At 44.1% G+C, this 243968-nt stretch overlaps 4 protein-coding genes across 13 annotated transcripts; 2 read left to right on the top strand and 2 right to left on the bottom strand.

Annotated features, from left to right (window-relative positions):
• The first annotated feature begins 14619 nt into the window (after positions 1 to 14619).
• Dync1h1 (dynein cytoplasmic 1 heavy chain 1) lies at positions 14620 to 88119 on the top strand. The gene is made up of 78 exons (XM_074067126.1): positions 14620 to 15058; positions 25238 to 25325; positions 27523 to 27696; positions 27933 to 28188; positions 28565 to 28751; positions 30519 to 30790; positions 30945 to 31172; positions 31789 to 32865; positions 33533 to 33712; positions 37583 to 37732; positions 40668 to 40814; positions 43189 to 43329; positions 43767 to 43943; positions 44051 to 44161; positions 44246 to 44365; positions 44878 to 45117; positions 47471 to 47626; positions 47780 to 47893; positions 48132 to 48242; positions 48322 to 48531; positions 48699 to 48845; positions 49158 to 49324; positions 49414 to 49587; positions 50540 to 50705; positions 50787 to 50975; positions 51187 to 51381; positions 51916 to 52198; positions 52442 to 52542; positions 54118 to 54277; positions 55325 to 55568; positions 55754 to 55937; positions 56198 to 56410; positions 57081 to 57319; positions 57516 to 57672; positions 58765 to 58992; positions 59949 to 60179; positions 60482 to 60622; positions 60867 to 61100; positions 61187 to 61393; positions 61482 to 61603; positions 62283 to 62448; positions 63685 to 63848; positions 66132 to 66261; positions 67948 to 68081; positions 68559 to 68673; positions 68774 to 68935; positions 69014 to 69228; positions 69329 to 69533; positions 72057 to 72230; positions 72331 to 72450; positions 72626 to 72746; positions 74718 to 74913; positions 75085 to 75202; positions 75287 to 75502; positions 76148 to 76360; positions 76492 to 76619; positions 77213 to 77366; positions 78125 to 78271; positions 78367 to 78517; positions 78672 to 78925; positions 79010 to 79144; positions 79231 to 79325; positions 79500 to 79674; positions 79933 to 80008; positions 81074 to 81234; positions 81432 to 81543; positions 81629 to 81689; positions 81783 to 81906; positions 82028 to 82141; positions 82822 to 82992; positions 83217 to 83434; positions 83540 to 83643; positions 85182 to 85393; positions 85952 to 86105; positions 86805 to 86947; positions 87098 to 87266; positions 87455 to 87582; positions 87759 to 88119. Exons 1-78 carry the CDS (start codon positions 14803 to 14805, stop codon positions 87885 to 87887), a joined length of 13941 nt encoding a protein of 4646 aa, XP_073923227.1. The 5' UTR covers positions 14620 to 14802; the 3' UTR covers positions 87888 to 88119.
• A 1182-nt stretch (positions 88120 to 89301) lies between these two features.
• Positions 89302 to 111061, bottom strand: LOC109696015 (uncharacterized). Of its 2 annotated transcripts, XM_074067145.1 has the most exons (5): positions 108249 to 111061; positions 94131 to 95115; positions 93332 to 93388; positions 89936 to 90473; positions 89302 to 89427 (listed from the first exon to the last, which is right to left on the bottom strand). In XM_074067145.1, exons 2-5 carry the CDS (start codon positions 94236 to 94238, stop codon positions 89396 to 89398), a joined length of 735 nt encoding a protein of 244 aa, XP_073923246.1. In that variant the 5' UTR covers positions 94239 to 95115; positions 108249 to 111061; the 3' UTR covers positions 89302 to 89395. The 2 variants fall into 2 exon arrangements, with proteins under 2 accessions (XP_073923246.1, XP_073923245.1); XM_074067144.1 differs by lacking the exon at positions 89302 to 89427 and having other exon boundaries at positions 89591 to 90473; positions 94140 to 95115.
• A 144-nt stretch (positions 111062 to 111205) lies between these two features.
• On the bottom strand, positions 111206 to 170808 carry Hsp90aa1 (heat shock protein 90 alpha family class A member 1). Of its 2 annotated transcripts, none has more exons than XM_074067128.1 (11): positions 170604 to 170808; positions 115970 to 116131; positions 115511 to 115877; positions 114973 to 115106; positions 114382 to 114702; positions 114041 to 114206; positions 113732 to 113922; positions 113397 to 113544; positions 112930 to 113198; positions 112188 to 112521; positions 111206 to 111963 (listed from the first exon to the last, which is right to left on the bottom strand). In XM_074067128.1, exons 2-11 carry the CDS (start codon positions 116129 to 116131, stop codon positions 111854 to 111856), a joined length of 2202 nt encoding a protein of 733 aa, XP_073923229.1. In that variant the 5' UTR covers positions 170604 to 170808; the 3' UTR covers positions 111206 to 111853. The 2 variants fall into 2 exon arrangements, with proteins under 2 accessions (XP_073923229.1, XP_073923228.1); XM_074067127.1 differs by lacking the exon at positions 170604 to 170808 and adding an exon at positions 116618 to 116776.
• Positions 170809 to 171123: 315 nt separating this feature from the next.
• Wdr20 (WD repeat domain 20) lies at positions 171124 to 239825 on the top strand. Of its 8 annotated transcripts, none has more exons than XM_020178844.2 (5): positions 171125 to 171440; positions 215616 to 215798; positions 218692 to 218784; positions 228103 to 229362; positions 239687 to 239825. In XM_020178844.2, exons 1-5 carry the CDS (start codon positions 171192 to 171194, stop codon positions 239738 to 239740), a joined length of 1839 nt encoding a protein of 612 aa, XP_020034433.2. In that variant the 5' UTR covers positions 171125 to 171191; the 3' UTR covers positions 239741 to 239825. The 8 variants fall into 8 exon arrangements, with proteins under 8 accessions (XP_073923235.1, XP_020034433.2, XP_073923230.1 ...); XM_074067129.1 differs by lacking the exon at positions 239687 to 239825 and adding an exon at positions 231841 to 234227; XM_074067130.1 differs by lacking the exons at positions 218692 to 218784; positions 239687 to 239825 and adding an exon at positions 231841 to 234227 and having other exon boundaries at positions 171127 to 171440.
• The last annotated feature ends 4143 nt before the right edge of the window (positions 239826 to 243968 follow it).

Raw genomic sequence — 243968 nt, 5'->3', positions numbered from 1 at the left:
CTGGGGTGTGTGCAAAGGGAAACAGAAAAATACAATTAGGATATTCTCTTGTTTTATGAGCGCCCCAGGACACCTCTATCAAAGGTGAATGACAAATCACAAAGCAGGGCCCTGCGGATCCTGTGACGGTACTTGGCATCTGTCCGATGAAAGAAAAACACGGAAACACCCCCAGATAACAGAAGCACCTACACAGCCTATAGACTGCAAGTAATTTGAAGTGAGTCCCAAATCCCCAAAACTCATCTACGGACCTCGGCTTAAGTATTCCATCCCTACTCCAGCTTGCTTGGAGAGTAAACCACCGGCGATGACTAAAGAATGAGCCGAGGATTTCAGGAGCAGACGAGAGGGCTGCGCCTGAGAGACAGGGAGGGGGGTGATGACGGTGGAAGGTCCTGACCCCGCATTAAGGAATTTGCCCAAACTTCAGGGAACTGGGCGCCCAACACAAGGTTTTAGAGCGCAAAGAGCCCTAACCTCACGTCTGGCTTAGAAAGATGACGTAAGGCGTGCGCAAGGCTGCGCCAATACAGGACTGCCCCGCCCCTCCCCTGTGCATTGTGGGACGCAGAAACACCGGCCCGGAGCCGAGTCTCGCGAGAGAGTGAGATTCACAAGCGCCACAGAGACCAAAGCGGGAAGAAACAGTGCTTCCTCCTAGTAGGGGTAACGCCCCTTGGCGAAAATAAACCAATCACAATGCCTCTTCTTCCTGACCTCAGGGATTGGGCCAAGGACTCACATGACTGAGCCCCAGAGCACGTGACCGCACAGTCTCCTGCCGGTGATCAAGACGGCGACTGACAGGAACCTGGGGTTTTCTTTGAAGAGGAAGAGGCGAACTGGGACCGCCGAGCTTCCTGAAGTCGCGCGGACTCTGCACTTGGCCATGGGCAAGGCGGGTTCCATCACTTGCCAAGTACAGAGCCGGAATATTGCGCCATGGGCCGTGCTGTCAGAGTGGCTTCAATGGAGTTACTCCCCTTGTCCTTACAGTGGGAACACTCTGGCCGGAAGAGAAGGGTTACCCAGAGGCCTGGGTAAGGCGGGGTGGAAATGCACTGCGGAGTGCGAATAGGGCGATGCCCTGGTGACTGCTCCAAGCCTGGAAAGCTGACAGTGGGGAGCAGAGCGCCGTGCCCTAGACCGCCTTTAGCCACCAGCTGCAGACAGTGGTGCGTGGCAGGCCTTCGCAGACCACCTGCGTGAGGCAGGCTAGATAGGGAAAATGAGGCATGTGAAACAGAAGCCAGGAATTCAGAGATGAACATGGCATTAATGAATAGCCCGATTAAAAGCACATAGACACTGTTTTCTTTGCTTTAAACATTTAGTAAAAGGAAAAAGCTCTTTCCCTCTGACCTTGACTGTTGTCCCAAATAATTGCCATCCTCTGGGAACTAAACAAGAATATTTTAAAGAAGCTGGGCGCCTGTGGCTCACGCCTGTAATAATCCTAGCTATTCAGGAGGCAGAGATCAGAAGGATCACGGTTCGAATCCGGCTCAGGCAAATAGCTTGCACGATCCTATCTCGAACTAAACCTTCACCCAAAAAAGGGGGGGGGGGGGGCTGGTGGAGTGGCTCAATGTGTAGGTCCTGAGTTCAAATCCCAGTACCACGAAAAAAGAATATGTTAAAGAAGACATCCTGTCTGGGGGGGGTGATAAAATGACTCCTTTTGACTACAGAAGTTCAAAGGAAAATATCTCAAGGATAGGCACCTGTCTCGAAGGGAGCATTTGGTGAGCAGCACCCTTTGTTTGAAGAGATGCTGAGACATCTAGGTCATAATGACCTAAATTTAACAAACAGACCAACCTTGATATCTCTAGCCCAACTCATAAAACAATATAACAACAAAAGTGATTAAATATACCAGGTATCCAGAACAGTAGGGACACTCGAGGCAGGTTTAAGCCAAATCCCCAATCTGTTTTTTCATCACAAATACCCTGATCTTAAAGGTCACAGTGCAGCTGTTATGAGATGTGCCTGCACTCATTTCTGGGGGTGTACTATCTACCTTCCCTTACTTTGCTTTACTAATAAACTTTCTTGGTCTCTGTCTCCATGTATCCTAAAATTATTTTTTGTGACAATGTCATGAACTCAGTACCCAAGGGCCAGACAGAGTCTGCCTTCCTGTTGGAGACCTCCTCCCTGGTGCATTGTTTGTTCCAGTAGCAGTGTGTACTGTTTCTATTAACTTCACAGCAGCAATGAGGGCTCAGAAGTGTCAGCAAGGCCATGGTGAGGAAAGACTTGGCTGAGGCCCCACAGCCTGGAGGAGGAGGAACCAGGGATGCTCAACCACAGACCTTCAACCTTTGCCTCTCCCTCTCCTCACCACATGACTTGCACCTCAAGAAGTGAGAGTGGGCACACAACTCCATGCCCAACAGAGTATGATGTCCCTTCCCTTGTGCCTCCAAGAATTACGTCCCCCACAGAACAGGGTTGTATGACCCCTTAAGCTCTTTGTACCAGGGCCAAAGCTAGCAAAGACCAGAAAGCCATAAGTGGAAGGAGGGATATGAGAAATGGGCCAATGCCTAAAGAGAGACCACTGTCCACATTAAATAAAAGAGGCAGAAATCTCTGCCCTCATAGAACTTACCTTCTAGTATCTATAGACAATAAGCAAGATAACAAAACCCATACTATGAGATGGGCATAGCTCCCTGGTAGAGCACTTGCCTGCTTGTTCGAGGCCCTGGGTTTGATCCCCAGCACCACAAAATAAAAATTAAAATAGACATACTATTTTATGTGGGGAACTAAAGTTAGGGACTGGAGAAGGAAGGGTCTAGGTACTGGGGAAGGATTTACTCAAGGAGCCAGAATGGGGTCTTACTAAGAAGGAGCCTTTGGAGGAAGTAACGGAAGAGTGTTGTAGGCAGAGGACCAAGGGCTCTGGGGTGGAAGTGATCCCACAATGGAGTGAGCGTGGGTTTCACTAATGGAGATGGTCAGAAAGGCAGCAGGTAGCCACGGAAAGACTCAGTGACATGAGGCCACTGCAGGATACTGTCATGTCCATCCTGCATGGTAACAGGCACACTTGTGATGCTGAGAATGAACTCGGGGCCAGGTCAGTTAGTAGGCGGGAATGAGGGTGGCCCTGGCAGTGCAGGAGAAAGTCAGATTCCGAAGGCCAGATGTCAGGTCTGACTGAAAACCTTTCTTTCTCTTAATAGAGGCACCTCCATGTCATTTCTGCTTCAAGTAGCGTAATCTACAGAGGAACAGAAAGTCAATCTCAGTCCATCCAGGATCACCTTTCAGCGTTGTGGGCTGTTGCTGCCAAGCTATGTGGTGTGAGGAATCTGGTCTTCTGTCACCCGTCCACCTATGCTGGCATCTACAGAGCCACCTCACTCCATTCTGTCACACAGCACACTTCCTGCTCCACTTCTCCATCCCCACAGCTGCCCCTGCACCCTCTGGAGCTGAGGAAGTACCTAGCTGCTCTGACTGCTCGAGGTCTCAGGCCTCCTTCCCAGCCAGCCCCAGAAGCCTCTTTGCTAAAACAGCTGGACACAGTAGGGGTGACAGGGAAGACAGGAAGTGTGCAGCCACCCCTGCTCAGGAGTCCCCCTGATTCTCCCAAACCCAGCCTGATCCCACCCAGCTACCTGATCCCACCTTTCTCCACATTGTCCATAGTTCAGATCTGAATTCCAAGCCTGCCACACAAGAAATTACTGGTGCTTAGGTGGCCCAAAGGTGTGAAATTGCAGTGCTGCATTTTAGAGCTGCAGCCAAGGAAGTGGAGGGTCACTTTTTCCTAGTTTCCATAAGGATGCCTCTCCACCTCTTAGGGCCTTTTGTACTCACAAGTTATAAGTTCTCATAATTCAGAATCTCCTCTGGAGAGTCAGGAGCTAGGACTTGGCTGCTATTCTCCTATGTTCTGTTGTACCCCTTCTTTCTCGGGTCTGCTCCTTGTCTTCTGACAAGGCTCACACAGCAGTGCCCGAAAGGGAAGGTATGCATGTCCACCACAGCAGTCAGGACCTGCCCCCAAGAGGCTCACCAGTGACAGCCAAGGCTAGAAGTTGATGTGGGGCCATGCAGCTATCTCTATTTACCAGAGTCAATTATCTTTCAGACTTTACTTTTCCTGTGCCAGGGTCCCACTTAGCTGTGCACCTCACTTTTTAAGCTCTAAAGGTGCACTATTGAGAAGAGGTTCGTAAGGCACGTATTAATTGTGCACTGCATAACCACCTGTCCGTCAACAACAGACCACATTTCTAACAGTGGTCCTGCAGGGATTATAAAGAACTGGAAAATCCTATTGCCTGATCGTTTCATGGCCCCATAAGGTCATAGCGTAATGCATTCCTCTGTGTTTGTGGTGACATGGTGTAAACTAACTTTCTGTGCTACCTGTGTACAGGCACAGTACGTCCAGTTACGTCCAGTGCCAGGTGCCAATCCTGGTGATACACGACCATGCTGCAGTTTTCTGCATCACTGTACTACATTCCTGCTGCTTCTTTAAAAAATGCTCAACTGTGAAACAGTCTGTTTGATGATGCTTGCAGCAGCCTCACTCATCTCATGTTTACCTCTTCTGATCACATCACAAGGCCACGTTGATGGGAGGCTGTGGTGAGTGACTGGCCTGCACTGTCCAAGTTTGTGTGAGGACATTTCTCAGCATTTGCCCAACAAAATCACCTAGTGATGATTTTCCTACTAATCCCCACGTTAGGTGACACATGACTGTACTTGCAGAAGTTTTCTTTAGCTGCATGTCTCTGGGTAAATGCTAGGGGTAGAGGCAGCAGCTTTTGACTGGGCTTGGGGTTCTGTTGGCGCCTAGCTAAAGGAAGGACATGAGGAAGGGCCTCACCCTCCAGAGCGTCCTTTCTCAGAGCTGCCCCCCGTGGGGTGTTAGGGAGTTACTGTGTGATGGGTAGAAAAATTCTGAATGGAATAATGAAAACTTCTGAAAGTGGATTATAGTGCTGGTTGCACATTATTGTGCAACCTTAATGCCACAGAATTATACATTTAAAGACAGTTAAAGCTGGGTGTGACAGTATATGCCTATAATCCCAGAACTCAGGAGGCTGAGACAGGAAAAGTGTGAGTTCAAGGCCAGCCTGTGCTACAGATCAAGACCCTATCTCAAAATGCAAAACAAAACAAAATAATTTTTAAATTGCAAGGTTTATGAATATTACAATTTTTTAAGTTGAAGAAATACTCAATTTAAACAAGACTTCTGCTCTTTTGCTTTTCAATAAAGGAAATCTACATCTATTTAAAAACCAGCTATATCTGCCCTCCACTAAAAGAACGCTATAGTCAAGTACATCTGGAAATGCCAGACCTCCCCCATCCTCAGGGTCACAGGGCCTCCTGGGGACTCTGGAACGTCCTATGGGGAGGATAGCATTCCTTCAGCTTGGGGATCCTCAAACCTATCTGGCCCCAGCAGTCCCTTTGCACTGGGAAACCAGGCAGAGATGTGCACAGCTATCTGTGCAGCTCAATGATCTGCTTCTAAGCACAGTCCTGCTGTGCCTGCTATACACAGGAATGATGAGCAGAAGGGTCAGGTGGCTGACCACGGTGCCCCTCACTCACCTCAGAAAATAAACACTGGAGGGAGTTGATATGGAGAAATAGCAGTTAGTAAGAGCCGATTGGCAGTGCAGGGGCTGCTAGCATCCCTTGTGGTAAGGGCTGAATGACACTAATTTCTGGTGAGACCCCTTATGTCCTATCACCTGTAGGTGAAATAGGGTTTTTTCTTATTAATAAAAATGTAAATGTACCCCTGTCAGCCTTTGCATAGCAGACCCAGAGAGGCTCTAAAGAATCCCGAAATTTACTGGAGAATAAGCAAGGAGTATTTCAGCAAGGGACACATGCGTACCATGGGAACCCTAAGGGTGTCCAAAGGTGATGGGGCAAAAGGAAATTTTATGTCAATTTATTTTGAGACAATAATCCTTGGCCACAAGGACTGATAACAGGGACACTCAGGACCAATAATAAGGTGTACTGTTCAAGTTGAACAGACAGTTGCCTTGCAGGCATGTCTGTACACGTTTTCTTTGTGCTGGGTGGCCTTTGTTCAGCCTGGTGGTAGTGAGGAATTTCTTGGAATTGTCCCTATTATCAGGCATCTCGTGTGTGATGACCTTCCCTTCATGGCCTTCCCCAGCTCCATTTCATCAATGTTTGACACCAGTGAGTCCGCCGAGAATCTGACAACTTTTAAATTTTTTACCTTCCTGGTGAAAAGGAGCCAATGCCCTCAGGTCCAGCTAAGCTCCATTCTCATAGGACATGTGTGTGTACCTGGTTTTGTGCCTCACTTCACCTGGCTCAGACCCTACTGCCAGGAATTTTGTGTTGCCCCCGTGAAATGCGTATATCCTTTGAAGTAGTGGGAAGTTCTTTCTTCAAACTGGACACTCCTATGTTCAACCTTCTGAACAGATCTGTGGGTGGACATAGGCCAGTAATGACCCAGGCCATTCAGGTGATTCTAAGCTTCTCTCCATGCCTAACTCGTGAGGAGATGAATGAGAGTCTGCCTACTGCCTCTCCAGTGGTCCTGGGATGAAAGGTCTTGTGGAATTGCAGCATTTCCCCCTTATCTGCAGGATAGATAGTACCAAACCCTATATATGCTGTTTTATCCCCTATATACATACCTATGATAAAGTTTAATCTATAAATTGGGCACGGTAAGAGATTAACACAATTTATTGCAGATCTTAGCAACCTCACCATATGATTTTTTTTTCTTTCCTTATGATGGAGAATTTTCACCTGTTCACTTAAATAAGCACTTTATGGCTTCTCTTTGGTATATCTGAGTTTCCAGCATCACTTTCTCTTGTGCTTTTGGGCCCTTATCAAGTAACATATGTGTTACTTGACTACAAGTACTATAACACTGTAATAGTCGATCTGATAACAGAGGCAGCTGCTAAGTGACTAAAGGGCAGGTGGTGTATATAGCATGGATAGGCTATATCCTAAGGCCTATGGAGGGATGATTTGCTTCCTGGCAGAGTAGAGCAGGGTGGAGAAGACCAGGATCCCCAGAACAGGGGTTTCTGGGAGCACCCAGGATTGGGCCCTACAGTTACATGGAACAGCCAGCAGATGTCAGGCAGCCACACCCACTGACTTTTCATCCCTCCCAGCTGGGCTGAGTGACAGGAAGTCCTGTTTAGAGGATTCTCAGGGTCCCTGAGGGTCCTGGCAGCTGATGCTTGGAAAGCAAGCTTTGAGAGACAGGGAGGGAGCATTGTCACCTGTTAAACACTGGAACAATAAAAAGACAGGACCCAGCCATGTGTTCCTGGTGGCTCACAGGCCCTAGGGACAGTCGGCAACTGAGTTTGAACTCCTCATCTCCCTTTGCTATCTGTGAGACCCCAGCAAGTACCTTCAGCAACCTCCCAAACTGTTCTTCCATCTTCAGACTGAAGATAACGACCTATCTTACGGTGTTGGGAATGCTAGAAAAAGCCCTTAAAACAGGCCAGCACATGGTGATGACGCAGCACAATTGTCATGGTGACACCATGCTTGGATGTGTGAGCAATTCCTCTTTCTTCCTGTCATATAACAGCCTAATTTCTCACCCAAGCCCCCATTCCATGAATCCACGGGCTGGCACAGCACAGGAATAGGTTTCAATGTCCTTCCCTCTTCCCCAGTCGGAACAAGCACCAACAAGGACCAGCCCTGTGGCCACTGGTCATTTGTCACACTGGTTACTCAAGCCCCAGGACCCATGCCTCTCTCTGCCCCCAGTCTCCATGGGTACAACAACATCTTTGACTAGTCAACTTGGGGTCCTATCACCAGGGCGTGCCAGCCCCCATCCCAACCCCAGCATTGCTCTCAAAAACTGGCAAGAAGTAGGTCTGGAACCCCATCACCTGCCCATCCTCGCTGCAGTCAGGATTATCTTCCTGTGGTCCAGCGCTACTCCACCACTGCCTGGACACTTTGCCTGCAAAGGGAACCCCAGTTCTCCCCTTCCCCTCCATGCACCCGTTCTCTCAAGGGCTTGGATTATGGAAAAAAAATCAAAAGCCTAAAAAATCCATAAGTCCCCTCTGCTTTCAGTCTTAGAGCTGTGGCCCAAGGCTGGCTCCTGACCGAATGGGAAGAAGGAACTGGAAACCGAGGGGAGATAAGTCAGGATAGGCAGTTGTGCTTAGCGTGGCTCTAAGATGCTCTGGTTTTAGTTGCCACTGTTGAGTTAAACAACACCAGTCCCCAAGACATTTCAAATATCAGTTATCCCACAGCTGGGAGGAACCGGCTAGCTCCTGAATCACTACACCATAAATGACAGGTGCACCTCCTGATCCATGGTCAGTCATGTCACTCATCAAAGCTCATCAGGAACTGGTCATTGTCATCTGATCCTCAGGTGCCACACCAACTGCAAGGTCCGCACTTGTGTTGCCTTCTGGGACAAAACCACCCGGCATTTTATGAAAATGAGTACCTGACAGAGGGCCTTGGTTACCAAGGTGAAGGTGCAGAAGGGAAGAACCGTGGAACTGACACTTGAAAGGAGGTGGGTGGAGCACGTAGAAGAAGCGGCTCGGTATGCGGCCATGCCACCCTGAATGCACCCAGTCTCATCTGATCTCGGAAGCTAAGCAGAGTCAGGCCTGGTTGGTTCTTGGATGGGAGAAGAAGTATCTGGGAGGGAGGTGGATCCTGCCAGCCAGCCCCTGGACAGGCAGCAGGCTCAGTGAGGTGGCTGTCCCCACAGCTGAGGACAAAAATGCAGAGAGGAAGGTGCCAGGCAGCCAGGCCAGCAATGAAGCTTCAGAGGAAAGGAGTCCTCAGAGACATTCGGCCACACTGGACATGCGAAGGGTGGACCTTTGGAAGCCAGTCCAACTCACGAAGGGGAGCAACCACGGCTCCCCTGGGTGCCGTGGTTACCCTGGGTTACCCTGGGGTGCCTCTGGAGACAGGAGGAGGAGGCAAGGACCCATCAAACTATTTCTAAGTTATTTTTTTTAATTGAGTTAGATATGCATAAGGAAATCTACCACCTTAACCACTTTCAAGTCTAGGGTTTGTGGAATTAAACACTTGCATACCATTGTACACAAATGGAACGATATTTTGCATTTACGTTTAGTGGATTTACAGGAAATTGAATTTTAAAATTCCATCGTGAGCCCTCCCAGACCTCGGTGCACCCATAGAACTGTATGTTACTGTGGTATTTTCTTTCCCTCCTGTGGGAAAGCTATGCACCCTGGTCCCATTCACACCATCCTTCGCCACGTGACTTGCTTTGGGAACTAAAACATGAGTGCAAGTGACTCACGCTCAGTTCTAGGCAGAAACTAAAGGGCCAGCATGTGGTCTTCCACATAGCTAATTTCCTTCTGCCAAAAAATGACCATAATTGCTGGTTCATTAACCTGGACCTGAAACAAAACTGGAGCAAAATTACAGCCAACTGGAGTAGTGAGGGCAATAAGTAAATATTGTTCTAGCCACTGAGACCAGAGGGTTGCTTGTCACTGCAGTGTAACCTCGCCTCTACTGACAGATGCAGTGACCTTGTGCTACGTGGTGGTGATATATGTTGGAGTTTACACTACTTGGTTCTGTGACTACAGTGCAAAGATCACACCACACACCTCCACCTGGTCACATTTATTACTGGTACAAACACATGGAATGGAAAAAAAAAAGGTCACATGGCAGAAACTTGTGGCTGAGAAATGCCAGGAAGCTGATTAGAGACAAGGACATCCCTCAGCTCATGGTCTAGTGAATTCTGCATAAGAGGCCACATGTGAAGTCTCACTATTTGCACACAGGACCTCTGCTGCTGTTGCCAGGGTCCCCAGGAGATGAGGCTAATTTTTAATGTCCCTCATGCTCAGTAACAAGATCATGTTTGGTTTGGTGTAGAGAGAATCACATACCGTCTGTATTTGGGCTCTGAGATTTGCATTCTGTGATTGCACACATAGGGATTTGCCAAAAGTTCTTATCTTTGTACCTATTCTGTTTTATACAGTGACAGATTTGCCTCTTTAATCTGTCTGAGCATGGAGTGGTTCATCCCACAGCCACAGGAAGTCTCAGACAACTTCATTTTCTGGCAGATGGAGCCCCATCTGCTCCCATCACACTATCTTGAAGTCTCCCAGTTAATGGCTTCATGAGGCAGGCAGGAGTCTGTGTTCTGGTCTCATTATTGAGCTATCTCTGGAATACGTTCCTAAGGCTGGCATAGCAAGTGCCACAGGCTGTGTGGCTGAAACAACAGAAAACTATTCTTTACAGTCCGCGGCCTAGACATCCACAATCCAGGCATTATCAGGGTTGAGTCCTTCTGAAGTTCTGAGGAGAGTGTGCTCCCTCTCTCCTGGCTCCTGGCGGTTCCCGGAAACCCTTGGCCTTCTTGGCTTGTGGATATCTCTCCAGTCTTTGTCTCTGTAGTCACATGGTATTCTTCCCGTGTTCACTTATGTATTGGCATCCAATTTCCCCTTTCCTTACAAAGGACCCAGTCATTGGGTCCACAGGGCTCACCCTGGTCCACAGTGGTCTCATCTTGTTACACCTGCAAAGAGCCCATCTCCATAAGGTCACTGTCACAGATATGGGACCTAGGCCTTGAACATGTCTTTTTCAGGAACACAATTTAACCCACAATAAATGTCCTCCCACATAACGAGATATCCTGTCAAATCACTTGATACGAGGTATCAAGAACCTCGTACTTATGCCACCATTCCTCAAGGTCTTGAGGAAATGGAGAAGAGCTTGGTGGCTGCCATTTCAGCTGCAGATGGAGCTAAACTACAAAGGCCTGGGATGAGTTCCTACCACCAGAGAAATCTTTTTTTTTTTTTTTTCAGTACTGAGGCTTGAACTCAGGGTCCACACCTTAAGCCACTTTGTTAACTTAGCTACCAAAGAACACATTTCACTAAAGGTCTGTCCGTTTCGAATAGCCCTGAAATTCACCAGGAAGAGCAGAAAAAGGACCCAGCAAAGGAGAATGGGTGGGGTCCGGCAAGCATGACTGCCAAAATGGAAGTGAAGTGAGTCTTTAAAGAAGAAGGTGTGCCTGCTGCATTGAGGCTGTCTGTGGTCAAGCACCATGAGGACCGAGGGCTGGTCACCGGGCTTATCCATGTGGAGGCTGTTAGTGACCTCAACCAGCACTTGCTGGGAATGTAAGGATGGTCAGGAAAGCTGGGAGTGTGTCCAAGGTGGAGTGAGAACCAGTGTCCATTGCACTTATTTGCAAGGAATTTGTTAGAAAGGTCAGCAGAGAGGCGGTGCTGGCAGTGGGGTGTGACAAAGTTTCTTTCTCTTCCTTTTAAAGAAGGAATGCCTCGCTGTAGGTTGGGTGCTGGAGGAAGAATCATCGAGAACATCTGGGGAGTTGTTTCTGACGGGGGATATGTTCTGAGCACCCAGGGAGCAGTGGTCTTGGCTGGGGACACAGAAAGGATTTGGTAAGAGAAGGGGCTAGGTGTCACCACAGGGGAGGGTCTAGTGCAGTGTCAGGGACTTCAAAGGGCCTGTGGTAGCTGGGATTAGCCCAGCACTCAGGAGAGTCTGGGGTGAATGCCACCCAGGCTTCAGTAACATCTTCTCTATGGGTGGTAAGATGTGAGCTGAGCTATGGGATGGTGGGTTTCCCTTTGGTTGCGGTCATTACTGGCTCCGTGACTCTGGGCAAGTGATCCAGGTGACCTTGGGAAGATAAGCCCGGTAATGGATGGGCAGGCAGCCTCCCTGTGAGAGAAAATTCTAGGGGGCATTGTGCTTGTGCACCACCAGAGGGCGCCAGTGGACCGTTCTGCTCCTGCAGGTGCGCTTCCCCCTTACCCCGAGCTCCTCTAACCCACTGGTCTTAAAGATTTCAGGACCCACATTCAGTTCAAACTTCATCCTGATGCTTTCTTGACAAACAACAGAAACAGAAAACGGGTGGATCCTGGTATAAGCTTCATCAGAAAGCGCCCTGTAGCCGGCCAGGTGGAGTCCCAGCCTAGACCTCCAGTGGCGCCTTGGCAGCCCGACTGATGCGGGCTGCCTTAAAGTGGCAAAAAAGGTCCAAATCCATAATGCGCCACCCTTTTCACACCCATTAACCAAGTGCCCACTTTGGACCAGGTGCCACCAGTACTAAGAATCCTGAGTTTAGGATCCTCCCTGCTTCCGGGAGTGGGGATGAACTAGTCTATGGAATGAATGAATGAACGAATGAATGAAGAGCCCACGGTGAAATTTTGGGAAAGAAGAGGAGGGATGGGGGGCACAGTATGAGGTTTCTGGAAGGGTTCCACTGAGGGGCTTGGTGCTGTCCAAAGGTTGGGAAAGGTAGCAAAAGGACAGGAATTTGTTGACACCAACTTGGACTTGCGGAGCCACCCTACCCAATATTCTGAAGAGAGGTGGGGAATGGACAGGCAGACAGTGCATCACCAATATAACTGCCCTGTCAGCCACTGTCATCCCACACCAGCCAAGAAAGAATGCTCTCTCCAGCCAATCGAAAGCAGACTCTACTGTGGACAGGAGACAGCAGAGAGACAAAAAAACAAGCAAGTTCCTCGCAGGAGAGACCAGGTTTGGGTGGGGGCCCCCCTCACCCAGGATCAGCTTGGGGTGTGCCAAGGCAGAAGGCGCACCTTGAAAGAAGCTCTCCCCACCCTTCTGCCTTGGCGCAGTATAGCCAGTCACTGGGATAAGGCACTTAGAGTGCTCGGCACCCTGTGTACAGCAAGCACCCACTCAAGATTGACCATGCTTCATATTATATATTAAATATGGCAAACACCTTCAGAAATCAAACAAGAAGTCCATTTGTGAGTTCTTGTAAGTAGATAATTCAGGTTCCTCTGATTTCCATCCCCACAGAAATAATAAACTCTGTTAGTTTTGAGCCTGTCATGCAGGGCTGCAAATCTGAGCCTGTGTCTGTTCCCTTGGCTCGAAGCCAGGTTGCAGATGTTTGAGTCCCTTGGATGCCTGAGTGGCTGAGTCTCCAGGTCAGTGCTGACTCACGGTGCAGCCAGAAAGCACTGCCAGGGCCCTGCGGGTTTCCGAGTCTCAGATGGTGGCTGGCCAATTCAAAGTTCACTGACCTGACCTGATTGATTTTCCTTTTTGTCCTTGTTCCTAGCCCTAAAGGATACCATAGTGCCTAGCATAAAGTGAGCTTTCTGTGCTAGCTACTGGTGCTGTGTTATTATTCATTACCACTGTGATCATAGCAAAAGTCATTGCAGTTGCTTTATTTTTTCCAGAAGATTATTTAGAATTGCTGGGGCACATCAACAAGGGTGGAAAGATGGAAGGTGGAGGCTAGGGTATAAATCTGTTCTCTCTTTCCTAAGCTCTTTAAAGATAAGAATCATCTGATTAGTCTGTGTTCCAGCAGCCCCTGGGGCCTTGCACCAGGTAATTGTACAGGAAATAGGCATAATGTAGGTTTCACAGTTTTCCAAAGATGATTTGGGAGAATCAAATCATACCATCGTCATTCCACCAATCAGAACTCGGCTCTCTGACTCTGCACTTTGATATTAAAAAAAAAAAAAAAAAAGCTTTGGCTTCTTTCCCTCCATCCGTCCAATTGAAGAAGCAAGTTAAGGTGAACTTTCAAATGCCAATTACTACCCCCCAGAAGAAGCTACCATTTCTAAACCATGAACAGAGGAAGCCAGGATTCTGGGCCTATGTCCTTGGTGTCAGGGAGGAGGTCATGGTAGGTCAGAACCAGGAAGGCCTTAATCAGCAGGCATTCCAAGCCCTGCCTTGAATGGGCCCAGCTGCTCAAACCCACAGAATAGCAGTACTAGTTCAGGGCTGGTAGAGGAGCATCACTGTGTGAATATAATCTCATGTAGGTCTCCCTCTTAGTCCTCACAGCATCTTTGCTCGGGAGAATGATTTGTCTTCAAGTGTCAGGTCCCATCACAGCTTGGAATTACCTACCATCCAGGTGTCTTGCCTGACATAACTTACACTAACCTGCAGTCGGTGCTGCAACCACAACCTTCTGGCCTCTCTGCCTTGGCAGGGGCCAGTTCCTCAGTTGAGAGTATCTTCTTCCACCCTCTTTTATTCCCCCCTAACAATGTGACAAGGGGCACAGCCCTCATCTCTTCGCCGTCTAAAAAATGTTCTCATGCTCCTATGTGTATCCAATAACACATCTACCGGCCCTACACTTTGGCACCTAATACGTCTCATTCATTCACTCAATGAGAGAACATAGGGTTGAGCGTTTAGAACAATGCCGGGCACAAGCTGAGCACTCACGAAATGTCAGCTCTGGTCAATATATCACTCATTCACTATTTACGGAGTTATAAGGCTCTGTGCTATTCGCGGCGTTCGTGCAAGAAATAAAACGGACGCGGCTCCTGGTCGGGGTGCCAAGGAGGTCCCCATTTCCAAGGCTGATGGTGCAGAGGTGCGAGACCCACCCAGAAGCGGACTACAAGTCCCAGAAAGCAGCGCGGCGGCGTCGCCCCGGGCCCCGCCCCTCAAAGCATACGCAACGTCCTCACTCTGGCCGCGAGCGGGCGTCGGTGGCGACGGCGGCTGCGGCCGGCAAGCGGGGCGGGGCCGGCGGGCGGTGGCTGCCTTTAGGGCGGAGCCGGCTCCGCTCACCCCAGTCGGCCGTGGGCTAGCGGACGGTGCAGCTTCCGGTGCCCGTTTCTCTCACCCTCGCTTCTCTCGCACGGTGTCGCGGCAGCCTTCTCAGCGCTCCCTGCGGGTCCCGAGCGCGGCGCCATGTCAGAGCCCGGAGGCGGCAGCGGCGAGGACGGCTCGGCCGGCCTGGAGGTGTCGGCCGTGCAGAACGTGGCCGACGTGTCAGTGCTGCAGAAGCACCTGCGCAAGCTGGTGCCGCTGCTGCTGGAGGATGGCGGCGAGGCGCCGGCTGCGCTCGAGGCGGCTTTGGAGGAGAAGAGCGCCCTGGAGCAGATGCGCAAGTTCCTGTCGGACCCGCAGGTCCACACGGTCCTGGTGGAGCGCTCCACCCTCAAAGGTGCGGCGGGGGCGGGGGCGGCTGGGCGCGGGGACGCTCGGGGGCAGCCGCATTCCTCTCGGGCGGGTCCCCGCCGAGGGCAGGGACCCCCGACGCCCCGCGGGACGGGAAAGAGCCCAGATGGCCTCAGACGCCGCGCCCTGGCCTCGCTCTCGCCACACCCCTTGCCCGGGCCGGAGCCCCGCGGGGTGCCCTCTTCCTGGCCACAGGAGGAGACGAGGGTGCCCCTGTCTTGCAGTTACCCCAAACAATGGGGTCGCTTTGTCTGCTCGGGCCTCTCAAGATGGCCGAGTTGGGTGGAGACAGCGTCTCCCGATCGAGCGCGGGCGGAGGCCGCATCACTGCCTCCAGTGTCACATGAGCTTTTCGCTTTCGATTCGTGGCCAGGCCAGGCTGGCCGGCTTCGGGAGGGACATGTCAGGGGCTGACCCGCGGCGTGGCAGCTTGGATTCGGGTCCAGGTGGACCTGGCTAGGGGAGTTGGTCGTGGCTAGGGCAGGTCCGAGGGAACGTAGCGGGCAGGCTTGCCGGCCTGGCCCTGCCCTGTTCTGCGCGGGACCCCACGGCCCTGGCCCTTGGGTGACAGCGCCAGCCCGGCGCCTACGGAGCATCCTTGCTGTGGGCGGATGCTACAGTGGGTCTCCCTCGGTCCTCGTGGCATCGTTTTTGAGTGGCTATGTGTCCCCATTTTATACGCCAGGAAACCGAGTCTCCGCCTAAGTGACTGGCCCAAGGTCACCAACTAATGCTAGTCCGTAGACGAAACTCACCATAGTTTCCAGACCATTGCTTGTTTTCTGCCTGTCAAAGCCTTGGATTTGTGTAATGTTTAAATGATCCTAATGTAACAGTGTAATATTTGAGTCTGATTCTACAGATTAAAAAAGTTGGGCACCTTGCAGAAGGAGGAGGCAAAAGGTTTGGATATGCCAGTTATCTTAAGTAATGATCACCGCAGAACACACTAGATTCACCTGGAGTGGAGCCTGCCTGCGGGGTTTCTCCTCTATTCTTTTGAATTTTCTTTCTTTTTGGGGGGGAGGGGCAGTACTGGGGTTTGAACTCAGGGCCTCACTTGCTAGGCAGGTGCTCTACCGCTTGAGCCACTTTGCCAGCCCCCTCTCCTTGATTCTTTAAGACCACTTTGTAGTGTTTGGAGTGCATCTGTGACAAGCTCATGGATGGGTGTGGCAGACTCCACCTGGGAACCTGGGGTGATGCCCAAGTCAATTCTAAGATTAGCATCTACTTGTTTGCCAACAAGCTTCTTAAAATTTTAAAAAGCTGTAGGGCTAACCTGTCCATAGAAGAAAGCATGGCTCTGCCTTGCCTCACTCCATGCACCTGTGTATCTTTCTGATTGTTTCTCTCACTGAGGCTCAGAAGATACTTCACTGTAGCCTCCTTTGGGCCAGAGGTTGGAAGATTGTGAACAGTATTTTTCTTTGATCCAGATGGAGTGTTCAAAGCAAATAAGCCATCGGAGCATATTGAGAGCATTGATGTCTTTAGGACTGTTCACTGATATGTTTGGGATTATGTTTTCTGCATGGAAATCACTAGTGGTAAAAAGAACTTAGCAAAGCTACGCTTGTCAAAAACATGTTTGGTTGTAAAAAGTTTAAAGTGTGCACAAGAGATAAAAAAAAATCACCTGGAATCCTTCTATCCAGACAGAGCCACTGTCAGCATTTGGCCTATGCCTTTCTGTCACTTTGAAATTATAAGTGGTTTGACCATAGCTAATTCTTCTGTCGTATTTTATCATACGATTTGTTTTGAAATCAATTTTTTTTTAAACTTGGTTCATGATTTCTTTTTCTGAAAAAAACTTTTAAGACTTGCTGTTTGCTTCTTGAGTTGTGGTCAATAATTCACTTTTCTCAAACATCTTAGAATTAAACTTTACTAAAATTATTGCCGGTGAAGGGCAATCATGTAAGTAGCATACTTGTCTTCCTTTCAGCAAAGTGAGTGTCCAGGCATCCAAATCTTGGCTCCATTATGACTTGCACTTTTGAAAATTAACTGAGAATGAGTATCTAAAATTGAAATCACACCTCATTATTCTGTTTATAAAAATCCTTGATGTATGTCTAGCAATTCTACCTGTCTGTAATTTATTTTTCACTTACAAAAACCTAAGGGAAGATTTAAAACTTAATCCCAGGTTATGGTTTCATTGGTCTTACTAGCATCCTGGCTACATGAGGACAATTACTTTTATTTATTGATAGTGAGAATTGAACCCAGGACCTTGTACATGCTAAGCATATGTACCCCAGCTCCTACACAAGGACGATTTAGGTGTGAGCATAGACCCAGAACTCCTGGTAAGTGGCTTTCTAATGGGTAATGTTTATAGGTTAGCATTGGCATTTGTATGTTCCATCAAATATATGCATTTAGAACTGATTATAGGGAGAAGGTAGGCTATGTTAATTGAGAAAACAAGTCTGAATTGCTTTTATAAAATAAAGACCACTAGCCACAGTTAAGCTATGTAATTTATTTCAAAGCAGAATTTTTTTTATTTATTTATTTTTTTTTTTTGGTGACACTGGGGTTTGAACTCAGGGCCTCATGCTTGCTAACAAGACACTCTACCACTTAAGCCACCCCTTTAGCCCTTTCTGCTTAGTTATTTTTCAGGTAGGATCTTGAGTATTTGCCTGGGCCAGGCATGGACCAGGATCCTCCTATCTGGGACCTCCTGTATAGCTGGGATTATAGTGTACATCACTGTTCCCAGATTATTGTTAAGATGAGGTCCTGCTAACTTTTACCTAGGCTGGCCTTGAACTGCAATCCTCTTGATCTCTACCTCCCAAGTTGTGCCACTGTGCCTAGTAGAAAACTGTTTTTATCTATTTTATCCTCTCCTTTCTTTTTGTATGTGTGTGTTGTGTGTTTTTGAGATAGGGTCTCATTTTTGCCAGGTCTGGCCTTGAGCCACACTCCTCCTGATCTTTTCCGGGTAGCCATGATTACAGGCATAAGCCACTGGCACCAGGCTACCCTCTTTTTTTTTTTTTTTTTTTTTTTTTTTAAGAGAGAAATTTCCAAACATTTGTATTAAACATAGAAGCATTTTTATATAAAGCAGTTTATATCATGCCAATGTATCTTTAAAAAAAAAAAAAAACTACCCCTATTAGCTATAAACTTTATTAAAGTATGGCATTCCTAAAAGTATAGAATAAAGGTTGTGAGTTTAACAGCTTGAACTCTGGGCCTTGAGCTTGATAGGCAGGCGCTCTACCACTTGAGCCATCCCCCAGCCCTTTTGGAGTTGGTTATTTTTGAGATAGGGTCTCTCTTTATGCCTGGCCTAATTGCTGCCTGGACTGAGATTCTCCCTATTTGTGCTTCCCCAGCAAGTGGGATGGCAGGTGTGCACCACCATATCAAGCCATTGATTGAGATGGGTCTTCTCAAACTTTGCCTGAGCTGACCTTGACCCTCAGTCCTCCCAAATCTCTGACTCCCAAGTAGCTAGGATTACAGACGTGAGCCATTTTGCCCAGCGTCTCAACGGTTTTATTGATAGTAAAGAATTAGAGTTAGAAAGGGAAAGTTTTAGTTTTTGTTTTGAAAAGGGAAATCTTGCTGTAGTTTCTAGTCAGTGGGAAATTGTTTTCTTCATAGTGTGCTTAGAAAATTTTGACCAAATAGGTGTTCATTACTTAGACATTTTACACTGTTATAACGTTTTTGGTTTTTGTGGTTGTTTTGAGGGCAGAGACAGGAGCTTTATTACACAGCCTGGAATGTGTGATGGGAAGAGGCAGAGTAGGCACTGAGTCCATCTTCAGCCATCTTTGGGTACAAATATGAGCATTAGCTTTAAATGGACAAAGAGGGCAATCACAGTTGTGGCCCTGGGGGTCAGATTGCTTGAGTGTGATGTGGCTGACATATTTTCTCGATCCTTGTTTTTCAAGGGTTCTGAAAAAGTTGTTATTGTGGTCATCACTCGAGGGGAACAATCTTGGTGTTCATGAGATAATTACTCCTGCTCTAGAATGCTGGTGATTGCCCCAGTTCCAGGTGATTGCCTCCATTTCATGAGTGGCCTGTCACTGGAGGCTCTCTGTTGGTTGGGGGTGGTTTTTATCCCTTGTCACAAAGATGTTATCCATCAGTCCTTCTTTTTTGGAACCCAAAGTGACTGCAGGAGAGAATGGCCAAGAGACTGGTACAAAATGGAGGCAGGCATGCCAAGCGTTTCTCCTGCTTTTAGTTAATTCATAGGCCCAAGTAAGAAGTCAGTGTTTTTCAGTAAATGCAGTTTTTAAGCATGGATTACATATCTACTGAAATGTCACAGGGGAAAGCTTTCTTAGCACTGTCTCCTTGAAATTCAGTCTTTTGTTGTGTTCTGTCTCTGGGAGCTTGGTGGTGTATAAGTAGGAACATGTCTGGCATGTATCCTTTGCACTGGTGGGACTGATGGTTCTGAAACCTGTCTGTGCGCTGCAGTGTGTTAGTGACTAGGCAGGGATCAGGGGCCAGGTGTGTGTGAGTGTTTCACTCCAGTGTCTTAGGCGTGGATCGTTGTCTTTATGACTGTAAATAGTGGCTTCCTTTAGTGCAGGCCCATCTCAGCTTGTAATTACAGTTTTTCCTGAGGTAGGTAATTTGGGGTTTCACCTCCTCTTCATTAGTGCAGAGATGGCTAGAGGCCTGGATGGGAAAGAAAACTAGAGTTGTTACAGTATACAGCTTTGTAGAGATGGAGCACTGTGGACAGTCTTGCAATAAATGTTTTTGTGGGTTTTCAATTTTTTTGAGGATTTAATTTTCATAGAGAATAAAGCAGTTTAGTAGATGATGACTAAAACACAATATAGGTTGGGTCTCCCGTATCTGAAGTGTTTGAAACCAGAAGAGTTTATGATTCGGGATTTTTGCATAGACTTTATCAATTGAGAAATCCTAGTCTGAAAATCTAAAGTCTGAAATGCTCCAAAATCTGAGACTTTTTTGAGCTTCATTCATATCAGGGTTCAAAATTTTCAGTTTTCAGATTATGGATATTCAACCCATATTAATATCTGACCTTAGCTTAGCCCCCTCAAATAGTTAATAAAATAATAAATAATAAGGAAAGTTACCTATAAATATAATGTCTTATAGCACGAGGCAGGACTCCATCAATCTGGGTTTTTATAATGCTGTCACACTCAGTGTAGGTGAGCACTGCACCCTTAAAGGACAAAACAATCTGCAGCAAGATAAATTTGAACGTGCACATAAATGAAATCTCTGTGCAGCAGAGAGAAAACAGTTAGCAATCACTTCTTTTATTTATTTATTTGTTTGTTTGTTTATTTTATTTATGGCAGCACTGGGGTTTGAACTCATGCTTGCTAGGCAGGCACTCTTCTGCTTGAGCCACTCCACCAGCCCTTTTTTGTGATAGGTACTTTCGAGATAGGGTCTTGTGAACTATTTGCCCAGGCTGGCTTCAAATGTGATCCTCCTCATCTCTGCCTCCTGAGTTGCTAAGATTACGGGTGTGAACCACTGGCACCCAGCTTCACTTCTTTTTAAAGAGTGAAGGTAAACAGGAATTGATTGTCAGCTTCCTAGAGTACCAGGCTGGGAGTAGCAGGAGAACTTAGTCCACCTTCCTCTTTAAACAGTGAAGGAACTGAAATCCCAGAATTTTAAGACCCAGTTGGGAAAAAGACTTTTTAAGGAGGATTCTGAAACCTAAGAACTAATCTCTGCAATTCCTTCATATCTATTAAAATGGGAATATTTGTTTTAATCCATTTTGTACCTGTTATTTCTTTCAAATTAGTATTAACTTAAAAGATACTAAGTCTTAAGCTCTTTAGGCATTGATAACTTAGTGTTTAAATTTCTTTTTTCCTGGAAATACCAAATGAACCCCAATTTTGTATCATGTATGATCTTATATGGGGCTTAATGCTGCCTTCACACCCCTCTAAGGATGTAACAGTGGAAGTCTTCAGTTGAGGAGAAAACCTAGACTTTTTTACCATATTCTTAGCTCTGTACCAGAGCAGGGAATGGTTAAAGCCATGCATGGCTCAGGAAGATGAAAGGGTGGATGTCCAGGGGAAAGGAAGTACTGAGAGAGAGAGAGAGAGAGTGTGTGTGTGTGTGTGTGTGTGTGTGTGTGTGTGTGTGTGTGTGTGTGTGTAGTAGGGGGTGGCAAAGGAAATGAATGGCTTCATCCTAGCTCTGCATTGGCAGAGCGTTGGGAGGGAGGAGATGTCCAAGGATGCCTGGAGCCTCACCTGGTTGTTTACTCTTGTGCTTTATCCCTTTTCCTTCTGACATTCACCACACATAGTGGAATCACGTCTATGGGAGTGTGATAATTCTTACCCCCATAAGAGGGTAGGTGATTCTTAAGGTTACTGAACTGTCATTTATATTTCATTAAACAAGACACAATGTTCACCTAATTCACAGGCTAATGGTACAGAGCACTAGCAGTCTGAAGTACATTCAAGTAGTTTTTCAGTGGAAGTATACACAAATGAGTGCTAAATGCCACTTCAGACATCTCTCAGAAATTAACCAAAGTGTCCCCAAGACTCTGTAGTGAGTACTGATACAGTTTGCAGCCCAGGAGCTCACAGGCAGGCCCAGAGCTTCCCGAGCCCACACTTTCATTCTTTAACTGTATTAATAGGCAGTGTATGCAGTGTTAGTCCCTTATGTGTTAACCAGTAACTTTATCAAGCATGAAGAAACTGGTTGGGGCTTTGCTGAAACTGATCTACCTGATAGAATATCCAGATTGTATTTGTATGTAAGCTTCTAAATATAATAGTATTAATAGCCTTTTTGTTTTTAGGAATTAACAATTGAGTGTCTCTCCTGAATAATTTTTTGATGTTTCCACAGAAGTAGAATGTCAGTTTTCATTATTTGAAAGATAATTTACAGAGAGGCAAAAAGGTTATTTAGTGGCAGTTTATCAAACAGTGCTGTAAGTTCTATAAGTAGGATTCAGACATACTTATAGGGGATGTACATGAAAACACTAATCCAAAATGTGTCCCTGACTGATTAATAATGACTTCCATGAATGATTATCTCAGGAAAGTTAGGATTTACAGAAGAGAGGGGAATAGCTGCATTACCACTGTGTGAGGATTATGTCATTGGGTGTGCCTTCCGGAGCCAGAGCGCATTCTACTGCATTGCAGTATCCCTAGTGCAGAGCTGGAGCGCTCCAGCAGCCGTGACTCATCACTTGGAGTGGTGCCCTGTGTTCTGAGCGCTGTTGCGTTGGAAGTGCAGGCACCGTGCTGAGGTGCTCTTTCTAGGCTGCAGCTTTTCCGTGTGATTGTATTTGTACAGATGATGAATCTTTGGGAGGAAGAAATTATTCCAAATTAACATTACATTTTTAGTTGTGTCACTGATTTCCCTTAGTGATTATAGAAACTTGCTTTTTTTTTTTTTAGGCATGATCTCACTTTGTAGCCCAGGCTGCTGTCCTAAAACTTTTGATTGTCCTACTGTACCTCCTTGAGTGCTGAGATTATAGGCATCCATCATCATGCGTGGCACTTTTATTTTCTATATGTTACTTCAGTGTTATTTTGATGATACATTGTATATAAGTCATAGAAGAGTATTATGGAAAGTTCATAAAATTGAGGGAGAAAATACTTCATAATGCCTTCATCTTTTTAGGGTATTTCTTTTTTCTGGTTTTTTTTTTTTTTTTTTGTCTTGGTTTGGTTTTTGGTGGGACTGCGGTTTGAACTTAGGACTTCACACTTGTAAAGCATGCACTGTACCACTTGAGCCACACCTCCATTCCGTTTTGCTCTGCATATTTTTTGGAGATTGGGTCTCCTGAACTATTTGCCTGGGCTATATCAAACGTGAATCCTCCCAATCTCAGCCTCCCAAGTAGCTAGGACTACAGGTGTGAGCCACCATGATCTGGATGAAATGAGCATAGTGCTGGGTACCCATGCCTCAGCAGCACCTACTAACAGCACTTTTTTTTTTTTTTTGATGGTGCTGGGGTTTGAACTCAGGGCCTCAGGTTTGCTAGGCAGGTACACTACCACTTGAGTCACTCTGCCAGCCCCTGACAGCATCTTTGATGGCCAGCTTCCAGTATTCCTAGTACATGTTGTGAGTGCCGCTGGGGGGAGTTGTAGCATAGCCAGATGTCAAAGTTCTTCACCCACGGGGGCACTTCTCAAATACCTGTCCACCCATGGAGTCGACAGTTTCCCCTGCAACTTCTTCCTCTCCTTAGCTAAAGTAGCAGCAGTGTGAGTTGGCGATGGCATAATGGGGGTAAAGATTCACACGTGGTAGAGAGGTGGCCTGCAGCTTTTGGATGTGAGCAGAGCAAACCACCACCTATTCTCAGTGTGCCAAGGCCTTCCTGGTACTTCTCCTCGCTCGCTCCTCTATTTACCTGTAGAAAGATAGCAGTCACTAAAAAAAAAAAAAAAAAAAACAGTTGTGTAGTGCTTGACATATTAGAATGTTCTGCCACCCACTTCCTCCCCTTTCTAAAATTATACCAAAAACAACAATTCTCTTTAGAGTGAATTTTTTTGTCTCTTTTGTAACTGAATAACCAAATAGCTTATTACCATTATTGTTAATTGTTATTATTTTGCAGTATTGGCATTTGAACTTGGAGCCTGTGCTTGTTAGGCAAGTGCTTTACCACTTGAGCCATGCCTCCAGCCCGCAAAGAGCTTTTGCTTAGGCCTTTATTGTACACCCAAATTTCATCTTTAATTACTTAAAGAAACCTTAGACCGCCTATGTCAGTATCCCACTCCCTCCCCCATGGCCGCTTATGTCATGAATGGGAAGTCCAGGGGAAGAAAGATGACTTTCCCCAGGGTCACTTAGCCTCTAAGCAGTCCTGACTCCATGTCTTCTGACTGTGACATTTTCTGTCTTTTTTACATTTGGCGTAAAAGTGATGGTAAAATAATGTTGAAGTCATCCCTAGACTGTAATTTTTGCAACACAGATGTCTCATACATGAAGTCATTGCAAAGATAATTCAGCTGGAATGCTAGAGTGTTTAGGCATTAATACTTGAAGGAGAAATTTGGATTATCTTCCATCTTACAAATTTCTTATTTTTCAATTTTGATTTTGAATTATTTAGAAATGTGGCTCATGAATTTTGAGGCTATCTTACTGTTAAATTCTAGTTTTGTTTTGTTTTGTTGGTGGTACTGGGATTTGAACTCAGCCTTGCACTTATGCTCTGCCACTTGAGCCACACCCTCAGCCTTTTTTTGCTTTAGTTAATTTTCAGGTATGTTTTTGCCCAGGGCCTGCCTCAGACCTCATATGCTTGCTTCCTGCGTAGCTAGGACCGTAGGTGTATGCCACCAAACCTGGCCCCAGTAAGGCTTTCCAGGTTACTCCTGGATATTCACGGTTGTATCTTGTGGGATCTAGTATGATCCCTACCTTCTAAGAGCACACAGGAGAGGAAGCACTCCTAACTCGAACTCAGGGCAGACTCTGACAGATCCTCTGATGGAGCCAAAAGGAAGGGTGGTCCAATGCCTCTCAGACCCTGGGGTGCTTCTTGACCGCAGTCTTCTCTGGGCTTTGCCCTGGCCTGGCTATCCAGTGTGCTGGTGAGGAACCTGGACTTTGGAATCCCAGGCTTCTGAATGCTCACTTTTGTGCTTTCCAGCCGAGTGTCTGTGGGCAGTTTACTTACATTCTATACCTGGAAAACAGGAATAGTAATAGTCATGCCAGCCCCTAGGTTGTAAATTTATCTGTAAATAAATGCTGAGTAGACAACTGGACAGAGTATACTTGGTAGGGTGAGAGTGGAGTGTGACTTCTGCATTTGGAGCACAGGGGATGGGCCTACTGGGCGGGGATGGTGAGAATTGTCAAAAGCCAGTGGGAGCTGGCACTACCTGCAGGCCAGCCCTGCTCCAGTGCTTCACGTCTATCCATACATCAATCCTTACACAACCCAGGCACCTGGTACCACCTTGGGGGTGCAGAGAAATCAGCTACTTTCCCACCAAGGTCACACAAATGTGTTAGTCACATAAGTAGGAACTTAAATGTCCAGTGGAGGCAGAATGAGGATAGTCATTCTCTAAGCAGCTGATAGATAAGAAATTGGAAATGTTGACGTGAATTTGATAATATTTATTGTGATTTGTAGAGGATGTTGGTGATGAAGGAGAAGAAGAAAAAGAATTTATTTCCTATAACATTAACATAGACATTCATTACGGAGTCAAGTCCAATAGGTGAGTACTTTAAATATGCCAGTGTGCATGATAACACACCATTATGTCAGAGTATAAATAAATGTGAATCTTAATTGACTCAAATTAACATATTAAGAAAGCAAAAGGTTCTGCTTTTTAAATTTAGTATCTTATGTTGGATTTTTGTCTCTTTAAGAGGATTTCCAAGTCAATATAAATTCGTATTTCAATTTTAATTGCCGTATCATGGCATTCCTCTTAAGCACTTAGTAAAAATTGTCTCACATTTTAAGCACATTTTATTATTCAGTCTCAGATTTTATCTGATTTTTCATCTTTATAACTTCATCATTATAAGTAATAAACATTCTTATGTATAGGTCTGATTCTTTTTTTTTTTTTGGTTTCAGCTTTGGGGATTTTTTATTTTTTATTTATTTATTTATTTATTTATTTTTTGTGGTACTGGGGATCAAACTCAGGGCTTCATGCTTGCTAGGCAATGCTTTTTTGTGTTTTTTGAGACAGAGTCTCAATATATAGACCAGCAGACCTTGAATTTGTGATCCTTCTACCTCAGTCTCCTGAGTGCTAGGATTACAAGCATATACCACTACATTTGGGTGAGGTCTGATTCTTTTTAGGGTAAGTCTGTAAAGGTAGCATTGCTAGTTCAGATCAAAACATTGTTAAAGTTATTAACACATGTTATCATATTTCCCACCTTCCAAAAAGTTTGAACCAATTTTTAACTCCAATAGACTATCTAAATTTAAATATGTAAGTATTATAATTATTCTGCTTTGTCTATCAAAACTTTTTGAGTAATTTCAAGATTACAGAAGAGTTGGCGGGTGTAGTAGTATACACCTGTAATCCCAGCACTTGGGAGGCTGAGGCAGGTGAATTTTAAGCTTGAGGCTGTCTTATGCTACATAACAAGTGAGACCTTGTATCAAAAAAACAAATTACAGAAGGATTGCATGAACTCCCAGATGTCAGTTTTTAACATTTTCTGCGCTTGGGTTTGGGAAGTAGATCATGGACAGAGTGCTTGCCTAATGTGTGCAAGGCCCTGGGATGAATCCCCAGCACTGCAGAAACTGTTATTCTCTAATCTCAGAGCATATTTGATTGTTCCAGTCCAGAACCCAGTCCAGCCTTTCTTTGCCTTTCATGACACTGATGTATTTGATAGTAACAAACCAGTGGTTTTGTGGAACATTGCTCAACTGGATCTGTCTGATGCTTCTCCATGACTAGATTTGGGTTGTACATTTTTGGCGAGAATGCTATTGTGACTTTATTCCTTTTTAATGTGTTACTGATGTCATTCATTGACTTTTTAGTGTAATGTGAGGTGTTATATATAAAATACTTGCCTAGAATTTGGAAAATTCAAACACCATTTTCTCAAAGCCACTAATTCAACTTACTTTGAGTATCTGTTGTGTGCAAGTGTGGCGGTAGGTATAGAGTTGGCATACAGAGAAATAAAACCTAGCTCCTGTTCCCAAGAAGATTGTGGCCTTTTTGAGGAAGATTAGCAGGTATACATCTAACTATAATCTTGGCAAAATACCATGGAAACATGAAACTGGAAATTGCTTTTGATAAGGAAAAGCCCCATGGAAGAATTGAGTTTTGAGGGCTACCTAGAATTTCAGCAGATGAATGTCAATTTCTTAAGCAAAGACAGAACGCTCATGTGTGGAGAGTGGGACAGCTGGTTTAAGTGGTGTCTCGAGGCAGGGAAAAGAGTGTATATAGCAGGAGCTAGAACTGGCAGAGTTGGTGAGGACCAGGCTAAGGGAAGCATGGAATGCCACCTCAGCTTGTGAGCTCTGTTTATTGAAGCTGATATGTGACTTAGTGCAATAAACAAATGTACAAATTAGTATAAGCTCAGATTTAAGCACAGCTTATAGTTGTTAGGGCAGGCTAGTTTTAAGCCAGGATTGTGATTTCAACCCACATATGAGTCAGTTACCTCTGTCTGGTTTCATGGGAACGTGCCATAACTGTAACCTTGATTCGGTTGTGCTCACACAGTAGGTAAAGAAAGACAAGCAATAAATTTCACAATTCGAAGAACAACAATGTAATCTGTTCTTAATATTTTTTAAGGTAAACATTCAAATAAAGTTTTAATTTGTGTGTGCAGTACAAAGGCTACAGTTGTTAAGACTGACTAGGAATGAGACTGTTATAATTTCTTCTTTTGCTTTCTTTTTAGCTTGGCATTCATTAAACGTGCCCCTGTAATTGATGCAGATAAACCGGTGTCTTCTCAGCTCCGAGTCCTCACTCTTAGTGAGGACTCGCCGTATGAAACGTTGCATTCGTTCATCAGCAATGCAGTTGCTCCTTTTTTTAAGTCCTACATCAGAGAGTCTGGCAAGGCAGACAGGTAAAACCATTTTTACCTTTTCTATGGTTAGAATGTTGTAATTTCACATAATGTTCACAAGCAGTGTAGAAGATGAAGGGAAACTTGGGAACAGGAAGAGGAAAGCTAGTAAATCAAAGTACAGCTTCTTTGCATTAATAAAAATGTGTATTATTATTATTTGACAGACCTGAGATAATAGGATCCCTTTGGAGACCAACAGTGCCCTAATTTTGAGATCTTTTATACCTTTGTAGGGATGGTGATAAAATGGCTCCTTCAGTTGAAAAAAAGATTGCAGAACTTGAAATGGGACTCCTTCACTTGCAGCAAAACATTGAAATTCCAGAGATCAGCCTGCCAATTCACCCAATTATCACAAATGTTGCAAAACAGTGTTATGAACGTGGAGAAAAGCCAAAAGTTACAGATTTTGGAGATAAGGTTGAAGACCCAACTTTTCTCAATCAATTACAATCTGGAGTTAATCGCTGGATCCGAGAAATTCAAAAAGTGAGCACAGTATTGAAAGTCCCTGTGTTAAAATGTGTTGGTGTTTAACATCTGTGGGAAACTGATCTGAGTTTTTGTCAGTGAGGTAACTTCTGTGATAACTTGGTGGTGGTTCCCCTCTTGTTCCTGGGAATGTTCACACAGGACCAGCATTGGTCTGGGTGCAGTGGTCAGGTGCAGCTTGAACTGTGCAAATATTAACCCTGAAAAAGTACTTATCCCAGCAGTCTCATATCTTTGACTTCAGATCACTTAATTTATACAGAAGGAATTCACTTGAAATATGCAAATTAAGTTGTTAAATGCATTTCATAAATGATACCTTTCTTCTCTGTTTAAATAGTGAATATCCTTGAATGTTATTTTACCTTCAAAGGTGACCAAACTTGACCGAGATCCTGCATCAGGAACTGCCTTACAGGAAATCAGTTTTTGGCTGAACTTGGAACGTGCATTATACCGCATCCAGGAGAAACGGGAGAGCCCAGAAGTTCTCCTGACTCTGGACATCTTGAAACATGGCAAGCGTTTCCACGCCACTGTCAGTTTTGACACTGATACAGGTGAATACTAGAACTAACGATCTGATTGATAAGTTACTGATCTTTTATGAGGTCTTTTGTAATTTATTTATTCATTTATTTATTTATTTGTGCTTGTGTGTTTGATGATGCAACATTATTTTCAATACAAAATAAATTCCTAGGGTTAAGATCAAAACAATATACACAGTTATATATTGAGAAATTTCCCTCTCATTCCATCAGAGCCTACATCAGTTCCTACCCCATAAGTAACTATTTGCATGAATTTCTATGTGTTCTTTCACTATTTAGACAAATATTAATAAGAACATTTACACATTATTTTCTTACATACACCAATTATATTCTTCCCCTTTTTTTGTGGTACTGGGGTTTGAACTCAGGACCTCACGCTTACTAAGCAGGCACTCTACTGCTTGAGCCATGCCCCCAGTCCTTTTTTTTTGCTTTAGCTGTTTTTTTTTGCATGTCTGCCCAGAGCTGGCCTCAGACCAAAATCCTACCTAAGTCCTCCCACATAGCTGGGTCCCCAGACTTGTGCCACTATGCCCAGCTTATTGTTACAGTGGGAGGTCTTTGGTAATTTAGATGAAAACTAATAGATATACTATGGGGTGAGACCCAGGGCCTTGTGCATACCAGGCAAGTGCCATGCCATGAACCACACTTTCAGCCTTATGCTGTTGTTTCTAACTGTTGGCTCTTTTGTGTCACATCTCATCTTCCTCTCAATTCCAGGGAATTAAAATTGTTTTCTTGCATCCCTCCTTCCCCTTCAGGGCTTTTGAGAACCTAAGACAGTTTCTAGGCATGAGAACAGTAAGCTTTGGGAATGTCCCTCCTGTTTTCCAACTGCTTGGTTCCTATATAAGGTCAGGCATGCTTTCAACAATCCAGGCAGGAAGCTGGTTTAAATTGAGCATAAGTCTGCCCAGGGGGCTGTGGAAGGAGAGCTGGTCAGTTGTGCTTTCTCTTCTTTCTACCTCCTTTTTTCCTTTTTCTGCTGTCTTTTCTGTTCTTAGTGGTCAAAGTAATTTAGTTTTATGACTGGGGAACAGTGGGAGTGAGGTTGCATTAATTTGTACTGAGCACACAGATGTTTGACCAGCCCGGCATTGTGAGGCAGTTCTGTACAGCTCTATACCTACAGAGACATGTTTGATGTGGTAATTAGGATTTATAGTAGCCATGTTCTCCCCACCTGTCCAAAAAGTGTGATACCCATATTTTAAATGTTAGAGGAAATTCTAAATAGAGACTAGTTATTTTGATCACATTACCTATGTTACCTGGCATTCACTAATAATGAAATGTATACTTTGATTCTTCAAAACACCCCTGAAATTTTTCTGTCATAACACTTTTTTATCTTATGCCAGAAGAAGTCTAGAAATCGCCTAAACAGCCACTTGTTTCTGACTACATGTTCAAAATGTAACTTGAGTCATGGTTATAAAATACACATTTTAGTATTCTCAAAGATGGTAACATTTTAGTTTCTCTAAACTTAATTGTTATGGTAGAACATATAAATAACGTAGAAAGAAAAAAAAAAGAGGCTACCACCAAGAATGTTTAGAATGCCTGGGAGGTAGCCCTATTGTTAAAAAAGCAAAACTAGGATCACACTAGGGTTGTCTTGTAAATAATGTTCCTTTTTCAAATATCCTGAACAGTTTCTGTGTTACTGAGTCCTTTGCAACATCAAAATGTTCCATTGGTATTTAGTTTATTTAGTTTTATTACAATATATGAAAATAAGTAACCATTTCTTTGTTAACCTAGGTCTGAAGCAGGCCTTGGAGACCGTGAATGACTACAATCCTCTGATGAAAGATTTCCCTCTGAATGACTTGCTGTCTGCCACTGAGCTGGACAAAATAAGGCAGGCACTTGTTGCAATTTTCACCCATTTGAGAAAGATCCGGAACACAAAATACCCCATTCAGAGGGCACTGCGTTTGGTGGAGGCAATTTCAAGAGACTTGAGTTCTCAGTTACTCAAAGTATTGGGCACTAGAAAATTAATGCATGTTGCTTATGAAGAATTTGAAAAAGTAAGTTTTTATTTGCTTGACTGTGTGGTTGGGTTTATTTGTTGTTGGGATTGGGATTGTGGTCCCAATCAGATGATACAATCTGAAAACCAACCTCAAGGCAATGAAGTGAAATAATGTTTTAATAAGCTTCTTTTCATAAATTGTATCCTAGGTTATGGTAGCTTGCTTCGAAGTTTTTCAGACCTGGGATGATGAGTATGAGAAACTGCAGGTGTTGTTGAGAGACATTGTCAAGAGGAAGAGGGAAGAGAATTTAAAGATGGTGTGGCGTATTAACCCTGCTCACAGAAAGCTTCAGGCTCGCCTGGACCAGATGAGAAAATTTAGACGCCAACACGAACAGCTGAGAGCCGTCATTGTCAGGGTCCTGAGGCCGCAGGTATGGCTTGCATTCTGAAAATTCATACATTGTTTTAATGCCTTTTGGTTGTTTTTAAAGAATTAACTAATTCTATTTTGCCCTAAATACTTCTTTTTCTTTAGCTCCATATTTGTCTTGTCACTGTCATCTTTTAAGATCTAGTGCTTCTGTACTATATTGTTTCAGCCCATATACTTAATGTCTCCCATCCATTCATCCTCTCCCTCAGCTTGCACTGACCCTAGAGCCAGTTTAGGTTTAAAATCTCCTAACTTCACCATTTACTAGCTGTGTGACTTGAACACATTATTATTTAACCTCTTTTTCTCAGAGTCCTCCTCATCTGTAAAATGTGCCTGAGATTTGTTAAAAGAATTCACTGGCTCCTTTTCTTTTTACGTGATTTTCTTTTCCTCTTGTGAAGTCACCTTTCTTCTTCTCCAATTCTTTTCTTCCTTTAAAAAAATACAGTCCAACCAAATCATATTGTCAGAAAATCTTTACAGTGCACAGTTAAAATGCATTGTTTTACTCAGCCTTGTTACGATTATAAAATATTTGACTAAAAGCTTAAAAACCTGTGTTGCTGACTGAATCTTGTTTTTCACAAACATTTGTCTTACATATCTTTCAGGTCACAGCAGTTGCACAGCAGAATCAAGGAGAGGTCCCTGAACCCCAAGATATGAAAGTGGCTGAGGTCCTCTTTGACGCTGCAGATGCCAATGCGATTGAGGAGGTAAACCTGGCATATGAGAACGTCAAGGAAGTAGATGGGCTGGATGTTTCCAAAGAAGGCACAGAGGCTTGGGAGGCTGCGATGAAGAGATATGATGAGAGGATTGACCGCGTGGAGACCCGGATCACAGCTCGCCTTCGAGACCAGCTCGGCACAGCCAAGAATGCTAATGAGATGTTTAGAATTTTCTCCAGGTTTAATGCACTGTTTGTCCGGCCTCACATTCGTGGGGCTATTCGTGAATACCAGACCCAGCTGATCCAGCGGGTCAAAGATGACATTGAATCTCTCCATGACAAGTTCAAGGTCCAGTACCCACAAAGTCAGGCTTGTAAGATGAGTCATGTTCGTGACTTGCCTCCTGTGTCGGGGTCTATCATCTGGGCTAAGCAGATCGACAGACAGCTCACTGCCTACATGAAGCGAGTGGAGGACGTCCTGGGCAAGGGCTGGGAGAACCATGTGGAAGGGCAGAAGCTGAAGCAGGATGGAGACAGCTTCCGCATGAAGCTCAACACTCAGGAAATTTTTGATGACTGGGCAAGGAAGGTGCAGCAGCGCAACCTTGGTGTCTCGGGGCGCATTTTTACCATCGAGAGCACTCGGGTCCGGGGCCGGACTGGAAATGTCCTCAAGCTGAAGGTGAACTTTCTTCCTGAGATCATCACCCTTTCAAAAGAGGTCCGGAACCTCAAGTGGCTTGGTTTCCGAGTCCCCCTGGCAATTGTGAACAAGGCCCATCAAGCAAACCAGCTTTACCCGTTTGCCATCTCTCTAATCGAAAGCGTCCGGACATATGAACGGACCTGTGAGAAAGTGGAGGAACGGAACACCATTTCGCTGTTGGTAGCTGGCTTGAAGAAGGAAGTGCAGGCCTTGATTGCAGAAGGCATTGCCTTGGTGTGGGAGTCCTACAAACTTGATCCATATGTGCAGCGCTTAGCAGAGACTGTCTTCAACTTCCAGGAAAAGGTACTCTAATTTAACCCTCAAGAGGGCTAGTAAGGGACTGAATGGTAGTAACTGAGTCAGCAGACATGCTAGTTAGCTCTCCCCCAGAAGACAGGCATTGTTGTTGGGGCCAGTTCCCTTCTGCACTGTCTGATGGAGTGGGGTTTAGTTAGGGAGTCTAGTGGGTAACACCCTGAGCTTAGAACCTAAAGAGAGACAGGCTGACAGACCAAGTGAGAGCTTTATGTACAGATAGCTGGTGGGAGAGCTGTAGATGCAGCTGTGAGTACTTGCCATCCTTCCCCTGAACTTAGACTCCCTTCCCAGTCTCTAGGATCAGCTGGACACTTACAGACCTCCTGGCCCAGAGCTGCTGTGTCAAAGCACTGCATCTACACCCAGGCTGCCTCCACAGAGCAAGGAAGTTGCTGAGAGAACACTGATTTCTTCTCCCAGACTTAGCAATCAGAGGTGCCCCTCCCATGAGCAGGATTAAGGGGAGGGAAGCTGGGAACATCCTTCCATCTTTCCCTTTCCTCTGAGGACCCATGTCCTCACCCTAGCAGCTAGGAGTAGCTGTTTATGGAAGGATTTCTCCACCTCAGGCATGTGTTAGTTAACTGAGAAGAATGTGTATAAAAGTAATAGAACAGTGAATGTTTTAAATATTAAATACACCTTATTCTAGGTGGATGACCTCCTGATTATTGAAGAAAAAATAGACTTGGAAGTCCGTTCCTTGGAAACCTGCATGTATGATCATAAGACTTTCTCTGAGATCTTGAACAGAGTCCAGAAAGCAGTAGATGACTTAAATCTGCACTCCTATTCCAATCTGCCCATCTGGGTCAACAAGCTCGATATGGAGGTAAGGTCTGGATTAGTTAAAGTGATTTCATTTTCCTGCTGCCAACATTCAGTATTTCAGTAATCTTTCACTAAAAAGCATTTTCCTTGGAAATCATCTGGAATGGTCCAGTTCCCCCAGAATCCCGCTTAACCAGTGCTAAAGCTAAACCATTATATTGTTTGACTACCCACATCAGATCTGAGCTGGGAGCAGGTTGCTATAAAGACAGAAAGATTTGCTGAATACTTGAAACTTCCTATTAACTTTTCCCCTCTGTTCTTATGATTAACTCTTTTTTCTTTTTTTTTTTTTTTTTGGTGATGCTTGAGATTGGATCCAGGGTATCAAAAATGCCTACCATGGAGCTACACCCTCCAGCCCCTAGGTTATCTTTCCTAGCCTCCAGGCATCCTTCTCTGACAGCTCCACCCCTCCACACCCAATTTAGAAGTACATACCTAACAACAAAGCACATGTCATTCCTGATACAGAGGGATGAGGGCAGGGGTGTGTGTGTGAGAGATGCTTACCAATCCATGTGATTTCTCATCGCCAGACTTTAGAGAACACGTCTAGAAGGAGAGATTTGGGCAAGGGCAGATTTTTTAGCAGAGGTTATATGTCAGTTACTTGGTTAGTTCTCAAGCTATAATTTTCCCTTCTTGCTCTTTAAAAAAATGGGTAGCGCAGTTGCAGTGTATTCACACAAAGGGATGCTATGAGAAGGAAAACACACAAACCCACAAACACACAGATAGTCTGAAAGTTTTCACATAGCCTTCACCACAATCCTAGGATGGTTGTTTGGCCCAAGGCAGACTGTTGACAAAGGCATGCAGAGATGCTGTTTGTAAGAAATTTGTCTCATTCTAGATCACAGAGACTTTGTTTACTTGTTAAAAGAAAATGGTTTGAACTTGATCATCTCAATAGATGCAGAAAAAGCCTTTGATAAGATCCAACACCATTTCATGATAAAAGCTCTAAGAAAACTAGGAATAGAAGGAAAGTACCTCAACATTATAAAAGCTATATATGACAAACCTATAGCCAGCATTATACTTAATGGAGAAAAACTGAAACCATTCCCTCTAAAATCAGGAACCAGACAAGGATGCCCACTATCTCCACTCCTAGTCATAATAGTACTGCAATTCCTAGCCAGAGCAATTAGGCAAGAAGAAGGAATAAAAGGAATACAAATAGGTAAAGAAACTGTCAAAATATCCCTATTTGCAGACGACATGATCCTATACCTTAAAGACCCAAAAAACTCTACTCAGAAGCTTCTGGGCATCATCAATAGCTATAGCAAGGTAGCAGGGTATAAAATCAACATAGAAAAATCATTAGCCTTTCTGTACACTAACAATGAGCAAACTGAAAAAGAATGTATGAAAACAATTTCATTTACAATAGCCTCAAAAAAAATCAAATACCTAGGTGTAAACCTAGCAAAAGATGTGAATGACCTCTACAAGGAAAACTGTAAATTTCTGAAGAAAGAGATTGAGGAAGACTATAGAAAGTGGAGAGATCTCCCATGCTCATGGATTGGTAGAATCAACATAGTAAAAATGTCTATACTCCCAAAAGTAATCTACATGTTTAATGCAATTCCTATCAAAATTCCAATGACATTCATTAAAGAGATCGAAAAATCTACCGTTAAATTTATATGGAAACACAAGAGGCCATGAATAGCCAAGGGAATACTCAGTCAAAAGAACAATGCTGGAGGTATCACGATACCTGACTTCAAACTATATTACAAAGCAATAACAATAAAAACAGCATGGTACTGGCACAAAAACAGACATGAAGACCAGTGGAACAGAATAGAGGACCCAGATATGAAGCCAGACAACTATAACCAACTTGTCTTTGACAAAGGAGCTAAAATATACGATGGAGAAATAGCAGCCTCTTCAACAAAAACTGCTGGGAAAACTGGTTAGCAGTCTGCAAAACACTGAAACTAGATCCATGTATATCACCCTATACCAAGATTAACTCAAAATGGATCAAGGATCTTAATATCAGACCACAAACTCTAAAGGTGATACAGGAAAGAGTAGGAAATACTCTGGAGTTAGTAGGTATAGGCAAGAACTTTCTCAATGGGACCCCAGCAGCACAGCAACTAAGAGATAGCATAGATGAATGGGACCTCATAAAACTAAAAAGCTTCTGTTCATCAAAAGAAATGGTCTCTAAACTGAAGAGAACTCCCACAGAGTGGGAGAAAATATTTGCCAGCTACACATCAGACAAAGGACTGATAACCAGAATATATAGGGAACTTAAAAAACTAAATTCTCCCAAAACTAATGAACCAATAAAGAAATGGGCAAGTGAACTACACAGAACTTTCTCAAAAGAAGAAATTCAAATGGCCAAAAAATGCTCACCATCTCTAGCAATAAAGGAAATGCAAATTAAAACCACACTAAGATTCCACCTCACCCCTGTTAGAATAGCCATCATTAGCAACACCAACAACAACAGGTGTTGGCGAGGATGCAGGGAAAAAGGAACCCTCTTACACTGTTGGTGGGAATGTAAACTAGTACAACCACTCTGGAAAAAAATTTGGAGGCTACTCAAAAAGCTAAACATTGATCTACGATATGATCCAGCAATACCACTCCTGGGGATATACCCAAAAGACTGTGACACAGGTTACTCCAGAGGCACCTGCACACCCATGTTTATTGCAGCACTATTCTCAATAGCCAAGTTATGGAAACAGCCAAGATGCCCCACCACTGACGAATGGATTAAGAAAATGTGGTATCTATACACAATGGAATTTTATGCAGCCATGAAGAAGAACGAAATGTTATCATTCGGTGGTAAATGGATGGAATTGGAGAACATCACTCTGAGTGAGGTTAGCCTGGCCCAAAAGACCAAAAATCGTATGTTCTCCCTCATATGTGGACATCAGATCAAGGGCAAACACAACAAGGGGATTGGACTATGAGCACATGATAAAAGCGAGAGCACGCAAGGGAGGTATGAGGATAGGTAAGACACCTAAAAAATTAGCTAGCATTTGCCCTTAACGCAGAGAAACTAAAACAGATACCTTAAAAGCAACCGAGGCCAATAGGAAAAGGAGACCAGGAACTAGAGAAAAGGTTAGAGCAAAAAGAATTAACCTAGAAGGTAACACCCACGCACAGGAAATCAATGTGAGTCAATGCCCTGTATAGCTATCCTTATCTCAACCAGCAAAACCCCTTGTTCCTTCCTATTATTGCCTATACTCTCTCTTCAACAAAATTAGAAATAAGGGCAAAATAGTTTCTGCTGGGTATTGAGGGGATGGGGGGGAGAGGGAGGGGGCAGAGTGGGTGGTAAGGGAGGGGGTGGGGGCAGGGGGGAGAAATGACCCAAGCCTTGTATGCACATATGAATAATAAAATAAAATTAAATTAAATTAAAAAAAAGAAAATGGTTTGATTTCCAAGTTACATTTTTTTCTAGATATATCTCTGAGGTCTCCAGAAAAACCTAGGGGACGTGGGGGTAGAGATGGAACCCAGGGCCTTACATGTGCTAGGCAAGCACTCTGGCACTGAACTACATTCCCAGCCCTAGAAAAACACTTGAGTTTTGTGAATTTTCTATCATATTGACATTTACCACATATGCTGCATTGTGTTCTTTCCTTGTCACTTATGAGTTGGGAAGACTGGTGATTCAGTTGGCCCAGAGATGGAGAACACAGCCTAAGGCAGGATGTCTGAGGCTACAAATGTGACAAAACCAAGTTAGAAACTTTTTGTCTTTGACCTAAAACACCTACTGCCTTCTAATTCTCATGCTTTGTGAGCTGACTTTCAGAAGAAACATTGTTCTCTAACATTCTGTTTTCTGTAGATTGAAAGAATACTGGGTGTTCGTCTACAAGCTGGCCTAAGAGCTTGGACCCAGGTCCTACTTGGACAAGCTGAAGACAAAGCAGAAGTTGACATGGATACAGATGCTCCACAAGTTAGTCACAAACCTGGTGGAGAGCCAAAGATAAAAGTGAGTATTTTCTATGACATCTCATTTGCAAGTAAATAAAATACAATTGTCCCCTTAAGAAGTATCTGCAGGGCTCAGGCATGTGGTACACATCTATAATCCCAGCAATTGGGAAGCTGAGACAGGAGGATCGAGAGTTCCACGCCAGTTTATACTACATAATGAGTTTAGCCTGGGCTATATAGCCAGACCCTGCCTCAACAAACAACAAAAAGGCATTCTGTAATCCGAACTACAGGAGAGGTGGAAGATAGGATTATCATGGTTTGAGACCAGCCTGGGCAAAAGTAACTAGATTCTATCTCAGAAACAAAATAGAAAACAGAAAGGGCAAGGGGTATGGCTCAAGTGGTAGAGTACTTGCCTAGCATGTTTGAGGCCCTGAGTTCAATCTCTAATACCACACAGTACACACAAAAAAGACCTAGCCAGTGCATGCCTGTATTCCAGCCCTTGAGGCAGAATCAAGAGGCTATCCAGTCCCAGGCCAGCCTGGACTACATACACATAACAAGATCCTGTTTCAGAAAGGCAGTGGAGGAGCTGGGGAGGTAGCTTAGTGGAAAAGCGATTGCTTAGGTCCTAGATTCCATCCCAACACTAAAAAAAAAGGAAAGCCATAAAAAATAAGTTTTAGCTGGGTGCCAGTGGCTCACACCTGTAATCCTAGCTACTTAGGAGGCAGAAATCAGGAGGATCAGGGTTTGAAAGCAGCCCAGGCAAATAGTTCGAGAGACCCTATCTCGAAAATACCTAACACAAAAAGGACTGGTGGAGTAGCTCAAGGTGTAGGCCCTGAGTTCAAATCCCAGTACTGCCAAAAAAAAAATTTATTATTATTTTTTTTTTTTTTGCAGTACCGGGACTTGAACTCAGGGCCTCTCCCTGGCTAGGCAAGAACTCTACCACTTCCACTCCCTCAGCCTCCATAAAAAAATTAATTTTAGAAAAGAACATATACTGAAGGAGAAAAAACACTCTTAGACTTGCCAAACATTTCATACAATAAATTAATTTCTTTGTCTGAATACAATCTGCAATTATTCAGTCAAAACCTGAATAAAATAGAAGTCTAAATCCAACTCTTGGGCTGGGGGAGTGGCTCAAGCAGTAACAGCACCTGCCTAGTAAGCATGAGACCCTAAGTTCAAACCCCAGTGCTGCAAAAATAATAATAAGAAGAAGAAGAAATCTAATTCTTGGGCTGGGGTTGTGGCTCAAGTGGCCCTGAGTTCCAACCCCAGTACCACAAAATCAAATCAAATCAAATCCTACTGTTGTGGAAGAATGCAGCAGCACAGTGCTCCCCCGTAGGACAGTTGTCTGTGCTGTCCCAAGGCTTAATCTAGAGAATTCTGCAATTCTGTTTGTTAGAACCATGCACAAGGTTTTGTCTGTTGCCTCAGTTGTTGGCTTCAAAGATATCTGCCTTGCTGTAATTCGTAAGCCATGCATTTGTTCTCTATGTTTATGGTATTCATGTTGCATTTACTAATTAAAAGGCCTCACAACATGGAAGCCTAAAAGAACTGTGTAAGTACTTTAATTCTAGAGAAGCAATTGGCCTTTCTTTTTTTCCCTACAGACTTTATCTTTTCTTTTTCTTTTTTATCCCCCTTTTTTTGCAGTAATGGAATTTGAACTCAGGGCCTTGCACTTAGTGGGCAGAAGTTTTACTACTTGAGCCGCAACCCCAGCCCTGGTTTTGATTTTTTTTTTCAATTTTATTTATTTTATTTAATTTTTTTGCAGTACTGGGGCTTGAACTCAGGGTCTACACTTGGAGCCACTCCACCAGCCCTTTTTTGTGATGGGTTTTTTTGAGATAGGGTCTCACGAACTATTTTCTCAGGCTGGCTTTGAACACTGATCCTCCTGATTTCCTAAGTAGATAGGATTACAGGTGTGAGCCACTGGTGCTCAGCTTGGCTTTGATTCTTAATACCTTCTCTCTCTAACTTATCAAACTACTTTGGTCTGAACCACAAAGTCGCTCATATTTATTAGGGATCTTAGATCATTTCACATTTGTGATTTTGAGCAGTTGGAGACAGAGACAAGCACTGCTTTGCTGCTCCTAGTTCTCCCATGCTGGGTCTTGAATGTACAACTGATACTCAGTGGAGCATCATGTGACTCAGTAATCTTTAGGCCTAAGAAACCAGCAGCTCTGATGCAGTGATGGAGGGTCTGACTGTCAGCTACACGACGTTCTGGTTTCATTTTGCCAAGTTGAGCTAAGTCTGTGCTGCTTGCTGATACTTCAAGCTGAATTCCAACTTTGTCTCAGTAGATAATTTTATTGACTGAGACATTCATTGCCCCTCTGGGACTCAGGTTTTTTTTTGTTGTTGTTGTTGTTGTTTTTGTTTTTTTTTTAATATATATATAAAGTTTGCTTTGGAAATAAATATTTGCAACAATAAAGTGAAAAAAATCTGAGACTGGAGATGTGATTCAGATGATAAAGTGCCTACTTGGCAGTCATATGCCTTAAACTCAATCCCCAGTATCATCCCCACCCCCAAGAGAAAAAAAGTGAATCTAGGCATAGTAGTTCACGCCTGTAATGCTATATGCTTAGGAGGCAGAGATTGGGAGGATTGCAGTTTGAGGCCAGCCTGGGCAAAAGTTCTCCAGACCCCCATCTCAACCAAGAAGCTAAGTGTGGTGGTCTATTCCTATTATCCCAGCTATACAGGAGGCCATGAGTAGGACGATTGTGTCAGAGGCCTGCCCCAGGCAAAAAGGGGGACCATATCTGAACAATAACCAAAGCAAAAGACTGGAGGTATGGCTCAAGTGGTAGAGTGAAAGTGCAAGGCCCTGAGCTCAAACCCCAGTACTACAAAAATAAATAAATAAATACATAATGAAAAACATTTTATTGAAATATATTGCTGAGTGAAAAATGAAACCTTTCTTTGTTTTATAGAATGTTGTTCATGAACTAAGAATAACCAATCAGGTAATCTATTTGAATCCTCCCATTGAAGAGTGCAGATACAAACTGTACCAGGAAATGTTTGCCTGGAAGATGGTTGTGCTGTCACTCCCCAGAATCCAGAGTCAGAGGTACCAGGTAAGCCTTTCAGGGACTTTGAAGTACATGCCCTCTATTGGGCTCTGTGACTCCACTTCTCAGAGTCCCTCTATGAGCTTCTTTGTAATCAACCTGCTGCTTCCTCTCATCCCTACTTTCAAACATACACAGAAGTAATGGGAACCAGGAACTTCCTCACTCAGCCTTATTTATCAACATGTGGCCAATTTTATTTTATTTGTATTTCCCACCCAGTTATTTTAAAGCAAATCCTTGATAATATATTCTTATTAGTATATGTCTAGAATCAAAGGAAAACTGAAAAGACCATTTAGTCCCCTACATCTAGCTCATGTTACTTCTAAACAGGACCAGTGGTTTTCAAGTGAAAAGATTCCACAACTACCATGCAGACTCTTTTAGAATCCAGGGATTATATTAGAAACTTTATCTCTTTTCTTGACTTTGAATATAAAGTCTGTTCTTTTGGGATTTTTAAAGGTAATTAACTGGCCATGGCTTGAAATCTTAGCAGGTTTAGTCCAAATCTTGGCAATGTCCAGTTGTTCAGAACCAAGCTAAGAGTAATTGTTCTCTCTTTCAAGGAGTCTACATACAATCTTTAGGATCCTTCTTGTTCTATTTCTCCTGTGTTTAATTAGCTGTGATTCTGTTCATCTCTATTTAACAAGCTAAAGCCAGCCCTCTTGTGTACTACTTCCTGTGCCATCTCCCTATTGCTCAGAAGTTCTTCCCCTCTTCTGTCTTCAATGCATGAATTTAACCACATGTTCCCCTGCCACCATCTGATTTCTCAAAGAATTGTTTGTACACTTTCCAGTGCCGCTCACCCCATTCGCTCAGGTGCTTGTGCACCCTGCTGACTGGAGACTTCTCAGTCCTCTATCTCACTTCCTTGTCCACCTGCAGTGTGGCAGGGTAGCACCTCCCTCCCCTGGGTACACTTTTTACCTGGCTCTTCCAGAACACCCTGTATTCCTGTTTTCTTCCCACCTCCCTGGATTGTCTCTGTTACAGGTTCTTCTTTGCTGTCCCTTTTCCCAAACTCTTAAGCGTCCCATGTCCACTTCTATTCATTCTTAGTGGTTTCATCCAGTCTGCTGTCTTGAAATGTTACCTGCATTCTCACAGCCCTAAATTCCTGTCTGTAGCCTGGCCTTTACCCTAAACTCAGGCCTATCTGTCCTGCTGCCTGCTTGACGTCTTCACTCAACTTTCTCATAGGTGTGTTAGATGGAACACGTCTCTCTGGCCCCATCTTTCAAATTTGATCTTCCTCCACTGTTTCCTTTCCTATCCTTCTACCCACTCAGCCCACAAATCATGGTATTAACTTCAACTATCCTCATCTCTGTCTTCAAGAGTTCACCCTAATTTATTTCTTATCATGTCCACTGTTGCCACCCCATCTAAAGTGCCACCCTCTCTTGCTTGGATTGTTAAGGCTCCCTTCTACCATTATCTCTGCCTCTGTCCCTAAAATCAGAAAGTCTTAAAAGTTGATCTTGGCACTGTCTTCTCTTGGAGCCCTTTAACAACCTCTCGAAGTCCCACCATGCTTGCTAGGCCCCATGTACTATGCTGCTTATTGCTTCTCTGACCTTAGCTCCTGCTTCTCCCCTTGCTGGCTCTGCTGTGGCCACACTGGACTATTGCTGATCCTTACACATGCTAAGCAGACTGGCGTCTGGGCCTTCATTTTTGCTGATGTCTTTGCTCAAATTAGCAAATAGTCACTTGGCTATTCCTTCTCCTAGTTTCTGCTGAAATGTCACCTTCTGATAACGCCTTTTCTGACCTCTCCATTTAAAAAAATTGGGGTTGGACATATAGCTCAGTGGGAGAGCACTTACCTAGCGTATACAAGGCTGAGTTCAATTCCCAGGACTGCAAAAAATAAATTATGATAAAATACAACCACCACTTGTCCCCATCCCATATTTCCTTTCCTCCTTCCTACCCCTTCTCCATAGAATTTCCCAACATCTGACATTCTATATATTTTGCATATTCCTTAATTGTCTCTATCCCCTAGAATGTCTGTTCATGTGAGCGGAGATTTTTGTCAATTTATTTATTGTACTTAGAATAGTGCCTATCATGTAGCAGGCACTTGCACAGTTGAAATGAACAGATGGCTCCAGGTGCTCTTCAGCTTTTACCCTGTGCCAGTAGTGGTGCCATGTTTTTCCATATTGTGCTTAATATAACGCTCCTTTTATTAGTTTTATGAGTTAAATATAAGTTACTTGTAGCAAAGGCAAGTGAATGTTATCCCTCAAATACCATTTTGATGGTTAGTTATTCCTTCAGATCATTTTGATGAAAAGGTGACTGAGATTAACATTTTCATACATGCTACTTGGCATTCACTTCGGCTTCGGTTGGTCAGGTGGGCGTGCATTATGAATTGACTGAAGAAGAGAAATTCTATCGGAATGCTTTAACACGAATGCCTGATGGCCCTGTTGCCCTGGAAGAGTCGTATTCTGCAGTAATGGGCATCGTGACTGAAGTTGAGCAGTATGTTAAGGTAAGAAGCTCTGATTTCATCCAGATACACTATATAATTCATTCCAGATACTTAAGACGTGAGATAAGGACTAGAGGTATAGCTCAGAGGCCGTGGGTTTAGTACCCAGCACAGAAGATGGGGAGGAAAAAAAAAAGAGTATGAGATAGAAAGAATATAACACTAAAAGATCTTGACTGTAGATAATATTGGTTGCTAGTCTTTGCTTGTTTTAAAGCAAACAGTGAACAATAGGGCAAATTTTTGGGGGTTTTAACTATGATTTTTTAAAACTGTGACTTGATTCTTTTTATATGAAAATTCTGAGAATCTAAAGTGAGTTTTTCTGATGGTAATGAAAACATGCACCTTTCAATGGAATGAGAGCATAGTAACTATTAGTAGTGTGAAAAATAAAAAATTAAACTGTTATGCTTAATTGTGTTCTTCATTTGCAGGTTTGGCTTCAGTATCAGTGCTTATGGGATATGCAAGCTGAAAACATCTACAATCGGCTTGGGGAAGATCTCAACAAATGGCAAGCTCTCTTGGTCCAGATAAGGAAGGCCAGAGGAACTTTTGACAATGCAGAAACAAAGAAAGAGTTTGGACCAGTGGTTATAGATTATGGCAAGGTAGGCCTGGCTTTGTTCTTGAAAGGTGTCGGGGAAGCTATAAAAGTGGAAGCGTAAACACACCAGCAGAAAAGAGTTGATGATGTGTTGTTGTGTACCACCTGCAGGTACAATCTAAGGTGAACTTGAAGTATGACTCTTGGCATAAGGAGGTTCTCAGCAAATTTGGGCAGATGCTGGGATCAAACATGACAGAATTTCATTCTCAGATCTCAAAGGTGAGAAGATAGGATTTTGCCTGTGTAACTGGGCTGCAGATGAAACTTGGCCCCATGGTAAAACATGGCCCTCTCTCCAAACAGTCTCGCCAAGAGCTGGAGCAGCACTCTGTGGACACGGCCAGTACCTCTGATGCGGTGACCTTTATCACCTATGTGCAGTCTCTGAAACGGAAGATCAAACAGTTTGAGAAACAAGTAGAGGTGAGTTCTGTGAATATTCAGAGTTCTCAAACTAGACCTCTTGTGTAATTTGACTTTTATAAAATTTTGTGTTCTGACTCAAATTGCCATTTCTAAACAGTATGGTCATAATCTGCCTCAACATGTGATGTGCTTTTTAAAATGCAGTGTGACACTAGCACCCTGGGAGTATGCATTTTAAAAAGTTCTGCAGGTAATGCAGCAGGCTTTGAGAAGCACTGCTTGTCTCTCTACATCTTTTGCTGTAAAAAGGACATTATGGAATATTCTTTTTAAATTTCGGAAAGTGAAGGGGCGAAGCACAGCCCCACCATGCTCTGTTCCTACTCAGGGCCCCCTGGGTGCAGCAAGGTATAGTAGCTAGCTGTGTCAGCACCCTGGCCTCTCTGACCACAGTAATCTTAGGGGCAGTGCTAAAGAACAAATGCTTTGATCTTCTGTGTTCCGTGGCTATTAAGTGCCTTCTCTTTTATTGGGATTCTGACAGTAGTTTCTTTTTTTAACTCTCAAAGCTCTACCGCAATGGTCAGCGTCTCCTGGAAAAACAAAGATTCCAGTTCCCGCCTTCCTGGCTTTATATTGACAACATTGAGGGAGAATGGGGGGCCTTCAATGACATCATGCGACGGAAGGACTCTGCCATTCAGCAGCAAGTGGCAAACCTGCAAATGAAGATTGTGCAGGAGGATCGGGCTGTGGAAAGTCGTACCACTGACCTGCTAACGGACTGGGAGAAGACCAAGCCTGTCACGGTGAGCCTTGCCAGGCCGTGCTAGCCAACAGCTCAGTCTGGTATATTTTCTTTCAAAGAAGCTTTTCAGTACAGAAGACTTGTTTTCCTTTTTGTAATTAAAGCCGTACTTGCAGCCAGGCCTGGAGGCACACAAATGTAGTTACTACTGAGTAACAAATGCCAGTTACTCAGTAGGCCATGGCAGTACAGATACAGCATAGACAACATAGTGAAGCCCTGTCTAACAAAATGTGGGGGTGTGCTTACATGAGGTCCTGAGTTCAGTACCCAGTACCTACTCCAAAAATAAAAGTACTCATAGGTAGTAAATGTGAAAGCCAACTTAGACCTCTTTTTATCTTGAATGACAGTCAGTTAAATCAGGAGGTGGTTTTAAGAATTAAACTATCCTCTTCCTTGGGCATACTCAGAATTTAGAATTTGATTTGTGTAGACATAGATCAAGCCTCAAAATGCTGCTGCTAGCTTTATACATCAAGGGAAGGCAGGTTCTGTTGCTGTCCTCATTGTTTTTAACCTTCCTGCATGCAGGACCTGCTACATCTACTTCTATATTCATTCAAGTGTCTAGTGAGTACAGACTACATTCCAGTCACTATTCTAGGCATCAAGGATACAGCAACAATGAAAGGGACAAGTATCTCTACCCTTACAGAATTAGATCCAGTGGGAGAGACACATAATAGTAAACGAACGAGGAAAACATGTATTTTGAGCCAGATGGTGACAATACTACAGAACAAACAGGGAGCTGGCTTGGGTGGAAGGGTACTGTGCCCACCACTGTGCTGAGGGATGGTGAAGGAGAGACCACAGGAGGGCAGCTGCTGAGTCAGACTGATTGGAGGTGATGGCACGTAAATGATAGCATGTTGGCTTGTTGGGGGTGGAATTCAGCATTTTATTTATTTAGAAATACAAATAAGCATAAAAAGATAAATGAAAAGGATGTTAAAATATTTTGAATGTGGATCTGGTTTCTGGTTTGGAGATGTAAGTTTCCCACAATAAGCCTGGTGGCAGATTTAGCCTCCTACAGTGATCTCCTGCTTAGTGTTCTGTCCTGCCCATAACTGTTTCTGTGCTGCTGGTCCTCTCAGGTTCTACTTTGTGTTTATTTTGGTTTACAGTACCTACTTTCTCTAATACCAGTATTGCTAGGTTATGAGTGTTCACTTTGCAGGGGAGTATTTAGTAAGAGATGACCACCAAAATCTGTGACTCTCTTATCACCTCAGCTTGGGGCTAGTAATGTGTTCAGTCAAAATTTTAGGTGGGATTTTGCTTTGGTAGAAAATTGTGGTGGTTTTTTGTTGTTGTTTTGGCTTTTGACAGTACTTGAACTCAGGGCCTTGCACTTGCTAGACAGAATTTTACCTTTTGAGCCACTTCTGGACCACAAAAACTAGTATCTTATATAGTCATTCTCAAAGAGAGTTATTAAAATAAAAAGGAAGTACAGTGAGCCTGCCTTATTCATGGATTTATTGTATGCATTTTTTGTCTTTTTTTCTTACCTGAGGGGGTGGTTTGAACTTAGGACCATGTACTTCCCAGACAAGCACTCTGCCACTTGAGCAATGAGCTCAGCTGTACACACAATTTTGGCCAAATGCAGTCAAAATAAATAATGAAGAAATTTCACAAATAAAATTTTTAATTCCCTTGCACACATTTGATGCAGGGAAGCTCTGTCAGTCCCGTTATCATCAGTTGTGTTTAAATCCTTGGATGATCTGCTATTTCCCTGTCCCTGATTTTTTTTTAAATCTGCTTCCCAAAAAGCAAATGGTGCCCAAAAGCAAAGTAAAAGTTAATTGAAGTAAAAATTTTAGGTTTGTTGAAAGGTGGCATGGCTTTAGCAGAAGTTGAGTGGCATTAGGAGAAAAATGAATCAAGCATCCACAGTACAATTCTGAACTCTGTGCATCTTGAGCATTCGTGGTTTTTCCTCAGAGGAGGTCTCCTTGGAACCAATATACTAGTGGATAAGTAGCGTGCATGCTTGAGGTGGAATCTATCTCTGGTGAGGGCCTAATCCACTTTAATCATTGTGAGTGCACCACCCAGCCAGAGTTAGCCCTGCCTCTTCCCTTCCCACCTTCCAGGGCACTAGTGAAATCAAGGCTGGATTAACAATGTCACCATGCTGACATTTTCATTTATGTAAATTATTGATATAAAACTTCACATTCAGTACTATGGACATCTCATTTAGGTTTTACCTATGTAAACATGTTCACCGTATCAGAAATTTTCAAAAGCTCAGTTGGCCCCTCCACCATTTTAAAGCCCAAGTGTTCCTCTCCTGAAACGGCACAAGCAATTTTCTGTGCTCTGACTACTTTTAGGGGAATCTTCGCCCAGAGGAGGCCCTTCAGGCTCTGACCATATATGAAGGAAAGTTTGGCAGGCTAAAGGATGACAGAGAGAAATGTGCAAAGGCCAAGGAGGCGCTGGAATTGACAGACACGGGACTTCTCAGTGGCAGTGAAGAGCGTGTACAGGTATGGGCCTTTTGAGTAGGGAGGGAATCTGGCTCCACTGGTGTTACCATTGACTGTGTCATCCCCTACCAGATTCTGAAGTGATTTGTTTTTTAAATTTGTGGGATGACTTCTGTCCCCAAAGTTTAACTGTTTTGCTGTTCTCAAACACAGGTGGCCTTAGAGGAATTACAGGATCTCAAAGGTGTTTGGTCAGAACTTTCTAAGGTCTGGGAGCAAATTGATCAGATGAAGGAACAACCATGGGTTTCAGTACAACCTCGAAAGGTATATCTCACTGAAATAGATGTCTGTGAATGTATCCACATATTAATAGTGTGTCCATTTATTAACATATTAACCTTACCTGGGAGCTTTGCATTGTGAGCCCACAGATGTCACTTAATGTTCCACATATCATTTACATGACTCATCAGTCTAATATACAGCTCACTGTAGAGCCATTTAAAAGACTTTCACCATTTAAAGAAATGTTGGCAAACTAAATATCTGTGTGTCTTGACAGCTTCGACAAAATTTAGATGGCCTGTTGAACCAGCTGAAGAACTTCCCTGCCCGTCTGAGGCAGTACGCTTCCTATGAGTTTGTTCAGAGGCTACTGAAAGGCTACATGAAGGTAGGCAACCAAGGACACATGACAGCAAGTATCCTCTAGAAACACACCTACACAGGAAACTTTGTTGCTCTCTATTTAGATAAACATGCTGGTGATTGAACTGAAGTCTGAAGCGCTTAAAGACCGTCACTGGAAACAGCTGATGAAGAGGCTTCATGTTAACTGGGTGGTTTCTGAGCTGACCCTAGGCCAGATTTGGGACGTCGACCTGCAGAAGAATGAAGCTGTTGTCAAGGACGTACTGCTGGTGGCACAGGGGGAAATGGCTCTGGAGGAATTTTTGAAGCAGGCAAGTGATGGGAGTGCATAGCCACTTACATTTCAGGCTGTTGTGTGGTCTTAAGCGTGTAAAATGAAGCCTTATCATCTGCTTTCTCCTTTCCCCCTTAATGCTTGGTCCCTGTGCAACTGGTGAGTGCCCATGTATGGGTAACATGCTTCTCCCTGCTTTCACAGATACGGGAAGTGTGGAATACATATGAACTAGATTTGGTCAACTATCAGAACAAGTGCCGCTTGATCCGAGGCTGGGACGACCTCTTCAACAAGGTCAAAGAGCACATCAACAGTGTCTCTGCCATGAAGCTGTCTCCGTATTATAAGGTATTGTTATTGGGGAAAATTCCCTCTCTGATCACTGTAATTCCTTTGGACTGTCAGTTACTAGATGCCTGTTTTTTAAAATGCGAGTCAGATAAGTCAGAAAAGTGTAGGATCTACACTTTTTGTTTTGTTTCTTTGGTTTTGGTTTTGGTGGCACTGTGGTTTGAACTCAGGGCCTCGTGCTTGCTAGGCAGGTGCTCTACCACTTGAGCCACTCCACCAGCCCTCTAATCTGCACTTTATGGGGAGTTTTGACATATATGTTAGTAAACAGTTTAGCAGCTGAGCTCTGCCCTCTCATTTACCCACCAGGTTTTCGAAGAGGATGCCCTGAGCTGGGAAGACAAGCTAAACCGGATCATGGCTCTCTTCGATGTGTGGATTGATGTGCAGAGGCGGTGGGTCTACCTGGAAGGCATCTTCACAGGCAGTGCAGACATTAAACACCTGCTGCCTGTGGAAACCCAGCGGTTCCAGAGGTATGGCCTCCAGCTAGGGAGCCAGATGTTGACAGGGGCTGGCAACCACTCTCTTCATAGACTGATGCACATTTTAATTTAACTTGCAGTATCAGCACGGAGTTTTTGGCTCTGATGAAAAAAGTATCCAAGTCTCCCCTTGTTATGGATGTTCTGAATATCCAGGGGGTACAGAGATCTCTAGAAAGGTTGGCAGACCTGCTCGGAAAGATTCAGAAAGCATTGGGTGAATACCTGGAAAGAGAGAGATCATCTTTCCCCAGGTAAGATGCTTGTTTTGATTTGGATTAAGAAAGGGCTAAGTTTCAGTTGTGTTTCCTTCCATCTGTCCTCTTCCTCTTGCCTACGTGTCAGTCAGTTTCAACATATAAGGATTTTGTTAGCCAGTACAGTTAAGTCATTTAATGAATAGCTTGCCTTTCACACATTCATTTCTGATTGTACCCTATACCCTAATTTCCCACCTCAGTTTTACTAAGCTTCATTTAAGCGGCCTCTCTTCCTGTCCCAGTAGTTTGCATAGGATGAATGGAGCAGGTTCTTTTTAGATTGCTTAATGAAGTCAGATAAATGGCATTGAATTCTTCCTTCAAAATCTTATTGGGGGGTGCCTGGCAGAGTGACTCAGGTGGTAGAGCACCCACCTAGCAAATGTGAGGCCCTGAGTTCAAACCCCAGGACTACAAAAAATTAAATAACAAACCCCACAAAAATCTTATTGGAAGCCAGGCATTGGTGGCCCTCGTCTATAATCCCAGCTATTAGGAAGGTTTGAGGCCAGCCCGTGCAAGGAGCTCAGCAAGACCCTGTCTCAGCCAATAAGCTGAGTGTGGCAGTGTGCACCTATCATCCCAGCTATGGAAAGCTGTAGGTAGGAGGTCTAAGGCTGGCCTGGGGGAAGACTATTCAAAACCCAAAGTGAAAGAAAGATCTGGGGGTATGGCTTAAGTGATAGAGTGCCTGCCTAGCAAACTCAAGTTCAAACCCAGTGCCACCAAAAAAAAAAAGAAAGACGAGAAAAAAATCTTTTTGGATAAGTGTGTCTTTTGCTGAGGTCTAGAATGGATTTGGATGTGACTCTGACTCAGACGGGAAGTATTCCACCAACAGCCACATCCTCTTTCCCTTCCTGCTGTTTGCAATTTGACATTTTGCTTTGGTCGTCTTAATTTTGTATATAAAATAGTAGCAACTGGAATATTATTTTAATTTCAGGTTCTACTTTGTGGGTGATGAAGATTTACTTGAAATCATTGGAAATAGTAAAAATGTAGCTAAACTACAGAAACACTTCAAGAAAATGTTTGCCGGAGTTTCCAGCATCATCCTAAATGAGGATAACTCTGTGGTCCTGGGTATTTCATCCCGGGAAGGAGAGGAGGTAGTCAAGTTTATGTTTGTGACTTAGAAAGCTCACACATATTCAAACTTATTCGTTCTTAAAATTTTTTTTTAATTTCAGGTTATGTTTAAAACTCCTGTGTCCATCACCGAACATCCCAAAATCAATGAGTGGCTCACCCTGGTGGAAAAAGAGATGAGAGTCACTCTGGCTAAACTTCTTGCTGAGTCTGTTACAGAAGTGGAGATTTTCGGTAAAGCAACTTCAATTGACCCAAATACCTACATCACTTGGATCGATAAATATCAGGTAATCTATAGTAGAGTGGGCAGGCTAAAGATGAAAGCACTGACCCTTTGGCAGCTGTATGCTGTGTGCATCAGCAGTTCAGCTGCTCAAGAGGCTGAGTGAGGCAGGAGGATCGCTTGAGAATGGGAGTTCAGGGCCAGCCTGAGCAGCATAGTGAGACCCCATCTCAAAAAAAAGTGACCATATGGATCTTGTATCTTATTTCTGTCAGGCCCAGCTTGTGGTTTTGTCAGCCCAGATAGCCTGGTCTGAAAATGTAGAGAATGCACTGAGCAGCATCGGAGGAGGTGGGGACACTGCACCCTTGCAGTCAGTGCTGAGCAATGTGGAGGTCACTCTGAATGTGTTAGCAGACTCCGTCCTCATGGAGCAACCCCCTCTCCGCAGACGGAAACTGGAGCACTTGGTGAGTCCAAGCCTGACCCTTTTCCCATCTCTTAGGCTCTTACAGTTTCCTATTTCCGTTAGTATCAAGGGAAAAAATAAGAGGGTTTACTCGTCTACTCTGTAATGGGTGTTTGGCTCTCTGTTCCTCTTGAAAGATAACCTTGGGAGCTTGTAGGAATCGGGCATGGGAGGAGGAAAGTGACCAGCTGTGGTCAGGGTATCTCACTCTTTCTCATCATCTCCACTTCATTGGGCAGGAGGCAGACCGTAGGGACAGACATGAGAAGTTGCTCTCCCCATCACATTTTATCCACATTGCAGTTTCTATTTGAAATAAGGGTTTTTGTATGTTTTTGCTGTAGTTCTTGATTTTATGTAATACTGTTGTCTGAATGACATTTCTGTTGTCTCTGTAAGTAAATTTGTGGTTTGGAATAGTTACTGAAAGCCAATGTAATGGAACTAGAATCCTAATTTAAATTTAATGAGTAATCCACAAACCCAGGGAATGCACTGTATTACTTTAGCTTATGGGAAACTTTTATTTCCTCAGATTACAGAGTTGGTTCACCAGAGAGATGTTACTAGGTCTTTGATCAAAAGCAAGATTGACAACGCCAAGTCTTTTGAGTGGCTAAGTCAGATGCGGTTTTACTTTGATCCTAAGCAAACTGATGTGCTACAGCAACTGTCGATTCAAATGGCAAATGCCAAATTCAATTATGGCTTTGAGTATCTGGGGGTTCAAGACAAGCTGGTCCAGACCCCCCTCACTGATCGCTGCTATTTGACAATGACACAAGCTTTGGAGGCCAGACTCGGGGGGTCCCCATTTGGTAAGTTGCTCCACAAACCTGAGCAGATGGAATCATACATACACATACTTTTTAAAGACTTAACTGATGATTTGAATGTGTTTGTTACATAGTTAGCATTTCTAAAATCTTAAATTTGTTTGCATTTATTATATCTGCTTTGACTTATAAAATGAATTGCTTTACACAGTTCTCTTACAGCTAAAGATACATTCCCAACTAGGTAATAGACTTAGTATTCAATGACTTTTCTTCAAATAATAGGACCTGCTGGAACTGGGAAAACAGAATCTGTCAAAGCCCTGGGCCATCAGCTTGGGCGATTTGTCTTAGTTTTCAACTGTGATGAAACCTTTGATTTCCAGGTAAGAAATTTTTTTTTTTTTTAATTCTATTTTTGGTGGCACTGGGGTTTGAACTTAGGGGTTTCCACTTGCAAAGCAGGCACTTTACTGCCTGAGACATACCTCCAGTCTTGCTCTGGTTATTTGGGAGATGGGGGGTCTCACAAACTATTTGCCTGGGCTGTCCTTGAACTGAGATCCTCCTGATCATAGCCTTCCGAATACCTAGATTACAGGCATGGACTACCAGCGCCCAGCTCCAGGTGAGAAACTTGATAGGGTCCACCTAAAATCGTTAAGCTTACGCTCCTCAAAGCCATTAGCCTTACAGCTCAACATGGATTATCTAGCCTTCTGAGTCCTTGTAGGATTATTGTTATTCTGCACTATTCAAGCAGTCCAATGTATGTGCTTTGAAGTTGACTTTAACTTTTATTTTTCTGAAAAAGTGATTTTTTTTTTTTTGATACAGGGTTCTTATGCAACATAGGTTAACTTCAAGCTCTCTAAGTAGCCAAGGCTGTTCTCAAACTTACAATTCAAGTGCTAGCATTAAAGGCGTATTTCATTACACCCAGCTGCAATTTTTTTATTGTTTATTTTTTTGTTTATGCAGTGCTGGGAATCAAAACACAGGACCTCACACATTCTAAACAAGCACTCTATCTCTGAGCTATACCCCCAGCCCTAAAATAATAGGTTTTTGAAGAAATGTTCAATGCCTTGACTGTCTGGGATTTAAAAAATATTATGGGAGAAGTTTTTTGTTTTGTTTTGTTTTTGTTGCAGGTTGCAGTATTGGGGTTTGAACTCGGCCTCACACTTGCTAAGCAGGCACTCTACCACTTGAGCCACTCCACCAGCCCTTTTTTTTTAGATCAACAAAAAGTGGTAGAATAAAAATAACTTTTTTCGTGGGGTTTTATGGCACAGGAGGAAAAACGAATTCACACAATATATCTATATAGTGGTAAAACCATTATTTATTAAGTGCATGCTATGTGTCAACATTAGGGCCCTTGCCTAATGTACAAATGTAATTTAACCTTCACAACCATCTTTGGTAGGTAGATGTTATTCTCATTTTGAAGTGAGGGGTCATGGTTTTAGAAAAATGTGACTTGCCCAATGTTAGACATGTCATCAAACCCAGGCTTTGAGCCCTGTTAAGGCACATGGTGTCTTAGACTGCTCAGGCTGCCATAACAGAACATAGGCTACAGGACTTAAACAGTAGAAATGTGTCTTCTCGCAGTCCTGGAGGCAGAAGTCCAAGGTCAAGGTTTTGGCAGAGCTGCTTTCTAGTGAGGCCTCTCTTCCTAGTATGTAGATAGCCACCATCCCCCTATGTCAGCACTAGCCTTTCCTCTGTATGTACAAAGAGAGAGAGATTTCTGGTGTCTTCATTTCATAAGAACACCAGTCCTATCTGATTAGAGCACTCCCCCTACCCGTGACCTTGTTTACCTTTGCATCCTGAAAGGCTCTGTCTCCAAATACAATCACACTGGGGATTAGGACATCAGTGGATGACTTTGAGAGGATGCAAGTCTGTTCATAACAAGCAGTGTTAGCTTCTGTCTGTCTCCATTTCAGGCAATGGGACGTATCTTTGTGGGACTTTGCCAAGTGGGTGCGTGGGGCTGCTTTGACGAGTTCAACCGCCTGGAGGAGCGGATGCTCTCAGCTGTTTCTCAGCAGGTGCAATGCATACAGGAAGCACTGCGCGAGCATTCCAACCCCAACTATGATAAGAGTAAGACTTCTCTTTGTTAAAAAGAAAAAGTTACTCTGAGGAGGGATATTCTGATGTGAGCTGTTTTGCCCACAAGAACTCACTACAGGAAGCAATATAGTGAGTTGTGGCTAGAAGACTGGTTAAAAGTCATGGTTGAGAGAGAGCCAGGGGATTCTGTGTCAGCAGTTAGTATTCCTAGTCCTAGAGCAGTCCCTCACTCAGCACAGCCTCCCTACCACAAGCGTGTTACCTCCACCTACATTTGCTTTGCAGTGTGTGCCTCAGCCAGTGTGGCCCTCAGTGCCTTCCTCTTCCTTCCCACATTACCAGGGAGCCACCTTTTTGGCTAGATTTATTCCACCATCTAGTATGGGGAGGTGAGACCATGGTCATGACAGGAGTAGCTGCTCTGGGAGGCTCCAAGGGCAGCTTCACTTTGCTGTGTTTAACAGAATCCCAGGCACATGTGGTGGAGGCAGTTTCAGGTACTGGAGGAAGTAAATATTGCACAATTAGATAGAAGTAAAATTTTTCCTATCCATGTCTACAGTTTTGCTTTATTTTTTTCTTTTATTCCCAAAATAATAGTAACTTGTCCTGCAAAGAATTCCCCAGACCTCCTAAATAAAGTAAAAAGAGTGTCAAAGAGAGCAGGCCCTGTGTTTACGATCAGTACTCTTATACAATAAATGCACTGCCCCTGAGTAGTTCAGAGGGATCTGAGGGGTGGTGGTTATAATTTCTGATGATCCTAAGAAAAGATCATCCTCAGAGTTGCCCTGTGATACTCAGCACTATTGTTTGGCATAATATAGTAGTGGGCTTCTGTCCTGGTAGCTTGGTAGCTGCACTTGTCTACTTGACTTGTGACAAAGGTGGATGCAGGTGCATGGCTGGTGGAAGCAGCCCTTCCACCTAGCTCCCCAGAGTACTAAGCTCTGGGCTTATGAGGCCAGCAGGGCAACAAGAGTCTGTCATTTTTGAGACTTCTTAGGTTTTTATTTTTTTGGGGTTTTTTTTTTTTTTTTTTGTACTATTAGTGTTAATATCATCATCTGATTTCAGCCTCTGCCCCCATTACTTGTGAGCTGCTAAACAAGCAAGTCAAGGTGAGCCCGGACATGGCCATCTTCATCACCATGAACCCTGGCTATGCAGGCCGCTCAAACCTCCCTGACAACCTCAAGAAGCTGTTCCGGAGCTTGGCCATGACCAAGCCTGACCGGCAGTTGATCGCCCAGGTCATGCTGTACTCACAGGGCTTCCGTACTGCTGAAGTTCTTGCCAACAAAATTGTCCCGTTCTTTAAGTGAGTAGCTTCAAGTCATTCAGAGTCATATTTTCAGCCTTTGTTAAATGTGCCCATCCAGTATTAAAATTCCTACTCACAATTATGGCACACCTTTTAAAATACCCATTTCCGGTCCCTAAACTCTTAACATTATTGCTGCTTTAAGTGTACCATTTTCAAAGAAAGCCTCTTTTCTCTTTCAGACTCTGTGATGAGCAGCTGTCTTCTCAAAGCCATTATGACTTTGGTCTTCGGGCTTTGAAGAGTGTGTTGGTGAGTGCTGGTAATGTGAAGAGGGAAAGAATCCAAAAGATAAAGAGGGAGAAAGAAGAACGGGGGGAAGCAGTTGATGAAGGAGAAATTGCTGAAAATCTGCCTGAACAAGAGGTTCGTACCAATGTTCTTTCTGTCACTCAAACCTTACATGTTACGAAGCTCACCTTTGGAGCACTTAAGTTATGATTCGCCGTAATTTTTGTGGCCAGGGATGACTATAATAGATTCATTACACAGTAAGTTGAGCAAATGTGGGACAATGACTGATCACACTATGGTGCTCATTAGCAACTGTTTATCACAGACCTGGAGGGGGCAGCAAGTGTGTGAGCATGCCCTTGCTTCTCACACCTCAGTATTCTCCCCTGTAGATTCTGATACAGAGTGTCTGTGAGACAATGGTGCCCAAGCTGGTGGCAGAAGACATCCCGCTGCTCTTCAGCCTCTTGTCGGATGTGTTCCCTGGAGTCCAATACCACCGGGGTGAGATGACTGCCCTTCGAGAAGAGCTGAAGAAAGTCTGTCAGGAGATGTACTTGACGTATGGCGATGGAGAAGAAGTTGGTGGAATGTGGGTTGAAAAGGTAACTTGACATGTACTGTTGGCTGTTGCACTCACAGACCCAGGGGATTCTAGTAATGATGCCTGCTGACCATTTGATGGAACTGTGTTCACGAAGGCCAGGGATGTGCATAATCTGATTTATAAAGATTCACTCAAGGGCTGTTTGAATTTCTTCTTTTTCTTTTTGATGGGAATGGGGTTTGAACTCCCAGCTTCAAGCCTGCAGAGCACATAACTCTCCCCCTTGAGCCACACCTGTAGTCCATTTTGTTCTGCTTGTTTTGGAGATAGGGTCTCTTGAACTATTTGCCAAGGCTGACCTCAAACTGTGATTCTCCAAATCTCAGCCTCCCAAGTAGCTAGGATTATAGGCATGAACCACCAGTGCCCAGCTTGAATTTTTCTTTTATTTAAATGTAGAGGTAGCAAAACCAGGCTACCTCAACATGGACATAAGAAAAATTTCAAATTTTGCTACCTCTAAACTGTGAGGAGTTCTTTAATCAGTCAAGAAGGCTGGGCCACTGGAAGACACCCTATAATGTTTAGATGTAATTTGTGTGACATTCTCCAGTTGAAGAACTCTTTTTCTTGCCTGTAGGAATCCATAGACTATGTTCCTTGCTCACTGTTACGAGCATCTCTGTTCTTCCCTGAGATGATCACAGTGCTGGTCTTTGCCCCAACAGGTTCTCCAGCTCTATCAGATCACCCAGATCAATCATGGTCTGATGATGGTGGGGCCCTCTGGAAGCGGAAAGAGCATGGCCTGGCGTGTGCTGCTAAAGGCTCTGGAGAGGCTTGAGGGTGTGGAGGGTGTGGCTCACATCATCGACCCTAAGGCCATCAGCAAAGACCACCTCTACGGAACCTTAGACCCCAACACCAGGGAGTGGACAGATGGGCTCTTCACACACGTGCTGAGAAAGTACGTTTGCTTTGGTCGGTGTTTGCTTTTGGGAATACAGGGTTCTTGTACTCGGTTTTTATAGCCACAAGGGTATACATTACTTTCTAACCAAAGTCCAGATTTAAGGTTGATTCAGAAACCATGGGAGGGTGAGCATTTTCAGTCTTAAAATCTTGATTTACTCAACAGCTATTTTAAAATCCTTCCAAATCAGAATCATAGACAACGTGAGAGGTGAGCTGCAGAAACGCCAATGGATTGTGTTTGATGGTGATGTGGATCCTGAGTGGGTTGAGAACTTGAACTCGGTGCTAGACGACAATAAGCTCCTAACTCTGCCAAATGGAGAGCGTCTCAGTCTTCCACCCAACGTAAATACCCTTCCTTGTTACTCTGTGGCCACTGAAGTTCAAATGCTATCATAGTCGGCTCTGGGGAGAAGCTTTTTTACTCAGTTTTGTTTCCGAGATTTTAGTTACTCAGTCGTCTGCAGTAGAAGAATATTAAAGTGAAAATTCCAGAAACGAGTAGTTTATAAGTTTTATATAACTTACATTGTAGTATAACTGTTCCATTTTGTTAGTTATTATTGATCTCTTACTGTGTCTAAGGTATAAGTCACACTTCAGAGTGGGTATCTGTCTAAGAAGAAACAGTGTACATAGAGTCAGTACCATCTGCATTTTCAGGCATCCTTTTGGGGGTCTTGGAATTTGTCCCCTTCAGATGAGATGCTTAGAAGGGGCTCCCCATGGCTGCAGTTTAAAGGTGGTGCTGGTGGGATTTCCTGACAGACTAGATGAAGGTATGAGAAACAGGCAGGAGTCAAGGCCAACCTGGCTTGAGCAAGTGGTTAACATGAGTCTTTAACAGAAGGGCCAGGATTGGTGTTTATCACCACTCAGAAGCCAAGGTACAGGTTCTTAGTTCTGAAAGTGCGCACTTACGGTCTCCATCTCTTTCATCAAGTTCCTTTGTTAGCTGATTATCCAGTGGATTCTGACTATTGTCGGAAAGATTGATCTCCTTGTGGGTAGTGTAGTGACAAGGTTAAGGGTCTGGGATCCTAGATCCAGCAGTGGGATCTGGATAGGTCACTCACCCCTGTGTATAAATGGAGATGATAACAGGCCTGTGTGTTTGGGTATGTGAGTTCAGGCAGAACATGAGAGTGCACCTGTGGGGAAGGGTGGCCAGTCCAGACTCACTGTAAATAGAGCCTTTGCAAGGCTACACTTCTGTCCCACAAGAGTTCCTGTCCAGAAAGGGTTCCATATTGTGCTCTCACTTGACTGTTTACTGACCAGGCACATTTTACCTGCCCAGATTCTTGTGGAAACAACATGGGTATTGTAGCAATGTGAATTGTAGATATTTTTATTTTTGAAAAAAATACAGAAAAACTAAATTTAAATCACCCTCTCAGAATGTGTCATTAAATCTACTTAATGTCCTCTTTCAAGGTACGAATAATGTTTGAAGTGCAGGACTTGAAGTATGCAACCCTGGCCACAGTGTCGCGCTGCGGCATGGTCTGGTTCAGTGAGGATGTGCTCAGCACTGACATGATCTTCAACAACTTCCTGGCTAGGCTGCGCAGCATCCCCCTAGATGAAGGGGAGGACGAGGCACAGCGTCGGCGTAAGAGCAAGGAGGACGAGGGCGAAGAGGCTGCCTCCCCAATGCTGCAGGTATGAAAACTGCTTTCCATCCCCTGAGCAGGGCCTCAGGTCAGAGCCTGAGGAGACTGGAATGCTCTGCTGCGGTAAGAGCAGATTGCCCATTCCCCAAGGCCATGGAGGCCAGGGTTATTTCTTTTTACTGAATGGCCACTCAGTACTCATCCATGCAAGCTGTCACTTGGTGCAGTTTTGCATAATCAGGCTTGTCTTTTGCCAGCTTCTGAAGAAGCCCACCAAAATTGCTGCAAAAGTTGAAAGATATTTATAGTAAATTCTAATTACCTTGTGTTTCTATGCAAATTGACTGCCCTTTTCCACATGTGGTGAACACCAGTGTTCCTGGAATGCAGAGTTTGGGGGAATCAGGATGAAGGAATGAGGATTGGTTATTGAAGCATAACCTGAAATTGTTTTTTCAAAGTCGTGTGCTCTCCTAGGCCTAAGTTAGAATAGCTGAAACTTTCTCCAGCAGCTTTTTTTGTTTGGGTGGGTTTTGTTTTGTTTTTTTGTGGTACTGGGGTTTGAACTCAGGGCCTTCCCATTTGCTAGGCAGATGCTCTACCACTTGATCCACATTCCCACCCCTTTTTTGCTTTTAGTTATTTTTCAAATAGGGCCTGTCATTTTTATTTGGGGTCAGTCTCAGACTAAAGTCCTGCTACCTACATAGGCATGTGTCACCATGCCTAACTTCTTTGTTGATATGATGTCTACTAACTTTTTGGCCAGGCTGGCCTTGAACTGTGATCCTCCTGATCTCCACCTCCCATGTAGTTGGGATTACAGATGTGATCCACCATGTCATCTTTTTTTTTTTTTTTTTTTTTGTGACAGGCTCTCGCTATTTAGTTTTGGGCTGTCCTGGAACTCTTGATTATCCAGCCTCCTATGTGCTGGAATTGCAGGTGCATAGCACCATGCCCAGCTTCAAGTTGTAGTTATGCTTGATTCATTTCGTCTTACAGATTCAGAGGGATGCAGCAACAATCATGCAGCCATACTTCACATCCAATGGCCTGGTTACCAAGGCCCTGGAGCATGCCTTCAAGCTGGAGCACATCATGGACCTGACACGACTGCGCTGCCTGGGCTCACTTTTCTCCATGCTGCACCAGGCCTGCCGCAACGTGGCACAGTACAACGCCAACCACCCTGACTTCCCCATGCAGATCGAGCAGCTGGAGCGCTACATTCAGGTCAGGGATGGTCCACGGGTCACTCCAGGGTCTGCCGCTTGGGTGCATTGTTTCCTGGGCACGGGTCAAACTTTCATGAGGGGCCAGGAAAGGTTCAGAGGGTGTCCAGGGTCCTAGAAGCTTCTAAGGTTAACTGTCAACATCTTAAGTCTGTGAGCGGGGAGGACGGGGGACTAGGGCTTGAACTCAGGGCTTTATACTCACAAGGCAGGCACTCTACCGCTTGAGCCATGCCTCCATTGCTCTTTCTTTTGTCCTATTGTTAAGTTTTATAAAACATGAAATTGTAATTCTTTTAATAGAGATACCTGGTTTATGCCATACTCTGGTCCCTGTCTGGAGACAGTCGGCTGAAAATGAGAGCAGAGCTGGGTGAATACATCAGACGAATCACGACTGTGCCGCTGCCCACTGCGCCCAACATTCCCATCATTGATTATGAAGTGAGTGGGGTGGTTACTGCCTTTTCCCATGATTCTTGCTATGTGGCTTTAATTTATCCTAGAGCAACCTGACCATGGATTTGACTTCATCTTTCCATGTCACATAGATAATTTGTCCTTTTAGTTTCACAGGTGAAAAAGAATGCAGACTAACGTGGCCTATTCTGATTTGTGTTAAAGTGAGCAAGTCTTATAAGGAGACACAATGTCCACAGAGTGACACTTCACCCATCTCTGTGTCTAGGTGTCCATCAGTGGAGAATGGTCCCCCTGGCAGGCCAAGGTACCTCAGATTGAAGTGGAGACACACAAGGTAGCAGCCCCAGATGTTGTTGTGCCAACGCTAGACACAGTCCGCCATGAAGCTCTCTTGTACACTTGGCTGGCTGAACACAAGCCACTGGTCTTGTGTGGCCCTCCTGGATCTGGCAAGACCATGACACTCTTCAGTGCCCTTCGGGCCTTGCCTGACATGGAGGTAAAAGGCCAAGAGACAAACAGCATGGCTTTTGTGGTTCAAATGAGGGTTTGATTTTAGAACCTCATTTTGTGTCTCTCTTCCAGGTCGTGGGCCTTAACTTCTCAAGTGCTACTACTCCAGAGCTGCTCCTAAAGACTTTTGATCACTACTGCGAGTACAGGCGCACACCCAACGGCGTCGTTCTGGCTCCTGTGCAACTTGGAAAGTGGCTGGTACTGTTCTGTGATGAAATCAACTTGCCAGATATGGATAAATATGGCACGCAGAGGGTCATATCCTTCATCAGACAGGTTTGTTCTTATCCACAGGACTCCCCTCCTCCCTCAAGGTTTCTGATTTACATTTTGCTCCTAATTGTTCTATACTCCTTTCCTTCAGATGGTGGAACACGGGGGCTTTTATCGTACCTCAGACCAAACATGGGTAAAACTGGAGAGAATCCAGTTTGTTGGAGCTTGTAATCCACCCACTGATCCTGGGAGAAAGCCCCTCTCACACAGGTAACACAGCTGCGTACACCATACACCTCTGTACACACTCATACCCCAGTTCCATGATTGCTATAAATTAGCACAGCAAAAATCTGATCTGAATTAATAAGGGTGGTAATAGAGTTCCTCCTGGGTCACTTGCATTGTGAGTTTTGAGGCTTGACTGGTCTGCATGGAGAGAGTCATATCAAGAAGTAAGTAAATAGGGACTGTAGGCTAAGCACTGCCTAGCAAGTGCAAAGCCCTCAGTACCACAAACAAACAAAAATGTAAATAAATAAAAGCATTAGAACTTGGGGTGTAGCTCATGGTAGAACACTTGCTTAGCATGCACAAGACTCTGGGTTCCATCCCCAGCACTGCAAATAAAAAAAGAAAAAGAAAAAAACATTGACTTTATAGCCCACACCCATCTGCAGAGCCAAGACAAGACTGAAATAAGCCTGATTTCCCCCGCCCCCATCTTTCCTTGGTTCTTTTTCAAGATGCTTGATCCTACTATGGTGTGTCAGACCCTAGCCTGAGCAGTGTATATTTGCTCTTGGTTAAACTTGACATCAAGCCTGTGAGGGTGGCTTAGGAAGTGACCTCTACCCTGGCCCAGGACAGTGACTCTCCTCTGGCACACTGCCCCTCATAAGGAGTACTGAGTCAGTAGAGAGGTGCTGAGCAGGCTGTCATTGCACAGGTTCCTGCGTCACGTGCCTGTTGTGTATGTGGATTACCCAGGACCCGCCTCCCTAACCCAGATCTATGGCACCTTCAACCGTGCCATGCTAAGGCTCATTCCATCCCTGCGGACCTACGCGGAGCCACTCACAGCTGCCATGGTGGAGTTCTATACCATGTCTCAGGTTTGTGGAGCTTCTCTACTTCTTCAGAAACTCTTCTCTCTGCTAACCGAAGAACCTGTTAAAAGACCAGACTTGTTAAGAGCTCTTGCAGAGGCAGGAACCTTTCTCCCAAGTCTGTCATCAGAGTTCTACCCAGGTCCTAGTATGAAAATGGTACTGTGCTAGGCCATTTCTAGAAAGATGCATGTGACAACACAGCCATGTCTCTGTTTTGATTATTTTTATTTAATTTTTTTTTGGTTGTACTGGGTTTTGAACTCAGGGCCTCAGGCTGGTAGGCAGGCGCTCTAACACTTGAACCGCTCCACCATCCCTTTTTTTGTGTTGGGTATTTTCGAGTTAGGGTCTCATGTACTGTTTGCCTGATCTCTGCCTTCCAAGTAGCAACCAGCTTTATGTCTCTATTATTATTGTGCAATGTGTGTAGTGACTGCATGTGTGCTCTACTGTGCTCCCACCAGCAATGCTCTATTCTCTATATGCTCTTCAGTGTTTAAAAAAATGTGTATTATAAAATCCTTTACAAGCCAGGTGCTGGTGGCTCACACCTGTAATCCTAGCTACTCGGGAGACAGAGATCAGGAGGATGGCAATTCAAAGCCAGCCCGAGCAAATAGTTCAAGAGACCCTACCTTGAAAATGCCCAACACAAAGCAGAGCTGTTGGAGTGGCTCAAGTGGTAGAGTGTCTGCCTACCAAGCGTGAGGCCTTGAGTTCAAACCCCAGTTGCCCTTTGGAAGTGCTACTTAGGTTTTGATCTGCATGTCTACTAGCTGGTGATGCGACCATCTTGTTCTCAGTGCTTCCTGAGCACTTGTTTGTCCGAGAATGCAAGTAATTCATTTCTGTTTTTCAGTGTTTTCAGGAAGATATTTTGTAGTTTCATTGCTTTAAAACATTTAAATCTTTAAGTATAATTTATGTTGACGTAAAGTGAGAAGCTTGGATCTGACTTTATTCTGTACAGTTGTTTCAACCTTTTTATTTTTGTCGTTGGGTATTTTGTGGTTCTGGGGATGGAAACCAGGGCTTCACACATGCTAGGCAAGTGCTGTACCACTGAGCTCCCTCCCCAGCCTACCTAGTTGTCTGAGCCTGTAAGAGTATTTGCTGGTTCATCCTTAAATATTCCAGGTCTAGCTTTTTTATCTTTAATATGAAAATATTTTACATTTTAACCACTTTTCCATGTCTTCAGGTATTTGCATATAACTTCCATTTGTCTCATTCCTGCAGGAGAGATTCACACAGGATACTCAACCTCATTACATCTATTCTCCCCGTGAAATGACTAGATGGGTGAGGGGTATCTTTGAAGCATTGAGGCCCCTGGAGACTCTGCCTGTGGAAGGCCTCATTCGGATTTGGGCACATGAAGCCCTCCGTCTCTTCCAGGACAGGTAAGGGGAGCCAAAGATCCTATTGGTTACATTCTCTCCTACTTTGTCTATGTCAAGATCTCTGTGAGGCTTGCCTCCCCAAGTGTGAGCCGTGCATTGCTTGCTTGCAGGCAGTGGGCGTAGCCCTGCATCATGACGTGGATCACAGTCATTCCCAATGATAGGTCATAGTGCTGGGACTGCCACCATTGTCTACTACTGTGTGATTAGGAGATCCACTTAATGAACCGGTCTAGCCAGAGAGTGGTGCCCCCACAAGGTAGCTGCCTTTGATGGCCTTATCAAATCATAGAGTTCCCTAGTGATGTACAGTGCCTCTCACTGACGCCCTAACTTGTGGCTTCCTTACCCTCAGTCTTGGTTCTCAGTGAAGAATCTGCTCCATCATCTCTGGGACATTGATTTTCTCTTTTCCCTATTAGCAACTTGAGCAGATTCTTGTGTGTAAGTTAAGTTGCCAACACCTAAGGGAGGGACTCCTCATGTGAAATGGGTAGGCAGTTGTGTGGGGCTGTGGTGGTAAATCATCACAGCAGGAAGTCACCTAGCAAAAAGGGACCATTATAGTTCAGTACAATCTTCATTTTACAATAAACTTGATTATTCCCACTTCTGTCTTTTTTTTTTTTTTTTAATTGGTGCGTTGGTACTGGAGATTGAACTTAGGGTCTTGGGCTTGCTAGCCAGGCATTCTACCACTTGAGCCATGTCCCTAGCCCTCTGTCATTTTTTATTTTCTTTTTTTTTTTACATTTTTGATCTTGTGTGATCTTCATTTTTATGTTAGTGAGAAGTTAAACTTGTGTGTTTAACTCTAGACTTCCAGTAAGCAGTGTGTCTTGACTAGTCAATACAGCACCTCAGTTTCCTGTACTACATTATTGAAGGCAGCACTCTGTCACAAGCCAGGTTCTGAGAAGAGAGCGAGAGGGGCTACAGGCAGGGAAGTACTCTGACAGAAGGCAGGTTGGAGCGTGGTGGCTCCCAACATTCGGGGCTCATCTCCAGAGGATGTGGTCCCATAGGACAAGCTCCTCTGGCTTCTGATAGTTTCAGGTTTAGGTAGTTGGTAGCAGTTAGGTTCTCTCCAGACCAAAAAGTAGTGAAGCCTTTGGCAGTTGCACTTCTGAACCAGTTAGTTATTCCTGCAGCTTTCTTATCCAAGCTATACATGAGTGTCCGAATGCTGTTCTGTTGTAAAGCACTGGTTTTCAAACCATGTTCCTTGGAGTTCTTAGCTTCCACCAAGGTGCCTTTCAGAGAGCTGCTGTAAAAGATCAACTAGGCGAGGCTCAACAAGTGAGTGATGTGTTAACTCTCACATTCTCAGTTGGGTTTCTACTGCTTTGAAAAATCTTTTGCTGTTAGGTGAGCTAACGTTACTCTTTTTTTAATTTAAAAAAAAATGAGCCACAATATCATTGTCAATAGACTTTCTGTGACACCACAAAGAAAATTTTATTTAGACTCAAATGTAACAAAAGCTGTTGTCCTTATTATGTGCTTATAAATTCTTCTTGGAAGCCAGGTATGGTGGTATGTGCCTGTAATCCCAGCACTCAGGAGGCTGAACCAGGGGATTATGAGTTCAAGGCTAGCCTAGGATACAGACCAAAATAAAATTCTGTTTGGCCTAGTTTCATAGCCCTTCCCTGCAGCCCGCATAACAGATCACACACTCAGCTTCTTAGAACGTCCCAGCACCTCAGGACAGTTAGAGTTTGCACCATCTGCCTCACAGTTGTCTTTAGAAGCCCGGCATCTCCAACACTGCATTACACACAGTTTCCTATTTGTGTCCTCTTAATGTGCATACATAATATTTGGAGCATTTATTTTCAGCAAGCTTAGAAATCAGATTGGAGCTAGGCTTGATGGTATGTACTTGTGGTCCAAGGTACTTGGAAGGATCACTTGAGCCCCAGGAGTTTGAGACCAGCCTGAGCAGTGTACTAAAATCTCATATCTGGTTTTGAACATGGGGCCTTACACTTGCCAGGCAGGTGCTCTAACAGTTGAGCCGCACCTCTAGCCCTTATATTCATTTCTTACTTCAGTGTAATTAAACATTTTAGGGAGTTTTTAAATGTCATGGTGCCATAGTTCTGAGAGTTTAATATCAAAACCTCAGATGGCTTAAGCCATCCTGAGTTCTGAGTCTAGGTCCCTCCAGTTGCAGTAACAAAAACTACATGGAAAAGACCACTCACAGCCCCCACCATACACGTCCTCTCACTGGGGCCTCTAGTGGCCCTAATGCACATGGTGCTCTTCTCCCAACAGACTTGTGGAGGATGAGGAGCGGCGCTGGACGGATGAGAATATTGACATGGTTGCCCTGAAGCACTTCCCTAACATAGACAAAGAGAAAGCCATGAGCCGGCCCATCTTGTACAGCAACTGGTTGTCAAAGGTAACAAATTTGCAGAATTTCAGAGAGAGTTCCTTTCCTTTTGTCCCTTTGGTTAAAATTATCTTCTGATCCAAAACATGAGGCTGTGGTTACAGCATTTGCAGTCATTGGTGTTAGGGGTACAAAACCCTAGAAGGATTCTGACTGGCCCACTGTCTTGACATTAGATTGGTTTTAACCTCCTCACACTTTTTAAAAATGTGGCAATTACGAATGATTTTTGTTGTAAAGTTTTCTTATAATAAAAAATGGTGACATTCCAGAATAGCTGTGAGTTGCCCTTTTTCTGTGATAAAAAATGAGGCATTTTCCTAAATCACAGCCTTGATCTACAGTTCATGCACTGTGCTCAGGGTTGAGTAGAAGCTTTCTGAAGGAAGCTCATGCCCTAAAAGGGGAAAGAGAGAGATGAGGAATCACTCGTTCTATGAGCTCTCTGTACATTGGGCCTTAAAAGATTCATCAGGCCAGGGGCTCTCATCTGTAATCCTAGCTACTTGGGAGACAGAGATCAGGAGGACCACAAATAGTTCTCAAGACCCTATCTTAAAAATACCCAACATGAAAAAGGGCTGACAGTGTGACTTAAGTGATAGAGCACCTGCCTAGCAAGCATGAGGTCCTGGGTTCCATCCCCAGCACTGCAAAAATAAAAATAAAAAAAGAGCTATAAACCAGGCACTGTGGCATATGACTGTTTAGATGAGAGACCCTGACAGCACCTAGAAACAAGCAAGCAGGTTGCTTCAGTGTCACTGGAATTTTCTGTGTATTCTAAGCTCTAATACCCATTCCTTTTCAATTGTAAGAACCCAGTGGTTTGTCTTTCCATATTTTTTGTAGGGTCTTTTGATGACAAGCAGTTGTGTATAGCCCAAGCTATGGTCAGTCTGTCTGCAGGTTTTTCCTTGTGAGCATCCATTGTCCCAGCACTGTGTATTGACTAATCCTTTACTCTGCAATGTCACTGTTATAGTAGGCTTCCCTGTGTGCATGGGTTTGTTTACAGGCTCTGCCCTCTTGTGTTGATGCTTGTCACTGTGGTAAAGTCACATGGTCCTAATGATAGTAATAAGTCTATCAGATAGGACAGGCCCTCATACCTTGATCTTTAGGGGTCTTGACCATAAGACCACCAACACTTTCTGATGAGATTTTATTGACTTCTGTATAAAACCTGGAATAGAGTTGACTTTTTTTTTTTTTTTTTTTCCTGCAGTACCGGGGTTTGAGCTCAGGGCACTCTACCACTTGAGCCATGCTTCTAGCTCCTAACACTTTTAAAGTAGTATGTTTTTCTCTCCGTGATCGTGGCATATCTCTTCATGTATTTAAGTCTTTCATGTCCTTCAGTAAAATTCAGTTTTCTCTAAAGATCTAAAAATACAAGTTAACTCAAATGATTTAAAACCATTTTAACATTCCAGCATTTTAACACTTAGCATTGATATTTTATAAAAACGGTATCTTCTTTTGTGGCATTTTTTTCAAGTTTCTTCATAGTACATGGAAATACAGTTGACTGTTCCAATAGCTAGATGATTTCTTCAAAATAATTTGTATTTTACTTTTTTGGTGGTGGTGGTGGTGGTAGTAACTGGGGTTAGAACTCAGGGCCATGCACTTGCTAAGTGCTTGCTCTACTACTTGAGCCATGCCTCTAGCCCTGTTACCTTTCTTCTATAGGATTACATCCCAGTAGACCAAGAAGAGTTACGAGATTATGTCAAAGCGAGGCTAAAAGTCTTCTATGAAGAGGAACTTGATGTCCCCTTGGTCCTGTTCAATGAAGTACTAGACCACGTGCTCAGAATTGACAGGTGGGCCTTTTGTTGTTACAGTCATAACCATGATGCTTTAGTGACTATTAAGCTGGTATGTGAGGTCACACTAGACCTCCTGCTGTCCTCTCCCACCTCACCTCAGCCTTTCTGCCACAAACCTTCCCCCTTCTTTTCTTTCTAAGTGTAGCATAACTGTCCTAAATATTGACTCGAGAAGGAACTTTACACTTAGAAGTGTAAGCTTGCCACCGATTACAGCCCTTTCAGCCTCATCCCAGAACTGGGTTCATCTCTCATGTCGTCTGAGAATCTGGAGGGCAGGGCCATGTCTCATTGATCTTTGTATTGCCACTGGACCTGGCAAATTACAACTGCTCATCCAGTGTTCAATGCACAAATTCAAGTTAAGACACTTTCAGAATGTCATAGGCACAATATTAAGTTTACGACAGAATATCAAACTGGGAGAGAGACGTAGAAAGTCTTAAAATTTATTAACTGATCATGTTTCAGAATATTCCGTCAACCTCAAGGCCACTTGCTTCTGATTGGCGTTAGTGGAGCAGGAAAAACCACCTTGTCTCGTTTTGTCGCCTGGATGAATGGTTTGAGTGTATACCAAATTAAGGTGGGTCTATTGGTAGCCTCTTATTCCCAGCAATGGATTCTCCATTCCCACACAAAGCTGTTGTGTGAGACGAGACCTAACATGGCAACCGCTTCTGTAGGTTCACAGAAAGTACACGGGGGAGGACTTTGATGAAGATCTTCGGACAGTGTTGAGACGCTCTGGCTGTAAAAATGAGAAGATAGCATTCATAATGGATGAATCTAATGTTTTAGATTCTGGGTTCCTGGAGCGAATGAATACCCTTCTGGCCAATGGAGAGGTAATTCAGCAGTGTGTTGCATTGTATGTTGTCATGTTACAGGGATCAGTAAGTCACACTGCTGTGTAACTTCTCCAGGTTCCTGGGCTCTTTGAAGGAGACGAGTATGCCACCCTGATGACTCAGTGCAAAGAGGGGGCCCAGAAAGAAGGCCTGATGCTGGACTCCCACGAGGAGCTCTACAAGTGGTTCACCAGCCAGGTGATCCGCAACCTGCATGTTGTGTTCACTATGAACCCATCCTCAGAAGGGCTCAAGGACCGGGCCGCCACTTCACCTGCCCTTTTCAACAGGTATCCTGCCTTTCACTAGCTCAGGGTCAGAGCAGACTGCTTCCTTCCAAGGGGAGACCCTCTTTTTGGAGCTCTTTTGAGGTATTGGCATCTTTTTCAGGTGTGTATTGAATTGGTTTGGTGACTGGTCCACGGAAGCACTGTACCAAGTTGGCAAAGAATTCACCAGTAAAATGGACCTGGAGAAGCCAAATTACATTGTGCCCGATTACATGCCCGTTGTGTATGATAAACTGCCTCAGCCCCCATCACATCGGGAAGCCATTGTAAACAGCTGTGTGTTTGTTCATCAGACTCTTCACCAGGTTGGTTCAGTTTTTGAGATCAACATAAAAAAAATGGGGCTGGTGGTGGGGCTCAAGTGGTAGAGCACCTGTCTAGCAAGCCCTGAGTTCAAACCCCAGTACAAGAAAAAAAAAAGTAAAAATAAAATCAATCATGCTAATGTAAAACTAAATTGATACAAAAATAGACTCTAAGGAACTTCATATTTGCCACTTTGCAAAAGAAATACTTGTTCCTCCAGTGTTCTTACATCTTAAATGACAACCATCCTTGTCACTAGGCTATGAATTCTAGAGCCATCTGATCCTTGGCTGCCCCCCTGGGTTCTGCCTCTATAAAACAATCTTTTCTGCCCCTCTTCCCGTCCCACTGTGCTGGTTCTCTCCTCTTGACATATGTCCTCTTTAAAGGGATAAGTGGGGTAAAAAGGCTTTGCAGGCCCTGCAAGTCTCTGGTACTCAGTGCTGCCATTGTAGCACAAAGACTCTGTAGACCATATGTAAACAAATGGGGTGACTGTTGCCTGTAAGTCTTCACCACAGGAACATGCTGCAGTAGGTTTTGACCTGCTCACTTTGATTTGCTGACCTTTGCTGACCCTTCTTTAATAAACAAGTCCACTCTTGTTGCCAGAAAGCTTTATAAAATCCACTCAGATCTTTAGGTGGCCTGTGGTTCAATGCTCTATTTCCCTGCTTCTAGCCAGAGGAGACAGAGGCATTTATCACATTTTTTAAAAGCCTGTTGTGTGATTTCTTATTTTTGTATCCATTGAAAATAAGCATTAAAAGGTAGACCAGGCTATACCTTTAGTGGTGCACACCTATAATCCCAGCCCTTGTGATCCTCCTGCCTTAGTCCCCCAGGTTTAAGGCCAACCTAGACTATATAGCAGGTTTTAGGCCAGCCTGGACTATATAGTAAGACCCTACCTCAAAAAAACACTTAAAGCTTGGCTCAGCCAGGCACCAGTGGCTCATGCCTGTAATCCTTGCTACTTGGGAGGTAGAGATTAGGAGGATCACCATGCAAAGCCAGCCTGGGCAAATAGTTCGAGACCCTATCTCTCTTTTTTTTTTTTTATATCAAAGAATTTTACTGTAGAAGTGTTTACAATAATCTATGTGAAAAGGGGAAAAATAACCAAATACCCAATAGCAGGGAATTGGTTAAATAAATGGAAGTATATCTATACAATGTTATTTTAAATGACAATGTAGACTTTTACTGGTAATGAAAATGTTCACAGAAAAAAGAGATTCAGAAGCAAATTGTGCAGTACAATTTCATTTCTGTTAAAATAAAGATTTATTTATTCACTCAACAAATTCATTGAATGGTGGCTATTTACTGTGTGTGAAGATAAGAGATGAGGATACAGTAATGAACAAAATAAATATTGTTTGTCAGGATCACCAAGTCATAGACCAACTCTGTCAGCTTTCCATCACTGTCAGGAACTACCTGAGACTATGAACTTGTAAAGAGAAAGGGTCTATTTGGACTTTCAGTTTTAGAGGTTCTAATCCAAGATCAGTCAGATCCATTGCTTTTGCCCTCTGATGGGCATGTTTAATGACAATGACAGAGAGCACATGTCAGAGCAAACTATTCACACCTCATGGCCAGGAAACAAAAGAGACAGAGTAAGAGACTGGGGTCTTACACTCTCCTTCAAGGGCATGCCCCCAGTGACCTCAGGCCCTTCACTAAGGCGCTGCCTCCTAAATGTTCCACTACCTCCCAACAGTACCAGTCTGGGGACCAACTCTTTACACATGGGCCTTTGGGGGACACTTTACTCAAACCACAGACTCTAGTGATCACTTAGGTCATGGCTCAAATTTTCTGAGCCTCAGTTTCCTTGTCTATAAAAAGTGAGACCCTATCTTGAAAATAACCAATACAAAAAAAGGGCTGCCAGAGTGGCTCAAGTGGTAGAGTACCTGCCTAGCCCTGAGTTCAAACCCCTGATACTGCCAAAAAAATAGAGTAAGCATAACTGACATTGATGTAGTAATTAACCATTTGTGAAGCCTTTTCAATAAAATATGCCTCAGATTGGCATAATCTCCAGCCTCATTTAACAAAATTGAAGAAAAAATTAAAGGCATATGGGCTTTTTTTTTTTTTTCTTTTGCCATACTGGGGGGTGGGGGGGCCTGAAGTTAGGGCCTCACACTTGCTAGTCAGGCACTCCTGAGCCACTTCACCAGCTCTTTTTTGTGTTGGGTGTATATTTTGAGATAGGGTCCTGCTTTTTTTTTTTTTTGACTGGGCTGGCCTCAAACCGAGATCATCCTCATCTCTGCCTCCTGAGTAGCTAGGGTTATAAGCATGAGCCACCAGTACCTGACCAGTTATAGGGGCTTCGTGAAAGCTTATGTAAGTGGCTAATCTAAGGCCAACTCTAGTGTTCTGACTTGAGGGGTGGGCTTATTACCCAGGTCACACTAAGTGAGCGAGGTGAAACAATTAGAGTTTTCTGAGGTTAAATCAGAGAGACCATTCTAAAGAATGAAAAGACTTTTCTTTTCTAAAAGGCTAATGCTCGGCTTGCAAAGCGAGGGGGCAGGACAATGGCCATCACACCTCGCCACTACCTGGACTTCATCAACCACTACGCCAACCTATTCCATGAGAAGCGCAGTGAGCTGGAGGAGCAGCAGATGCACTTGAATGTTGGGCTCCGAAAAATCAAAGAAACAGTCGACCAGGTATGGCATGGGCATAGGCCTTACTCCTGAGGGCGGCTGCAGCAAGGAGCCTGTCAGGGCAATTTCTGCATGTTTCCATGTCTTGGATTTTGTTCTTTAGGTAGAAGAACTTCGTCGTGACTTGAGGATAAAGAGCCAAGAACTGGAAGTAAAGAATGCAGCGGCTAATGACAAGCTGAAAAAGATGGTGAAAGACCAACAAGAGGCTGAAAAGAAAAAGGTACTTCCTTTTATTCTAGGAAACTGGTGGTCTGGGCATGTTCAGTCTCTAATAAGAGAGCAGGAAGTTTGGTTTGAAATGGGTTTTAGGGTTTAATGAGTTAGTGAGAGGGAGTGCTATTTAGGATTCACTCAGCAAGTTAACAGTGCTTAACCCATGCATTTTTCTTCTCTAGGTCATGAGCCAAGAAATTCAGGAACAGTTGCACAAACAGCAGGAAGTAATTGCTGACAAACAAATGAGTGTCAAGGAGGATCTCGATAAGGTGGAGCCTGCTGTCATTGAGGCCCAGAATGGTATGGAAATGCTGTTAGGGGCTGGGCTGTCCAGAAAGCCTGTTCTTACCCAGTGACTGGCTTTTCAGTGGCTGGCATTTCCGGGGGGTCGTCCATCACACGTCCTGGTGCTGTACATTTTCAAAAGCACTCTGAAGCCTTTTCCAAACATTTGAGAGTGTCTTCATCTCTTAAAACAAAGTTCCTATAACACTTATCTGCATTTGCCATAGTGAAACCCTTCTAAGAGAAAACTGCCAAAATAAGCTTTATGTTTCTATATTTTTTAAAGATCTGTTGTTCAACACATAAATACACTGTTTATCAATCCCTGACTTGAGTTTCATGAAGAAATCTCACATCTGGTGTCATAAACTTAAAATAATTTGAGAGTGTTCTGGCTGTGGCCAGGGAGCCTAACTTTAAGTGTCGATAACAGCCACTTCTCACTCTTCTTGTGGTAGAGTGCCTGCCTAGTAAGCATGAGGCCCTGAGTTCCAACCCCAGTACCACAAAAGAAAAAAAAAAGAGTGGCTGTTGGGTTGGGCACCAGTGGCTCATGCTTGTGAACCTTAGCCACTTGGGAGCCCAGCCCAAGCAGATAGTTCAAGGGACCCATCTCCAACATAACCAAAGCAAAATGGACTGAAGGTGTGGCTCAAGCATTAGAGCACCTGCTTTGCAAGGGTGAAACCCTAAGTTCAAACTCCAGTCCCACAAATAGAAAAGAAAGAAAAAAAAGAGTGACTATAGGGCTGGAGGCATGCATGGCTCGAGGTGTAGAGCTCCTGCCTAGCAAGGTCAAAGCCAGGTTTAAACTCCAGTACCACCCCAAAAACATAAAATAAAAAGAAAAGAAAAAGAGTGGCTCAGATGTGTGCACATATGAATAAACAAAAAAAAAAAAAAAAGAGTGGCTCTGAGGGCTGAGGCTGTGGCTCAGTGGTGGAGTACTTGCCTAACATACATGAGGCCCTGGGTTCCATCCCTATCACCTGAAAAAAAAAAAAAAGAATTGCATGATTACTACAGTTTTTTCATTTCACACCTCAAGAGGGATGAAAATGTATCATCCAAGCTGTAAGGTTTTGGTTTTTGGTTTTTTTATGGGACTGGGGTTTGAACTCAGGGCTTCGTGCTTGCAAGGCAGGCACTCTACTACTTGAGCCAAGCCTCCAGTCCCCAAGCTGTAGGTTTTTGTTCAGAGTCAGATTTGAATGAGAATTTTATTTCATTTTATCCCACTGAGTATTTACTTAATGTGTTTTACTAAGGGCTAGCGTGTAGTCTAGTGGTAAAGCACCTGCCTAGCAAATGTGAAGCCTTGAGTTCAAACCCCACTGCCTCCAAAAAATTTTGTATTTAAGTTTGTTAAAGGCATTGGCCATTATTTTAGAACTGCTAATTCCACATCTTTAACTAGCTTATCAGACAACTTTTAAATTATAGCAGATTGAAAATGTCTTTGTTGAAATTGTGTAAAGCAAGTGCACAATTAAAGCTAGGCATGGTGGTATACACCTAAGATTTTGAATTCAAGGCAAGCCTGGGCTATAGAGAGACTGTCTCAAAAAATCTGAATGAGAGCTGCATGCCAATTGGGCATGGCTCAATTGGTAGAGCATCTGCCTAGCAAGCATGAGCCCTGAGTTTAAACCCCAGTACAACCAAAAAAATAAAACCCAAAACTGAATGGATGAATGAATGAATAAACATTAAATTTTTTAAAAAATCTTGTGAGGATAAAGGAATTACTGAGACTTTTGGCTTTTTAAGGAACAGTTCATAATTTAGGCTAAGTGCTTGCTGTACAGTCTTGTAATTATTGTAAAGATCAGCCTGTCCTGCTATTCCTGAGGGTTCAAGACAGGAAATCTTACCCTCCTCAGCTCTGCAAGTAGCTGTCTCTTCTGTGAGTAAGTCACAGTACTGGCTAAGTTGGCTCATCTTCATCTTGTACTCTCTGTCCCCATCTTCATTACCTGTGTCTAGCTGTGAAATCCATCAAGAAGCAGCACCTGGTGGAGGTGCGGTCCATGGCCAACCCTCCTGCCGCTGTGAAACTGGCGCTTGAGTCCATCTGCCTGCTGCTGGGTGAAAGCACCACGGACTGGAAGCAGATCCGCTCCATCATCATGCGTGAGAACTTCATCCCCACCATTGTCAACTTCTCTGCCGAGGAGATCAGGTAAGGAAGCGAAATGCCAGCATTATTGCCAGGAGCTGGCAATAATGAGCCCTGAAGACCAGGGCTCAGCCTCGTGGCCAGAATCATTGCAGCAGCAAGATGGCAGCTCAAGTTCTTTACATTTTGATTTTTGTCCTACGCGTGCTTAGAAATAAAATTCCTCTTTTACAGTGATGCCATAAGGGAGAAAATGAAGAAAAACTACATGTCCAATCCAAGTTACAATTATGAAATTGTCAACCGGGCTTCCCTGGCTTGTGGCCCCATGGTGAAATGGGCGATTGCACAGGTAAATACATGACTGGGAGCTCTAGATAACAAAGGTATCTCTTTCTATCACTCTAAGTAAAAACTGTGATCATGCTCTTCCCAGCTAAATTATGCAGACATGTTAAAGAGAGTGGAGCCCCTGCGAAATGAGCTGCAGAAGCTAGAAGATGACGCCAAGGACAACCAGCAGAAGGCCAATGAAGTGGAGCAAATGATTCGGGACCTGGAGGCCAGCATCGCCCGCTACAAGGAGGAGTATGCCATCCTCATCTCAGAGGCCCAGGCGATCAAGGCAGACCTGGCAGCAGTTGAGGCCAAAGTAAGCTGATCATCTTTACTGTAAGTCTTCCCTGGGCCTGGAGATTGTCCTGCAGGATACTTATGAGAAGGTGCTCATGTCTCCCTTGGTGGATTCAGACTCCACAGGCCTTGTTGATCTCTATGAATTAACTCTCTCTGTCTGTTAGGGTCCTAGGTATTACTAAGTAGTGCTAGTTAGGATAGGTTTCCTTGCTGGACAGAGGAAAGCCAGTGAGTGAGTCTTCCTCCCTCTGCTGCCAACCCAAACCTGTCTTTTCTCTACCTTGCAGGTCTTCTTGTTGATGTCTTCTATCCACCCTCTATCCCTCCCTCAGTAGTGTGCTGCCACAGTGTCTCTTGTCTTCCCTTCCGACTGCATCCGGGTGTTCATCACCCTAAACCTATTCTTCCTGCTCATATCTGCACTCATGCAAATGTCTCAAGGCTGAAAGTTTATGCTCTCTCCTCAGCTCTGACTTGAGATCCCAGCACTTGAGTTGTCACTAGTGTACGTGATCTGAGTCTCATCACTTTGGAATTGTGTATAATGCAAGCCTGCCTCTGGCCCACCCCAAACCCTGCACACAATATGTATGAACTCTCTAGGTGTTCGGTATAAACCCTGAAGGCACTGGTCCCTGAGCGTCTGTTTGATTTTCCCTAGGTGAACCGGAGCACTGCTCTTCTGAAGAGTTTGTCTGCTGAACGGGAACGATGGGAAAAAACTAGTGAAACATTCAAAAACCAGATGTCCACTATCGCTGGAGACTGCCTCTTGTCAGCTGCATTTATTGCTTATGCAGGTTACTTTGACCAGCAGATGCGACAGAACTTGTTTACTACCTGGTCGCATCACTTACAGCAAGCCAATATCCAGGTAACTGTCTCTGGGGAGTTCCAAAGCAATGTTTAATGGTGTGGGCCAGACTAATATTGAGCCCACTTTCACAAAATCTTAACTCAAACAGTCTCTAAGTAAGAGAGAAGATAACCAGCCTCACCTTTCAGTTCCGCACAGACATTGCGAGGACAGAGTATCTCTCCAATGCCGATGAGCGTCTTCGCTGGCAAGCCAGCTCCTTACCTGCTGATGACTTGTGCACAGAAAATGCAATCATGCTGAAGAGGTTCAATAGGTATGTGCTTACATGTCAAAGAGGTAGGCTAGACATTTGTAATGTGTGGTCATCCCTCTTTTTCTTTTTCTTTTTTTTTTTTTTTCAAAACACCTGTAAAGGAACATGGCATGAGGGTAGGCAGTGCTGACAGGTTGTACTCATCTCTGACAGTGGGTTGTGCACAGTTCTCTTTTTACATCTTCACTGCCTGAATTCTGCTAATCACAGTAGTTCTTAAGAAAGATGACTTGATTTTGGCAATAGCATTTAAGTCATGTCTGTCTTCGTTGGTGAATCTGGAAAGTCTAGAAACTACCCAAGTGTCGATGTTAGCTTCTCTTTCCTCTGATTAAAACTGATCAGTTCCAGTGCTAAAGCATTTCCAGCGACACATGACTGACTGGCTGACGGCAGCTTTCAGTTTCAGGTCCTGGAGACACTCTGTAAGATACTTTTGGTTGTAATTTAAATAATTTAAGCATAAATGTATGCCTGCACACACTTACATAATGAATGTAAAAAAAAAAAAAAAAAGGACTGATCAGTCTGTTTAGGGCTACTTTCCTTGTTGGATGATTAACCTGCTCTTCTGTTGCCTTTATCATCCTCAGGTATCCGCTGATCATTGACCCCTCTGGACAGGCCACAGAGTTCATTATGAATGAATACAAAGATCGTAAGATCACCCGGACCAGCTTCTTAGATGATGCCTTCAGAAAGAATTTGGAGAGTGCACTGAGATTTGGCAACCCCCTTCTGGTCCAGGTTTGTATTTGCTTTTGAATTCTTCAGACCTGCTCCCAAGAATGAAATCCTTTTAGGGTTGTATTTCGTTTTGTTCAAACACAATTGATGTGAAGTAAAGCTAAATTACAAGTATAAATACGAATGATGTTTTAACTTTATTAGATTTGGTTTGATGTCAGAACAAGAATAAATCTTTGAGATTGGTCTATAAAATATAAATCCAACAAAAGCAGTGTTTGCATTTAAAATCCATTCAGAGAGTCTAGGTCAGTACTACCTGCCATCCTGCCTTGATGGACTTGTGTTGGAATCTGAGATGGCCAGTGTAGGAGCCATAGCCACCTTGGCTAATGAGCATTTCCTATGGCTAGTGTAACTATGAGCTGATTTTTTTTTTCTTTTTTTAATTGGTGCTGGGGTTGGAACCCAGGGCTTTATGCATCCTAGACAAACGCTCTACCACTGAGCTATATATACCCCACCCCAGAACTGAATTTTTTTTATTGAATTTTTTTTCTCTCTTTCCCTCTCTTTCCTGAGACGGTCTCACTACGTAGCCCAGGCTAACCTCAAACTCATGATCCTCTTGCCCCAGCATCCCAAATGCTGGGATTATAGGTATGCAACACCATGCCCAACTTGCTTTTTTTTAGTGACCATATGCAGCTCATGACTGTCAATCAGACAGTGTAGGTCTAAGTGAACAGGTGGGTTCTATGATAATGTATTGTCTGATTTAGGAAGTTGATGTCTGGCTTCACTCACATGCTATATAGGATGTGGAAAGCTACGATCCAGTTTTGAATCCAGTACTAAATCGTGAAGTTCGTCGAACAGGAGGGAGAGTGCTGATTACCCTCGGTGACCAGGACATAGATCTGTCGCCATCATTTGTCATCTTCTTGTCCACCCGAGACCCAACTGTAAGCAGTGAGATTCTTTACAAAGAAAAATGTGACAGTGTTTAGTTTTGCAGCTGAATTAAGAAAGCAGACTGTTCTGTCATCTGTTTCGGCAGGTTGAATTCCCACCAGATCTCTGTTCCCGGGTTACTTTTGTGAACTTCACAGTCACCCGTAGCAGTTTACAAAGCCAGTGTCTCAATGAAGTGCTGAAAGCAGAGAGACCTGATGTGGATGAAAAACGTTCCGATCTTCTTAAACTTCAAGGTATGGTTCTGGATCTCCAGCTTCCAGATGGTGGGTGTAGGTGGGAGACTGAGTTTTGAAAGGGGTGAAGCTGATGAGGTTTACATTGGCACTTCAGAGTTTTCCTTTTAAACAATATCAAATCTTATAGCAAACTCTGTCTTGATCACTTCAGGGGAATTTCAGCTGCGCTTACGTCAGCTAGAAAAGTCTCTGCTACAAGCCCTGAATGAGGTGAAAGGACGCATTCTGGATGATGACACGATCATAACAACCCTGGAGAACCTGAAGCGGGAGGCTGCTGAAGTCACCAGGAAAGTGGAGGAGACTGACATTGTCATGCAGGAGGTGGAGACAGTGTCCCAGCAGTACCTACCGCTCTCCACCGCCTGCAGCAGCATCTACTTCACCATGGAGTCCCTGAAGCAGGTAACTGGACACCCTTGGCCACAGTGTGTGCTCTCACTGTGGCACAGGTCGATGGCCTAATGGTCATGGGTGGCTTCCTTGCAGATACACTTCCTGTACCAGTACTCGCTCCAGTTCTTCCTGGATATTTACCACAATGTCCTCTATGAGAACCCGAACCTGAAGGGGGTCACCGACCACACACAGCGCCTCTCCATCATCACCAAGGACCTCTTCCAGGTAGGGTGCAACAGACCCAGATTTTTAGGGGCCAGGGTACAGAAGCACTTCTTCAGCACCATCATTGATTCTTCTTCTGTCCCCAGGTGGCATTTAACCGAGTGGCTAGAGGCATGCTACATCAGGATCACATCACCTTTGCCATGCTGCTGGCAAGGATCAAGCTGAAGGGCACCATGGGGTGAGGCCCTCTGCCCTACTCTGGCTCTATGGTAGAGACACCACTTTGTAGGGTGCCTGCTAGCATTTTTATGTTGGAATGCATTCCTTTTTTCTCCTTGTCTTTGAATCCTGTCATTTTAGTAGCAATGAAAGTAACGTAAAGAGACCCTGCCTGACCTGTGAACCTTTGCAGGGAGCCTACCTATGATGCTGAATTCCAGCACTTCTTGAGAGGGAAGGAGATCGTGCTGAGTGCTGGCTCCACCCCCAAAATCCAGGGCCTGACTATGGAGCAGGCAGAAGCAGTTGTGAGGTTGAGCTGTCTTCCTGCATTTAAAGATTTGATCGCAAAGGTTCAGGCAGATGAGGTAATTGTCCTTTCGAAGGTTTCCAGTGAAAAATGTCACCCATTCCCATTAAATCGGCAAGGAGGAATTGTATGTGTGTGAAAACCAGTGTTGAGTTTATGTCTTCCTGCCATCTCAGCATCACTCCACAACGGTCAGCTCAAGGCCTTGGAGGATAACTGAGTTGTTAGAGTAAGGCCCTGGGCTCAATCTCCAGGACCACAAAAAAAGGAAAGAACAGCTCTGGTACACGGTGATGCTTTCTTGTTCTCTCCACAGCAATTCGGCATCTGGCTGGATAGCAGCTCACCAGAACAGACTGTGCCGTACCTCTGGAGTGAAGACACACCTGCAAGTGAGTTTCATCCAGGTCCAAAAGCCAAAAAGTCACTGACTCCCAAGATAAATATTTCACCATTCAAACTTTTTAGAAAATCAAATGGGCATATTGGTACACATCTGTAATCCCAGCTACTCAGGAGGCAGTTTAGGCTATATAGTGAGACCATGTCTCAGAAACAAAACAAAACAAAAACTTTAGCTAGGCATTATGGCACACACCTCTCAGTACTTGGGAGGCTAAGGCAGAAGGATTGGGAATTCAAGACCACCCTGGGCTTCACAATGAAACTCTCTGACTCAAACCCTGTGTCCGCAAAAAAAAATTTTCTAGGAAACTGTGTAGAGAGATGGCTCCCTGGTAGAAGTTGACTTACAAGTGGAAGATTAAAAGGTCTCTAATTCCTGCTTCAACTCACCATTAAAGACCAAAAAAAGGAATAGATGGTACAAGATGGCTCTTGCCTAACATAAAGGGGGAAATTGTCTTTAATTGTGCCTCAGTGTGTCAGACCAGGCACTGTGCCAACTGGGCTGTGAGAGGAGGAGGCAGCTGTCTCTGATCTCAGGCCCAGGCTGCAGAGGGCAGAGTGGAAGCACTCTGTGCTCTACAACCAGCCACTGCTATATTCTTTTCAGACTTTTCCTGAGAATGCTCAGGTATTCTGCAATGAACAGGTATTAGTAGACTGGTTTAAGAAACAAAAATGAGCCAGGCTTAGTGATGTGTGCCTGTGATCCTAGCACTCCAGAGGCTGAGGCAGAAGAATCAGAGATCCAGGCCAGCTTGAGCTACATAGGCAGACCTTGTCTCAAAAAAAAAAAAATCAATAAATGGCACCTTATCCTTTAACTACCCCTAGATGTTACAGGTGTTCAGAGAGCATACAGAAAAGGAGATGGGACAGACTCTTCTCTGATCTGAGAGAATCAGAAGAGACTACCAGCCTTCTGGGGTGGGTTTTGAGCTGAGTCTTGGATGCTGAATGCCTGCCCAGCCAGTGCTCTGGAAAGAGCAGGCAGGACAGGGTGGCCATCTCAAAGTGTGTGCCTTCCCCAATGCTGGGCATGCTTGTTTCAGCTCCCATTGGGCAGGCCATCCACCGCCTGCTCCTGATCCAGGCTTTCCGACCCGATCGCCTGCTGGCCATGGCCCACATGTTTGTTTCCACAAACCTCGGGGAATCCTTCATGTCCATCATGGAGCAGCCACTCGACCTGACCCACATTGTGGGCACAGAGGTAATGCCCCACACCTCCCCGTTTGCAGCTGGCAATAGCTGGCTTTGACTCCACTTCCTGTCTACAGTCTCCTCCAAACCCAACACTGCTTTGGGTCCTGAATCTGCTTGCCCCACCATCAGGGCTATCCTTGCTCTCACAGGTCCACGCTGTCTATGGGCTGAGCATCTACCAGCTTCTACCTTTTCCACTTGCAGGTGAAACCAAACACGCCTGTGCTCATGTGCTCTGTGCCTGGGTATGATGCCAGTGGGCATGTTGAGGACCTGGCAGCCGAGCAGAACACGCAGATCACTTCGATTGCCATTGGTAAGGGCACTTGACAGTGTCATGGATGTGTGTAAGCCTTGAAGTCCAAGGCTACAGTTGCTCACACTACCCTTCCTTGTACCAGGCTCAGCAGAAGGCTTTAACCAAGCGGATAAGGCAATTAACACCGCTGTGAAGTCAGGCAGGTAGGCCTAATTGGTTTTGTTTTAAAAACCTGAGTCCCCAGGAATTGTGGTGGAAGGCCCGAGTGTCACTGTGCCTTTTCTCTGTGTGCGCAGGTGGGTGATGCTGAAGAATGTTCATTTGGCCCCAGGATGGTTGATGCAACTGGAGAAGAAGCTGCACTCCCTGCAGCCACACGCCTGCTTCCGACTCTTCCTTACCATGGAAATCAACCCCAAGGTGAGCAAGAGGACATGGGATGGTGGGCACTGGTGTGAACTTCTGTGTAAGCTGGGTGCATGTCATTGAAGAAACACCTGTATCAAAGCTCGGAAGTCACGGGAGTCATGTTCTCTCTCAGGTGCCTGTGAATTTGCTCCGTGCGGGCCGCATCTTTGTGTTCGAGCCCCCACCAGGGGTGAAAGCCAACATGCTGAGGACATTCAGTAGCATCCCTGTGTCTCGTATATGCAAGGTATAGATAATGCCCTCCTGGTGTGCTTTCTCTGTAATCCCAAAAGACCCAGGGTCCCTCCTGAACTGGAAAGCAGAGCTCTGCTTCCTACCATTGCCATCTTGGCACGTTACATAGGTAATTTCCTTGTCACATGTAGAAGTCCGTGTACACAGTGTTTTGTTATGGGGTGTGGAGAGTAGGTCCCGGGTGAGCAGACTCCCCAACAGTGAAACTGTAAACCAGAGTTTTGTACCACAGAGGGTGGTGGGTAATCCCCATCATAACATCATGAGGGCTGTATGAAGACTGAGGAGCTGGGCAAGAGGAGGGGATTGTTACAAGGATCTTGCACCACTTCTTTCTGTATGTCATAAGTACTATCTTATTTTGTGCCATAATCCACTATTTCCTAGTACACAGTTTTAGAAAGCCTCTCATAATTTTCTGTTGGCTGACTGAATTTTTTCAGTTGTCATTGGGTCCCTTCCTTTTTAATAGAAAACCTGGCATACTTTCTTCTAGCAGCCATACCCACTTGACTTTCCTGCTGCTTGAGCCCTGCAGTTCAGGTGGCTGATGTCAGTGTGTGGAAAGTTCTTTGCAGGTCTTGGCTTCTGACTAACACGTACACTGTTTTCTTAGACAGAAAGCATGCTGCTTTCTGATGCTTCTGTCCTCTGTCAACTTTCCTCACCTAGTCACCCAATGAACGTGCCCGCTTGTATTTCCTACTGGCCTGGTTCCATGCCATCATCCAAGAGCGCCTGCGGTATGCACCACTGGGGTGGTCAAAGAAATACGAATTCGGAGAATCTGACCTGCGGTCTGCCTGTGACACGGTAGACACGTGGCTGGATGACACGGCCAAGGCAAGTAGGCTGGGCCACACCAGGAATGTGTATGCACTTAGGGAGAAAGCATACTTAGATCACTTGTTATGGGGAAGGATGTAAATCAGGGTTCAGGGAACAAGCTGACATGTTCTAGCAGCCGAAACACAGCAGACTGAGGTGTACCTTCTTGACGTTAGTGTAAGGAAGAACACAAGCCATCCTCCGAGGGCGTGCATGTAACCCAGCCTCTCCCACCCCAGGGCAGGCAGAACATCTCACCTGATAAGATCCCGTGGTCCGCTCTCAAGACCTTGATGGCCCAATCTATTTATGGGGGGCGCGTGGACAATGAGTTCGACCAGCGTCTACTCAACACCTTCCTGGAGCGGCTGTTCACCACCAGGAGTTTCGATAGTGAATTCAAGCTGGCCTGCAAGGTCGATGGACACAAGGATATTCAAATGCCCGATGGAATCAGGTGCGCAGCTGACTTCAGGGCAGATGTGGTTGTGATGTGGGAGGCAGCTGGCAAGGCACAGAGTGCCATCCCTTACACTTGGGTCCAAATGTGCTGCCTTTCCAGGCGAGAGGAGTTTGTGCAGTGGGTGGAGCTGCTCCCCGACACCCAGACGCCCTCCTGGCTGGGCCTGCCCAACAACGCTGAGAGGGTCCTCCTCACTACCCAGGGTGGGTAACCCCTGCTGCGCTGCCCTTCTTCTCCCCATCTCTAAGTCTGGTCTTGATAGGTGGGGGTCAGTCAGCCTCAGGTTGCTGCCTCTCCACCACTCTCCCTTCATTTGCTGCTGCTGCTGCTGCTATGGTGCAAAGAAGATCCTGAACTGTGGGTGGGTCAATACCAGACTTGGTTCTGGAGAAAAGGCTTGCTGGTTATGTAAATGAGGGCTGGTAACTTCATTTAGATTTTCATCACATATTCAGATACGATTTTTTTTTTTTTCCTGGTGCTGAGGAGGAACCTAGGGTCTCATACATGGTAGGCAAGCACTCTTAGCACTGAACCGTATTCTCTGCCCTTAAGTCATATTTTAAAACCATTAGTATTTTTCCTGGAATATATATATTTTTAGCAGTTTTCCTTTTAATTCACAAGATTTTTTTTTCTCTAAGACTATTCAGAAATACTATAAGCCAAAAGAGAACAAAGAAATTTTCTAATCAGTGGTTCTCAACATACAGTTCCCCAGACCAGTAGGAGCCTCACCTAGAACTTATTACAAATGAACACTGGAGCTGAGGGGGCATAGCTCAGTGGTAGAGCTTTTGCCCAGCATGTGTAAGGCCCTAGGTTCTATCTCCAGCACCGCCCCTGCTACCCCCCATTAAAAGCACATTTTGAGGATCCCACCCCAGACATGCTCTTTTGGAACGGGGTGGGGCCCCACAAATCTCTAGTCGAAAGTCTGTTCTTAAATTATTTAAGACTCACCATTACTGCTGTCACATGCTCTGAACCACACCTTGGTCTTCCATAACTGGCCCCTGTAAATACCCCTCAATCCCATGATAACTCTTTTTTGAGCCCTGTGTCTCACCAATACCATCTGGGGAAGTTAAATCTGTCACCTCACCTAATCCCAGGACAGCACACAGCAAAGGCCAGCACAAACACTGTGTGGAGGCCTGGGGTTTGAGTGGGCACCTGGCTTTCTGGGCACCTAGCTCCTGGCCTTCCCACAAACCAGCCTCCATGGATGAGGGACAGGGCAGGGGAAGCTATAACCCAGAGATGGACCACACACCAAGGTACCTTCAGTCACAGACTGGCATGACTGCTTGCAAGAAGGCTGGTTGGCATGGACAGAGTAGAGACCACACCAGAGGCACTGCCGTGGCTCAGGGTAGTCCAGCTGCGGTCACTGACCATGGGACTGGGAGAAGCCTCATTCTAGTTTGTACCCAGGCCAGCTGGTTCCATTTTGACAGTCCTGTACTTGACCTGTTGACAATTGTTCTGTATTTATCTCCTTGCCTTTCTGGCCAGGTCATCTTCTGTGCTTTAAAGTCACATATGGGGTGGGCTGTAACTCAGCAGGAGGCCCTACGTGCCATCCCCACGCAGCACCACAAAGCTAAAGCCATATACCTACTTAGTACCTTTCAGGCCACTGTTGTTACTCAGTGTGGCCTTTACATTAAAGTCTTTTTTCCTCTTTGATCTCCTACCCTTCTCCTCCCCCACCTGCTGCTGCTGGACTGTGGCTTAGGTGTGGACATGATCAGTAAAATGCTAAAGATGCAGATGCTGGAGGATGAGGACGACCTGGCATATGCAGAGACTGAGAAGAAGACAAGGACAGACTCCACATCTGATGGGCGCCCAGCCTGGATGAGGACACTGCACACCACAGCATCCAACTGGCTGCATCTCATTCCCCAGACACTGAGCCCACTGAAACGCACTGTGGAAAACATCAAGGTAGCTGGTCCTGTAGGCTTGAAGTGGCTGGAGCAAGTTTAGCTTGAAGGCGAGCATGGGCTTAGTGTTTAACTGAGCAGGCACAGCTAATCCGTGGCTTTGAGCAAGAGAAGTAACCCTTTTAAACTGACTTAAAATAGTCTAGAACTGCTGGGCACCAATGGCTCACACCTGTGATCCTAGCTACTCAGGAGGCAGATGATCAAGAGGATTACCATTCCACAAGACCCTATCTCCAAAAGAACCCATCACAAACAAAAAAAAGGGCTAGTGGAGTGGCTCAAGGTGTAGGCCGAGTCAAGTCCTAGTACCACAAAAAAATAAAATATTCCAGAACTGCCCATCTTCTGTAAGTTGGGCAGATGATTTCAAAAGGGACAGAGGCAGCCCTTCGCAGCAGGACTGTGATGGTGTTCATGGCTCTGGGCAGTTGTGTATCTGAGGCTCCCTGAGGTTGAATTACTTCTTTCTTACAGATTCTGCTTCCTGCTGGAGAAGGGACCTCATTCTTAGTTGTCTTCTCTTCATTCTGGCCTTTTCTTCTCTTTATGATTTTAGGATCCTTTGTTCAGGTTCTTTGAGAGGGAAGTGAAGATGGGAGCAAAGCTACTCCAGGACGTACGCCAGGATCTTGCTGATGTCGTCCAGGTGTGTGAAGGGAAGAAGAAGCAGACGAACTACCTGCGCACCCTCATCAATGAACTGGTGAAAGGTACTGAGACACCCTGGGTTTGAGGTACAGCCTCTAGGATGCCAGGGAGCTATGCCCAGAGGGCCCAGCCTCCAGCCTTCATCAGGGCCACCAGTGTGTCCCTCACATGCAGAGCAGGCCTCTGGCCAGGCTTGGTCTCACATGAATATCCTTCTATGCAGACTTCCCTAAAAGCATCTCAGCACTTTAGCCTTGGCTAAGGAGGAACTTAGAACTGCTGCCTGTTTTTCCCATATGCTGGATCCCTGAACCTTGACTGAAGTCTTTACTCAGCCTCAACAGTTCTTAAGGGGTGTTTCAGTGCCATGAAGGGGGAACATGGTGGGTTGGGGCCTATGGAGAACAAGATGGACCAAGACAGAGTAAATGCAAAAGCAGGGTGAAACATACAAGAGCATGGCAGTCCCACCCACCAGGAGCGGCGAGCCACTTGTGTGTTATGAGGCTCTAGCCATGGCTTACATGGATGCCTCCATGCACACACGCCTAATTTGACCCTAGAAATACACTGAACAAACATGTCCTGGGACAACCAGGGTGCAGAGGATTCATAGGTAATGGACGGCCCAAACAGGGGCACCAGGTATAGCCAGGGAGGAGACAGTTTGAAGGATATGAGTACTGGCAGGTTTGCCCCCTTTGGACAGGGGCACTGTCAGAACCAACACTGAACTTTGGGGTCTCCATGCCTTGCTGCAGGGATCTTGCCTCGAAGCTGGTCCCACTACACAGTGCCCGCTGGCATGACGGTCATCCAGTGGGTGTCAGACTTCAGTGAGCGGATTAAACAGCTGCAGAACATCTCACAGGCAGCTGCATCAGGTGGAGCCAAGGAGCTCAAGGTGGGGAAGCATGCTCAGAAAGAGCCTAGGGACTAGGGACTGGCCCCTCACCCAGGCATGGGCGGCACATCCTGCATGAGCTCTGGGGCAACTCTGGGGACAGCCCCAGGCCTGACCCAAGCTCCTTCCTTGGGGCTGCTTTTCCCACAGAATGTCCATGTGTACCTGGGCGGCCTATTTGTGCCTGAGGCCTACATCACTGCCACCAGGCAGTATGTGGCCCAGGCTACCAGTTGGTCCCTGGAAGAGCTCTGCCTGGAAGTTAATGTCACCAGCACTCAGGGTGCTACCCTGGATGCCTGCAGCTTTGGGGTCACAGGTAAGTGGAGTCTCTGTTCACTCATCTGCCTTGGGTGGTTTTCTCTAAAGCCAACCTAACCCACTTGCGGGTGGCTTTGGTGGCCCTAGGCCACTGTTCTCAAATGAAGGTGAACAGTCAGAGCTGCCCAGATCATCAGTCTGTAGGAGCTGTGTGTCCACTTAAGGAAGATCTCAACTTCCTCACAGGTCTGAAACTTCAGGGGGCCACGTGCAACAACAACAAGTTATCCCTCTCCAATGCCATCTCGACCGTCCTTCCTCTAACACAGCTACGCTGGGTCAAGCAGACAAATGCCGAGAAAAAGGCTAACGTGGTAAGTGGCCTGTTGTCTGGTCAGACCGTCCCTTATTTCCACGCCTGGAGCTCTACCCTCATGACCACCACCCGTGTCCTTCTGTGCAAACCTCTCTATTGCCAAAGTCATTTCTGGTCCCTGGCTTGCTTGCCTCTCCCCGCGTCAGCAGTATAACCCCTCTGCCTTTCTCACAGGTGACCTTACCTGTCTATCTGAACTTCACCCGGGCAGACCTGATCTTTACTGTAGACTTTGAAATTGCTACAAAGGAAGATCCTCGAAGCTTCTATGAGCGTGGTGTTGCAGTCCTGTGCACAGAGTAAAACTAAACTCCTCTTAGCCTCCACTTTCTGCAATAGTAAGATTGAATATTTAACATTGATTTGTCATAAACATTTGGAAGACATGGACTTACGAGAAGAAAGTTGTTGGTTTGTGTTGAAGTAGAGGGAGCTGGCGGTTGGGAACAGTGGAAATTTATAAAGATAAAAGTATGTGTTTTTTGAGGGTTATGGACAGCATGGCTTGTTTTTCGAAATAAAACACTAAGCATGACTGGCTTCTACCTCCTGTTTCAGTGCAGCCCCAAGTCCTGGAGTCCCTGGGCCTGGGAGCAGGCTTCTGACTTGGGTCTAGGCCGCTGCTGTTGGCCACAGCAGATTGTGTGCCTGGTTTGGGGCAGCCCTTGGGGCAACCACTACCAGCTACCCTCCAAGCCACTTCACTTTTGTCAGGAACTTGTTCTCCAGCAGCCACCATATCTGTGAATGAAGAAGCCAGGGTCCCTTCACAAATGAAGAAATGGCCAGATGAGGCCAGAAAATGTCCAGGCTGTGTTTGATCCCCAAGGCCTCACAGCCCTGTCTGGGGGAAAGGGTGTTGTTTTCTGTCTCAGACATGAGGTTGATACCCTGGTCGGTTTCACCACCAGCCCATCCTGCAGCACACAGCACAGTCATTCCCATACAGGGTGGTGACAATTAGAGCAGCTCAGACACTGGCCTTGCTCCTCACATCACAGTGGGGGGTGACTTATGTCTCAGCATCTTTTCAGAGCTCCCAGGTCTGATCAGGGAGAGACCTTGGCTCAGTGCAGGCCCTGGTGGCCACCCAGGAGCCACTGGGCCTGTGAATGGTGCATGATCCTAGTCAAGGCTAAGATTCCTTAATACAGAGAGGCACTGTTCTATTAATCCCTGTCCTGTCTGGGAGGGAACATAGTGAGTTCTTGAGCCAGAAGCAAGTAACTCCAGCCCACAGGTCAGTGAGCAGAAGCAGCCCAGCCACCATATACCACCAAGACCCCTGGAAAAGGGATGCTTACATGTTCCAGGGTTGAGCCTCCAAAGTCAAGGGCTGCCATGCAGACCCCACAGGAACACCTGAGGCTTTTCCTCACTACCTCCCAAGCTAGCATCCATAGGACATCACCTGGATGGATCCCTAGTCCTCCTCATGCTGAGCTTGTTCCATTGGGCTTGTGAGACACTTTTGGGAACAGCAGGCTCACTCCAGCTCATAGCAGGACCTCCACCTCTAAGTCCCCCGCCTGCTTGTCCCACAATCCGAAGGGTCCTGCTAGACAGTCTCCATCAACCCTACTTACCCTCCCTGGCAGAATGAGCAGCAGCGTTAGCAGAAGGATAAACAGGACCTACTCCCCAAATTGAGGGACTGGGAGTGGACCTCAACAGCATCCTCAAGGTTCCCCACCAGGATGAACAAGTGCCTCTTTGTGGTAGCTTCTTTTATTTGCACTTGGGAATGGAAAGGTCCTGTGGCCAGGTGGACATGGAGACTCGGAGAGAAGGTTGGGGTAAGACCACCAGCATCAGCACCAGACATGCTCTCTGCTCTTGCTACCTGCCAGGAAGCAAATTAAAGTTCGGTGAACAAACCAGCCGAAGTAGGGAAATGGTCAGAGAACCCCCATCACCCTGCTGTTTTTAAATACCAGCTGAGCCCAAGATGACAGCTCAGAAAACCTTAGTGAGGAATGAGGGCCATAAATTAAAGCACACAGTGGAGGAAGGGTTCTGAACACATCAGGAATAGAGCCCAACGGTGCAGTTGTAAACGCCAGAAAATAACTAGTCTTTAGGATTTACAAAGATTTAATGAAAGCCGGCTTGGGGGTGTGGCTCAGTGGTAGAGCCCTTGACTAGCATACACAAGGCTGCAAAAATAATTTGGTAAAAGTAATGAAATTCAGGATGTATGGGTCAGTGAGAGCCACCCGGGACCTTCCCTGAATTGCAAACTCATTTTTACTCTAGGTGGCAGGGACTTATTTATTATTTAAGACCTGCAGAAAGGGTCATAAGTTTCATTTTAAAAACTCGTACATCCATTAACAATAACTTAGACCAACCCTTGGAATAGGTCGTGTACTTCCTTCTCTTAGGCTTTTCAGGCTCTGCGAGTAAAAGTTCTAGCTTCCTCTTGGAGAGTGACAGCCTGGGCCCCTTGTCTCTCTCACTTCCGAGTCTGGGGGACAGCCGTGTGCCCCTGGTTCTGCTTGGCAGGTGTCTGGCCCCCAAGGAGGGCTCCACAGGAGCCAACGGGTCAGCTGGCCTGGTTGTTCTCCAGTCCTCCGGCCATGCAGCTGGCCTGGTGTTCCATCCTTCTGCCTCTGGGTAGTGGTGGACCTCTATAGGAAGCTTCAATTCGCCCTCAGGCAGCATGTCCACATCATTGGTGTCCAGGGATGCAGGGGCCCAGCCGGCACCCTTCACCAGGAGGTCTGGAACCCTTGGTGACAGAAAGTCTGCCATACTCACTTCCTCAGGGCTCTTAGATTTCAGTGTGTTTGGAGGCACACTGCAGTTCCTGTGTCCCAGAGAACGGTGGGCACGTTGGTAGGAATGTCCAGGGTTATCTTCTGAATGGCCATCAAAAGGATCTAAAAACTGATGACAAAAAGCATTTCTGAGCCCGTTAGCAGTTTCTAGCAGTGTATAGCACATAACACAAGACTAAAGCGTTATCACTTTCATCACTGGTAGCACATTCTGTATGACCTGCCTTGCAAGGGAATTTTTGGGGGGGACTAGCAATTGAACCCAGGGTCTTGCACATGCTAGGCAAGCATTCTGCCACCAAGCTGCATCCCCAGCCCTTGGTTTTTTGATACAAGATAGTACTTTCTAGCCCAGGCTAGCCTAACTACTTCTGCCTCCCAAGTGCTGCGGTTGCAGACGTGTCACTAGACCCAGTGTGTGAATCTTTTTAATGAATTAGATAAATAACCAAGTCTGGGTCACACACCATAACTACCAGCTACTTGGTAGGATGAGGTAGAAAGATCACTTGATCCCAGGAGTTAAAGGCCAGCTGGACAACATAGCAAGACCCTGAGTCAAAAAAAAAAACTGTACCCTAAAAGCCTGAGAGTCCATCACCCTGGCTCAGCGTGGGCCTTGTCACTGGAAAGCCCTGCCAACTGTGTGTGGGTCTGAGTCCCTCACTCTGCTTAACACCTCTCCCAAAGAGCAAAATGCTGTTTTCCTAGGGAAGGGTAAACAAGGCTAATGCCGAGTCCTGCTCTCTCTGCCCTCATGAGGACCCCAGCAGCAGTATGCACATGTGCACGGTGGTGCCTCACATCAGCTGTCCAGGGGTACCAAGGGCTGGCAGACCACAGTGGCTGGAAAGAAGCTGAAATGAGTCTTAAGCTAAAGGTTACAAAGGTGAGGCAGCAACAGGTAACGCATGCTACACCCTATGCCACCAAATGCTTCTCACAAGGACTTAGCAGGGCTTTGTGGGAGTCTGGTGACACCCACCCTCACCCCACTGTCCATAACAGAACTTCCTGGTTCTTGTCTTCCTCCCTTTTACTGACCTGCCTCAGTGTTGTGTTGTGTTGTTTTGTTTTGTTTTGTTTTTCAGTACTGGGGTTTGAACTCAGGGCCTACACCTTGAGCCACTCCACCAGCCCTTTTTTCTGTTGGGTTTTTTCAAGATAAGATCTCGCAAACTATTTGCCTGGGCTGGCTTCAAATTGCGATCCTCCCGATCTCTGCTTTCTGAGTAGCTAAGATTACAGGCGTGAGCCCCCAGCACCTGGCTGCCTCAGTGTTCTTTTTTTCTTTTTTTTTCTTCCCCCAAGCACTGGGAGGAAGCCCAGGGCCCCACACTAGGCAAGTGCCCTACCACTGAGCCACTTGCAGTCAGCCTCAGTGGTCTTGACTGAGTGAATTGAGCAGTTGCAGGGTCTAAAGATTAAGTCACCTGCAGCTAACCTGAATGGTTGTACACCAGCCTCTGTGGTGAACAAGCTGTATTTTGGTGAACTTCCATGCTCTGTGGAATGGTGGGAAGCCTTGGGAGGAGTGAGCCCACCTCCAGCAATCCACACACACACCGTGCCTTCAGGAAAGTGCATCCATGCACATGTGTACTAATCATTTGCACACTATGGAGCTGTTAAGACTGGCCCAGAGCTGAACCAACGCAGGATCCCATGGCCTGGTCATTTCACTTGGGAGATGAAAACCTTCCCAGAGTTCATTACCTTTCTTAGTGACTTTTTGGTGCTGGGGATCAAACCCAGGGCACAATGCATGCTGAGCAATACACTCTACCACCAAGCCATACCCCAGCCCTTCATTTCCTCTTGAGACAGTGGACATTTATTACCAACAAATGCATGAGCCAGGCAGGGGTGGCTCACGCCTGTAATCCTAGCTACTCAGGAGGCAGAGATCAGGAGGATCACGGTTCGAAGCCAGCCTGGGGAAATAAGTTCTTGAGACCCTATCTCAAAAATACCCATCACCAAAAAGGGCTGGTGGAGGGGCTCAAGGTATAGGCCATGAGTTCAAACCCCAGTACCACAAAAAAAAAAAAAAAAATACATGCTCACTATCCCACGCACTCTGGGCTTGGCTGAAACAACCTCTGCACACATTTTGGTCTTTGGCCTCACTCCCGCTCATTTCAGGCCTCACCTGAACTAAGTATTGACACTGAGCAGAACTTGGGTGGAGAGTAATCTGGAGGTTGAGTAACTGCAAACCTACCAGGCCAGCTACTTTGAGTTATGGTGTTTATTGTTTTTTCCTTATTTAAAAAAAAATTGAATGAGGAAAAACAGTCCATTTAGATACCAAAGTATAGGAGTTTTTTGTCAAATATCCTAACATAGGGCTGGGTAGCTCAGTGGTAGAGTGTGTGCCTGGCCTGTGTAAGGTCCTGGGTTCCACCCCCAGAACCAAAAAATAAAATTGCTGACTAGCTAGGTATGGTGGTGTGTGCCTGTAATCCCAGTCAGTACTCGGGAGGCTGAGGCAGGGAAGATAGTGTGAGCCAGTTTGAGAACAGTTGGGCAACACAGCAAACCCTGTCTCAAAAACGAGCCAAAAATACTAGTGCATGCCTGTAATCCCAGTACTTGGGAGCCTGAGGCAGGAAGATGGAGTTTTAGGCCAGCCTGAGCTATATAGTGAGACCGTCTCAAAAACAGAAAAAACAAAAAACAGCCTGGTGCCACACACCTTGTAATCCCAGCTTCTCTGGAGGCTGAAGTAAGAGGATCAAGAGTTTGAGATCAGCCCTGGTCCCCTAGCTCAGAAACAAAATAAAACCAAAAAGGAGAGGGCTCAGTGGCAGAGCTTGCCTAGCATGCGAGAGGCCTGGGCTCAATGCAACAGAAAGGAACAGGTCCAAACCCTCTCTCCTCACAGAGGTCTGCTCCCTGTGTGGCCTCCGCTAGCCTTGGCTTTGGGGACTCCCACCCACCCCGCAGGGCCATTCTGTGACTTACCTCTCTCCATACACCTTCTGCAATCGCGAAGTCCAGGTGGTTCTTTTTGTGAGTGACCTGGGGGAGGAAGGCTGGGATGCAACTTGTCCTAAGGCAGAAGACAGCAGCTGAGCAGTGTCCCCTGCCCACACCATGGGTTTGCCATGCCAGTCACACGCCCTCTGGATGGGGCATAGCGAGGAAGGAAGCTGCTTGCAGAGCCTGAGCAGAGGCTCGGGAGCCCTTAGACGGTTTGGTCTGAAGGACCCCGATGCAGCCTGGGTCTCACTCACAGAGAAGCAGGACCAGCCAGCCACTGCCTATGCTCACTGTCACATGGGGAAGACACAAAGGTGCCCTATCTGTTCCACACAACACCAGAAGGACATGGAACACACTAGATCCTCCTTCCCTTCACAGAGGCAGAAGCTGAGGTCTAGGGAGGCCCGGACCTTGCTTGGTGCCCCCTTCCTGTTCACCCCAGGCTGCCCTCTTAAGAAAACTGCTCTGGGATTTTTTGTTCACTTTTCTTAATTAAAAGAAAGATCCTCACTGGGCACTGGTGGCTCACACCTGTAATCCTAGCTACTTAGGAAGCATAGATCAGGAGGATCGCAGTTTGAAGCCAGGCAAATAGTTTGTGAGACTGTGTCTCAAAAAAAAAAACCCATTGCAAACAAAGGGCTTGTAGAGTGGCTCAAAGGGTGGTGCTGGAAGAGGAAAAAATCTTTACCAAGAACCAGTAAGATGGGTATTTTCCAAGGGCCTGCCCATCTGGACAACAGTCCCTTCCTCCCTCCACACCCATCCCAGCCTGGACCTGTGGCACCTGGAGGCGATGGCGTGCATTTCTCTGAAGCTTCCGGAAGCCAGTCGTGCTGAATGCTGCCCTGATGCAGGTGGGTCGGCCATGCCTCAGGCTGGCCATGACTTGGGGCCGGGTGTAGACTTGTCACTTGACTAAAAAATATCAAATTTAGTGGGACAGAGCATAGATCAGAGGATCCCATGGGTGGGGGAATGGCAAACCATAAAAGGGCAGGAGGGAAGTTTCTGGAGCTTTTCTGTCTTGATCATGGTGTCCATTGCCCAGGAGGATGTTTGTCAAAATCCAGAGCCACCAGGGTAGTAGTGCATGCCTGTAATCCCAGCACTTAGGAGTCTGAGGAGGATCTCAAGTTCAAAGCCAGCCTAAGCTACTAAGCAAGACCCTTCCTCAAACAAACAGAACAAAACATTGGACCCATGTACCACCAGGGCACAGCACTTTACTGTGACCGAGTTATACCTTAGCAAGATTAACCCAGGGAGTTTTCAAAACCCTTTGTGGTTAAAGGAAAGCTGGCCGGCCGTGGGCAGCATGAGTTAAGCCTCTGTACTCAGGGCCACCAGACTTCTTACTTGACATAAAGACCGACCATCAGAATGTCACAGAAGCTCGCTGACATGAAGTCCTAGGACCTGAGCGCTGGGCAAGCTTTGTACCCCTCAGTTCAGATGCACAACACTTTTTCCTCTTAGTTCTTCAGCTCGATACATGAAGAAATGCAGTCCCAGGTTGGGGGCCTGGCTTGCCCAAAATGACATACAAGCTCAGCTTTTCCTAGGAAGTATGAGATTGTTAACAAAACAAAATTTATAGGGCTGGGGGCACCTGCCTAGCAAGCATGAGATCCTGAGTTCAAACCCCAGTGCCGCAAAAAAAAATTAAAACTTACTGAGAAAACCAAAGACTACAAACCTCCTTGGAGTTTCATGTCACTTGCTTTCTTCAGGAATTCTGGTGGCAAGGCACCCACTAAACCCTGTTGGGAAAGTGCATAAGTTACAAAATGTGCCACCACCGCCACCTGGCCTGCTTTTCACTGACAAACTCAAGCTTTCCCAAAGCAGACTCCGGGGGACCCAGTTCTGAGGCCTGTAAAACAAAGGTTTATAGAAAGAGAATATGATGTAAACCGGCCTGAGCCCCCTCAGGCACTGTATCAGGCACACAAGTGGTTTGTTGTTTTATTGTTTTGGAGATAGGGTCTCTATGTAGTCCAGGCTGTTGTCGATCTTGAGCTCCTCCTGCCCCAGTACTGGGATTACAGGTGTGCCCCACAGCATCCAGTTGCACATGAGTAAGATCCCAGGAAAAAATGAAATGTGAGCCAGCTGCTGGTGGCTCACACCTATAATCCTAGCTACTTAGAAGGATTGAGGTTTGAAACCAGTCTCAGGCAAATAGTTCATGAGACCCTATCTCGAAAAACCCAATACAAAACAAGGTGGCATGGTACTAGGAGTACCTGCATGGCAAGCATGAGATCCTCAGTTCAAACCCCAGTGCTGCCAAAAAGAAAGAAAGAAACTCCTCTCCTCTTGGCTGTGATACCTTCTCAGGAAAACCCTTTGCAGTACTAGGAATTGAACCCAGGGCCTGGACCCAGCCCCCCAGCCCTTTTGTAACTTGTTTTTGAGATAACTGCTCAGGCTGACCTCATACTCATCTTCCCACCTCCGTCTTCCAAGTAGCTGGGATTACAGGTATGTACCACCACACACAGCTTTCAGTAAAACTATTCTTGATGACCTTGGCCATTCTGAGGGGCGCTGAGTGAGTGCTTCCTATAGGATCCTCTGTTGGGGTGGTCTCATGTCTTCCTGGTGAACAAATCAGGGTTGTGGGTTTGCGGGGAAGACCAGAGAGGTAAAGTCCCACGTCATGCCATCACAAAAGTACATTCTATCAACACGGCTGATTGCACTGCAGTCCATGGTGACCTTGGGCACCTGGCTGCAGTATGTCTGTCAGGGTCTCCACTGTCCTCTCCATACTGTCCTCTTTGTAAGGGTGTGACTAGGCATGGCCGCCTTGAAGAGTGGAGAGTCCCCTGCCCCAGGCAGAGCATCTGCATAATCCTTGGGCGTGGGAGAGTTCTCTTTCCTGGTTATCACACTTGAACCATTAAATTCACACTTGAATCGTGAGTCAATGCCACCATAGTTTGTTCCAGTTTTGGGTACAACTTGTTCAATTGACCTCTGTGCCCCTTCAGCACTCCCAACTCTATTTTTGATCTCCAGAGGAACCCGCCCTCAGGCTGCCTTAGTTGTCTCAACAGGCTGATTTAGGTAAAAGCGAAAGGTGTGAACTTGGGGTCAGGAGGAGCCTGACCAGTCCCTCTTCCCCAGGCCCCTCCTTCCCAGCTCTGCCCACTCCCTGGACTGGGGTCACACCAACCAGTTTTCTAGGCACCAGGATAAAGAGCTTCTTATATTGGGATATTTTGTATCAAAAGGCACTCATACACATGGCTTTATTTTTTTTTTCTTTTTTTTTTTTCATTTTTCTTTTATTATTCATATGTGCATACAAGGCTTGGTTTATTTCTCCCCCCTGCCCCCACCCCCTCCCTTACCTTCCACTCCGCCCCCTCCCTCTCCCCCCCTCAATACCCAGCAGAAACTATTTTGCCCTTATCTCTAATTTTGTTGTAGAGAGAATATAAACAATAATAGGAAGGAACAAGGGGTTTTGCTGGTTGAGATAAGGATAGCTATACAGGGCATTGACTCACATTGATTTCCTGTGCGTGGATGTTACCTTCTAGGTTAATTCTTTTTAATCTAACCTTTTCTCTAGTTCCTGGTCCCCTTTTCCTATTGGCCTCAGTTGCTTTAAGGTATCTGCTTTAGTTTCTCTGCATTAAGGGCAACAAATGCTAGCTAATTTTTTAGGTGTCTTACCTATCCTCACCCCTCCCTTGTGTGCTCTCGCTTTTATCATGTGCTCATAGTCCAATCCCCTTGTTGTGTTTGCCCTTGATCTAATGTCCACATATGAGGGAGAACATACGATTTTTGGTCTTTTGAGCCAGGCTAACCTCACTCAGAATGATGTTCTCCAATTCCATCCATTTACCAGCGAATGATAACATTTCGTTCTTCTTCATGGCTGCATAAAATTCCATTGTGTATAGATACCACATTTTCTTAATCCATTCGTCAGTGCTGGGGCATCTTGGCTGTTTCCATAACTTGGCTATTGTGAATAGTGCCGCAATAAACATGGATGTGCAGGTGCCTCTGGAGTAACAGTCTTTTGGGTATATCCCCAAGAGTGGTATTGCTGGATCAAATGGTAGATCGATGTCCAGTTTTTTAAGTAGCCTCCAAATTTTTTTCCAGAGTGGTTGTACTAGTCTACATTCCCACCAACAGTGTAAGAGGGTTCCTTTTTCCCCGCATCCTCGCCAACACCTGTTGTTGGTGGTGTTGCTGATGATGGCTATTCTAACAGGGGTGAGGTGGAATCTTAGTGTGGTTTTAATTTGCATTTCCTTTATTGCTAGAGATGGTGAGCATTTTTTCATGTGTTTTCTGGCCATTTGAATTTCTTCTTTTGAGAAAGTTCTGTTTAGTTCACCTGCCCATTTCTTTATTGGTTCATTAGTTTTGGGAGAATTTAGTTTTTTAAGTTCCCTGTATATTCTGGTTATCAGTCCTTTGTCTGATGTATAGTTGGCAAATATTTTCTCCCACTCTGTGGGTGTTCTTTTCAGTTTAGAGACCATTTCTTTTGATGAACAGAAGCTTTTTAGTTTTATGAGGTCCCATTTATCTATGCTATCTCTTAGTTGCTGTGCTGCTGGGGTTTCATTGAGAAAGTTCTTACCTATACCTACTAACTCCAGAGTATTTCCTACTCTTTCTTGTATCAACTTAAGAGTTTGGGGTCTGATATTCAGATCCTTGATCCATTTTGAGTTAATCTTGGTATAGGGTGATATACATGGATCTAGTTTCAGTTTTTTGCAGACTGCTAACCAGTTTTCCCAGCAGTTTTTGTTGAAGAGGCTGCTATTTCTCCATCGTATATTTTTAGCTCCTTTGTCAAAGATAAGTTGCTTATAGTTGTGTGGCTTCATATCTGGATCTTCTATTCTGTTCCACTGGTCTTCATGTCTGTTTTTGTGCCAGTACCATGCTGTTTTTATTGTTACTGCTTTGTAATATAGTTTGAAGTCAGGTATTGTGATACCTCCTGCATTGTTCTTTTTACACATGGCTTTAAAACTATTATATAATACACAAGCGTACAAAGGTCCCTCCCCCAGCCCCCAGCCCCCACTGTTAGCCACCCTTGGGCCCTTTGTAAACACTCAGCCACGCATTCCACCCCAGAGATGTAGAGGTCTATTTCACAAAGGGTCACCTGTGGGGTGAGTGTCCTCCTCCTCCTCTCTCAGAGCCTCAAAGGGTGGCAGTCAGGGCCAGGGATGCGGTTCAGTGGTAGAGCACTTGCTTAGCACGTACAAGATCTTGAATTTGGTCCCCAACACCGAAGAAAACAAAAACTACCCAAGACAACTATTCAGTCGTTCTTGGAAGACTTGCAATTTGGGCTGGGGGTGTGGCTCAAGCAGTAGAGCACCTGTCTAGCAAGAGCATGTTCTGAGTTCCAACTCCAATATCCAGCCTCCTCCCCCGCAAAAAGAGTGGTGTGGCTGCTGACCTCTGACCTTCAGGTTCACACTGGTTCACGAAAGCCTTCCCCTGCAAGCTGTGAGGCCTGGGATGATGAGCAGAGTGACACGAGCTTAGGCTCTGGGATGTTTTGAACACTTGACAGGGAAGTCAATTAATAGAAGGAAGCTTGTGGACATGTGAAGATGTCAATTGTTTTACAGCTGGAGAAACTGAGGCTAAGAAAGGCAGATTTGTCCGGTGACACAGTCAAGGCCAGAAGCCCCATCCCCTCTATGTCTCATGCTCACATCTCCTCTATGTAGGGTGCCAACTAAGGACATCTGGGCTCAAGGCACCAGCCACACCATGGTGGTTCACACCTGTCATCCTAGCTACTTGGGAGGCTGAGTTGGGAAGGATCATGGTTCAAGGCCAGCTCAGTCTTCATGGGACCCCCATCTCCAAAATATCCAGAGCTTGAAGCCCCTGCAGCTCTTCCTGGCCATGCCTGGACTTTACGAGACAAAGTCAGAGTGGGCAGTGGTGAGGCCCAGCCTCTTCCTCATTGGTGCTCCTGCCTCCTCTCTTCCACCCCTGGAGGCTGGCTTTCTGCTCCACTCTGGGCTCAGGCCACCATAAGTGACAAGATCTAGCACGCACTTCATAACCACCTCCCTGGCCCCTGGCTGCAGCTGTGCCCGAACTCTGCACAGTTCTACGATGGCTGGACCGGCTCAAACCTAACAGAGTCCATTCCAGGTGAGTGCTAGGGGTGGGCGGGTGCCCTTCAGAGGCCTTCTCATCTAAGGAGCCACACTTGAGCATGGGCAGCCCAGTGCCTGAAGCCAGGAGAATTTTATACCATTCACTCCTGTTGTGTTTAAGAAATGCCTAAAGAAAGATTTAGAAGGCAGCTGCCTGGACAACCACCAAATCTCCACCTTCTAGCAAGTCTCTCTGCCCCCACCCAGCACATCCCAAATCAAATGCCTTGTTCACAAACGTGCCACTCCATGTACAGCGCTCACTACAGCTAACATGGCCCCATCATCCACTAAGACCGTGAACCAGGGATCACGGAGACCCATGATGGGTCCAGAACTAGACTTCCTGGGCCCAAAAACCAAGTCTGCTACCAACCCACCCATGTGACCAAATGTCTGGTCTCTCTCGGCCTCAGTTTCCCTATGAGCAAAAGGAGTGAGAAGTCTGTGATGTGTCCTGTGAAGAGGGGTCAGCTCAGGACACCTGCTCTGTATACTGTTCTATTGTTTGATTGGCAACTTAAATATCCCACTCCACAAAAATCCCTGCCGGAAGGAATCACACAGCTCAAGGGACACCAGCCAGGGAAAACCCCATCTTAAATAAGAGCACCACTATCCGTGAGCAGTGGGAGGCTGCAGGCCACACAGTGCACTCACCTTTGATGGGAGGCCCATGTCGCAGGATGAATGGTGACCCCCACAAAGATGGACACACATCCTAACCCTTGGAAGGTGGGAATTTGACTGCAATCACTCAAATGTGTCCCTCGGATTCAAGTGCTGGAAACTGAATCCAGGGCAAGAGTTGAGGGCGGGGCTTTAAGAGCTGGTCGAGCCATGAGGGCTCTGCCCTGGGAATGGGTTAAGGCTGAGTGGGTTAGTTATGGAGGGATGAGCTCATCCCCTTCCCTGCATTTTCCTCTCTGTCCCTCTCTCCCCCCCTTCTGGTCAGGCTTTCTTGCCCTTCCACCTTCCACCACGATGTGACCTTTGTCAGATGTGGCCCCTCCACTTTCGACTTCCCAGCCTCTAGAACTGCAAGGGATACCTCTGTTCTTTATAAACTTCCCAGCCTCAAGTGACCTGTTACAGCAGTACAAAACAGACCAAGGTGGAGACCTTTATTTAGAGATGGGTTTTGACAGATAAAAGCAAGTTAAAGATCTCAGGGTGAGATCATGCTGGATTTGGAGTGAACCCTGATCCCACCATGGTGTCCTGGTAAGAGGAAGGCAGAGGGACACTTGAAGCATGAGCACACACAGGGTGAGGACACACACGTGACAACCAAGGCACAGCCTAGAGACCAGCACCTACAAGCCAGGGTCTCCGAGGGCTGCTGGAGGAAGTGAGTGGCTCTCCCAGTGCCTCCAGAGGGGCCGGCTCTGCAGACGCCTGGATGTCAGACCTTGGCCAGAACTGAGAATCTGTTTCTGTGGTTGAAGCCGCTAGCGTAGCAACCACAGGCAAGGAACCACCCTGGTAAGTATAAGGCAGGGCCGGTGAGCTGAGAACAATAACCAGCGTAAGAATGTTTTATTTTGCCATGCTGGGAATCAAAGTGCAAAGCCTTCAGGGTGTTAAGTGAGGCTCCACTGCTGAGTGATAGCGCGGGCCAGCCTGAGGGGTGTTTTTCTTGTTATTTTTTGGGGAGGGGGTTCGTTTTTGCAGTACTGGGGTTTGAACTCAGAGCCTACACCTTGAGCCACTCGGCCAGCCCTTTTACATTAAGGGTTTTTCAAGATAGGGTCTCATTAACTATTTGCCTGAGCAGGCTTTGAACTGTGATCCTCCTGCTCTCTGCCTCCTGAGTAGCTAGGATTACAGGTGTGAACCGCCAGTGCCTGGTTTAGAAAAGCAAGCAATCTTGAGCAAAACAACCAACTCCTTCCCCCCCCCAAAAAAAAAAAACAAAACCCAAAGCTGGAGACATGACAGTCCCTGACTTCACAACATATTACAAAGTTACGGTAACAAAAACACTATGAAAAGATTATGGTAGCTGGGCATGGTGGGTCACAGCTGTAATCCCAGCACTCAGGAAGCTGAGACAGGAGGATGGAGAGTTTCAGGCCAGTCTGGGCTATGAGACCTTGACTCAAATGTAAATAAAGCAAAAACTCAGGATGGTATTGTCATCAGAACACACACATTGACCCGTGGGACAGGACAGAATAGAGATCCCAGAAATAAAGCCCTGCGTCTACAGCCAAGTGACTCAGCAAAAGTGCCCAAATCACACACTGGAGAGCAGCCAGCCTCTTCCCTTTCCTCTGCGAATGCTAGATATCCACATGCAGCACTGACACTTGACCTGTATCTCCCACACTGCAGAAAAAAAAACAAAACAGAAAGATCCACTCAAGGTCGATCAGTGACCTAAATGCAAACACTGAGACTGACAGCACTGGGGAAGGTAGGGAAGCAAGTGGAGACATTGGTGCAACAATGACTTTCTAGGACCTTAAATGCACAGGAAATAAAGCAAGAACTGGCAAATGCAATTACATCGCCCTGAAAAGCTTCTGCCCAGCAAAGGAAACCACCAAAGTCCTGAAGAGACAGCTACAGAACAGGAGGGATATCTCTCAAGTAGCCATCTTGCAGAGGGTCAGTATCCAGAATGAATAAGGAACTCAACCACAGAACAAGTCACTCAATTCAGAGCGGGCAAATGGTCTGTCTCTCAAAAGCAGCAATGCAAAGGGTCAAAAACACTTGGAAAATGCTCAATGTCATTACCCACCAGGGAAATGCAAATCAAAACTACAATGAAACCTTCTCACCCCCATTATAATGGCTCCTATAAAAAATAAGTGCTGGTGAGGATGTGGAGAAAAAGGAACTAGTACACAGTTGGAGGGAATGTGAACGAGTGCGGCCATTACAGAGAACAGTATGGAAGTTTCTCAAAAAATTACAAATAACCAGGCATGGTGGAATGTTCCTATAATCCCAGCACTCAGGAAGCAGAGGCTGGAAGACCGTGAATTGAAGGCCAGCCTGGGCTAGATAGCAAGACCCTGTCTCAAAACAATAAAAAACTTTAGAAAAATGAAATATGAAAATATGATCCAGCTATCCCACTGCTGGGTTTAGATCCAAAGGAAACGAGGTACCCGCACACCTGTGCTTACTGCAGCAGCCAGAAAATGGAACTGGCCTAGGGGCCCATGGGATGGATAAGGCAAGCGTGGTTCATAGGGAACAGAGCGCTTGCCTGGCATGCATGAGACGGGGGCTCAGTCCCCAGCACACAGACATCTCTTCCTTGCAGTGAATCCTAAGCTCCTTTCCCCAGTAATGGTTTCTAAAAGGATTAGCTGGATTTGAGTGTGGGCTGCAAATCTGGAGGGAGTTCATTCAAAGGCAGTGTTGACATGGTCTGTTGTTTTGTGGGACACCAGCCCACTTGAAACTAGGATCAAATGGCTGAGCTCCTGTCCTAGCCCAGGGACAGGGATGGTAGGAAGCCCCAGAGTTAGAAACACATGCACGCCCTTCTAACAAGGACCACCTCAGCTGGGAGCAGCTTCTAGGAGCAGCTTCTTCCTCTCCATATCCCCCGCTGGGTAAATTTGGAGCTAAAAGTTCCCCTAAATGCAGACAGAACAAGAACGGACCAGTCCAACTAAAAATGTTCTACTCCTTACATGGTAAGAACCTTCAGAGGGGGGCTGGAGGCAAGGCTCAAATGATAGAGGGCCTGCCTAGCAAGCACAAGCCCTGAGTTCAAATCCAGTACTGCCAAAAAAAATCCTTCAGAGGGGACTTTAGACTCTGTATTTTTGTGCAAAAATCACAGCTTGTCTTTTTCCCCAGCATTATGTTTTCTAAGATTAACATCTTCACAATATACTTGGAACTATTTTGACCAGACACTTATGGGGTTTCTTTGTTTTTTGTTTTTGTGGTACTGGGGATCTAACCCAGGGCCCGGTGCATGGTAGGCAAGTACTCTACAGTAAGCTACATCCCAGCCCAACCAGACACTTTTTTTTTTTTTCCTTTGGAGGCACTGGGGTTTGAACTCAGGGCCTCATGCTTGTTAGGCAAGTGCTCTACCACTTGAGTCACTCTGCCAGTACCACTCTGGTGGTACTGGGGTTGAACTCTGGGCTTTGCACTTGCTAGACAGGCAGTCACCCTCCTGCCTCCATCCAACCGGAGACACTTTTTAATATAACTATTTTGAGATGTATTAAAAAGGATTAACAGTGGATTATACTTTTTATAGCTTGCTATTTCCTATCCTTGATGCTATCTGAAAAAAGGTCAAAACTTACAACTCAAGTTCAAGACAATGTGACCAAGTTTTAACACAGGGCTGGAGTGGCTCAGGTGGTAGCACCCTGAGTTCAAACCCCAGTACTGCAAAAAAAAAAAAAAAAAAAAAAGGGCAACACAGCTGAGAGGCAGTGCAGAGAAGCCACCTCTCTGCACAGTGGCTGTACCGCCCAGGACTGTCCAAAGAGCCAGGGCTGAGATCACAGAGTTCTCTACCCAGAAGGAAAAGCCGTGCAGGCACTGGACACTCAGGGTTTTATGTCTTCTTCTAAATTGGTTTTCCCTAGAAGAAACTACTACTTCTACTTTCTCCTCCCCCACCCCATCGCCCCTGGCAGCACAGGGGCTTTGAACTCAGGGCCTCACCCTTGCTAAGCAGGCACTGTTACTGCTTGAGCCACTTCACCAGCAATGTACTTTATTTTGAAAAAATACAGTTGGCTTTGCCTGAAGTGCTAATTCCCCAGGTTAATTCCCAGACGCCCTAGAATTATTCTGGGGTTTTAAGGGGAGGGAGGAAAGGAGCTGAGGCTCCCGCTGTTCAGGGCCGGAGCTGGTCAGCCCATGGCCACCTGTTCCTTCCCAAGCGCTTGCTCTTCTGACCCGGAGGAAATGGACCCACCCCTCACCAGCCCACCTCACCACAAGGTCACCCCACCTGCAGGCCTGCAGCTGGGAAGTGGGGACGCTTTATCTCCACAGAGCAGGGACACCTAACCTCTGTGGGGGTCCCATTTTCACTCTCACTGGCTGTTCTGTTCTGTTTTGGTTTTTTTCAGTACTGGGGCTTGAACTCAGGGCCTACACCTTGAGCGCCTCCACCGGCTCTTTTTTGTGAAGGTTTTTTTGAGATAAGGCCTCATGAACTATTTGCCTATGCTGGCTTTGAACCCTGATCCTCCTGATCTCTGCCTCCTGAGAAGCTGGGATTACAGGGAGCCACTGGCACCTGGCCCCTGGCTCTTCTTGCCCCTGGAGAGGATCCTCCCACCCACACCCACCCTGTCCCATCCATGTCACCTAAAGAAGCCCTGGGGACAACAAATCCAGCGGAAGGTGATGCACCTGGTGGGGTACACATGGCCACCTCTGGCTTTGCACCTCCCACCCACTGCCCAGAGGCCCATGCTGGAACATGCTTCCACTGTTCCCAGGAAAATGGCCCCAAATTCAGGCTTGCGAGGCAAAGAATTGACCCTGTGGGGAGAGTGGAGCAGGGCAGTTACTCAACTTGGGCCGACAGGAATCTGACTGTTGCCATTTGGCCTTGTGGGTGACACTTGTTTAAAGCAGCTGAAGACAAGAGTTGAGGTTCTGGTCGTGGAGATCACAGGACTGTCACTCCAGACTTACCTCTTGGATGGGGTGTCCATTTTGTTCCCAGAGTGACCACCCAGGAGTCACGAAGGGAGGCGGGTGTCCTGCAGTCCAGGCCTGTGTGAGGTCACAGGTGTCTCCGTGGCGACCCAGTGCAGGCCCCATCTGCAGGGCAGCATCTGGAGATGGGTCCCACACGCCAACCCAGGACCTCAAGTTTCAATCCCCAGCTCCCACCATCCCTCTCTACACCCAAGTCCTACTGTCCATCCCATGCACCTCTCAGGCCCTCAGGCTACTGCCGGCTCCTCAGATCCTTTCCCATGGTGCCAGGGCCTCTGCAGGGACACAGCTTAGGGAGGCCCCTGTGCTCCAGGCTCCTTCTAAACCCTTTAAGGTGGCCACGGCCCACCTCCCCTCCACCTTCATGGTCCTCAGCTGAAAACTGGTCTGAAGCCCAGCCACTTCCTGCTACAGGGAGCCCCAAGCCACCTGTACCCCCAACTCCCTCAGCCCTTCTTGGTTAGGAGCTGCCCTCTGCACTCCCTCAGAGGGCCTGACCAGCCTGCAGAGGTGCTGTCACTGTCATTCTCTGAGTCTAGCTAGGGGCTTTGAATCCTAAGGTCCTGGCAAAGTAACCACTGAGAAATATTTATAATGTCCCTGACTAGAGCAGTGGTAGCAAAGGACAACCTTTTCTCCCCCTCGCTCACTCGCTCACTCAACTGTGCAGTTACCTAAACCAAATGCCTCGCGTGTCCTTGAGCAGCGCGGTATCAGAACACTTGGGGATGAAATCACAGGAAGAGACCTGAAATTGCTGCAGAATAACCCGGCAGAGGAAGGGAAGTTTCGTGGGTTGGGCAGGCACAAGGGCTCCCTGTTATCCAGCTACTTTTGTGCACCTTTGAGATTCGTAACAGAAACTGATGAAAGTTAAGGAAATGAGGGTGTCAGTGGCCCCTGGAGGGACTGGATCTCCAGGTAAGAGATGGCCAGAGCACCTGCCGCCTGACCCACCAGGTGGGACAGCTTCTGACCCAGACGCCTCCAGCCCAGCCCACCTCGCCTCCGCCTCTAGGCTACAACTGGCTGCTTAGTCCCTTCAATGTGTGTGTGTGTTTTGATTACTGTTTTATATATATATATATATTTTTTTTTTTTTTTTTTTTTTGTGGTGCTGGAGATTGAACCCAGGACCTCACACATGCTAGCCAACTACTTCACCCCTGAACTACATCACCAGCCCTGTTTATTGCTTTGGTGCCGGGGATCCAACCCAGAGCTTCGCAGCTCTACCTGTGAGCAACACACCCTGGCTCTTAAATTTCTTTTAATATAGGATTGTATTTATTTTGTTCTATTTCATTGAATTTTTTTTGAGACGGGTAATGCTACCTATCACAGGGTCTCCCTATGTAGCCCAGGCGGGTGTCAAACTCATGATTCTCCTGCCTAAGTCTCCTGAGTGCTGGGATTACAGTTGTGTGCCATGGCACCTAGCTGGTTTTTGGGATAGGCTCTCGCCATGTAGCCTAAGCTGGCCTTGAACTTGAGATTCTATTGTGTCAGCCTCTGGAGTGTGTGTGTTTTTAAATGCCCCCTATTTGTGAAAGAGACCAAGCCTGATACCCTGCAGAGCTTCTGGACTACCTCTTTCCAGTAATGCTGTTTACCCATCTCTCTCTCCCCTGCATTTCCTATTAACTAGCATGACCAGGATAGTCTTGTTGAAGGGCAGTTAGATGTTTTCAAATTTCCCCAGCTACAAACACTGCAGAGAACTTTCTTGTACACTTCTCCCAAGTTCAAGCAGGTCAGACTTTCTGTGGTTCACGGAAGAGTAGTTTAGGGTGAGCTCTGCCTCCACTGATAGCCGAGCTGATTTCTGGGTCAGCTATTGACTGACATCCCCAGAGGACATGCGGGCACCCTGGGGTTGTCAGACTTCAAAACTCCTTTGCGTTCTGGAGGTACCGCTCACCCTTCATCGTCCGCAGTGAGGCTTCCTCAGGCTGAGGAAGGAATGTGAGGCAATAGAAGCCATAGGATTCAGGGGCTGCGTGGAGGTGGGCTAAGTTGCTTTTACTAGAGCAGAAGTGCAAAATAGCATCGTCTATGTCAACAATGAATAGTACTCAAATGTTAAGTGTTTATTGGTTTCATCCATTCAATTATTTTTGGGGGGTTGGGTGGGAGTGGGGTTTGGACTCAGGACTTCATGCTTATAAAGCAGGTGCTCTTTTGCTTCAGCCACACTTCCAGTCCATTTTGCTCTGCTTATTATTTATTTTGTGGTGCTGGGGCTTGAACTCAGGACCTACACCTTGAACTACTCCACCAGCCCATTTTTGTGGTTTTTTTTTTTTGATAGGATCTCACAAACTATTTGCCCAGGCTGGCTTTGAACCGTTATCCCTCTGATCTCTGACTCCTGAGTAACTAGGATTATAGGCATGAGCCATCGGTGCCCAGCCTTGTCTGGTTATTTTGGAGATGGGGATCATGCTATTTTTCGGGGCTGGACTTGAATCTCAATCCTCCCAATCTCAGCCTCCCAATCCGCTAAGATTATAGATGTGAGCCACCAGCGCCCAGTCAGTTTGCCATTTTTTTTCTTTTTAAATTCTGACTTCTTAGTGGGTTCTTTTATCCCCCTCCCCAGGGAGGTTTGTTTTGTATTTAATCTGGAATTTAAAAACCCAACAACTTCTTTTTGGACCACATCTGCTGCCCTGGAACAGTCATTGAGCAAGTGCCGAGGCTTGAAAGTGCTTTCCTAGGAAGAAGATGCATGTTCCAAGCAGAGTGACCCTTGGCAGACGGTGATGTGCTCAGCTCGTCCCCCTGGCACTGCGGTAACATAATAGAATCTTTGTTCAGATTTTGGTGGCGCTATTAATACTCCGTGACTCACTAAAAGCGTGGCTTCCTGGAATGTTCTTCCCAGGGAGGTAAAGTGATGTTCCTAACCATGGAAGAATAATTTGCCATCGCTCTTTAAAGCTCTGAGCAGATCCAGGAGCTGAGAGAGGGGAACAAAAGCTTCCTAAATGATACAGAATTAAAGTCATCATCCGCACAGGAAGAGAAAAAATATCACTTGTACTCACCGCTATTCAGTCCACAAATACGAATCAGGTGTCCGTATATGCACGGAGCCGGCAGGGAGCAGATCAGATTCACGCCCGCTGACAGGCAGCAGGGGGAGGCAGGCCTGTCACCCACCATCCTTCTATTGCAGTTGTGTAATGCCACCAACAATGGTAGCGGAAGGGCTGGGGTGTATTTCCGTGCTAGAGCACTCACCAGGGAAGTTTGAGGTCCTGAGTTCAATCCCCAGCACCAAAAGGCGGGGCGGGGGAGAGGAAAACAATGGAAGGAAAGTGTGCTGGACTGGTGTCAAGAAGAGACTGTCACTGTCTCATTGGGTGCTGGTGGCTTACGGGTATCTGTAATCCTAGCGACTGAGGTGGCAGAGATCAGGCAGTACGAAGCCAGCCTGAGCTGTGAGACCCTATCTTGAAAAAAACTCATCACAAAAATGGGCTGGAGGGTGTAGGCCCTGAGTTCAAACCCCAATACCGCCAACAAAGAAAAAAAAAAACCTAATTCAGGGATGGGAGGCATAACTGTATTGTAGAGTGTACTTAGCGTGTGCAACAATAATCTTCAAGTTTGAGGGGTGCAGCTCAGCAGTAGAGTATTTGCCTACTGTGTGTTGAGGCCTTGGCCTCAGCCCCTGCACTGACAGAAAGGTTCTAAATTCAGTCAGGGGCAGTGGTATGAATCAAGTAGACTCAGCATTTGGGTAGTTGAGGCAGGATCACTTGAACCCAAGGGTTCAAGACCAATCTCTATAACACAATGAGACATTCTCTTTCACACACACACACACACACACACACTTTGCCAATTCAAGAGCCAAGGGGTGGAGCTCAGTGGTAGGGCACTGCTTAGTATCTGAAAGGCCCTGGGTTGATCCCCAGCACACAGATAAAATACAAACTCATGTGCAATCCCATAATTATCATTGGACCAATGGACATGTGATAGCTCATAAGTTTCTTCTACTTTGTGTACTAAGATGCGTATAACATTCTTATTGTAACCCATTTTTGTTTCTATGGGACCGGAGTTTGAACTCAGGGCTTTCAAACTTACAAAGCAGGTGCTTTACATTTTTGCTCTGGTTGTCTTGGAGATGGGGTTGTGCAAATATTTCCCTGGGCTGGCCTTGAACCGGGATCCTCTTGCTCTCAGTCTCCCAAGTAGCTAGGATTGTGAGTCATAAAGCAAATTTGTCTGAAAGGTCTGAGGCAGCACTGGATTTTGGAGCAGGTAGGCTGTTTGAGCAGTAGCAGGAGGTTGACAGCATGGCGCTTTTTGAGGCCACGCTTTCTGGTGGTTCTGGCTCTAGCATGGGGGTGTCAACTGACAGTTCCAGATGAAGTTAGGATCTCATCTACTTGCCACAACTCAAGATGAGTTCTTTTGGAGATCACGTATAATAGGTCCTGGGTTTGTTGGTGCCTTCAGTGTTTTTTTTTTTTTTTTTGCAAAACCACAATTTGTACTCAGGGCCTTATACTAGGCAGGTCCTGGTCTATCACTTCAGCCAACACTCCCAAGCCTATTAAATTTTTTTTTTGACAGTGCTGGAGTTTGAACTTCTAAATTTTTCTTCTTGGTGCTGAGGATCAAACCCATGGCATTGTTCATGCTAGAGAAGTGCTCTACTGCTGAAACATCCATCCCCTGCCCTAAGTTCCTGCCTTCCTCCCACCCCCCACCCTGGGGACAGAACTCAGAACCTCATGCATGCTAGGCACTAAACACTGAGCTACATCCCTAGCCGAGTTGCAATCGTAATACTCTTAATAAGCATGAGAGGGAATAATGTTTTGCTATTCAATTCCTAGTTGGTAACAATTTAAGCGAATGGGTTCAAGGTTAACTTAGAAGTCAAACACTAAGTCTTCAATTTAAGTCATGTCCATTTTCTCAGGGGAAGTACTCAAGAGGACTTTAAGGATGATGTGGTTATCATTTGCCAGGCCAGAACCAGAGCACTAGGAGAACAAGACCCATCACCTTGCCCTCTATTGCTCACTCTCAAATACATGCAAGCTTTACACTTTAGGTTCAGGATCTAAATTCTACATGCCGCTAGGATTTCTACAACTGCCCATTATAAGACAGACTCTCACCTTGCCATTCCAAGCAGTGCTGGGAATCCAACCCAGGGTTTGTGCACTGAACTACATAGGGTCTTGTTTGGCAGTTACCAGGCACTCTACCACTTGAGCCACAGCTCTAGCTCCCCAGTTTTCATGACAGGATCTTTTATTGCCCAGGTGGCTCCCAAATCTTCCTGCCTCAACTGGGATCACAAGGGTATGCCACCACCTTCTCCATCTTCTAGATTCCATATCCACCCTTTTCCCCTCAACTTGGTTCCCTATTACTTGTAAATATCCATAACCACCTTTACTAAAGCTAGCAGTTAAGGGATTTTAGGTAGGACATTAAGTACTTTTGGGAAAGGCCAAGGAAGGGAGGAGGGTTGCACCAGTGGCTCACACTTGTTATCCTAGGTACTTACAAGTTGTGAGGACAGCCCAGGCCAAAGAAAAAATGCTCCAAAATAACTGAGCAAAGGCTTGGCAGAGTGCCTGCCTAGCAAGCCCTGAGCTCAAACCCCAGTGCCACCAAAAAAAATGAGCAAAAATGAACTGAAGTGGCTCAAGCAGTAGTGTTTTAAAACCCAGACCCAGAAAAACAAAAACCCCACTCTAAAAAGTCTGGGTGTTGGCAGTATAACTCAATGTTAACACTAGCCTAGCGCACAGTACCAAGTGGTGGGAATAACAACAAAGAGTCTGTATTAATGCTCCTGTGCAGTGAATGTCCTCACCCCACACATGCCAGGGTCTGTGGGCATCTGGGGCAACAGTACCTATGTATTTTCATGGCCATCAGTGTTAACCACCTCCTTCCACCCAGCCCAGATACTCTGTAATCTGCTATAGTACACAAAATAGATACTCCAAAATAAGACACTTTCACATAATTTCTAACTCATCTGTATTTGTTACCTTTTAAAGCAGAAAGTAACTTGGGCACTACATTTCCATACACAAGCCTTGTTGAATAAGGGTTTACAACATACCTAGGAAGTTTCCTTTCTCTAAACAGTACTTTTCTTTGGAAAACCAGCCCTGTGGAGGATTCTTCCCATTGAGTTATTTCAATTTCACATACTCATTTCTCTAGAACTAGTACATGCAGAACTACAAAGGATGGAAAATTTACAAAGCGTACCCTACAAGATAAAACTCAAGCCTTATTTTAACAAAAATTTTCTTTTTAAACATCAAGGTTATTTCAGAACACTTCAGTGACAGAAAATTTGGTCTAAGGAATCTGGCTTTAACAGCTAAACACTTTAACACAATAGGTTACATCTTACAGCAAACGTTATCTTGACCTGTTCCAAGTAAACCAAGGTGAAACTAAAAGCATTACTAGCTTTGCCTTACTGCCTGAAAGTATCACAGTATCACTTAAAAGTAGAAAGAAATCTTATCTTCCCTTAAGTAGTTATCATGCCATAGAGACTTAAAATGTTAACAAAAAAACAAAGTCCTGGAAAATATATTATCAGAGGAATGAAGGTAAAGTATTGAAGCAGGTGTACAAGTGGTTCTTCTGGAGCTTAGTCTACTTCTTCCATGCGTGATGTGTCGTCATCTCCTTCAAGGGGTGGCATTTCTTCAGTTACAGCAGCACTGGCGTCATCTGCAGTAGGGTCATCCTCGTCAATACCTATTTTGAAAACACAATGTATTACCTTCGTAAAACCAGTTGAGTAGCCAAACACACAGCTAGTTTATACCAATTAGGAAACCAAATTCATTCATCCTTACATACTTTCTAACAAAACTCCCAAGTAAGGTGAGTGAAATAACCTAGTTGTCTTAGTAGCTGGAAGTTAACCATCTGTTTTCAGCAGTATATGTTTTTCTAACACGATTCAGGTTGCAGCTTACCTAGACCAAGTTTGATCATCCTGTAGATTCTGTTAGCATGTGTCTGGGGATCTTCCAGACTGAAGCCAGAAGACAGGAGTGCAGTTTCATAAAGCAAAATGACCAGATCCTTCACAGACTTGTCATTCTTATCAGCCTCTGCCTTTTGCCTTAAGGTCTCAATAATAGAGTGATCAGGATTTATCTCCAGATGTTTCTTTGCTGCCATGTAACCCATTGTTGAGTTGTCTCTTAGAGCTTGAGCTTTCATGATTCTTTCCATGTTTGCTGTCCAACCGTATGTACTTGTGACAATACAGCATGGCGATGTCACCAATCGGTTTGACACAACCACCTGTAAGCCAAAGCCGTAAGTGATGAATAGGCCTAGGAAAAATGTTTTTATCTTTCCTCAAGCTTTCACTATGAAATGAAATCAAAGTAACTCAAATATCAATGGATTAGAAATGCTAATTTTCAAGTGTAGCAATCAAAAAGCTAACTGTAATCACTAAATACACAAGTTAAATTGTTTTCTTGCAAGTGAAGTGACTCAAGGTCTAGGCCCTGATGAATTCAAACCCCAATACTGAAGAAAGGAGGTCTGGGAGCTTGATTCAAGCCATAGTGCACCAGCCTGCCTAGTAAACGAGGCTCCCCAGCACAAGAAAACTATAAACACCAGACCAGTATGACTTAAGTCAAACACCTTAGAAATGATGACATGACCATTAGGAAATAAAGATGTAAATTGTTCACATACCTTTTCAACTTTTTTCTCCAGGATGTCTTTCATAATTTTGCAGAGGTTCTCAAACTTTGTTTTTTTCTCCTCCTGTTTCTTCTTCTCTTCTTCATCTTCTGGGAGTTCCAATCCCTCTTTGGTGACTGACACTAGTGTCTTCCCCTCAAACTCCTTCAGCTGTTGCACACAGTACTCGTCAATTGGCTCAATCATATAGATCACTTCTAAGCCATGCTTCCGAAGACGTTCCACAAAGGCAGAGTTAGCTACCTGGTCCTTGGTTTCACCTGAGATATAAGGAGGTTACTTTGCGATTAAGAATAGTGTATGCCCTTCATTTACTTTTGCGCTTATCTGACCAGATGCTTAAAACACGATCTAACTAAACACACAAACCTAACAGCTCATTTTAGGACAGACAACACACCCCTGGCCTTCATGAGGTTAAAAGAACCAAGTGATATAATTAACATTTCTTGTCTTACCTGTGATATAGTAGATGTGTTTCTGGTTTTCCTTCATTCTGGTGCAATAGTCCTTAAGAGAAACCATCTCATCCCCAGAAGCAGATGTGTAGTAGCGTAAAAGCTCTGAAAGCTTTTTCCGATTTTGAGAATCTTCATGTATTCCAAGCTGAAACAAACCATTGAAGTTTTTTGCATTAAAATTTTTTCTCAAGGGCTAGGAGTATGGCTCATTCAAAGTGGTAGGAGTGCCTGCTGCCTATCAAGGAGGCCCCAGTACTGCCAACTCCCCAAAGAAAACATTTTAAAATGAGTCAAGCTTGAAAACTAGTAATGTTAATGCATTTTACACCTACCTTTATGTTCTTAGAGAACTGCTCATAAAACTTTTTGTAGTTCTCTTTATCTTCTGCCAGTTCAGTGAATAGTTCTAAGCATTTCTTGACCAAGTTCTTTCTAATAACTTTCAAAATTTTGCTTTGTTGCAACATCTCACGGGAAATATTTAGAGGAAGATCCTCAGAGTCCACCACCCCTCTAATGAAATCTGAAAACAGACAAGGCACTTGGTAATGCTAAGAACAAGAGTGTAGTATATATATAAACCCCAAGAAAGTAAAATGACAAGAGCCTCGAGGTGATAAGATCTTCCTACTCATACTTACTCAGATACTCAGGAATCAGCTCCTCACAGTTATCCATGATGAAAACTCTGCGCACATACAACTTAATGTTGTTCTTTTTCTTTCTGTTTTCAAATAGGTCAAAAGGAGCACGTCTTGGGACAAAAAGAAGAGCTCTGAATTCCAATTGTCCTTCAACGGAAAAATGCTGTAATGAAACAGGGCCAATGAACAATGAGCTACTTGACAGCTGTTCACATGTACTTTTACCTAACTAAAACCATTTTAGAGGTGGGGGTTGTGTGAAGATGAGGATCAAACTCTCACATTTATCTGACAACCTGCAGGGAGGCAGACTAACTTGGAAGCACTCAGCCACTTACCTTAACTGCCAGGTGATCTTCCCAATCATTGGTCAAGCTCTTGTAGAACTCTCCATACTCTTCATTAGTAATGTCATCAGGATTTCTGGTCCAAATAGGCTTTGTTTTATTTAGTTCTTCTTGGTCAATGTACTTTTCCTTAATCTTCTTTTTCTTCTTCTTGTCACCATCCTTCTTTTCTTCTTCTTCTTCATCAGAACCAACATCTTCTATTTCAGGTTTGTCATCAGACTCCTTCTCTTCTTTTTCCTTTTCTTCCTCTTTATCTTCCTTTTCTTCAGCCTCATCATCACTGACTTCTTTATCTCGTTCCTTCTCCACCTTTAAAAAAAGTGTGAAAGTCACTTTACCTCTGCACTGTAGAACCAACTATTAGTTCGTTTTCACTAAAAGGTTAAGAAGCCAAGCAGTTTATCAGTATTTGATGCACCTCCCCACATATGCATTTTACATAGTCAAGATTTATAGACTTGTTTAGGTAACAAACCTAAACCTAGATTTTAAACTAGTTAAGTTTCATTTTCCAAGGATTATTTCAATCACTTCCTTGATCCACATGTAGTAACTCACTCTGCATTGCAGGAAACTTACAAAAAGAGTAATGGGATAGCCAATAAACTGAGAATGTTTCTTCACAATTTCCTTTATCCTTCTTTCTTCCAAATACTCAGTTTGGTCTTCTTTCAGATGCAGAATAACCTTTGTTCCCCGGCCCATTGGTTCCCCTGAAAGAGAAAAGGGAAATAGAATTTTAACCTCAGTGACTAAGTGAAGAAAAGGGGGGGGGGGGGATTCAATCAAGCTGGGTGTGTGGCTTGTACCTACAATCCCACCACTTGGGAGGGTAAGGCAAGAGGACCATTCAAGACACTCTCACAAAAATAAATTGTCTGTAGCTCAGTGGCACAGGTTTGCTTAACATGTCCAAGGCCCTGGATTCAACCCCCATGTCCACAGACACCCAACCCCTTTCAAACAAATTTACTACAGATCCAACGGGTCCTACAGCCTAAGGTAGGCCAAGGAGTCTTGGCTCCTTGCCCAACGTATTTTTTAAAATCTCAGCATTTTCAGGGGCCCAGTGTGTACAGCATCCCTGGCACTAGATTTTCTGCCACCACGTGCTTACCTGTGTCAGTCCTCACTGTGAACGAGCCCCCCGCTGATGACTCCCAGGCATACTGCTCATCGTCGTTGTGTTTGGTGATCACAGTCACTTTCTCAGCAACCAAATACGCAGAATAAAAGCCAACACCAAACTGGCCAATCATAGAGATATCTGCACCGGCCTGCAAAGCCTCCATGAAGGCTTTGGTCCCAGACTTGGCGATGGTACCAAGGTTATTAATCAAGTCGGCCTTGGTCATCCCAATTCCAGTATCCACAATAGTGAGGGTTCGATCTTGTTTGTTAGGAATGAGGTTAATATGCAGCTCCTTCCCAGAATCTAGTTTACTAGGATCTGTCAGGCTTTCATATCGGATTTTGTCCAGAGCCTATTAACAAAAATAAGAACATCAAGCCCAGCCCAAAAGGAAAAACTCCTATGGAAAGCAAACCCCAACCAACTCCCGACTGGCCCACTTACGTCTGATGAATTAGAAATCAGCTCCCTCAGAAAGATCTCTTTGTTCGAGTAGAAAGTATTGATGATCAGTGACATCAACTGGGCAATTTCCGCCTGGAAGGCGAACGTCTCCACCTCCTCCTCCTCCATGGGCTGGTCTTGGGTCTGGGTTTCCTCCGGCATCTGCAAGGACAGCGGGCCACGCTCACCCCGGGAAAACGTCCTCCCGCCGCGGCGCCCGGGACCCCGCGCTTACAAAGGATGACCTCATTTCCAATCGCGGTCACCATCGGGCGCGTGAGCGCGCGCCGAGGCCGCTCGGACCGGGCGACAGCACGCACGCCGTCCCCAACGGCCGCCTCCCCTCCTTCCTTCCTTCCTCCCTCCTTCCCTCCCCAAAGCGCGGCCGCCCCCGGCCGCCCCGCCATGGCGCCTTCTCCGCCCGCGCCTGGTGCGCCGCCCAGGCGGAGGCCCTTCGCACACCCCACCATACGCGGGGAGACCCGCTCCTGAGGGAACTAAGGCCAGCCAGGGCCAGGGGGCAGCGACCATGGCCGCTCGACCTTGCAAGCTTAAGAGGTTTAAAATTGAGGCCCCGCGCCTCCGCCCAGTCGGCGCCCGCTAACCCCGCACCCCATTTCTCGCCAGAGCCCCTACAAAACGCCTCACCTTGGCTGAACAACCGCAAAAGCTCCCACACGCAGCACCACCAGAACGCTGAAGCAACTGGCGCGCCGCCTCCCCCCCGCGCCTCCCTTATATAGACGCGGGCCCGCCCAGCGCGCGGCGCCTTTTCCAGAAGCCTCCCGAACCTTCCGGAAGAGCCCTCCCCAACCGCCGCCGCGGATGCGCGCCTGCGCCTGCGCCCTGGCCGCCGCCCGCCCCTCCCCCCCCCCGAGGGCACCGCGCGCTTGCGCGGCCCGGAACTCTCGGGAAGTCTCGCGTTTTCTGAGGCTGCCCCAACTCGCGGCCTGCGAGCTCCAAACTTGCTGAGCGCGGATGTGCACTTCTGCGCATGCGCCTGCGAGGCGCCGCGCGAGCCCCGGCTTCTGTAGTTATGTAGTCAGTAGTGTATAGCCAAGTTATTTTTCTTTGCGTGTCCACGCATTGTGTAAGCACTGTGTCCAGGGTCACGTTAGATGCCCGAGAGCAATTAGGAGTCTCTGAGTTCCGATACTTGGCAACCCCTTGGAAGGTCAGGTCCAAAGCATGTGGATAGCGAACAGGAGGCAATACTTTCACCGCCCGCGCTGAAACAAGCGGAGCACCCAGTGTCTCCCCGGATTTCAGGACTCGCTGAGGCGGGTGGTCCTGAGCTGTGCTGACGCCCCACTGTGCACGGGGCAATGCACAGTGAATGAATAGGCATGAGCTCCAAAAGTATTTGCGATCCCTGAGCCATTTGCCTTCGATTTGCCCTAAAACCATATCCTTCACACCTCCAGGGTCCCTCAGTCACGAATTTGGCAATCAAAGTTCTGCTTGTTACCCCCACCATGATTTCCTAAAACCCTTCTCTTTTGATTATTGTAGTGCTTTATTAATTTGAGGTGACCATGTGAAGTACCTAACACTTGGGTGATTACCTTGCACCAAAAGCCAGAATTTGGTAAGTGTTTTGAAACAGGCCAAATTACAGGTGTAAGAGCCATGGAGGGCTGGTGAAGTGGCTCAAGTGGTAGCGGAACCGCCTGGCAAGTATTGAGGCCTTGAATTCAAACCCCAGTGCCGCCAAAAAAAAATTAAAAAAAACATGGAGGTCCGGGCCTGTAATCTGTTACATCCGGAGAGAAGAATTCAGGCAAGAAGAGAAAATAGTGAATGTGATAGTGAAATTTATTAGGAAAGGAGCACACTTTCAACAGACTAAAGAAGGGTCATCTCCATAGCGAAGGAGAATGACAATTATTTTTATTTTGGCATCAGTTTTTTTGAGACGTGTAAGGGGCTTGGAGCATGAAGTCCCTCTATAGGACTAGCTCAGGAAGCTGTCACAGTTAAATTCACAAGGCTAGGGTAGACCTATAGATTTACAAAATACAAAATATTGACTCCACCTGACCCCTAGGGTATGGTTTACAGGCCTGGATCTTTGTTAAGTAAAGTTCTATGGTTTCAGGAACTGATGTTGACCGGCTTTAGAGTGGGTGACTCAAAAACAGCTTGTGAAAGCCTACTTTGGGTGAGCTACTTTGATCCTAATAGTCTTTTTAGGTCTTGAAGAATCCTCCATTTTAGGTTTCCTTTGCATATCTCCGTTGCTCATGGCTAACTTCTACTAACAACAAAATCCCAGTGATTAAGACCTTGTTTGTTTGTTTGATGGAACTGGGGTTTGAACTCAGGGCTTCATGCTTCCAAAGCCGGCACTCTACTGCTTAAGCCACACATCCAATCCTTTTTGCTCTGGTTATTTTGGAAATGGGGGTCTCAAGAATTTACTTGCCCAGGCTGGCCTCGAACTGTGATCCTCCTGATCTCTGCCTCCCCAAGTAGTTAGATTACAAGCCTGAGCCATAGGCACCTGATTTCATTGTGATATTTTCATATATGTATATAGTATAGCTTAATCAAATTCACCCCTTTATCACTTTTTTATTCTCCTCCCCCTCTTTTTAGTTTGTAGTCTGTTTTTATTGTTTTAAATAATTTTTTTAGCTTATAATAGTACAGGGGGATACATTATATTTACATATGTGCTTACAGTATGTCTTAGTTAGATTTACCCCCTCCATCATTCTCCCTCATTCCCCTCCCCCTGTTGTATGTGTCATGCTGTTTTCATACATACATACATACATACAATGTATTTCCATCACATTACCCCATCACCCTCTCCTTTCCCCTCCCCCTCCCCCACCCCAGCCATGTCCAGGTCAACATCACAGTTCCACTTTTAAGGAAACAGTCGTCTGGTCTGTACACAGTATCTCTGCCTGCCCATGTCCCCTAACCTTCAGTCTTCTTCCTATGTAGTACAGGTGTGAGACATCATGCTGCCAGCTAGCTACCCTCCAGTCCTTTTGTCTCTGGCTCCTCCCTTTGGCCCTCCCCTTCCTCCTCCTCTCTAGACTCAGGGCTTGGTCCTCTGGAACAACCTGGAAGGCTTCACAATGCAAACAGACGTCAGGAGCACTCCCTTCATTTCTATCTAGGGAAACCTTTTCCAGAAGCAACTTTTCAAACTGGGCTTTGAGACTCACTTAGGACTGTGTGAAGTCAGTATAAGGAGGATTGAGTACCTGAAAAGGGAAGATAGAGTAGAAACTCCTAGTTCCTTGGCAAGACTCCTAGCAGTTGTTAGATGATATGAGAAATGTATTTCATGCCTAGGGGAGAGGGAGAGGGGAGAGGGGAGAGGGAGGGGGAGGGAGGGGGAGGGAGGGGGAGAGCTTTGGGTGCTCTAGGACCAAGTCTTCCCTGCTGCCTGGGGTTGGGGCAGGAATCAGGGAAGGAAAAGGGGCAGTTGCTGCTACTTTGACCCTGCTGGGTCTTCACAGACAGTGGTGGTGACTCCTCTGCCTGTCTCCTTCAACCAAGTCCCCACTCTCATTTTATGCCCTGGATCTGAAATTCTTTGTACTCTGTTGCTCCCTACCAACCAACCACCCCCTGCCTCATGGCATTGAGGTTTGAACTCGGCCTCACACTTGCTAGGCAGGTGCTGTTACCTCTTGAGTCACTCTGCCACTCCTTTTTTGGTGATAGGGTCTATTTGCCTGGGGCTGGGGCTGGGGCTGGGGCTGCCTTTTAACCATGATCCTCATGTAGACAGCCATGAAGAGCCCCAGCCAGCAAGGAATCTGAGCTGCAGACCTGGAAGTGGAGCTCATGAGTTCCCCCACATATCTGGCTCTCTTCTAGGGCTGTTTAGCCCCATGACCATCTCAACACTTTACAGAACTCCCAGTTCCTCATAGGCAATCTGACACGGAGTCCTGCTTAAATATCTCTTGTATCTTTCCACCACCCTTCATCTCTATCCCACCACCTCTTGCTCTGGCCCTCTTCCAGCCACACAGCTATCAGCTCACCTACAAGTCTTCTATGACCAGCTCAGAACTCCCTGCATTTGATCTGGTTTGTAGTTAGGGTAAGTTTAAGAACCCAGCTCTGATTCTGGAGGCTGAGGCAGGAGGATCGAGGTTTCCAGGACAGACTGGGCCACATAAAAAGACCCTGTCTCAAAAGGAGGAAAACCAAACCAAAAGGAAAGGAACACAGCTCTGACTGGGGTGTATAGCTCAGTGGTAAAGCATTTGTCTAGCATGAGCAGGGTCCTGGGCCCCATCCCCAGCCTTGAAAAAGCAAAAAGAAGGGGTAGAGGCCATGGACAATGTGGGTAATGGGGCAAAGGAAAGAGTCCAAAAGGTCCTGGATGGGTGGGGCTGGGGTCATCAGTAAGAACTTAGAGCCTGAGCTGGTGAGGCAGGTGACCAGTTCAGCGTCACTGGTGTTGGACAGAAAAGGCTATGGTGAGTCCACATTGATGGCCTCCAATAATCAGGATTCCGGGGATGGAACAGGAATGAAGGGGAAGGGATGTTGTGGGAAGGAAGGCAAGTTGATGAGCACAGTGATTCCCAGCAATCTCAGTACAGCTGAAGAGATGGTAACTAGGAGAGAGACCTGGGAGACAGGAGGCTGGGCCTATGTGTGGGGTCCAGTCCTGGGGGTGCCTGGCTCCAGTGTGACCATGAGAGAGGTGGTGAGACCCTTCCCAACCCCTTATCCCTAAGCCTGCTCTCTCATCGAAGTCCAATCTACCTCTGCCCAAGTCTGCCCTGAGTCAGGTAGCAGGTGTTCACAAGTCACAAGGCCCAGGGACCCGGAGCTTCAGGCAGCACTCTCACCGGCTCACATTTGAGCAGGAGAAGGCACAAACCAGAAATAGGTGAACAACCAATGGGCTGAACTCAGGCAGGTTCTTAACTCTTGTTAGACCAGATCCTGGGTGTGAATTGCAACTTGTTTCCCACAATACTGCCATTTTTCCTTGAACTCACCTCCAAATCTCTGAGTCATCTTTGACTCATCCCTCATCTGCCCCCACATCTGACAGCTGTGAATGTCTCTCTCCCGTGCTCAGCTTCTTTCCCCTTTCAGGTCCTTAGCCCCCCTCCCCCCACGGTACTCACAGTGCCCCTTCAGCTGGCTCTTGCTGGTCTGATTTGTGCCTTTCTCAGCCACCCAATTCCTGGTGCAGAAAACCCTGAGGGCTCCCAAGACACTACATGGCAGTCTGTCTCTAGGCACTCAGCCCCAAGGCGCCACTGGCTAGCTCATCCTACCTCTCAACCAACTTACATCACAGTTGGTTCACAGATAGGAACCAACTTACTATCTGTGAACCCCTCTCCTGTGTCTCTCTCTGTGCCCAACCCTGTCTCCTCAGACCTGGAAGGCAGAGACACCCCCATGTCACCAGGCCATGAGGTACTGCCCACACCTCAGCTGAATGCTCCAGACAGCTTAGTGGGCAGATCTGTCAGCCTGAACCAGGTGACCAGGCGATCTGGCAGTTTACTGAGAATATAGGGGCTGGGCATTGTGCAAGGCCCTGGGTTCCAGAGGTGTTACAGGAAGGAGGCCAAAAAGAAACAAGCAAGTTTCTTAGTTTATAAAACATGTGTGTGTGTGTGTGTGTGTGTGTGTGTGTGTGTGTGTGTGTGTGTGTGTGTGTTTGTGGCTCTTAAGCTGCTGTTACAAGGTTAATGTGATATTCAAGGTAACAAAAAACCAGGGTGTTTATTTTAAAGATCTCTGTTATAAACTGCTTAAGCTTTTTACATATGAATATCTAAACATCTTGAGGACGGTTCTCATTATAGAGTCAATGTAAAAAAATTGTTACTCTGTCTACTGCTACTTTTAAGAAACCAGTTTTCAAACATTTCAATCAGTTCTCACTAGAATGCAGGCATTCAGGGGTTAACACTGGCTCAGACCAGAGAAGGAGGGAGGGAAGGCGGGAGGGAGAGAGAGAGGGAGGAAGGAAGGAAGGGAAAGAAAGAGAGAGAGAGAGGGAGGGAGGGAGAGAGAGAGAGAGAGAGAGAGAGAGAGAGAGAGAGAGAGAGAGATGAAAGAAAGAAAGAAAGAAAGAAAGAAAGAAAGAAAGAAAGAAAGAAAGAAAGAAAGAGAAAAGAAAGAAAGAAAGAAAGAAAGAAAAAGAAAGGGGCCATAGCCTGCAAAAGGAATCTTAAAATTTGTGTAGTTAAAAAAAAAAAAATGACCTTAGCCTGTTTCACCTGTCATAAATAAAATCTGGGATTTAATTCTCTCGTATAATACATGGGTCTATAACAAATGGGTTTTCTATAAATTGTTCTTATACAAAAAATAATTTTAAGGTTGCTTTCTTTCTGGTTTTTTTCATGCAAATATGAGGGTCTAAGTTAAAAGGTTTTAGGAGTTATTTTCAACAAGTAACAAAAAATATACATAAGGTATTACAGATACAGTTTTTAAAAATAAAAGGTTAAAAAAATACTTTTAAATGAAATAAAAAGGATAAAGACAAGCTCCCCCAGGGGATACAGAGTAAGTTATCATAAAAGATGGAACTTATAAATGCTTCTATAAATGATTAAGTTGAGTAAAATCCAGTTACATTAAAGGTTTTGTAAGGTCAAATGTACTGATGTTAAACTAAAACTTAATTCTCTAAGCTCATAACAAGGCTATCTTAAAAATATGATATTGTTTTTGATAACATTTACCAGAAAAACTGTCTTAAAAATGGTTTTTGTTTTGTCAAGATAACTGTCAGAAATTTTTGGTGCTACAGGTTAATCCACAAATTTATCAAGGCAAGAGTTTTTTAAAACACAGGCAGGAGCAGCTGAGCACAGGGAGTGCTGTTGCACTAATAGGAGGGTTGAGACAAAGTAAAGCAAAGTAAAAAAAAAGCCAAAGTGAACCCTTCAGATAGGATAAAGAAAAAAAAAAAAAAAAAAAAAAACCTCAAAAAGAACTACACTGGAGGTCCAGACCTCCAGTTTTTATTGGAGTCAACAGAGTGGAGATGGTAGTCCTACTCCTTCCACATGGCAGGCACAGGGAATTTTTGGCCTGGGATGACCACATTGAGCTTGTTATTTTAGGGGGGCTCCATTGACTACAGGTTGGAGGGATACTGCTGTATGTCATGAGCCATCTGTCAATGTCAGCAATCTGGGATGTGATCCCTTATCAACATCTGAGTCATGATTCTTGGCCATTAGGTTTCCTAACTCCACACTTAGTCCCCATAAATACTTACCTGTCTTCTCTGGTGATTTTTGTCAAGGTTTTGACTATAAGGTAACTGAGTCATAACTAAATAAAAGTTTGTTTAAGAGTTGGTTTATGTAAAATTTTCTAGATGACCTCATGGTTAAACAACTGTTGTCTTGGGTGATTCTAATGCAGCCAGTACCCTATATGTGTCTGTGACTGGGCTATTTGGAGTCACTGACACTGTCCTGCCCCCAACTGATGAGAAGATCTAAGGTTTTACTTCAAGAGCAACAACTAAACTACAGAGCTGTGATGCTGTATACTAAATATATTTATGTTTTTAAAATATATCAAGCGTTCTAAAATACAAAATTTAGATAAACATGGTAACAAAAAGTTAATGGTACTGATATACTGTTTTGTTAGTTGCTAAATTGTCCATCAGAATTTTAACCATGGCTCTTTGAAGTTTTTGTCATTATAGTTCTGATCCTTCTGGGGCATTTATAATCAAGTCCATAAAAAATGACTATAATTAGTACTTATGTGTCAACCAGGTTTGCTTTTTAGACATCTGGTTTTGTTGGATTTTGTTTTGTATTGTCCTTGTCTAGAAGTCTACTGCCTAAGGACCACTCCCTCTAAGCCTCTTTGTTGCTTAAATTTGGCCAAAAAGGTCTAGTTGACACCAACTCTCACCTGATCTGCTCCTTACTTCCCCCGACATGGGACCAAAACCAACCAAACAAACAAAAATCCAGAAAAGAGCAAATCCTCACGATGAGGGAAGAAATGACCAAACTGAGGAAGATCTTCAGTCTATGGCCATATGACCCTGAATGCACCCAATCTCGTCTGGTTGGAAGCTAAGCAGGGTTGGGCCTGGTTAGTACTTGGATGGGAGAAAGCTCTTCAGAGAAGAGTGCTCAGAGACAAGCAGTTTGGAGACAAGGCGGGAATGCCGTCAAAGTTCAGATGGAGCCACTGGTGCCAGACCTCTCAAAAATAACCAAGGCCAAGAGGATTGAGGAAATGGTTCTTACACATGTGTGGTTATCTGGCGTTAAAGCCCTTCCAGACACAAACCTATTATTTAGACAGGGTCTTCTACTTAAATAGAGACAAAATGACTATTTTACTGGCTCTAAACATGTCCTTTGATACTTAAAGATGGTGGTTTTAACTTTTTTAAAACAATGCGTTTTCTCAGACACATATGCTGATATATATATATATATATATATATATATATATATACACATGTCTGTTTTCTCAGACACATATGCTGATATATATATATATATATATATATATATATATATATGTATATATATGATACTGTCTGGGTAAAAGAATAAAATGTCCCACCATTAAAACCCCATTGGAGGGGCCCTTTTGTTGTTGTCTTGTCTATCCCCCCACTGCAACGGGACAACAGCCCTGCACTAGTCACTCCTGAAGCTGACTAGACTATACACCTGTGCTCTCCTCTACACATTGGACCCTTACCTTTGGGGTTGGCCCTTGCAAGGTTTTCCCATGTGATGAATGTTATCAGAGAGCCGTTGCTGGGACCTCCGCACGGCCATGCTTTGTATCACGCACACACCAACAGGTCAGGTGTTACATCGGCTCATACACTCCCAGGTTTGCGAGGTTGCTGGTAAGCAATACTAGAAGTCCCAGAGTAAGGAAAACAATGCAGGCTACGTTTGTCATGCAAAGCGGGGCGATGGGTCTTGTCTTGGGAGTATGTTTGATGTTGCCCTGCCTGGTCCCCTTGGTATTGTGGTCCACCAGGACCATTATGGAGGCCACTATAGAGAGAAAAACAGCTGCCCATGTAATGATGCTATGAAAATACAAACCCCCAAATCAAGATGATACTCTTTGACCCTAGGGTCCGGAACCAAAGGGGGAATAATGTAGCAGGGAGGAAGGGCAAAAAAGAAGGAAGCAAGTCTGTGTTCTGATAATGTAGCAGGGGAGAGGGGATGGTATATCAAGGAGATAAAACTTAAAGAATCCAAACATGAAGAAGGTCACATAGTACTGGGGGTGAAGTAGCCAACAGAGTTACATGCAACCATATATGGGTTAAACCTTGCTATTTTGCTTTTGTAACCTGCTTGCAAGAGTATATAAGGTGAGACCCTTTTGTTCTTGGGTCTCAGCCTTAGGATGTGAATCCGATGAGCCACTGCTGGCACACTAATAAGTATTGCTTCCTGAAAAGCCTTGGTGTCCTGTTTTCCAGCTTGAATATCCCATAACAGAGGGAGCGAGAGGAGCGATAGAGAGAGAGAGAAAAGCAATAGCTATGGAGAGAGGAAGAACAGACTCCAGAAGGGGTGGGGGTGGAGTGGAGGGGGTGTTACACTAAAAGTATGCTGCTTGGATTTCTGTATTTTTTCAGCCTCCCTCTCCCTCTCTCTAGGTCACAGTGACTGCTGCTTTATTTTCTCATGTGTTCCACCCACCCTGAAGACAGCAGGAAGGATCCTGCAAAATGCACCTCAGGACCTATCCTTGTCCACTCAGCACCTCTTCACCATGCCCCTTTCATTCATTCAGGTTATTGCAGCAGCTCAATGGTCTACTGGCCTGATCTCTCCCCACTCTGGGCTGTGTCCCAAGGCGCCAGAGCCTGTTCTCCAGGCAAACATTTGTTGAGCTCAGCTTAGAAATTGCCTCCTCTAGCCAGAGTCACTCTAGGTGCCTCCTCCACAGCCCTTAGCCTACAGGGATGAATTAAAATTGGACTTTTTCTTTCTCATCTCCAGACTCTACAAATGGCAGGCGGCCATCTCCAAGTGCAGAGTGAGTGACTATATACGTGTCTGTCTAGACTCAACCTTTCAGCCCAAAGGGAGTGATGAACCTTTAGTGCCACCTGCTGGTCAGTTGGTTGGGGCCTCCAACTGGAAACTATTTCCATAATTTAAGGGAAGAATTAGGAAAAGTGATGTGAGCTCCAGTCCACAGGAGACAATCATTAGAGTCTCACTCTGAGAAGTTCACAGCAAAGACTCCAGTATTGCAGCGAGAAGGAATGAGGCTGTCTGTAAGAGAAGTGAAGGAAACAGGTTTTGTTTGTTTGCCATGCTGGGGATTGAACCTTGGGCCTTGAGTTTGTTAGGTGAGCACTTTGTCACTGAGCTACATTCCTCAGTGCCTCCCTTCCCCCAATTTTTATTTTTATTTAACTGTTTTTCTTTTTTGAGATGGGGTCTTGCTGTTGCCCAGGCTGGTCTTGTACTCCTGGGCTTAAGTGCTGGGACTGCAGACCTCTCTAGAAGCACTTTTTTTGAAAGCAGCTTGGAGGGTAAAAAATGCAAAGCCTGAGCCGGGCATCTGTGACTCACGCCTGTAATCCTAGCTACTTAAGAGGCAGATACCAGGAGGATCACACGTGGTTCAAAGCTAGCATGGGCAAATAGTTCCAGAGACCCAATTTCAAAAGAAAAAAAAGGGCTGGTGAAGTGGCTCAAGGTGTAGGCCCTGAGTTCAAATCCCAGTACCCCCCCACACACAAAGCAAAGTCTGAATGATGCTGAGTCTTAAGCTGGAGAGAGTTGGCCTTATTTCTTCTGTCCTCTTCCTCCTTTTCTCTCCTTAACACCCCGCCCCCATTCTCTTTTGGGACTTCAGAGTGGTGGGCATAAGCTGGGTGTGGTGTGCAAGCTGGCCCTGTGGCTCCCCTTTTAGCCTTGCCAATGCTATGGGTTTGGGTTCAGCTAGTGGAATAGGCCCAGCTAGCCACTGACAAGTGCCCAGGGGCTGTTTATCCTCACATACGCCCAGCTGGATGGGGTGGGGGTGGTGAGAAGGCAAAACTGGAGGAGGAAATGAGCAGGCCTGACGTCCTTGCTGGCCCAGGACTGATAGTTCTTTTTTGTTTTTGTTTTTGAAGTTTTAGCAAGAATTCATTTTAGTATTACAAGGTAAAGTATAGACAAGGTGGAGGGGGGAGTAAGAGAAAGAAACATTTCCTGTACCTCACGCAGGAAATGGGAGCAAAGACTCCCTGACAGTTTTTTTGTTAGTGCTGAACCAAGGGTCACCTTGGCTGGAATCTGCCTTTGTGATCAATAGACCATGTAGTGAACACCTTGAAATAGCCATAGTGACACAAATCTGGCTCGTTTTTTTTTTTTGCAATGCTAGGGTTCGAACTCAGGGCCTACCTTGAGTCACTCCACCAGCCCTTCCTTGTGATGAAAGACCTGAGATCGGGTCTTTCAAACTCTTTGCCTGGGTTGGCTTCAAACTGTGATCCTCCTGATTTCTGCCTCCTAAGTAGCTAGGATAATAGGCATGAGCCACTGGTGCCTGGCAAACAGTGTGTGGTTTTGGTTTGTTTGTTTTGGCAGTACTGGGTCTTGAATTCAGGGACTCAAGCATGTTAGGCAGGCATTCTACCACTTGCGTCACTCCGCCAGCTCTAAATCTGACTCCTTTGTAGACTCTTGGGCTGACTCCATAACCTGGTCTTGTGGGCCTCTGCCCTCACCTCCAAGCCCTCCTACAAAGGTGGGGGGTTCAGCATCCTGCTAGCTCACCTTTCCATGCCCAAGCTGTTCCTCCTGCCTGGAAAACACCATTCCTCCTTGAAGACCCAGGTTGACAGTGTCCCTTCTGTGGCCTTTCCTCTCTGCCACCTCAGGCAGAGGGGCTTTGCTTCTTTGTACATTTTTTGTCCCTCTTCTGACTTGAAGTCAAGTTGCTTCTATTTAAGCCTCAGTTTCCTCATTTGTAAAATGTGGATAGGGACAGGACTGCTGGACCAGGTTCCATTTCTGTCTTAGTGTGGCTCTAAATTCTTTCACTTGAGGACAGATCAACTAGGCTGTGTGTTATTAAGTAGAACTGAGCAAAATGTGTGCTATGGGGATAGACCCTGTCTCAAAATACAAAACAAAAACAGAGTAACTGGAAACTTCCACACTTGTGAACACCTTGTTCCTTCTCTGAAGTTAAAACAGTTGAGCATTATGTAAATTTTTACTAAACAGATTGCATCCTGTTTAATATGCTATGGCAAACCATTACACTAAGTTCACTGTTCAAAAGGTTGGTGAACGTAAGTAAGAAACATTTTTTTTTTTTTGGCAGCACTGGGGTTTGAACTTAGGACCTCATGTTTTACTCTACCATTTGAGCCACTCCACCAGCCCCCAAAAACAATTTTAAAAGTTTCTGGACCCTAACTGGGCACCCATGGTTCATACCTGTAATCCCAGCTACTTGGGTGGTTGAGATCAGAAAGGATCATGGTTTGACGTTGATACCAAGATTGTGTCCTGGCAAAGTTGATGATTGAAGATGCTGGACCAGGAGTTAAGAGTAAAGCAAGCACAAAGTTTATTGAAAGGGTAGCAAAGCACCCTGACAGGTGGGACTTAGTGAAAGAGCTAAGCCAAAAAAAGGCTGAAGTCTAGGAGATGGCACAGGGCTTTGCCTAAGGTTCTCTTATGCTACCTTGAAACTAGTCTGTGATTGGATGTCATTTTAGTTGACTTCTTGCTGAATGTGACCACCTGCTCCCCCATCCTTATTGAATGGACATTCCAGGAGGGTCTGCTCAGCTGGTCCTGGCCTTGAGGCCCATCATTTACACTTGATAGCTACCTTTTGCTATCTTGGTGGGAGTTTGCTGTGCTCCTTTCCTTGGGGAGCCTGTTTCTCATCCCTTTGGATGTTTGTTTTCAAAGATGCTTCTCTGTCTCCCTTACCTAGGAGGAAGACCTCTATACTTTATTACCTTGGTGAGAGGCTTGCTCCTTAGTCTCCTTAGATGTTTGCTTTTAAGGATGCCTTCCTGTCTCTTTCATCTAAAACAAAGTTACTTCTGCTGTTCTGCTGTTGTTCCCCTCACAAAGCAAGCCTAGGCAAATAGTTAGAGAGACCCATCTCCAAAATAACCAGAGCAAAATGGACTGGAGGTGTGGCTAAAGTGGAAGAGTGCCTGCTTTGCAAATGCAAAACCTTGAGTTCAAACCCCAGTCCCACAAAACAACAAGAACAACGACAAAAATTTTCTGGGCCCCAAGATAATACAGCTATGCACTATGGCTCATGCCTATAACCTTAGCAAAAAATCAGTCCTCCCCTGTCTCAATAAGCTGGGTGTAGTAGGGCACACCTGTGGCCTCAGTTACAAAGGAGGCTGGAAAATAATATGGCAAGCATATGGACGGGCTGATGGTCAGCAATGGTCTACAAAACCTAGTCAGAGGTGGACTCTGTTCACCAAGTTTTCACAGGACCTTGGGATTCCTGCATTAGTGGGATTTCTTCTAATTTCTACTTTAGAAAAAAAAATCTAGTAACTAAAATTTGGTTATTTAAAATTCCCTCTTATAAGAGTCCCCAACATTTTTTTTCTTAAATGGTACTGGGGTTTGAACTTAGGGCCTACACCTTGAGCTAGTCTACGAGTCCTTTTTTGTGATGGCTATTTTCGGGATAGGAACTATCTCTGCAACTATTTGCCCATGCTGATCCTCCTGATCTCTGCCTCCTGAGTAGCTAAGATTACAGGCTTGAACCACCTGTACCGGACTCCCAACAGTTTTAAAGAAGGACAGCAGCAGTTGCGAGAGGGAGGGGGGATGTCAGGTTCCCATCTAATTTTCTCAGGACATAGAGCTATCAGTGGGACTTCTTTAGTCTCTGTGATGGGTTTTGGTTTTCATTTTTAAATTATCAACTATCCCATGCATACAAAAGCAAATCATGTTATACTGTGTTAGTTAACTTTCCATTATTGTAACAAATACTGAACTTGCAAAAAAGAGCAGTTTTCTTTTTTTTTAGATAGTTTTATTTATGTATTTTTTTACAATCAAATTTTTGCTGACATTCTACCTTTACAAACATGTCTTCCCTGAGCACTGTGTAGGATAGTAGATTCAAACCTTAGTCCATTCACTGTTGTCCTCAACAAAGTAAAATGGCTGCGGAGCCTCAAAGAGCTTTTCCCCTGTTCTGGGCTCCATCTGAAGTAACATAGAATACAGACAGAGGAGGGCTGTTTCCAGAGAGAGGCTGCGCCAGGGAGATCTAACACACCTCTGTCCCACAGCCAGGGAGCATGTGGGCTTTTTTTGGTCTTAGTGAACAAGTGCCCTGCTGGGAATACAAACACAATCATCCAGAATCCCACACCAAATACAACACAGAGAGAGGAAATAATCTGCCCAGGAAAGACAAGGCCTGTCCCCATCTGTGTGCAAGGACCAATGTGGGCCTGCCCCAAGCAGACACAACCCTGGCTTCCATAGACTTTCCCTATGATTGTCACATGGATTAAAATACACGGTATGTTCTCTTCCTGTTTGGAAAGCCCACTTGGGAAAGTGAAAGATTTGTGAGGTGGGCAGTCAGAGTAATTGGAGCCAGATGTCTTCAGGATGTTGTATAGCCTAATCTTCCAACCCAGTGGTACTTCTGCTGGAGTCTGGCATTCTTGGATGGGGCACTAGAGGGCCTGCAGCAAAAACTGGAGAAGTGACTCAAGTGGTAGAGCACCTGCCTAGTGAATGTGAGGCCCTGAGTTCAAACCTCAGTACTGCCAAAAAAAAAGTAATTCAAAAACTGGAAGTCAGTTCTTATTTTTTCAGGCTCTGCATACACTTTTTTTTTTTTTTAGTTAAAAACAATTTTTTTGACAGCACTGAGGTTTGAACTCAAGACTTCGCCCTTGCTAGGCAGGTGCTCTACTGCTTGAGCCATGCCTTCAGCCCAGTGCACATCTGCTTTGATGCCAATAACAGGAAAGCTGTGTGGAGGGTGTAAAGTTCTGATTAGGCTCAGAAGTTAATGGAAACAAGGGTGAACCCTCCCCCTTGACACTCCTGTAGGAAGTGTTAGGGTTGGACAGGTGGCATCTGCAAGGGTGTGTGGAACAGACTTTCCTCCAGCCTGAAACTGGGCTTGGTTCTTCTCTGAGCACTGACTGGTGGTTAACTTGATTTGGGGGCCATGTTGTGTGAAACACAAGGCTCCTTACTCATTGGACTCATAAGACGGCATGTCTGATAGTGACAACCCTCCTTCTTGCTTGCGCATCTGGCACAAGGGCACAATTTTGCATGATGCAGTTGTGTGTGCATGAGTAGACATCAGAAAGCTATGCACAGCAGAGACGTGAGTCATCTGTAAATCACAAACTTCTACACTCAGTCTGGGGAGGGCCCAGAACCAGGCCTGGGCTCACATTCAAGCTCTGCCCCTTACTTACCTCCTGAGTTTCTCTTCATGGATCACATGGGAATAGTAACATCCTCTCCTACTATTATTTTGGGGATTAAATTCAATTATATGCCACTTGATCATCTCAATAGATGCAGAAAAAGCCTTTGATAAGATCCAACATCATTTCATGATAAAAGCTCTAAGAAAACTAGGAATAGAAGGAAAGTTCCTCAACATTATAAAAGCTATATATGACAAACCTACAGCCAGCATTATACTTAACGGAGAAAAATTAAAACCATTCCCTCTAAAATCAGGAACCAGACAAGGATGCCCACTATCTCCACTCCTATTCAACATAGTACTGGAATTCCTAGCCAGAGCAATTAGGCAAGAAGAAGGAATAAAAGGAATACAAATAGGTAAAGAAACTGTCAAAATATCCCTATTTGCAGACGACATGATCCTATACCTTAAAGACCCAAAAAACTCTACTCAGAAGCTTCTAGACATCATCAATAGCTATAGCAAGGTAGCAGGATATAAAATCAACATAGAAAAATCATTAGCATTTCTATACACTAACAATGAGCAAACGGAAAAAGAATGTATGAAAACAATTCCATTTACAATAGCCTCAAAAAAAATCAAATACCTAGGTGTAAACCTAACAAAAGATGTGAAAGACCTCTACAAGGAAAACTATACACTTCTGAAGAAAGAGATTGAGGAAGACTATAGAAAGTGGAGAGATCTCCCATGCTCATGGATTGGTAGAATCAACATAGTAAAAATGTCTATACTCCCAAAAGTAATCTACATGTTTAATGCAATTCCCATCAAAATTCCAATGACATTCATCAAAGAGATTGAAAAATCTACTGTTAAATTTATATGGACACACAAGAGGCCACGAATAGCCAAGGCAATACTCAGTCAAAAGAACAATGCAGGAGGTATCACAATACCTGACTTCAAACTATATTACAAAGCAGTAACAATAAAAACAGCATGGTACTGGCACAAAAACAGACATGAAGACCAGTGGAACAGAATAGAGGATCCAGATATGAAGCCACACAACTATAAGCAACTTATCTTTGACAAAGGAGCTAAAAATATACGATGGAGAAATAGCAGCCTCTTCAACAAAAACTGCTGGGAAAACTGGTTAGCAGTCTGCAAAAAACTGAAACTAGATCCATGTATATCACCCTATACCAAGATTAACTCAAAATGGATCAAGGATCTGAATATCAGACCCCAAACTCTTAAGTTGATACAAGAAAGAGTAGGAAATACTCTGGAGTTAGTAGGTATAGGTAAGAACTTTCTCAATGAAACCCCAGCAGCACAGCAACTAAGAGATAGCATAGATAAATGGGACCTCATAAAACTAAAAAGCTTCTGTTCATCAAAAGAAATGGTCTCTAAACTGAAGAGAACACCCACAGAGTGGGAGAAAATATTTGCCAACTATACATCAGACAAAGGACTGATAACCAGAATATACAGGGAACTTAAAAAACTAAATTCTCCCAAAACTAATGAACCAATAAAGAAATGGGCAGGTGAACTAAACAGAACTTTCTCAAAAGAAGAAATTCAAATGGCCAGAAAACACATGAAAAAATGCTCACCATCTCTAGCAATAAAGGAAATGCAAATTAAAACCACACTAAGATTCCACCTCACCCCTGTTAGAATAGCCATCATCAGCAACACCACCAACAACAGGTGTTGGCGAGGATGCGGGGAAAAAGGAACCCTCTTACACTGTTGGTGGGAATGTAGACTAGTACAACCACTCTGGAAAAAAATTTGGAGGCTACTTAAAAAGCTGGACATCGATCTACCATTTGATCCAGCAATACCACTCTTGGGGATATACCCAAAAGACTGTTACTCCAGAGGCACCTGCACATCCATGTTTATTGCGGCACTATTCACAATAGCCAAGTTATGGAAACAGCCAAGATGCCCCAGCACTGACGAATGGATTAAGAAAATGTGGTATCTATACACAATGGAATTTTATGCAGCCATGAAGAAGAACGAAATGTTATCATTCGCTGGTAAATGGATGGAATTGGAGAACATCATTCTGAGTGAGGTTAGCCTGGCTCAAAAGACCAAAAATCGTATGTTCTCCCTCATATGTGGACATTAGATCAAGGGCAAACACAACAAGGGGATTGGACTATGAGCACATGATAAAAGCGAGAGCACACAAGGGAGGGGTGAGGATAGGTAAGACACCTAAAAAACTAGCTAGCATTTGTTGCCCTTAATGCAGAGAAACTAAAGCAGATACCTTAAAGCAACTGAGGCCAATAGGAAAAGGAGACCAGGAACTAGAGAAAAGGTTAGATTAAAAAGAATTAACCTAGAAGGTAACACCCACGCACAGGAAATCAATGTGAGTCAATGCCCTGTATAGCTATCCTTATCTCAACCAGCAAAACCCCTTGTTCCTTCCTATTATTGCTTATACTCTCTCTACAACAAAATTAGAGATAAGGGCAAAATAGTTTCTGCTGGGTATTGAGGGGGGGGAGCGGGAGGGGGTGGAGTGGGTGGTAAGGGAGGGGGTGGGGTCAGGGGGGAGAAATAAACCAAGCCTTGTATGCACATATGAATAATAAAAGAAAAATGAAAAAAATAAATAAAAAAAATAAAGAAGTCATGGATAGAAAAAAAAATAAATTCAATTATATGTATCACATACAATATATTCTCAAGAAGTGGAAGTTGGTTTGAATAAACTTGCTGCACTTGGTGAGGTCTGAGATTCCTCACAGTCCCATCAGCAGTTCAGTCACGCCAGCCTCATAGGAGCTGTGTTGTGAGCTAAGCCACTATAACAAGGTGGGTTTTTCTAGGAACAGACAAAGTCACCTGAAGCAGGAATCTTCAAGGGGAAGGGATGGCCTCTGCTCTGGAGGATACAAGAAAGAATTCCTGGGCAAGGGCTGGCTCTTGGCACAGCAGCTAGCTATGGGTCACACCTTAGGGAAAAGGAGGGTAGATGCAGGGACCAAAAGCTATTTGTTGGGGACCCAAGCTGAGTCTGACAATAACTGGAGCATCATGGAGAGGTGCTTTCACCAGCTCCGAGGAGCCACTGATCATGGAGAACTGTGCTGAAGTATGCCATGAACTGTCTTCAATGTCACAAGCCCTAGGTATTTCAGCCACATAATGAGGCAGTGGATATGTACAGCTTGGAGGATAGAGTTGCCTACAAGTGTGGTGGATGTTGCTATTTCTATTGCTCATTGGTTGGTCCTGTCCTTTCTCCTGGTATGTCAGAGGGCCAATAACAGTGTTCCATACCCTGACAAGATGGAAATTGGACCAATCAGAGCTCTTCCCTGGGACTTTTCTCACTAGAGTTGGCAGGGAACCGCTTTCTTTCCCTTTCAGATTCAGGTAATGAGGATGTAAACCTGGAGTGTTTAGGTCCCAAGCCTGGTGTTATGGAAATGAAGCTACTAGGGAAGGAGAATCAGAGATAAGAGATGGTTAAACCATTTTTATTCAGGCTAATGAGAGTTGGGTTCTGTTACTTGGAACCAAAAGAGTTCTGAATGCAAATATCCTTCATATTCCTGGGAATTACTTGTTAGGTAAGGAATCTCAAAAGAAGAGTTAATTTTCTTTTATAAACAGAGTTCAGTGTCTTACAAACTGAATAGACAGAACCGTATTTACTTGTGAGGCAAGACTCCTGGGTCATATAAGAAAAGAACTTGGTTAACACGTGCTGAATGCTGTCTCCATTCAGCGGTAGACACTCTGGGTTGTCTAATCAGTCATTTGCAACAGCCTCTCCCTTGATACTCCCCACCAGGCGAGCTGGAAAGCTCAACACTGAACTTGCTTTCCCAGTCTTTAAAGCACAGGAAGGGGCCATGTGACCCTCAGGCAATAAGATGTTAACAGCAGTCTGTTACTTGAGGGTAAGGGGCAAAAGGGGAGTGGTTTAATAGTTTACTTTTTTTTTTTTTGGCAGTTCTGGGGTTTGAACTTAGGATTTTGTACTTGCTAGGCTGAGCTCTACCATTTAAGTTATGCCTTCAGCTCTTTTTGCTCTGGCTATTTTGGAAGTAAAGTGTCTTCCCATCCAGCTTAGATCTTGATCCTTCTATTTTATCCTTCCTGTAGTAGCTGGGATGACAGGCATGCAACACCATGCCCAGCTTTTTCCTTTGAGATGGGGTTTCATGACCTTTTTTTTGCTCAGGCTGGCCTCAAACCATGATCTTCCTCAATTTGTGATCTTCTTAATCTCAGCCTCCCAAGTATCTAGGCTTATAGGCATGAGCCACTGTGCTCAGAATTACTATTTTTTGTAATTTGCTTCAAGAAATTTTTAGAAGCTGATGGAAGTAAAAAAATAACTGAAAATATTAAATGGATATTTTTTTTCGTGGTAACGGGTTGGAACCCAGAGCCTTGCATATGCTAGGCAAGTGCTTTACCATTGAGCTGTATCTCTAGCCTTAACATGGACTTTTTTTTTTTGGAGGTGCTGGGGTTTGAACTCAGGGCCTCACACTTTAGCCATGCCCCCAACCACTTTTGCTTTAGTTTTTTTTTTTTTTTCTTCCAGATTTGGTGTTGCAATTTTGCCTGCAGCAAGCCTCCAAGCCCCTCCTATCTCCACCTCCCAAAATAATTTATAAGGTAGGAATGGTTTGAAAGAACAGAGAACAGGTATCACCACTAATGCTGAGGTCCCTTCTAAGAGGTTTCATTCCACCTTCATCCCACAAACACTGACCCAGTTTTCAGCATGCCAGGGACTTTACTAGGCCTGAGGACTCAAAGATCCACAAGACCCAGTTTAGGAGCTCACTGCTGGGAAGGCAGACCCAGGAACACTGTGTGCCCTGACATAAGTGCAATGATAAAAATAGGCTCAAAGTGTTGTGGGGATCCATAGGACCAGAGAAGGTTTCCTGATGGCAAATGACACCTGTGCTATAAGGAGCTCCTGGAAACCAGCAGAAGGGCAGGCCGGATGGAGGGAACTGGATGTGCCAAGTTGTGAAGTGCAAAGCCCTGTGGTGGGTGCCGTGTGGCTCCAGGGCAGCTGAAGGCATGAGGCTGCATGGGAAGAGGGCCTGTGAGGAGGCAGGGCCTACTCTGGAAGGCCTGTCACTGCATGATCCCCATCCTGCAGGGGCTGTTTACCCTGAGACTCAGGTTTTAGGTAGATCTTGGTGGTGGGTTGAGTTTAGTTCTGAGGGCCACAAGCCTGGCCACAGGGAGACAGGAAGCTGGCAGAGGAGGAGTGTGTTCCAGAAATTCCCCTGCTGATCAATGATTCTAAAAGCAAGAAAATATATACTTGTTCCTGAAAGTTTTTCAATTTTTTGGGATCAAATCCAAGGCCTTGTGGCTGCTAGGCAAATGCTCTACTACCAAGCTATAACCCTAGCCCCCAAATCTTTTTTTTTTTTTCAGTGCTAGGGCATGAACTCAGGGTCTTCACCTTGAGCCACTCCACCAGTCCTGTTTTTGTGAAGGGTTTTTCAAGATAGGGTCTTGAGGAACTATTTGCCCAGGCTGGCTTCAAACTGCAATCCTCCTGATCTCTGCTTCCTGGAGTAGCTAGGATTACAGGTGTGAGCCACTGGCGCCCAGCCCCCAAGTCCTTTTTTTTTTTTTTAAGTAAAAATAATAGTAAAGTTTATTAGGAAAGAAATTTAGTATAATAGGATAAAAGTGGGGAGAGATGAAATAAAATGTTTCCTGCTCCCCATGCAGGAATGGGAGTAGAGACTCCTCCAAATCCAATTTTAGTCAAAGTATTTTATTAGCTTTTGACTTTCAGTGAACAGCAAAGAGCCATCATTTAATAGAGAACTTTTTGTTCTGTCAGCTAAGGTCAAGCAGGGAGCTTTCTAAAAAGGAACTTCTGGGTATACCATGATGGCTTAATCGAGATGAAGATGAAAGGAGAGAAGGAGCAGTGGAGACCAGGGTGCCAACCCTGGCTCCCTATTGAGCTAATTTTTGACAGAATGGACAGAATAATAGATGAAGGACACTAGAAGCAAAGATGGATCTGGAAAAGGGCTAAAACACACTGTCAGGAGGACTGGGCTATGGTTTGCCAGGAATTCTAAGGAAAACAGGAAAGATCAAAGGAAGGACAGACTGACTGCTTAGGCACCATCATGTGATGCAGAGAGAAGGCAGAGCTACTGAGCTTGATAGGAGAGCTGCTGTTCGATACGGTGGCTCCAGCAGAGCACACGCAGGGTTGCTCCCCACGTCCTGCAGCCGCTGCAGGCCTGGGGAGGGGAGTCTGGATGCAAGGATGTCCCTCACAGGTCTGCTGCAATCCTGGGGATTGTGTTGCCACTCTGCTCCATTAGAATCTGTCCTCTAGATACTAGAACTTCCTCCTCCTTAGGTTAACCCATTTTTGTTTGTTCATTCGTTTGTTTGTTTTGAGACAGGGTCTCACTATGTAGCCCAAGCTGGTCTCAAACTCATGTTCCTCCTGCCTCTGCCTTCTGAGTGCTGGCATTGGAGGCATATACCACCATGCCCTGGCTTTGCAGATCCTATTTTCCAGGGACACAGCAATTATTGGCGAGGATGCTTAGGGGGTGTCTCAGCTTGTGCAGCTGCCCTGGAGTCCTCTGGCAGTTTCTGTCCAATGGAATCTGTGAAACCCTGACCCAGCAATCCTGGTCCTAAGTGCATTCCCAAGGGAAATTCCCACGTGGGCCACAAGGGGCGTGCATGAGGATGCTCACTGTAATGCTGTTTGTGTGTATGAGGCTTCTGTAATGTTATACTCTATGCTCTAACTTCACTGAATTCTCTTCTTTTTAGCAGTTTTCAAGTTGAGTCTTGAACACCTACAACTCACAATCCTCTTACTTCCTCTTCCCAAGTGCCGGGATTATAGATTTGTGTTATCATGCCTGACTCTCTTGGGTTTTCTAAGTAGCTGATCCTATCACAAATAAATAGTAAAAGTTTAACATCCTCTATTCTAATTTTTACACATCTACTTACTTTTTTTTTTCCTCTGGTGGGATGGGCTTGTATTCAGGGCTTCGTGCTTGCAAAGCAGGCACCACTTGAGCCACACCTCCAGTTCATTTTGCTCTGGTTATTTTGGAGATGAGGTCTCACCAGCTATTTGTCCAGGTTGGCCTTGAGCTATGATCTTCCCTATCTCAGCCTCCCAAGTAGTTAAGGTTACAGGAGTGAACCACAGGTGCCTGGCTATTTGAATTTTTGATCAAGTATCTATGACATCAAAAAAATTATTTCTTTTTCTTATTGATTTACTCTGTGCCTTAAAAAATTCCACAATGTAAAAATTATATCCCCCAAATTTCTATCAATTTACAGTGCCATCAAAATTTTTGAAAAATTTTTTGTTTCATTTTGTTTTGTTTTGGTGCTGGGGATGGAACATAGGCACAAGCACATGCTTAGTCATTGCAAACTTTTCAGTGTTTGCCAATATGACAAAGGTTGAGTGGCATTTCACTGTTACTGTATTTTTAACTTTCTTTTTTAAATCTTGAATTGATTCATATAAACATATATACATGTAAAGAGTTTATGTAAAATATATATGTATGATTAAAGAGTAATAAAACCAGAGGCTGGGGATGTGCTTAGTGATAAACTGCTTACCTAGCATGTGTGATGTCCTGGGTTCGATTCTTGTACCCATTGCTCAGGTTAAGAAAACAGAACATTACCAGATCTTAGAAGCTCCTTCTTACCTACCTCAAGTAGCTACCATAGGCATCATTCTGTAGGGAGTAAAGTGCTCTAGCAAAGACACTCAACATTGCATTAAGAAATGCAATAAGAGGGCTGGAGGTGTGGCTCAAGCAGTAGAGTGCCTGCCTAGCAAGCAGGAGGCCCTGAGTTCAAACCTCAGTACATCCCCCCCAGAGAAAAGAGAGAGTTATTGGGTTAGATGGGCGTCCATGGCTCACGCCTATAATCTTAGATACTCAGGAGGCACAGATCGGAGGATTGTGGTTTGAAGCCAGCCCATGCCAGTAGCTTGCGAGACCCTATCTTGAAAAAAACCCATCACACAAAAAAAGGGCTGGTGGAGTGGCTCCAAGTGCAGGCCCTGAGTTCAAGCCCCAGTACTGCAAAAAAGAAAAAAAAAAAAAGAGAAATGCAACAAGAGCCGGGCATGGTGGTACATGTCTGAAATCCCAGCACTCAGAAGGTAGAGGCAGGAGGATCTTGAGTTCGAGGGCAACCTGGGCTATACAGTTAGATGCTGTCTCAAAAACAAAGGCAAGGGGGGAGGGGGGAGAAATGACCCAAACATTGTATGCACATATGAATAAAAAAAAAAAAGCAATGGAGAAGTTTCTTCTCTCACATGTCAATCCAATGTGAATAATTTAAGTTGGTGGGCAGCTCTTGTTGTAGGTTTTTTTTTTTTTTCTCAAAGGTGACACTTTATTTTCTTGGTGGTACTGGGGTTTGAACTCAGGGCCTTACACTTACTAGGCAGGTGTTCTACCACTTGAGCCATGTCCCCAGCCCAGTAAATGGTCATCCAGGGAACTCAATTCCTTACTGCTTGTCACTATGGCATTTTACCATCTGTCTGGGCAAAGCTTGTCTTTGGCATTTCTGTGTGCCATTCAGCAGTAATGGGGAAGGAATTAGGGTATAGGTACCATAAAGTCTTAGGACCAAGACCTAGAAAGCAGAATATCACTTTTACTTATGTTCCATAAATCAGACTGTAGTCACGTGGCTACACTTAGCTTTAGGAGAGAGTAACAAACCCAGACCATCCCAAATACACTCTGTTACCATGGGAGAAGGGGAGAACAGGTTTTGGTTGACCACCACACATTTCCTTGTTTTCCTTTGTGGTTTTACTACCTAGGTGTGCATCTCTCAATGATACCTTTCAGTAAGGAACACAAACAAAAAACAAATTGATGAGCACATTCCTATCTGTGTGAGGAAAAAGCCTCATTGGAGGCTTCCAGGAAAATCCAAACTAAATAGAGGTCTAGGTCATTACCTGACTTCAGCTTCTCTAATTTGTTTTTTTTCTTATGGTGCTGGGGCTGGAACCCACCTAATTATTTATAGATGCCCCTGTGGGTAAGAACAGTGGGCAATCGTGCAGAAAAAAGTTCACACAGAGGGCCCAGGACTGCTCTCCTTAGAAAGTCTGCTTGCAAGGCTGGCCCTTGGCTGGCATCTGGGAATCTGGATTTTCCTTAAATGGCAAGAGTGACGACTCTTAGGGTTTCCAGTTTAACCAGGAAGCTTTCCTGGTTGACAGCACTTCACGTGTATTGCCACATTTGGTACTAGAGGGACTGAGCATTTCTTTTATGAGTTGTCTCCCTATGGAGTCTCTGCCAGACTTTGCCCCACTGCTTTTCCCCTCTGCTGATGGGCTGTCCTTTCTCTAGAGTGGATCATACCTGTGACTACCACGATGTGCAGAGTCCTGCGAGATCTTCTAGCCAATCTAGAGCCTAGAGGTGGTCTTCCAGTGTCCTCACACACCAAAGCTTAGAAAGTGCCCTGAGAAACATAGGGGTTACCACAGTTGGAGCATTTGGCTAGACTGCAGCATGCGTCAGATTCAGATGTCTCCTAGGAATGCTGACAAGTGGGACTGGCTGTGTCTTCTGCCTACTCCAGCTCTTTGGAAGCAGACGACTTCCATGGATTCAAATGAATGTCCTCAGTTAATGCTTGTGACAGAGGAGTGGGGAAGGCAGGTGGGATCTGCATCAGCACAGGTCCAGGCAAGCTAAGTACAGGTAACAATCTGAGTTGAAAGCACTCTGTTCTTGGGCACCACAGTGTGACAGTGGCAGGGCATTTTAAACCCGAGTCCTTTACATCTGATGTGGATCTCTTACCCTGGAGTCCCTTTTCATCTTCTTCCCAGGGTTTCCCTTGGGTTCCCCACAGCATTCATTAGCACTCCAATCTCTGCTATCTGTTGCCTTTTTCTTCTTTTTTTTAATGGTTACTCTTGTTTTGGCAGAGCCTATCCTCTCATAGCTTTTTGAGAAAGGGTATACTAGGGAAATTGGAATCTTGCATATTCAAAAATGTCTCTATTCTACTCTCAAACTTGACATGCTGCATAGATTTAGTTATAGGCTAGATGAAGTTTTTCCTTAGATTTGGAAGCCATTTTTCCATTGTTCTTTTTCATTCAATAGATTTTCATTAAGAACCTGCTACATGCCTGACACTGATGTACTGAGACAAAGTCAAAGAGCTTATATTCTAGTTTGTGTTCTGGCTTTTGGTGTTGCTGTTTAGAAGTCTAAAGGCATTCTGACCTCTGGATCCTTTTTTCAAAAAATTGTTTATTTTTTGTTTATCTGGACCCTTTTTATATGGTTTTTCCTCCCTCAGGAAGCTTGTAGGATCTGCTCTATTCCAGGTGTTCTAAAATTTCAGTGATTTGTGACATGTTTATTTATTTTTTTGCAGTGTTGGGGGTTGAACCTAGGGCCGTGGGCATGCTAGGCAAACACTTTACCACTGAGCTATGTCTACAGTCCTTTGTATCCTGTGACATTTCGTATGGATCTATTTGTATCCTTTCCACTGGGCACTTGGTAGGCTCATTCACTCGTAAACTCAAGTGTGCCAGCTCTGGACATTTTTCTTGAACATTTTATGGATGATTTTCTTTTCTAGTGTCTTGGATATTGAATCTCTTAGGATAATCCGCTACTCCTCTACCCCCTTATGGTTGTTTTTTTTTCTTTTTAGTACTTGGAATTGAATCCAGGGCTTCACGTACTAGGCAAGTAAGTGCTCTGCCACTGAGCCACACACTCCCAGCCTTTTTTTTTTCCTTTTTGGTGTCATTGGGGTTTGAGCTCAGGGCTTCACACTTGCTAGACGGGTGCTCTTACTGCTTGAGCCACACTTGAGCCACTCTGCCAGACCTTTTTGTGATTCCTCACCCCGCCCCAGATAGGGACTCAAGAAGTATTTGCTCCAGGATAGCTTCAAACCTTGATCCTCCTGATCTCTTCCTCCTGAGTAGCTAGGATTACAGGTGTGAGGCACTAGTGCCCAGTCTTTTTTGTTTTGAAGGTAGGATCTTGCTGCTGACTTTCCCCTGACTGGCTTGAATTCTCCATCTTCTGTCTTTTTCCAGAGTAGCTGGAATTATAGGAATGAGCCACCATGCCTGACTTCCTTACCTTTTATTTGTCTTTGTCTTGTTGCTTCTTTTTGAGACAGGGTCTCTCCAACTGGCCCATCCTGCTCCCTCAGCCTCTTAAGTGCTGGGATTACAGATGTGTGCCACAAAACCCAGCTTGTTTTGTTGCTCTTCTTGGAAGATTTCTTCAATTTTCTTTTCCAACTCTTCTAGTTTTTAATATTCAAGAGTTTTTTTTTGAAATTTCTTACAAGAGTGTCAGTCTGCTCTTGCTTCATAGATACAGTATCTACTTTTTTCCCCTTGCAATATTTACTTAGAGATTAGCATGTTTTAAAATTTTCATCTCCTATTTATTTCAATTTGTTTTTGTTCCTTTCAGTTATCTCTAAAACTCATGTTTAAAGGCTTTTCTCAGATGCATGATAATCCTTGGATGTTTGCTTATGATTAGGGGGAAAATGTGAACATAGGACTTAGAAGACTTCCAGACTGTGGGATTCACTGCAGGCCAATCTATGTGGCCACTCTGTCAGGGAAACTTTTATGCCTATTTCTGGGAAATGTGAGGTTCCTCAGAAAAGTCTTCTAGAATTTCTGTTTGAGGGTAAAAGTTTTGGGTGCCAGTGGTCTGGGATCCTAGTGAGCAGAAAAGACCGGGAATTTCAGCATCAAGTAATCACATGCCCACCTAATCTCCATTTTCAAAACACTATTCAGGCTGTAATTTGGCCTAGTATCCCCTGTACAGAAATTCTTTGTTTTGCTTTTTCCAAAGAAAAAGGCTTCAGATTCTGCCAGGATGGGAGAAAAGACTCCCTAGGAATTCAGATTTGCAAGGATACATGGATACACCAAGAGTTGGGATTGCTGGATCAAAGACCACATACATTTTGGAACTCTATTAGTTATTGGCAAATTGTCCTCTATTGAGCTTGGACCAGTTTAACCACCAGCAGCAATATGGGAGTATCTGTTCCTTAAACCTTGTAAAAGAGTTATCATACAATTTGACTGTGATTTTTTTTTTATTTTTTTTTTTGGTGGACCCGAGCAGGACTTTGTGCTTGCTAGGCAGGCGCTCTATCTTCTCAGCCGCACCTCCAGCCCAAAGTCTCAAAGATCACATTCACAGGTACTGGGGATAGGACTTCAATATATCTTTTGGGAAGATACAATTCAACCCACAACGATATCAAAATGTCTCCTTTTTTTTTTTGCAACTTAAAAACTAAACTTTATAGTAGGAATCTATAGAACCTTTTTTTTCCTCTCTTTTTAGTTGTACTGGGGTTCTGAACTCAGGAGCTCAAGCTTTCTAGGCAGGCACTCTGCCACTTGAGCAGCTCTGCCAGCCCTTTTTGTGTTGGGTATTTTCAAGATAGGGTCTCTCAAACTATTTGCTCCAGGCTGGCTTGGAACCTCAATTCTCCTGATCTCTGCTTTCTAAGTAGCTAGGATTACAGGCATGAGCCATGGGTACCTGGTCTGTTTTTTTTTTTTTTTTTTTTTTTTGCAGTACTCGGGTTTTGAACTCAGTGCCTCACAGTTGCTAAGCAGGAACATTACCATTTGAGCCGCTCTGCCAGGTCTTTTTTGGTTGAGTATTTTTCAAGATAGGGTCTCTTGATCTATTTGCCTGGGGCTGCCTTCGAACCTCGATACTCCTGATCTCTTGCCTCCTGAGTAGTTAGGATTACAGGTATAAGGCATGGGTACCTGGCAAGCCCTAGAATTTGAGTGAAGTCAAATTACATAACTACAACAAATTACATAACTACAACAAATATTTTGACAGATGATTGTCAAATTGTCCTCCAATAAATAGCAATTAATATTCCTACTAAAATAACTGTTTCCTTCCCTTCCTCTTTTCTTTCCTCCTTCCCTTTCATGGTGCTGGGGATGAAATCCAAGGCCCGGAACATGCCAGACAAGTGCTAGACACTGAGCTACATCCTTAGCGCCTGTTCGTTTTTTAAACACTTTTGTCAACATAAAAATCTGTGCCATTACTATTACTATTATATTGATAGTTGATATTTTTCAATGAGATATTTTTAAAACATTATTGTTTTTTTCTTGGTGGGACTGGGGTTTGAACTCAGGGTTTCACACTTGCAAAGCAGCCACTCTACCCCTTGTGCCACACACTTCCAGCTTGTTTTGCTCTGGTTATTTTTTGAGATGGGGTTTTTGGAACTGTTTGCTCATGCTGGCCTCCAACAGCGATCCTCCTGATCTTAGCCTCCCAAGTAGCTAGGATTACAGGCATGAGACTCTAGGTCCGGTATTAAAAAGCTATTTAAGGGCTGGGATGTAGCTTGGTGGTACAGCACTTGCTTAGCATGCATGAGGCCCTGGGTTTGATCCCAGCACCAAAAAAAAAAACAAAAAAAACAAAAAACCTCTCCCCTAAAAAGCTATTTGTTTTTTTTTTTTTTTTTTTTTTGAGATGTAGTCTTGCTATGTTCTCTAGGCTAGTCTTGAATTCCTGAACTCAAGTGATCCTCCTGTCTCAGCCTCCCCAGTGCTAGGACTATGAGCATATGCCATTGTGCATGGCCCACACTTCTTAACTGTTACTAACACTGAGCATATTGAAGTGGGGGAAGTTCTTTCTAGGCATGATGGGAGACTCATAAGTTATAAATACAAGCCTAATGAATGCACGTTTTGTGGATTTCTTATGTTCTTTGCCTACTTATTTTTTAGTGAGTTATTTTTCCTTACTGGTCAATAAAGGTTTATTATTAGGGATGTTATGCTCCTGTCACCTGTGTTATAAATATTCTCTCCACAAAAGACCAAAAATCGTATGTTCTCCCTCATATGTGGACATTAGATCAAGGGCAAACACAACAATGGGATTGGACTTTGAGCACATGATAAAGCGAGAGCACACAAGGGAGGGGTGAGGATAGGTAAGACACCTAAAAAATTAGTTAGCATTTGTTGCCCTCAATGCAAAGAAACTAAAGCAGATACTTTAAAGCAACTGAGGCCAATAGGAGAAAGGGACCAGGAACTAGAGAAAAGCTTAGATCCAAAAGAATTAATCTAGAAGGTAACACACACGCACAGGAAATCAATGTGAGTCAACTCCCTGTATAGCTATCCTTATCTCAACTAGCAAAAACCCTTGGTCCTTCCTGTTATTGCTTATACTCTCTCTTCAACAAAATTAGAAATAAGGGCAAAATAATTTTTTCTGGGTATCGAGGGGGTGGGGGGGAGAGGGAGGGGGCGGGGTGGGTGGTAAGGGGGGGAGGGGGGAGAAATGGCCCAAGCCTTGTATGCACATATGAATAATAAAAAATAAATAATTAATTAATTAATAAATATTCTCTCCAAGTTCATTGTCTTTTTAAATAAAAGTATTTTGTGTGATGCAAGATGTGAAATAAAAATATGGCTTCTGAGTTTTGGGCTATGTTTAGAAAACCCTTCTCCGTTTCAAGATTACAACTATATTTATTCAAGTAGTTTCTTTTTGGACTCCTAGGGTTAATTTTTATATTTAAATCTTTGATCCATCTGGAGTTTATTTTGGAATGAGGAGGAGGTAGGAATCTATATTTATTATAAGTAACTTACTAGCTGTTCTAATACCTTTTATTAAATTAATACTGTCATCTCTCACATACACCCATTTTTGTTGAGTTTTTTTTTTTTTTTTGATGGTACTGGGGTTTGAACTCAGGGCTTCATACTTGCTAGGCAGGTGCTGTACCACTTCAGCTATTCTGCCAGCCCTTGTTGTGGTCTAATTCTATCTCTAGACTGTTAAAGAGGTCTCATAATTAACATTAATATCTGGGAGGCAAGGCCCCTGGCCTCACCATTACTCTTCTTTTTAAGATTTTTTTTCTTTTAAAGGAGATCTCACTACATTGTCCATGTTGGTCTTGAATTTGTGGGTGAAATGATTCTCCCACCTCAACCTCAGAGTAGCTGGGACTACAGACATGTACCACCATGCCCGACTTTTCTAGACTTTTTCTTAAATATTTATGCTTACAAATGAAATTTAAAACAATTTTAACAGCTTTGGAAGAAAATTCTGTTGGTTTATATTTGGATTTTATATGATTCATACACTGATCCAGAAAGAACTGGCATTTTTACAATATTGAGTCTTCTAATCCAAGAATGAGGTATTTCAACTAATTTTGTTTCTTCATAGGTTTACAGTATTCTTTAAGTTGGTCCTGAAAAGTATATTCAGAGACACTGCATGGCCTGGCCCCAGGGGGCGCCACTCACTCTACAGTCAGCCTGATTAAAGCCTTCCCCACTCTCCTGTGTCATGGGTACTGGCAACTGTGAGTTTATTCCTCTGTCATCTTTTCATTGAGTGTGGTATTTTTCTGTTATACTTAAATTAGTTACTTTTTTGACATGAAAAGTTATGCTCTATAACTTTTCAACTGCTGCCCTAGTACATATCTTATTGTTTCTTAAACAGTCCTTCCGTTTAACATGTTTGGTTTTCCAATGTATCATCATATATAAATAATGATAATTTAAACCTTTGTTTACTGCACCAAATAGCACTTCTAACAAAATATTAAATAATGCAAAGAACTAATGTCATGTCTTTTCAAAATTATTTATTTTCTTTAAGACTATTTTTATTAGGATACATTAATAGTACCAGGGGGCTTCATGTGATAATCCCATAGATACTTACAGTGCATTTTGAACAAGTTCACCTCCTCTATTCCCTTAATTCCCTCCTCCCCACTCCACCTTTCAAACAGTGGTGGGTTTCATTATGCTATCTTTATATATATGTACATATGTACACATATATATGCAATGTACTTCAGTCCTCTCCATTCTCCAGTATTCTCTCCTTTCCCCCTCCCCCTTCTGCTTATTCCCCCAGCCCTCTTTCATGCTCAAGTACCCCTACTATTATTACTATCATTATCATCACATTTTAGGGTGTTTTTTTTTTTTTTTGATGACAGGTTCTCACTATGTATTTCAGCCTGCCCTTGAACTCTCAATCCTCCTGCCTCAGCCTCCTGAGTGCTGGGATTATAGGTACGCACCACTAGTTACTGAATGTCATGTCTTTTGACCTTACATCCAGTGCTTTTTGGAGGTGCATATTTAACTTGGTAAATGGTTGAGAATGCATTTTCTACTTGTGAAACACATGATAATAAATAAATTGTTCCTGTCCAAATTCATAATCTTTTCTTGTTCCAACAAATATCTAGAGCCTCAGTAAATATCCAGGTAGTAATTCCTATGCAGCTAACACCTCCTCAGCAGATTCAATATTTCCTCTTACTAAACTGAAAGGTGACCCTTGTCTTTTCCAAGGACAGGACAGCATTTTTGTTTTCATTCATGGAGAGGGAGGTGGAATGAGCTAGGACTGAGGAGTGAGAGAACAATGGGCATGCTAAATACATATTTACTTGAAAGCTAAGTATGCACAATCAACAAGTGCTGAAGCCCCTTCTCAAAACGTGATCCTAAGGCAGAGCTTAATCTCAGGGCCAAGGTAGGAAAAAGGAGGGTATGAATGAACCTGTTATCAAGTATGGGATCTGCAATCCCGTGTAGGAACAGTTTAGGGAGATGAGACAGTGGTATAACAAATGTCACAACACAACTAAGTATGCTAAAAGTTAGAGAATGTCTCTCAAAGTCTGAGCCATTCATTTGCCAAGTATGTATTGAGTACCTAACAAATGTAGGGTCCAATCTACATAAACATACTGAACAAAAAAGACATGGCTTCTGTTCTCAAAGAGTTTATAGTCCATGGTGGAAGGCGGATGTTATTTAAGAAAATGTGTGCATAAAGTGTATCTATGTTAGAAATCATGGTAAGTGCTAGAAGTGAACTAACAATGCTGTGAGAAAGGAAGATGAGGAAGTTTAGGGGATTCCACTCCCGTTTGGTTTTTTTTTTTGGTGGTACTGGGGTTTGAACTCAGATCCTTGTACTTGCCAGGCAGGTGCTCTACTGCTTGAGTAACTCACTCTGCCAGCCCAGGCAGTTTAGGTTTGGGGTGTCAGGGAAAGTAGCCTTTAAGGTAAGCCATGGGGTATGAAACAGCAGACAAAGAGCAGAGGTGGTTTTGGAGTTCAGTGTTCAAGGACAAGGAATGCATTTTCCTTTTAATGAACAGATGGGAGGAGGAATCCCATTTATGGAAAGGTATGCAGGTATGACAGGTATGAGGAACTTAAGTGCCATAGCTCAGTACAAGGGCATGTGGAAAGGGAAACACCAGGAAGAGAAAGAAAAGAAAGAAGGAAGGAAGGGAGGGAGGGAAACATGAGGAGGAGGAGGAATAAACCAGAAATCCAAGTCAGTACATGTTGAGCATGTACTATGTGTTTCACAATCTATTATTAGGACATTCTTATTCTGAAGAAGAAAAAGAATGATTCTTCCTCTCAAAAATCTCAGAGTCTAATTTGGTAGATTACAGGAATATTTTCCTTCTAAAATAATCTTTCAGAGAATATCCTCAACTCTGCCCTATACTAAATCCTTTTAATATCATATACTGTGTTATTTTGCCAAAAAGCAACTCCTACAATTGAATTGAAGAAAAAAGTAGTGCTTAGCTGTGTGCATGCTAATCAAGTGCTCTTCCACGGAGCTATCACTTTAAAATAAGTTTTTAAATGAACAAATGCATCTTACTTCCTGCCACAGACTCCCAACTACTACTTTCCAGCAATCTATGCTAGAAATCACTCGCCTTTGCTGGCTGATTTCCAACAGCCCAGTAACATTGATGAGGCTTTCCAGAAAGTAACTGAGAGATGCTTCTTTTTTTGGTAGGATTGGGGTTTGAACTCAGGGCTCGCACTTGTGAAGCAGGCACTCTACCACCACACCTCCAGTCCATTTTGGTCTGGTTATTTTGAAGATGAGGGCTTGAGAACTATCTGCCTGAGCTGGCCTCAAACTGCAATCCTCCTGATCTCAGTCTCCCAGGTACCTAGGATTACAAGTGTGAGCCACAGGTACGCAGCTTGGTAATTCTAATTATATATAAACATGACCCGTTTTATTTTTGGCAATGCTGGGAATTGAACCCATGTCTACATCCCCATTTTTTTTTTTTTTTTTTTTGCGACTGGGGTTTGAACTCAAGGCTACTGCTTGAGCCACACCTTCAGTTCATTCTGCTTTGGTTGTTTTAGAGATGGGTTTTCACGAACTATCTGCCCAGAGTGGCTGTGAACTTTGATCCTCCCAATCTCAGCCTCCCAGGTAGCTAGGATTACAGGTGTAAGCCATCAGTATCCTGTTCCAATTTTTTCTTTATATGTAGCATACCAGATCTTTTTTTTTCAAATTTCCTCTTTCCTTTTTAAGGCTCTCAGAAAAATCAGAAATTGTTATTAAGCTTGAATGTCTTAGCTCTATTCTCCACAAAGATAAAACCCATAATATTTACTGGGCTGCTTGGATAAGCTGTCATTTTACTACAACTGGAGGAGCTTAAAAATGAAACAACAACAACAACAAAAAACAACCAAAAAGCCCAAACTAGCACAAGTTCTTTCTTTGGTTGGTTTTTTGAGAAAGGGTCTCATAGCTCAGGCTGGCCTTGAATTCGTGCTCTCCTGCCTCTTCCTCTCAAGTCCTGGGATTATAGACATGCACACCCATACCCAGCTAGCACAAGTTCTGTCTACAAAAACTGATGTCCTAATTTGGGTTTAGTTCTAAGATATTCTAAGTAATAACTAAATTGGTTCTGTCTCTGACAGAATGTCATAGACCTGTGACAAATGAGTCTTTATTTTTCTTCCTGTATTTTTTTCCTTCCTATGGTTTGGAACCCACACTTTGGTCTTATCCCTAGAGTCTAAGACAATTAAAGCTGCATGCATGAAGTTTTATTTGAGGGTGTAGGAGGGCTCTGGGAGGCTTCAAGGTTAGGACTGGAGAGAGTGGGCAATAGTGAAGCGGTTTGTTTTGTTTTGTGGTGCTGGTATTGAACCCAGACTCTTGCACGTGCTAAGCATGCACTCCCATTCTGAGCTACTTCCCCAGCCCAGTGCCAAAGGGGCTTCTCAATTGGAGAAGGGAGCAATTCTATTGACAACCACCAGCACCACTGCCAAACTCAGGCAGAAGAGACCACTGCTTCCTCTGTGCTACTAGTACTTGCTCTGCAGGTTGACAGTGCCTGGCACACAGCAGTGCAGTGTGGGAGTTGCCTAGGAAAATGAGTGAATCGCCGCTGGAGCAGTATCCAGAGGAGACAAGAGGCACTTAACACACAGCATGGTGGAAAGCTGAATGTGTGGTGATACTCATCTACAATCCCAGCATTTGGGAGGCTGAGGCAGGAGGATGGTGAGTTTGAGGCCAGCCTGGGCTACACAGTGAGACCCTGTCTCAAAAGAATAAAATAAAAATTAATTTTTTTAAAAAAAGAACATGGTAGAGAAATTAGTTTTGAAAGAAGAGATACTCTTCCTTTGATGCTAGAAGAAAAGAGTAAGAATAGGTTCAGCGAGAGATAAGATGGCGGACCTAACACCATCTTATGGTGGAAGGTGAGAGGTGAAGAAGGTTCGTGCCTTATGATTTCCAAGCTTTTTTGGTTCTCAGAGTCCTTAGTATCCAGTAATTTCTTCACAGTACCAATAGTTCAGTTTGTCAGATAAGGTTCAAACGACCTAATATTTACATCCCAAATAACTTAGTAGCCTTTTGAAAGATAAACTGGGCACTGTAAAATATACCCTAGTTTTAATTTTTTAAAAAATTTTTAATTGAGACAGATTGGCTTTGAACTTAATATAGCCTGGGCTGGCCTCAAACTTATGATCCTCTTGCTTTAGCCTCCTGAGTGCTGAGTTTACAGGTATGTGCCACTACCCCTGACTTGATTTGGTTTTTTTCTTTCCTTCAGTACAGGAGATTGAAATTAGGGCCTCAAGTTTAGGCAAGCATTCTACCATTTGAGCCACATTCCCAATTCTTTTGCTTTTCAGTTTGTTTTTTCAGGTAGGGTTTCCCACTTTTGCCTGGGCCAGCCTAGGACCGAGATTCTCCTATTGGGGATTGAACGCAGGGCCTCACACACGCTAGGCAAACACTCTACCAGAGTAGACGAGCCACACTACCAGCCCTTCTAGTTTTAAGAAAAACGTTTGAATTTTTTAAAAAAAAACATGTTTGCCTGGCTAAGTATGCCCAGAAGAGGATCTTCTTTCCTGAGACTATAGAGCTAAAGTTGCAGAAAACCACAAGCAGGCCCCCATCATGTGATTAGTTGAATTACAAGGCAAGTTTAGCTCTCTGTCTTGAATGGTGTCTGAAGTTAAAAGTGAAGTATACAGTGTGGCCCCTGAGGAGGTGCATTATACTTCTAAAGAACTTCAATTTTCTAATTCATATAAGCAGAGGTTTGGGAATATTTGGGAACATGTTTGGGAATATTTAATGGTGTGGGATAATGGTGGGAGGAACATAAAATTAGATCAGGCTAAATTTATGAATTAATTGGCTCATTAGGCAGAAATTCTGAGTTTAATGTTGCAGGTTGCAGAGTTTAAAAAAAAAGTGATAATAGTTATCTGACTGGTTGATTGAAGTATGATCAAAAGATGGCCTCCTGCGAATGAGCCAGAGATACCTGACATTCCTTATCTTACCTTTGATGAAGGGATTCAAAGACTGAGAGAGGCTGGGATGCTGGAATGGATTTGCCATGTAAAATCTACTCCACATTGGGCGGGGCCAGAAGACGTGCTCTTTGTCAATACTGTAGAAAACAGATTTGTGAGGGAGGACTGGCATCCCCAAAGAGCTCTGTCATTGCTCTTCTCTGTATGGCAGACATTACAATGGGAGCCACAGTCGCTCAATTGGGAAATTTAAATGCAGTTGGTATAACTGGATCCCAAAGTGGCAGGTGCCAAGTGGCAGCACTCAACCATCAGAGGCAAAGTACCATAATGGACAGCAGAGGCACAGAAGTGATCAGAGTGGTCTGACTCATGCAGACCTATAGTTTTGGCTAATCACAGTGTTTCCGTAAGTGACATAGACAGCAGGAAGCCTCCAAATTTTTACTTGATCTGTACATGCAGAAAAATTCCAGGGCAAATGAAAAAAAGGCTACCTTGAATCGTAACAGAAGAGAAACACAAGCCCTCAACCAATTCCTAGACACAAACCCCTTGAAGGAAGGTGAGGCCTGGTCCCCTTGAGGAAGGACACTGGTACACTGCCAAAAAGTTTTACTGTTTATCTTTGTCCCACCTTTCCCCAAAGGGACCTACAGACTTTTACTAGGGTAAATTTACATTGGTGAAAAGGAAATAATCATACCTTTTGGGCCCTACTGGCTCTGAAGTTGATTCTGGGAGAGCCAAAACAGCATTGTGACCCTCCAGGCAAAATTGGGGCCAGGTGATAAAATGGAATTTTAGTCAAGGCCCCATTCACAGTGGGTCCAATGGGTCCCCAACCTCATCCTGTGGTTATTTCCCCAGTCCCAGGAATATACTTAGCACTTGGGAGAAACCCTACACTGGTTCCCTAACTTGCGGGTTGAGGGCTATTATGGTGGGAAAGGTCAAGTGGAAGTCATTAGAGCTGTCTCTACCTGGGAAAATGGTAAGCCAAAAACAGTATCGCATCCCTGGGATGACAGAAATTAGTGCCAACATCAAGGCACTAATGCAGGGTAAGTGCAGGGAAAGATGCAGGGGGGTGGTTCCACCACACCCCCACTCAACTCTATTTGGCCTGTGCAGAAGATAGATGGACCTTGAGGATGACAGTTGATTATCACAAGTTTCCTTGCTTGAGCAGAATAACATCTGGTACCTAGCACGTGGCTACTGATCTGGCAAATGTCTTTCTCCAAACTTATCCGTAAGGCCCACTGGAAGCGACTCACTTTCAGCTGGCAAGGCCAGCAATGTATTTTTCACTGTCCTACCTCAGAGATATGTTAGCTCTTCTGTATTGTAACTTAGTTTGCAGAGATCTTGATTGCCTTTCTCTTCCACAAGTATCACACTGGTCCATTACATCAGTAACACCAGGCTGACTGGACCAAGTAAGAGGTAGCAACTACTGTGGATTTGTATGTAAAGCATTTGTGTGTCAGAGGATGGAAAACAAAATTTAACCTAAATTTAAGGTACTTCCACCTCAGTAAAATTTCTAGGAGTCCAGTGGTGTGGGCCATGCTGAGATGTTCCTCCTGTAACCAAGAAAGCAGCATGATGCCCAGTGGGACTATTTGGATTTTGGAGGTAATGCATTCCTCACTTGTTTGTTCTGGCTCACACACTGACTGCAAAAGCTGCTGGTTTTGAGTGAGGCCCAGAACAGGAGAAAGTTCTGCAATAGGTACAGGCTGCACTTCAGGCTGCTCTGTCATTTGGGTCATATGATCCAGTAGATCCAATGTATTTGAGTTGTCAGTGGCAGATATGGACATTGTTTGGAGCCTTTGACAGGTCCCCATGGGTGAATCACAGCTGAAGCCCTTGGTATTTTGAAGCAAGACCCTGCCATCATCTGCAGACAACTACTTCCTCTTTCAGAGAGCTCTTGGCCTGGAAACTGACTTGACCACTGGCTACCAAGTTACCATGTGATAGGAGCTGCCCATCATGAACTAGGTTGTTATCTGACCTACCAAGCCATAAAGCTGGATGTGCACAGCAGCAATCCATCATCAAAATGAAAGTGGTATACAAGTGATTAGGCCAGAGCAGGTCCTTAAGGCACAAATAAATTACATGAAGTGACCCATAGCCAGGCACCAGTGGCTCACATCTGTAATCCTAGCTACTCAGGAGGCAGAGATAAGGAGGATCGCGGTTCAAAGTCAGCCCAGGTAAATAGTTTACGAGCCCCTATCTCAAAAATAACCAATGCAAAAAAGGACTAGTTAAGTGGCTCAAGTGGTAGAGTGCCAGCCTAGCAAGTGTGAGGCTCTGAGTTCATGCCCCAGCACTGCCAAACAAACAAAAGGAAGTGACCCAGATGCCCATGCACCTATTCCTGATACACTGCCTTCTGCTCTTCCAGTGTGCACCTATGGCCTCATGGGTATACCCTATGACCAGCTGACAGAGGAAGAGAAGACTAGGGCTTCGTTGACAGATGGTTTGCAGGTTAGGCAGGCACCACCAGCAAACAGACAGCTGCAGCATTATAGCCTATTTCTGGTACATCCATGAAGGACAATGGTGAAGGAAAATCTTCACAGAAGGCAGAAATTTGGGCAGTACACCTGGTTGTACATTTCTCTTGGAAGGAAAAATGGCCAGATGTGTGACTATATACTGATTCATGGGCTGTAGTCAATAGTGTGACTGGACAGTCAGTGCCCTGGCCTGCATGAGTATGCTGCGTGAGCCTGACTAAGAGTGATGGGGAACGAGAAATAAAACACACACAAACATACAGACATACAACATAAAACAGAACGCTGGTATTGGGAGAGCTGCACATTCCTGGTGGGAAATGTGACTGCCTACCTGAGCAAGAGTGTTTATTTTATAGGTCAGTACAAGGAAAAGACTCAGGTAAAAATCAAGCTTTAACAATTCTTGATGCAAGGTGAAAGGAATGAGGTTTGGTGGGCTAATTTTCCTAAGGCTAATGAAGCTTAATTACAACACATCAGTTCTGGAACCATCAAGGCATGCAGGACAACTTATCTAAGGTATTGATTAATCTGGCATCAAGGAGTTTCCTAACAGTTCTGGTACTTTATCTAGTTTTGCATCAGGGGGCTGGTATGCGGATATAGCAGGTTGTACTCTTCAAGAAGATGTGAGAACAAAGGTCAAGACACCAGGTTCTGGGGAAATTATGGCAGAAGAGGCTGTGCAAACTCCATTATTCCCAGTCCAGGGTCATGCCTGGTCCCCAACATCTCCCCCTACTCTATTTCTTAAAAGCTCCCTATGCATTTCTATGTTTAATCCGAAGAGTCGCCTTTTGATTTTTCGAGTTCCGACTGAAAGTAAGCAAAAACAACAAATCATTAGTGACACAATACCAATGAAATACCAAAAAGAATATTTTAGAGTATTAAAAGGGTTAAATCCTTGCAATTCATCTACTATACTTTTTGCTGTATCTGCAGGAGCAGCCACCTGATTGTGTGCTCGCTGCATGGCTAAAACTTGCTGTCTTAAGGCTTGCAGGTTAAGGGAGTCATTGCTATTTTCCCAGGCTCCCATGATATGTGCTTTAAAGAGTTTCCATGGGAAATCTGTGGCATTGTAGGGTGCAGGTTAGAAACCTGCATGGCACAGTAAATCTTGATGGAATTTCAGCATTTGAACTTCATCTCCCATAGCCAGCAAAGCAGCTTCTAGAGAATTTAAACAGATGTCAATTTTTTCACCTATAGCAACTTGTTGAAAGGCATAACTGACATTTTGTGTTAAGGTATTAACGTAACGAGCATTTTGAATGCTTTGGGAAAGGGCTACTGCAGCAGTAGCCAAGGTGGCAATAGCAGTGATGGCTGCCACAAAGTCTGCTCTCAAGAGCCCTACAAATCTTTTTTCTCTTACTAATAATGATTTTATTTCTTTGACAACCTGTAGTCCTCTGTCATGATACCATGGTCTCGTGAGGTTTGTAGGTACAAAGATATAGGGGCTTTGTTTTACTATAAGTAGGCTGCCATTTATGTAATTATCCACACATTAAATTAAATTGCAGTTAGAACAAGAGATATCAAAAATAGTTCTATTTTTAGAGATGTTAATTGATCCAGCCAATAAAGCAAAAGGATGTTGAACACAAGCTTGTAAGCCTTTAATAACAGAGCTGCCTGAATGGCTAATTAAATTGATATTAGCAGTAGCAGCTCCGAATTTCCGTATGTCTGACTGAATGGTTCCTGTCTGGTCCCACCAGAGGGGTGGTCCAGTACCCCCTCATATTAGTTTCAGAATTGCCATTATGAGGCCAATACACAAGCTTATATCCTGCAACATTAACAGCCATTGGAGAAGCAAACACACATTGTTCCCATGAGGCTCCCTTATGGGGCGCCAGGGATTGCGTTTGTCAAGACAGCAGGGAATGTGAGGCCAGTGTATAGCATTATATGGCTCAGTGGCATTAAAGCCAAACAATTCTAGTTTTTTATCAAGAAACTGAATACCATTCCATAACGCAACACTTTTCCAAATAGGCATGAAAGGGAGACAGTAAGGCAAATTCCCCAGACATATGGGTAAAGCAACAGCTTGTCCTGTGAAATTATAATTAGTGAAAGTAGGAACCAGATGTCCACTGGAGTGACCTACTACCAGCTCAGAGTCATTAGTAAAAACTGATACAGATGGACTTTTCCAGGTAACTACATGAAGCAGAGGTGGATGAGGCACAGAAGCCCAATGTACTAAGTTCTGGGCTTCTGTAGCATTTACCTGCTGACTAATGATGGTGATCATAGCTAGCAGAAGAACAGCAGGAGTTTCTTCCTGTCCCCACCCCTTAATGGCATTCTTGGCCATATCCACCAAGCATTTTATTTGGCCCCAAGTTGGGGGAGTAGATCCCGGGTTGTTTTACTGTGTTTGTCAAGGTGATGATGTTGCCTCTTGTAGGACCGGTAAGGGTGGTTCCTTATCGTTTTCAGTGACAGGATCTCTGTCAGTTTGGTTTTTGGCGGGCTTGGGCTCCTCTCCTCCTCCATCAGGTGGAGCTTCTGCATCTGATGGCTGATGGGTTCCATGCGTTTTCACAAACCATGAGGGCACCCAAATTGGGCTTTCTGCACCTTCAGGAAAAACACAAGCATGGCCTTGGCCCAGTAACAAGACCCGGCTAGGGCCTTGCCAGGCCCCAGTCATTACATCTTTCCACAATACCTGTGGCAAATGTTGTTTATTACAATGTTCCTAATGTTTTTCAGCTGGAGTAAAGCTACATTCAGAGCAATTTAAAAAACTTAAAATAAAAAAGAGCTTTGTTAATTTGAGTGGCTGGGGAGCTGCCTCCCCCTTCTTGTCTTTGTAATTGAACTTTTAAAGTTTGGTTAGCTCGTTCTACTATAGCTTGGCCTTGGGTATTGTAGGGTATGCCTGTGGTATGAAGAATTGTGTAGGAGGAACAAAAAGCCTTGAACGCAGTAGATGTATAGCCTGGGACATTATCAGTTTTTATATGGAGCGGCTTGCCCATCACAGCAAAGGCGGCTAAACAGTGATCTATGACATGGCATGTTGCTTCCCCTGATTTGGGAGAGACAAAAAAAAAAAAAAAAAAAAAAAAAAAAACAGAGTAAGTATCAATGACAACATGGACATAACACTGTTGTCCAAAAGATGGAATGTGAGTAACGACCATCTGCCATTGTGATGGAGGACGAAGACCACGAGAGCTAATTCCCTCACTGGGCACGGGCAAATGAGGAGCACATTTTGAGCACGATTTAACAATTTGATGAGCTTGTTCTCGAGTGATATGAAAATGTTTACAAAGAGCTCTGGAGTTTTGGTGGAAATGAGAATGACTCTGCATGGCCTGGTTTACTGGTAATGAGTTTTACCTATTAAAATTAATGGAGAAACTAAGGCATCTGCCTGGCAATTGCCTTCTGCCAATGGCCCAGGAAGGCCAGAGTGGGACCGGAGATGGCCCACAAAATAGGTATGTTGGCATTGTTGTAATAAAGCCCTTAACTCATGGAGGAGATGAAAAAGCTGTTCATCATTAGTAGGTCCTATATAAATAGATTTAATACTCTTAAGTACACCATAAACATATGCACTATCTGTATACAAATTAAAAGCAACATGAGCAAAATCCTGACAACCCAATATGACTGCCTGAAGCTCAGCACACTGAGCAGTGGAAAAACCTGTTTGCACAACCTTTTGTCCTTGAGAGGAAAAGCAGTATTTCTAGAACCTGAAGTATCAGTAAAAATCATAAGAGCCTTAGGCATGGGATCCTCTCAGATATTGTGAGGAAATATAAAAGCGTGTTGGGAAGCAAAATTAAGAAGTTTAGAGGAAGGCAAGTGTTCTCCAAGCTGTCCCGTAAAGTTTGCTAATGCATTTTGCCACATGGTATCAGTGCACCATAACCAACCCCGTTGTTCCTTGGTAAATGGGACAATAACAAGGGATGGTTCTAGTCCTAGCAGTTGTACAGTGTGGAGACATCCCATGGCTATTAATTCTGCTACCATATTATGGTAAGGAGTGACAACTCTAGCAGGGGAGCGAGGTAAATGTAGTCCCTGAGACTACCAAAGAACTCCTGTGGGTAGACTTGTTGTAGGTGAAACAAGAAGCTGTATTGGTTGAGAATAATCAACACGAGTTCTCTGAGAGTTATGAATAGCTTGTTCAACCTTAGCCAGGGCCATATGACCTTCTGGTGTGAGATATCTAGGAGATGATGGTTGAGTGTCTCCCTGTAAAATTTTAAAGAGAGGAGACAGTTCACAGAAGGTGAGTTTTAAGGAAGGATGTAGCCAATTTATATCACCTAATAATTTTTGAAAATCATACCAAGTTTTTAAATTACCTTTATGGATTTCTATTTTTTAGGGGGTGCATAGTCCATCCCTCACTAAGCTGTCCCAAATATGAAAAGGAGATTGTTTTTGTACCTTATCTGGAGCTACAATAAGGCTCCATTTTGGCAATTGTTCAAGCACATAAGACAATAGGTTTTGAAGAATATCTAAATCAGGGTGCTAAGTAAAATATCACTCATGTAATGAATAATATAAGCCTGATTAAATTTTTGTCTTAAAGGCTCTAAAGCTGAAGCAACAAACTCTTGACACATGGTAGGGCTGTTTGCCATGCCCTGAGGCAAAACCTTCTAATGATAACGTTTACAAGGAGCCTGATGATTAGGCATGGGTACAAAGAAGGCAAATTTTTCTCTATCTTCCTCATGCAATGGAATAGTAAAAAAGCAATCTTTTAAGTCAATAATATAATTTTGTAGGGGAATGGCAGTGGGTGAGGGAAGCCCAGGTTGTAAAGATCCCATTGGTTGCATAACTTTATTGATAGCTCTTAAATCCTGTAGCAAACACCATTTGCCTGATTTTTTTCTTAATAACAAAAATAGGCATATTCCATGAACTATGAGATATTTCTATATGTCCTGCTTGTAATTGTTCCTGAATTAAGGCCGGTGCTGCTGCTAATTTCTCCCATTAGGGGCCACTGATCCACCCATATTGGCTTATTAGTGAGTCAAGTGATTTTAGCAGCTGTATGAAGTGAGGGGGAGTTATTAATCAGGGCCCCTTCTAAAAATGTGTAGGAGATGTCTAGTATCCTAATCCCATACGAGGAGGACGGGGCATAGAAGAGATGGGTTCCTTTATATCCTGTTGACTCTTTCCTAGGCCTCTACAAGGATCAAAACCCTGTTGTAACATCATATGTGAAACCTTAGCACTGGGGCTACATAAAACAGCTCCCATTCCTATAAAACATCTCTTCCTCATAAATTTACTGGCAAATCTTTTAGCACATATGGTAAAAAGGTGCCAGAATGTCCTTCCTCATCATGCCAAGAGACAGCACAAGCACTCTGTAAAGGAGCTGTGGCACAGCCAACAACTTTTAAATCTGCTGTAGCCTGAACACAAGGCCATGTGGATGGCCAGGGTCGCTCTGCAATTACAGAAACATCTGCTCCAGTATCTAGCAATCCCATAAACCACTTGCCATTTAAAAATAGAGCCATCTCGGGGTGGTCAGAAGTGACTCGCTGTACCCAGTAAGCATAATCAGAATGACAAAGCCCTTTTTCTCCCTGTGGGGTGTCCGTGAGTACTTTTCCTACCCTTATGTTGGGAAAGATTATCAACTGTCCAATCTTATCTGTGGAAGCAATAGCCACAAAAGTCTGAGGAGCTTGAGCAAGAATTTTAAGTTCTCCCGTATAATCTTGATCAATAACTCCAGGATGTATTTTTTCCTAAAATTAATCCTATTGTCCCTTCTGGTAATGGCCCATAGACTCCTGTAGGGATTGTCTGAGTTCCCATCTCAGGAGTTAATGCATATTGGGCAGAGGGACTGAGATCTAGTCCTGCACTTCCAGGTGTGGCACGAAGGTCTGTAATGGTGACCCGATTGGTCCTTCCTGGAGGGTGGTGAGCGCCCCTACTGTTTGATGGGGACAGGGCTGGCCCCATGAGGAGTTTCCCTGCTGCCTTTGCAATGGTCACCCTTCTGTATCAGATTGTGAGTGACACTCATTAGCCCAGTGATGGCCACGTTTGCAATGAGGACATATTCCTGGGGGCTTTTGTCCCTGACCAAAAGTTCCAGCAGATGGCGAATTTGCCTTTGCAGCTTTATGACATTCTTTGGCCAAATGACCTGGTTTTTTTACAATTTTAACAGACATCTGCTTTTGAAAGGCGTAAGGTTTCCTTCAGGGTGGCCGCTAATGCCATTCCCTGAACATAGCCTTCCCCTATATCTGAACAAAGCCGAATCATGTCTTGTAAAGAAGCCTTTTTTCTATAAGGTCTGAGAGCTTCCTCACAATGTTTGTTAGCATTTTCAAAGGCTAGTTGTTTTACAAGGAGAGTACCCAATTCAGGGTCCCCAACAGTTCTACACATATAGTGTAATAAGCGAGCCACAAAGTCTTGAAAATGCTCTCCAGGACCCTGAAGAATTTTAGTAATTTCTTGGGTCTTATCTCCTTTAGTGGGTAGCTCTTTCCAGGCTCTAGTGGCGGCAATACCTGTTTGGTCATATGTTAATGGGGGATAATTTAATTGATTTTGCAAGCCTGTATGGTCCCCTTGACCTAGGAGCATATCTGCAGCAATTGGTATGCCATGAGCAGTATTGCGGGTGGCTTGTTCTTTACATATTTCAGTATAGCTAGTTTTCCATAATAAATAATCTCCAGGGCTAAGACAAGCTTTGGCAATGGCCATCCAGTCATCAGGAGGGAGAGCAGAGCCAGCGGCGATGCTATTTAACAGTTGCTGTGTAAATGGAGCTGTAGCCCCATACATAGTACAAGCTTCCTTAAGATCTTTAAAGGTTTTAAATGGAATAGGTTCATAATGCCTCTGAGGCTGCCCTGTAGCTGGATCGGTTTGTTCAAAGTCCTCCCCTGACTTTCGTGCCAGAGCTAACATATGTTGTAATGGACTCTTTTTAGAGGATAGAGTTGAAAGTGATTTTTTTGAAAGGTTGAGCCAGAGCATCCTGATAATCTTCCTCATTATCACTGCCTTTTGGCTCAGATCCATTCTCAGAATCCGTGTCAGTGAGGACTGGATTAAATTTGGAAAAAGGCGGCGGGGGTTCTGCTACAGCCACAGGGGCTGAAGGCAGTGACGGCTGAAATTGGTTAAATCTGTGGTAGCTGCCATTTCCTGATTTTTTTATAGCCTCCTGGTTCGGATTCAGAGGGCCTAATTTTTATTTTATGAATTGGAGCTGGGTCTAAACAGTACAGAATTTGACTCCACATACCAAAGGTAAAAATTGGCATGTCCTTAGCTCCTTCTGCCATGTAGCGGTTTCTTAAAACTCTCTCCTACCTTTTGCCAGGTTTCTAACTTAACTGTCCCTTCTCTAGGAAACCAGGGACAAGTATCCCCAACAAAATCTAAAAACTGTGCAAGGTGACAAGACTTAACTTTACTACCTCTAGTTTTAAGCATAGCTTTAAGCATCTGTACATAGGGATCTCTTTTCTTAGATCCAGTTTGTCCCATATTTATTACTCCCGACTATATTCAATATGCGCTCTCCCCTTACCTTATTTTTTTTGTGGACATGTCCTCCGGAGAGCATTCCCTCGCCTTGTCCGATGAGTTCTCTTGTAGTCAGGCCCCAAGGCTGGGTGCCACATTCCCCAGCCTGCGTGGGTATGCTGCGTGAGCCTGACTAAGAGCGACAGGGGAACGAGAAATAAAACACACACAAACATACAGACATACAACATAAAACAGAACGCTGGTATTGGGAGAGCTGCACATTCCTGGTGGGAAACGTGACCACCTACCTGAGCAAGAGTGTTTATTTTATAGGTCAGTACAAGGAAAAGACTCAGGTAAAAATCAAGCTTTAACAATTCTTGATGCAAGGTGAAAGGAATGAGGTTTGGTGGGCTAATTTTCCTAAGGCTAATGAAGCTTAATTACAACACATCAGTTCTGGAACCATCAAGGCATGCAGGACAACTTATCTAAGGTATTGATTAATCAGGGCATTTCCTAACAGTTCTGGTACTTTATCTAGTTTTGCATCAGGGGGCTGGTATGTGGACACAGCAGGTTGTATTCTTCAAGGAGATGTGAGAACAAAGGTCAAGACACCAGGTTCTGGGGAAATTATGGCAGAAGAGGCTGTGCAAACTCCATTATTCCCAGTCCAGGGTCATGCCTGGTCCCCAACAGGTCAAGACATGGAAAAAGCATGACAGGAAACTTGGTGACAAAGACATCCAGGAAAGAGGTATGTGGATAGGCCTCTCAAATTGGGAAAAGGATGTGAAGATATTTGTGTCCCATGTGAATGCTAACAAAAGATGACCTCAAGAGGAGGACTTGAATAATCAAGTGGACAGGATGACCACTTGATTCTGCCAGCTATCCCTGTCATTGCCCAATTGAGCTCATGAACAAAATGGCCATGGTGGTAAGGACTGAGCTTATGCATGAGTTCAGCAACAGCAATTTCCACTCAATAAGACTGAGCTGGCTGTGGCCGCTGCTGAGCAACAGAAACAGCACTGAGTCCTGGATGTGGTATCATGCTCCAGGGTGATCAGTCAGTGACCAGGTGCCAGGTTGGTCACTTCCATCATGGAAGGGTCAGTGCTCTGTCCTTACTGGAATAGACACTTATTCAGAGTATGGATTTGTCTTTCCTCCATGTAATACTTCTGCCAGAACTATCATATGTGGACTTACAGGATGCCTTATCCACTGTTGTAGTACTCCAAAGTGTTGCTTTGGATGAAAGCACTTACTTTCACAGTCAAAGAAGTGCAGCAGTGCATCATGCTCATTAATTACCATGTTCCTCACATGAAAGAGCTGGCTTGATAGGACAGTGAAATGGTCTTTTGAAGATGCAGTTACAGGGCCAGCTAGGTGGCAATACCTCAAGGGACTGAACAAGTTCTCCAGCAGGCTGTATATACTCTGAATAAGCATCCAAACTATGCTACTGTTTCCCCATAGCCAGGATTCATGGATCCAGGAATCCAGGGGTGGAATGGGAATGGCAAAAATCAACATTACCCTTGGTGACCCACTAACAAAAATTGCTTTCTATTCCTGCAACCTTATGCTCTGCTGGTCTAGAAGTCTTAGTTTTTTTGGGGGGTTAGGGGTGGGGTGAGTGATTCTACCACAGGGCACAATGATTCCATTGAACTGGAAGAAGACTTCTCCCTGGCTACTTTGGGTTTCCCATGCCTCTGAGTCAACAAGCTGAGAAGGGAGTTATAGTGTTGGCAGGGGTGACTGCCAATGGAAAATTAGACTACTACTCTATAATGGGGGTGAGGAAGAGTAGGTCTGGAGTGCAGGAGAGCCCTTAGGGTGTATTACCATGCTCTATATTAAGGTCTATGGTAAACTACAACAACCCAATCCAGGCAGGATGAGAAATGGCCCAGACCCTTCAGGAATGAAGGTGTGGATCACCCCTCCAGGTAAAGAACCAAGGATGTGAGGGCGATCTGGCTGTGACATCTGTCACCCCATTGATCGCCAGGGTTGATTCAGCTAATCTGGCTGGCTAGGTGGTGTCCCCTTCCTTCCTCATTGCTCCCTGTGCATCCCTCCCAAAGCTGCGCACTCGGTTGAAGAGGACGACCATCCTGATAGAGGAGAACCACTGTTTGGTCAAGGGTATATGAGTAGCTGCACTCCCCTGCTAGAACCTCCAAACATGCTCTCAAGGTCCAGGTAAAGAATCAAGATCTCCTGAAATGCTTGCTGAAGGTGGAAGGAATATAGAAAAGTAGCAGTAGAAGGCAGTTATAAACACCAGTTACAGGGCTGGTGGAGCAGCCCAAGTGGTGGAGTTCTTGCATAGCAAGCGTGAGGCTCTGAGTTCAAACCCAGTACCAACAACAAAAACAAAACAAAACAAAAAACCCAAAACAAAAAACCTCAGCTATGGCCACATGACCAGAAATAAGAATTATAATTTTCATAAGTATATCTTTCGTATTTGTGCAAATATACACGTTAAGCAGATATCTTTTTCTTTCCCTCCTAGTCCTTTATCACATAATATAATGTTGATTAATATCAGCCCTTAAGTGTTGTTAAATTTACATTATCATATTTAAGTTATGGGACATCAGAAGTGTAAACATTCCTCAAAAGATTTTGCTACCTAATCTGGGCAAGGAATTAGAACATATGGTTGTATGCAGGTCAGTTATATCATGTTAGGTAGAATTATTTAGAGATTAAGTATGGCATAAGGAAATGTGTTTGAGTGTTAAGTTGACTATGGGTGGACTTGCAATGGTTAATCTTGACTGTCAAATTGACTGGACTGAGAGGTAAGTAGGGGATTAGTAAAGCACACTTTTGGGTGGATCTGTGATGGCATTTCCAGAGAGAATTGACATGTGGGAGAGAAAATAAGGGGCAAAGACCCACCCTGCAATAGGCTGGAGGCTCCATGGGATAAAAATGGAAGAAGAGAAAGCCAGCCAGTGCGTGCAAGCTCCACTCTTCCTGAGTGAGTGTGTCTATGGCTGCTGCCATCATCCGTGGACCTCAGACTCCAGTTTCTTCAGCCTTTCAACATGGACTTCCACCAGGGACTCCCCAGGGAGCTTTCAGGCCTTCAGCCTTGGACTGGGGCTGCTTTGGACCCCTTGTTATGAGGATTTTAGATTCTTGGAACTAAGCAGCTGCCAGGTTCTCTGCCTCACCAGCACATACATGGCTATTGTTTGACTACCTAGCCTCCAATCATGTAAATTCAATAAATATCCTTCCCCCCTTTATATGGCACTGGGGTTTGAACTCAGGCCTCACACTGGCTAGGCAGGCGTCGTACCACTTAAGTCACATTCCCAGTCAAAATCCCTTTTTATAATTTAAAAATTTACATATATATATTTTCTATTAGTTATGTTCTTCTAGAGAAACCCAAATAATACAACTACCATGCCTAGGTTATAATGCTTCTGAGAACTGAATCAAATTATTTCTACTAATATCTTGCTCTGGTAGCAGCTTGAATAAGTCATTTCATTAATCTGATTGCTAGTTTTCTCATTTGGAGAAAGAGGAAGTGGTACATTATTAGGCTTTATATAAAAAGGAAAGCATATATAAGTATTCAACAGAGTGCCCACATAATATGTGCTTACTAAATGTGCTATATTTGAAGACTTTAAAAAGGTCTTTGAAGCTTGGTGCCAGTGGCTCACGCTTGTAATCCTAGCTACTTGGGAGGCTGAGATCGGGAGGATCACAGTTTGAGGCACTTTGAGCAAATTGTTCATGAGAACCCCATCTCCAAAATAACCAGAACAAAATGGACTGGAGGTGTGGCTCAAGCAGTAGAACTCCTGCTTTGTAAGCACAAAGCCCTGAGTTCAAACCCCAGTTTCTCTCTCACACACACACACACACACACACACACACACACACACACACAGTCTTTAAAAAATCACTTATATTTCAAGATACATGTGAGATATAGGTTGAGTAACCCTTATCTGAAATGTTTGGGACTGGAAGATATTTTAGATTTCTTTGGAGTTTGGAATATTTACAGATGTATAATGAGCTATATCTCAAGTCTAAACACGAAACTCATTTACATTTCATATACACCTAATACATATAGACTGAAGATAATTTTATACAGTATTTTTAGTGTACCTGTGTATTGACTGTGACTTATCACATGAGATCAGTGTGGAATTCCACTTTTGGTGTCATGTTGGTTCTCAAAAGATTTTGGATTTTGGAGTTCAAATTTTCAGATTAGAAATGCTAAACTTTATTAGGGTTGCATCTACTTAATAATGATCAGAAAAAGACGCTTTGTGTGAGATCAATTTGTATTTAAAAATATATCATAGTTTAGCAATCTGGATGATGTGTCAGTTTTAATGTTCTGCAAATCTGAGGCACAGAGTGAGAGTGCTGTATTAAGGACAGTATATTATGTGATGTTTTCTAGTCTCATAATGGTCTTATAAGGAAGCACTGAATCATATTGCAATAATAGAATAAGCCTGTCTAAAAAGATAAACCTGAGATTGGTTACTTCACATTAATGAGGCAGTGAAGATTTCAAATGTGGTTCCAAAAGATACTTATCTATGCCTATTTCTCTTTGTAATGTCACTGTAGTTAAAACCTTTTCCTCAAAGTTGAAAAATGTTTTTAAGTGTCTTAATGGATTAATCTCTGAGTCTGAAAGACAACTGGTAAATTTACCCTAAAGTGAATACTCTGTATGTACTAAGTTACAAAAAAGTGGCATGCTTTATGTTTTCAACAAATATTTCTCCTTCTCTCCACCTCAAGTTGTACCAGTGTTCAGTCTTCAGTCCTTTTTTTTATCCACACTCATTTCCTTAGTGATCTGCTGATGGCTTGCCAAATACCTAGCTACAGCTCAGACTGCTCTCCAGACTGGGTTACTGAATTGCCTCCTGATTTCCTCTAAATAGACATCTCATACTCAATATGTTCAAAACTGAACTGGTCTTCTTAAAACTTGCTCTTTCTCAGTTTCCTCATCTCAGTTAATTTCTATACTCTTGTTGATTGTGCCTATCTTGGAGTCATACCTGACTACTCCAATTCTCCCATAAGTCATATCCAATCTGCTGAAAATCCTACTGGCTTTAAGGTCAGTGCCTATTTAGGATTTTCTCTCTTTATCTCAACTACTACCATTCATAGTCCAAGCCCGTTACTTTTGGCCTGAATTGTTAGCCTTCTCTATGCCACCCCCTCCTGCCACCCCACTTTCTGGTGCTGGGAATTGAACCAAATACCTTGAACACAGTAAGCAAGTACTTTACCAATGAGCTACTTCCCAGCACTACAATGTACTGGGGCTTGAACTCAGGGCCTACATCTTGAGTTACTCCATCAACCCTTTTCTGTGATGGGTTTTTTCCAGAAAAAACTAGTCCAGAAAACTATTTGCCTGGGCTGGCTTTGAACTGAGATCCTCCTGATGTCTGCCTCCTGTGTACGTAGGATTGCAGGTGTGGGCCATAATTTTATTTATTTACTCTATGTATTTATTTATTAATTGATGCTAAGAATCAAACCCAGGGCTTTGTGCATTCAAGACAAGAGTTCTAACACTGAAGACCTACATCATAGTCCTTGGTGTTTTGTTTTTTTTCCCACTGAGCTACACTCCCAGCCCTAGAGACAGAGATTTTTTTTTTTTTGATTGGTACTGGGGTTAAAATTCAGAATCTCACACTTGCTAGGCAGGTGCTCTATCACTTGACCACCTGAGTCACATTCCCCACCTTTTTTTGCTTTAGTTATTTTTCCCATAGGGTCTCTTTTATTTTTGCCCGGGGCTAGTCTTGGATTTGAGCCAGTACTTGCTTTTATTCTTTCATCTTTTTTCTTTTTCTTTGCCTGGGAGGGCTGGACTAGATCCTCCTATTTTATGCTTTCAGCCTTAGCTGGGATGACAGGTCCATTCCACCATGCCCAGCTTTTTCCATTGAGCTGGAGTCTGACCTGGAACTATGATCCTCCAGATCTCAGTCTCCTGCATAGCTGGGATAACAGGAGTGCCTGTCACTGTGTCCAGTTATTGACTGAGATAGGGGTCTCACAAACTGTTTTGCTCTGGCTGGCCTCTAAGCAAGATCTTCCAGATCTCCACCTCCCAAGTAGTTAGTATTATAGAGGCGAGCCAATAGCACCTGGCTAGATTTTTTTTTTTTTTTTTCTGAGTTAAGGTCATACTATGTAGCCCAAACTGGCCTCAAACTCAAAATCCTCCTGCCTCAGCCTCCAGAGTGCTGTGCAAAAGACTTAAAGATAGATCTTAAAGAACAGGCTATTAAGGAGAAAAGGAGGGAAAGTCATTTCAAGCAAGGGACAAAGCTTAGTGTGACATGAGAACAGCTTGATTGGGTTGGAGGATTTATGTAATATGTAAGTTATGGACTGAAAGTTGCTGATATATGACTTAAATAAGGAGGGTGCTCTAACTTATTGAAAGTGTTTGGGAAAGAGAATGTAATGTCTAAAGTACTGTTTTAAGAAAATCAACTTAGTAGATGTATATGGGAGGAAAATTGAGAGGAAAAAGTGACATGGTGGAAACAATTCATGAACCACTATAATGAATTCAAGTTTTACTTTATTTTTTGTGGTGCCAGAGATCAAATCCAGGCAGAGCCTCACACATGCTATTTAAACACTCTGCCTCTGAGCTACACCCTTAGCCCTGATTCAAATTTTCAATGGACAGGGAACTGATAAGGCTTAGGGACTGATAGATTTGAGACATAAATTCATTTAGAACTACCTCGCATTTAAAATTGAAAATCAGAGATGAACTTTATGTTAGGCTCAGTTATGTAGCTTTGGGTGTTATTTTCAAACCTTTGAATGTGGACAAAAGGACTACAAAAGTACTAAAACCAGAAATTACTCAAAGGTCATAGATGAGACAAAGTGAATAGCCTATTAATGAACTTGTGGTCTTCCTGCCTCAACCTCTGGAGTGCTAGGATTATAGGTGTGTTAGCACCATGCCTGGCAAAAATATTCAATTTATACAGAATACTACCTTGATAGAATGCTTGAAGTATACAGGTACTATGGGTAATAGAATGTTGTGGTTCAGGGCCAGCAAAATCTTTTAACTTTTGCTTGCTGAGGTCCTCCCCCGACAAAAAAAAGCTATTATATTTGTGCCTGTTAACTAGGAAACATGATGGTCATTATAAATACATCGCTTTAATGCAAAATAACATGGGTATAAGAGATTGGGATTAATCACAGAACATATTCTGGTCTTTTAAGAGGTCTGGTACCTACTTGCCTTTTAGGGAAAGGCAGATAACATTAAAAACATTTTTTTTTTTTTTTTGCGGCACTGGGGTTTGCTAGGCAGGCACTCTTACTGCTTGAGCCACTCTGCCAGCTAGTTTTAAGCTATTCTAGGGATTAAGGAGGATTTTGCTCTAGTGCTTTTTTGCCAACATGCACCCAAGCTGGAGGATGGTAGTGTCAAATGCATTATTACATCATTGGCACAGTTTCCACTGTTGTCTGCCTGCTTTGTACTACCTAAGATGCTTATGACTGAAACTCTTTCTGCTTAAACTTAGCTCCCTCCACCTTCTCTTCTTTTTCTTCTTTTGAGTCAGGGGTCTCACTGTGTTGCCCAGACTGGGCAGAACTCCTGGGCTCAAGTGATCTTCTTGCCTCAATCTCTCAAACAGCTGAGACTACAGGCACGAACCACCATGCCCAGCTCCCTACACCTCACATGACTTGAATATTCAGGAACAGTTTATTCTCTGTGTGACAAATGTTGCTTTTTTTTTTTTAATCCTTTCTAAAATTTTATCAGAATTCCTTTAGAAGCCTTATTTCAGTGCACATGCCAAGAAACAGGTCTAAAATGGTGATTGTTTCGTCCTACTTTAATGCGTGTGCCTTTCCTGACATATTTAGATCTTGTACAACATATACATACAATTATGGCTATGGCTGTCACGTTCAGATTCCACCTGAGCTTTGTAAAACTTCAGTTCCCTTTACTTTTCCTAAGAGGTCTTAATAAACTACTGAGCAAAAGAAGTGAATCCTGCAGACTTAGTGTCTAGCTCCCGAAGCGATGCCCTGCTGCTTCCCTCTTCTTCTAACCACCTGGCGGAGACACCTTACATAGGAAACAGAAGTGCCAACACAACCTACTTCTTAAAATCTGTCAACTATGGATAGGTACTCAGATAAGGGACTCTCAGACGCCTCAGCTGTATGCGCAAATACACTCACCCTGCCCACCCCGGCTTAAACTAAAAAAAGTGAAGCGTAACAAAACTTAACCCTTCGGTACCTTCCCGGAAACAGACTCGGGGAGCGTAGAGGAGCTCTCGGCCCGGCATCCCGACGGTGGTGAGGTCCTCAGCCATCCGGGTGGGGTGAGGGGTCAGTCCCCGCCCAACCGGACGCCCATGACCGGTGGTAACGGCCGGCCGAACACTGACACCTCCGCGCTCGGCTCAGGCTCCCCACGCTCGGACTCCGAACGGGCAGCGTGTTCGCTCGGTTCCTCGGGGTCGGGACCCCTTAGAGCAGGGACCGCGCAGCTTGAAGAGGTCGCCCCAAGTTCACTCTAGCCTTGTGTGGTTCTGCTTCACGCACTCTCTCACACCCTGGCAGCAGAAACGCTCGCTAGCTTCCGCTGGTACCACCTGGGCCGCACCCAAGGGAGGAGCCTCCGGACGCCCCGCCAGGTGAGCACGCGTGCGCAATCGGGCCGTAAACAAGCCCGCCCCTTCCCCTCGGCCCGCCTTCACGGGGCGGGCTGGCAGGTGGGCGGGGCCAGGAGGAAGAGGCAGGGGGAAGAGTCAGCGCCAGGGACGGCGCCTGCGCGGTGGGCGTGATCCGGGCACTTAGGGCAGGATGAACGCTGCTTTCCAAGATGGCGACGGAGGGAGGAGGGAAGGAGATGAGCGAGATTAAGACCCAGTTCACCACCCGGGAAGGTCTGTACAAGCTGCTGCCGCACTCGGAGTACAGCCGGCCCAACCGGGTGCCCTTCAACTCGCAAGGATCCAACCCTGTCCGCGTCTCCTTCGTAAACCTCAACGACCAGTCTGGCAACGGCGACCGCCTCTGCTTCAATGTGGGCCGGGAGCTCTACTTCTATATCTACAAGGGGGTCCGCAAGGTACTGAACCAGACATCACCGGGGCCCGCCAGCAGCTCGAGTAGAGGCCGGGAAGCAGGGCGGTGACAGCCGGGCCAGCGTGACCGATTGGAGATGGCCGTCGCTCTTACTTTTGAGTGGGCCGGTAACTCCAGTGGGGTACTCCTGAGGAAAGGGGATTCAGGAGTGAGGAGGGTGGTGGCGGTGGTGTTTGGAAGGTGTATGAGTGTGTGTGTATGGGGGGGGGTGCTGGAAAGGGACCGTGGCGCGTGGGGTTCCGGCTGCGAGGCCCCAGAAGGAGCCGGCTGGTTGGTCTCTGCCGGCAGGGTCCGTCAGGCTCTGACATGGCCTGGAGCGGGCCCGCGAGTCCCCGGAAGAGGTGGGGTGCCGGTCTTCTCTGCTCAGATTGCCTGGCTTCCCAGGAGGGTTGAGGGTCTTGCACTGGGTTAGAGAACGGGGCGCAAGGCGGCTTGGAAAGGTCTGTAAGGCGGGACCGGGGTTGGGAGGCGGAGGACCGAGACTAGGTCAGAAAGGACCGGCTGGGCACGCAGGGCTACTCCACCTGCTGCCGCACTGACACTTCCGAGGAGCCTCTCCTGGTGTTGACACTCTTTCCAAAAGCCTCTGCGGGAGTTCAGCTGTCATTGTCTCCGCCCAAGGAACCTTCTGAAAGATTGTTCATAGGGTCATCCTGGCCCTTGTTGCATGGGAAGGGCTGAGTATTGCCGTTGGAAGGTTGCTTCAGAGGGGTTCTGTGTGAGCGTGCCCAGATTAATCTTGTCCAACAAGTCAGGCTATGTCCCAAACAGGGAGGGATATGCCTTAAAAGCTGCTTTAAAGGAGCCATCCTTCTTGGCAGGCACCCTAACAGTAATTCTGTGAAGCATGTAATCATGTTTTAAAATGTCTCTTTAAAAGCAGTAGTTTATATTGGAACTTTTCTTTCATTGGCAATGTAACTGTGTTTCGAGAGCTGCTTACTTTTGAGGTGGTGGTCTTTGACGACTCTTGGCAGAGTGTGGGAAGTTAGTGTATATCATAACGCCTCCGACAAGGTGGTAAAAGATTAGTAGTTTATAAATGTTCAGTTAGTGAAAAATAAATTGTACATATTGAACAGTAGTTATTTCCTAGGATTTGACATATCCAGATCCAGTACAGTGTATTTGCTTGGTTATAAGAACTAGGGGAGAGACTATAGCACGTTGTTTCTTTCATTCCAGGTGAATCTTTCTGATTAGCGTTTAATCCAGTAAGTGTACTGTGCTGTTTGAAGTATGCTGTTAGAACTTTTTGAAAATAACTGACTTGACTGTTTCTCTTTTGTGGAATTGAGAATTTGAAGTAGTTAGTAGTCTAGGGGCTGAAATTTTTTATGCTACTCTCAATTTTGTCACTTACTTATTGGTGACCTTGGATACTTGTATAGTTGTTTTTTTATAACTTATTTGCATGTTTAAAAAAAAGGGATGATTGCAGTGCTCATGTTGTGCTAAATAATGTAATAACTAATGGAATTTAAATCCTTGAAACACTCAGTAAGTGTAAAATATGGTTAAAAGAAGCATTAAATGTAACTGTCAGAAAGCTCTGATTGAAAAGATCAGTTACATTATTAGAATTTATACGTAGAACCAGATGTGGTGGTGTATATCTGTAATTCCAGCACTCAAGTTTGAAGCTGCTAGGACCCATAGCAAGAGCCAGTCTCAAAAAACAAGCAAAAAAACCCAACCAAAATCCTACCCCCCCCAAAAAAAAAAAAAGAGAAAATAAATTATATTCATATAAAATACATTGTGCTTAAAAACTAAATTCATTAACAGCAGTTACTAGTGCAGGCATTGCTTTAAAAAACAAAACAAAGCTTTTATTTTTTTTTTTTCCTCCTGTGATGTTGGGGATCAACTCAATGCCTTTGGCAGGCTAGGCAAGTGCTCTACCACTGAACTAACTACACCCCCAGCCCTAAAACGTTACTGTTTTTTAAGCATTCTTATGGCAAACCTCATCTGCATATAGAAGTCCTGGTTTACATAATGAAAACAAGTCTTTTGCCTGGAAGTATCCTTACAATTAGTGGGACATTATTCACTGAAAGGTAAAACTAAGAGAGAGGTTCAATACTACATTAAAAAATTGTTTTAGACAAGACAAATATGAAGTACAAAAATCGCCTTTATCTGCATACTTTGAGCACTTCTGATTTTTTTGTGATTGAAATTATTTTTTTTTGTTTTTCATAAATGAGTTTGCGTTTATTTATTGACACTTCTAAATATAAGTGACTTTTTGTGATTCTATTTACTGATTTTAAAATAGAACCAATAATTTACCCTTAATTAGAAAGCCAAAATTTATTTTGGAGAGTTAGTATATATGAATATAGTTGGCCATTTTGACTTGTTTTGTACTTTTTTCTTCAAGGCATGTAAAGCTTTACAACAATTCAGGTCATTTAGAAACTCTGCTTTGGATGAAATATAGTGGAAACTAGTCTGCCCTTTCTTCCTTCCTTTGGCCTCATGCTTGTTAGGCATGTGTTCTACCACTTGAGCCACTCTGCTAGCCCTTTTTTAATGGTTATTTTCAAGATAGGATCCCACAAAGTATTTCTCTGGGCTGGCCTTGAACCACGATTCTGTGGATCTCTACCTCCTTTTTTGCTTGTTTGTTTTTTTGGCAGGCACTGGGGTTTGAACAAAGGGCCTCACATTTGCTAGAGAGGCGCTCTACCACTTGAGCCACTTTGCTAGCCCTGCTTTATATTGAGTTTTTTCAAGATAGTGTGTGTTTGCCTTAGGTTGGCTTTTAGTAGCCATCCTTCTGATCTCTGCCTCCTAAGTAGCTGGAATTATAGGTGTGAGCCACTGGTTCCAAATCCTTCCTTTTTTTTTAAGGCTCTTGTTACGTAACCCAGACTGGCCTCGAACTCATGATCCCAACTGCTGGATTACAAGCATGCACCAGTACGTATGCCCAGTTTAGAAAATAGGTCTTTTAAAATAATTTGAATCATGAATTATGTATTATCTTTCCTGAGAGGAAATACGGGGTCCTGAGGGAATCAAGTGAATGGAAGGTAGTCCAACATTTACACTGTCTACTTAAGGAGTACATTCTTCAATCTTGACTTTTTTTTTTTTTTGGAGGTACTGTGGTGTGAACTCAGGACCTCAAGTTCTACTACTTGAGCCACGTCTCCCATCCCTTTTTTTTTTTTTTTTTTTTCAGATGGGGTCTTGAGTTTTTTGCTTAGGATGGCCGGGACTTCTATTCTCCTCCTTTAGGCCTCTTGAGTAGCTGGGATGACTGAAGCAGACCACCAGGCCTAGCTGTTTTGTTAAGATGAGATCTTGATAACTTTTTGCCTGGGCTAGAACCTCAAGCCTTCTGATCTGAGTAGCTGGGATTATGGTAGTGAGGCATTGTGCCTGGCCTTTTGTTTGTTTGTTTAATTTTTTGAGACAGGGTCTTGCTGTGTAGTCCAGGCTGTCCTGGAACTCATGATCTGTCTGCCTCAGTCTGTTAGGAGTACTGGGATTATAGTGTGTACCACCAAGCCTGGGAATCTAGAGCTAGAAGGGAACTTAGAATATATATGGTCTCGTCAGCCCCACTACTGCAGGGAAAACCAAGGCTATGGGAGCGGTACAGTTTTTTCTAACTGTAAAGAAAATAAAGCACAATTGAATTTAAAGAAATTGGCTTATCAGAAGTGGCTGATCAAGCTTTTTGGTCACGAATACCATATACATATATTCCAGGCATTTCAGAGTTTCCCCTTGTATTTGGCCATATATTATCTCATTGACTCTTTATCCTGTGAGGTAGATGAAAGCATCTTTCTACAATCAAGGAAATTTGGAATGGAGTTTCTTATGTGAGGAGATGTGACTTTGTGAATTTATTTTGCTAAGTTAAAGACATATAACCATTGATTTAATTCTGACACTAATCATTTCAGCAAAGATTTGAGTTAATATGATTATACTAATACTCCTGGGCAAGATGATGTTGGGTATTCAGAGATGAGCAAGACCTTGTCTCCTCCTCCCAAAGAATTTTGTACTAGCTTTCAAACATTATAGCATTCTTTGTTAGATTTTTTTTTGGTACTGGGCTTGAACTCAGGGCCTACACCTTGAGCCACTCCACCAGCCCTTTTTGTGTGTGTGATGAGTGTTTTCGAGATAGGGTCTTGCTAATTATTTGCCTGGGTTGGCTTCGAACATCCATCCTCCTGATTTCTGCCTCCTGACTAGCTAGGATTACAGGCGTGAACCACCGGCCTCAGACTTGTTAGACTTTTTCTTAAACAGTTGTTTTAGGATAAAGATGCCAAGGTAGCTTGGACCAATCCTCTCATTTTATGGAAATCTGTTTTTGTATAAATGTGAATGACCTCCATTCATATGTTACCTTAATCATATTTCCTTAGAAAATCCTGTGAATTTCCAGGTTAAATCTCACATTTGCCTTTTAACCTGTTCTATAGCATCTTGTACATTGCCTTCCCAACACTTTTCTCAGTTTGTAATTCCCTGTGATAAGCTGACTGTCTCTTTGGTAGGAAAAGCTCCCTTAGGGTAGGGACCATGTCTTTCCTATTCTATATCTTCCCAGTGTTGGGTCCAGCAGTCAGGACCCTACTGTGTATCTGTTGAGTGAATGACTAAATAAAGCTGTGTCCATCTATGCTCTACTTTTAAAAAGATCTTTATGAATCTGAAAAACCATTCACTTTTGAACCCAAAAGTAACCGTGGTATTTTTTAGTAGCTCACTTTTTTTTTGTACTGGGATTTGAACTCACCAACTTCACCAGTCTTTTTTTTTTTTTTGTGAAGGTTTTTTTCAAGATAGGATTTTGTGAACCATTTGCCTAGGCTGAGTTTGAACTGTGATCCTCCTGATCTCTATCTCCTGAGTAGCTAGGATTACAGGCATGAGCTACCGGTGCCTGGCTAAGCTTACATTAAAAAAAAATTTTTTTAAAAATATTGTTGGTAGATAACAAATTTAGCTTTCTTAAAATTGGGAAATTGTGGTGCACACCTGTAATCCCAGCACTTGGGAAATGGAGGCAGTAGGATCCAGAGAGAGAGAGAGAGAGAGTTCAGGGCCAGCTTGGGCTACATAGTACATTCAAGACCCTGTCTCAAAAGGAAGGCTTGGAGGTGTGGTTCAAAGGTAGAGTGCCTGTTTAGAATATTCAGGTCTCTGGATTTGATCCCTAGCACTGCTAAAAAAAAAAAAAAAGGGGGGGGTGGTGGTGCTGGAGGCATTAAGAGGTACAGCACTTGTCTATTAAACACAAGGTCCTGAGTTCAAACATTAGTACCACTACCAAAAAAAACATATAGCAAGAGACAGTGAAGCAACAGAAAATAACCAAATGCCCAGATTCCTTTTGAGCTAATTCTGCCAATCCACATTACCTACAACTTATTTTTTGTTGTTATTTTTGGTGCTAATGGGGTTTGAACTCAGGGCCTCTTGCTTACTTGATAAGTGATCTACCACTTGAGCCATGCCCAGACTCCTTTTTATTTTAGTTATTTTGGATATAGGGTGTTGCTTTTTTGGAGATGGGGTCATGCTTTTTGCCCAAGCCAGCCTAGACTATGATCCTCCAATTTTTCACTTCCTGCCTTAGCTGGAATGACATGTGCACACCCACCCAGCTTTTTTTCCCATTTAGATTGGGATCTCACCTCATGGGCCTGGAACTGTGATCCTTCTGATCTCACCCTCCTGCCACACCCAGCTATTGGTTGAGATGGGGGGGGGGTCTCATAAATTTTTTGCCTTGACTGGCCTTAAACCGAAGTCCTTACGATCTCAAGTCTCTCAAACAGCTAGGATTACAGGCATGAGACATTGGCACCCAGCTATGCTTAATATATTTTATGAAAATAAATTCATCTTTTCTATTTGGGAGAAGTCTTTATGTTGTGGGTTCATTGCTTCTTGAGGTGGAATATTGTGTTTGGGAAAGAAAGCTGAAAACATTGTGCTTTCTAGGTCCTTGTGCTGGGAAAGCTGTATATTTACCATACTAAGATGAAGTTGGGGCCAGAAGAAGAGTCCATTGATAGCATTTAAGATATTTTCATAGGTGAAGTTTTAGAGGAAGGTGGATGATGGGTTGACTTGGGAGAGAATGAACATTTTGTTAGGAGAAATGTTCTGATATTTGTCAAAAACTGCAGGACCACCTGTTGGTGACGTTGGAGTAATTCATGCTTTGTGTGGGAGGGTGAACTAGATGCCTTTTAAAGGGTTTTTTGCAGACTGGTTTTAGATACTGGACTGCTTCAGAGAATGTCATGTTCACACCCTTCTCTCCATTTGTAATTTCATGGTTCCCTGTTTATAATTTAGAAGGAAGTTTAGAAGTCTAAAACTTTTTATATCCAATTTACTTTGAGAAATCCCCTCCCCTGGTTCCCTCCCCCTCGTTGTTGAGACAGGGTCTTGCTATGTAGCCTAGGCTGGCCTCAAACTCACAAGCCTCTGGTCTCAGCCTCCTGAGTTCTAGGATCACAGCATGCGTCAGCTCGCCCAGCTTACTTTGAGAAATCTTGTACTTAATTTACCAGGCACACGTGGATTGCTGAACGACTGGAAACCTGTTTCTTTTCCATTAAGAGCTACTTACTGACTTTGGAAATATTGACAAGATTTAGTTACTTGACTTTAGAATCTTACATCCTGAGGGGGAAAAGCACCTTAATTATCACTTAATGTAGGAAGTACTTTCCTACTATCCCTTTCTTCTCTTGACTTCGAAGAGCAGAGTGGTGATGAGATTTTGGTAATGGATGACAGTAAGAAGCATGCAGAGTATGTCAGTGAAATCCATGAGACAGTCATAAATGTCATTCTTTGATCAAGTGTTCGTGGAGCATGTCTACCAGATAGTACTGTTCTAGGTGCTGGGTGTAGACAGTATCTCGGCCCTCTAGAAACTTGTGATGGTATTTATTGTTGAGTTAATCTAGTGATTTCTAGTGGTACTGTGCTTGGTAGAAAACTTGACTAAGAATCAAAACATGGTTTGTGGACTTTGTTACTGATTGGTTTGGCTATATGACTAAAGAAACTTATTTTAAAATAAGCATGAAGATTTTTGTAATCTTTATTTGATGTTTTGAGAGTTTTTATTTATTTTCCAGTGAGGTTAGTCTGTACAGAAATATGAAATGTGGGTTGGTTATTCAGGAGAAATATGAGAAAGCATTGTAAAAAGGAAACAACTTTTTTTTTTTTTTGGCAGTACTGGGGCTTGAACTCCGGGCCTCACACTTGCTAGGCAGGTGCTCTACCACTTGAGCCACTCTCTGTACCAGCCCTTTTTTGTGTTGGGTATATTTGAGATAGGGTCTTGTGAACTATTTGCCTCCAGGGCTGGCTTTGAACTAGGATCTTCCTGATCTCTTCCTCTTGAGTAGTTAGGATTGCAAGTGTGAGCCATAAGTGCCTGGCAAAAATAAATAATTTTTTTTCTTTTTCTTTTATTATTCATATGTGCATACAAGGCTTGGTTCATTTCTCCCCCCTGCCCTCACTCCCTCCCTTACCACCCACTGTGCCACCTCCCTTTCCCCCCCCCAATACCCAGCAGAAACTATTTTGCCCTTATTTCTAAAAAAATAAATAATTTTAACTGGTAGACATTACAGTTTAAATTGTCTAAGAATTTCAGTAACAAGTTACTTTGTCCTCTGCACATTTGACATCTATGCTTTTTTGAGGGGGGAAGTTAACTGGAGTTTGAACTCAGGGCCTCAGCACTTGCAAGGCAGTCCTCTCCCACTTGAGCGACTCCACTAGCCTGATGTCTATCTTTTAATAATAGAGTATAAGGTAAAAAAAAAAAAAAAAAAAAAAAACCTCTTTCAACATCCATTTATTGAAGATACATACAAGCTCTTTGCTGACTTTTGTGGATGACTTGAAGGTGAATTAAGATACATTTCCTGTCTGGAAAGAGTTTTTATTTTTGTACTGATGATGGTAATAGAAAATAGAAGGTGTGTCCTCTACATGTGGTGTAGCAGTGGAAGTATCAAGTGGATTTAAGGAGTGAAGGTGAAGTGGAGGTCTTTCTCTGCCTAGGAGAATAATATTGGCTTGGGTTTCAGACATGATAGGGCACTGTCAGGGTGGGATGGCCTTATACTGGATTGGGTTTCAAATAGGTGGCTTGCTTTGAAATGTTGTGTATAGGTCATATTTTTGTAAATTTTTAAACTTGTTGCCTTAGATTTCTAGTTTCATAAATGCTTTATGTCCATTTCTCTTTAAGCTTTAGTTAAGCTGCTGCTCTTTTAGCATTTTTTTCAGCTTCGCAGATTCTCTGGCTATTAATTGGTAATTTGTAAATTCAGTAGTATTTTGCATTTTCAATTCAATTATTTTTAAAAGTGGCATATTATACTAAAAACATGCCAAATAAGGCTGTTACACTCTATTTTGTTTTGTAGTAGTAGGAAAATATGCTTGAATCTCCAGATTTTATAAGAAAGAATCAAGTCATTTATGAAGGAATTTATCTAATTTTGATATGTAAGAAGTGAAAGTCATTTAGTAGAGAAGAATATTTTAACATTCTCAGTTAACCACTTTGTAGATTATCCCTCTGATCTGAAGCTGTTTTTCTTTAGTTGATTCTTTAGTTGATTCACAACCAGCTCACTCTTCGTGCTTTTTCCCCCCTGCTACAGCAAAACTTGCATAGGTGCCCATTCTTTTTATTTACTTTGATCTCCACTGAAGAGGCTGTGTCTTGCCTTAATGTTTCGTTTAATAAATGCTTGAGTGGTCTTTGTGAAAAGCAGCATACTAGACTATGGTGAGTTGAAGAAGTATGAGACATGGGCCCTGACTGGAGAAGACTATTATCATCTAACCAAGGAGACATGACAGTTATTCACATTCTACATTGTCACTGAGAAAGAATCTGCCATCAAGAGTTCACAGTCCAGTGGAATAATAAATGTTCTGTTCATTCAGCTAACATTTATTGTACCTGTGGACCCAGCGATTAATAAGACATACTTCCTGGCCTGTTGTGTTTGCAGTCTAGGGTGAGAGGGACAAGTAAAGCATTGATGACAGAGCAGTTCCTGAAAAGCATTCACTGAATGTTCCTTACTAGATAGGTGCTGTGTGCAGTTGGTAAGAGAATAAGTGCCTAGCCTGTGACAGCTTACAACCTTTTCATTTCCTCCTCAAAACAGTCCTTTGGGAGAAGTTGTTTTTGACAGTTGAAAAGATGATGACCTGCCAACAGTAGCACAAAGAATGTGGTAGAGCCTGGTGTTCAACCCAAGGCAGGCCTCCTATAGAGATTTTTCTGTCAAAAATGAAATATTGCCTGATGAGTGATACTGATGTTATTTCACGGAGTGGGAAATGGCATTTGTCTTATTCTGAGCAGGTGCTATAACAAAATATTATACATTGGGATGGTATTTTTGTTTTTTTGTTGTTAAACAACAGAACTATTTTTCCTTCCAATTCTAGAATGTGGGGTGTCTAAAATCAAGGTGCTGGTAGACTCAGTGCTTGGTAATTGCCCATATTCTGGTTCATAGATGGTGCCTTCTTGCTGGTGGAAGAGACAAGGCAGTTCTCTGGGGTCACTTTTATAAGGACATAATCCCATTTACAAGGGATACATACTCATGTGTGTATCACCTCCCAAAGGCTCTATTTTTTATGGTCATTAGTGATTAGGTTTCAACATAGAAATTTTGCAGGGACACAAACATTCAGATCACAGTTTACTTACGTGTTCACTGTCAGATTTGCACAGTCCTCATTGAATATAAGTTTCCTGAGAGCAAGGCCTTTCTGTCTGATTCGTCATTGTAGTCACAGTTTAGCACTTACAACGGTGCTTGGCACGTTGTGGCACTGAAATATTTATCAAATGAATGTATGCCGTTTTGCTGTTTTGTTTCTTTGTGTACTGTCCTTTATTATTAGTCAGAACAAAAACTCCACAGTGTATAAAGCATTTATGTAAGTCACCTTTTGAACTTTATCGGGGTAAGGTCAGGTAGTCATTTATATATAAAGATATAGATATATCTGTATATATACACACACACTCAAGAGTGTGGATAGTAATTGGTAGGATTAGCACACAGTACCCAAGACTTATGACTCTTGTTCTAGTGTTTATTCCTCCCTCCTTCCCTTCCTCTGTTCCTCTTGTCCTCCCTCCCTCCTTCCCTTCCTCCCTTCCTTACTTCCTCCTTTCTTCCCTCTCTCCCTCCCTCCCTCCCTTTCTTCCTTCCTCTCAAGCTCCCTATCCTTGTTCGCTTTTAGTTTCTTCTACAGATAAGGTCTCATGCTAACTTTCGCCTGGACTGGCCTCAGACAGTTGGCCTCCTACCTCTGCCTCCAGAATACCTGGGATTACAGGCATGCTGTACCATTCCCAGCCTGCTTCCTGCTTTAACCTGAAGCTGCCATTTTTTTTTTTTTTTTGATTGTACTGAGGTTTCAACTCAGGGCTTCCAACATGCTAGGCAGTTGCTCTGCCACTTGAGCCACACCTCTGACCCTTTCTTGTTTTAGTTATTTTTCAGGTAGGGTCTTGTGCTTTTTGCCCAGAGCCAGCCTCACACTATGATCCCACTACCTATGGCCTCCCTCATAGCTGGGATTATAGAAATGTAATACCATGCCCAGTTTGTTTCTTAAAATGGGTCTTGCTAGCTTTTTGCCTGGGCTGGTCTTGAACCCCAGTACTCCCAGTTTCGCTCTCCCAAGTAGCTGGGATTGCAGGTGTGAGCTACCACGCCCAGCCTGTATGTTGTTTTTGTCTGATACTCTGTGACCTTGAGCATATTGTTCAACCTCTCAGAGCTTCAGGCTTCTTTTTTGTGCAAAGTAATTAAATTATTCATTTAATCCTGTTTTTCAGGATTAAATGAAATACTTACGTAAAGCTACGTATAAAAAATAGCAAGGTACCTTACCAATATGAAATATTTCTTTTGGTTATGGGAGAATATGCCAAAGGGCAGGAACTGACTCATTCTGTGTCTCACTGTGACTTGCTGATTTCTTACTGCTTCCTTTCACCTGGAGCTGGTCCAGGTGAGGGGAGGAGCTGGTAAGGATGGGGAAAGTGGAGCGGCCTTAGAGACCTAGGAATGGTTACAGGGAGATTTCTGTAAGCAGGGTAGTAAAGAAGAGGCCTGAAGAGTTGGAAAGCAGATATAGGAGCTCAGCTTCGGTCAGCCCTTTAGAACATGTGCGACTGTCTATGCTTTTGGACACTATTTACTCATCAGTGTTACTTAACTTGAATAGAATTTAGGGGGTATGTCAACCTGGAGGAAAAATAGTTTTTATTTTTGCTAACTTTTTTTCTTTGAGACAGGGTCTTGCTATATAGCCTAGGCTGGCCTCAAATTCTTTATCTTCCTGCCTCAGCTCCTGAATGCTAGGAATCCAGGCATGAGCCATCATTGTTGGCTTATTTTTATTAACTTCTGATTAAAATTCAACATATGCCTTAGTTATGAATTAAGTAACAAGTCACAGTAGTAATAGAACCTGTGACCATCATTAATGAAAATCACAAATGTTTTCCTATCACATACGGTTACATATATTTCAAATACCACACCTATCAATACTTGGACATTACTGTAGCTAGTGGATCTGTACCTAGATCTTGTTACCTAATACGTAATAAACTTGTAAAAATTTATGCTTGTTTAATATACTGTAACTAATATAGATTTATTTTGTAATTTTATACATTTAAAGACATGTGAGAAGTTGTTCATGGCACAGATCATCTAAGCACACAGACATTTAAGCATGTAGCTAACTCTGAACTAGCCTTCTTTAATAGTTTGTGTGCATGTAAGGAGCATAACTGGTTTCTCATGTCCTGTTATGTGAAACTTGTAGCTCCATGAAGAACTGTCTGTGGTACTTGTGATTGGTTTTCACTCAGTGATTGATTATCTGGCATTCTGGGTTGCTATGCCACTTAATTCTTTGTTTTCTTCCTGATCTTTCTTTTGTTCTTGCTGTCCTAACTAGAGGAAAGTGAACTTTGTGTTCCATCTGGTTCACACAATAGATGATTACAGTGTAATGTTGATTTGTTTCAGTAGCAATAGGAACTCAAGAGAGGTGACACTTAAAAGGTGATATTTGATTAAATCTGATGGTGGGTAGGCCAAAGGAGGTGGGTTGGGGAACTTCTGGGAGTTGTGAGCTGTATTTTCCCCACAGTTGAAGCTTTCTATGTAAGGTGTGGGGGGAAGAGAGGGCTCTCTTTCTTAGTGATTGATATAAGCCAGGGCATGGTGGCATTTGCCTGTAATCCCAGCTACTCACAAGGTGAGGCAGGAGGATGGAGGGTTTGAGTCCAGCCTGGGCAAAGGCTTTTAGCACAAGACCCCCTCAAAAACAAAAAAAGCCCGGTACCTTTGGCTCATGCCTGTAATCCTAGCTACTCAGAAGGTAGAGATCAGGAGAGTTGAGATTCAAAACTAGCCTGGGCACATAGATCTCCAGACCCTATCTCAAAAAAATCCACTCATAAAACAGGTCTGGCAGAATGGCTCAAGCAGTAAGTGCCTGCCTAGCAAGCCTGAGGCCCTGAGTTTGAAACCCCAGTGTCACCAAAACCAAAAAAAACAAATTCAAAAAGGGATGGAGGGTACAGCCCATCCCTCTACAGGTAGAGGTAAAGGTAGCATATGCAAGGCCCTGGGTTCAATCCCCAGCACTGGAAAAAATTAAAATGAAATAAATGTGGGATACATCATCCTATTTTTTTCCCCATGGAACTGGGGTTTGAACTCAGAGCAAGCCAGGGCTCTACTGCTTCAGCCATGCCTCCAGCCCTAAAAAGATTGTTTTAAATGTATTTTCTTTCTTTTGGTACTATTCCTGAGGTAATGAACTATATTAGCACATCTGACTCTTTTAGGATCAAAGTCACCAGATTGTATCAACACCCTCCCTCATGGGATCCCCACCACTGCCCTTCATTTCTCAATGATTTTAGTTCCTGCTTCATTGTCGCTTCTCTAATGCTACTCTTAATGTTATCATTATATCCCCCTGCGCACACCTTCAGTCCTAAACCTGGCTACATCCAGTCTCTACCTACTACACACTGTACTTATGTCACTGGATATAGCTTGACTGTAGTCATTGGCCTTTCTTTAGGTTCATGACCATGACCCTGAAAAGGTGGCCTGGTGCTGACTGGCAGTTCCAGCACACTGATTCTCCACTCTCTCTGGTGACAGTTTTACTATCACAAAACTTCAATAACCTTCTGTTTGGCTATTGATGAGCTTCCTTCTTACTTCACTAAGCATGTAAAGGAGTCAGAAGAGAATCCCTACAAATTCCTGTCTGTAGATTCTCAGCTACTGTGGATCTTTACCTTCTCTGGTGAAGGAAGAACCATCTTGTGCATCTCAGACCTCTTCCCCAACACACCTGCTAAATCATTCCCTTTTGCTCAATCAGCATGCTCCTGCCCCCTACACGTCAACTTTTCTGTCCTCATAAATATGTTATTTCCTGCATCTTGAAGAGTGGGGACCAGCAGGGTGCTGGTAGCTCATGCCTATAATCCTAGCTACTCAAGAGGCAGAGATCAGAAGGATCGTGGTTCAAAGCCAGCACGGGCAAATAGTTCTCGAGATGCTGTCTCGAAAAACCCATCACAGAAAAGGGCTGATGGAGTGGCTCAAGGTGTAAGCCCTGAGTTCAAGTCCCAGTACTGCAAAAAAAAAAAAAAACCCAAAAAATTGTGGGTGGGGGGACCTTGGTCGGTAATCTTAGCTACTTGGAAGTCTGAAATCAGGAAGATTGTGGTTCAAGGCCATCTTGGGTAAAAAGATCAAGAGACCTCTCATCTGCAAAATAATCAGAGCAAAATGAACTGGAGGTATAGCTCAAGTGGTAGAAGTGCCTGTTTTACAAGTCTGAAGTCCTGATTTCAAACCCCAGGTCCACCAAAAAAAAAGGTCACCACCTTTTCTGGACCCCCCCTCACTCACTATGAATCATTTGCCTCTAGCAGCAATTGCCCCATTTCTCAGCAATATTTCAGAGCAAAACCTCTCTAGTTGCCTAAGTTGTCTTGGCCCTCCACGTATGGTCTACAGGCCAACCTCATCAGCATGCTGAAAGTACAGACTGCTGGTGCCACTTCTACCTTCCTGAATTTAAATCTGCATTCTGCAAGAAACCCCAGTGATACTGTGCACACTATAGTTGGGGAGCATTGGTTTTTCCTTTCTCTAGTTTGTTTACTGCCTCCTAAATTTAATCCAGTCAAACTATTGTTCCTTCTTGCCATCTGTTTTAAGTGTACAATTCAGCTATTTAAGTAAATTTTCCAAGTTGTACAGTCACCATAATCTAGTTTTAGGATATGAAGAATTGGTTTTTAAAGATAATTTTGTATTTTGATTGTGTATAACATTTATGTGGTTCTGATAGCAGAATTATAGAACTGGGTTATATTTCCATTTCTGTCCTTCTCCCCCTTCCCAGTTCCCTTTCCTCTCCCTACAATTCTTGTATGACATTTGGGGCTGGTGGAATGGCTCAAGTGGTATAGTGCCTGCCCAGCCAGCATGAAACCCCGAGTTTAAACCCCAGGACTACCAAAAAAAAAAAAAAAAGAACATTTGAACAAAGATTTGAAGAAATTAAGGGAGCATAGTAGGTATGGTTTTTTGTTTTATTGGGGCTTGAACTCATGGCTTGCGCTTGTTAGGCCAGCACTGTACCACCAAGCCAAGCCCCAGTCCTTTTGCTTTTTTTGCTTTTCAAATAAGATCTCTCACTAACTTTGCTGGACTGGCCTCCAATGATGATCCTCCTGCCTCTGCTGCTTAAGTAGCTGTGATTTCAGGTGTGTACCACCACACAAAGCTTGTTTATGAGATAGGGTCTTGCTAACTATTACCTTTGCTGACCTGGAATCATGATCTGCCTATCTCTGCTTCATGAGTGTTTGGGATTTCAGGTGTGTGCCTACATACCCAGCTGTGATTTGTTTTTAATGCTTAGCAATATGTGGTAGAGGTCTTTCCATATTAGTAAAGGAGAGCTTCTTCATTCTTATAGTTGCTTTCTGCTCCATGCCGTGGTTGTACATAGTTTATTTAACCAAAAGACTCTTGATTGTTAATCTACAAAAGTACAAATAATGCTGCAGTGAATAGTTTCACATTTATGTTATTTCATGCAGAGGCCTGTGTATCTGTAAATTTCCAGAAGAGGTTTTGCTCTTCAGAGGCTACTGCTGTGTGTATTTTTGATAGATATCACCAAGTTGTCCTCAGTGGGATTGTACCACTTTTACTCCCACATACACAAGAGCACCTGTAATACCACAGCTTCACCCAGTGTTGTTGGCCTTTTGCATTTGATCTTATATGTAAGAAATGAGTGAGTTTTTGGTTTTCCTTTGCAATAAGTAAGGTTGGGCAGCTTTCTATAAATTTAGAGGCAACATGTATTTCTTTTCCTTTAAACTTTTTTTCTTTTTTCTTTTTTGGTGGGACTGAGGTTTAAACTCAGGGCTTTGCATTTGCAAAGCAGTCACTATACCGCTTGAGCCATGCCTCCAGTCCATTTTGCTCTGGGTATTTGGGTATTAGGTCTCATAAACTATTTGCCTAGGCTAACATGGAACCTCAGTCCTCCCAGTCTCAGCCTCCTAAGTAACTAGGATTATAGGTGTGAGGCATTGGCACCCAGCTAGACCGTGAATCTTGAGGGCAGAACTCTATCTTAATCATCTGTTAACCGTCCCAGTCACTGTAGATGGTAGATACATTATATTCTCTTTTAAGTGAATGAATTGGTCAACGTTGTAGTCCTTCAAGGACTCACTTGAATAAATGAAGTAATCTTTTGATCCTTTTCATGAGTCAGATATGGTGTGTTAGTTACTGAAGGGGCTTGCCAGCCTCTTTGCTTTAGTTGAGTGGTTTTTAGAAATTGGTCACAGCCTTGAATCTTACGCTGTTAGAATTCTGGGCTAACCCAGGAGGAAGCTCTGCCTACTGTCTTGAATGCTGAAGCTAGTGTTGTTTAGAACCTATGTGTTCCTTATCCTGGAATCCTGCAAAAAAGTGCCCACTCACCCTTCCAGAGGAAAGCAGCTTTGCTCCTGTCCCTTGTCACTTCTTTCTTCTTAACTAAAGGAATTGCACCACTCCTTACATAGCTCCTTTTCTCCTCTGGATTCTAGACTAACTGTACATGTGGTTAACAAGACTGAGGGCAGCATTAGCTCAGATAGTTAAAAATTGGTGGATGTTGTTCTCAGGGCTTTCCTTGATGTACCAGCAGTTTGAGTTTCCCTGAGCTCAGAGGGGGTTACGGGTGGAGCTGGAGAGGCCTTGGGGAGAGCTGACTGCTATGCTGCACACACAGCCCGAGGCTAGTCTTGGCTCCATCTATCTCTCCTGGCATTCCCTTGGAGCCTCTGCCTGTGGGCTCAACATCAGCTTTCTCTTCCTTCCTCTTGGTCATACTTTGACTTTCTGGCTGCCTCCACTCATTGTGGATTCCAATACCTGCCTCACAACTTTCCTTTCTACTCCAGCCCCTGCCATCATCTTGGGTGGTTTCATTGCTACTGAGTGACCCATCAAGCTATGGTTCCATAGCTTCCATGGCCACCCTGTGATCTCCTATAGTTGATCTCTGGCACTGTCTCTCACTGTGACACTCAGAGTCTTATCAGCTGAAATGGTTTTAGCTCCAAAATCCAAATTCAGATAGAAGATAGAAGACAGAAGACAGTTTTACTCCAATATGACCTTGGCTCCCACTGCTGTAATGCTCCATGGTACATGAAGATTACTCATCTTCATGCCACCAGATCTACTGGACACCACTTGGCTTCTCAGCAGCATTTGACACCATTGATGATCTTTTCTTTGTTGAATTGCTCCTTGTCTTGACACTTTAAATCTGTCTTTCTGGCCCCCACATCTCTGACCACCCATTATTGCACCTCCTTTGCTATCTTCACCTCCTCTGCTTAGTTTTTTGTTTGTTTGTTAAGCAAAGCTTTTTTTTTTTTTTTTTAGCAGCATTGGGGTTTTAACTCAGGGCCTCATGCTTGCTAGGCAGGCGCTCTTACCACTTGAGCTACTCCTCCAGTACCTGCCTCATTTTTAATTGATGGATTTCCTAATGACTCAGTCCTAATTCCTTTTCTCACTTCCATAAATCTCTATTGCATCTGAAATTGCATTTCCCTTTTGTTCCTAAAATTGTTTATACCTTTTCTCTGAGGTCCCCTAGGAAAAAGTATTTCTTACAGTAAATTAAGCCAGTGGTATTCCTGAGGGAGCATAAATCAGTTAGGTCAATTAAAACTTAAACTGATATATTTTCCACCAAATCTCTGTCTCAGTCACTGTCAGCTCTAGCTCTGCCTTCTTGATTGTGACCTTCGCCAGTATCTTCTCTGGCTTCTATTGCCTTCTGCTTTCTGGGCCATCTGTCTAGACCTGGATGTGACCATCTCTGAGCTGAGCTACTCCTTTGAGCATTGTGACCTGCTCCAGAGCTTCTGTGGCATGGTCATGTTTCTGCTGCTGTTTAGGGAGCTGTTGGGCTGTTTTCTTTAGGTTCACTCTGTTCCTTTTGTAGCTTACTGAATTGAAAACAAGTTTTCATCCTTTCTCCCTTTTTAATGATGTGCTCAAGGTTCTAGAATTCCCTCTACTTAATACTTTAGCAGCTTTCCGTATGTTATATATGTGATAATAAGCATTGTCACTGGTATCTAAGGTCCTGTTATTTCCATTTTTATTCCCACTTTAGCCTTTAATTTCTAAGTAGGGATTTTTTTTAGATTCTATTTAAGATAGTTAACTTTTTAAATATTATTTGCATTATATAGTCATAAAACATGCTTTTATGATTTCAGTGACTTGAAATGTGATGAGACTATTTGTGACCTAGTTAAAATGGTCCTTTTTTTTTGAAGTAAGGTCTTGCTATGTAGCCCAGGCTGGCCTTGAATTTGAGATCCTCCTGCCTAAGCTTCCCAAGTGCTGGGTGTCAGCTACCATGCCTCGCATGATAGATATTTTTAAATAGCTCACTATGATTCTGAACTTGTCAAATACCCTGTCTCAGTTTTTGTTTTATATTAATCTTTGTAGATTGTTCTTTGTATTGCTATACTGTACCTTTTATTTTTGCCTTAAATTCTACATTGAGAATTGGATAGTCAGTTTATTTTAGTTACTATTTTCATGGAATGTCCTTTTTTTTTTTTATTGTTGTGCTGGTTGGAGGTACATTGTAGCATTTACAAAGGTTCTTATAATGTATCAAATATATCTTACTTGAATTCACCCCCTCCACTGTGGAATGTCTTTATATCCCTTATTTTATTTAATTGTTTTGTTTTGAGACAGGGTCCCCTGAATGTCTTTATATCCCTTATTTTATGTAATTGTTTTGTTTTGAGACAGGGTCCCCCTGTATAGCTCAGGCTGGCACTGAACTTGCTGTATAGCCCTGGAACTTGCTATTCTCTTGCTTCAGCTTCTCCAGTGGTAAGATTACAGGCATGTGCCACCACATCTGGCTATAGTTTTGTTTTTGATGTGTCTTTTTGTCCCCTCTTAAATATTTTCTTTCATTGTGAGACTTTCTTTTTTACCTCCCTCCTTCCATTGACTTTCACTAACCAATTCCTGTTTGTTTTATCTCTTAAATAGACCTTCAGTATATCCATTTCTGTTGTCACTGTTCTCATTCATCTTTCCTGGGCAGCTGCGGCTGCTGCCTGGTCTCCTGGTCCACTCTTGCTCCCCTCCAATCTCTTCTTTACAGCATTGAGTCTGAGTGTCACTCTCAGGTTTGAAATCTTTCAGTGATTCTTGAATTAATGGGTTGGGGAGGTAGCTCATTGGTAGGTCACTTACCTGGCATGCCATGAAGCCATGGTTTTGAACCCCAGCACCACGAAACAAAATAAAGTGAAATATGGCCTACTAAGGCTGCATGAGCTAACCTTGCCTACCTCATTAGCCTCTCTTCCCTTCCCTATCTCTTTCTAACTCACTGGCTTCCTTGTAATTCCTCTCACAAGTCTTAAACATTTGCCACATGTTCTTATATGCTCTATCCTTTGCCAGGAGTGTGCTTCTACTACTCCTTTTCCTTCCATCCCATTCCTTGAAGAGGAGCTAACTCTGCCCTCAGAGCCATGCATGTGCTCTAGTCCCTCTGTTGCTGGACTCCTCTCCCTGGGTAGCCACTTGATGCTTTAATCCTGACTTCCTTTCTGCCTTTTTTGGACCATATCTCTCTGGCCTTTCTTATTTTCTTCCAGTCTCTGTTCAAATGTGATTTTGTCACCCCTTCTCAGAAAGGGACTGCCATCACCCTTCCACTCCACTCCTGACTGATATTTCTCCATAGTCCTTATTACTCTCTGATTCTCACTTGCTTACGTGTTTACTGCTATATCCCTCTTAAACCCTGTAAGAGTAGGGATTTATGTTCTTATTACTGAGATGCCCCAGAGTCTGAAGCAGTGCTGGGTACATGTAGTAAAATTCATAAATATTGGTTGACTAGATAGTGAAAGAACTTATCTCAAGTGACAGTGAGAAAGTCTGCATTTAGGACATAGTATTATGACTTTTTGTGGGCCTGTTTTAATTTTTAAATAGGTAATACATTTGCATGGCTCAAAATTCAGAAGGCATACCATGAAAAGTCTCTTACATCCTGGCCCTCAGCCACCTTGTTCTTCTCAGAAGTAACCAGTCTTAAGTTCTTGTATATATTTCCAGAGATAGCCTATGTTACAGTGTCCAAAATCACAGATACAGTCTATCTTTAACAAAATGCAAATTTTAGCATCTGTACTGCTTTACACCTTGTTTTTATTTGTTTATTTTTATAAAATATACTTTGGACATTGTTCTTTGTCAGTGCATAAAATGACTGCAATATCCCATTGTATGAATTTGCCATAGTTGCCCTTTTGATGGACCTTGAAGTTGTGTCTTCTTTAGCTATTACAAATTATGCTGCCTAAATAATCTTGTACACACATTATTTCTCCATGTTGCTAGTGTACTTGCGGAATAAATTTCTCAGAGTGGAATTTTAGTATCAAAAGACATGTGCAAAGCTGGGTACAATTGTGCATGTGTGTAATCTCAGTTACTCTGGAGGTATATACAAGCAGGAGGATCATGGTTCAAGGCCATCCTGGCCAAAGGTAGCAGCAAGACATGATTTAAAAAAAAAAAGCAGAAATGCTGGGGGTAGAGCTCAAGTGGTACAGTACTTATTTAGCTGGCACAAGGCCCTGGGTTCAATCCCCGATGCTGAGGGGAGTCGGGGCAAGACATGTGCATCTGTAATTTTGATAGAAATAGTCAAAGTACCTTCCATAGGTTATACCAATTTTTGCTTCTGGCACAGTGTACTATTTGATTTTTGACAATTTGACAGATGAAAAATAGTGTATATTTGGAGTGGCTTTGTGTCTCTATACCAAAAGTTAAGCTTTATTTCATATATATATAATCCATTTGTATTTTCTGTGAGTTGGCCATTCCTGTACCCATTTTCTACTAGGATTTTAGACTTTTTCTTTTTCTTTTTCTTTTGTGTTACTGGAGTTTGAGCTCAGGGCCTTGCACTTGCTAGGTCTCACCCCCAACCCAGAAGGAGCTTGCTTTTATGTAAATTAGCTCTTAACCTATGATCTGAGTTGCAGAATTTTTGTTTTGTCAATTGTCTTCCAATTTTAGTCAGTGTTTTTTCATGAATAGAAATTTCTTTGTTTTATAGACAGACTTATTAGTCTTTATTTATTTAGTTAGTTAGTTAGTTAGTTGCAGTACTAGGGTTTGACTTCAGGATCTCGCACTTGCTTGACAAGTGCTCTACTACTTGAGCCACACCTCCAGCCGGATTACAGACATAAGCCGCTGGCATCTGGCTTGTCTTTTTCTTTCTTATGGCTACAAGTTTGGGGGTGACTGAAAGCCTTCTAACTTTATGTTTTTTTTTTTTTCTCATGGTTTCTTCTCATAAAGTTTCCTTCCTTCCTTCCTCCCTTCCTCCCTTCCTCCCTTCCTCCTTCCCTCCCCTCCCTCCCTCCTTTCCTCTTGGTAACTACTGAGGTTTATTCTGGTATAAAATGTAAGGTTTCAAATGCATTTTTAAAACTTTTTTTTTTTTTTGATGCTACCGGGGTTTGAACTTGGGGCTTCATGCTCGCTAGGCAGGTGCTTACCATTTGAGCCACTTCAGCAGCCCTTTTTTTGTGTTGATTATTTTCAAGATAGGGTCTCAAGAAACTATTTGCCTGTGCTGACTTTGAACTGCAGTCTTCCTGATCTCTGCCTCCTGAGTAGTTAGTGCCTGGTGCCTGGCTAAGAAACTAATTTTAAGGACCAGTGTGGCTTAAGTCATAGAGCTCTTGCCTAGCAAGTTCAGGGCCCTGACTTCAAACCCTAGTATCACAAAAAACCCCGAAAACCTAATTCTTGATCTCTTATATCTTGTATGGAAGGTAATTTTTTATCAGTTGTTTTCTGCTCATCTCTGACTGGGCCATGTCCCATGTACTTTTCAGTATAAGATAAAACCAGTGTTGGTTTAAAAACAATGCTTGAGGACTGGGTGCTAGTGGCTCACGCCTGTAATTCTAATTACTCAGGAGGCAGAGATCAGGAGGATCTCAGTTCAAGGCCAGGCTGAGCCTATCTCATAAATACCCAACACATAAAGAAGGGGCTGGCAGAATGACTCAAGTTCTGGACCTGCCTAGCAATTGTGAGGTCCTGAGTTCAAACCCCAGTACTGTCAAAAAAATAATGCTTGAAATATAACCTATTGGTAAACACTGTTTAAATACAAATTTTGTAGAATTTTTAGTTTGTAAATGAAGATTGAAAGATTAGTAATAAGTTCAATGGTGGTGAATTAGCATTATGCACTACAGTTAAGGAGCGTGTTTAATAAATTATACAAAGCTAAAGAAATAAGGGTTTTTTTCCTTTCTCATTTGAGTAAATCCTATTTGAAAGCTGTTTGTTTCCTTGATTAGTGCCTTGTTCCACTAAGTTAATAAACACTAGTGTTAAAATGGGGCTTGATTCTCATGTATCTGTATTTCTCATACATTGATAGCAGCCTTCGTGGGCCTTCATCTTGCAGAATGGAAATCTGAAGTTCTTGGCTATGGTGTTGAGAAGATACTGTGGGGTTACCTGTATCAGAATCAATGATGATTCCTTCCCTTACTACTTCTGCTCTTCTTCCTATTTCCATGCCACTTAGCCTGGCCATAAACATTGTCCCATCTCTGTTTTGCAGTCATCTTTTAACATGTGGCTGACTTGTCCAAGATTTGTAATGGCTCACTTTACTGATAACATTAAATCTAAACAGCCTATAAGTGGCCTCTTCAAAATATCTCCATCATTTTTCATGATGAGACTCTTCTTCATAGACACTGAACTGGCTGTGCTGACACCAGTGTTGTCTCTGCACGCTTGATTTGTCTTGGTTTTCTCTTAAGTGCTTTCCCACACCTTTCTGCTTGCCAATTCTATTGTCTAAATAATTTACTTTTTACATGTACAAAACTGCCAGGCTATAAGAACTTTGAACAACATCAGTATTTGTTGCAGCTCCTTCAGGACTGGGTGTCCCTGGACCCTGGCATTCCTTTTTTTTTTAATAACAAGAATTTATAGTTGGACATGGTAGCACAAGCCTGTAATCCTAGCACTCAGGAGCTGAAGCAGGAGGATCTAGAGTTTGAGGCCAGTTCTGGGCTGCATATTGAGACTTGGTCTTAAAAAACCAAAATGAAAAGAAAAGCAAAGCAAAAAACATAGAAATTAAGCCAAGAGCTAGTGTCTCATGCCTGTAATTCTAGCTACTTGGGAGGCTAAGAGTGTGAGGATCACTGTTCAAGGCCAGCCTGGACAAATAGTTTGTGAGTCCCCCTCTGCAAAATAACCCAAGCAAAATGGACTGGAGGTATGGCTCCAGCCATAGAGTACCTGCTTTGGGAGAACTTGTTTTGCAAGCACAAAGCCCTGAGTTCAAACCCCAGTCCCACCCCCAGAATTTGTGCCTTTTTAAAGGCAGGGTTTTAAGGGTATATATGTGGGATTAAATTGTTTTGTCTTGGGCTGATGGTATGGCTTAAGTGCTAGAGCCCTGCTTGGCAAGCACAGGATCTGAGTTCAAACAAAATCCAGTACCAGCAAAAAAAATTTTTTTGTTTTGGCTGTGGGTCTTCCAGGTCTTTTATGAGTTCCTTGTAGGCATGGACCATGTTCACACTCTTCTTTTTTTCTCTTCCTATAGCAGTGAACCAGCAGCATCAGTATTTCCTTGGAACTTGTAGAAATGAAGATTCTGGTGCCTCACCTTTTTTTTTTAAGTTTTTTGGATTTCTTTTTTGGCTTCCATGAAATAGACTTAAGGGCTAGTCTGAGAACCACTACCTTATACAATCTAATTCAGAGCTTTTTTTATAGTCTCTGTAAAAGTGTTTTGGCTATTTAATTTGTAGTTTATATTAATTGCCCCTGATTAATTTGTATCTCATCACAGCTCCCATTTATGCATACCTACTATGTGCTGGTCACTGAATTAGGTGCTTTCACATGCCTTGTCACAAAGAACTTCATAAACAAATATTTTGCAGGAGTAGCATTTCCTACTTCATCTAGAAAGGAGAATGGGGGAGTCTCAGGATCACAACTTATGATCCTTAAGGCTACACACCTGGTAAGTTCCAGTTAGCCTTCACTGAGGTCTCTTAGACTTCAAAGCCTGTGCCAGCACACCACACTACTTTTCATACAAACCTTTGCTCCCAAAAAAGACATGTGAGTTTGTGACTGTCATAAGTTCATGTAACAAATAGTTATAATACCCATATTTCTAGATTTCCCCATCTGCTAAGCAGCATCCACTCAGCTTTAAAAAGAAAAAGAAAAAAAAAAACAGTAACAGAGACTTAATTCTTTTTTTCTTAATATCATTTACTCACAGGTGTATCAGAAAATTAAGAGGTAAGAAAGAGCTCATAGTCCATCCTCTGCATTTTTCACATACATAGACATCACATTATATATGCTATTGTCTTGGAAAAACAAGCTGTATTTCCTCTCCTCTCATGCTGCAAAAATCAACCACTAAGACTTCTGTGATTATAGAAGGTGTGGGTATTTCTCCCTGCCTGTGAGCAGCGATACCAGCTGCTGTACATCCTCTACTTCAGTTCAGTTCTGACACTGTCTGCTAGAGAGAGCATCAGATCCCACAGCTGAAGGACTCAAGACTGCCCCAACTTTAGACCCAGTTCAAGTTCCCCAGAGCTTCTCACAGATTGACTACAAACTGGGGCTTCTAGTTAAATTGGCTTACAGCTCAGGGAAGCACTTACTGATTTATTATGAAGAACATTTTAAAGGATACAAATAAGCAGCCATATGAAGAGATATATAGGTGAAGTTTGCAAGGGTTCTGAATCTAGGAGCTTCATCTCAGTGGAGTTGAGGTGCACTGTTCTCCCAGCATGTAGATGAGTTCTTGTTTGCCTTTCTGTGAACCTCCATGTGATCACAGCTGTCTAGAAGTTTTTTGGACTTTGTCTTTTGGGTTTTTATTTTGTTTTGCTGTTGTTATGTTTTGCTTTTTTGTTTTTTGTGGTGTTTTGTTTTTGTTTTTGGGACAGGGTTTTACTGTGTAGCCCAGGCTGGCCTGGAACTTAGGATCCTCCTGGCTCAGCCTCCCTAAGTGCTAGGATTATAGGTGTGTACCACTGCACCTGGCTCTTTTGGGGTTTTTATGAGACTTCATTGTGTTAGGCATGATTGCCAATAGATTAGGTGGGGAAACCCATCTAGGCCTATTTGATCAGATTCTTCAGAATGCTTTCCTTCAGAGTATGGGAAGGACCCTTTCTGAAATGGCGAGACCCATTTCAGATGTAGATAGTCATCTACTATCAGACAAGGTGGGCCATAGAATTTAAGCTTAGAGTTTCTTATGACCTACTCTGGGGAAGGAATTATGAAGCAGGAACCATGAATGGAAACGCACATACACCTCATAATAGCGTATCTAACTCAGTGTTTTTGTCTCGGAAATTAGTTTGTATTTTCATTCATGGGTAAAATGGGATACTACACAGCTCTGACCTGAATTTATATTATTTTTAGATCTTTAAAATTGTTTGTTACATCAAGTTTAGTGAAATTTTAATTGGCTAGAAAAAGTAATTTTGGTTACTTTGATCCTCCACTTTTTTTTTTTTTTTTTTTGGTGGTATTGGGTTTGAACTCAGGCTCTTGTGCTTGCTAGGCAGATGCTCTACTACTTGAGTCACGTCCCTAGTCCCCTCTCAGTTTCAAACCCTTCACATTTTGTACACACATTTTTCAATAGGAGCTAAACAAAATATTTTTAAAATGCTTGTGAGGAATCAGATGCTTGTTTCCATGTTAACTCACCGAGTTCTTGGTTTGAATATACTTAACAAATGTAAATTTATGTTATTTATTTAATAATGATACAGGTTGGACAACCCTAATCAGAAAATCCAAAACCAGAAAAGAACATGGACCTGAAGGTCAAAAGCTATCAGGTTTTTGATCATTACAGATTTTGGATTAAAAATTTTTTGTGGAACTGGGATTTGAACTCAGGGCCTTGTCCTGCTAGGCAGATGCTGCATACGGATTTTGGATTTTCAGGTTAGGGGTGCTCAACTGGTAAAGTCTATCCAGATATTCCCAAATGTGAAAAAAATCCACAATCTGGTGTGCTTCTGATTCCCCAAGCATTTGGAGTAAGGGATACTCTTTACACTGGGCCTGGTTTTAGTCATTTCACATATTCTGACTCCTTTAAACTTCCAAAGCTGCACATATTGGGACTACTTGATTTTCCCCATTTCCCCTTTTTCTGAAAACAGTGGTATGAACAGGTAGCTAGCTTGTCCATCTCATAGGACAGAGCCTGAATCTTATTTAGGCACCCAAGCTTTATATTCAGTCTCTTAACTATGCCTCAAAGTGGTTTTCATCCAGGGTCTTCTCTGTAAAGTGTCAATTTCCACTTCTGAAATAGTATATTATATACTATTTTTGCTTTCCCAGGTTAGGACCTCTGTGGAGAATGGGATTGACATATGAATCCACACAGAGAATAACTCAGTTCCTTTTAAAGTGTTAAATAATTATGTTGTTTGCCAGCGACTGAAGCAGAGCAGAGAGGGCAGGAGACAGTTCTTGGACTTGAATATTGGCCTTATGGTGTTCATCTCAGCCTAATTTTCACTGGGACATGTCCTGGCTGACTTTTGTGCTTTTGTCATACTGCTCCGCCTTCATTTTGTTGAGTGTGCCATGATTTCTGGCCACCCATCATTCATACACATGGCATGGGGTCCCAGAATTTTGTGAGACTAGCACCAGTACTTAGATTTGTTATGGGCAATAAGAAAATTTAGGGATATTGTGCTGTTGTGTGTCTTTACACATTGAAAGATGAATTTGTTGCAGTACTGTACATGGCAGGGAGATCGTAAAAAATTTACAGATCATTATGAAGATTGACTTTTGGTTTGTAGCCACAGCTGCTCCTTATGGGACCCACTGTTAGCCTTTGTCCACCAAGCTGAGCTACTGGCCTGCATTTCTAAGTTTTCGGTAGCTACGTAGCCAAACTTAAAATTGCTACCTGTTTCTGCCATCCTTCTTATATTTGCATACATTTCTGCTGGCCAGAACTTTATTGGTGAGCATTTGGATGGGCTGTAGAGGTATGATTTTCCAGAAGGTAGTTAGGAGCTGTGGAAAGAGCTGTGGAAGTGGGCTTTGGCTTTATTTGATAAGGACTTTGAATTATCAAGAGGCAAGCAACTGACTTCTCCCTTCTTAGTTGCTGTCCTCTAACAAAGGCTGGCTACAGTTGGAACATACTTGTGAGTTTTGCTCCAGTTGATAAATGAGTATCACTTGCTTATTCTAAACTTAATGAGTTTTGCAAAATCTGTGTTTCTTTATATTATGAACAGTGTAGCTACATGATACAACAACTAGTTGTTACTCTGTGATGCAGAAGCAAGAAGATAACAGTGCAAGGAAAGAGACTGAGAATGAGGGCTTTGGGCTAGGTTACTTGCTCTAGTACTTTCTCCTCCTGAACCCCTTTTCTCCTTTCTCCTCCTCCTTCTCCTTTCTCCTTCTCCCTTGTTTCTTCTTCTTCTCTCCCTCCCTCCCTTCCTTTAAAGATAGGGTCTTGCCATATAGCCCAAGCTGGCCTCAAACTCTCGGTACTCCCATGTGTTATAGTTATAGGCCTGTATCACTATGTGCAGCCTCAGCCTCGTGTGTGTGTGTGTGTGTGTGTGTGTGTGTGTGTGTGTGTGTGTGTGTGTGTGTGTGTTACTCTAAAGTGAGTAAGACCAGAGCTCCAGATTAGCTGCAGTGTGAATTGATTGTTTGATTTTAGGCAGTTTACTTCTTTGGTCTAAAAGTCCTAGCACCTTGAGGGCAAATACATGGTTTTTATACAAAAGTGCCACTACAACTCTATTTCTTCAGTATCATCTTCTGATTATTTGATGTCAGACTTATATATTACCTACACGCATATAAAACCTTTGAGTATATAGGTATATTAAAGAATTATTCACATTGTTAAATGAGTTACTTCTTTATGACTAGCTTTCTTTAACCATTTAATTAATTAATTAGTGGTACTAGGTTTGAACTCAGCTTGCTTGAGCCACACATTTAGCCCTTTTTCCTTTAGGTTGTTTTTCAGATAAGGTCTGTGAGATAAGGCCTTGAGCCACAGTCCTCCTACCTATACCTCCTGCCTACCTGGGATTACAAGTGTGCAGCATCATATGCATTTTTGTTTTTAAACAGGTCTATGTTGCCCAGCTTGGCCTCAAACTTGTGATCCTCCTGCCTTAGCCTCCCAAGCAGCTAGGATTATAGGTACACACTATTGTACCCAGCTACTATGGAGCTTCTTTTCAGTTGTGAGTAGGTTGGCCTGTTAACCTACATTTTAAATACAGTACTGTCCCTCACTGAAACCATGAATAAACGTTCCCTGTTCAGCCTAATAGTTCTATTTCAGGCCTCAAATTTTTAACTTTTAAATGCTAAAACATTACGGAATGCTTCAAAGCAAATTACACTGCAGAACCCTTTTAACTATTTTTTCTAGATTAAGGTCAATTCAGGACACAGTCTTTTCTAGATACTGTAGAAGAACATAGAAATTGATGATAGGGATGGGGATGTGGCTCGGTGGTTGAGTGCCTGGCTAGCATGTATGAGGAGCTGGATTTAATCCCTAGCGCCTCCAAAAAAAAGTTAATTCTCCGTTCAGTTCTTGTGAGAAAGATAAGGGTTCATATTTGAGAGCTACATACATTAAGGAAAAAGAGAGAGGTAAAGTTGGAACAGACTGGATTTCCTAAAGAACGCAGTGGGAAGAGTTGCCTTTATCTGCCACTGTAGCCGAGGAAGAGCACACAGTGAAGTGGACTAACACTGCAGTGCTATGTGAAGTATAAAACAGTAGGACCAGCCTTGACCTCCTTATCTGTCACCTGAATGGTTAGCTGCTTTAAGGAACCTTTCTGGCCGTTCTCAAGTGATATCTATGCTGCCACAGAAATAGGAACATAGACTAGTTGGTGTGAAGATTGTGCTTTTGGCCTGTTTGGAGTAGATCATCAGCTGCTACTGATAGAGCATCCCCACTCCTGCATTTGTTTGTTGTAATAGAAAGTTTCCTGTTATGGTGAATTTCACTGCTTATCAAAACACATGTATTTTACTCTGACCCTGTTCTGAGCCATGACTTGCTTTTAAACTATCACCATTGCTTAAATGAAAGGGATGCATTCTGAGAATGCATAGTTAGGTAATTTTGTTATTGTGAGAACATGGTAAAGTATAGTTACACAATGTAAGGCTGCTGAGAGGTCAGGAGGCTGTATGATCTTACAGGACTACTGTTGTAGATGCCACCAGTCACCAGTGTTAACCGAAATGTTTCTGTGCGGCACATGACACTAGAAAACTTTTGAAGTAGATTTGGGGGGTTGGGTGGGAGGGGTAATAAAGGAGAATGGTGGAGGGGATACATTGTAAAAATGTCACAATGTACCCCCAGTACAACAACAACAAAAAAAGACATTCAGTAGTTTTCTTTTGGCCAGTGTTTTTTTCTTTTTCTATTTGAAAATTATATAAGTAATATGTAATTATTGAGAGAAAGTTAGAAATTAAGATAAGCAAAAATTGTTACCTAACCATAAACCTCCCCCTTTAATAACTGCTTTTATTTAATATTTTGGTGAATATCTTTCCTGTCTGTTTTCTTTGCAAACATCTACATGTAAATAAATATACAAAGAAACAGAAACCCCCAAACAGGTCTAAACAGAATTGTACATTTTTAGTTAGGGAAATTTTTCAACTTTCATAAAAACAAAGAGAATGATATAATGATCCCTCACCTTCAGCAATTACTGACATATGGCCTGTCTCATTTCATCTATTACCTTACTCTTCTGAATTATTTTAAAGCAAATCCAAACATAATTATCTTTTGTTCTGTATTTTTTTATGATACGTGGACTATTTTTTGTAATAAAACTATTTTCATGTGCAAAAAAAAGTATATTTGAACAGTCTATTCCTTGACAGATTCATAAATTTTCTTTACATTGGTTTCTTAATCTTATTAGCTTTGCATTATTGTGACAAAATACCTGAGAACATCACCTTATAGGGAGGAAAGATTTATTTTGGCTTACAGTTTCAGAGATTTCATTCCATGGTCACTTGGCTGTGTCACTTTTTGGGCTTGTGGCAGGGCAAAACATGATGAAAGTGCATGGCAGAGGAAACCTGTTCACTTTGTGTCAGCCAGGAAGTGAAGGCAGAGAGGAAGGGACTGGAGCTCCACCGTCCCCTTCAAGGGCACACATCCTTCATTGACCTAACTTTCTTCTAGTAGACCTGGTCCTATCTCTGAAGTCCTGCTATCTCTCTAGTGTCACAGGCGGAGAACCAGACCTTTAGCATAGGGGCCTTTGGGGAATATTTAAGATCTAAACCATAACATTGATTTATAAGGATCAATTTAATTAATTTGAGAATAATTATAGATGCATAGGAATGCAAAAATATGCATGGAGGTCCCATGTATTCTTCACTTAGTTTCCTCCAATGGTAATAATTATCATTCAGTATCAAATGAGTACATTGATGTCGGTGTAGTCTACAGAACTCATTCAGATTTCACCAGTTTCATGTGTGTATGTATATAGTTCTATGCAGTTTTATCCCATGTGCAGATTCATGTAACTGCTACCACAAATAATTATCATTTTATAGTTGATTAATCAAATTTGTTTCTAAACAAGGACCACATATTGTTTAGTACGCATACATGTATGTATGTGTATATATTTGGGGGTGGGGTGGGGATGGAACCCAGGGCTTTGTGCATGATATCAGCGCATACTTGATCACTGAAAAATTTATGTAAATTTTTTTGGTGGCACTGGGGTTTGAATTTAGGGCCTTTCACGGCAGGTGCTCTACCACTTGAGAGTGCCCAATCCCAGCCCCATATTTTGATGTAACTTCATACTTAGAGAAAGGTTACAAGAATGGTACAAATAATTGTCATGTGTGCATTAACTAGATTGACCAGTTCCTTAAAATTTGTTCATTTATTTTATCATTTGTGCCCTCCCCCATGTATACGGGCCACTTGAGAGTAATTTGTAGACATTGTTCCCGTCTTGTCCCTATAAACTTCAGTTTCTATTTCCCAAGAACAAGGATTTCTTTTACAAAACCGCTACATTTATCACAGCCAGAAAACACTGATGTGTTACTCTTATCTGGTCCACAGTTTGCATTAACATTTCACCAGTTGTCCCAGTGCTATCTTTTAATCATTCCCGCCCAGCCCCACCCCGATTTGGGATCCAGTGCATAATGCAGTTATTTACAGTCTCTTTAGTATCCTTTGTTCTGGATCTGTTCCTTACCCTTTTATTCTTTTCATGATCGGGATCATTTTTCTTGGTTTTGTTTGTTTTTTTGTTTGTTTGGTGGCACTGAGGTTTGAATTCATGGTCTCATGCTGGCTAGGCAGGCACTCTTTACCACTTGAGCCACACCTCCAGTCCTGTTTTTTTGATGAGTTTATTCAAGATAGGGTCTCATGAACTATTTTTCTCTGCCTCTTAAGTAGCTAGGATTATAGGCAAGAGCCACTGGTATTCCGCCTTTTTTTTTTTTTTTTAATTTTTAAATTGAAAAAAAATTTTTTTCTGAGCTTTACCTTTTTTTTTTTTTTTAAAGATTTCATACCAGGCTGTTTGTGGTGGCTCATGCCTGAAATCGCAGCCTCTTGGGAAGTGGAGATTTAAAGGATAATGGCTCAAGACCATCCTGGATAAAAAGTTCACAAGACCCTTATCTTAACAACAAAAAGCTGGGCATGGTAGCATGCACCTGCAACCCCAGCTGATTGGGAGGTATAGGTAGAAAGACTGGCTGTGGGAAAAACCTTGAGACTCTCCCTGGAAAAGATGGGTTATAGCTAAAATGATAGTACATCTGCCTAGGAAACACTAGACCCTGAGTTCAAACCCCAGTTTTGCCCAAAATAAATAAAACACCAAACAAACAAAAATTGGCCCATCATTGGCCATTTGTCCTTTTACTCTACCTCTTAAGTCTTTTTGTCTAGATTTCGGTAATCTTTGGTACCTTTCTTGCTCAGAGGCATAAAAAGATATTCTAGATTTATCTTTTCTGTTTCCTGCCTCATATTTGTAGTTAGCCTTGAGTACTTTAAGTAGCAAATAGCATTTGCAACACGGTTTTGGCACTCAGAGTTCCCAGTGACATTGATCATTGTTCTATGCTTTTCATACCTAATGAGCTAGAAAATACCCTTTTTTAAGTAAGAAAAATATACATCATAAGTTCATATTGTCCTTCCTATTCAAAATACAAAAACTGGTTTTGCATTCGTTCCTCTTTGATATAGAAAAATCTGTTCATATTGACATTTTTTAGAATTAATTTTTGCTTTATGCAACAAGATATATTCAAAATAATAGTTATTACTTATTACAATATGATACATATTCAAAATAACAATACTCTGGATTGCTTATAGTATTATTACAATATTCTTTGTAATTTTTTTTGTCCTTAGAATTCTAGTTTATATTTTTCCATTTTTCACTTAATAATATAGCATAATATCCTTCTTCACTAATAAACATCTTCATTTTAAATGGCTAAGTAATATTTACCCATCACCATTAGGATGTTACTAATGTTTTGTTAAAAATAAAGCTGAGTTGAATATCTTTATACATACTGCCTCACTAATACTTTATGTTTATAGTATATCTAAATATATCATATATTTTATACATGAATGTATTTGTATATATGTGTGTGTATATATGTATATATATGTGTGTGTGTGTGTATATGTGTATATATATATATATATATGTATATATATATATATTATTTAAAGATGAGGGTCTTGCTATGTTGTGCAGTATGGTTTCTACCTCCTGGGTTCAAGTAATCTTCCAATTTTAGCCCCTGAATAACTGAGACTAGGCATATGCCATTGCATCTAGCTCAGTAAATTTTATTTTTAAATTTTAGAATAGCATACGAACTGGAATGTGTATAAATGTAAAGCCTGATTGGTCTTCACTGAGTAGAGTCACAAATTGAGGCTACCTAGAAGCCTCTCCTGTGGCCTGTTCTCCTAGCCCCTCAAGAGTAACCACTGATCTCACTTCTAACATTACAGAAGTTTTCCTAATGTTTGAACTTTACATAAGTAGATACTTCTGGTGTATACTTTCTTCATATTTGGCTTTTTTTGTGTGTGTTTGGGACTGGGATTTGAACTCAGAGTATTATGCTTGCAAGGCAGTCACTCTGCTGTTTGAGACATACATCCTATGTCTGGCTTCTTTTGCTGAAGGTTATTTTTGAGATTTGGCCATGTTTGTTCTCACATTCTATGTACTTATCTAGTCTGCTTGTCTAGATGGACATTTGGGTTGAGCCAGTTTGGAGCTCTTACAGATAGTTTACATACTTGAAAAATATTCTAAGAATAAATTCCTAGGAGTTTAATTGGTATTAAAAGGAGAGAAGGAAATTGTTACATGTTATCAAGTTGCCCTTCCTAAAGGCTGTGCCAGTTTATACCCTCATAGAAATTAGATGAGGTCTGTCTTTCCAGTTCCACGTGCCAGTCCTACTAGACTGCGTTTTGAAACTGGCTGCCTTTGGGTTACTAGGACCATACTTGAGCCTAATATCCCTCAGGTGTCTCAAAAGTCTCTTTTAATCTGGTAGGAAAACAGATCAGAAATGTCTGAGTGGCTACTGCTGAGGTAGCCCATAAGAAAGTTGTGCCCCCTTCTCCAAATTTAGAGCAGTTGGGGAGATGAGCCATATATGACAAATGACTAACAGCACAGGTGCCAAGTTCCAGCAATGAACTAATGCTATGGGACTTCAGATAAAGGAGAGATGAAAGCTCTTCATAATTATAGAGTTTAGATGCAGTGGCTTTTTCTTGTCCTCATTGATTTGAGGCTGCTGTCTTCTGCTGAGACCTGACTCGATTTGAATTACAGAAGCCAGTTTGAATATTTTGGTCACTTACTATAGTAGCTGATCTCCATTAATGTGTAAGAGGTATTTAATGTTCTTTTCTTCTTGCTCTCTTGCTTCCTCTTTGACAACACAGCAGTATAGCCAGGTCCAAAATGCTGTCATTTCATGTAAAATTCCTATTTCAGATCACTGTTAGTTTTTTGAAGGTTCATGTTAGATATTTCATAGTTCATGTTGTGGCTGCAATTGGGTGCTTGAAAAGAGCATGACGGCTTGGGGTGGTTAAGTGAGGTTCTAAGTACTGTGAAACCTTGGGCAGATCATCACCCTTCCCTGATCCTCAGTTTCTCTATAGGATGAGGAAGTGTCAGGAGACTGTAGGGCTTCTGCACAATTAGAGATTTGAAGTGTTTCCCACTTAGAATAGAAATCCCTCTGCAGATCACTGCTTATGTTACTCAGCAACTTCAATTGGAAAATTTTAAAATCACTTATGTACCCTGCCAAATATGGTAAGCACAAGGATTGTCTAAAGGTCAGAAAAACAACAGTACTGTAGTTAAGTAACACATAGGAACTACTCCCTGCTTTATAGTGGTCTTCAGTTCCCTAGTGTTGTCTCAACACTTGTAGAAGGGCATAGGGTTTACCCTCCCCCAAGCTCTTCTTTTTGGGGAACCTTTAAAATTTATTTTCTTAAGAGTTTAGAATGAGTATCTTTTGCAGAAGTAAAAGCATCTTACCTTTTCTTCCATTTGAGATACTGGTATTCCCTTTGGAATAGGATTGCATATCTCCATGCATATTTAACAGAAGGGTTTAATAAAATAGGCCATTTGAATATGACAGCATTTTAATGTGATGAGATCTGGTGTAAGAATGTGTGAAAATTGAATTTATGTAATGTTTATTCATAGTTTCTCTTTAAGGAAGAAATCAGTATTCTATTAGCCTAAATGATGCACTAGGACAGCCATTTGTAGTGACTCACTTTATGATAGAGATTGAACCTGATCATGGGGTGCCACATAAGAAATGGAGAAAGGCAAAGATGTTGCAGTTTAGTAGCTTATTATATTCATATTTTTTAAAAGTACTCAAGCCGTGAGATACACATGCTTGTAATCCCTGTACTCAGGAGGCTGAGGCAAGAGGATCATGAGCTAGAGGCCAGCTTGGGCTACATGGGGAGACCCTGTATCAAAAAAAAAAAAAAAGGAAATAAAAGATCATTGTAGAGGAGGAAAAAAACTACAGTGAGGGAAGAGAAATAGATTTTTTAAGTGACAAGCTGCCTGGGAGAAAAAATGACATGTGATAACAGCAGAAGCTTATTATTTCAGCAGATACTTGCCTGACAATGCTGGGTAGGAGAGAAGACACTGGTGCACTCTCTTAGCCCTTCTAAAGCTCTGGACTTCTTCCCCTGCTGCCACCCCACCAGGCCAAAGCACATCTCCAATGGAGGAGCCTCTGTTGGCCCCTGTGAGAAGCCAGTCTTGGGTGAATAGCAAGCAATTCCAGAGATTGCTGCTGTGAATTTTTCACTTAACACATTTTGAGCATTTTGTGATTCTTCCCATTTGGAGATGGAATAAAGATCATGCTCTCACACTTGACATCTTTTTATGTGCCTATTTCTCACAAGTTGCATTTTGGCTTATTGTCCTGTCCATCTCCTTCTCCATCTGGTTCCCTGCCCCACCTCTCATGGCCTTTCTGGTGCTGTGCATGCCAAACACCTCTGGAATGTGGGTGGTAGAGGTGCTCATTCTTGGGTCAGAGCCTATCAGAAGCATGATAGTAGGTATCTTGCCAAGGGTTTGTTTTTAGTAAAGTGGGTGGATCTGGAATGCCAGGCAAGTGTGGGCTATGTGCTAGTATGTACGAGAATGAAGGAGGGATGGAAACCAAGAAAGGGAAGCTGCTGTCTCGTTTTGGAAAATTATATTGGAAGAAAAACGTGCTGAAACTTGGTTTCTGCTGCTTTTGCCTTTCTCCAGGAAATTTAAGGCAGAAAGAAATATCTCTGTTTTTCTTTACTTACATTTCTTTGATGGTATTACTGAATGATGAGTATTTTCAAAACCTGTAAAGTAATAAGGGAGTCCTTATGCATTCAGAAGAAGAACTAATTTTTCTCCAGTCCCTTTTAAGTGCCAGGCATTATCCTGGGGACTTTCATTTTAGTAAGGCAGCCTTGTGAGATTAAAAAAAAAAAATGCATTGAGAAGATGCATCTGGAATCTGGACCAAACTGAGGAAGGCTGGAGTAGTTGATTCCCACTTCAGCAAGCATAGGAACTTGGGTCACACAGTGGTAGAATTTTAGAACTAAGTGCTACTTCTGATGTCATTTTGTCAGCTTCCCACTGTAGCAATGTGGTACAGTGGGAGAGGCTGAAGTTAGGCTGGCTGCCTTTCCATGGTTCCTCTTGACAGTTGATAACTATTTTCCTATTTCTAACATGGGGGCAATAGTAGTACTTTAAGGCACAGGCTCCTAACCAGGGGTGACAGAACTGATGTGTGAAAGTACTTTGTAAACCATAGGTAGAGGTTAGTTTTTTCACAGATAGGCACTGAAGAAGGCAGGTAGTCATTAGCATTTCAGTCAGTGAAAGAATTTGGTGTTTTCTTATATATATTTATGTCTTCTATCTCTGGATCTCTTTTGGTTCCTTTCACTTTGCTGTTTCCTTTCTATGACAGATATTCAGTAATACCTTCTGTATGCCAGTTGAGATAGAGTGGTGAATAACATGGACAAGTTCCTGTCCCATTTGAAATACTGAAGCTGCAATTGATGGCATAGTTTTTCCTCCTAGGATAAGTGATTCCAAGCATACTGACTTCTAACATCCTGCTATATATTCAGGAATGATATATATATATATATATATATATATATATATATATAAAACATATTATACATATGTAACACATATACATACACAGATAACCAGGTATTTGGCTCTTTATGTAGTGTCATTGCCAATTGTATGGGTATTTTGGCTGTAACTTGAACTGAAGGGACTGTGGGAAAGATGATTTGTGTGGGTGTTTCACATGATTAACTCTGTTTTGTTTCTACTTTAAAGGCAGATGAGTTGGACTGTCAAATTGTTATCTGTGCAGTACTGTGCTTGAGTGTTAAACTGTTCTCCTATATGTAAGTGTAGTCAGTGAAGGTGTTTGAAAATCACTGTGTGGGCCTATAATCCTAGCTACTCAGGAGGGAGAGATCAGGAGGATCACCATTTGAAGCCAGCCTGGGCAAAAAACCCTTCATTAAAAAAAAGGGGAGGGAGGGTCTGGTGGAGTGGCTCAAGGTGTAGACCCTGAGTTCAAACCCCAGCACTGGGGAAAAAAAAATCACTGTGTAGTATCTCTGAGTGATTGGTGTCTCCACACCTATTTATGTGACTTGAAAACTTCCAGCAGATGTAGTCCAGCATGTGTGTTCCAGCCCTAGGCCATGGGCTATGGGTTAATTCCTAACAAGCCCTAGGAGCTCCAAGCCTGGCTAGATTAATACCACCCCACTCTCTTCCACCCTGAAAAACTGTGGAACAATTTTGTGTGTGTGTGTGTGTGTGGTACTGGTCTGAACTCAGAGTTTCATACTTGCAAAGCAGGCATTCTACTGTTTGAACCATACCTCTAATCCACTTTGCTCTAGTTATTTTGGAGGTGGGGTCCCAAAACTATTAGCCTGGTCTGGTCTAGAACTTCAGTCCTCCCAATCTGAGCCTTCTGAGTAGCTAGGATTACAGATTTGAGCCACTGGGACCTGACTGGAACAATCTTTATAATGTGGTTTATTTTGGAGCTTAATTCTTTAAGATAGGGTTCCAATAGTTCACTTTTTTGCAGTAGGTGATCCTTTGTGGCCCTGGAAAATAATCCTTGGTCATTTTTGTTCCCTATTTTGGTTGTCTGAGATGTGATCAAGAGGAATAATAATAGAAAGTACTCCAGTTCTCTTCTGATTTTCCAAATGGCATAATGGCAACCTTTGATGACACTTGGACTATTCCTGCTATTTTTGAGTAATCCATTCAGGCTGTCAGTGACTCAGCAGCCTCCTGACTATTTTCTTGTTTTTAAAAGGAGTTGGACTTTCACAATATATGGAATGGTTAAACCATTACACCTAATAAATGTGGTCCTTAGTGATGGGCACTTTGCAAAGGGTAGGTGAAAGAAAGAATGTCACACCTAGATGAATGAGATCAGGAGGAAGCAACACTTGTGCCACTTGTGCAGGGGGAACAGAATCTGTGTGGACACCAAGGGTAAGGAAGGTTTTCTAGGTAAAAGGAATAAGCAGGCAGCAGTCACGTGCCTTTGGGGTAACTGAGGTGGGGCAAACGATATGGCCCACACTGGGAAACCTTTAAGGACCAAGTTGTCTTGCCTTGCAGAGAGAGACCTGGAGGTTTTGTATGGGAGAGTGACCTAGGGCTTCCTGAATCTAGCAAATTGTGTGGGACTACTTGGGTGGGGGTAGAAATGGGTGGAAGGACACTGATGCAGAGGCAGGGAAGCTGAGCTAGGCTGGGAGTGAACTGGGGAGGGATAGGCCAAATTAGCACCATGAAGCTGTCACTTGGGCAGGGTGTACCAGGGAGGAGGCCTTCAGAATGGGAGGAGTGGGATTAGGTGGAAGAATAGTGATTGCAGGTATAGATGAAGCAGGCTCTGGTCTTCATTGGGCATTTGGTGGTTGTTAGACTTGCTAGTAAAAGGGCATTTTACCCTTTTCTGGCAAAAGACTGATTTTTTCTGAGGTGATTCTTAGATGAGGAGGGGGAATAAAGTCCACCTTTATTTCCTAAACTGCTCCCCTAGTACCTTTAGAATCTGTTGGCATTTGACGCGGATGTTTCAAGAGGTCTAAGACATTTTGCATACCACATCAAATGCTTCTGGGCAGTCAGGTGGATCGAGTAGTAGTTTCCTGTGAGGAGAACTCAGCACAGGTTCCTGTGACATGGTATGGTTGTGCCCGTGATGCACAGGACAAAGGGGCTGGACAGAGAGTTCTCAGGTACATGTGAATTCCATATTTTAGCAGTATTCATCATGAACAGAATTCCAAAAGGATAGCCAACCCACAGAGGAAAGAAGCATGGCATTTAAGTATGTTTTCTTATTGAGGCTTTGGTAGTCAGCTCTGGTTTGTTTGTGTGTTTGTTTTGGCAGCACTGGAGTTTGAACTCAGGGCCTCACACTTGCTAGGCAGGTGCTCTTAGCTTGAGCCACTCTGCCAGCCCTCAGCTCTGTTTTTCTGGTAGGATTTTGTTTTGTTTTGTTTTGGCTTGAGTTTTTTGAGACAAGACTCTTACTTTGTTGGTCTCCAACATCCTCCTGCCTCAACCTCCCGAGTCCTGGAATTAAAAATGTGTGCCACCATGCTGGCAAGTGGGTATTCTTAAACCATCATTTACAATTTTTCTACAAGTTGAGAACTAATAAGCATAAGACACTGACAAATTACTTGTAATCAGTAGCTCCTTATATAGAATTCATGAGCATAATGATATAATTTAATTTTACCATTGGAAAAAATCAGGAGTAATTGTGTGTGACATACTTGGTACTCTCGTGGGGCCGGACACTTAAATGGCCTAATTCCTAAAACTAGCAAGAATTGTTAATAAATAGGTTCTGCTACACATTCACGTTTAATAGTTCAGATGATTGGCAATAACTAGCGTGCAAAGTGTTCTTTAAAATCCAAAAGTATGCAGAATCCACCAGAAAGCTGAAAAACAAAAGTTAAATTTATAAAACACTATAGTGGTACCTTTTTTTTTTCTTTTGTGGTACTGGGATTTGAATTTAGGACCTCACAGTTGATTGTGGCTCTACCTGTTGACCCATACCCTAGCCCTACTGGTAACTTTAATAAATAAATTCTCCTTAAAGGAGTTTTGTTTGTTTGAGCTAGGACTGTGTAACCTAGGCAATCCCAGATGCTGGGATTACAGTATGTACCACTACACTGGGATGTTAAAAGTTTTTATTATAATTTTTTTTATAACTCATGATAACATAAAAATGATTCTGAAGTCACATAAGTGATTAGATACTAAACCTTGTGGAGGAGTGAATTAAGTACTTGAGAACTCAGATAAGCTGAGGAGCATAAAGAATGGCAGTAAGGAAAATGTTGGCTTTAGGTGGGGTGATCTTGAATTGATAGATAAGATTCCTGAAAACAGCAAAGGAGACTGCCCTGACCAAGGTGGGACAGCAAAGGCAGAAAAGACAGCCGGCCTGTCTGCTTGGACCGGGGCAGTTGAAGTGTGGAGAACACAGTATCTTGACCCTTGAATTCCATCCCAGTTTCCTCATCTGAAGAATGGCTGATAATGTTACACACTTGGAAGGATGACGTGTGATTAATGGCGTGATGGGAGTCAAGTGCCTGGCGTGAGCCTGGCATGTAGAAAGAGTTCAGTAGACAGAGGGTGGGATTGCTGTCAGGGAGGATGGGGTGGGGCAGGACAAGCAGGGTAGGTCTTCAAACTGATATGATGGAAATTGGAAGCCACAGAAGCTTTTGACCAGAGGTGGGAAGAATATAACTGTAAGGAAATACTAATGGTAGCTACCATTTGAGAGTTTCTGTATGTCCTATACTTTGTATCCACTACCTGCCACCCTTACTGTCCTGCAAGGGAGGAGGGATTTGTTCTCCGAGGCTCAGTGAGAGGAAAAAGAGCTTGCTCAAGGTCACCTTGCTGTCAAGATGGAAGGTGTTTGAAACTAAGTTTGCCTGGTTCCAAAGTCTGTATTGTTTCTCTTCCTCTCATGTGGCCTCTACCTGGGAAGCCATTTGCCAGGAACTGATCTGATGACCCCTGTGGGAAGAGGAGTGGGTGGCTCAGGTAGTGAGTACTTGCTGCTAAAAAGGGGTGTGAGTTCAGAGTACATGTTGCAGACAAAAGCAAGGGGAAATAGGAAAATCACACAGAACTTGGTGATCACCCGTAGAGGAGAGGAGCCAGGATATCAGGGGATGCAATGCTGTTTGAATTGAAGGTTTGTGCCAGTAGACCGGACTTTCCTCAGTCTGGGGTTGGGCTCTGGAAAGTTCAGGTATGATAGTGAAGTTCATGGATTTTTTTCAGAAAACAGTTTTTTTCTGGGCAAATACCTAGTAGTGACTTCATACTTCATAGTAATTCTTGCTTGGTGTAGGTGTGTTGTCTGGTGTGCCTTTGGGTGGGTGGGGGGCTTTGGGGAGGAAAGAATGACCTCAGGTATGAGAGTCTAAATGTTCCTTGGGCCCAGGTATACTTTGGTGTCTTCTAGGACAGTGCACACTAGTGTTGAAGGACAAACTTTAAAGTTTTCCCATCTATCTGGATTGTTAAATTAAAACAAAAGAACTAGAGGAGTGGAGATGTGGCTCAAGAGGTAGAGCCGCCTGCTTTACAAGCACAAAGCCCTAAATTCAAACCCTAGTTCCACCAAAAAAATGCCTAGAAATAGAAACTGGAAAAGGCACACAGAATATAACCTCTGTTTTTTTGGGGTCTTTTTTTTTGTTGTTTTTTTGTCATTTTTGATTTTTGGCCATACTGGGCAGGTGCTGTACTCCACTAACCATGCCCCCCCCCCTTTTTTTTTTTGATGTGTTGGGTATTTTTGAGATAGGGTCTTGCTTTATTTTAATTTTGCCTGGGCTGGCCTTGAGCCATGATCTTCCTAATCTCTGCTTTCTGAGTAGTTAGGATTGTAGGTGGTAGCCACTGACACCCAGTCTGACCCAGTCTGAGATCTTTTATCATTAAATTTAATAGATATAAAATTATCTGCCAGTTGCCATAAAAGTTTCTAAATTCTTCTCTATTCTATGCTGCAGACAGTACATTTGACAGTCTGGCCCACTTTGAGAGCAATGATCTAGGAAGAAAGTTTGTCAAGCAAATTAGTAACCAGGGTGTTCTTGGAATATGTAGCTGATGGAAGAGTGAAAATAATCCTTCAATTGGCATTTAAAATACTTGCTATCTTTTTAGTAAAGTTCCATATTGGGGACAAGGATGTAAAATAAATATACCAAGAACTGAGCCTAATGTAGTTATTGTAAAGGGTCCGTAAGTTGAAGCTGATAGCAATACTTGGAAAAATATGGCTTTACTCTCTCTGGTGTGTAATTTTTTTGTTCATTTAATTTATATTAGAATTTTTTTCTCTGTTAATATGGCTAGCCTTTGAATTTCAGTGCATAATTTTAGGTACTTACTTTTAGGGGAAAATAAAGCAAACTTTTTTTTTTTTTTTTTTTTTTTTTTGGGTAGTACTGGGGCTTGAACTCAAAGCCTATACCTTGAGCCACTCCACCAGCCCTATTTTTTGTGAAGGGTTTTTTCAAGGTAGGGTCTCACAGAACTATTTGCCCGGGCTGCTTTGAACTGTGATCCTCCTGATCTGTGCCTCCTGAGTAGCCAGGATTACAGGTATGAGCCACTGGCATCTGGCTCATAACTTTTTTAAAGTCTTAAGAGTTGCATATATTGACACATTTCAATTGTTTAATTGTTCATATTTCAAAATAGAGTTTTTTCTCTAACTGCCATCTGTGTTTTATTTTACCTTTTTGACTGTTTTTACTTTTGCTTGTATTCCTTGTTCTCAGATGACTTTCTCATGTTGTTCCCTCAGCCTGGAATCCTGCCTTTAAGGCCCAGCCCAGGAGCTGCTGTCCCCAAGCTCCTGTCCTTGGTGTCCCTCTGGGTGCTTCCAGCTACCTTGTTGCACTGTGGTTACTCCCCTCCCTGACTTTTTTGTCCTAGCTCCCAAGTCAGGATCACCTTCTGTTTTGTATTGTACTTTCAACTACACATTTCAAGGCTCTTTTGTGCATATATTCTCTTATTTCATCCTTCAGACAAGCCCATGAGGTTGGTAGAACAGAGCTTCTTATCTCTATTTTAAAGAGGTGAGCTTGGGAGGATGTCCACACGGGATTCCCAGGGCCACATGTACCACTAAGGTCCACATTTCCAAATGCTCAGATCTTGCATTTGCTCAAAGTTGCTTGTAGTTTTGAGGTTCTCTTTTCTGCTCTCAGTACTTGTATTTCTTATTTGAAAAGCAAATATTAGAACACTTGGTACAGTGTCACAGACCTCTTTGGAAGAGAGAATCTTTAGAACCTAAGGGAAAGGGAACTGTGAACCCAAGTGGCACACAGGACAGGGGTGATATTTTGAAGGACACTCAGCAGTTAGTTGTTTCTACCTATTACTTTCAAGCACAGGAAGGGGTGGACTTTCTTATCAGCACATTGAGATTCCATGAGAGACATTTCTCCTGAAGAAAAAACCTTTTTTAAAAAAAGGCAGCGGGAGCACATTGAAAAAATCACTTTAAAAAGTGTTTTCTTTTTTTTTTTTTGAGACGGTGTCTCCCTATGTAGCCCATGCTGGCCTCAAAGAGCTTCCTACTTTGGCCTCCTGAGTACTGAAGTTACAGGCATGCACCACCATGCCTGGCGAAAGGTCACTTTTATTCTGAGTCAGAAACCATTCGCTTTTGACTTTGGGGTATATTAGGTGTGTTTTCTCCGCATCTGCTTGCTCATGGTCAACTGATCTGGGGTCCAAATCCAGCCCTGCTACTTGCTAGGTAGGTACTTTGACTAAGCTGTTTACCTTCCCTAAGCTTAGTTTCTCATCTGTAAGCTGGAGAAAATGTCTCTGTTGAAGGACTGTTGTAAGAAATAAGGTGATGAGTGTAAAGTGCTCTATAAGTGAAAATTAATATGGAAGAGAAAGGGTGACCCACAAGAGTCACCTGCATGTAATTGACTCCAGAAATCATTCTCGGACCTGAGTGGGAATCACAATCACCTGGAAAGCTTTTTTAAGCTACAGTTTGTTGGGTCTACCCTCATAATTTCTGATTCATTGAATCTGGGGTGGGGCTTGAGAAATTACATTTCTGAGTTTCCAAGTAATGACGCTGCTGCTGGTCTAGGGGTCATACTTTGAGAACTGCTAGGCCACGGGTAACTCACCAATGGGCATTTACTTGAAAGTTGAGCTTTTATGTACTGGTCAGACTTAATCTGTTAAAGAAAAAATTCTTAGAATGCATTTTGGAAATACAGAATTTAGTATCGCAAAGATTTTTCCTTCTGAAGTTCAGGAGTCCTTGTTACTTATATTTGAAGGAGACTAAGTTGTGGAAATTAGTTATAAATAAATATATTATGAATAGTCTAATGATATCTAATTAGCTAAGGTATGTGAAACTGCTTTTATAAAATGTTAGATGAAGTTTAAACAATATTAAATAACTTTGTTTTTAAAATTGAACATCATAGCAGAATATAAAATAGTGTAACTTAGATTTCTCATCTCAACTTGCTGTTTACTGTATGTATTTTTCTCTTTCTCCTCCAGGCTGCTGACTTGAGTAAACCAATAGATAAAAGGATATACAAAGGAACACAGCCTACTTGTCATGACTTCAACCACCTAACAGCCACAGCAGAAAGTGTCTCTCTCCTAGTGGGCTTTTCCGCAGGCCAAGTCCAGCTTATAGACCCAATCAAAAAAGAAACTAGCAAACTATTTAATGAGGAAGTAAGTAGCACCCTACCTTAGCAGTTAAGAATCTCTTTAAGAGTTTGTATGGTCTTACCAAGGATAATGGGCCTTATTTTTACACTTTGAGCTAAGCCCATTTTTCATTTGCTCAGTGGTCTTATCTAGCATTACTCAAGTTTAAATATGGTGGATTAATTTGTTGATCTTTACCTGTTGTTCTTGGGGTAACTGTTTTGTGCATTTGTATAGACATGCTCAGATATCTATAGAGGTTCTTTAAAGGTCTTCTATAATGGAGATAAGCATGACTCTGTCACTTCATATGCATAATTTAAAGGAGAAACTGTAGAATTCCAGACTGTGTTCACACTCCTGGAAAATTTCATACAGATCAAATAACTTGATGATATTTTCTTAGGCTGTTCAAATTGCAGCTAAAGCTTTTGTATACATGTTTGCAAGGCACTTGTCTAAGGGGTGGCTCTCTTGCTCTTAAAGATGTTTGCTGTAATATCACCTTTGACATAGTTAGGAGTCCTGGTACTTAAAATTGGATCACAGGACACAGCTTTTTGCCAGTGTTGTAGTATGCACTTATGCACTGGGGTTTCTTGTGTATCTTCAGTTACATCCTGGAAGGAGCCTGAGCTGTCTGACCTGCCTGATCAGGAACATGTCAGTACTGTTAAATATAGCAAACACAAGTTACCACATGTATTGTATTTGTTACAACCAGGGAGTGGCTTTTGAGCTCAAAGTGTTTCCACTAAGTATTTGGTGTTTTTTCTGTTTCAGCATGATTTTCCTAGTAAATGGCAAAGATGAAGTAGACTTGCTCACTTAGAAGCTCTGGGTTTCAATCTCTGTTTGTTAATTAACTCTGTTGTGCAAGCCTCAGGTTACATGGGAACCCCTTTTCAGAAAGGATATGTAGTATTACATTGTTGCATGGTATTTAAGGTCATTAACTTGAAACAAATGTGATACAGATTCTGGTTTTTAAGAAATAATTTTGTTTAGGGAAGAATATTCCCCCAAACTTGACAAATTACAGTTAAAATTCTGATTCTTTTGCAGTCATTATGATGGTGCATGCTATTCACATACATCCCATACCCATCTAAGGGTACTCCTGTTTGACATTGTCAAGGAGATGTAGTAAAATCTTTTGAACCATGCCATCTCCTCTTCTAGTTCATCTGAGTGTACTAGAAACAAACTTGCTGTCTGGATTGGCAGACTGTAGAGGAAGAGCATTTCATCTCACCCTGGAGGCACAAAGCCACCCTGCTGCACTGTTAATGGAAATTGTGGATTTGGACTCACTGTGGGTTTTTGTCTGTGTTTGGGAAGAGGAGAGTGTGATGCATGGGGAAGGGACTGAACCACGTGCAGGGCTGTTGGTAAACAAAATCTGGAGGCAGTTCTGGATGAGGATGGCACAGAATGCCACTTAGAAAACAAGAAGGATTTGTGTGTCATGCTGGGGGAGGGTGGCAATCACAGTCTACATGGGCCTGAGAGCACTCAGGCCACATCAGCCAGACACATCCCTGCCCTGGTGATGGAGCTGCAGAGTAGAAAGCAGCCCCTCACTCTTCATGGCATAGCATTGAGTTCTCAGAAACTCTTTTTGTTGTTGTGTTTGAAAAAATGGCTTTTCAGTGAGTGCTTGCTTTGCAAGTGCAAAGCCCTGAGTTCAAACCACATTCCCACCAAAAAAAAAAAAAAAAAAAGAAAAGAAAAGAAAGAAAGAAAAATGACTGTTCGTATTTTAATGCCATGAAGAAGTGACTGTGTGTGGTTTAATGCCAGATTGGCATTTCAAGCTTTATATTGAAACTTGAGGGTCCTTCACAATAAGGAAATTCTTTGGCAGTGTGTATACATTTTCGTCAAAGTTTGGTAAGGACATCTAAGAACAAGGGTCGCGAAGTATGTTTCTCAGAGTGCCAGGAATGTCCTGGAAAGCAATTTTAATGCTGTGCTTTGCACTGCTGTGAGATGTAAAGGTTTCCAAGCACTTGGACAGAGGAGGGTGGGCAATTGTTCCCATTTTACAGATGACGAAATAGGCAAAGAGAAGGTAAGTAGCAAAGTATCATGGTAGAGGTATTGTGATAGAGTTGGAAGCAGAAATTAGTTCCAAAAACTCTTTCTGGCTATAAGCTGTAATCCCTACCAGGCATGGTTGGCAGAATGACCCTTGCCTTGCCAGGAACTCACAATTCAATAAGAATGGACTGCTCGCATGCCGGAGCGTGTGTCATCACAGAGACATGAGCCATGTCTCAGTGGGATATGTGTTATGTGCATTCTTTAATATTCACCAAATACAAAATTTTCTTAAAATTCAAGTTCGGCTGTGCACAGTGGTAGACTCCTATCATTGTAGCTACTCAGGAAACTAAGGCAGGAGGATCGTGAGTTTGAGGCCAGTGTGAGCCCATGTGGAGACCTTGTTGAGAGAGAAGTTCAAGAAATACTTTCAGGAGATGACATTTGAGCTGAGTCTTGAAGGGTACTTATAAAAGTAGGAGGAAGGTAAAGAAGGCCTTCAAAGCTGGAAAAAAAAAGCTGGATATGGTGGCACATGCCTGTAATCCCAGCTCTCGGGCAGCTGAAGCAGGAGGATTTTGAGTTCAAGGCCACCTAGGCTGCACAGTGAGATCCTGTCTCAAAAACAAAACAAAAAATAAATAAGACAAAATAATAATAAAATTGAAGAAAACAACTTGGCATTTGATGGAACATCACATAACAACATGGCTAAGTCACAGGGTGTGGGTCTAGAGTGATCATTTGGAACCAATCTGTAAAGCCCTTCCTTTTATGTCATGCTGAGAAATTTGGATCTGACACTGGAAGCTGTGGGGGAACCTTTGGGCTTTTATTCAAGGGAGTGACAGGATGAAATGTATTTTTTTAGAACTCTTGTCAGCACTTGTGGAAGGTGGATTGGAGTGAAGGAGGAGAGAATGAAGGTAGCAAGACCAGTGAGAAGGCTCTAGTAACTGTCCAGGTGAGAGCTGAAGGCTTGAACTAGAATTTTGGCTATTCTTTCATTTATTCAACAGACCTGACCACCTACCATGTGCCCAGCACTGGGTCTGCAGTGGCAGATAAAACCTGCCCTCCTGTTACTCTTCTTAGGGGAAGAGAGGTATAAATAACAGCACCACCCACACATACCGATGACCAGAAATGGTGATACATTATGCTGTAGGAGAAGAGAGCAGACTACTTTAAACTGGCAGGCAGAGAAGATCTGTCAGAGGAAGTGGTGTGCTTTAAGTGGAGCCTCCCAGGAGAAAGAGGCCACCCAGGTAAGGTGACAGGCCATGCCTGCAGAAGGGAGAGCAGGTGAGGGGTCTGGGGCAGAAAACAATGCAGGAGCCAGGGCACTGAGAAAAGAGCTTACCTGGGCAGTGAGGGGATGAGGTTGGAGGGCCTGGTCCAGGTTGCTTCTCAGCCTGAATTATGAGATTGCATTGAAAGGAGCAGGAGTGCACATAGACAGTCAAATTGGTATTTTTGAAACTTATCCTGTTTGCTTCTTGGAAACTGAGTTGAGAGAGATATTACTGAATTAGGTTTCTGAATTTTGCTTACTGAGTGAGACTGGAAAAGGGGCAGGAGTCAGGAATGGAGGGAAGGACAGAGGATCCATTCTGTACTTGATATGTTTGAGAAGCCTAGATAGTTAGAGGTGTGAATCTGATGCTCAAAAGTGAGGTAAAAATTTAGGTTGTCCGAATGTAAATAGTAATCACAACGCTGAGAGTAGATGAAGGGGTCTCGGAGAGAGTACATTAAGAACAAAGAAGAATGCCTGCGATTCAGCCTTGATTATACTTCAAGAGTCTGGCCATACCATCCCATTGCCTTAAAGGAGCACTAAAAGAACCAGTTAAAAGAACCATGAAATTGATGGAATGGAAGCCCAGTGGGCCCTTGAGTCTGAATGGTCTGGGGTCCAGCTGCTTTCTGCTCGCAGGATGTGGACCTTTATTTCACCTCCCTCTTCGTTGGCAAATGGGTAAGAACAGTACCCACGTGGAAGTCCACGGTGAGAGCAAGATGAGCATATTCAGGCAGCGTTATGTGAAGGAAGAGTCCCCCAGTAGATGCTTAACAGAGGGTTCAGAGTGTGTGTGCGGGGGGCAGATGGGTCTTCGAGGCTCCTTACCTGGGGCAGGTAGTGCCCTTACCTAGGGAGGTGAGATACCAACAATTTTTAAGGATAAATCATTTTCCAGGACCAAAAGGTAAAAGCAAGACAACTGAGGCAGAGAATCCACATGTGTGAGGCAGAGATAGGGTTGTCTGTCAAAGCCATGTGGTATCTTTCTGTGTTCCTCACCAGAATGCTTCCCTTAGCCACGTGCCACATGCACATATCCGCATCCCCAGCATTATTACTCTGGCCTCTGCCTCCTTTCTGTTGCCTGAACTTGTAATTTCTGGATGGATGGATGGAACGGAATTACAAGTTCCTGAAATTCACTGGAGATAAAGATAAATCTGTCTGGAAACAAGTATATTTTCAAAAGTGACCCCTCCCTCATCAATTAAAACAGTATTAAAGATTTAAATACTTGTTTACAGAAAAAATGGGAAAATAAGAACAAAGAAGATAGGAAAATGTCACCTATAAATCTTAGTGTTCGGTGTTAACCTTCATAGTCTTTGTATTTTTCTTTTTTTAATGAGGCAAGGCTTAAAGATTCACAATTCTCATTAGAGATGCTGGCCAAGTGTACCTCCCACAGGCCTGACTCCTGATCAGGTCAGTGAGCACAAGGGACTCACTGGACTGTCCTATTCTTCCTGCTGGGCCTGTCCCCAGCCACACTGGAGATCCTTGTTGCTCTGCTTACTCCTGACTGGAAGGAAGCCTCTAGCTCAAGTCCTTTCTAGCCTCTAGCCTCTCCTGGGAAAGAAAGTCCTCTGTTCCCTTGAGTCTCTGCTTTCTCTAGTCTCTGAAAGTGGATTTGAGGTTTCTGTTTGTAGCATTCTGTACATATTATGCCTTGAACATGTCTAATGGGTCTTGAGGGTATTTTGGTATAGATCATCCAACAAGTGCCCAGACCTGGAGCCTGCCTTTATAATAAATGCCACCTAGAAAGGACAGTCACCATGGTCAGCATCAGCATTTGGCCTTTCATGAGGCACCCCAGCAGTTTACTTTTTCTAATCACTAATTATGTATTTGGGGAGGAACAGTTACAAAGGGATACTTCCTATATGATAATGAATGTAACTTGTTTTTGTAAAAAAATATATATATATCTGATTTGGGGATTGTGTCCACAGAATTGTAACTGCAGAGGGATTTCAAATTATGTTTTGATTGTGGTAAACTATAAAATCTAAAAAGAACTTATCATCTTGGCTCCTTTTACTACTGACACGGAAGGAGAACCTCTTTTTCTGAACTTCCTCTCAGTGCTTTGAGGTCAAGGCATTGAGATCAAAGCTAATTGCTAATGAAGGGCATATTGGGGAGGAGATGGTCCTGACTCCTTGGCTGCAGAGGGGTGGTCTCCCACCAGCTCACACTCCCCCTGCACCAGGGCCCCAGAAGTTGGGGGGGAGAGCAGGACCCTCCTTTGCAGTATTCTGTTTAGTTCTGATAACAAGAGTGGATTGTGCATTTTGTTGGTTCTGGTTTTCTTGCTTTTTTTTTTTTAATTGAAAGAAGGAAATGAGCATATAATAATCTAGTCCTCCAAGTTTTAGCATTGGTAAAAATGACATCTGATCCTTTCTTACATGGCTTTGAAATACCCTTTCCTAATACTTCCTGAGGGAAGTGTCAGCCCTCTCTAAATGCCTTTACATAAAGCCTCCAATTGCCACAAACATTTTTGTTTGTGGTTACATTAATGTTTTTTTCTAGCAACTGCTGTGGGTTTTGAATTGCTTTAGTATTTTTATTGTGAATTAATATCAGCATTGTAAAATGCAAACAGACCCCCCCCTCCCAAATAATTATTTTCTGCTTGTCATGTTGATAGAAGTGAGAGAAAGAAAAAAGAAGATGGAGTACTTCAGAAAGCTTCAATTCAAATTAGTCAGTTTGCTGATGGCATTTGGATATGGCTGCAGATGTACTATTGCTCCCGTTTAACTAGCATGGCATATTTAGAGTGTAAGGAAATATAGGCCCCAAAGTGACCACGTGGAGAGGAGTGATCTGGCCAAGAGATTCTTTATTGCCGGGTGGGAGAGGGAGAGAGCAGAGAGAGCCAAGAGAGAGAAGCAGGAGGGGCAAGGGCTTAAATATCCCTCAGTGGGACTCAGCATGATCTGATTGGTTAGGATCTTATGGTTCATGCTGATTGGAGGTTGGGGCAGAAGGAGGATTCAAGCTAGACTTGAGGCAGGACCGTGACCCTGGGAAACAGAAGCTTAAGGGTGCAGTAAGAACTGAAACCTATCGGCGCCATTATTGCCAACATAGAGACTCTTATCTGCTAATGCAATTGGGTATGTAGTATTTTTGTTGTTTAGTATGATTTTTGTTTGGATTAGTAGCTGAGATGCATCTGTTTGTTTGGCATCTAGCAGGGAGCCCCAGTTGTTTGATGGATATAGGTGCTGGAGCCCAAGGCTTTCCTCCTAAGTCGTGGCCCCGGAGTAGGTGTCTGATGTACACAGACATATCACAATGATACTCTATGGTGGTTTTAAGGTGTGTTGTTGGGGTTTGTTTGTTTGTTTGTTTGTTTTTACAAAAGTAGTTATTGAGATGGGCTTTGGGGCATTTTGGAAATTGACTCTCTTTAATGAAGAGCCTTGGTGACTGTACCAGGCAAAATCTTTGCCTTACTGCACCCTCCCTTCCTTCTCTCTTCACTGAGTACTTGCGCTGTCCCATCCACACAGCTGCACTTTGCCAAGTCTGCCAGGACACAGGCCCTGCCCTGAGGGAACTGGAGTGGGGTTCCTGTACTCCTCAGCTTCCTACAAGTGTTCTTTGCCTCTGCCTACCTCCTTCCCCCGTCTCTCCTCTCCAGCAGCATCTCTACAAGCAGGGAGTTTTTTCCACCCTGTCCTCTTCCTGCTGTACCTCCCTTTATCAGGCACCTGTCGTCTGCTGCCCCACCTGTTCCTGGCCCTCAGCCCCCAAACATGCTTTCCTGGGCTGAACAACAAAACCAGCTTCTGAGAACCTGCCTCCTGAGGAAGAAGGAACATTGGTTCCATGGCAGCTGTCTCCTCTTCTGCTTGCTCTTCCTCGTGGCAGTGACACTGTTTTCCTGACTTTAGTACTGCTCCCTCTGGGTAGTTTTCTCAGAGGTCTGTATGTTCCTCCTCCCTGCTATACTTCTTCCTCAGAGATCTTAAAATGGTGCAGATTTGGGAGTTGCTACTCCCCACCAACTTATCTGGCTTTCTTGGTTGTTTTCATTAGCTGCAGACTGACCTTTCTTTAACTCTGCTGGGCTGAACTTAAGAGTCTTTAAACATGTCTACCTCTTTCATTACCCCCTACCACCCACTGTTAAATTGCCCTAGTCAGGTTGAAGACCTCTTTGTTCATTGACCTCCTAACCAGTTCTCTCTATCCCTACTGCTAGGGGATTTCTCCTTGTTCTGTCGCTTCCCTTTTCAAGAACCTTTGATGCCCTACTGTCCACAGTGACATTGCCCATGGAGGTAAGCCGCAGGTGCATGCCGACATTTCTAATAACCATATTGAAAAAGTAAAAACCAGGTGAGATTAATTTTAAGAATAATTTTATTTTATCCAATATAGCCAAAATACTATTTCAGCATTTACATTCACAGGCCAGTGCCTTGAAAGGGACAGGGCCCCTGGGCCACAGCCTGAGCTCTTAGCCCATGACTTCATAACCCTATGCCCTGCCATGATTCCAAACCAGTGTCTTGCCCTGCTCAGGTTCTCCAGCCAACAGAGATGCTGTGCACTTTCCAGATCCCACAAATGCTGTCTGAGCCTTGGCCTGGCTCCTCTTACTGCAGGATGCCCTGTCCCATGATCCTTGTCCCTTTGTGCTCCTGCCTCTGCCTCTCACCCCCTCCCTTGCTACCTCTGTCTGAGAGTTTCTTGAGGGATGGGATTCACTGTGGGATCTTCTCAGAATGTTATCAAGATGAAGGCCCCACTCACAATGAGATCCCTAGCGCAGCAGGGAGATCCCATTACTTACATTGACCCCTAAGAGGTTTTTTGTTTTGTTTCCAAGTTGGGCGTGGTAGTGTGGGGCTGGAATCCCAGCACTTGGGAGGCTGAAGCAGGAGGATCACCAGTTGGGGACTAGTCTGGGCTACATAATGAAACCCTATCTCAAAAAAAATCAAAACAACAATAATAGCAAAAAGAGTCTATTTCTCACCAGACATTTCCTGGAACAAAAACATAAAATGTTCCAGGTAGTTTTAAGATAGGACTAAGATGCTTTCTGTTCTGTTGTTATTGTTGTTGTTGTTCTTCTTCTTCATTCTTCTTCCTCGTCTTCTTCCTTCTTCCTCGTCTTCTTCCTTCTTCCTTGTCTTCTTTCTTCTTCCTCTTCTTTCTTCTTCCTCTTCCTCTTTCTTCTTCCTCTTCCTCTTCCTTCCTTCTCCCTCCTTCTTTCTTCTTTCTTCTCTTCTCTTTTTAAATCCAACCAACTAATAACCCAGGACTTTCTCAGCTGTCTTCTTACAGTTTGAATCCCTATGACCTTCTCCCCCCAGCACTTTGTCTTTTCTCCTTAGGTGTTTTTTTTTTCCTTATAACATTTATACCATTAGATACTACAAATTTCACTTATCTTCTAGTCTTGCTTTAATGAGAAGGGATGTGGCATATGCTAGGTACTCAGTGCTGAGTGAGTTTATAAATGAATAGGATTTCAGACGAGTTTCTTGACCTCTCCGAGCCTCTTTCCTCATGGGTAATACAGCAATAATCCCTACCTTCCTGTGGGGAAACGGGCTTTATACCATAGAAAAGTATAAATGTATGTATCATTTGGCCTAGCTGTTCCACTGGGAACTCATTCTGCAAGTGCACTACTCATACATGTGAAAACTGCCCTGGCCAAGGGCACTCAGCGTATGTAAATGCTAGTCAGGGGGACTTGCGCCATAGGTTACAGCATGTCCACATAGTCGAATGCTCCTCAGCTTAGAGAGAAACGAGGAAGCTGTCTTTGTACCACACAGACAGATGTATAAGAGTGAATGAGAAAACAGCTGTGCATAGTGTGACAAAGGAAGGGTGGATAGATTTGTACTCAATATTTGGCTTGTACATGCAGGAAGTCAGTGTGGATAAATACACAAAATGCTCAGACACTAGCAGCAGTGACGGAGGACGAAGGATCTGGAATGCAGAAGAGGTTGCGGCTTTCTGCTACATTCTTGTATTCTCATATGTGAACATGACTGTATTACCTGCTCGTCAAGCCCAGGCTGACCTTGCAGGACGATTTTGAGTATTAGAGAATATGGGTGTAGAGCCTCTTGCCAGTGCCTAGCACCCGGAGCTAATCCCCGGGTTGGAAGTTAGGACCAGTACTATGGTCAGTATGTACGCCTGCCTGCCGTGCTCCTGCAGTTAATATGCAGGGCACTCCCCCACCCCCATGTGAATCATAAGTCCTCCCTACCCTTGAGCACATGATCTGGGAAGGAAAACCACAAACTAGACAAGTGAGAAACCCTTACTTACCATGTTAGAGCTGGATTCAAGTTCCTTTTTTTTTTTTTTTGATCTGCCATTGCTCACACTGGTGTGCCCAATCCCCAGGGCTAGAGTATGACAGTGACGTCTGATTAGATAGATGCCCCAGCCAGCAGTTGCAGCAGGGTTTTGTAAGTTATATCCATATGTCTGTTTAGGGTTGTCTTAGTGCACATTTTTAATGTGAGAATAAAGTTTTTTTTAGTATGTTTTGTCATCACATTAACACTTATTTTAATAATGATGCTGTATTTATCTTCATGCCTTACAATTACAAAGCAGTACTATTTTTACTTAACAGTTATTATAGGTTTTGCGTTCTAGTGGTATTTTTGTGTGTGTGTGTAGTACTGGGTTTTGAACTCAGGGCCGACACCTTGAGCCACTCCACCAGCCCTTTTTCAAGACAGAGTCTCAAGAACTGTTTGCCCAGGCTGGCTTCAAACTGCAATCCTCCTGATCTTTACCTTCTGAGTAGCTACGATTACAGGCGCCTGGCTCTAGAGGGATTTTGTTGTTGTTGTTGTGCTCTTTTTTAAGGCCCCAAATAAAATTTAATTGTACTGTAAAGTTTTCATGTCCTTAAAAATTTCTACACATGAAAGAGTCACAATGAAGTGATCTTAGAAAAACTGGGATTTGATTGGGTTCTGATGTCAGGTAAGGTGCAGAAATTGAGTCATTGTGCTGGGATCAGTTGGGCAAGCCCACCTAACAAAGCCTCTGTTGAGGGCAAGCTGGAGACACCTGGAGGTCCTGGTCCGTCCATGCACAGCAAGCCTGGCAGAGCTCTCATATGGGGTTGGAGCCTCTTAACCCACTCTCAGCATAATTCCTGCAGCCACCCACCCCACCAAGTCCTGATTTGGTCGTGCAAATTATCTAACCCCTTGCCAAAGAAATTGTGAAGGTTTAATGGAAATTTTGCCAGAGTAGTGCTAAGTTTTTAGGTTGTTGGTGTTAACATAATTTAGGTACCTATTATAGGTAGATCACTAGGTAGGTAAAAGAGGCAAAGGATGAAAACATTGGCTATATCCTCAAGGGCAGCTCCTCTTGGTTCAAGAGGACCAGTCATGCCATTCAGTGGCAACAACAGTGACACCTGCTACACTGTATCTAAGCCATGAAGCCTGAGCCCCTATCCTATATGGTGCACAGGGCTCAGGCCCCTGTCCTTCCCTGCTTGGGTCATCCAGTGCTTTGGTCACTATCCAAAGACTAATTTTTATGCAAGAAGCGTGTGTGGCCCATTAATTTCCTCTCTGTCCTTTAAAAAATATTATTTTTTTATTTATTTTTTTTTTTTTCTCAGTGCTGGGGATTGAACCCAAGGCCTTGTGTGTGTTAGGCAAGTGCTCTGCCACTGAGCCACTCCCCCAGCCTCTCCTTTATTTTAAAAATCAAGTTACTTCATTTCTGTGATTTTCTGCAAAGAAGCAACACACACAGCAGACACATGGCCACAAAGCCAACTAGGCAGATGGCTGTATGTTTCTTGGTGGGGTCACATCAGTGTGCCATGATGACTCCCTGACACTCAGCTTGGGGAATCTCAGCCATTTAGATAAAGTGGTAGTAGTTAAGCCCTTCGGGCTGCTCCAATACAGGGCGAGGTTTAGTGGAGAACACTTGGCATAGGAGTTCCTAGTCAGGACTTGTGGGTGATTTCTGGTGACTTGGTGTTAAGACCAGGCAGCCTGGAAGAGGGATCACCCCTGCCTATAGAGGCTGCTGTGTCTAGGTGAGCCCCACAGCAGAGGTTCTTCACGGTGAAGGGGACATGCTATATAGCTGGGTGGTTTTCACTTTTTTTGCCTTTTGTTCCTTTGGTCTAAAACACAAGACTACACTGATGCATGGCAGTTAAAAAGCAACTAGGTCAGTGGACCAGAAATGAGCATGGAATAGAGTGTAGTGATAGAGCACAAACTCCTGAGTTAACCATCTAGTTATTTCTTTACACATCACCTCGTTCCAGGGAGAATTTTGAGGAGATGCGAGTAAAGATACTCAGAGGCCAGCGTGTGCAAGTGAGGAGGCTGCAGTGAATCCAGGGCCGCGTCAGGCCCAGGAAGTGTGCTTTGAAGTCCTGTGTGCTGCTGGCCGCAGGCTGCAGATATGACTCCCCGCCTTCAAGCAGCCACTGCAGAGGGGCACACATAGACAGCCCATGACCTGCAGTGAAAATAAATACAAAGAAAGCTGAGAGGCATAGCTTTCCCGGCTATGAGGACTGAGAGATTTTTCCTGTGAGTCCTTATAGAGAGGAAGCCGCAGTAGCTGCAGTGAATCGCAGATTCAGACGCTCCTACCATAAGAAAGTGTCCAAGGGTTGCTTCTCACCAGCGTGCCCAGCACCTGGCACGATGTCTGGCACAGAGTAGGCTCTCAGCAGATATTTGTTGAATGACTGACTCCCTCAGTAAGAGCCAGTGGCCCGACATCCAAGTGCAATTCTAGAAAGTAGTTCTACGAGGGGCCAAATGCTCTTCACTGGCTTGGCTGACCACAGGATAAATGTGGAGTGCCTGGATGGACTCTTCCCTTCTCACCGAGAAGCAAACAAGTTTTCTTGCTGGAAAAGTAGACCTTTAAAACTTCTCCATTGTGATAACTTGTTCTCCTTTGTCTTCACAGAGACTAATAGACAAGTCACGCGTAACCTGTGTCAAATGGGTTCCTGGTTCGGAAAGCCTTTTCCTAGTAGCCCATTCAAGTGGGAACATGTACTTATATAATGTGGAGCACACTTGTGGCACCACAGCCCCCCACTACCAGCTTCTGAAGCAGGGAGAGAGCTTTGCCGTGCACACTTGCAAGAGCAAATCCACGAGGAACCCTCTCCTTAAGTGGACGGTGGGCGAGGGGGCCCTCAACGAGTTTGCTTTCTCCCCAGATGGCAAGTTCTTAGCATGCGTGAGCCAGGACGGGTTTCTGCGGGTGTTCAACTTTGACTCAGTGGAGCTGCACGGTACGATGAAAAGCTACTTTGGGGGCTTGCTCTGTGTGTGCTGGAGTCCAGATGGCAAGTACATTGTGACAGGTGGAGAGGACGACTTGGTGACAGTCTGGTCCTTTGTAGACTGCCGAGTAATAGCTAGAGGCCACGGGCACAAATCCTGGGTCAGTGTTGTGGCATTTGATCCCTATACCACTAGTGTAGAAGAAAGTGACCCTATGGAGTTTAGTGGCAGTGACGAGGACTTCCAGGACCTTCTTCATTTTGGCAGAGATCGAGCAAACAGTACACAATCCAGGCTGTCCAAACGGAACTCTACAGACAGCCGCCCTGTAAGTGTTACATACCGGTTTGGTTCAGTGGGCCAGGATACACAGCTGTGTTTATGGGACCTTACGGAAGACATCCTTTTCCCTCACCAACCCCTCTCAAGAGCAAGGACACATACAAATGTCATGAATGCCACAAGTCCTCCCGCTGGAAGCAATGGGAACAGTGTCACAACGCCCGGGAACTCAGTACCCCCTCCGTTGCCACGGTCCAACAGCCTTCCCCACTCAGCAGTCGCCAACGCCGGCAGCAAAAGCAGCGTCATGGATGGGGCCATTGCCTCTGGGGTCAGCAAGTTTGCAACTCTTTCACTGCATGACCGGAAGGAGAGACACCACGAGAAAGACCATAAGCGGAATCATAGCATGGGACACATTTCTAGCAAGAGCAGTGACAAACTGAATCTAGTCACTAAAACCAAAACGGACCCAGCTAAAACTTTGGGGACGCCCTTGTGTCCTCGAATGGAAGATGTTCCCTTGTTAGAGCCGCTGATCTGTAAAAAGATAGCACATGAAAGACTGACTGTATTAATTTTTCTTGAAGACTGTATAGTCACTGCTTGTCAGGAGGGATTTATTTGCACATGGGGAAGGCCTGGTAAAGTGGTAAGTTTTAATCCTTAATGCTGCACCAGATCTAGAACTTGACTTAGGTAGTGATTTTCTTTTTCTTGTGGGAGGGGGGGTGTACAATGAATGTGAATGATACTTCTTATTCTTAATGTAAAACTAAATGCATCAGAGCCATAATTTTGGATACTGCATGCCATGTAATTCTGAATCATTTGATAATTCACCTTAGAGCGTTTAAAAAATATATAATCAAACTAATTGCCAGCCAAGTCAGTCATACTTTTGGGAGTATATAGAGCCCCAAGGTTAGCATTCCTGTATCAGACCATTTCAGTTTTAGCAAAATCATGACAGTATGGGGAAACAATGACTTTAAAATGCTAAAATTAAAATTTATGCTTTAACTGGAATATTTTTGCCTAACTACTCAACTAGAATATTGTACACCTGATCAGAGTGTGTTCAGTACAGATGGCCATTAATTGTCATTTATAGTCCAATTTTTTATCTTAAATCATAAAATGTTTAGAAATTTATGAAACTTAACTTTAGGAACAAAGCGTTCAGCAGGGTTGATTGATATTATTTTTACATTGTTCTGGCAATCCACAGAAAGAGAAGAGCCTTAATTTTTAAAACCCATTTTAGTCATTTTTATGACAATTAAAATTGTTTAATAAACATCTTTTTTCAAAGAAGCAGTTTGTAGAACTTTGATTGAGACTCTGTGCACTAAAATCTCCACACGACCCAGAGCCTGGACAGGTGACATGCACTGTGGCCGAGGATGCCTGCAGCAAGTGTCAGAGTACCTCTTGTCACATAAACCAAGACTTTGGTGTGAAATGCACTTGGTCTATGTTTTTTCCCAACAAGGGAAAAGAGGTTCTGTCTGTTTGGGGTTTTTTCCTTTGTTTTTGGGTGAGAAAAGTGTGACTACAGGTTGCGGGCAGGCAGCCTCATAAAGATACTTCCTGACATGGCCTTGGGAGCACAGTGCAGGCTTCCCCTTGGCGTGTTCTTGGATGGCAGGTGTGAGTCTGGAGTGACTCTTGGGATGTGAACACTGACCTAGGGCTTGGGTTCCCCCACAGCAGGCCTGGCCCTGGGCCCAGTGCTGTGTGGACTCCCTCTTCAGTGGGGAGCTGGGCTGCTTCATGGGGAATTAACTGTAAGGTGCGATTCCAGCTGCTTGTAATTCTCAGCTGTCTAAGGAGTTTTTTTTTTTTTATTCTCCAAACTCCAGTTTTCACAGTGGATAAGATGGTCTTTGAGCTATATATTTTGTGTCAAGATGATAGTTTTTGTTAATAACTTATTTTGAACACTTAGGGTTGTTTTTCTGTTTTGCATACCTTTGAAATTAAAAATAGTGGTAATGATAATTTATATTGGTTTGAGTAGTGAATGTGATTCAGCGAAGTGGAGACCTTGTGGCCTTTCTGTTTCTGCATTGTTAAGACTCTAGTAGACAGAGCAGCAGCTCTCTGCACTCCTGACACAGCCCTCCCAAGATAGCCAGGCTGGGTCCCTGGGCTGCTTCCTCCTCCCAGCATGCCATGGCTGGATCCCTGTCATGCTCCTCTACGCAAGCAGCTTCTGTTCAGCGTGATGGCAGCAGCACTGTGCTGCCATGTGAGGTCACGGCAGCCTTCCAGGGTGTGGAATGCTAATATCCTAGCTACCTTGAAAATATGGTCCTTTGTTCCTAAAGGTTAACTGATCTAAGGTAGCCATCCTTGTGGACTGTCACAACTTTGGAGGCCAAATTGGGTGGCCAGGTGGGGACGTTAGTAATGAACACTCCATGTGCAATTTTCCGGACCTACATAGTTTTAGAAATTCACTTTCAAATGCTTCTGAGGCATGGAGTATGCAGTTTCAAAATTCAGGACTTTGTATTTGGCCTAAACAGAGAGTGGGTGGACACAGGTAAGTCGCACAGATGTTCACGTGAAGCTGAGGGTGACCTCTCAATTCTGAGGTGTTGCAGAGGAGCTGTAGGTGTGTGTACCTGGCACAATGATGGATGGGCACTGTTTCATTTCCTGCCCCGTAGCTTTCCCAGTTGCACTTACTGGGCTGAAAGAGGAATTGCTAGGATATGGAAAGGGTTACTTAAAGGCTGGCCTGCTGGTGGAAGTCGGGGAGGCAGAGGCAGAAGGGGTTAGGATTGTTTTTTAAACACAGGCTCTGAGAAGTGCTGTCTGATAGAAGCCTGTGTGTGTCTTCTGTACCCCCACCTGCAGCTCTAAAGCCGTGATAAGGTCACAGTTTGGGATTTGGGGCTTGGTTACAATCTCTTCCAATTTCTGCTGATGAGGGTAGTATCTTTAATGTTTATCTGGCACCCTGTCTGTGGCCCCTCCTGCCGGGTTCAGGGCCCAGTGGAGAGCTGGGAGTCAGCCCCGGGGAGGGCTGTCCAGACTCAGAGTGACCCACGCATGCAGGGCGATGCTGTCCCAGGTCCACTCTGCCCCCTGACTGAATCCTGCCCCCTTTCTTTGACAGCCAGCAGAGCACTTCTTCAGGCAGGAGGGCAGATTGCAAGGTGTTCTTCAAGACTAGAACTAAAGTGCAGCAGCTGAAGAAGAGTTCACTGGAGCTGGGTAGGCAGGCTCCCCTCTGATGTGCTCCTTATCTCTTAAGCATGTTGAGACACGGTGCCGCACAGCTTCTACAGCAGCCCCTAAAAGAAATGTGCAGAGCATTCTTACAGTTTTCTCACCACACTTTGAGCTTCTTTATTGAAAATTTTCAGCTTTAACAGTATCTTGAGCAAGAGTATCTTTTCTAGACTAAACCTGGGATAAAATACAGCTTTGGGGGCTCAAGCAGTAAAGCACCTGCCTAATAAGCATAAAGGCTTGTGTTCAAACCTCAGTACCACCAAAATAAATAAATAAAAATACAGCTTTTGGTAAAAAGAGGCTATTAATACTTTTTCAATGTGAGCTGAGCCAGTGGGGGTGACGATGGAAATCACATGGCACTGCTTGGGCCCCACGTAAGGGCAGCCAGGTGTGTGCAAAGGCAGACTCGTTCAGAGGGCACTGAGTGTGGGCAGAGGGACGCTGCTTGACCCACTCAGCTGCCTCCTTCAACCCTCCCCATAGCTCAAGAAGCTTAGCGCCAGCCCCTCTTTTTTCTTTTTGGTACTGGAATTGAACCCAGAGCCTCACACATGCCAGGGAAGCACTTTACCACTGAGCTTTTCCCCAGCCCTGCACTCTCTTAAGGGTGGAGAGACCTGGAACAGGGGTGCCTTTGGGAAGCCAGGCCTTCTTAAAGCAAATGCACCCAAGGGAGTGGGCAGACACCTGAAGACAGCTCAGAACCTTGGGCTCTAGATTTACCTTCACAGTAGTAAAGAACCCTAAGTTTGTCCTCCAGGCTAAGAATGAATGCATTAAGATAGAAAGCACTGGAAGTGGAGAGAAGATAAAGAAGGCTAGTGAGCCTCTCAGACACAAGTTAGGAGGGACAGAAGGTCAAGAAACTTCCCAGTTGGAATGGGTATATATGCCCCATCTCAGGTGGGAGTTTAGTTTTCATCTCTGGCTTTGGCTTCACACCCAAGGTCTGGCAGGCAGGTAGCCAAGCAGCCATTTCTATATTTCTGACCATGCTTCCATATCCTGTGGTACACCTTGAATTTTTAAGAAATTTTCAAGTGTTACATCTGTGGTGAGATACCACAGCAGTGTCTGCCCCTGTGTGCAAGGGCCTCATCACCTCTTGCCTGAAGAGAAATATTTTCTTTCTTGGTTGAGGAAGCTCAAAGTGTGAGGTAGAATGAGCCAGGGAGGGCTAGAGAAGGAATCCTTTGGAAATCCAAATGCCATGTTCTGTGTACCTGACTATCCTAGAAAGAGCCAGCTGTGGAGTTCTTTGACAGCTTTTCCAGGTATAATGTGTGGCTGCGGCATCTGTGCTCTGCATAGGAGGGGCTGAAGGGGTCTGTTCATGGGCTCTGAGGACTGGTTGCACCACCATGGTGGTGGTGGTGGTGTGTCCACAGCTGAGGTCTAATTCCTCAGTGTTGAGAACATCTGGGAGCTCATGTAGGTCTGCTGAGTGACCTGAAGACATAACATGACCTCTGGTCTGGTATGGGTTACAGAGGCTGACGTGGGTCTGTCCACTGTCCTGGGAACAGGTGGCCCGGAGCCACTGGCCAGGCCCTTTCCTCATCTACAGCTTGCCTTTCGCCTTTAGCTGACCGGACCGCCACGTGTTGGTTTAGATTAACAAAGTGCTCATCATGGTAGGAGCAGCATGGTGTTGGGAGAGGAAACAGCAGTCTGGCGAAAGCGAAGCCCATGTCTGGCCATGTCAAAGCACTTGCTCCCAAGTTCAAAGCTGAGAACTGCCTCAACAGCAGGAAACTGCCCCACTGAGGTTGAGTTTTATTCAATGCTGCATCTGTTACATGGCCTTCGTGTCATCATTAAATTGCTATCTCTTAAGTGTAAAAATTTTCCTGCATTTTAAATTTCTGTATACCTGAGCTTATTAAAGATTGTTAGGTGGCACTGTAAAATTGTATGGATAATTTGCCTTCAGTGGAAATCAAAAATTACATTCACATGTATTTCCTTTTTTAACATTTTCATCTAATTTCTTCACAACTTGAATCGGTTTTGTAAAAGCCCTCCTCACGTGGAATGTCAGAGAATTGAGTTCTTAACTGCTGCAGTAACTAATGAAGCTTGACTCAGTATTGTTACTTTATAATTTTAAGAAAATCATGTTTCTGTTTCACTGCTTTGTTTTTTAGCTGCTCCCTTGTCACTGTCACAGCTAAAGAGACTTACTACGTACTTGACATTCTGAAGTACTTGGAGGTTGTCCTCTGTATATTGACATTAAATAAACACGTGTGAACACATTGTAAATGTAGATAATTTTCAGTAATCATTTTCACACTGATCTTTTAAAAAATCTTAATGAGCCAAAAAAGAAAAGCTTTTAAATGCTGTGAAATTAAAGGCCTTGTTAATGTTTATGGAACAAATAGCCAGAGAAATCACTACCTCTTGTTGCCGACTCCGAGTTGCTCATAATTAGAAGCTTACTAAATGAGATGCTTGTTCTGTGTGTGAAGATGCTGTTTCGTGTGACCCTCATTCATGCTGACTCCTACTGGGAAGGACTGCCATTGCCTGCTCAGCGAGCTGTGTGATGAGAAGTCAGCCTGGCCACAGCTGGCGCCTCGCACCCTGCAGCTGCCCAGCTGCTGCTGGTGTGGGCCAAGCCCAGGGCGCTGCTGGGCCTCTGTTGGAGCTCTTCCCCTGGGAAGCCGTGTCCCTGTGGCAGTTAAGTGGCTGTTTGCCTGAGCTTTGGGGCAGCTGTTGAGGCTGCCCTGCCTTGGACACGGGCCCTGATGCCAGGGCAGTGAGAGCCTTGTGAACAGGCACTGAGGGAGGGACTGCCTTCCCTCACTCTGGGCAGACGCCACTGATCTGAGCAACACCCTGGCAGATCACCCCGAATGCTTCAGAATAAGAATTGCAGGCCCTGCCAGGCCAGGGCAATGAGGGAAGGGTTTGCTGCTCAGAGGCAGCTCCCTCTCGGCTGTCACTTCTGTTTGCTGAGGCACTGCTCTGCTGGGCAGCCTCTGGGGTGGGGCGGGGCGGGGGGCAGGAACTTCCCCACTGCGCCCACCTCCAGGTGCTGCCGCACCTGCACTTTGATCTTGGCCTCCATGCTGCAAAATGAGATGTTCAGGGGTTCAAAGCCACTCCCAACCCTCACTGCAGAAGCAGGGTGTGGCCTTTCCTCAGCACTGCGCAGGTTTGAAGTTCTAAAAGACAGATTGACAGCACATTCTTTTTTGTTTGTTTAAAGAAAACCATGATATTTTTAATTTTTAAAAAGAACTAGTTTGTACATTATTTAAAAAACAAAACAATGTAGCCTGTGAACACAAGTGGTAGGTTCCCGATCCAAGGGTCTCTGGAGAGGGGCGTGGTCTCCTCCCTGTATCACCTCATTTCATGTGGCCAGCCAGGCAACTCGTTGCCAGGGGAGCTAGAAAGGGGTTTAGGGTTCCATCTTCCTCCCCCAAAGCAGACAAGACTTGAGGGCCAAGTGGAACATACTGGAGAGAGAGGGCCTGAAGCTACAGGGCAGGAGCTGTCCCCTGTAGGCGCAGACCTAGGGGCAGCCCACACTGTTATGTCCTTATATTCTCAGTCTTTCTAGGTGTCCTCAGGTGGCTTTTCTCAGTAGAGACCAGGCTGCTTGGCCCCTCTGTGACACCTTCAGTGTGGCCCAGCAGTGGGCAGGTCAAGGCTGGCAAAAGGATGTATCCAGGGTCCAGGCACTGTACAAGCAGAAAGTCTGTGCGGAGATGGGTGCCAACACTGCGCACTGTCTGATGCCAACTCATTCAATCTGGAGACTTTGCCTTCACACTCGTGCCTGAGAACAAAGCCAAGGCTCCTAGAGCTCAGGTTTCTCCAACTCTTACACAGTGGTTTGCATAGTAAGAGTTATGGAGTCTACTTTTTTTTTTTTTTCCAATTTAAGAGTCTCACTGTGTAAACCAGACTGGCCTCAAACATGAGATTCTCCTGTCTCTGCCTCCTCAGTGCTGGGATTACAGGTGTGTGCCCCAATGCTCAGGTGGAGTAATGGATTTTAGAGGTTGAGCAGTTAAGGGAAATACATCCAGGGCTAGGAGCCTATGAGAGGAAGTTAGCCTCAGAGGTGTTCTCGACCTGTTTGTGCCATCTCCAAAGAGGTGTCACTTTACAAATACTTAGCTGTTGCTTTGTACCTGAGATGAGTCCCTGCAAAAGTGCCCAGCACAGAGCCTGGGTGCAGAGATCAGCTTCCCCCCTCTGTGCAACCCTCTCCCCCGCTGCGCCAGCTGTGTGGAACGCAGACTGTCTTCAGGGAAGCCTGCCCTAGGCTAGTTTGCGTGGTGCTTTTGTTTGGGGTGGGGAGGGTGACCAGGCAGAGCTTTCAGCAGTCTTGGTGGATGAGGCAGTGCATTGGCCCTCGGCCCACACTTCCATCCTGTCCTCTGGAGGTTCTGTACTGTCAGACATTAGGGTTGGGTGGGGAGCCCTCCCAGGACCTTCTGCCCCAGGGAGCAAGTGCATTGGGGCAGCAGGATCTCCATGCTTCTGGCGTAGATGTCAAGGAGAGCGGATCTTCCACTCTTAAAATCGTGCCTCACACAGCTCTGCAGCGAGGCTGCACAGCCAGCTTCCCAAGTGTAGTCTAGATTCTTCTGGGTGCCTGTCACCCGGCTCCCCTTTCACTTCCTGATAACCTTGATACTGAAGCGTAAGCTTCAGAAATGAGGTGGTGGGCTGGGGTATGGCTCAGTGGTAGAGTGCCTGGGCTCCATCCCAAAAAGGTGACTTTTAATGTTATATTCCTTTGAATGACAGTATTTTCCCTAGTGATTCCAGCATTCATCACACATCACGGTCCATCAAGGGCAGTGCTCCAATGACCAGTAACAAGGCCAGGGTCCTCATCCGGATGTTGGTGCAGAGAGGGTTCTAGCCCAACCAGACCTTGGGCTGAGGCCCTCCCCTGTGTCACCCTTTGCCCCTCGTCTTTGGCCTGTGCTGGCCTCACGCCATCCTGGGAACATGAGAAACCCATGTGTGCTGTGGTCCTGCCAGCCGGGGCCCAACAGGCCCAGTGCGCTCCGGAGCTTGTGCTCACAGGGCCATTCCACCTTCTTGCTAACAAGGAGGTCCGCTGTCCTCTGCTCAGACGCAGCAGCTCCTGGAAGCCCCTGACCAAGGGCCCCGGGGGTCCTTAGGCTTTTCACCCATGACCAGGCCTGACGGCTGATGTCAGGCTACTTCCCAGCAAAATGCGCCAGGTCAGGAGCTCTGGGTTTTGTTCCAAGGGTATATTTGCTGCACAGTGAGTAAAGTCATTAACTAGGGTTGACGTCACAAGGATGAACCCCCACTAACCAGAGCCTCCCCTCCCCCATTCCTCAGTATTGAGCGTGAACTGCAGAAGCTGAAAGAAGAGTCGGGTGAGGGCAGCTGGTCGAGTAGAGACTTACAGGTCGCTCTGGGACTGACCCAGGAGGACAGGGCAGTAGGGGAGTGAGGGCAAGTTCTCCTTGGCTCCCTCTATGTTGGTGTAGGGCTCTGATGCTCACGCTGTGCTAGGGGTGGTGTTCCTGTGGCCCGAGGGGTGGGTGACTTCAGGGACGAGGAGACTGTCAGCCAGTGGAGACAATGTCTCCACTGACATTGGAACCCGGAAGCCTGGTGCCCACGTCACCTCTGTGTCTGTGACTCCACGCCTCCTCAGCTGCAAAGAAAGGGGCCACCTAGGCCTCTGGGGCAGGCCCACCAGAATGAGAAAAGGGCTGGGAGGCAGTCAGACCCCTGCTGTACCCACAGTCATCATGAGCCCCCTGTGCCACTGAATACCAAAAATGGGGTCAGTCCAAGTGTGCTGCATGTATTGTCTGCACAGCCCACCTCAAAGGCTTTCTGCAAAAATATTTTTATATTGATTACATATTGAAATAATTTGGGCTCTATTCAGTTAAATAAAACACTAAAATTATTTAACTGTCTTTAGAGTTGTTAAATGTGCCAGTAGGAAGGTGTACCCTTCACATTTGGCTGGAGCTACCGTTCACTGGCCACCCAGTGCAAAGGTAGCTCCTCCCGAGGCAACCCCGTAATTGTGGTCACCTCCACGTGCAGGGCTGTGAGCTGTGTGGAGACCCTGTGGGTCTAGTGCTGAAGTAGCTGCTGGGGGACAGGCTACCTCTCCGAGAGCCTCTGTCCCCAGGCCAGGTCGCAGCCTTCTCTCCCTGCAGGGAGTACACTACTTTCCTCTTTTGGGACAAGGGCGGGCTCTTGGTAGAATCATTAGTTCTTGGACCTCACGCAGTTCATGGAACCAGTTGCTTGTCTTTCTCACCCCAGCCCTTCCTGGGTGTATGTGACGGTGTGTCAGCAAGCTTGCACTCCATCTGTCCTCAACAGGCAGAAACCAAGCACTTGCTGGCCTCTCTGCCTTCTCAGCTGGCTCAGGCTCCCTCCTGACACCTATACCTGTTGGGGCTCCCCCTGTGCACTGCCCACCCCAGGGTTCAATGGGCCAAAGCCGTGGTGGCCTAGACGTCTTGGCACCCACCTTCTGCTCTTTTGGGTTTGAGCAGGGGCGCGCGTTGTGGACTCTTCACGGCTGAGGTGTGAGCAGGGACCAGGGAGAAGGGCTCCTATAGATCCAAGAAGGGCCACCGTCGCGCCTTTGGCTCTTGCTTGCTAGCCTAGACGAACAGATTGCAGCTCTGAGGTGAGACGCTGCACAGCTCAAATGACTCGGAGCAGGACAGTTTCCCAGTTGTCTCTCCAGCAAGTAAAGCTGAAGGTCAGTTTCAGATTGTCAGCTCCCAAGTCCCTGTGTGAAAACCGCACAGTGTTCGCTGAGAGCTTAAAGGTTTGTCGTTTGTAAACACTGCTAATGGAGAGAAACATCTTTCAGGACAGTTTAGGAGAAGGTTGTGCTCCTGGAACTGAGAATTTGTAGCTCCAGTGTTGCACTGTTGTAATCTTTAAATTATTCCTAATAAATGAGCGCCACATTTTGATGTAACTCCATGCAGCCCAGGAATAAGTGCAAAGAACTGTACGTGCCCTTGCTGTGTGAGGGTGAGCTCCAGGCTGTGTGAGGGTGAGCTCCTGAGCCGGCCTGTGCTGCAGGCCCTGGTGAGCCTGCCTTCCTCCTGCCCGTAGCCCAGGTTTTACTAGCAGGTGCAGGGCAGGCTGCATTGTCCTGGGAACTCCCACTCCTTCCCCTGGGTCCAGCTGCATCCTCCTGGCAGAACCCCACCCAGCCTGGACTCCCCTCCTGTATCTCTGGGCCTATATGCTGGAGGTCAGCCAAAGCCGGAGGGTGCCAGCCACGTACCACTCAGCAAGAGTGTAAGAATGCCCCAGGAGGAAAGGTCTTTTAAAAAGTACGTGTAGGTTCTGCTCTCGGAAGCCAGGGAACCCTCTCCCCAGGGCTGAGCTGCAGCCCTGTCAGAAGGCTCTGACCATGCCCTGGAAGCACTTGCACTTGGACAGTGAAGTTCCAAAGAACCTGCTCCCCATCACAGCCAAGGCCAGCATGGGCTTCCTTCTGACAGGGTGAGGCACAAAGTCTTACCTCTGGCAGGGGTCTGGTTGCTCAGGTGGATGTGTTGAGCCGGCAGGAGCTAGGCAGGAGGAGCACAGGATGAGCTGAGGTGCTGGCTTCCGAACCCGGGGAACCTCACCGTGCCCTGGGCAGTGCTGGAGAAGGGTGAGCACAGGGGATTTGCTCACAGCCCTGGGTCTCGCTGGATTAATGTAAGCTGCTTTGTTTGCAGGGTTTATTGTCATCCCCAAACCAGGCCAGTTCTCCAGGTGGGACTGTAGTGTAGCGACCCCACCGCTGCTCCCAGAGCCCCCGGACACAGGTGGACTGGAGGGAGTGAGGAAGACCTCAACAGATCCACGAGCTGCGCTGGAGCCACGCAGGTGGCAGGCCTCAGGCAGGCCAGCGGAAGAACGGACGTGCAGAGGAGGTGTGGATGCCAGGCGGTACAGCACTGTGCCCTCTGCTGCTTACCCAAAGAGTTGCTCCTTTTCTCAAGTCAGTCTCTTGGGGCTGCAGTAAAAAATAAGAAACAGCGTTTTCTTGCTTTGTACTCTACAACCCAATGTACTAAAGTCTCACATAGATATAATATATTCATATATATACATATACATAGTGTAAAATACGATGTTTCTTAGAGAAGAAACCTTCAACTGTTGTAAATAGAACTTCACTGTTTTTGCACTGATTTTTTGTATACCATGGATGGTCAGAAGGCAACCTGGAATGCACTCATTAAGGACATTGTTACCTTCTGACTTAAATGTGTAATTCAGGAAGATGAAGGTTGCAATCATAGATTTTGAAAATTGCACTTAAGATAGTTTAATACTGCTAGCAAATGACTTTGAATATGGGTGTGGTAGATTCTTGGCCTCCAGGGCATGGAGTAAGATGCCCTTTGTATCTGTGGACAATTATTTTAATACTGTTATTTTCCATTGCACTCAACTCTGTATTATATATGTAAATAATTCTGCAGTTGGGGGAAAAAGTTACTTCACTAGTAATTTTCATCATTTAAGAGTGATATTTCTAATTCACAAAAACAATATTAAAATTATCTTGAATATACTATTTGTTAAATTTTGACTCAATTTTTGCTGAGTTGCTTGACTGGTATGGAACCATTTCATCCTCGGTACCCTGGATTCCTTGGAACCCTCTCCATCAGTGTCAGAATTGGGACAGTGGTTGGAAACGGGGATTCCTGTGGGGGTGCTTGGTCCCTCCTCATGGGCTCACCCCGCCTGAGGCACTGCAGGCAGATGCACATGCATGCAGACTCTGGCTCCCCACCTCACTTTTTCTTACAGCTTAGAGTCCATCCTTTTGCCTGCACATACAGGTTTCCACGTGGAGTAGGAGCGGCTTGGTCAGCTGTGCGCTGTGTGACTTGAGCAGGTGCAGAACCTCACACAGGGCTTCCAGAGGGTCGGTAGCAGCTTGCACAGAGCTCAGGTCACCCACTCCTACCTGTAGCCACTGCAGATGCTTAAAAAAAAAAATCACACACTACTGAATCTTTTGGAGGCTTTACTTAGCGTCTGAAACATTTCTGTGAGTGAGCACATTGATTTTGGGGCGTGTGGAAGGAATTGTGCTTTTTGAGATGTGCTTCGTTTTCATCCACTGTTGCAGCAAGTTGAGGGCATGGACAGTTCACAGCAGCAGCACAGGGCTTCAGCTCACCTTGGGTTTTCAGCTGACCCAGCTCAGGCTGGGAGGGCTGGTCTCACCCACTTGGAAGCTGCCACTGCCTGCGGGGCCTCTGGGAGCCTCTGGAAAGGTGTAAATAATGCAGAATACTAAGACACGCAATGTTTCTCTCTCCCTCCCTCCTTCCCCCGCCCCTGCCCCGCCCAGCCCAGCCTCAAGAGGGGATGACAGGGTCTCACTATGTTGGCCAGGCTGGTCTTGAACTCCTGGGCTCAAGTGATCCTCCCACCTTAGCCACCTGAGTAGCTAGGACTACAGTGTGTACACACCTGGCTAAGACTCACTGAAAGAATAAGAATTTATAAATTATAATACATTCTGAATGACCATATTAAAATGAAGAGACATCTTAGGCAGTTTGGTAGTTCTATCATCTTAAAGCACTGGTTACATAGAAAACTCACCCCTATGAGAGTTCAAAATACCTGCAGGTCAATCAGAAATCCGCACTTCTTAATTTAGTAATCCTCCTACGTCATTTTTTGCTCTCTTTCCTGTGTATTTGTAGAAAGTGACAGATGGAAATCCAGTTGACACCAGGGCAACAATTATATGTGTGAAAATCAGCTTGGTGTGGTGGTACCTACCTGTAATACCAGCTTCTTGAGACGTTGAGGCAGAAGGACCACAAGTTCAAGGCCAGACAGGGCACTTAGACTGTCTCAAAATAAAATAAAAATGGCTCGAGAATGTGGCTCAGTGGCAGAGCACTTGCCAAGCATGTGTGAGGCCCTGGGTTCTGTCCCCAGCACTGCAAAAAATAAAGCAGTTTGACCAGCTGACCTAGTTTCATTCCGCAGCTTTCACTGACCTGGAGATCAGTTGGGACTAGCTTGCCTCTGCTCAGCTTGTTGCCTTTTGTTGGGTTTGCACTTGGCCAGCTGTACTACAGCTGTTGATGTGTCCCAGTTTACTGTAGATGCTGCTGTGCCAGGAACAAATCCTTTCGGCCTTGTTCCTAAGATTGGTCCCTAGCCCGATGGTCCAAGATGGCTTCCAAACTCTGTCTTCTAACCCCAACGCTATCAGCATAGAGCGTTCAGCAAGCCCTAGACAGGTGGGAGTCAGCTCTACTTACCTGGTATGATCTGTGTCTGCTCTCACACTGTAGGAGAGTACTGTAGGAGTTAGTGAAGGTGGCTCCTCGCTGGGACCTGGGTCTGAAGGAAGCCGGAAGTCGGGGCTGGTGCCATGGGGAAGGGCAGGGTACAGCAGCCAACTCAGCTTGAGCTGCCCACACAGTGCACTTGCTGCATTCAGGTGTGGCCTGGGAAGGGCCTTCCCACGGGGCAGCAGAGCAGGAGACAGTGGGAGGTCATGATGGCACTGCCACCCATCTGCTCTGGGTGGTTGTACACTCAAGTCCCATCGGGGTCTTAATCCTCATACTGGCATGTGTGCATGTTAGCTCTGCCCAGCCACCACCCACAGGCCTCACTCTGTGCTCCTGCCCTGTTTTCCTTCTCTGAGCTCAGGAGGGCACAGGGGGTACTAGAAGTCAGCTAACACAGAAGGGCAGTCATCCGCGCCCATCAAGTGCTCAGCAGGCATCTGGGTAATGAACTAGGGTGGAGGGGGTGGGGCTGGGATTTGTCCTACTATTCTGGAGTTCTAGGGTGACATTCAAGTGCTTGAGAACTTAAGTGACCTGGCCAGTCAGCCTTCACCATCTTTCTAATTTGGGAGTAGCAGAGACCCTGCCAGGGCTCTGGCAGCAGGGCCAAGTGGCCTCCTGTGAATTTGGCTGGGTTGGCCCCCAGGCCCTCAGCTCTGGCCAGCATCACCCAGAGAGAACTCAGGTGACAGGAGCTGCCCAGTCCCTTGGCTCTGCCAAGAGCGGGCAGGTGCAAACTCCAAACAAAATATAGGAAGCCCAAGAGTAGCCAACAGGATTCCCCTCTGTCCAAATCAGCGGGAGACTGGATTTGCTCACGTGAAGTTGATGCTCAGAACGCTGTGTGTGGGAGGCACTACCTGCTACCCCTAGGCAGAGTGTTTGTGCCAGAAACGGTGTGAAGCCAAGAGGTTTTCCCTGAGGCCTGGCCTGCCTCACAAAGCTGACGCTGCTGCCTCTGCCATGGGGAAGGGCAGTGTCCAGACAGGAAGGACACTAGGACCTGTAGATTATGTTTGCATTCCACAAAAGGCACAGAGAAGAAGGTGGGGATTTTCCTGTGTTTTATGTACTTGAAACAGTTCTAACTGCACAAATACTCATTGGTCCATAACGTGATCTTACTTAACTTAGAGCCAGTCCTCAGGACAGCAGTACACCCTTTGCTGCATCCTCTCTTGGGATTTATTCTCTGTCCCCTCAGCACAGCTTCCCTCCCTTGAAGGTCCTTCTTGGGGCCAGCCACCATGTCCACTCCTCTGGCTTGTCTGTGAGCCCTTTCTGCACTGAGCTGGTGGGAATCTGGTCTCCTCCATGGCTGTGAACCTGGCTGAGCATCCACTGCAGGCTCCCAGGCTCAGACAACTTCCCCCATGCCAGGACCCCTCCAGGGGCACTTGAGGGCCATATCAGGGCTCAGGTGAGTGTGGAGGAGGCCAGAACGCCCCTCCCTTAGGTCTCATTTTTGGTCTTGCACTTGTGTGGGTTGCATGCCCACTCCATGGTGCCCCACCTACATGTAGCTCCACATGCTCCTCCTATTACCCAGCTGTCCTGTGGTTCTCGCTGCCACCCCACTACTCTGCGGGTAGCCTGGGGTAGGGCCAGTGCAAAGACCTGGAAGGAAAGGATCAGAAATTTGCCTCAATAGAACAAAGAGACTAGACACTAACCTGAA

Source organism: Castor canadensis, chromosome 3 (genome assembly GCF_047511655.1).
Source record: "Castor canadensis chromosome 3, mCasCan1.hap1v2, whole genome shotgun sequence".
NCBI lineage: Eukaryota > Metazoa > Chordata > Mammalia > Rodentia > Castoridae > Castor > Castor canadensis.
The sequence above is the reverse complement of the archived record's forward strand: the minus strand, read 5'-3'. Positions and strand labels throughout refer to the sequence as shown.

Bases quoted from the DNA above. Each gene is read 5' to 3' on its own strand.
- Dync1h1 (XM_074067126.1), top strand. From the start codon at position 14,803: ATGTCAGAGCCCGGAGGCGGCAGCGGCGAGGACGGCTCGGCCGGCCTG. The intron at 31,173-31,788 runs GTATGGCTTGCA...CATATCTTTCAG, and splicing joins TCAGGGTCCTGAGGCCGCAG to GTCACAGCAGTTGCACAGCA. The intron at 33,713-37,582 runs GTAAGGTCTGGA...TGTTTTCTGTAG, and splicing joins TCAACAAGCTCGATATGGAG to ATTGAAAGAATACTGGGTGT.
- LOC109696015 (XM_074067144.1), bottom strand. From the start codon at position 94,238: ATGGCCAGCCTGAGGCATGGCCGACCCACCTGCATCAGGGCAGCATTC. The intron at 93,389-94,139 runs GTGCCACAGGTC...TTCCTCCCCCAG, and splicing joins ATGCACGCCATCGCCTCCAG to GTCACTCACAAAAAGAACCA. The intron at 90,474-93,331 runs GTAAGTCACAGA...TTTTGTCATCAG, and splicing joins CAGAAGGTGTATGGAGAGAG to TTTTTAGATCCTTTTGATGG.
- Hsp90aa1 (XM_074067128.1), bottom strand. From the start codon at position 116,131: ATGCCGGAGGAAACCCAGACCCAAGACCAGCCCATGGAGGAGGAGGAG. The intron at 112,522-112,929 runs GTATGTGAACAA...TTTGGCTTACAG, and splicing joins TGGAGAAAAAAGTTGAAAAG to GTGGTTGTGTCAAACCGATT. The intron at 111,964-112,187 runs GTAAGCTGCAAC...TTTTCAAAATAG, and splicing joins GATGATCAAACTTGGTCTAG to GTATTGACGAGGATGACCCT.
- Wdr20 (XM_074067129.1), top strand. From the start codon at position 171,192: ATGGCGACGGAGGGAGGAGGGAAGGAGATGAGCGAGATTAAGACCCAG. The intron at 171,441-215,615 runs GTACTGAACCAG...TTTCTCCTCCAG, and splicing joins TCTACAAGGGGGTCCGCAAG to GCTGCTGACTTGAGTAAACC. The intron at 229,363-231,840 runs GTAAGTTTTAAT...TTTCTTTGACAG, and splicing joins GGGGAAGGCCTGGTAAAGTG to CCAGCAGAGCACTTCTTCAG.